The following is a 216,381-nucleotide window of genomic DNA, read 5'->3' as shown; positions in this document are numbered from 1 at the left end:
AATCTTTTTAAACCCTTTTTCATATCATTCTTTTCTTTCTCTTAACTCTAGGAGAAGCTTTCTCAACACTTTGATACATCTAGCGGATTTGGGTTTCTTTAACAACTAAGGTTCCTGTTTTCAATCTTTAAAACCAAAGGCTTTAAACCCTTCTTCTTTAGCTAAGAACCTCATTCGTTTCTTTAACATTCCCAAAACCTTTACTATATTTTGTTTTCTAACTTCTTTAGCTTACTTCCCCTAGAATTCTTTCCCTTTCCTTATCAACAATGAATTCACCCTTTCCTTTTAAACACATCCCAACCCATGATATAAGCGCCCACCTAGTCCTATCCAGTCTGAAAAACGTGAACTAGAACTACATGAGACACTATCTCTATCGTTACAAACCTAACACTTTCTACCAAGCTCAATCGAAATAAGACCTCACAAACACTCACAAGTGATATAGGGCTTGAAAGAAAGTTTAGGTTTGGGTTCGGGTTAACGACTCTAATAAGGAGAGTCAGCTACTTGGATTAACAAGAGTGGTTAAAATGAGTAGGAAAATCCAAGTATTTTAGGGTATTCATGAGTTCAAATTCGATGCCAAGACATGATAATTCTAAATCAGGTTCAAGTTCAAATTGATAGAGAATGGTATCAAATCATAACAGTGTGGTCGAGTAGAGCAATCTAGGCATGGTGCAATTTTACTTCAATTTCATTGACTACGCATCAGACAACTCACAACGAGGGCACTGAGTTTATCTGGTGAACCAAAATGCTTACAAGGCTATCTCATCGTTATCCCATATGCATATGCAACAATCCTAAATGAAACACTTTAGACTCGATCCTAAATGCAATGCAACTACATGAACACTATATTTTTGTGAAATCATTTTCCGAAATTTTTCAATTTTTTTGTTTTTTTCTATGCCTTTGTTGAATGCAGACTCAAGATTATATACAATGCAACACACACTTCCTGAGCCCTTCCCCAAACTTAAATCACACAGTCCACTGTGTGACCAAACTTGGAAGAGAGTACTCAAGACAAAAATCATCACAGAAACAAAATAAAAACAAGAGATGGTATAATACAATGGTGAAGTGAGATGCTTAGCTCAGTTGAAGAAGGAGCGGAGTTGGTCGTCAATAGTTGCCTGTGATTGCTCCTAGGCCATTGAAGAATCTCCCTGTTGTGTCTCAGCTTTGCCCTGGGGGTACTCGACCTCTGCTCCTTTGTTGCAGCCAGCACCGCTCTGATGGTACTCGACCTCTCTTCTTCTACTGCGGCCAGCACTACGGTCGCGTAAGCTTCGGGACTGGAGAAGTCGTGTAATCCTGCTGCTAGATCGAGCCACTGCAGCCTTCTTCTTTCTCCCGAGCTCCCGAGGCTCGAATGATGAATGCCTCGCAGGGACTTGTGAGACTACTAGGTCACTAGGCTTAGGCCTGTGGTGACTTGGCTCAGGCCAGTGGTGACTTTGCTCTGGCGCGTCATATCTCCTCGAGGGCATGTCCTGAGGAGGTTGTCCCTGCGAAATAGCTGTGGTAGAAGAGGAGCAGTTTAGCTTGTCTGTCAAAAACTTGATGACCTTGAAGCACTTGATGAGTAGCCTATCTTGTTTCTTGCACCATTTCTGCAACTTGCTGTTGTTTCTGTGAGCTTCGCTCAAGCTCTTGCTCTCCCTCGCTGGAGGTACATGCTCACTGAAATGATACATTCTTGTATCGTACTCCTCCTCCTTATCCTCATCTGTCTCAGCAATCTCATCCTCTGTAGCTTCTGTTGTAGGGACGTTGTCATCAGTCGGTGGAGCGCTCTCAATGTAGAGATAATCACGCTCAGGCTTGAAATCAATGTTTTCGCCCTGCAATATGGTTATGGCTTCATTGCAGGGAAGCAGAATGTTGGCTGTTCGGGTCAAGGAGTGCTCGAATTTGTAGCGATAGAAATCGCCGACCATGTCATGCTCTAGAAACTCACAACGACGCAAGTGATCTAAGTCCCTCATCCTCGGATCGAACCCCTGAGACGTGAGAGGTACACCACAGGCTATCAGAATTAGTGTCACAACACTTCCTACCCAAAATGCTCCTCGCGCCCTCTTCTTCCCGTTGGTGTGCGCCCACTTCCTGTATCCACACAGGTGGATCAACAGAAGCATAATCGGAGGTGCATCATTGAGGTCGCCCTTCAGTACCTTCTTCCCCTTTGTTCTGCGGAGAATGCCCTTGAGTGCAGAATCTATCATCTCCATGTCTATGTTAGACACGGTGCCTGTAGATTCCCTGGAGTACAGAACATACGCTATAGAGCGTTGATAGTAGCGGATCACAGGGCTTCGAATCTGGTTACTCTTCGACCTCGCAAAGTTAAGCGCCATATCGTTCCCAATAGTTAACCACAAATCCTTCAACTCTTCCCTCTCGAACTTGGGTTTAGTTCCCTTTCCACTAGGGAAACCAAACAATCCTTCCAGACTCTTGACAGATAACTGGTAGCGCTGCTCGCTCACTGAAAAAGTCAAGAACCCCAACCCTTCACTCTCCAGCTCATTTGCTGTAAGTCCCTGATACATCTCCACTTGCAGAGTGGAAGAAACTCTATTGTTTCCTTTTTGTAGGCGACGTACGGGTAAGACATCAGTGTCTCCAGATGATACTTCTCAAATAAGTGCTGTACGTCCTCTAGTAGCCCCAACTGGACTAAAGTCTGATAACAGGGATACCTCATTCCCAGAAGTCGTTCAGCTCGAAAAGTCTGATGTACTCCTCAACTGTAATTTCATCAGGCCTGTTCAACAGCTTCGTCTCTCTGTGTCATGACTCAGGCTCATACTCGACGTCAATATCTTCGTCGATCAATTCGCATCTACTTGTCATTGCTCTCTTTCCTCTAGCAATCTCAGCTTTCCTCTCATTGTGTCGAGCTACTGAGCGTTGGGTGTCACCTCTGAAGCTCTCACAAGCCTGTTGCTCTTTCTCTGGTCTAGTTGACCAAGACTCAGCTTCATCGACGTTGTAATCCGCATCCATAGAGGATTCGCTACTGTAGTTACTCATATTGATTTCCTGAGAAAAAATACAACTCAAAGATAAACGTCAATATGTTAGTCCCAACAAACACAAGCGGTCGAGTATACCAATAGACCGAACCGATAGAGTAACTCGGTCGAGTAAACCGTGGAATAACCAGGTCGTGTAAACCGGTCGAGTAACCGGTCGTGTGAAATTGTGCCTTGGGTTTTCGTTTCTAGGTGGATTGCGGTCGAGTGGTGGCGGTGTGTCCGGCGAGGTCGAGTAATCTTCACCGGGAAACAGCGGCGGTTTGATGAGCGGTCGAGTTGAGCTTTACGGTGAGTGAACGGCGTGAGGTCGAGTGAAAGAAATCGGAGTGGAGAGAAGACGGTGGTGGTTTTGATGAGAGATGGCAACGATGAGGTCGAGTGGATGGAGGTGATGAGAGACGGTGAACTCCGGTTGAGTGAGTGAGAGGCGTTGAGAGATGAGCGATCGAGTGGTTCGCGAGAATGAGAGAGAGAAGCTCTAGCGGTTTGTGAGAAATCGAGTGAAGAGCTTCTCCGTCTGATTTTTAGCTTGGTCGAGTAAAACGGAAGCGATGGAGAGACGGTGAAGGTCCGGTGGTCGAGTAAACGGCGAGACGAGAGTGATGAGAGATGGCGAAACTGGTCACGTCGTCGAGTGAAAGAGAGAGAGAAGGTGGTGACGTGAGCGGAGAGAGCTGAGTTGTGGTCGAGTGAGAAGGAAGACGAAGTGGTGAGAGATGGTGAAACCGGATCGGTGAGGTCGAGTGAGCCGGTGAGGTCGAGTTAGTCGGTGAGGTCGAGTGATTGGAGAGGAAGAGAGATGGTGTCGGTGGGAAGGGAGATAGGGCTGGATCGAGTGGTTGGGAAGAAGGGAAGGGATTTTCTTATCCTTAGAAATGCGTGGGGGAACAAAATGGAGAGGTGGTGGGCCACGCTCTGTCTGTTTGTCCTGAAGCATTGTTCCCTTTTGACTAGAACCTTCTGTAATCCTCTGTAAACTCCCTGTAAGTCTTTGTAGCTTTTGTAGGTCGAGTATAAAGATATTTTCAAAATTTTGGGTTTTAAAATCATCACTAATACTCGACCAACCTACTCGATCTCATGGTTCTCTGAGTGCAACAGAACATTTTCAAATTTTTGAATTTCTCTATACTGACATACTCGATTCTCTGTTGCTCTGTAGAGTAAAATTTTTGAATTTTTACTCTACCTCCACGTTGTTTCTGTGTTCCTGAGAATCACAAACATAACCAAAAACAAATCAAAAATAACAAGAAAATAAAAGTTTTATTTACATGAACATTCTTGGGAATTCCTCCAAAGTGAGCTTGTTTAAAGTCACTAGCTTGACCTCTCACACTCATTAAGAAGAAAATGGGTGATAGAGAGGATCTGCATAGTCCTCTCTGATCTCATCATCATATTCAGCATCCTCTGTTGAGAGATGCGTAGCAGAATACTCAATTCTTCTTTCCTCGAAATATGCCTCTTTCTCTTCTGGTGGATAATCTATCTCCTCATCTTGAAGTAAACTTTTTTCTCGGGATGGTATCAATCCCGCATTTTGGTTGAGCTTTCTCTCGTATCTGATCCAGTTTACTCTTAAGTTCCTCAACCGTCTGAGCTAGCTTCTCTATGGTTTCTTCTTGCTCATCAGATTTCTTTTTGGTTCTCGCAAGTCAGGTGTAGAGGTTGTGCTTGATCGGGTGACTGAATTCGAAGGCTGAGGTTGAGCTGTGATCTGTTCTTCTACAGTTGACCTTTGCGAAGTTTTGTTGATGTCAAACAGCAGCTTGATGTGCTTCGCAAGGTTTAGACTTATTCTCCCATATTTGACATCTATCATCGCTCCCACTAAGGCTAAGAAAGGTCTTCCTAGGATTAGAGGATCCTTAGGTTCTGCTTCCATCTCAAGCACAACGAAATCCGTAGGCACTTCCACTCCATTAATCATTACTGGTAGATTTTTTAGCAGGCTGAAGAGTTTTCTTGAAGACCTATCAGCAAGGATTAAAGTCAGGTCGCAAGGCATGTACTGAGTGAATTCCAGCTTCCTTGCCATAGAGAGTGACATTAAGCTTACTGAAGCTCTTAAGTCACACAGACAACTGCTGAACGCCAATTGCCGAATCGAACATGGTAGAGTGAAACATCCATGATCTTCCAGCTTTTCTTGAACGCTCCTCTTAACAGTGGCTCTAGACGGATTAACATCACATTCATCTTCTGAATCTTGATACATCTTGATCCTTTCTAGAATTGAATTTCTCACATCTTTGTGAGGCTCCAGGATCAGGTTGAGAACTTCCATTAAGGGCATCACCGCTTCCATCTCATCAAGCTGCTTCTCTGCAAGAGAATTGTATCTTTCTATCCATGTTTTCCTGAATTTCCATGGAAGAGCACGTGAAGGTAATGGTGCTGGCTTGAATCGTTTTACCATCCTCTCAATGATGGCTGCTTTCTCGTCTAGGTTGGACTGAGTTTGAAAACGGGATCAAGCTGAATGGTCGAGTCCAACAACTAAAATCTCAATCTGTGTAGAAGCCTCCTCGTCCTGAACATCATTGTCCACAGTAATTACGTTGGAGACATGTCGAGTTGGCAGCTCTCGATCATGGCAGATAGTGATTGCGTGAGCGGTGGCGTATTCCTTCGGGTTTTGGATTGACTTCCCTGGAAGTCCTGTTACTTTGGGAGCAGAGGTGGACCTTGTTTGTCCTTCCATGTAAAGGACCTTAGAGGTAAGTGCCTCAAGTTTGATGTTCAGATCGTTGAAAGTGCAATCAACCTTGTTGTGGATTTCTGCCATCTTTTTAGCGAGATCCATTGCTCCTGCTGCTTGTCCCTGGAGAATCTGCTGTAACATGTTCTTCAAGTCTGAATCTGGAGTTGTTGAAGCTGGTTGTTGGTGCTGCTGTGCAAACCCAGGTGGTGGAAGTTGCTGCTGATAGTTGTCCTGGTACTGCTGCTTAGGAACATACCCCTGACCTTGGTTCTATGGAATAAAGGGCGTGGGTTGATTTTGCTGCTGTGAGGGGTAGACTTGATCCTGCGGGTTTGCAACATTTGTACTTCTGTAAGAAAGATTGGGATGGTTCTGCTTGAAGTTGTTGAAACCTTTGTTGTAACCTCCTTGGTTTTGCACACAGCTGACCTCTTCTGACTACAGAGTCTCCCCATCATGGACTTGGAACATCTCATAATCACCTAGAAAATGAACGTGCTTCTATTGCACAAGGAGTAGCTTGTCCAGCTTGTCATTCATAGCTTTCATATCCCTGCGATGCTTCTCATCAGAATTAGAGCTGGTGCGGATGCTTCTGTCATAATCTTCATTGTAGTTGTCATCCGACTGAGCCAAGTTCTTTACCAGCTCCCATCCTTCTTCAACGTCTTTGTTGAGGAAGTTTCCGTTAGAAGTGGTATCAAGAAGCATCCTGATCTTGGGAAGCACATCTCTGTATAGAGTGCTGAGAAGTGAAGCTTTGGAGAAACCATGATGAGGACATTGCGTCTGATAACCTTTGAAGCGCTTCCATGCTTCACAGAAGGTCTCATTATTTGTCTGTGTGAAACCAGAAATATCATTCCGTAGTCTCGCAGTCCTGGAGTTTGAGAGAAACTTAGCCAAGAAGGCTTTCTTCCAGTCATTTCAGGAGGTGATAGAGCCTTGAGGAAGCGACTTTTCACACTGATGGGCTTTGTCTCCAAGAGAGAATGGAAACAATCTGAGGTTGAAGCCATCCTCACTAACTCCATTGATCTTTGTTAGGCTGCAAAGCCTATCAAACTCGTCCAGGTGATCGAGTGGATCCTCCATAGCGAGGCCGTGGAACTTGTTGCTCTGAACCATGGCAATGAGACCGCTCTTGATCTCAAAGTTGTTGTTCTGCACTGGTGGAGGCACGATGCCATTACGCTGATTATGGTTGCGTGGTGCATCGCCTGCACTTATGTTGTTTGGTTCCACTAGCTCATCTACAACTGCAGCCATTGTGTCTGTTTCTGTCTGTGTTCTCAGTTGGCGAGCAATACGGTCAATGTTATCGTTTAATAGAAGATTCTGATTTCTTTGTGACCGTGTTTGCATACAACGAGTACCAACTCGTGAAGCTGGTGATTCGCAGTACCTGAATCAACAAAGAAAAACCACAAAGTTAGTAACTTTCAGTAAAAATGAAAAAGAACTTGATCTTAAATATTCTGAAATCTCAAATATATCAAACAAACACCCAATTGGCAACGGCGCCAAATTGATAATAAGTTTTTAAGATCAATTAATCCTAAAGCACTATCATGTCGTTGTAGTACTGAAGGTTGTCAATCTAAATGGGTGTGTTGCAAACAAATGAGATGAAATCAGAAGTCACTAAGTCAAGCCAAGCAATAACAGTTTTGAGATTTCTAACAATCCTAAGCGAACATGGCGAACATGCAGAAAACAGAAACAATAACAGAATTACTAAAATCACTCGACCACAACAAGCTGATGCCAGAAGCAGGATGTGGTCGAGTAACAGGTCGAGTAACAGACAGGAAATGAAACAACTATACTCGACTGCACAGTCTATTGCCAGACACTGGATGTGGTCGAGTATGCTGATCGAGTAACAGACAGAAAACGAGACAACTGTACTCCACTGCACAGTCTATTGCCAGACACTGGGTGTGGTCGAGTAAGTTAGTCGAGTAATTGCAAAAACTAAGAAACAGGCAATGAGAACGATTAAGCGATAACGATAAAACAGAGAAATCAGATAGACGAAAAATTCCTAAGGATGGGGTAATCGAATAGAGTGGTATCCTAGCCTATTCGAATGGTTAACAAGCACAATCAAGCTATCCTTAGACAACAGGTTCAACAACAGATCAATTCACTCCCGTGATAGAAATCCTCAAGCAAAGCTAGCCCAGACTAATTCCCATTAACGGAATCTAACTATGCAGGCAATAAGAACAGACTAATAAAGTCAATAAACGCTCTAAACGGTCAATCCCTTGGGATAGAGACGAAAATCTCAGGAACTAGTGGATCAAGCATTCCATCGAACACCTTCAGGGTGTGGGAATGCTTGGGATCGAATTCCAGTTGATCAGAAAGAAATAAGCAGTAAACACAACTAGTCCTGAAGGGATTCAATCAATTCTAAAACTTAACCATTCTACAGACTAAGGATTCCACAACCATTCTATCCCATCCTTAAGAACTCTATGTCACTACTCAGACAACATGCTCAAAGACATAAACACAAGTAAACAAGTATATTGCATAAGTAAAGAGATAAAGAGTAGAGAAACAAGATGACATATGAAATCAAATGCGGAATCTGAATAACTTGGAAAAATCTCGAATTACAGGTTGTAGAAGCAAAAGCGACGCAGCCAGAGTAAAATAGAAAATAAAACTGAAGCAAAAACTTAATGTCGACTAGATGTCTCAGGACAAAACCCTCAGACACCTATTTATACAAAACAAAATAAAATGATAGTAGACGGGCCGGTAACCTAATCGCCCGGCCCATAGAGTGATAATGGGCCGAGATGGGCTTCGTGATCCGATGGAGCTCCAGGCCGCTTCCAAACACTTCTTCTTCCCCTCTTCTTTTCCTTGTGCTCAGCTTGTCTGGTTGAGTGCGAATTTGAGTAGACTATGAAGATGTGATCGAGTGCTTGGTCGAGTGATGGTGTTGGTGGTTAGTGATGATACTCGACTAGGGGGTCGAGTGATGTGGTTGAGTGAACGGCAGAGTGTGGTCAGGTGGTGTGGCGAAGAGATACTCGACCAGAGAGTCGAGTGGCGTCATCGAGTGGCATCATCGAGTGGCCTGAGCTGAGGTTACTCGACCACGGGGTCGAGTAGATGGGAAGAATGGCTCTAAAATCATTCGGCCAGGGGGTCGAGTATTTTGCTGGATGTACTCGACTTGGGGGTCGAGTATGTCCTCTGGTTCTGGCTCGCTTCTTTCAATTTGTTAGCAAACAGCTCTAAATCACGTGAAAACAACTCAGAAATGCAATATGTATGCAAAGCTATCCTAATCATGCAAAGTATGCAAGAATGATGAGAAAAGATATAAAACAATGATGAATGATATGAAACTAGACTCAAAACGATGATGAATGAACACTGAAAACATGCAAATTATAGACATATCATTTAGTACACAATAGACCGATGATCCAAACCAAAATGAAGAAATGGTTGCAGACCCTAAAACAAAACGCAAATGGTCACCAACAGAAGATGTGGTCCTCATTAGTGCTTGGCTCAACACCTCCAAAGATCTTGTTGTATCCAATGAGGAAAAAACAACAACATCCTAGCACCACATAGCAACCTACTTTTTCGCAAGTCCCAAGCTAACAGAGATGGAAAAGAGAGACCTTTAATGCTGTAAAAAGAGATGGGAAAAGATCAATGAGGGTTGTTGCAAGTTTGTAGGAAGCTATGTGGCTGTAACCAAAGAGAAAACCAGTGGGCAGAACGATAATGATGTGGTGAACTTGGCTCACTAGATCTTCTACAATGATTACAATACAAAGTTCACCCTTGAGCACAATTGGAGAGAGGTTAGGTTTGATCAGAAGTGGTGCGTCCAATATGCTACATACGGTAAAGAGAAGCGACAAAAATGTGATGAACACTCTTCCCCATCCTATGTGCAACTTGGCCTTGAAGAGGATCAACCTCGCCCCTTGGGGTAAAGGCAGCCAAAGGCAAAGTGAAACCCAAAGCCAAAACTAATTTGGAAGGTGATGAAAACAAGACTATGACAGAGATGCAAAATATTTGGTCTAATTAAGGAGAAAGATTTAGCTTTCAAAGAGAAGCTACTTAATGGTAACAAGAAGCTACTCATGTTAAAGAGAAGCTAAGTGAAGAGAAGTTACTAGATAGGCTACAAACCAAAACTGAGCTTCTATCTGACATCGAGTTGGCTCTTAAGCACAAGTTAATAACTGATATGTTGTCCTAAGTTTAAGTTTCTAATTGAAGTTGTATATTTGAGTTTATGTTCTTTTTTTAGTGTATGTTTAATGCTTTTGTTTCAGTTGTCTTCTATGCTTTTGTTTCAGTTGTGTTATATGTTTAAATTTCAGTTGTATTATATGCTTTAATTGCAGTTGTGTTTGATGCTTTTGTATCCAATGTCACATGAATGAAATGAGTTTATTAATTGTGTCCTAAGTTTAAGTTTAAGTTGTGTTCTAAGTTTCAGTTTCGGTTATGTTTGGTCTAATTATTTCTATTACTATGCTAACTGTCTAATTATGTTGATTCTAAATAATTTTGCAGGATCTAGAAGACACAACTAGTGCCAACATCACTTGTACAAGACACCACAAGTTTTCAAAGCCACCACTTAGTTTGTTTGTTTTTTTGTGCATTGGTTTGAATAATTGTACATCACAAAACTATATTCCGATATTACACCACTTGTATTCATTGTTCGTTACACTTTGTGTTTATATATATAGTACATAATCTTTATTACAACAAACAATACAATTCTCTCTATTATTCTCTAAAACAATCTTCCTTTTCTCCAAAAAAATATTTCTTTTCTCCAAAACAATCTTCCTTTTCACCAAACAATCTTCTTTTTCTCCAAACATTTATCTTCATAGTTCATCAAACATGAGATCTTCTTCATCTTATAATCTTGACGATAAGTTTGATCAATTTTTCAATGAAACATTATAGAGATATGTTGATCGTCAACCAACCAAGTCAACAAAAATGAGCATATATTGCAAGAGATCGTGAACTAGGACACATCCAGTTGTAGAACGATTATTTCAAAGAAGATGCGACATTCCCTCCTCATATATTGTGACACCGATTTAGAATGAACAAGCCATTGTTTATACGTATTGTTGACGGACTCTCCAATGAAATTTCATGCTTTGAACAAAGAAGAGATGTTATCGGCAGGTTAGGTTTATCGGCACTACGAAGTGTACAACAACAATTCATATGATTGCATATGGTTGTTCAGTGGATGCGGTTGACGAATACCTACAGATTGTGAAAGCACTTCGATATCATGTATGATACATTTTGTTGAATGAATTATATATTTGTTTGGGAAAGAGTATCTAAGTAGACCTACACGACAAGATCTTAAACGACTACTCCGTATTGGAGAGGTACATGAATTTTTTGGGATGATAGGAAGCATCGATTGTATGCACTGGAAGTGGAAGAATTGCCCCACCTTTTGGAAAGGATAATATACACGTGTATCTGGCAAACCGGCAATAGTGTTAAAGGCTATTGCTTTCCAAGATCTTTGGATATGACATACTTTTTTTGGACCTCCAGATTTCTTAAATGATATATATACTTGATTGCTTACCAGTTTTTGATGATAAATTACAAGGTCGAGCTCCAAAAGTGAAATATATCGTCAACTGGACCTACTATCATTTGGTTTATTATCTCACTGATAGAATTTATCCTAAATGGGCTACATTTATCCAATCTATTTCAATTCCACAAGGTCACAAAGATTCTTTATTTGTTACAAATTAAGAAGCTTGTTGTCAAAATGGTTAACGTGCTTTGGGAGTTTTGCAAACTTGGTTTGTAATTGTCAATCCAGCTCTTATTTGGGATAAGAAAAAAATAGGAATGATCATGCGAGCATGCATAATACTTCCCAATATGATAGTAGAGGATGAACAAGATAAGTACATTCAGTTTGATGCAGCTGAATTCACACAACCAAAATCAACCAGCTCTTTACAAATGGATTTCAACTATTTTACAGATATGCTTTCAAATCTCGGCAATATTATGGCCGCTCGAGCCCGAGTTCGTGATCTGGCTATACATCCACAATTGAAAGCTAATTTGGTTAAGCATATATAACAAACATTTGGCGGGAATTAAGCTAACAATTAATCGTTATTCTGATTTTCGATTTTCGTATTTTATATATGCTTTTATGTCATGTATCTTTAAAATTGGTGTATTTGCAATAACTATTCAGTTTTATAAAATAAAATATTTATAATTTTTATTTTAATAATAATTTTTTTTTAAAAGCCCACTTTTTTCATTAGACAAAAAAAATTTAACAATCTATCCAAAACTCTTAAATTTGAATTTGATAAAATTTATAATTAAAAGATTTGGAAGAGCCCCATAAAAAGCTCTTGGACTTGCTTTTAGTTTTAAAATTGTTAAGGCTAAATATCTTTTTTTTTTTTGTCAACCATGTACATATATCTTGGTGATGGTGAGAGTCAAACAAAAGAATCTTGAATCTTATAGATCTAACGGTACATATCCACCCACGTGGCGAAATCCAACCACTTCATTCGCACCCGATCAACATCGAGTCAGCATTCACTCATCACTCAAATCCAAAACCAAAAGGAGACGCTTATACAAAGAAGCAGACGACAACACCAAACTCCGATCATCATCATCAACAACAACAACAACAACAACGATGCTGCTTCGAATTTCTGGTAAAAATCTCGATTCTCTTGTACTCGAATCAAAATCTGCAGACTTCGATACTATCGAAGCTAGTTTTTGTTACTGTTTTCAGGTAACAATCTGAGACCTTTGAGACCACAATTTCTCGCTCTTCGAAGCTCTTGGTTATCAACTTCGCCGGAGCAATCTACTCAACCACAAATGCCTCCGGTGAGTTCTTAGATCGATTTCGATGTGATTTTTATTCAAAAGTTTTGATTTTTCGATGTGGGTTCTGTTTTCAGAGAGTACCAAATCTTATTGGAGGTTCTTTTGTTGAGTCTCAATCATCTTCGTTTATCGATGTTATAAACCCTGTAAGCAAACTCTCTTATGAGTCCTATACTCTTGTTTGATTACTTAAAGGTTTGAACTTTGAAGTAAATTCTGATTTGCTATTATTAGGCTACACAAGAGGTTGTATCTAAAGTTCCATTGACTACTAATGAAGAGTTTAAAGCTGCGGTATCCGCTGCGAAGCAAGCGTTTCCGTTGTGGAGAAACACGCCGATTACTACCCGGCAGCGTGTTATGCTAAAGTTTCAAGAGCTTATACGCAAGAATATGGTAGCTACCTGGTTTAGTTTGCTATGATCTTGATATGTGCTTGGCTGAAAGTTTTGATTTTTCTGTAGGATAAACTTGCTATGAACATCACAACCGAGCAAGGGAAGACTTTAAAGGATTCACATGGTGATATCTTCCGTGGGTTAGGTTAGTATTTTATTTATGTATTGTAGGTTTGATTATATGATTGACAAGAAGAGGAGAACCTTAGTGCTTATTTTTGGTACATGGTTTCTTACGCAGAGGTTGTGGAGCATGCGTGTGGAATGGCAACCTTACAGATGGGTGAATATCTCCCCAATGTGTCGAACGGAGTTGATACATATAGTATTAGAGAGCCATTAGGTGTTTGTGCTGGCATTTGTCCTTTTAACTTTCCAGCCATGATTCCTTTATGGGTAACATGCTAAGCCCTTTTTTATATGGCTTCATTATGTATATCGTTAATTCTTTGTGATTCTCTTATGTGAATTCTGCGTATTTATTATGTGTTTGTTAGTGCAGATGTTTCCTGTTGCAGTGACATGTGGTAATACCTTTATTCTGAAGCCATCAGAGAAGGATCCCGGTAAAATACCCTTATTCCTTCGAACTATTCCAGTTACTAATAGACACTTCTGTGGTGTTTAATTGATGTATGGGAAGTTCAAGATGTCTTGACTTTCAGATCATGTTGTAACATATCGTTGATGCCAGTGTAGTGAACATGCATTTTACTACCACCGCCAATGTGATGAGCGAAATGTATTGTTGATTGACTGTTTTCCACTATAGCTATAGAGGTCCCTTCTATTGATTGGTTGATTATTGATATTACTTGCTTTCTCCAGGTGCTTCTGTAATACTTGCCGAGTTGGCAATGGAAGCTGGTTTACCTGATGGGGTTCTCAATATCGTTCACGGAACCAATGTAGGTTATGTTTAAACTTTCTGCTCTTTCTAAATTTCTTATTTGTTAGCATTTGAATTGTTAAAGTAAGGATCCCGTCGAGAGATATTATGGTGAATATTCTAGTTTGCAATTAGAGTAACCTAGTTTGTAAAGATTCCGCACTATTACCTTCACTTTCTTTGTTGTCACTGAAAATGCATCTGTTGCACAGGATACTGTGAATGCTATCTGTGATGATGAAGATATAAGGGCTGTTTCTTTTGTTGGCTCCAACACGGTAAGTACTTTTTTTTTTATGTTGCTCTTTTATAGCCTGCAGACTTGGCTTTGCATTTGACCGAGTTATTTACAAATATTCATTTAGTCAGTGTCCTGTGTAATTATTTCAGCTGTCTAATAAAACGTTAATTGTATACAAAATCATACCTTAGATCTTCAAAATCTGTCAATATGGACTGGTAATGGCAGAATTGCTTTTCTTCTGAGCTCAACCTTTTCGTTAAACTTGCGTATTAATGCATTGTTTTGTTTAAAGGCTGGAATGCATATATACGCAAGAGCAGCAGCAAAAGGAAAACGTATTCAGGTAAAGTCTTGCATCTTTTCCCATTTAAAAGTCTTCCTTGCTATTTCGAAACGACACTATGTCAAATTGCTTATAATATATTGACTCAGTCAAATATGGGGGCGAAAAATCATGGACTTGTCTTGCCTGATGCCAACATCGATGCAACTTTAAATGCGCTACTTGCTGCTGGGTTTGGTGCCGCTGGACAGAGATGCATGGCACTGAGTACAGTGGTTTTTGTTGGCGATGCAAAATCATGGTACTGCTTACTTTATATATTCAAATTACTCCAGTTTCTCGAATATCTTATATTTCTTGTGATAAACACATTTTCCTGTAATCTTTTTCTCTCGTACGGTTTCCAGAACCACGCCTTTAGGGTGCTTAAGCCATATATAGGATAGTTAAGATAACACCATTTTCTTTAATTTAGATTGACTATTGTTGTGTCCTAATACTAAATGTAACTGAAGAATATGTATGAGGCCTGTTGATTTTCATTTGACAGTCATGAAAGATTAGCTTTAACTTGTCTAATACTAACCAGGGAGGATAAACTCGTTGAGCGAGCTAAGGCCCTTAAAGTCACATGTGGGTCAGAACCAGATGCAGACCTGGGTCCTGTGATTAGTAAACAGGTATTTTCGCGCACAAACCTCTGAACTTACATGTGTAAAAATTATGTTTAGTTTTGCATTCTGTCTGTTGTTCAATATGTATACGTTATTGTTAAATTTTGATATGACTAGGCGAAAGAACGGATATGCCGGTTGATTCAGTCTGGTGTAGATGATGGTGCTAAATTGCTGCTTGACGGAAGAGATATTGTGGTATTTTCCCATTCTCCATATTTACTGCTATTGCAACAGACTCATGCCTTAAATATAGCACTACCCTCCACATTCTTATCAAATAGTAATCATCAAGAACCGCAGAAATATCTTGATTTAATAATCTTTGTGTAATCTTGAAAACAACGCAAAGATCAACTGGTCCGAGAAGTTTATATGTTTTCTCTTATAACAAACAGGTTCCAGGATATGAGAAAGGGAATTTTATCGGTCCTACCATTCTATCTGGTGTTACCCCAGACATGGAGTGTTACAAGGTATTTTCTGACATTAAGGCAAATGATCCGTACTCTACTTGAATCTTAAAAATTCATTTTTCTTCGCAGGAGGAAATATTTGGCCCTGTTCTTGTGTGCATGCAGGTCAGATTGGAAAACTAGTCTTATATCATTCATTTATTCGTGAATTGTGAGATTAATGCCCTCTGATGCTTTTGTGACATATTCATTTACAGGCAAACAGTTTTGATGAGGCCATATCTATAATAAATAAAAACAAGTAAAACACCCTGTTCTATCATCATCTTAATACTAAAATTTAATCGTCTCATCATCTTCAACAATTTGCTACTTACGCCGTCAACAGGTATGGGAACGGTGCTGCGATTTTCACGTCGTCCGGGGCAGCAGCAAGAAAGTTCCAGATGGACATAGAAGCAGGACAGGTATGAAGAACTTTGGGCCCTATAAAATACAACATTACTTGTATGCATTTGATTACATGTTTGATATCTTCTTTTGTTGTTGTTAATGTTTGCCCAGATCGGTATTAATGTTCCAATCCCGGTTCCATTACCGTTCTTTTCCTTCACCGGGAACAAGGCCTCATTCGCAGGAGATCTTAACTTCTATGGTAAAATTCTTGTCACAACTAAACAAAAGAAGATCCATTCTCCTTTCTCTTTGCTTATATATATACTTTGAGTGAACTATTTTTGCAGGCAAAGCAGGAGTGGACTTTTTCACTCAGATCAAAACTGTTACACAACAGTGGAAAGATATTCCAACTTCAGTATCTCTGGCAATGCCAACGTCTCAAAAGCAATAATGAGACCTTAACTTCAAATACTTTTTTTACTTTTGGATTATCGAATCAGCTTCAAGAAGAACCCTTTGTTTATTTTTCAGCTCTCTAGTATTTTCTCATGCTTAGTTTCCTTCTTTTAATCACTATGGTGACTAGAACTCTAGAAGTAACCATGGGAATAAGAAAAAGTAAAAATCTCAAATTTGCCTAATTTGTCAAATAAAACCCCTAAATGACATTCTTTGAGTCGTAAACTCATAAAAGTCAAAGTGAAACTTATATATACAAGTTATTATGTGTCTTCATTCCCAATTGAAACCCAAAAATCCCTGAATTCAATAAACTCGAATTACGAAATTTTGAGTTTTATTTTGACTGTTTTTTAATTATCATGTAAACAACTCAATCTACATGGACCATGACCAAAGAAAACTGAAACCTTAAACCTATAAAGTAGTATCATTATTTAGTGAAAACTAGTTCCCAAAAAAAATCACTAGTTTAAACCTTATTGTATTTTTTGAACTTTAAGATGTTGTAGACTCATCAAAGTCAAAGTTAACGATCTTTAATTTATTGTGTTTTTTCTTTTCCAATTAAAACCCAAAATTCAATAATCTTTGGATCGAAAATTTGAGTTTTGTTTTGACTGTTTTTCTAATTATCATCTAAACAAACTATACACGACCATGACCAAAAAACATAAACTTTTCGCCTTCCACTATAAAAGTATCATCATTTAGTGTAAACTAGTTCCAAGAAAAAAATACACTTGTTTCAAACCATATTAGAGTTAATAGCATTTATCGATATCATCACATGCATTTACCGCTAACCTTTTTCTATAAATTGACTAAAGTGTCTCTCATTTTATGTCACTCATAAAATTGCTATGTTTTCTACTTAGAAATCACTACTTGTTTTTGAACTCTCTTACTCTTTCAAAATGGCTTCCACAAATGTTGAATTCACGTGCTATGTTGGCAATTTGGAGTCGGACACAGAAGAAAATGATCTTAAGAATGCATTTTCTCAGTTTGGTGACGTTATACATTCTAATGTTCGGTTTTCTTTTCACTTTTCCCTCATTGGTACTGAATTTTTTTTTCATCTATAATATGTTTATCTTTGATTCACAGGTCATTTGCGAAAGAGATTATGAATATTTTGATTATGAAAACGGCTACGAATATGACCTTCCGGTCTCTGTGACAACGAGGAAGGTATATGGATTTGTTAGTTTCAAAGATGAGAAATCAATGAAGGATGCCATTAAGGGTTAAAGACCATTAATGTTCAACAGTCTCACTCATCTCGCAGGAGTCGTCCTCGTCATGAAGGTGGACGTGTTGGTTCGAAAAGGTCTTAGAAGATCAAAATGGTTATATAAGAAATAAGGTTTGGTATCAATTATCAAAAAAAAATAAGAAAATAAAATAAGATTTAAGTCTTTGTAACCAGTATTCTAGAAGGTGGTGCTTTGAATAAAGTGGTAATAATTTGAGAAGTTATTCTTAAAATCTCTTCTTTTTTAATTCTATAAAATAATATTGACATTATCAAATGGAGAGAGGCTAACCATATTAACCGCTAGAAGTCTATCTCCACTACATACCGAAGTTAAAATTCAACTATGAGCGATGAGGTGTATGACTGGTGCCGACAACCAATATATAACATTTTGTACATACTGTTCAGACCTGGTGAAGATGATGTCTACTTCAACTGAATGGTCGGCGTTCTCAGCATATTTAGAAGATTTTTAGAGCGACAAAGAGAAATTTACGAGTTTCTTTTTTCTTGTAATGTGCAAATGTAAAAACGGATAACTTGCTAACCGCTATATATAACGCATGTAAGCAATATTCTCCAAAATTGGTTTTGTTTTAGCTTTAAATTAAAACTGTTGACAACAAAAAAAATATTGAAAGAAGAATAATTCACTCTAATGCCCTTTTCTCAATGCGCTTTTGCAACTCTACCCTTTTTTTTTCCTATTTTCATTTCTACCATTTCTAATACTTTTCTCGCCAAATTACCCTTAATGAGCTACCCACAGACCTAATTCATTTCTTCACTCTCTCTCTTCTTCCTCCATCGGAAATTGTGAATACCGTTGAATCCCATGCCGTCGGAAATAGTGAGTTTACTCGCCGTGAAAACCCATCTTCGCCGTCGTAAGTAGAGCTGTGTGTCGCCGTCGAATCTCTTGCGTTTCCCAGGTTTGATTTTATAATGTTAGCTTAAATCTTCGTTTTCGAATTGGTTAATTCGATTTTTGTTGTTGATTATGTGAATTCGTTATTTGAATCCTGATTCAATCGACAGTTTGACATTTGCTTCAGCTTCGAATTTGAATTTTGTTTGAGATTTGATGATTGAATTTGTTTCTAAAATCCTTGTACATTCGTTATACTGTTCTAAAATCCTTTTGAAATTCGTTATACTGTTTCGTGATAGATTTGCTTATGTGAATTCGTTATACTATTTCGTAATAGATTTTGGTTCTGATTTAGTGTTTACCTCTTTTGCATATGCTTTCGTGATAGATCTATGCCACTTACGCTTTAAAACGATTTGTAAACCATGTTAACCACTTTTCAAAGCTTTTAAAATCCCTTGTAAATTATTCTATGCTACTTACTTACGCTTTAAAACGATTTGTAAACCTTGTTTCTCTCTGTAGTGACAGTGTTTTTGTGGGTGTTGATTTTGTTGTTATTTATCTTATCAGGTTATAATGCTAGAATTGTATTCTGTTTGTGGCTTGTGGAAGTTGACAAACAATATGACTTGGGAATTTGAATTAGACATTGAATTGGGAGCTTCTTTAGTGCTCATTGATGAGCACATTACCTATCACGCGTTGGTTGATATTCTTGTAGAGGATTTTCAAATAGATAGTTCAACCAATTCTTTGAAGCTTAGTTACAAGTTAGTCTCCACGTCTACAACCATACAATCTCATCCTCTTTATATTAGGAACGATAGACAGCTTGCAACTTTTATGCACAAATTCTCACAGAGTGGAGGATTGCTTCAGTTATGTTTGATTGTAGAACAAATTTCTGTGACAGTTGAGCAGGTTTTTCAATAACCTTCTTGTGTTATAATTTTAAAAATCCTTGTAAAATCATTATTAAGTCAGTGATTGTGCTTATTACAGGCTGAGACTACTTCAAATCCTTTTGTTTCTCATTCTGTCCCTAATGCTCAGGTACTAATCGTTTTAAAAATCCTTGTAAAATCATTATTAACGTTTTTAAACCCCTTTTAAAAATCCTTGTAAAATCATTATTAAGTCAGTGATTGAGTTTATTACAGGCTGGGACGACTTCAAATCCTTTTGCTTCTCATTCTGCATCTACTACTCAGGTAATAATCCTTTTAAAAAATCTTGTAAAATCATTATTAACGTTTTTAAACCCCTTTTAAAAATCCTTGTAAAATCATTATTTAAGATAGATTGATGTTTGAGGTAAGCTTTTTATTTTGGCAGCCGAGGTTAACCTCTAGGATTATTGAGGCGTGTGTATCTAAAACATCTAGTATTCTTGATCAACAGTATTCTAGTTCTGCGTTTTCAACTGGTCTAAGTGATGTTGATTCTTTGTTTATTGAAAAAATTTTCAAAGACAAAGATGAAATGGTATTCACGTTGCGGATGTTTGCAGTGAAGCACAACTTTGAGTTTCATACAGTGAAATCAGATCTCACGAGGTATGTTCTTCATTGTATTGATGAAAACTCTAGTTGGAGACTACGTGCAACTAGGGCTGGTGGATCCGAGAGTTATGTTATTCGGAAGTATGTTAGTCATCACAGTTGTGACTCTTCAATAAGGAATGTTAGTCATCGTCAAGCATCTGCAAGGACATTAGGAAGATTGATAAGTAACCATTTTGAAGGAGGAAAGCTTCCCCTCAGACCTAAACAGCTGATAGAAATATTTAGAAAAGATCATGGAGTTGGAATCAATTATTCGAAGGCTTGGAGAGTTCAAGAACATGCACCAGAACTTGCGAGGGGTTTACCTGATGATAGTTTGGAGGTTTTACCGAGGTGGTGTCACAGGGTATAAGTAACGAATCCATGTTCTATCACTTTTTTCAAAAAAGATTCTGCTAATAAGTTTAAGTATGCGTTTCTGGCTTTTGGTGCATCAATTAGAGGTTATAAGTTGATGAGAAAAGTCATATCTATTGATGGTGCCCATCTGACATCAAAGTTTATAGGGACTTTGCTTGGTGCCTCAGCTCAGGATGAGAATTTTAATTTGTATCCTATTGCTTTTGCAATAGTTGACTCTGAAAATGACGCGTCATGGGACTGGTTTTTGAAGTGTTTGCTGAATATAATCCCTGATGAGAATGATTTAGTTTTTGTGTCTGACCGAGCTGCTTCTATTGCAAGCGGACTTTCAGGGAATTATCTACTTGCTCATCATGGACTTTGCACTTTTCATTTGCAAAAAAACTTGGAAACCCATTTCAGAGGTTCTTCACTTATTCCAGTTTACTATGCGGCTTCTTGAGTTTACACGAAGACAGAATTTGATTCTTTGTTCTGGGAAATCACTAATAGTGATAAAAAGTTAGCACAATATCTTTGGGAGGTAGATGTTAGGAAATGGTCTCGAGCTTATTCTCCTTCAAATCGGTACAACATCATGACATCTAATCTAGCTGAATCTGTTAATGCCTTGTTGAAACAGAACCGCGAGTATCCGATTGTTTGCCTATTTGAGTCAATCAGATCTATTATGACAAGATGGTTTAATGAGCGACGTGAAGAGAGTAGTCAACATCCGTCTGCTGTTACTATAAATGTAGGGAAGAAAATGAAAGCGTCATATGATACTTCAACACGATGGCTTGAGGTTTGTCAAGTTAATCAAGAAGAGTTTGAGGTAAAAGGAGATACCAAAACGCATTTGGTTAATCTCGACAAAAGGACTTGCACATGTTGTATGTTTGATATTGATAAATTTCCTTGCGCACATGGAATTGCTTCTGCTAAACATATCAATCTGAACGAAAACATGTTTGTTGATGAGTTTCATTCTACTTACAGGTTTTATCTCTATTCTTCACAACTTTACAGGCGTTTTTAAATGTTTTAATATCTCTTTTTATGGTTTTATCTGTGTTTATGTGGTTTTAATCTCAGTTTACATCGCTGTAATTTACAGGTGGCGTCAAGCATATTCAGAGAACATTCACCCAAATGGTGATATGGAGTATTGGGAGATTCCAGAAACTATTAGTGAAGTTATTTGTCTCCCACCTTCTACTCGTGTACCTAGTGGCAGACGGAAGAAAAAGAGGATACCTTCTGTTTGGGAGCATGGACGGTCTCAGCCAAAACCAAAAGTACACAAATGCAGTAGGTGTGGTCAGTGGGGTCACAACAAATCAACTTGTGTTGCTGCAATTTAGATATATCTTTATCTCCAAAGAATTGAATATTGTTGGGGTTTTTAATATTTTCTTCATTGTGTCGTGTCATTACTCTCGTTTGTTAAAATTACTATCAAACTTTTACAAGTAATTTTGAAGGTTATTCCAATATTTTACCTTTTAAAATCTCTTGTAAAATCCTGTTTAAAACGTCTGTTTAAATCCTTTTAAAATACCTTGTAAATCTTTCGTTATGCCACTTACATATACTTTAAACGATTGTAAATCAAGTTAAACACTTTTACAAGCTTTTAACTTGAATCTTTTAAAATGTCTTGTAAGTCGTTTACTAAAATTACTATCAAACTTTACAAGTAATTTAAATAGTAATTCCAATAATTTACCTTTTTAACATATTTTGTAAAAGCCTGTTTAAAACGTCTTTGAAAATCCTTTTAAAATACCTTGTAAATATTTCGTTATGCCACTTACATATACTTTTAACAATTGTGAATCAAGTTAAACACTTTTACAAGCTTTTAAAATCCCTTATAAATCATTTTCTGACATTAACTTATTCTTCTTAAACGATTGTTAATCAAGTAAACCCCTTTTAAAAGCTTTTAAAATCTCTTGTAAATCATGCTTTACCACTTTATTATCCTTAAAAACCGATAGCAAACCATGTAAGCTGTTTATGCCTTTAAAATCACTTGTAAATCATGACAATTCTTATAAAACCATAAACAGTTGACATTAGTAAAGCATTTTGATTAGATTTGACAGTCATAATTAAAATACAAGTACAATCATAGATTCCAAATAACAAAAGTAAAATAAACATGTTTGAAATAAGTGAGTCTAAAGAACTAAATCCATTTTTGCCTTAGTAGCTCTGTCCTTCTCTACCTGCAAATAAAATTCAACCTATAAGTTATTTTTTGCATAACAATAATATTCAAGTTTTTAAAGATATATCGTTATACAAAAGAAGAGTTTAACACTAACCATTATTATCTTGCAGATTTGTTCAGCTAGGTATTTCACTTCTGGATGAGCTCGAGGCAGTTTGTCAGGATGAATGAGTAACGTTGCTTTCTTTAATGCTAATTTGTATTTCTTCTCGTCCCACATATCCCAAATTTCGACTTTTTGCCATTTACTGTCGGGCCAAAGAATCTGAAATGTAAAAATTCCAAAATGATTAGAATTAAAATCTTTTGCAGCAAAACAATGATGTAATTTAACTTACTTCTTCAAGTGACGATAGTAGATCTCTTATTAATTTGTTTTTCGCCCATTTTTTAACTTTTAGGTCAATTTCTTCCATTACTTCCTGACTCAACATGACCGGCGTCAAAGGAGTTTGAACTGATACAAAAACAAAAAAAAATATTTAGAAGTTGTTTATCAAGGCAAATCATCTGTGAATGTAAAAAGAACTTACGATTGCTCTGTCCTTGGGTGATTTCTTCTTCTTGCGTAGAGAGTGGTGTTTGATTAACATCTTCATCATCTTTCTTGGTCTCTCCTGGAACCTGTAAACCAAAACATCAAAACAAATTTTTATTTTTTGACAATTTTATCATGTCTTTTTAAACAATTAAGGAATGCAGACCTCTGTTGTTTCTACTTTTTGAGGTTGTGATTCTTTCTCTGTGGGTGCAGTCCCATTATCTTCATCATCTGACAAAATTACATATGCTTCTTGATCTTCAGTCTCATCATGTTCATCATGTTCTTCTACGTTTTCTTCTTTTGGAACCTGTAAACCAAAACATCAAAACAAATTTTTATTTTTTGACAATTTCATCATGTCTTTTTAAACAATTAAGGAATGCAGACCTCTGTTGTTTCTTCTTTTTGAGGTTGTGATTCTTTCTCTGTGGGTGCAGTATCATTATCTTCATCATCTGACAAATTTATATACGCTTCTTGATCTGCAGCATCATTATATTCATCATGTTCTTCTACTTTTTCTTCTTTTCCTTCTTCTCTTTCCATTTCTTCATCGCCTTGTTTGGGATTCTCTTGTTTTTCTGTTTCTTCAACATTGCAAGTAGAATGATGATCTTTGTATTCAACCTGTATAAATAATTACAAGTTCCCAAATACAAGCCAGGACACAGTTATTAGTCATGTAAATCACTTTTAAAAAGCTTTTAAAATCCGTTGTAAAATCTTATCGAACACTGCCTACCCTTTAAAAATGAATTTCAATCTTTTAAAACCCCATTAAGAAGTCTTTAAAGTCTCTTGTAAATACATATCTAACACTGCCTATCTTTTTAAAACGGCTAAAAATCTTTAAAACACGATTTATAAGCTTTTAAAATCCCTTGTAAAAACACATATCTTTTCTTCTTCCTCTTCTTTTCCTTCTTCCTCTTGCTTTTCTTCTTCCCCTTCCATTTCTTCATCGCCTTGTTTGGGGATTTCTTGTTTTTCTGTCCCTTCATCGCCTCTGTATTCAACCTGTATATAAAATTACAAGTTTTATAACTACAAGTTACTCATGTAAATCACTTTTTAAAAAGCTTTTAAAATTCGTTGTAAATACTTATCGAACACTGCCTATCCTTTAAAACAAATTTAAATCTTTAAAACCCCATCAAGATGTCTTTAAAATCCCTTGTAAAAACACATACCTTTTCTTCTTCCTCTTCTTTTCCTTCTTCCTCTTGCTTTTCTTCTTCCCCTTCCATTTCTTCATCGCCTTGTTTGGGGATTTCTTGTTTTTCTGTCTCTTCGTCGCCTCTGTATTCAACCTGTATATAAAATAACAAGTTTTATAACTACAAGTTACTCATGTAAATCACTTTTTAAAAAGCTTTTAAAATCCGTTGTAAATACTTATCGAACACTGCCTATCCTTTAAAACGAATTTAAATCTTTAAAACGAATTTAAATCTTTAAAACCCCATTAAGATGTCTTTAAAATCCCTTGTAAAAACACATACCTTTTCTTCTTCCTTTTCTTTTCCTTCTTCCTCTTGCTTTTCTTCTTCCCCTTCCATTTCTTCATCGCCTTGTTTGGGGATTTCTTGTTTTTCTGTCCCTTCGTCGCCTCTGTATTCAACCTGTATATAAAATTACAAGTTTTATAACTACAAGTCACTCATGTAAATCACTTTTTAAAAAGCTTTTAAAATCCGTTGTAAATACTTATCGAACACTACCTATCTTTTAAAACGAATTTAAATCTTTAAAACCCCATTAAGATGTCTTTAAAATCCCTTGTAAAAACACATACCTTTTCTTCTTCCTCTTCTTTTCCTTCTTCCTCTTGCTTTTCTTCTTCCCCTTCCATTTCTTCATCGCCTTGTTTGGGGATTTCTTGTTTTTCTGTCCCTTCGTCGCCTCTGTATTCAACTTGTATATAAAATAACAAGTTTTATAACTACAAGTTACTCATGTAAATCACTTTTAAAAAGCTTTTAAAATCCGTTGTAAAATCTTATCGAATACTGCCTATCCTTTAAAAACGAATTTCAATCTTTTAAAACCCCATTAAGAAGTCTTTAAAATCCCTTGTAAATACATATCTAACACTGCCTATCTTTTAAAAACGGCTAAAAATCTTTAAAACACGATTTATAAGCTTTTAAAATCCCTTGTAAAAACACATACCTTTTCTAATTCCTCTTCTTTTCCTTCTTCCTCTTGCTTTTCTTCTTCCTGCTCCTTTTTTCGTCCTCTTCTTTTTGTTCTTCTCTAGTATAACTGGCAGGAACTCTTTCGATGCCTAAATAGCCCTCCAGCCTTCCAACTTTCTTCTTAAGAACCTCACAATTTTCATATACCAGTTTTACCTTCTCACCAAAGGACATTGATTTCCTTTTTCTGCTTTGATGCACAACTGTTTCAATTGCAGATTTCAAGACATGATCAATTCTTCCTTGATGTCCTTGTTCCACTTGAATCCATCCCTGACACCAATCTTTCTTGCTCATTCTATATCCTTTGATCATAAGATCAAAAACATCCAACAGATCCTTGTCTTCAGGATTCTTCTGTGAAACCAAGTGGTCGTATTCATGAGTATGAACACCAACTATTGGTGTCACTTCAACCTGCAAAAATAAACAAAATTCCAAACTGTGTAAAAATAATGCACAATTCTTAATTAACCTTTTAAAATCCGTTGTAAATAGTTTAAATTGCTTTGAACCCTTTGTAAATTTTTAAAACTTGATTGTAAAAACTATTGTAAAACATACTCTTTATTTATAAACAGTGTTTAAAACATAAAAAAAGCCACAGCTAAGAAAATGTACCTTGTCACCATCTGCTATCATTGTTATAGCTTTTGCACTTGGAGACGATGTTGATCTCCATTGGAGAATTAATGGAATATTTCCACTAGATGATTCATCTCTAATGCCAAACTTTTCTCCCAACTTCTGAACCGATGATAATGCCCATATCTGAATTGATTGAACAAATCCAAATAGACCATATTGTTTCCTTAACAAATAGTCATTACCGATTCTCTTCACTTCAGTTACCAAATATGAGTACACAATCTGCGCCCATGGATACTTACAGAACTCTTCGAAATCAGTAGCTCTCTTCAGATTCTCAATTGGCAGCATGGTAGTCGGATTTCGAGCTAGCAATATGCCCTCCACTAGTAACGAACCCGCCAATCTCAGTCTCTCCTCTGGCTGCATTTTTTTGGAACGCTTTTCCAAAACATATGTAAGATCTAAAAAAGTCATTTCCTTGTTAATCCACACATCTTTTTTCTGCTTTCCCTTCAAAGTCTGATTATCTTTTATCCACCACTTTTCTTTCTTCTTTCTCTTCACATTTGGACTGCTTCCTGATGCATCATCCATTGGAAGTCCAGTTGTTATGATAAACTCTCTCAGGGAGAATCGCATAGGTTGATCAGCAAATACAACCCACAATTCGTCATTGTTGGTTAGTATTCTTCTCTGGAGTAAATGATGAACGATATGGCTTGAAAATGCTAAGTCCATTTCAGCGAATTCCACTATAGGACCCAAGAATGTGTCCATTAATGTGTTGAACTCTATCGGCTCTAAAGCTTTCCTGACAGTCGAGACAATTTTGAAGGATGAATGCTTTGATACCCTTGTAATATTATCTACTTCGCTGCCTGGTTGGAACAGTCTTTTAGGGAAGAACAGTTTCTTTGTACTCATATTTCTCAAAACCTGATTAAATACATTAACACAGTCATTAAATTAACACAGTTTTGAAATGGTTTTAAAAACCATTTTTGTAAATCTATTATGCATTTGTAGTTTTCGAAACATAAACATAGTCATTACAAGTCGTTTAAAGAACTTTAAAAACCCTTGTAAAACCATTTTTTAAAGTTATTACAAGTCGTTTTAAGACTTTAAAAATCCTTGTAAAACACAGTCATTACTCCATAATCCTTTTTAAAGACCGTTTTGAAACCATTCCAAAAACAAAATTTTAATCCTTTTCAAAGAACACAGCTGCTGAAAATAGAAACAAAAAACCCTTTTCCAAACCAACTCCAATCAACTGGTAACCCATAAATTAAGTGAGGATCTATAAATTAAAACACAAACCCAAACATCAATCTATTTACTGTTGAAGTTTCAAAACGAAAAAACTTTGAAATTGCTACAACAGAGAAGTTAATCGGCATTTGAAATCTTCTTTGAAGGTTTTTGAAACCCAAATATCAAACTTTAAAACATAAATCTATCAAAATTATATAACAATTTCCAACACTCCTTCAAAATCCCAAATATCAATCTATTTTACTTGTTTCGTTTTCAACCGAAAAACCTAGAAATGCTAGAACAAAAAAGAGATTCGGCAAAAATCGAACAAACCCAAATGTTAAACTTCAGTTTCGTAAATTAGTTACCTTTAATTGCTTCCTTTTTGCTGGATAATCAGATTTTCTTCAGATTGTTGAAAGGAAGAAGACGAAGACGACAGTTTGTATTCTTTTTTTTTTTTTTTTTTTGGGTTACTTTTTTGTTGTCTTTTCACGGTTTCCTTCCTTTTTTGTTTTTGGGTTATAGTGAATTTTTGGGCTTTAGTGTTTTTTGGGCTTTTAGTGTTTTTTTACTAAAACGGTTTGTTTTTCTAAATAACAGGCCTAGGCCCAATTAGTAACAGATACAGTGTTTAACATTACTGTAACTTTTTCAACGGTTGATATTCTCTTTTAAAAACGGCTGTAAATCATTTTAAAAACGGTTGTAAATCTTTTCAAAGTGACTGACCCTAATTCGGTGAAGATGTCAGCAGCCAATCCCTGTTTAATTTGTTTTTAGGTTATAGTGAATTTTTGGGCTTTAGTGTTTTTTGGGCTTTTAGTTTTTTTTTTAAACTAAAACAGTTTGTTTTTCTAAATAACAGGCCTAGGCCCAATTAGTAACAGATACAGTGTTTAACATTACTGTAACTTTTTCAACGGTTGAAATTCTCTTTTAAAAACGGTTGTAAATGTTTTCATAATAACAGTTACTGCAGCTTTTTCAACACTTTTAAAACGCTTTTAAAACAGCTTATTAATCGTTTGTAAATCTCTTTTAAAAACGGTTGTAAATCATTTTAAAAACGATTGTAATTTTTTTTCATAATAACCGCTACTGCAGCTTTTTCAACACTTTTAAAATCCTTATAAAGCAGCTTGTAAATCGTTTAAAAACCCTGTTTAAAAACATGTTTAAAGTCCTTTTCCATTCAAATCAAAGCACCTGTTAACCCAAACAACCATTATACAGTAATTTTGTAAAACAGGAGTTGAACTAAATAAACTTCATAAATCTTGTTCCATACAGATGTTCATAAAATATTCAAATGACAAAGTTTTATGAAATAAGAAACAAAAGCTGATAAATCTATCTTATACTCCACTACTTTTTGATTAGAAGTCTGCTACTTCTACAAAGTGACTGACCCTAATTCAGTGAAGATGTCAGCAGCCAATTTATTCCTAACGTTTTGAATTATGTTCCCTTCAAAGTTTGAATGGCTGGTATACATTGAGTAGCATTCCATAAACTTCAGCATATAGATACCAGACTCTTCATTTCTAGGAGCCTACAACCAAAAACCAAAAGAATTACTTAAGCAAAGAAGTTATAGAAGTCAAGACTTACGGAATATTCATTTCTAAGACTATGATATATTTAAAGAAGTTACCTGAGGAAAAGTGGTCAGGACTTTGATGCTAAATGGAGAGACATCCATGTCTTCTTTTTTGAGGATGTTCCGAACAATGTATGGCATAGCTATAGAGTAGGCAGCAACATATTTTTTCTTGACTTCTTCTATTAAATAAGAAGGTGCACATTCCCATATACAAACTGTCTTCTGTTCCAAGTGGATGAGTAAGGCAACCTAGCATTTTCCTTTGATACAGAAAGGAACCGATACGCACTTGGTTTCTTCCTCTATTATCAGCTTACTGATTTCTTCAGACTGAAACTGAAATCCCTCTTTGTTATCCAAAAACTCCATGTATGACTCATCAATCACATTTAAGAAAGACGATCCCACAAATACAACTGATTTGTTTTTGAATAATTCTGGATTGCTTTCCTTCCTCGTTTTCATCAACTCCAAAGCTGCATCAACATGCTAAACACAACAAAAATAAAAATTATCATATTAGAAAACCCCTTTAAAAACGATTGTAAAAAATGCAAACCCTTTTTAAAATACCTTGTAAATCATTCTACGCCACATACTTATGCTTTTTAACGATTGTAAATCAAGTTAAACACTTTTAAAAGCTTTTAAAATTCCTTGTAAATCATTCTATGCCACTAAGTTCTGCTTCTAAAACGATTGTTAATCAATTAAACCCTTTTTAATATCTTTTAAAATCCCTTGTAAATCAATCCTTACCACTTTCTAATCCGTTGAAAACGATTGCAAGTCATGTAAATCCTTTTTAAAATACCTTGTAAATCATTCTTTACCACTTTCTAATCTTTTAAAATTGTTTATAAACCATGTAACCCTTTTTAAAATCCCTTTTGTAAATAACTTAATGATGCTTTAAAAACTATATGTAATTCATGGGTTACCAATTTTACAAGGATTTTTAGACATACCGTTGTTGTTATTGCTTTTCCTGGCGTCTCTAGGGTTGTAAACCACTTTGTATCTACAATATTTCCCGCGATTGATAGTGGCCTACAACAACAAAACAGTCAACAATGATGCTTCTTCCATTATTAAAAAGAACTCTCTATCTTACTAACAAAACTCACTTGTTTTTCCTTGACTTCTTCCATTCAGCCAATTTCTCAAGTCTTGTGGCATCAACTTTCGCAAATGGATGCAAAATTGGATGCTTCTTCTTCTCAGCTGTGAAAGGTGCTTGGGTATGAATGGAAGGAACCGTACCCCGCTTACTCTTTCTTTGCGGAGCGGGCTGAAAATCATCATTGTCGCCATCATTATCATCGTTATCACCATCATTACCAATAATTTTCCTTTTCTTACTCTTTGCCTATCAAAAAGAATAAAAAAAACAGATGTTTAAAATACCTTGTAAACAAAATTTTCAAAATCATAATAAATTAGATACTAACCTCTTTCCTTGTTGGAACATCAACATCAGCACTATCAACTTGTTTCTGCCTCTTTCTCGGCACCTAGAATAGTAAAAAACACCAATTAAAAGTACTTTTGAAATCCCTTGTAAATATCATAACAAGACAATTGAAAAATTTTAAAAACAGTACTGTTGCAAATACTAACCTGTTTTCTTGTTTTAAGATTATCCTCAGCATGAACACTTGGTTTAACTCTCTTGTTCTGAAGTTGCATGAAAGATAAACTTTTAAAGATTTGAAAAAAATATTATAAACACTTGGTTAGATAATACAAATTTTTTTAAATGCTAACCTCATTTCTTCCTCTGCTAACTCTCTTCTTATCCTATTGAAATTTGGTGTAGAGGATCGTGGAGTATGAGACTTATCCTTGAAAAGATAACAGAATGTAAAATTATAAAAAGGATACTAATCATTTTTGTAAGACTTTTAGAGATATAAATTACTGTACTTTTGATGATTCTTCAGCTACTTCATCACCAACATCACGTTGGGTGTTTTCATCATCACCCGGATAGCTCCCATTCTGTGTGTTTGGCTCTCGGATTGAATCTTCAAATGATTCGTTGTCATTCTGCAACAAAATAAAAACAATAAGTCAATCATTAATATAATTAGTAGACCTTTAAAATAGCTTGTAAAGATTTTCAATTACCTCTGCTTTTCTTTCTAGTCCTCCTTCTTCTTCAGCCTGCGAAAAAAAAGAGTACATTGTAAAGGTTTACTACGTATTTAACCTTTAAAATACATTGTAAAACATTTCCTTTCAAATAGCTTTTAAAGAACATTTACAATTACCTCTGGTTGTCTTTCTACTCCTTCATCTTCTTGTTTTCTTTCTTCATCTTCCTCAGATCTCTGATTATTCTTTTCCTCCATTCTAATGTCCAAAATCCTCTCAATCATCTCGACTCTCTTGTTAAGATCTTCAAGGATTGTCAAAATCCTGTCAAGCTTCTCGCTATCAGATATTTTGTTATTGATTTTGTTTTGACCTACTTCTTCAAGGGCAGCACAAACATCAACGCATCTTGTATTCCATTCAGTTTTCTTCAATCTGTAGCCCATATTAACAAGTCCCAAAATATGTTGGAATTCTATGTCGTCTGTGTGGAAATCAGGAACTAAAGACTTGAATTCTTCTGGGTTTCCAATAATTGTATTCACCTCCATCTGCGAAGATACAATAACATTACAAATCTTGAGAAAGCAGAACTTCAAATCTAAAAACCATTTAAAGAATTCTGTAAATAGACAAAAGCTTACCTCAGAAACATCATTTACAAGGTTTACGATCTTGAAAAACTCTGGAGTAGTAGTGCTTTTCCACTTCAATATCAATGGATATTCAGATTGGAATTCTTTATCTTTAACTCCATATGCTGCACCAAATGCTGGAACTGCGCTCAACACCCATATTGTTAGCGCTAGTCCAAATCCTCTCAAATCATATTTCTCTTTTGCCCAAGTTTTCTCGTCCATTCTCAGAATTGAATTTGATAGAACACTGAATGCTTCTTTACCCCACGGTTGGGCTGTGTACATCTCAAAATCAGAAGCATGCTGCAATCTTGGCAAAGGTATCTTCTCTTTTCCATATGGTGTCAAAAGAATTCCTTCAGTCAACACTACTGCAGCAAGACACAACTTTTCTTCATCTTCAACAGCAGGTTCACCTTCCTTAGGTTTTAAAAACAATCGATCTTCGAGATCACCAAGAGTATAGGATCCTTTACTAGCCCAAAAGTATGGTTCTTTTACAGGATCTTTTCCCTTTCGTCGAAGTTCCCTATGAACAGGTTCACATTGAATTCCTGTATGAACAAAAGACAGTGTAGAGACTATTATTACAGGTTTTATAGTAAATACTTTAAAAACGATTGTAAATCATGTTTAACACTTTTAAAAGCTTTTAAAAGCTTTTAAAATCCCTTATAAATCATTCAATGCCACTTACTTATGCTTTAAAAACGATTGTAAACCATGCAGACACTTTTAAAATCCCTTGTAAATCATTATATGACACTTACTTATGCTTTAAAAACGATTGTAAATCATGTTTAACCCTTCTAAAAGCTTTTAAAATTCCTTGTAAATCATTCTATTCAACTTACTTATGCTTAAAAAACGATTGCTAATCATGTTTAACCCTTAGAAAAGGTTTTAAAATCCCTTGTAAATATTCTATGCCACTTACTTATGTTTTAAAATCGATTGTAAACTATGCAAACACTTCTAAAATCCCTTGTAAATCGTTTTAAGACACTTACTTATGCTTTTAAAATCCCTTGTAAACGTGTTTAACACTTCTTTAAGCTTTTAAAATCCCTTGTAAATTATTCTATGCTAGTTACTTATGCCTAAAAACGGTTGTAAACCATGCATACCCTTTTTAAAATCCCTTGTAAATCATTATATGCTACTAACTTATGCTTCTTAAACGATTGTTAATGAAGTAAACCCCTTTTAAAAGCTTTTAAAATCCCTTGTAAATTATCTATGACACTTACTTATGTTTTAAAAACGATTGTAAACTACGCAAACAGTTATGCAAATGCCTTGTAAATCATTCTACGACAGTTAATTAAGCTTTAAAAACGATTGTAAAACTTTATTACCTGTTGTGAGATAGAACTCTCTCAAGGAGAAACGGATAGGTTGAGAATCAACTCTAAACCAAAGAGTTGATCCTTTTGTTTTCACTCTCTGCTGCATGAGATAGTGAAAGATTTTTCCAGAAAATCTGATTCCCTTCTTAGCCTTCATTTTTGGTCCCAATTCAACTAGAGGACCAAGAAACGAACTTCTAATCTTCTGAAATAAATACTCGCCTAAAGCTTCCTCTACTTTACTAACTAAATTCCAATCCGAGTATTGTTGAACGGTTCCCAGTGTAATAGATTCCTCACCTTCTCTGTAGATTTGTTCAGGCAATGCAAGGATTTCACTCTCTGAATCCATCTGCAAAACATGTTATGAAACAGCGTCAGATCTACTATAAAATCGACTATAAAATCGACTATAAAATCGATTATAAAAACGGTTACCGTCGGATCTATCGATATCTCTGGGGATTGTTTGCGTCGTAGAGAAATGATCTGAATCCTTCAGCGAAGAACATGTTTATCGGAGAGGAAATTCGTCGGCGATTTTGGGGTTTCTCAGAGAGAAAATTCGTCGGCGATTGTGAGTGAAATCGGAGAGGAAATTCGTTGGCGATTTTGAGTGAAATCGGAGAGGAAATTCGTCGGCGATTTTGAGTGAAATCGGAGAGAAAATTCGCCGGCGATTTTGAGTGAAATCGGAGAGGAAAACGAAGAAGTTTGTGCCAAAACGAAGAAGTTTGTGAAACGAACGTGAAACCTAATCATTCAGAGGGTAAGACAGTCATTTGCCATATTAAAAGGGGCAGTTTTTAAAATGGCCTTCAGGAAAGGACATTTTTACAAAAGGTTATTAGAATAAGGATAGTTTTGCAAATCTCCCATCTCCCTTAAAAAAATAGTGCAATCTACATCTCAAATAAGATGATATATTATCCTTTAAAAAATAACATAAAATTACATAATTTCTCAAAAAGAAATAACTCCGAAAATTACACAAATATTTAGAGATATTATTAACTCTGATTTACTTTAATCGGCGCGTGATCGAGAAAGATCTTCTTTAACCTCTTTGCAACAAATCTACTCAAAACCCTAACCCCTTTTTCAAATTACTTCCATCTTTAGATCGAATCAAATCAATGTCCGTCGACGATCTCCCTCCGTCGTCGGCCTCCGCCGTAACGCCACTAGGCTCCTCCGTGATTCCGATTGTGAACAAGCTCCAAGACATATTCGCTCAGCTAGGAAGTCAATCGACGATCGCTCTTCCGCAAGTAGCTGTCGTCGGAAGTCAAAGCAGTGGCAAATCCAGCGTTCTAGAAGCTCTCGTCGGCCGTGACTTTCTTCCTCGTGGCAATGATATTTGCACGCGCCGACCTCTCCGTCTCCAGCTTGTTCAGACGAAACCTAGCTCTGATGGTGGATCCGATGAAGAGTGGGGCGAGTTTCTTCACCACGATCCTGTTAGACGTATCTACGATTTCTCTGAGATTCGCCGTGAGATTGAGGTTTGTTTATTCATTCTCTTCTTCTAAGTTCGTCATAGAATCTATTGATGATGATCGTCTAATTGTATGAATATGACAATTTGTTTGTAGGCGGAGACTAATAGAGTATCAGGAGAGAACAAAGGTGTATCAGATATTCCGATTGGTTTGAAGATATTTTCACCTAATGTTTTGGATATTAGTCTTGTGGATCTTCCTGGTATCACTAAGGTTCCTGTTGGTGATCAGCCAAGTGATATCGAAGCGCGTATAAGAACGATGATCTTGACTTACATTAAGGAACCTAGTTGCTTGATACTTGCTGTTAGCCCTGCTAATACTGATTTAGCAAATTCAGATGCATTACAAATCGCAGGAAATGCTGATCCTGATGGTGAGTCTTTGGAAGCAAGTCGATTGAGAATTTATCAGTTTCATTGGTATACTACATAGTGACATTTCGTTTTGCATATGAATTTGTTGTTCTCAGGTCATAGAACCATAGGTGTAATCACAAAGGTGCTATTTCTCTCCTCATAAGTTTGCTTTAGATTTAGCTGTGATGGCAAACTACTCTATTTCTCACGATTGCTCTATTTTCTCTCTGATTCAGTTGGATATTATGGACAGAGGTACTGATGCTCGGAATCACCTTCTGGGAAAAACAATTCCTCTTCGACTTGGATACGTGGGAGTTGTAAATCGTAGTCAAGAGGTAAACCCTGTTTTTCAAAAAATTTACGCATGTTTACTTATGATGTATATTGTTCTTGTCCTACCATTATGAGCTGTGACCACTTCTACTTTTGTGCTTGTGTGTCTTATTTCTTGCTATCACAATTTGTATCTCTATGACTCTTCTTTTCCCTTTGGATACTACCTGTAATATAGACCTTTTTTTTAGTGTTACCAAACCATTCTACTCTATATTCATTTTTCGTTTGCTCTTACTATGTGGCCACTGCCCTCTACGCAAGGCAATAACTAATGTGGGTGTTAATTCCTTAACAGGATATTTTGATGAACCGTAGCATCAAGGATGCTCTTGTTGCAGAGGAAAAGTTCTTTCGTAGTCGTCCAGTAAGACTGCATCATTCTCTCGATTTGTTTTCTGATAGCGTTTCCTTGACTCTTCTGCTTATATCTTCTGTTTTGGTTTGTTTTCTAATAAACAGGTTTACAGCGGTCTCACAGATCGTTTGGGTGTCCCTCAACTGGCAAAGAAATTAAATCAGGTATTATCTGCAGTCTTGAGATCGTCTAATTTCTTTGTTATGATTATCTTGTTATGCAGTCAAGACACGAGTGTCATAAGGAATACACTTTCTGGATTTTCCGATGTGTCTCTAATTGAGACAATAAATTGGCTTTTGTATGTAACATTCATGTTTCTTATTTCATTTAGCAGGAGGAGCTAGGATCTTTGTAGGACATTAGTGTGTATATATTTGAAAAACTCAGCGACATCTTCTCACTATTGTTGTTGATTCATATGGTGGATTCTTTTTCTGTGAATGGAGTAGTCCTTTTTCTAAAGATGGCATCTCATAAGTTTCATAGCTGGTAATATTATTACTAAAATTATGAGCTGTCTGATGGGAGCTAGTTCTTTTTCCCTTCTTTGCAGGTCCTTGTTCAACACATCAAGGCACTGCTTCCTAGTTTAAAGTCACGTATCAACAATGCATTGTTTGCTACAGCAAAGGAGTATGAGAGCTATGGGGATATAACAGAGTCTAGGGTATGTGGGTTTTGGCCAGTTTTAGCCTTATATATACCATCCATTCTCAATGATGGCATTGCTATTTGCTTTTTTTGCGTTGTATGATTTCTTGCTCAGTTTTCGTATTTGAATATAATTTTATTCATTTTTGTGATCCTCTTCTTGATATTCTTGGGAGCCTTTTCTGATTACTTTCAGTTAAACAAACTATCGGTAATTTATAGAGTTAGTGTTTGAAGATGTCAAGATATGTAGGGAAATATTTCTGACAAATTTTTTCTAAATATCTAGATATGCTCTTTCATTTCCGTATAAAATATGCCTACAACATGTGACTATTTAACTTACAGCTTACTCTGGTTTATAACTGTTTCGAAATTCATAGGGTGGTCAAGGAGCTCTTCTCCTCAGTTTTATTACAAAATACTGCGAAGGTAATATCTGAAGATGGTTCTGTTTCAGTTTAGACAATGGATGTTAGTTTATACTTTTTAGGTTGGTATTGGTCCTCACCATGGCTTAATTATTTATAACAGCATACTCCTCTACCCTGGAAGGGAAAAGTAAAGAAATGTCAACATCTGAGCTCTCGGGTGGAGCAAGAATTCTCTACATTTTCCAATCAGTATTTGTTAAGAGCTTAGAGGTTTGCTACATTTATAATTTTCCTTGATCTTCACTCAGTTATAACTGCCTTTTATTTTGTTTTTCCAAGTTTTGCATTACGTTATATCTTAGTTAGGTAATACTTTCATAATTTAATTTGGGATATCATTTGTGGTCTTCAATGGAGGTTCATTGTGTTGCTATTGATATAGAACCTATACACCTATGTGTTCTTCAATGGAGGAGATTCATTTTGTTGCTATTGATATAAAACCTATACTCGTATGAATGACTTTCTATTTATAAGATATTATTTGATTCGCTAAGCATTAGGCTATATCTTAGTTAGGTAATCACTGTGTGTAGATATCTTTGTTTAGTTAGTGGGGCTATTTGCACGGAAGGCAGACAGTTCGTTTCAGGTTTTCAGTTCTTGGAAGTGTGGCATGTTTGCAGTTCTTGTATGAGTAGAACTATGCTCAGTTGTAAATATAGTCAGTGTTTATATTAGTTCATATCCGTCCATCTTTCAAGCATCTGATCTGTATTACTCAAAATCGATCTGAATATTCTCTGTTGTATAGAGATCTTTACCTACTGATGTTGTCAGTGCTACTTGATAGGGGTTTAATGATTTTAAACTCATTAGTTTCTCTCAATTTGCTCTGAAGGAGGTTGATCCATGTGAAGACTTAACAGCTGATGATATTCGGACTGCAATACAAAATGCAACTGGTCCCAGATCTGCATTATTTGTTCCAGATGTAGGTTTATCTATATCCCTAAGCATGTGGGAGCATTTTTTTGCTTATCTGTTCTTTCCACATACTTATTTTGCTTGAGTTTTTTACTTTTACAGCAACTCTGATTAGTATCTCTTGCTTTCATTCTCATCTGCATAGGTTCCATTTGAAGTTCTTGTCAGGAGGCAAATATCTCGTTTATTAGATCCCAGCCTTCAGTGCGCTAGGTTCATCTTCGATGAGCTAGTAAAGGTGTTATTTTTATTTGCGTTTCTTTATGATGCTAACTGTTGATTTACATGACCATGAATTTTAAATTGAAAAATTATGTACAGATTAGTCATCAGTGTATGATGAAAGAGTTACAGCGGTTTCCAGTCCTGCAAAAGCGCATGGATGAGGTTATTGGGAACTTTCTGCGAGAAGGTCTTGAACCTTCGCAGGCAATGATCCGAGATCTTATTGAAATGGAGGTATGTATGGATAATTTAAGATCCACACAATCATGAATCTAATGGCCAGTATTATTAAATTTACTTAGATTGCGTACTGATTTTTTTTTTTGTCACACTGGTGGAGTAGGACCATGTTCTAAGTTCAAGAAAATTGATTACTCTCAATTTTATTGATTAGTGCCTCTTTTAAATTTAGTTTAAAATATTTAAGTTTACCATTTGCAGATGGATTATATAAACACCTCACACCCAAATTTTATCGGGGGAACTAAAGCCGTGGAGCAAGCAATGCAAACAGTCAAATCTTCTAGGATTCCGCATCCTGTTGCGCGGCCAAGGGTATGGAATAGTCTCAGCGAAATTAATATTTGCTTTATGTTTCTCTTTGCGAGTTGTGAAATTTTTCGTACATGTTCCCTTTGATGACAACTAGGATACTGTGGAGCCTGAGAGGACGGCTTCTTCCGGGAGTCAAATAAAAACCCGATCTTTTCTCGGCCGACAAGCTAATGGAATCATCACTGATCAGGCATGTCATGCGTTATGTTATGTATTTGACTCTGTTACATTGATCTCCTTACTATATTTGTAGTTGGCCCTGCTTCTGAAAGCCCATGAAGCGAGTACAGATATGCAGCTAGAGACTTCTTATAATATAATTACTTAACATTTTTTACAGGCAGTTCCAACTGCAGCAGATGCTGAAAGACCTGCACCAGCTGGTAATGGTCTTATCACATTTATTTTTCAGTCTTTCATGTATGCACAGATAAATGAACGTGTGGTTTTAAGATGATTTTGGACTGAAATGATAAAATTCTTTGTCTAAGATACGACTTACATATAAGCATACATGTCTGCTCTTAATTCAATGTTCTGTTTAGAATATGAATGTAGTATTCTTGACCGATTGTGAATTAATCAGGAAGCACAAGCTGGAGTGGTTTCTCATCAATTTTTCGGGGGAGTGATGGTCAGGCAGCTGCTAAAAACAACCTATTAAACAAACCATTCAGCGAAACTACTCAAGAAGTGTATCAGAACTTGTCAACAATCTATTTAAAGGAGGTTTGAATCTTGTGCCTTCTCAGGCTTTTCATATTGCCCAATACTGTCACTTTACTTACCTATTCATCTCATAATGTTTTGTTTTGAAGCCTCCAACTATTTTGAAGTCATCTGAAACTCATTCAGAACAGGAGTCAGTTGAGATTGAGATAACAAAGCTATTATTGAAATCCTACTATGACATTGTAAGGAAGAATGTCGAGGACTTGGTCCCAAAAGCAATCATGCATTTTCTGGTTAGTGTTCCACTCTTCTAGTCTTCTGATTGTCTAGCCAAACATCTTATGGTCATTGATGACACTTAGTGTGGGTCGATTCTTTGTGAGGGGACTAATAACTCTATTCCATATAATTGTGAATAAAACACAGGTAAATTACACGAAACGTGAGCTGCACAATGTTTTCATCGAGAAGCTTTACAGGTGATGAAAGAAACCATGTGCTTCCCATTTGATTTTGTGAATAGTCTTTTTTTTTATATGAACTAAATCTGGTGGATGGGACAGGGAGAACTTAATTGAAGAACTGTTGAAAGAGCCCGATGAGTTAGCGATAAAGAGGAAACGCACGCAAGAGACTCTTCGCATTCTTCAGCAGGCTAATCGGGTAAGTTGAAGGTTTATCTTGAAGAAATTGCAATTTAACTTGTTAAAATGTGTCTTTTTGATATGGTTTAAAACAGACGTTAGACGAGCTGCCGTTAGAAGCTGAATCGGTCGAGAGAGGTTACAAAATTGGTTCAGAAGCGAAACATGAGGAGTTACCGGGCACAAGAAGATCAAGGACAGAAACTAATGGGAACGGACGGCTTCATATGTAAATTCAAATTGTGATTGCACGCATGACTCATTCATTTGGTGATGGAAAAGATTTGTTTTCTTCCCTTTAAATCGGTTGTGCGTGGGGAAAGAAAGGTGTTCTTAGGTATAGTGAAACGTGATGATAAACAGAGGTTTTGTTGTGAGGGTATTATCAACCTACTGGAAAATGTGACTTAATATTTGTTTCTCAAAACCGAGAAGAATAATCAATTCCTAATTTTACTTTTCATAGCTTTATTTGTTACGAAAAACAAGAACGTACATGAGACAATGTAATGATAAATTTATCACTGGTAAGTTGATCTTGTTCTTAATGCAAGGGTTTAAGACTCCAAGAAGAACTTCCTCTTCGATTCTCCAACAAAATCTTTCATCGAGACATCTCAAAAATGAACTTAGAGGCATCACCGTTAGAACCTAAAAACTAAAATGTCCATCACTCCAATTAACCTTGGCAAAAGAAAAGTGCCAGTTCCAATTTCTTCATCCTCAAACCAAAGGCACAAAGAAACACATCAAACCAGTACCGCAAGTCGATCTTCAAAAATAAAATCCGGTAAGCATAAAGATCGAAATCAGTCCCTTATACAAGAGAGGCTAATGAATAACAATCTCAGATCAAAAGAAAGAGGTAAAAAAAATTCAAAGCAAAGCAAACCAAAGCAAATTGAAACAAAAGAGACAAGGAAGAAGAAAAATATGGACCAAACACCATCGGAGAGAAGTGGAATCATCGGAGATAGAGCCGGACAATCTCGAAACCGAGAATACGGAAGCAGAGCCAGTCATAGGTGCTAATCGAAGCCACCTATGCCAGAAATAGAGCTGGCCAAAGGTGCTAATCGGAGCCACCTATGCCGGAAGAAAGCTAGTCATCACCGCAAAAGATACGGACAATGCTAGACACAAAGCCAACCAACCAACGATGAAAGAGCCGATGGATGTCGAAAATAAACCGGATTTCTACCGGACGGCAGAACATCAAACGGTTTCTCTCTCTCAAATATGCGAGAGAGAGAAGAGAGAGAAAAACCAATTTGAAGTGTGTTTGTTAACAAAAAAAAAATAGAAGTCAATCCAATGTTTTCTGCATTTTCTCGAGAAGAGCATGTTTTTAGTCTAGATTAATCTTTCTTGTTCAATACAAATCTTAACATATCCGAGTAAATTACTTGTAGTTAAAAATGGTGATACAACACTCGAGAATGTTTTGTGTCCACCAATGGATCATAACTCTCACAAATGAATGTTAATCTTTGTCTGTCTCCGATGATGTAGGCTTTCCAGAATACTTGTCACGCCAAACCTGTTTATTCTTCTCGATACTATTATGATTTTGAGTAAATTCAGTAAGCCCTTGTCTAAATGCTCCAAGCGTAACCCCATCACCAACAAGGATGCTTGTCACTCCCATTTTCGAAACCTGTTTAATTGATCACACATAAAAGATTCAATCTTAGTGCACAAAGTAAAGAAATTAATCCACACTATGCAATGTACGCTCAAGTAGTAGTTTGTGTTTAACTGATTTAATGTTTCGGTCTTCATCATCGAAGAAGAGCATCGCGGTAAACGGCACTCCCGTTCTTGTGTGTATCTTCTGAAAATGTTCCGTCTTATGACTCCAACTTGAGTATATTTCCTGAAACAATCCCAAAAGCATTACCCTTATGACAGATATCAATTTGGTTACCTCACAATCACTAGAAAAAAGAGTTGCTTAACACAGTGAACCACATCGAAGAGAGACATAAGGAGACAACAACAACAACAACAAAGAAGAAGATGTTTAAAACGAACCTTGGCCACAAACATGGGCTTAATGTTCAATTTATCAAGAAATGTGTTAGCAATATCTGAAGTAGGAGATCTCGAAGCAATAGCCATTTCGATACCCTTCTCTTTCAAAGCACTCAATATACCCTTTGCTTGTGGATACATAGATGGCATTTCTCGTTTCGAACGGCACTCACTGAAACATTCAAACTAATCAAAGATTATAACTTTCCTCAAATTACAATCCTACACAAAAATACCCATTCATCAAAAAAGCAAACCCTAGATACCAATTCTATTGATAAACAAATTACACAAAACTGGGGATGGAAATTAATGAAGAAAGACAAGAAATTTTTACCAGTAGAAAGGCCAGAGAGTATAATCGAGATCAAAGACGACAAGTCTCGGAAGAATTTGAAACATTCCCATTATTTGCATAGCTTCATCTTTTACCTTCTCTTCCGCCATCTCACTAAGAAAACACGATCGGAGATTAGAGAAAGATTATCGGAGTTTGCGTTTTACAAAACTTCTTGACAATCGAAATCCAGACGTTAATGGACATGTGTAGAGTTTTGTCGTCGACGGTCTGGGAAATTACAAGACTTCGGAAAAGAACCCCTCTACTTTTTCGGGTTTACAAAAACGCCCACTATTTATTTAGTATGAGAGTTTTAAGAATGACGTTTGCGTATTGAACAATTTAATCCTGGTTTTGGTAAGTCGTCAAAACTGAATTAACTCCAATTTTGTTGTTGACTCCGTAACAAAATATTCACGTTTAGTTTATGCCTTGTATTTCGTGTTTGATTAGTAATACAAAACCGAAATCGGTTTTTAGCGTATATTAAAATGAAATCAAGAAATTCAAAATGGTAAAGAAATCAATATGAAAAGAGTATTTTTACGAAGATATTACATTATTACTAATCACATATGAAAATTTTTAATACTAAAATACCTTCTCTTGGCAATCAGTACAAACGAATTTAAATTGGCTAAGTTGGAGCAGTAATACAATAGATCGTATAGTCACAAAATATTCAACAAATAAAGTTAGAAACTAGAGCAACTAAATTATATCATCATCACACACTTTTTGTGAATATTTTAGCATAAAATCTGCATCGTCTCTATTCATCAAAACTCTCTCATAGTGACCATTTTTCTCTTCCTTCCTCTCGTATCAACAAATCCGATTTCCATCACTAACCAGAAACCATCCTCCCCGTACGGAAACAAAAGAGGATATTGCAAAGGTAAATAAGCCAGATGAAGCTCGCTTATACTATGCAAACCGCTAGAGCGATTTTTTATGATAATATCTCGCTTATTTATACTGCTAGTAAAATCACCAATCTTAGACATAGTTAAAAGTTGCCAAACTTATTACAAACATTTTATCCATAAATTATTACACTTAAAACACCAAAATAGCTCAACACTTTCGATCTCCATAACAACTCAATCATCTAATTCACGATTTTCAAAACGAAAAGTAATTTACTAATATTAGACATAGCTTAGAGAATTTAATGTGTGCCTAATTTATTACAAACGATGAAACATAACGTACTTATTATAAATGATTTATACATCAATTGTAACTCATAAAAACATCAAAGTTATGAAATATTTTGGTGGCGCTATCCATAACCACTCAATCATCCGACTGGAATCATAGGAAAAAATAAGTTTCCAACATTTTTTTATATTTACATAAATATATCTACAAAATAATCCCATATAAACTTGCAAATTATATATGTGTATTCTTCAAGACCAAATCTTTAAGATCAAAGACTAATTCTACCACATCATTCAACGAAATAATGCAAATAAATTTTAAAATAACTTTAACTTTGATCATCTTTTGAAGTATTTAAGGATTTTACATACAAATTTGTAATTTAAAGGGTTAACAAATGCCCAAAAAAAAAAAAAAGGATTTACAAACGAATTTGTAATTTCAAGAAGATCAAAATAGAAGAAATATAAAATAATATTTTAAAAGACTTTAAAGGGTTATAATGCAAATGTTGAACTTTGGGGACCAATTGACCTCCTTTAATCTTCTTTGGGTCTACCTATGCGGCGGACCCATAAATACTTTTTACAGAATCAAAATATAATTTAAAATAATAAGTAATTAAAAACAACTAAAAAACTCAAAAAAAAATCTTCATCTCTTTAAAAAAAATACCAGAAATTAGGTTAAATGTTTATGGGTGAAACAAACAAAAAAATTTAAAAACATGTAAGAAATAGTGTCAAAACACAAAGTAGAAGAAAAATACGATAAAACGTAAAAGGATTACATACGAATTTGTAATTTTAAGAAGATTAAAATATAACTTAAAATATAAATGATATCATAAACTTTAAAGGGTTATAATGCAAATGTTAATCTTCTTTGGGTCTGCCTATGCGGTGGACCCATAAATACTTCTTATAGAATCAAAATATAACTTAAAATAATAAGTAATTAAAAACAACTAAAAACCTAAAAAAAAAACTTCATCTCTTTAAAAAAATACCAGAAATTAGGTTCAATGTTTATGGATGAATCAAAAAAAAAAAAAAAAAGTAAGAAATAGTGTCAAAAGACAAAGTAGAAGAAAAATACTATAAAACTTAAAAGGTTTACATACTAATTTGTAATTTAAAAAGGGAAAAAACAAAATAATTTTAAAGGGCTACAATGCAAATATAGAATTTTAGAGGGGTCAGCTGACCCCTTTAATACTTTTTGGGTCTGACGCGTGGGAAGACCCACAAATACTTTTTATCAGATCAAAATATAACTTAAACTAATTAGTAATTAAAAAAAAACTAAAAAGTTAAAAAAATATTCATTTGCTTAAAATATACCACAAATTAGGTTCAATATTTATGGGTGAATCAAATAAAAAGGCTATAATCCTCGTTTAAGAGGTCGTCGATCAACAATAAGCAAAGATCTATGAGATGATGCATCATAGAAAGAACCAACTTTATGGTACAAATCAAAACTATAAATCATAACGAATATGCATAAAATAAACTGTTATGTTTGTTTTTCATGAATGACAACCTATATTTATAGAGATTTGTAACATATAGTTTTAGGGTTTTACATATGACGGTGTAAATTATACCGGGCCAATTTGTTTTTTTCCGAAGATAAGCTCACTAAACATATTCGGGTATTTTAACATATTTGAAATATTCGGTGCAATATGTTTTTAATAAAAAACGGAAGAAAAGATATTTAAAAGATTTAAACTAATGTACGACGATATAAGTTCCCCTTTTAAACTTTTTTTTTAATATTTATCTCAACTTTTAAAAAATGTTAAACAAAATACTATAATACATATAATTTTTTTGAACTTTCACATTTGTAATATTTACCTCGATTTTAAAAGTATTAAACTAAAAATGATAATACAAATTTCCTTCTTTTTTTCAGTTTTCACATTTGTAATATTTATCCTAATATTTTAAAATTTGTAAATACTAAGTATTTACGTCAAAAGCTGTTGTTCACATTCAAAAAGATATTTGTAGAATATAAATATTATACACGATAACTATTATGGAAAAATATGATCATTTGACCCTCAGCTATATCATTTACTGCATGGCCATAGATCTCACCCACTTGCTTTCTTATTTGTTGTCACGAACATATAATAAGGCTCTAAGAATCTCACAAACCCTGCACCAGAAGAATTAACATTTCTCCATGAGTTCACAACATTACATTGACTTCCAAAACAATGAGAAAGTAAAACGAATAGTGGTAGTAAAGGGACTTACAAATGATTCCATAGCAAGTTGTGCTTGCTTTAAACCCACCAGACTCCCCGTTCCCTACAATCATCCGTCTTTTCAGTTTGTGCATTTCTTCTTTTGTATACCTTGTAGGATCTTCAAATAAATTTAACTCATTGTAGTCCCTTCGATCAATCTTAAGAATCCTCCTAAAGCTTTAGTTCTCATCACATCTCTTCTAATCAAATAAAATTTTGCACCACCAATTTATTCACCAACTTCAAAGTCAAATCATAATGATTTCATATCAGGAAATCAAGAATTTTCCACAAAAATTTCATGAAGCAACAGAATAAAACTGTAGAAAAAATTAGAACCAAATAGAGATTTGGTTCCAGGGTCATGTGTCTTTTCCGCCGACTCTGAAGGTTCCAGTTTCTTCATTTTCTCCATAAGGTGTTCCTCTTTCTTTCGAGCGTGCGAAAATAACAGATATAAACACGAACATAAGAGATAACAACACGTATTTGTTTGTCTAAATCAGTAACACAATGTATTTTCTTTTCTCCTAACTAACCTTTATTAGTTTGTTAAGTATCTTTCTTCAGCAGTCATTCTTTCAAACTCTTTATTTTTCTTCCACCAGAAAAACTTTAGCTACTGCACAACCGCCCACTTACCACCTTGACCTTTTTCCTCTTCACTTTAGTAGAGGCTACTCCATCTTGACTCGAACTATTCTCAGATTTGCTCACGCGCTGGAGTCAATGAAACCAAGATGATTTTAAGAAGCCAACATTCCACATTGTTCTATTAAGAGACTCCTTATGCAAAACCTTGCACAAAATATTATTTGTGCAAATTATCTTAATCTCCTAAGTTAATCTCTGTGCAAATAATCTTCATCTCCTTGCACAAAACTCCCATTGAATCTTATTTCATAATGAAGAGAGACGATTTTTAGTTCTCTGCTAAATCTAAATTAATGACTCTAACCCTGTATTATTTCGAAATCAAAAGCTCGAGCTCGAATGTTTTGACGGAAATTTAGTAGTATCTAATAGGGTGATTCATGGAATTAAACTAAACCACCTTAAAGAGAATTCAAATCCAAAACCGGCAAATTAATGAATTCATTATGCAATAATGTCAAACACAAAAAAAATCCATTAACTATCATTGTATCAACGCAATTATCTGTAAATCAGTTGCCGAAAAAATAAGATTCATATTGATGCAAATCAATAGTAAATTAAAAAGAGATTTTGAACATCTATAAGATTCACATAATTTCAGATCATGATCATACCAAAGTTAGAGAAAGAGGAGGAGATTTTTTTACCGAAAGAGTCTCGTAGAGCTTGAATTTATGAAGGACATGCAAGTCAATCAGTTTGGCTCTCGATTTGAACCAAGCCAGATTAATCTTCCTATCAGAGACGGTTTGACCATGATTTCGAATCAGTGGATACAGAGAAACATCCGAGAAGACAGAGAACATCCATAGGATCGTGAAAAAATATAACATGTTTAGCGAAAAAATCTGAAAAGGTTAAAAAAAAGACATATGTTACAACTCATGATTAGTCCCTGAATTTCAAAATATATTCAATGTGTTTTGGAAGAAAATATATATATGCTAGGGTTTATAGGAGCCAAAAAGAAAAGCAAATAAATAAATTCAAGATAAAACAAAAAACATAGTTAGATAAGAGAGTAAATTTTCGCAAGATGAAACAAAACCTAATATCTTTTGGAGATTTTATTAATTAAATATTTTGCTTTTATTTCATGCACCAATTCATGATGTTTCTATAAACCCAAACCTGCAAAATCATACACAAACACCATTAAAGATGAGGATCGACACCAACGCAACTAAAAAGACATGAACTTAAGAGACTACTTTACCTTTTTGTTTCGGCATTTTTCTTATTCTTTTTCATCTTTTTCAATATATTTCATGAAGATTTACCTACAAACATAAAACACATGATTAGATGATACCCAAAAGTTATTTATTTGACACAATCAAACGAACATGGAACTCAAAAAATAAAATAAGCAAATTAGTAATATTATATAAACACCAATAAAACACAAACACACAAAAACAACTCGATTCATAAAAAAGATTGTAGCTATATAAAAAATCATAATATCAAAACTATCTAATTAGAAAAAAGAAACTGGATGATTATTGTGTGGTCGAGACTCGGTATTTATAGCTTAGGAATTAGGGCAAAACCCAGTATTATCCAATTTTTTCCTGTTTGTAACATAGATGTTTTTAGGGTTTTACATATGACGATGTATTTTTTTGGGCTAATTTTTTTTAATAATTTCAACAATAAGCCCATTAAATATAATTCTGTATTTATGTATATATATTTTTAAATTTTTGGAATTACTTTATAAAAAAATGAAAAGTAAAAAATTTAAAAGAATTAAATTAGGTAATTTCATTAAAGGGGGTAAAAACGTCCGCTCATATTCTGAGAGCGAACGTGAGCACTTTAAACATCTGCTTTAATATATAAGAAAGAATCGCTAATGAGCATGTTTAGACCTGCTATGGAAAATTGAAAACTTCCCAAGAGAAACCTTCTACTTTTTTAGTTTTATGAAAACGCCCTCATTTATTTAGTATGACAGTTTTGCGAATTACTTTTGCCTATTTTGACAATTTAATCCTAATTTTAGTAAGTCGTAAACAAAAAAGTGTTGATGTTTTTCTAAACCGAAAATAATTCCAATTTTGTTGTTAGACTTCGTAACAAAATATATTCACGTTGGATCTATGCCAACTAAATTTTATTTCGTGTTGGTAATCTTCAGGGCCGACCCAAACACTAATCATGCCTTAAGTCCAACAAAATTTTGATGCCCATTTAGTACATATAAAAATAGAAAAATTGTTAATATTTTCAGTTGCCAAGGTTCAAACCAACAACCATATATAGCCCTGGGAGTTCGGCATAAACCGAGTAACCCGAAACCGAACGACAAAATTAATTTTGGCAATCGGATGTTGGTTTGGGTCAGTTCGGTAATCGAACCGATCGGGTTAATTCGGTTTAGCAGCCTATTAAGCTGCCCTATATAAGTCTAACCAACCCTAATTTCATTTCTCTTTCTCTTAGCCTCCGCCTCATGCAATTTATAGAGAATAATCTTTCATCTCATCTCTGATCTAGTCATCTAGACATCATCTCATCTCTTCTCCTTCATCATTTCATCGTGATCAACACTTCTACATCTTCTTACCCTCGTCATTTAAGAAATTCAAGCTGCAACCAAGGAAATCAAAGAGGTCACTTCTTTGTTCTTCTTCGACTTTGTATCTAATTTAATAAGATCTTCTTACCCAAACATCTCTTCTCTTCTCTTCTACTTCATCACTTCATCTCCGTACGCTCCTCATTTTCAACCCCTTTTCTTTTTCACAGAAGTTCAACCGAAGAAATCGTAAAGGTAAGCTCTTTCGATCTTCTTCGTTGATACTGCTTCTAATTCTTCTTCCGAATCGCTAATATCTAGATGATAAATTGGATACAAAACATTAAATTTAATTGCAATTTCGATTTCTAAAATTTGAAGGGTTTTGGGATCCAACACAACACAACCTTGTTTAAAGATGGAATAAGATCATCGGAGATTGTCGTCGTTGTTACCATCACCGTTACACCTGGAGTCGCAACCGTGAAGGGGCTGCTCACATTACTGTCAAAACCCTAATATTTTATTGGGTTGGGCTAATAATTGTGTTTTGCGCTTTTTATAATTACCTTTATAAGTTAGGGTTTTGATAATTGTCTTTGTTTGTTGGGCTTTTCATAATTTCCTTTGTATGTTGGGCTTTTATTTATTTGTAATGGTTAATTTGATTAGGTTTGGATTTGTAAACTGTAAATTTTCATTTTTAATTATGTAAACCGAAATAAAAAACCGAATAAACCGGATAAATTTTTGTATGGTTCAAATTTGGAACGTTAATTCTAGCTAATAACCGACCCAAACAAATCGACTACCGAACTGACCCGAACCGAATTTTAATTCGGGTCTATTCGGTGAAATTTTTAAAAACCCAAATTTTCTCCAAACTGAACAAACCGATCCGAACAACCCGGTTTAGCCGAACACCCAGGCCTAACCAAATACCCTCAGATACACCTAACACCACTAGACTACAAGATATTTCTAAGAATTTGATGTCCTTTAATATACATATAAAATTTGCTGCCTAAAGCATCTGCTTCTTGGGCTTTAGGTCTGGGCCGACCCTGATAATCTTAGTGGAAACAAATAATGATGATATGATATCTAAATAATTAGAAACAGTATAAGAGACCAATATAAAAAAAATTACGACAATATTACTTTTTTTACTTAAGAAAATCAAAATCGATATAGGCACACGAGGTCATACAGTTTATAAAAAGTTACAAGTAGTAGAAAGAAAGGGTACATTAAATGCAGGTTACAATCCAATTTTTTGCTTCAATTGACTTAGTGTTTAGGTTGTTGGAGACCATTAGCCATGACCACCTCGTTTCCCACAGCCTCTTCCCCTCCCACGACGTGTGGTTTGTTCATCCATTTTGTTAGCCTTTGTTGGTTGTTTAACCTGTCTCTTTCGGAGGATTCTTTTACCCCAAGGCGACATAAAATCCATTGAATCAGATTCGTTGTCTGAATCTGACAAATCTTCTTCTCCATCCGAAGGAACTAGTGAGGCAAATTGATTGGAACCTAGATTATGACGATATTAGTAATCGTATAAGAAACTATTTTAAACTAAAAATACATTCTATTGGTAATTAATACACACAATTTAAACTCGCATAATATCCAACAAATAATGTTAGAAACCAAAGTGCTGCTAGATATTAAAAATGTTTTCTCGGTTTTTACAAAAAAAATCTTTTATATTATAGATTAATATTCACCTGACCAATAAAATTATGCAATGTAAGATGTCAAAGAGTGAAAAAAAGGAGGTATGGCAAAGGAAAAACATAGCGACAACATCTTTAAAAACTCAATTTTGTCAAACGTAGGGGCTGATTGGTAGCGAGTGTTAATTTTGTCTTTATATGCTTTGACTTTAAAAATTTGAGATGCATAGAATTTGGCTGTAAAGACTTTCCTTGTAGAAACTTTGACTATTACAATCTAGTGGGTGATTGGTTGGACTGTAACTGTAAAATTATTGCTGTAAGTTTTAGATTTTAAATATTTATAAAAAATGGATTAATAAATCTAATAGTTGTAATAAAAGTTTTTTTTATAGTAAATAAAATGCCTTGCATTACTAATTTAAATAAATATATTATGATCATATAAAAATAAAAACTCCTATGAATTCTTGATTAAAGAAATCAAATTTTACCTATGATTATTCCATAAATTCATTGCAATTCATTACTATGGAAACACAAATTTTAGATTTGTTTGGTATCAAAGTAATGAATTTTAAAAGTTCACGTTTGATGTATATTTATAACATCTTTTTTTCTTTTAGGTTTGATAATTATCATTTTTTTAGAAGTTATCTTTATTTTTTGTTATATATTTATGTTGATAATTTTAATTTTTTGTATTTATCTAATGAATTAAAATTTCTACAGCCAAGAAAATTCTACTACAATATTAAAAAAAGGAAAAAAAATTTGGGTTGTAAGTTTAAAAATAAAGGTACAACACGATTGGTACATAATCAAGGCTTTAAGAAAAATTAAGGCTGTAAGTCAGACTTACAGTCCAACCAATCATGCACCTAATTGGTAGAACAAAGCTCTAGAAGATGTGATTGTTATTTATTAATATTAATAATAAATACAAATAATGTTAAAAATAAATTTAGAAATTACAAAAACTTAAAAATCAATGAATAGTGAAATATTCTCAAGAAATATCTAAATATTTATTAGTCATTCTTTTTTTAATAACCATTCATTTCATTAAGAAGGTAGATTTATTCAAAATCAAATTAATTATTAATAAAATATTTATTTTAAAAAAATGACAGAAGTTTAGGACCGGATCAGAGTGAATCCCTGATAATTGGTCTTAGGATTACATATATGAATGTATTTTCTATAAATATTTTACACCTACATTAATGGTGACATGATGAAAATAAAATAATTATTAATGAAACGGATCTTAAAAGAAAGATAGAAAATTGATGATATTTAATCTATCAAAAATAGTTTGTGAAAAAACATATGTAAACTTGTATAAAATTTTTATTATTTAGGGGAGAAGATAAAAAAATCTTTTAATAATTATTTGTTTGAAAGTCTCGTTTATGAAACTTTTAAAAAAGAAGGAAAACAAAGGGGCCGATTAGTAGCGACTGTTAGTTTACGCTTTAGAAGCTTTGACTTTAAAAACTTGAGCTGTAGAGAATTTGGCTGTAAAACTTTGACTGTAGAAACTTTGGCTGTTAAAATCTGATTGGTAGAACAAAGGTGTAGAAAATGTGACTGTTATGTATTCATATTAATAACAAATACAAATAATGTTAGAAATAAATTTAGAAAATTACAGAAACTTATAAATAAATGAGTATAGAAAGATGACAAAAAAAAATGAATATAAAAATATTCTCAAGAGCTAAACTAAATAATTATTATTCATCATTTTTTAATAACCATTCATTTCATTCAGAAATGACATATGTTTAGGACAAGATCGGAGCGAAACCAAAATAATTAGTCTTATGGCTACATAGATGAATGTATTTTGTATAACTTTCTTACACCCACATTAATGGTGAGATGATGAAAATAAAATTATTATTAGTGAAATGGATCTTAAAAGAAAGATAAAAATTGAAAGATATTTAATCTATTAAAAATAGTTTATGAAAAATATATGTAAAATTGTATAAAGTATTTAGTTATTTAGGGAGAAGATAGAAAAAATCTTTTAATAAATATTTGTTTGAAAGGCTTTTAAAAAAGAAGAGAAACAAAGAAAAAGAAAAAAGAAGGGCGTTAAAAACTATAAAAATAATTAAAGTAAAAACGTCTAATTGGCTAAAAAAAACTGTGAAGACACTAGATATGGCTCCGAATGGAGAAAGCGTATCGGGCGGAGCGGATTAAGCGGATCAAGTGGATCAAGCTGGACAAAAGCGGATCTAGCGGTACATGTGCGGTTCAAGCAGATCTGGCAGTTCAAAATAAATATTTGAACGGTAAAAGCAGATCATATTATATAATATTTAAATATAGTATTATTTACAAATACAATAAATATATTTATCGTGATAACTTTTAAAATGTTAAAAAAAAATTAAAATACAACAACAAAAAAGATTAATATCTACTATTTTTATTTTCCCATAGTATATCTGCAATATTTTCTCTGATATTTGTCATAAGATCGCTATCAATTACTTCTGCATCTTCCATATCCCTAGATCAGTCTCAGAATTTGTGTCCGTACTCTCTGTCTTTCCCATTACTTCTGCAAAATCATCATCTGAAAAATTTGAAATTCAGATAAATTTATGCAGTCTCATTGTAGCCATTATCCGTGTTGAAGTTTTCGTAGAAAAATGTGTATCAGCTTCCCCGATATTATTTGTGTTTTGTCGGCGATTGAACGTCATATCTATATATCAATAATATTAAAAATAATATTTTATATTAGACATACTATGAACTATTTTAAAACTGTATGACAAAAATAAAACCGTAAATTGAATTATATTTTATTAAATGAATAATCAATTGTATTTTGACTGTTTCAATTTTAACCGTATTTTAGTTACTTGTATCATATACATAGATATCATAATTTCATTTTTTCTAATTATCAAATATTACATTCATATTATTCAAAATCTATATGAGTAATTTTATTGAACAATTATATGTCTACACATTATTTTTATTGAATCTATTACAACAATTTATAAATTATACGTATTAGGAACTTACTTAAATATTTTTATAATTAAAGTTAGCAAAATCTAAAAATTATAAATGACAGTAATTATTTAAAGTGATGAAAATTTATATTAGATATTTTTTGTACATAAAACTAACTAAAAATTGTATATATAGAATTATATTTGAACTTTTGGAAAAAATACTTTCAACTTGGTGTTTGGAAAATTCGTGCGAAGTAAGGATGAACTGAACTTCTTTTAGACAATGTTTCAAAAAAGAGAGAGATCTTATACTTGTTTTTCATTTGAGATACATGTATTGATATATATATATATATATATATATGTCTTTAATAATAAAACAGAAAATAAATATATATTATTATATTAGATAGGTGTGCCAAATATGGATAGCATACTACTCTTTTCAAGAAGTTTTACTATAGACGTACCTCCCATATTTCTCCCTCTTTTATCACTAAAAACAAAATATTTGGACCACTTGTGTTTCCTGTACTTTTTCATATTTGTTTTGATCTTTTGTTGAATGGATGAAAAAAGTGGTTCAGACTTTTTTAAATTTTTCCCACCAAAGAAACGTTTACCATTCAAGGCCTATGTCTTGAAGTCTTCAAAGCCTTGTGCAATCACCCCTAAAGAAGGAAAAAAAAAGAGCTTTGAAAACTTTAAAAAAAATCTACAGTCCAAAAAGGCTAATTGGCAAAAAAAAACAACTTTGAAAACTTTAGATATGGTTTGAAGTTTTCAAAGCCTTGTGCCAATCACCCCCATATATTTTCACAATTTCCTTTTTGGCTTTTTTTTATAACTTGCGTAATTTAATTTAGTTTTTTTTTTATTTTGTAAACCCTCCCCAAAATATCCTTTATTTGTACTAGGGTTTATAATTTTTCCGCTTCTCCACGATCTCCACTAACTCCCCATCTCTCTTCCATCTTCTTACGTATATATTCGATACGATTATGAAATCTTTGATTCTAAGAAACCACAAAAACCACAGATTCTTCTTTGATTAAGAGAAGCTCTTACTAACAGTTACTATTTTTCGTGTGTAAATGTGTAATCTATCTTCTTCTCCCTGCAAAAGCCTTAACTAATGGGTTATTAATTGTTTATTATGTCTCTCTTTCGTTTTATGACGAAGGCCGCTCTACTTCACATGTGTATACTCTAATGGCAACCACTCTTCTCTTCCTATGCTACCAATGTCTATGGGTACAGTTGCGAGGCAATGTTCTAACCACACATCTAGGTATACTCTTTTCGAATTTGAAACTCAAAATGTGGTCTCTTAGATTTTCATTCACTAAATAATTTACATCAACAAGTTTTACTTCTTTTTTCCTTCTCTGTTCTAAAACTAGAATCTTCCTGTAAACTGGTTTTATTTTTCAGATAGTCAAAACCAACGGTCGGACAAAACTTCATCCCAATAATACTTGTGAAAGGAAGGAACAAAAAGAATGAATAGGCTTCAAAAAGGAGGAAAATGGAAGTGGGTGAAGATCCACCACCACAAGCCCACCAGAAATCAGAACGCAAATTAAAGCCAACACGCTACTATTTAAGAAACAGTTCCATAGAAATGTGTTATGAATGAAATCAAACCTCCTTGTATGTCTTTGAAACAACAAAATCTCCATTGTGGAAGGGACGTCTACTTTGTGTTCATGTTAAATTAACATTGTTAATTATGTAACCCATCATCTAATCATGTTTCTTAATTCATTATGCAATTTCTGTCTAAGGCATATATTTAGTGTTTGAAACCTGTCAACAATAAGATCTATTACTCCGTTTTTTTTTTTTTTTTTTGTAAATTCCAAGATTAAAATAAAACATGATACTAAAAATGTGTTAACGATGCAAATCCACTCAATGTACTCTTCAAGTTTTGTTAATATTTCCGCGCATCCAGTTTAGGATAGTTACATTTGGTGTATCAAAATCATTTTTTCCAAAATATTTTTTTCAGAAAACGAATTCATTTAAGTTGCTAAAACATAAATAATCTTTGGAAAACAAATAACAGTATGCAGAACAATATCATGAAAAATGTAAACTTCCTAATATTTTCTTAGCTGAATGTTTGACCCGACGGACAGAATAAATACTAGTACATAAATAAAAAAGAAGCCAACAATTAGATAGTTGTTATATGATATTAAATATGATTTATGATAATTATAGAACAACTAGAGTGATTAAAAAGAGTGAGTGTAATAGTGGGGTTGATTGGCGATAGACTTTCAAGTTTCAAGGCTTTGAGAGTGTTCTAAAGTCTTCACAGTCTTATTTTGCCAATCATGTTTTTTTTTTTACTTTAATTTTTTTTATAAGTTCTCAAAGCCTTATTATTATTATTATTTTATTTATTTTTTTGGGCAAAAAGTCTTTTTTTTTTGTTCTTTATTTATCTTATTTTTACAGCTTCGAATACATAGTTTTTAAACAAATAAATTTAAAAGCTTTCTTTCTTCTTCTTCCCATGATAATTAAAACTCTCCACAAGTTTACGTATATTTTTTTCACCAATCATTTTTAATAAATTAATTATTATTAATTTTCTATCTTTCTTTTAAAATCTATTTTACTAATAATTATTTTATTTTTATCATCAACATTAATGTAGGTGTAAGAGAGTTTACATAATTAACATTTTTCAAAAACCATATATGGTTCATATAGGCCATTCAAAATCTGAATAACAACAAAAAGGATTTAAGTGCTATTCATAAAGAAAGAAATCTTCAGAAGTAATTTGTGTTGGAAACATGGGAAAAATCAGTTGGATAATTTGATGAAGCAAAACAACATTTATCATAATAATCCCGAATTTTCTCAGTTTATCGCACTTCTTAATGCAATTTTTGGTTATTGAAAGAAGAAATGAATGAGTAATACATATCCATTTTGTTTGTCGAGAATATTTATTTAGTCATTTATTTTAAAAAGTTTGTATTTTATTTTTTATTATTAATAAAATATTTGTTTTGTCACTATGTTACAACATGATTTAATTTTAATATCACTTTATATTTATAATATATATTTAATAATAATAAATATAATTAAATAACAAACACAGCTTCTATAGCTTTTTGTTATCAATAAGATCTTAAAGGCCAAAGCTTCTACCGTCAATGGCGCTGCCATATACCACTCATAGCCCGGCAGTCCCGCAATATGTGTAAAATGGTCTCCTCCCCTCCCTTATACACTTGACATATTGTAGAATCACAGAGATGGCGTCGATATCTTTCAGCATTTGACATAATAGCTTGGTTTCCTACCAGCCACAAGAAGATTTTCACCCTCTCTGGACCCAAACTACTCCACACACATGTCCAGAACCTTTCCATGTTAGGTCGTGACTCACAATTGCAGGTTAATAGTGAGTATGCAGATTTGACGGTGAAGGCTCCATCAACACTCACTCCCCATGACAAATGATCTCTTGCTAACCTTATCAACCACCAAAACCCCCAATCTTAAACTTGCATTTTCTGTGATATATGGCAGAATACGCCCCAGCTCCCAGCCTCTACCATCCCACCACAAATCACTAAAATGGGGCAAAGTGCTTTCACTTCATGTGGATTTATAATTACTTTTAGCCAAACACATAATTATCTCTATCTCCGGTTACTTTTGTTAATATGTTTTGGAAAACCAAGAATTTCTAGACTTGTTTATAGTATTACCATGTTAGTATTTGATATACACTAAAACCTGAGTAAATTAATAATGTAGAGACAGTGAAACTTTATTAATTTATAGAAGTATTGCGGTTGCGGATGGTGGTGCCGACTGCCGAGAATGGCAAGGATTGAGTCTGATGAACAAGTATTTCATATTTGGCTGTTTACATAACAAACCAATCTGGTTCAATAACATTAGACTTCTTTTTAATTCTTGAGGTCTTGCTTCAGTTCAGTTATATAAACGTCTTGAACGAGGAGGAACAGAAGCAAGAAAATCTAGCACTTTTGGGAGAAGGTATTCAAAAGAAGAGTAAAGACGGTTCGAGTGACGCTTGGGACGAAACTAATATTACATGCTGTGGTTTCGGGTCTGGGAAGATCACGGGCTTCGGACTAGAATCTCCTGGTATTCAAAAAAAAAAAAAAAAAAAAAAAGAAAGAAGAGCAAAGAAGAACATTGTGTACATTGTGAGTCAATCTTAAATCTCTCGATTCCTCACATCACATTAGCTGTCACCTTGGGCGGTGAACGCTAATTATTTAGTTATTGATATTATTAATTTGTTCCTCGACTCTCTCACAACGCTTTCACGTTCGTTCAGTCAGATAACATTTTTTAATGTAATGAACAAAGCATGCTTGGTCTTATACTATATAACATATTCATGGATTATTCAGTAGTTCTGTATCTGCCCCCTTTGTTTTTGAGAAACAATGGCAACAATCGTCGTTGACTTTCAAAAAATTCATTTTCATCCTCAGATCCTCTTATCCATATTCACAGTCATTTGCATCTTTGTATTCTTCTTCAAGAAGCCAAAGGGCTCACGAGGCTGTGATCTGCCTCCGAGCCCTCCTTCTCTTCCGATAATCGGACATCTTCACCTTTTACTCTTTGATCTACCTCACAAAGCCTTTCAGAAACTCTCCTCTAAGTATGGACCTCTTCTCTGTCTCCGCATCTTCAATGTCCCCATAGTCCTGGTCTCCTCTGCCTCTGTGGCCTACGAGATCTTCAAGACGCATGACGTGAACATCTCATCCCACGGCCACCCTCCGATTGACGAGTGTCTCTTTTTTGGGTCTTCAAGCTTTGTAATGGCTCCTTATGGAGATTACTGGAAGTTCATGAAGAAGCTCATGGTCACAAAGCTGTTCGGACCTCAGGCACTCGAGCAGTCACGAGGCGCCCGTGCAGATGAACTAGAACGGTTTCACGCAAACCTGCTTAGTAAGGAAATGAAAAGCGAGACTGTCGAGATTGCTAAGGAAGCAATAAAGCTGACTAACAATAGCATCTGCAAGATGATTATGGGTAGGGGTTGTTTAGAGGAGAACGGTGAGGCAGAGAGAGTTAGGGGATTGGTCACCGAGACATTTGCCTTGTTTAAGAAACTTTTCTTGACACAAGTGTTACGCAGGCTGTTTGAGATACTCAGAATCTCACCGTTCAAAAAAGAGACACTGGATGTTTCCCGCAAATTCGACGAGCTTCTTGAAAGGATTATTGTGGAACACGAAGAGAAAACGGACTATGATCATGGTATGGACCTGATGGATGTGCTGTTGGCTGTTTATCGAGATGGAAAGGCAGAGTATAAGATCACTAGGGACCACCTCAAGTCCTTGTTCGTGGTAAATTCTCCTTTCACTTGGTGGATTCATTGAGAAATCCAATACAACAACATTAATTGTCCTGTGTTTTTTTTTATTACAGGAGCTTATCCTTGGAGGCACTGACACCTCAGCGCAAACAATCGAGTGGACAATGGCAAAGATCATTAAGAAGCCTAACATTCTTGAGAGATTGAGAAAAGAAATCGATTCTGTTGTAGGCAAAACAAGGTTGATTCAAGAGAAGGATCTACCGAACCTCCCTTATTTGCAAGCGGTCATCAAGGAAGGGCTAAGATTACACCCACCAGCACCTCTCTTGGGAAGGAAAGTCACAGATGGATGTACGATTGGAGGCTGTTACGTACCAAAGAACACAACACTTGTTGTTAATGCTTATGCCGTGATGAGAGATCCCGATTCTTGGGAAGATCCTGATGAGTTTAAGCCAGAGAGGTTTCTAGCTTCTTCAAGAGGAAAAGAAGAGGAGAGAGAGCAAGAACTTAAGTACATTCCTTTTGGCAGCGGAAGAAGAGGATGTCCTGGAGTAAATCTAGGTTATATATTTGTAGGAACCGCAATAGGAATGATGGTGCATTGCTTTGACTGGAGAACCAATGGAGATAAGGTCAACATGGAAGAGACTGTTGCTGGAATTACCTTAAACATGGCTCATCCTCTTAGGTGTACTCCTGTTTCTCGAATGCAACTGCAGAAATCGCAGTTCGTGAGTTCATGAATTTTGATTAGTAAACAAAGAAGCTTTGCATTTTATGTTTCCATGTCTAAGTTTTTTCCGGTCTAGTTGGTTACTTTTGGTTTATTGTGAAAACCTATAAACAGTTGTGTATTGTTCTTCTGTTGAGTTGTGGATCGGTTTCATATTTAATGACTTTCAATTTTATTTTATTTTTTTGTCATCCAATTTTTATTAGAGCTCAAACAAGTCAAACCTGAGGAATGTTGTTTACATAAGTGACATGAAGCGGTTCAGTGCAAACTTTCCGCGCAAATTATCCGTTTTTACATTTGCACATTACGAGAAATTAAAGATAAAGAGAAGGTTGTGAATTCTTCATTGTCGCTCTGTAGTTCCTCTAGATAAACTAAGACCGCCGACCTTTTCGGTTGAAGAAGATACCATCTTCACCAAATCTAAAAAGTCTGTAAAAAATGCTACATCTTAGTTGTCGAAACCAATTATACACTTCATTGCCAAGAGTATAGCTGACTTTCAATATTATGTTCCTTAATTTAGGTTTATGTCCAGAAAGGAAGAAAATGTCAATTTATTTAATTTTTATTTTAAAAAAATCTTTGAAGAAGATGCTGAAAATTATTTATTCTAATATGGAAGGAAACAATATTTCCAATTTACAATATGAAATTTTTTAAAGAAGGTTTCCTATTTAATTCAATTGCTTTTTGAAGTAAATTCTGTTTCAAATTTAAGTCTAAATTTGTACTTCTCAATTAATACAAGTAAGTTATATATAGACTATAGAGTATAGAGGAAAAGATATAAAGACAACCTCATTTCTTGGCGTGTTCAACCTCTTTAGTCTTTCCAAAGCGTTACTACACATAAAAGCCTTTTATCTTAAGCATACGCTTAACCAATATCACACATAAACTGAATACATTAATGTAAATATGCATGTATATATTAAAGTTGTTCTTATGATTTTTTCAACAAAGTTGATTTCATAAAACGGATTGATGATGTATCTAAGTCGGAGAATGCAGAGCGGAGGTTTTGCGGTGTATCGACAGGGCCTTGCGGAAGTCTTACAAATATATAACAAAGTTGAGAGGAAAACATCTATGAATCCATGTCCGGCGATTATTCGATTTGGAAGAGACTATCATAACCAAATATGTCCACAAGGTCTCAAGTTATCAAATCCGCTTAATGCCGGGAGATACTTTAGTAATGTTTCCAATGACTCCAAGATGCAACCTTCTCCTCCAAACCAGTGGTTTAATTTTCCCTCTTGGTACTCCTCTTTATCTCTCTGTCTCAATCCCTCTAATATACGTCGAATAAAACAATATGTACCATGCAAGGTTATGATATACGTACACACCAAGTTGCATTAGATAATTCAATTCATAAACTAAAGTTTGGAGAATAAATGGCAGGGGAAGATGGGTTATAGGTTCTGCGATATCCTTAGTGTTATCTTTCTGGAACAACGAAAGGTTACAAAAACTGAAACGAATAGAAGGTAATAAAATTTTAACATCTTTCATTTGCATTGGCTAAAAAGAACTTGAATCACATTATATGTTAATGTCATGTGTGGTAATCTTAAAACATTCTTCGAAAGAGCACTAATCTTGTCTTTGCCATAGTACTTTATAAATTGGAATGATGTGATGTATGCAGGAGAGGCGGAGTTGGTTGTGGAAGGGGTAGAGGCTGTAGCAGAAATGGTGGAGAAAGTAGCGACGGCGACTGACGAAATGGCTGAAGAAATGGCAGAGAAACTGCCTGAGAAAAATAAACTAAAACAAGTGGCTTTGGTTCTAGAACACATTTCAGAGGTTGCTGCCCATGAAGCACATCTAACCCAAGATTTCCTTCACAAGGTACACCACAACACTTTATCATTAGAAAAATTGATCTATGAAATATACATAAAAATCTTACTAAAATCTAACACTAACAAAGGCTAATGTAAAAGATTACATTTTGAAAATATGATCTATGTTTTTGGGTATCTTTTATTGGTTTATCATTTGGGGGATGTTTTGGAACCAAATAATAATCAAACATATATATACTTTTGATTGTGATTGACTAAGTCAAAACTTACAAATTGCAGGTGGAAAAAGTCACACAAGATATAGATGACTTGGAGGCAATGATAAAGCCTTTGATAGACAAAAAAGTGGCAAATGCTGAAACAAAGCAACAAACTAAAGAAGAAGAAGCAAACCATGAGTCGCCTTCACGCCACTAATCTCTTCATATATCTCATCTAATTTGGTTGTAACAAAAAAAATCTTCTTCGAAACTGTCTCTTAATTTATTTTTTCATTCTTTCAAAAGATACTGTATATTTTTCATTCTATAGAAACAAAAATATAAGACTTATTTAATGATTTGCTGTATAGAAAATCCAATAACTGAAGAAACACTAGAACCACACAAAAAAAACGCCACTTTAAAACTAGAATTTTGTGCAAAAAACTCTGGAAGTAGATAATTTTTGCTACTTTACCTTCAAAAAATGTAGAAAAATTTTGTAAAATCCAAAATAATACGCAATCTAACCTTTTTTTTTTCACAATTGTCAAATTTTTAAAAGGTTGATATATAACAATAGCAAATCAAAGCTCTCAAAATGAGTAGTTCAATTATACATTTAGAATTACAATAAACAAATATATGTAATCGTGAAAACATTTACAATATATGTATAAGGACTAGATTGTGTATTATTTGGAATTTCATATGATTATTTTTATTTTTTGGAAGTGAAAAGTAAAATTGTAAATTTCGGCATTTTTTTTTTCTTTCTTAAATTTTATCATACAACAAAAAATTAAAAATTGCTTTTGTAACACAGAGAAATTAATAAGATAAAAAAAAAAAGATCACCCGACGTCGTTTTAGAGGTAATAAACCTATCAGAAATTCCTAATTTGCTCTTCTTTCACTTCCTCTCTCACACAATCAACCACTGAATCCGGCTGTTCAAAATTCGCAACATTTGAGCTCCCTCATTTCTTTCTCTGTATTGTCAAATTCTTATTTCTCTCTACCAATTTTCTTTTGTGGGCTCTCGTCTTTTGGGGTTAAGCTTCTGAAGTTCTCTTAAAAATCTTCCCTTTTAGGTTTCAACTGTTGTTGAGATCTGTCACTATGAAGTCGAAAAAGATAGACTTTAGTTCCAAAGACATAATCAACAATCTACCAGAACCAAATCTACTTTGCCACATATTATCATTCCTTCCTCTAAAAGATTCTGCTTTGACTTCACTTCTCTCGAAAAAGTGGCGTTATCTCTTTGCTTTCAGACCAAATCTTGATTTTGATGGCTTAGTTAATCTACATCATCGTGAAGATAGTAATAGAATGTTTATCGATTTCTTGAATAGAGTTTTGGGTTTGCAAGAGAATTCTATTGTAAACAAGTTCTCTCTAAGGGAATCGATATTGATCCAATTTGTGTCATTAGTTGGATATTAAACGTGTTGGAACTTGATTTACACGTTAGTGTAGATCGTGGTGAGCTTCCTTCTAAGGTCTTTATGAGTGAGTCACTTGTTAGTCTGAGGATAGAATCTCAAAATGTTACTGCCATTGATGTGGAAGATGTTTTTCTTCCAAAGCTTAAGACTCTTTATCTTGATACTATTAGTATAGGAAAAGCTGGTGATTACTTTGACAAGATTCTATCTGGTTGTCTTGTCTTAGAGGAATTGGTTCTGATAATGTCTACTTTGATTTTACGAACCGCTCTGTGTCTTCCAAAACCTTTAAGAGATTGAAGCTATGTTGTATAGACTATGATCAGAATCCGGATACTGTTTCATTTGATACACCAAATCTAGTTTACTTGGAATACTCTGATTACGTTGCGGTCAAGTACCCGAGAGTGAAGTTTTGTTCGCTTGTTGAAGCTAGTCTCAATCTTCAAATGACGTATGATCAGTGTGCACAAGCAAGCTATGGATTTTTGGTTGGTAATGCTACAGATTTTCTTATGGGAGTAAGCAATGTTCAGATCCTTCACTTATCTGATAAGTCTCTTGAGGTATATTAACGTAACATTGATTCTTTGAGTTAGTGATTGCAGATAGATTGTGAACTTGTTTATTTGGTTTTTGTTTCAGGTACTCACTTTTTGTTGTGAAACAATACCGGTATTCAACAGGTTGATACATTTGACGATTAAGACTCACCGTCATGGAGAAGTCGGATGGGAATCATTGCCGGCTTTACTAAAGAATTGTCCAAATCTAGAAACCCTCGTCTTCCAAGTACCAACACATTTTGTTTACTGCATTTGTTAACACATTTAACTACACACAATTAGATTTTTGATGGTGTTTCCTTAATGATTTTAGGGACTCCATCACAAAGATACAATTAAATGTGAAGAAGTTGTTGGGTGCCTTTGCAAATATTTTGAGGACATTCCTACTTGTTTATCATCAAGTCCGGTGAAGGTCGTAAAGGTATTGAAGTTTGGTGAAACTTTTTTTAACTACGATGATATGAAAAAACAGTTAGAGCAGGACAAACATTTTCTAGAGACAATGCCGAATCTTGAACAAATGATATTATACTACAATACACCATACGATAACGATGTGCTTGAAGTTTCCAAGCAACTTCAGATACTTCCTAGAGTAGCTTCAACTAAATGCAAGATCCAAGTAATTTCTGACAACCTCAGCTTATCTTTTTCCTTTTCCACAAGTGGACTCACCTTCTTCAATAGTACCTTTCCTGTTTGAAGATTACCCTTCTTAAAGACGACCAACATTGTTTTGGTTATAGTTTTTAGCTTAAGCAACAATGAAAACTATTACTTTGGCCTCTGTTCTGTTATTTGCGTAATAGTCTTTCAGATTCTTAATATGTATTCCACTTTTTCATGTAATATGTACACTTCTATAGGTTTCCAAGTTCTCGATTTGTTTCAGACTAATCCCTAAAATAACTAAACGAAACATTAATATAAGTAATCTTAGAAGATATGAACAGTTCTATTGTTGGTTTTCGCCTGTAGAGATATGTGTTACTCAGATTGGCTCTTCTTTGCTCTTTGTTTCTACACTTCAGTTCCGTTGCAGAGCTGGTTATTCAATAGGCTCTCGCCCAGACGTTCATAGTGTCGATCACTTCCTATTCTCCTAATAATTGTCCCAAGAATCAATTTCCGAAAATGTTTGAACATGGTTCTTCAGTTCGAGTACCCCACATTCTCCTATCTCCCATTTCTCACTGTTGAGCTGGAAATCAAAGACAAGCTCATCCGAAGTCACCTCAACGTCAACTAAAACTTCGACTGTGTACATATGCTCCCTTAGAAATTCTGGAAAAATATGGTTTAGTGATACATACGTAGAAGTGATGAAATCATTCTGCCTTTCCATAATGGTCATATATACCTCCATACGTCCCTCATTACCAGCTTCACGGCCACCATTATCAGCCAAAACAATGCAAGCCTTAAATCTCATGGATGTAGGAAGAGCCCTTTGATTCAACTTCACAGTAAGAGAACTTCCAATGGCTCGGTTAGTGATGTACTCATGAACTTCTCTACTGGGTAAGATAGAATAATGACGAGCCGTTGCTTGAATGATAAGGTCTCTTGCTTCTTTATCTAGTTTGAGGCAGTTGGTAAAGTCGAGACATTTAATATTTGGATTGTTAAAAGAGCAACCTAGTCTCTCAAGAGAGCCACAATTCTCTGCATCCAGAATTATTAGGGAATCCGAAAGTTGTGGGAGTGATACCAGTTTTCCGCATCCGCTGAGTTTTAATCGACGTAGACGAGTGATTCTATTGAGCCATGGGGTCATTTCTCGTATATTTATATCACTCAATTCCAGCACTGTGATCCTCTCAAGAACATGTGAGAATTCACTGAGGTTTTCACTGTATAGCATTTGCAAATCCTCAAGGCGAGGCCATGACCTGAGGGACGAAGGAACTTCTTCTATCTGAGTCCCCCTAAGATGGAGACGTTTAATGTTTGTGGAGATCACCGGAAATGTTTTCAACAAGATGCAATCTGTGAGATCAAGTTCATTAAGAAATTCCAAGTTGATATTGGTCGGAAGAACTTGTAGCTTTTTGCATCCTCTCAGCCTTAGTTCAGACAACTTATGAAGGTTTCCAATAAAGGAGGGTAACTCCACCAGACATGAGAGATATCCAAGATTCAGAATCTTGAGATTAGTGGCTTTTCCAATAAAGGAAGGGAGCTCCACCAAACTTTCGCATCCAGCGAGTATCAACTTCTCCAGGTTAATGGCATTCCCGATAGAGGATGGAAGCTTTATCAGACTTGAGCAACAAGTAAGGTGCAACTCCTTAAGATTAGTGCAATTCCCAATAGAGGAGGGAAGCTCCTTCAGACTTGAGCAACAAATAAGGTGCAACTTCTTAAGATTAGTGCAATTCCCAATAGAGGAGGGAAGCTCCTTCAGACTTGAGCAACAACTAAGGTCCAACTCCTTTAGATTAGTGGCATTCCCAATAGAGGATGGAAGCTCCACCAGATTTTCACAATGACTAAAATCAATCGTCTGAAGATTAATGGCATTTCCGATAGAGGATGGAAGCTCCAAGAGACTTGAGCATCCACTAAGCTCCAATTTTAGGAGTTTAGTTGCATTCCCAATAGAGAAGGGCAACTCCACTAGACTTGAGCATCCGTTAAGATTCAACACCTCGAGGTTAGTAGCACTTGAGAGATCAGGAAGTTCTTTTAGGTTTTTAGAAGAAAACAAATCCATCCGCTTGAGATTTCTAAGAGGCTGTACAAAAAAAAATGAAGAAAACTTTGTGAGCATGTTATTCGCCAAATAGTATACACGTACGAAACAAACTACTTATATAACATTCTACTATAGTAAGCTTATTATACATAATTTAAATTAACTAAAAAAATGGTCAGCTCATCTTCTTTTAAACGCTAATAATTGTAGAAAGATGAACAAGTTATGGATTCGAGATTAAAAACTGTGATTTAAAATATTGCATGAAAAAAATCAATATCTAGTATATACTTACTTGAATCTCTTCCCATAACTTCTCAAGCTTGGAGCCCCACATGTTTAGTTCCACGAGGAACTCAGGATTGAACTTTGAAGGAAAGCATGTCATCGGAAAATACATCCAATCTAGTAATCGAAGTTTTCGAGATATATAGGTCAAACAGTGTGGTAAACACACTATTGCAGGAAAAAGATTACCAAAATTTTTGACTCTTAAGAATTGGAGATTGGACATTCCTTCAAAAGCTTTTTCACTTATATTGAATACGTCATCGTTCCGATGTAAGTCGAGATATATCCCTATAACACTTCTACCACCCTGAAATAAAAAAAAAAAGAAAAATAGAAGTAATTATTAGTTATAAGATAAGTAAACTCAGTTTGTATGGAGTGAAGAAATTGAGAGACTTAAAACTTACTGCTGTATCGTCGGCGAGTACTTCAGAAATATCTCTAGCATCAACTAAAAATTGGCGTTGCCCTGGCTCCCGAACAGATTGTTTACGAACAATTTCTTTACCTAGTTGCGCTAGAGAATCATGCATCTCGACAAAGTTTGAGTTGATAGATATGAGCGATTTCTCAGCTAAGACGTGAAACCTTTGAGCAATGTCCAAGAATGTTTTCCCAAGAAAATCTTCTAGTTTCTCAATACTTTCATGGTTGAAAAAACATGCTATATGAAGAAATAAATCTTTGTCTTCATCACATAAGGCATCATAACTAAACTTCAAAACGCTCTCAATTTTTCCATCAAGGCGAGCCCTTAGCCTTGGTATTTCCTTTCTCCACTCCTGCTTGGACATTTCTCGAAAATATGATCCCACAACCCTTAATCCCAAAGGAAAGTTACCAACAAGCCATGTAACTTTCCTCGCAAGCTTGTAAAAACCATCATATGGGGTCTTTTGACCAAACGCATACATGCAGAAGATTTGAAGAGCATCATCAGAATTTGGAAGATCCACCTTGTAAATATTGTTGATCCTATGTGCCTTCAAAAGTTTCCTATCTTGGGTTGTGATTAGAATCCGACTTCTAGGACCAAACCACCGAGTTTCTTTGGCCAAGGCATCTAGTTGTACTGATTGATCCACGTCATCAAGAACGACAAGCACTTTCTTGTTATATAAACGTTCTTGCAGAACTCTTAAGTGAGGAATCTCAATATCTTTATGGTCGAGTATTTTTGACAAAAACTGTCGTTGTAAGATCAACTTCGCGCTATAGTCATCTGAAGAAGCTAGTATTGTATGCATCGTTTTGATATTCTCCATGAAGATGCTCAACTCGAAACTGCTTGAGAGTTGGTTATATAAAAATCTGACGATGGTGGTTTTACCAATCCCTGGAGGACCCCAAATTCCAATCATCCTCACTTCACAAGAGTCTAGGCAGAGCAACAATTCCAACTTTTCCATATGAGCTCCCATCCCAACTAAACCGTCAAAATCCCTTAGTGGTGTGGAATTATTCAGCTTGTTCGAGATATCAGTAGAGATTTTTTCGATCATGGCAGCTTCGGTATCCCTAAAAAAGGGAAGATAAATTATATTTGTAAGTAAATAGTCATTTATAGAATTCATATAATAAAGTACACATAATTATATATTTTTGGCTGGAAATTATTTAAAACGTAGCTACGAAGAAGTATATTAAGAGCTAATAAAGTTGTTGAAAAAAATAATATTATATTGACTATCGAGGCAAGCAAGTATGTCATCTTTAATTTCGCGTATTACAAATATTAAAACGGATAATTTGGCATGAAAACTTTGTACCGAACCGCATCATATCATATCATATATGTAAATAATATTTTTCAAGAATTGCTATTTTGAGATCTAATTAATGTCGGTTGACAAAAAAAAAAGGCAGTAAGATGTGGTAAAAAGAACTAACCAATTTATTGAATGCTCTCCAGCTATTGTGGCTACTTCACTCAAAGCCTCGATCCATTTTCGACTAACTGCATTTGTTTTACCCATACAAGTTTTCTTGAAGACCTTCCCAAAGTCTCCGGTTTGCTTCTTTACATCAGTTGGATCCACTTCATAGAAAATTGTCATCACTGTTTGATCCAACATTTTCCTACACTTCATGATCTCCACCAACTCGTTCAGGCACCACGACGAGGAAGCGTAGTCCTTCGAGAGCAAGACAACTGCAATCTTAGATCCTTTGATTGCTTCTATGAGTTCTGGACCGATCGATTTGCTCCTCTCAATATTATTATCAATGAACGTATCGATCCCTTTTCTTTTAAACTCTTTCAAAATGTGACTGAGAAATGATTTGCGCACATCTGCCCCGTGGAAGCTGGGGAAGACATCGTGTTTCTGGTTACAAGACAAAGAAGATTGGGGAGATGTAGGAGGTGAAGAAGAAGTAGTTATTATAGTTTCTTGGACTCGAAATTTTCCATAAATCATATAAAATATTGTACCCAAAAGAGTGAAGAACGTAGCAGCAACAGTCCCAAGGAAAACGTAAAAATCCATTACTACAATAGAGAGAAGATGTAAGATCAATAGAGCTTTGAAGAGAGATAGAGTAAAGGATTAACAACACGCTATTATTGAGCGTGATGAGAAAAGTCAAAATAGTTATCCTTTCATGGAAAATATGTGAACCATATCGTGTAGGTTCCACCATTTTTGGAAATTTCTTGGATATTTTCTTTAGTTTCGAAATGAATTTTTTTAAAAAAATGTTTTTTTTTTGAAAAAAACTTTAATTAATAGTATTCAAGAAAACGTTAGGCGTTAAACGGACAGTGATCCAATGCCTAGCGCCTAGAACGCTTAGTTAGGACATAGATAATTTTAGACGGTTAAGCGTTTATAATAAAGACATTATAAATATGATTTTTTACATAAATATTATATAAAATGTCTATTAAAAAAATACATATATATATATATATATGTTCAATCGTAAACAAAAATTATACAAAATATTCTTTTAACTATATCAAATACTATATAAACATTTATAACTATTTATAGAAATATAAAATTAGTTGAAAACTAGAAAAATATAGTAAAACGAGGTATATAGGATTTTAGGCAGATTAGACAGTTGTCTATACGTCGCGTGAGCCGTGAGCGCCTAGTCGACCGCCTAAATCGCTTTTTAGAATACCATTTAATACTTATCCCGTCGTTAACTTTATTTTTAAACTTGACGTTTGGATTATAGAAACGAAGATTGTAAACTCGAGGATCAACACATAGTACTAACGTAACAAAACGTATGAGTTCTGAAATTATATTTTAAAAACTAAAATTAGATCATTTAACGGTAAACCGAAGGAAAGCCGGTTTGGAGATTTTAAATTTTTACAATACACATTTTTCCGGTTTGGATCTGAATTTGGTTAATTATTTATATGCTTTTTCCACGATCTAGAAGACTTTTATTCAATGAAATTGTTACTATCTAAATTTGGACCATTTGACACGTTTGGTAAAGAATTTGATCAATTATCCATTAGACGACCCCTTTCTATTCACTCAAATCTAATGGAGTTGTGGAAAAAACAAACCAAATTTAATAAAGTCATGAATACGACGTTACAGGAATCTAGATTATCATTGGCATTGTAGTGGGTGAGAAATCATTGCTTAGTACGAATTATAAAGAACTTGGAATACGTCATATAAAATTTAGAAAGATATTGTACCTTCACATAAATACCTAGCAAAAATTGTTTTACCACCTTTGGAAAAGATTTAAATGGGACCTAATACGTTGATTGTCTTTTCGTGAATGTAGCCTATATTAGTGTTTTATTAGTTTCTGGTTCGTAAATTAGATGTAAGTATGTAACGGATATCCATGTAAATACAATAAATTAAGGAAGTCATTCTTTCAGAGAATTAATGAGATCATCCGTATGTTATTTTCAAAATATTTTTAGAAAATAAGTTATGAAAGTACATTCACAAATAAATAAAGACATGTAAGATTTTTCAGAAAATATATTTAAATTTATATTTGAGGTGAAGAACTCGTGTTTACGATGAACAGGGTTATTATCCCTAAATTCTCGTCTGAAGTTTAATCTGTGACAAGGTATTGAAGCAAACATCACAAGCCCCACATTATGAGACAAACAACGACACGATATAAGAATATATATGAGTGTAATGAATATTGATGAAATTATCTAAGGTTGCCGAAGTGCAACCTCTATAACTTTCATCTTATAGAAAAATAAAACATTTTGATTGCTCTGGGACAATGTAAATAGTTTTTGTTTTTGCATTTTTTTTTTGTCATCAGATTTTATTTAGAGTTCAGTAGAACCAATTCTGAGGAAAATTATTTACAAAAGTGATATGATGCGGTTCGGTACGAATTAATCGTGCCAAACTGTCCGGCTTATCGTTTTTGCTTTTCTTTCTTCTAAATAAACCTCCTTTGAGCTAGAATCACTTGCCTAGAAATGTCAACAAATGGAACAACCGAAAGATATACGAATTAATCGTGCCAAACTGTCCGGCTTATCGTTTTTGCTCTAATAACATTGTGGTGGTCAGGATATACGAAAATGGTCTCATCTCTTCCTGGGAGAATGTTGTAAAAAAATGTGGCCAACATAAGCGATTGATTTGCCTCAAATAATCAAACTATATGATTTGTAATTCATGACTTAGCTACCACAAGAAACTTAACTAATCAAATTCAAGAAAACGATGGAAGAAAAAAAGTCACATACAAAGGAAGAGATCTAGAATCGAACAGTGGTTGGGCCAAAGCAGCTAAGACACATAACTCTTTCCATGGAAGCTTCAGATTTAGGCATAGGATGATTCTCCTTGACTAAATCAGCCGAAGAAGAAGAAGAAGAAGAAGCGGAGGAAGGTGGACGAGAAGTGACAGCGATGGCACGAAGACGAGCCCTCACATCTTTGTTGAAAAAACGGAGAGGATAGTTCCAACGAGTTTCCACGGCAGCGATGGCCGTAGCCACCATCCACGAGGTGTGTCTTGTGCTTGCAGCAGCACTCATTACTGCTAGTGAAGTTAGGACTAAAGCGTTACCACAGTAAAATGTTTTTCTTATTACAAGGTTTTGGTGGCTGCGTTTTGACGTAGGTTTTTTTTTGGAGATGGGACTCTCTCTCTTTCCACTTCTCCAAGTAAACTTAAAATCTTTATTCATTTCTTTTTTTGTGTGCAAAACATCTATTTTTTTACTAACCTTTCTTTTTTTTGGGATGTTTCGGAAAAGGTTAGTAAATCATTTAGGGACCCTCTTTAAATGTTTCAGAACACTTTCCAAATTTAAATTTTGTAGTAAATCTTCACTTGTATGCAATTATCATTGTTTTTTAGTTATATATTTTTATTACATAAAAAAGTGGAATGAATAATAAGAATTTGAAAGAGTAAGAGGCAAATAACAGAACAGAGGCCAACGTACAAGAATTGTTCTATCTGGCTACGGCCTAGCTTGGGAAAATCCTTTGCCAGATAAATTAGCTACAGATATGGCAAGAGATGACGACAGACAAAAACACGGGAAGTTTATAGCCTTATATGTGGCTATACCGTCGCAAAAAACGTATAACTCTTTCAAACCGGAAAGGTACTATTGAAGAAGGTGTATCCGTCCACATTCCACTTGTGGTCTTATGGAAAAGAAAGACGATAAGCTAAGGTTGTCAGAGATTACTTGGATCTTGCATTTAGCTGAAGCCACTCTATGAAGCATTTGAAGTTGCATGGAAACGTCAAGCACATCGTCATCGTATGGTGTATCGTAGTATAATATCATTTGTTCAAGATTCGGCATTGTCTCTAGAAATTGTTTGACCTGCTCTATCTGCTTTTTCATATTTATAAAAAAACGTCACAAACTTCAATACCTTTTTACAACCTTCACCGGACTTGATGATAATCAAGTAGGAATTTCATCAGAATATTTTCAAAAGCACCCATCAACTTCTTCACATTTACTTGTATCTCTGTGATGGAGTCCCTAAATTAATGAGGAAACATCATCAAAATCTAATTGTGTCTAGTTAAATATGTTCAATATATGCAGTAAAAATATGTCGGTTCGAAGACGAGGGTTTTTAGATTTGGACAGTTCTTGAGTAGAGCCAGCTATGATTCCGGTGAGTCTTAATAGTTAAATACTTAAATGAATCATGTTGTTGAATACTGGTCATTATTTTTTCGTGTGATAAATTCAATTTTTAATTCTTTGTAGTATAAAAATTAAGAAAGAAACCCACTTTTTCACTTTTTTTTTTTACTTTTTTTTTCACTTAATCATTTCTATTTCTTGACGAGAAGTTTTAAAGACAAAGATAAGAAATACCCTTATTTGATTTTATAAAAAATATTAAATGTTGCAAAATATTCTTGAAGACAATAAATTAACATAATTCCTAATTATCATTATTTTTTCATAAAACGTATTGTTATTATTATGATGAAAATCTTGATTTACATTTTTTTGTTAATACTAGTTTTGAAGTTGTGGATTTATATATTTAGTTAAATATATAAGTTGTACATAGTGGTTGGAGTTAGTAGGAAATAAAAAAATTCAAGTCTCACAAAAATTGAAATAAAAGAATATATTAATTATTAAATTCAAGTCTTAAATTAATTAATCTGAAAAATACATACCACATAAAAAAGAAGAGAAAGAAGGTTTATCATTTTGCATTACATAGTTGTATATTGTAAATACAGATGCATATTTACAACTTGTATATTATGAGTAAAACGTATGAAAATATTTAGTACGTATAACTATTCGTCAAGTTTCTTAGTTCTTCTTTGCATAAGGATTACAATGATTATTGGCAAAATCATTCCTACATTGTGTTTCCGTGTCATAGCAGCTTATCCCCTCACCCGGAACAGTACTTTCGCAGCAATATTGTTTAATTCTTGCGTAATAACATGGATCTTTCAAATATGGACTGGTAAGGTCTTTGAAGAAATTACCTATATAAAAAAAAAAAAATTTGAAAAGATTATATATGGAATATTCAGTTGTGATTATAGAGAGGTGGTGATGATGATAAACAATGAACGATAAATCATTTATATAACTTACATTCATGAAGGCTAGCCATGGAAACAAGGATGATACAAAAGATAGCAAATTTGGAAGATGACATTGCGATTTTTTTCTCTAAAAATATGTTTTCTTGTTTATATTAAAAAGCTTACATGACCTAAACACACACAAACAAATATATAATTGTAAAAACAGTACATTATTTTCTAGGGTAATCCGAAAAAAATTGTAGTTAATTTTATTTATTTTCTCTCTTTGGATATTGATGGTTTTAGTTTTTTTTTCTTTTAAAAAAAAATAATATTAACGGTTCTTTTTTTTTTTCTTAGAAAATTATCTTAAAAGAAATTAACAATAGCCACATGTATCATTGATAGATTAAAATAATTTGCTAAAATTGCTTTACGATGGATTAGCGACAAGCCAACAATTTTTCCTTATGATAATTGATAAAGATAATTCGATTTTAAATTTAATGATAAATTAGTTGATACCTATTATATTATGTATCTATTTAACAATGACTCAATCTTAATATTTTATTGTTTATTAATTTGAAAGTAAAATGGAATGTAATTATGTTCAATAAATATAAGTTAATTTTTTTTATTTATTTAGTGAATTACAACTCACGATGGTTTTATGAACCGCAAAGTTGGGAAGAATTACCAAGATGAATTCTCCTCTCGTTAGAATACATTAGAGTTCTTAATAACATGTTACAAATATCTCCAACATCTTTGGAAGAGTTTTCTGAATACAAGCTCTTCACTCCATCTAACTGCAAACATTAACCATATATATTGCATAAGCCCAAACGATTTACACGATCAAGTTAGGAAACGATCAGTACCACTCTCAGGCTTTCCTGATGTTTAGCCAAAAGCTCATCGTACTTTTTTTAAAGATAAGAGAAATTGTGTATTCAAGTGATGAGTTCTACAAGGTAAACATGTAACATTTTTGAAAAGTTAAAAAATATAAACATAAAAATTTCTGAATTTTATGAAAGAAATTATTATATTATTGGAATCTTAATTATATCAAAAAAATTGTGAAATTAACTTATCATTGGGATTCAAATTAATATTTTTATTTTCCCATTTTCTTGAGATTGGAACTGGATATTGTTGTCACATGCACGTATCAGAAGAAATTTGATGTAAATATGAATTATTCTGATCATCAGACATTGATTATTCACAATATTAAATAATAATGAGGTAACATAGTCATATGTGTAGGGTTTTTGACAACCTCTACAACACCTCAAGCTTCATGCTTTGTCATCAACACAACCACACGAAAACAGAGCAAACAAGATATAGAGAAGAAGTAGAAGATAATAGCAGAAAAGAGAGAAAGGAAGAAGAGGAGCACACAAAGAATTTGTTAACCCGGTTCACGGCATTAACAAGCCGCTACGTCCCGTCGGGATCAATAGATCCCCAAACTTCACTATAAAGAATAAAAGTGTTTACAATAACAAGAAGCTACAAGTGACCCGTCTAATACCCTTCACTAGTACTTAGACTCACTATGTACTACTTCCTGTATCACTCAGAGAACAACAATGATGAGCTTATACTAATACATGTTTTCTCTATCTCTACACCTTTCTAACTCTTCTTGTTAGATCTACATTGTGTTCTTGCTCTCTTCTCCTCTCTGCTGCTCTCTCACGTCTCCATATATGCTTATATATGAGAGACTCCTTCAAACCTAGAATAGCCCCCAAACCCCAAAAGACCCTTCCTTTTTCACGCTTTGGATTCTCCAGAAATGCTCCTTTAGTTTGAATACACATAGAGACAAACTGTCCTTCCTTGGCCAGCTTCTTGTGCTCCCAGAAATAGTTAACTTTACTAGAGATGAATTAACATTTACCTCTAGTTGACATCTCTGTTTTTACCTAGTTTACTTGAGCATAGGGTCCTCATCTTTACAATATGTCTACCGTGGACCATCTATTTTTAGCTCGGTGTAATTTTACAAAACTTTTCTTCTGTTTTCCGACACATTTGTATATCTTCACGATTTCATCCATTATATCTTTCTTTTTTCGTTATTTTTCTGTTATCTGACTTGAATGTTAAAGGAAACATCCCACATTGTAGTTTCCGGGCTTTGATGTAGTTGGTGTGAGTGTGTGACACATGAACCCCTGCTTCTAGTGAACAACTCGTATAAGAAAAAATACCCGAAACGAGATATATATAGATATTAATATTTGAATAAACTTATCGTTGAGATTTCGAACTAATATATATTTGTTTCCCATTTAATTTCCTTGAGATTGGAACTTGATGTTGTTGTCACATGCATATATCAAAATAAATAGAAATTGATGTCCATATTGAACTATTCTGAGCTGGAGAATTGAATATTCACAATTGAAGATAATGTCGCGATCCATTCTAAAATTAACCAATTTGAAAGATTTGCGGCTGTGAGTTTGAGATACGGGGATGGAGTTACACGTTAGCGTATTCATTGTGCCACTACGGTCTGACAAGAAATCAATTTTAGAGAGCAACGAAACATTAACATTATTTTCATCATGTTTTTTATCTTCCTTTTTTTGACAGCAAAATAAGTTCATGCATTTAAATTACAAATGGGCGGGTTTTTTAGGAGAAAATCAGTCTGGAGTAAATAAGCTTACATGGGAAAAGATAGAATCTTGTGCTCTTGCCTTTTTGGCGAGACAATCAGCACCGACATTGTTTAAACGTAGAATAAAAGATATGGAAAAACGAGAAAAGCTATACTTTAAAGTGTTAAAATCTTCTAATTCTGAAATAAAAGCGGGCCACTCATCAAGTGTGTCCAAAAGCTGAGTCAACTCCTTACAAAATGTCTCAAAAATAATGTCCAAAATACATAGGAATGTAAGGGATCGCATTGCCCAAAGAAGAACCTCAAACTCCGTATGAAGAGAGGATAAACACTGTCGAAGGCTCTTTAATCCAAGATTAGAAAAACGTCGGCCAGAACCAACAATCCATCCAATACCACTAAGGGAGGACTTATTTTCATCATGTTATTTCTTCCAATTAAGAAGATTTTGTTTTAGTCAGTGTATCTTATTTTTTGTTACATCTATTTCGTTCACTGATATTAAATCAGATACAAGAATTGGTACATTGAAATTACGACAACATTACGTAAGATCATCTGAATGAAAACACAAACATAACTCTAATGATGAACTATGAAAAATGAATTTACACGATGCTTCAAACCTAAATTTTCTTTGCCTCATTCTACTACGGCTCGTTCGAGTCCTATACTTTCCTACCACTAAGACTAGGAATAGGTAGCCAGATTGTTTGAGTCTAGGTTGTTAGATGTTGAGGGATATTTGAGCATATTTGTTGTGTTACGAGTGGTAGGAGCATAAGAAAAAGTCGATGAACCATAGAGAGGCAAGGGATATAGAGGTTGCTTTGGCCACAAGAATAATAATGATTGTTGCACATCATAAACTCATGAGGCTAAGTATTGTTCAGAAATCATGAATGCTACATTGTGTGAAATCGTTTAAGTTTTTTTTTTTTTTTGTATGAAACTCGTTTAAGTTATTAGATGTGATCGTTGCATGAAAATATTGCATTCCATAATTACAATAAGAACATGTTCATATATGTATATATAATATATCTATTTAATTTGTAGGTTAAAGCATGATTTTCTTTTTTTTTGTACCGAAAAGTTTTTGGACCGAAGATTTAATCCTCATACAAACAAACTAAATCCGATCTTAGCCGAAAACTAAGTCAGAAGTTTTCTTATCTAAAAAAAATCAAAAACAGGCATTTCTTCATTGTCTGATGGTCGACTGGTTGGTGACGGGCCTCAACTCTCCATAGTGAAAGCATGACAAAATATAAAAATAATAATTGGTATGTTGAGAAAAGGTAAAAGGGTTAAAAAAACGAAAGAGAAATACATTAATGTGTGAATACATTTAAAAACGGTTTTTAGACGAAAAAACACACACTTTATTATAGTTTTTTATAATTGGTCCATAATAAATAAGAACTTTATCATTTTTGATAAAAGCGACTGAAAATGTACATTTAAATCCAAAATAAAAAAATATCTTATTTTATTACATACATTAAAAACAACAAATGGAAGAGCTCTGAACTATTTTAATTACGTTATCATGTTTCCCATTTTCTTGGTTTTTTTTTTATATTTTCCAATTTGATCTGTTGTAAAATTAAAATAAATGCAAATATAACAATATTAGGTGTAAGATATACAAGTGGTGTGTGTGTGTGTGTTTGTGCTTGATACAAGTGGCTCTTAAGTATGCGACAGTGCTCGTTTCCAGTACACACATACCATCGGAAAAAATTACCAGAAAAACTAAAGTGCCCTTTCTTTCAAGTACACATGCATACAAGCTAGTTCAAGGCCAAGATCTTCTAATCATAGACCTTATACATTTGGTAAAGAAAATTGATACATACATATTGTGAACATCATGTCTCCCTCAAGGTAATGATTGATTTCTTCTAAAATGTTTTTTGATCTTCGACTCTATGTTGCATTAATTGTAAAACCGTTTTTTTCTATAAATAAATTTTACATTCATTCAAACAAATAATTGAATTCTTCGATATTTTAAGTAAATGGGATGATTAATTTCTTGTAATTGTAACTTTGTACTTGTATAATTTCTTTTTCCTTGTTTTTTAGAACTCTTTCTTTAGAGCTGAAATGGGTAGATTAGATTGTAATCATCCTTTTGTTGATATACTAAAGCTTCTAATACTAAGGTCATTAACATGCTTAACCTTACCATTGTGTGTTTATGAATTTTTATTTCTAATTTTGAATTTATCTGATTAAATAACATTGATATATACGTTAGGGACTCTTTGGTGGACGCTCTTAAAATGAAAGGAGGAACAGGAGACCATAGTTATGCTACTAATTCACATTATCAGGTACCTAAACACTGACGAATGTGATGATATAATAACTATGTACTAGTAAATCAAGGTCTGACAATTTATGATATTTTTGGGGTTTTATAGAGAAGTGTTTTCTATGAGATACAACCTTTGGTCATAGAGAACGTAAGAGAAATGCTACTGAAAAATGGGTTTCCTGGTTGCATCAAAGTGGCAGACTTGGGTTGTTCTACTGGACAAAACACGGTGTTGGCCATGTCCGCAATCGCCTACACGATCATGGAGTCATACCAACAAATGAGTAAAAACCCACCAGAAATCGATTGTTATTTGAACGACCTTCCAGAGAACGATTTCAATACCACCTTCAAGTTGTTTCATTCTTTCCAAGAGAAGCTGAAACCGGAGGTTAAAGGAAAGTGGTTTGTCTCGGGAGTCCCGGGTTCTTTTTACTCAAGGCTATTCCCAAGAAAGTCTCTCCATTTTGTTCATTCAGCTTTTAGTATCCATTGGCTTTCTAGAATTCCAGATGGCCTTGAGAGCAACACTAAAAGCATTCATATTAAATATCCATACCCTTCAAATGTCTACAAGAGTTATTTAAATCAGTTCAAGATAGATTTTTCGTTGTTCTTAAAAATGCGTTCAGAAGAAGTAGTGCATAATGGACATATGGTTCTAACGTTCGTGGGAAGAAAGGTTTCCGACACTTTATCCAAAGATTGTTTCCAAGTTTGGTCGTTGTTATCCGATTGCCTCCTCGATCTAGCCTCCGAGGTACATACTCAATAACCATATTTTTGTTTTCTTTATAAACATTTCTCTACCAAGTAATAAATTGTTACGAGAATGTGAGTGTAGGGGTTTGTGAACGATTCAATGGTAAAATCATTTAACATGCCATTCTACAATCCAAACGAAGAAGAGGTAAGAGAATTTATCTTAAAGGAAGGTTCCTTCGAGATCACCAAGATCGAGAAATTCGACCATGTTGTCCCATACAAAATTGACCGTGAGGAAGAAGATGAGGAGCAATCACTTCAGTTGGAAGCTGGTATAAAGCATGCAAGCTGGGCAAGATGCATCACCGAACCATTGCTCGTTGCTCATTTCGGAGATGCAATTATAGAACCGGTGTTCAACAAGTATGCACACTATATGGCCAAGTATCTAAGTGTCTCAAACCATCGCCGTAATATGACACTCGTCATCGTAGTTTCGTTGACTAGGAAATAAAGTTCATTGTTTTGAATGTGGGACGAGCAATTTTAATTCGATTATAAATTAAGCAATTGTCACCTACACATATCAATCAATATCATCACTGTTTTTCTAATAAGTGAGTTGGACCGAGACATGATCCACAGGGTACATAGCTACCTTGCAAAAATTCCATAGTCAACTAAAAGTTCTTAAGAAGTACTTACACATACGTTTTCAAAATGCGTTCTTGGTTCAACAATGTATTGCAATGGCAAGTGGAATGTTATGGAAAGCGGTTGATATCATCCGTCGAAAGATAAGAAAATCTGTGTTTTCTTTACCTATTTGATTGAATTGGACATGGAGATGGAATACATACATCTTTTTAAGGTAAGTTTGCTCTCTAGATATACTCTAAAGGAACCACACGAGCCATATCCACTGCAGAATCACACATAATGCACTTTATACAAAGGAAAACTTGCATGAGAAACGTGAGGGAGATTATTGCAAACTTATCTCTTTTCTGTGGGGTCACTACTCATCGCAGCCACACACTAATAGATGTCGTCGCCTCTTAGCTTTCCAAGGATGATCTCTCTTGCTTCGCGTCTGTTTGTTTCTTTATGTTAGGGGAAAAGATACAAAAACTTCAAGCCGCAATGCTCCAGAAGATGACTCCTAAGTAACGAAAGGCGGACTTTGGACATATATAGGAACAAAAGTTAGTTAATGCCGAAAAAGGATACATTCCTGATCTGGTTCTTCGGAGAAATTTGAGTGTAGCGCATTCCCCATACTGTCTACTATGGCTGAAATAGTCATCGATGATTCAATGCACAAGATAGCTGTTATGGCATCTAATCGCGTGACCTCATTTCTGAACATAAGCCTTGCATGAGCTGCGTGACACCATAATACCATTAATATCCTCTCTTTTGTTCCTGTTTTTGGAGTATTTTGATTGATAAAGACGATAACAGAAGAGGTACCTTGAGCCAAACGGATTAAGCTTTCCAACATCCGCACGGTTGTTCTTGCTGCAGTTCAGAGTAAAATCAAATTACATGGAAGATATCAACCATTGTAGGATCGATCTTAGTTGATACTGTTGTACCCACCAAGCCAGTCCTAAAATCCATTTAAGCAAGGTTATGCTTAATCAGAGTTCCCATGGGACCTAAGGATTTTCTAGACCTAGTACCTCCAATATGAAGGGGTTTCGGAGCAACTTTCTATATAAGTAAGGAATAAAATGTCTCAGCCATCAAATAATAGGATTCAAATCTGGACAGTGGTCCACTATAGTCAGCTTCCCTCACCCCATGTTAATACCAAACTAGCATCTCTAGAACCACGAAGTATTTCTCAGGAGATACCTGCATTATGAGTTGAAGATCTTCTTTGGAGTCGATAATAACTTGAAATTATTTCTTCTGCTTCCTTTGATAGGACAGGTCTGAAGTTTTTTTTCACAAACTGAATGTATCTGCAAAGGTCAGGATATAATAAGTTAGTAGCAACCATGAATGTATTATCAGCTAAGATCAAGCACATTTGTCGTCCCGGATTTATGTGCAAGGAATAATTGACACTCTCATGGGTTATGGATCTCATGATCTGTGTACGTATATGATACCTTTGAAGCATCGGTAGTGGCCAAATAGTTGTCAGATCATCGACCTCTCTGTCTTGCTCTATTTGCACCTTGGTTCATTTCATCAATTTTTTAAAAGTCAGATGAGTTATATATCTTGTCACAAATACTCTACTTAAGAAGACTCAATATCAGTATACAACACAATATTTATAGATTCTTTAAAGAAACTTACCTCGGCAAGGATGTGAGAAGATACAACTGCATCCCATTCAGGATTTTTTGTATCTAAGAGAACAAGTACAATGTCAAACCTGCTCAACAAGGGACCGGAAAGTGCAGTATTGACAGAAAGAGCTAGATCCAGTCAAGGAAATTCTAAAGAGAAATATCGAAACAAATGCAAAGGGAAATCAGGAATGCTTGCCCAACTGATGCTTGAGGGAAGAAGTATTTTTTTTAAGAGACATCACCAACTTGAATTTGAAAAACAGCATGTATGTATGTAAGCAAGGTCTACTAAATCTGAAGTGGATACACTGATCGGGATCATATTGTCCTTTAGGATTGGTTGCACCGAAGACGATTGTCTTTGTGCTAAGAGTTGTTACTAGGCCAGCCTTCATATTGAAAAAGACAAAATTAGAAACAGAAAAATACAGAAACAAAATAAGGCTTAAGCCGATTTAGCTGTACAACTTGAATAATGGAGCTGATGCAGTAACAAGAAAATACATATACATAAAATTGTAGAGTGGTTTACCTTGGCAACGCTTATACTTTGTTGCTCCATTGCTTCATGTATGGTTGCTCGGTCATGCTCTCTCATGCTTCCAGAAAGAAAAAGAAAGAAAGCGCTTCAGTTCTACGCACGTTTCTCAAAGGAAGACGCAATAGAATGCAATATAGATCGATATCAATTAAAAGGAATGATGACAAAAAAAAAAAAAAAAAAAAAAAAAAGGAAAATTCCTAAAATATTTGTCAAGTTAGGCTGACCACTTTTTACCAGTGAATTCTTCTTGTCTGTGATAAGAGCCAAGAAATTCCCAAGACCACAAGAATACTTAAAGTTCATCGAAGATCAAAAATTTAAAGTAAATAACACTACGGATTAATGTAAAGTATTCTTATAATAGATGTTTCTCCCATCTGGCATCTGGAAAGTACCTATCAAATTCATCAATGCAGCAAAGTCCACCATCTGCAAGAACAAGAGCCCCAGCTTCCAACATCCACTCTCCTGAAAACAACTTAATAAGACTATATGAAAAAGAAAAGTATTGCGAAGGAAACAACATAAGATCAGAGAGCTTACCTCCATCCTTCACTGCAGTTACAGTCAATCCAGCACTTGTGCTTCCTAGTCCCGTTGTGATTACAGCTCTGTTGCTTAGTTTTGCAGCAAACTTCAAGAACTGCGATTTTCCAGTGCCTGCCAGATATAAACAATGTAAAATGCAGGTCTGTATGAAAGAACATTCCCATATATAAATCAATCATCTAGTAACAAAAAAACGTACACGACCCTTTTATGTCTTAAAAACACATGCAAGGTTTCTTCTAGTTCAAAATCAATTTAGTTCAAGCAAAAAATTTGGAACTCCACCAAAATTTAGGGGCATGCATATATTACAAAAATAATACTCAGTGATCGATAACAACCTGGATCACCAATAAGAAGCAAGTGAGATTCTCCCCGTACTTTTGTACCAGAAGCATCAACATGTTGCACACCTCCAATAAGTGTCAAAGCAACTGCATATAAATACATTGCACATGCATACAAATAAATTTAGACAACTCAATGAGAAGAGATGTTGACAAAAAAAGTATGCATAGAGTAGTATACCTGCAAGTTTAACAGTGAAGAGTCCAAAGACTTGGGGGCAGATACCTCGTAAGATAGCATTTCTCCCTGACTTACCCAAAACATTAAAGAATTTAGCATAAATGTTTACCAAAAACATACGTAATAGTTGTCGATGGCAGGGGAATAATTGTTCATAATAATTGCGAAAAAAATAGGCGGAATACTTTCCAGGTAACATTGATTTTTTACCTTTCAAAGGGGTATCTCTGAAGTGGCTCCAAAAGTTCTTGAACTTCTCGATCAAATCATCAGATATATCGATTTCTGATTTCAGCTCATTAGTTCTTCTGGATAGTGGCATGATAACAGGTGAAGAGAAGGTAGAAAGTGAGTTAATATGAAACTGTAATGACCAATAGTAACTAAGAAAACGAGAAAATAGAATCCCATCAAAGACCTTAATAATTGTTTCAGGCAAACAAACTAGTACCAGTTTTGCATACAACTTTCAGGAACGTGGTAAGGATTTCCTTAATAAAATGGATTTGTAGGTCTCTATCAAAATTATCAAGCCATTTACCTGACATGATTGGCAATCAACATAGGTTCAAGGTCGCAACGAACATCTTTCAAGTCATGAGACCATTTTGAAGTCAAGATTCCAGAGACAACAACATCATCTGCATGAAAAGAAATATGTTATATCAGGAGGCGGAGCAGCTATGCTGATACGTTTAGAATGGTTACACTGAGCCATAATATTGACGCAATCATGAATATGTAAGACACAGAATAAAAACAAACAAACTGGTTTACCTCCAGCTTTAACATTGTCAACAAGGTCATCTTTCAGGACGACTAGAATGGACCTTGGGATAACACCAACACCTAAAACCTGAGTATTTTCTTGGATTTTGATTTCTTGATAATCATGGCGTGTTACTGTATCATCTACAGGATCAAAGTTTGTGCCCTCACAAGCTTTTGACCGCTGTCACGCAGAGAATTTTTAAACTTCAGGACACAATTGTAGAGACCTTAGTCAGAGTGTTATCGCAAAACAGAAGACTATCTAGTGCAAAGAAGCTTAGCTAGACAAAGAATGAAATGTGACAAACCTGAGAAGGACAAAAAGGCGGTTTCACAATAGAGTTGATTGATTCTAACTCAGGGAAAATAGGAAACCTATAGAAGAAATCAACTCAATCAGCAATACTACAAGAACAAGAGATGACAAAATGTATAATATACAGTTTCAACCACAACACATAACCATACATGTGCTTGCATTTTCGACATCGATACATCTTTTCTCCCTCATACATTTTCACAGCCCCGGATCGAATCACCGTGCCTTTCAACATCATCAGAATCCCGCGGTGCTTTACTCTAACCCGGCCAATACTCGGGAATGTCTCTGTGTCAAAATCAAAATCAGCTAAGAGAAGCAGAACAAACTCGAAAACAAGAGATACACACACACACACCAGGGCTTCGTTCTAGAGGAGATCCACTAGTGTTTATACGAACATGTATAAATCTCTTCTCAATTCCAATCTTCTCCTCAAATTTCTTCATATGCTCCAAAGCAATTTTCTACACCCAAAGCTAATCGAAATCACCATTTCGTATAATCAAATTTTGGGGAAAATTGAGTACATACGTGAGCTAGAATGGCTGAATCGTCGAATTGCCGAAGATAGTGTTCGGGATCTGAGAAAACTTGACGCGCTAGAGACGGATTATCGTCAACGAGTTCTGCGTACTCGATGAAGAGAGGGTAGTGAAGTTTGGGATCAGAAGAGAGAGAGATTTCGCGGAGCTGATCGGGGTAGTGCTTTACTAGAAACTCCGTCATGGATTCTATGTGCTCAGACGTCTGTGTCGGCGATTCCATTAACGCCGGCGAAGAAGAAGGTGGAGGATTTACGCGGGAAATGAATGAATACACGCCAATTGTTTAGGTTCGCAATTTACCATTTGTGACCTCTCAGTTCATGATTAGCAATTCGGCAAATAAACCGAATCGAATGTATCCAATTGGAACCGCACCAAAAATAATAGAACCGAATCGAGACGAAAATTTTAAAAATAACCGAAACCAAATCGGTGCCGAACCGAAATATTTCGGGTAGCCTAAAATATCCGCACTACAATAATATTTTCAAAACTATTTGTTATTTCTAAACAAAATAATTAAAAATACTTGAAAATATATATAAAATAGTAAAAATACTCGAAAATAACCGAAAAATATTGGAAAATATTCAACAATAACTGAAATATCCAAAATTGTTCAAAACAAAATAACCGAATGGATACTAAATTTTAAAACCGAAAGAACCGAAACCGAACGAAACTGAAATTTCAAAATAAACAAATAGATACTAAACTTAAGAACCAAAATAACCAATAACCGAATGGATACGAACCAAAACCGAATAGATAACCGATCTCCCAGGACTAAGGGTTTGGGAAATTATATACTGATTTAAACCGAAAAGAGTTTTGGTTCGGTTCGGATGTGGTATAATTTGATTCAGTTTAAGGTAATTACTAATGGAAACCAAATTAAATCTTTTCTTTTGTAACAAACCCTTTGATTTTTAAGCATTTTTAAAAATGTTTGGTATATTGGAATTTCGGTTTTGCATGGTAAGATGTAGAAATTAGGAACCTTTTTTTGTAAAAGATTGGTTTACATATACCGAACCAAACTAAATCGAAATTTGGGTGACTTCGGTTTGGATTGGCCAATTCGATACCGTTAACCAAAGAATTTATTATTACGTAAAAACTCTACAACACTGGTGATGTAGATGAATGAAAGAGAGCAAATGGAAATTTAAACAAAGAAACTAATCATTGTTGCCTAGAAAACTCATCTATGCGTGGTTTGTTTTTGTTCTTTTTTTTTCTTTTACTGCCGTAAATATGTAAACGAAGATAGTAACAGGAATTACATATACAGTAAGTGCAGAGTTAGTGGTGAGGAGTGACTAAGGTCGTGTGTTCAGCTTCAAGGGTCTCTCTGTCTGCATCATCTTTTGAAGAGTTTCGTGAATGCAAGCTCTTCACTCCATTTAACTGCAAACATTAACCATATATAGAATGTGTTAAACAGATTTAAACACTCTTGTTTTCATGAGACAACTAATGTGTTAATCAACAACTAAAGATGGTTCAACTACTCGAATTGATACCTCTCTCAGGGTTTCCTGATGTTTAGCCAAAAGCTCATTGTACTTTATTTGAAGATCAGACTTCTCAGCTTGAAGCTTCTCATAGTCAGAGACTGATGGACCACCTAGCTTTTGTTGAATGAATCTGATGACAACCACCGGAAAATAGAGAATATGTTATATGCAAGATCTTACATTACACGTAAACAGTTAGCCTAATACGTAACAAATATTGTAAAGTTGCATTCGTGAACTTGAACTTGAAGATCTGTTAACGAAAGATCGACATAGGAGATTGGCAAGGAAGAAAAACAAATAAAATTATATGTCAAATCTAACAGACATACCTATCAATTTTCTTAGTATATGTAGTCCATGAAAGAAAAAGATTATAAGTCAATACACAAAATTGTTTCTATACAAAATCTATAATACTCAGCTAGAAACTAATGAATGGGTCCAGAAACTTACTCTAGAGCAGAGGAAGGCTTGTCATTCTGCTCATACAGAGAAACCAGAACTACAATCAAAATCAAAACCTCGTCATGTTCCACAACATACAAAAGAGTATAAAGAGAATCAAAACTATTCAATTAAAAACTGTTGCAATAGGTGAAGTAAGATTATACCTTTAGTAAGAGAATCAAGAACTCCACTTGACTCCAAATACTTCCTGAAAGCTTCCTTCTTCACCTCTTTCTCCTGATTCATGTAGACACACACAAAAAGAAGTTCAAAGAACACATAACGGTGCATCACCTAATCTAGCGAAGAAACAGACTTGAAATCAGAAAGTACTAATACCTCTTTGTACCGCATCATCTCCTTGTTCTACAAAACACAGAAGAAACTTTAATGTTTCTAATAACTGTATATTAATCCTCTTCTTTTTCCTAGCTGCATGACGAGCTTGGACCTATTTAGATCCTCCAAAGAATAAAAGCTCTCTCTCTTTAACTAACAAAATTACAAGGGTAAGCTTTGATTAAGACAAAACATAAACTTCATCACACATAACCAGTGTCAAGCTTTGATTAAGACAAAACATAAACATCTCCCAAGTTCCTAAAACCATTCCACTCTACCAAACTTTTTCAAAGTTTCGATTTTTCTTAAGCGTATAGCCATAAATTGGCAAGAGATCTCAAAGATTCTATCTTTATTCTCCAAATCCAGTACAATAGATCCATAAATTTGATGCCAAACAATCCAACCATAACACAAATTAGCATAAACGAAATCGATACATTTGTCAATACAACTAAACCAAAGACATCTAAAATCAAATCAAATCAAAACCGGAAAGTAGGACTTACCTTGCTCAAAGTGTTGGAAACAACGCGGTCGCAGACACAATTTGAGATCCAAAACTTGTGTCGGTTGGTGCTTCAGTTGTCTCTTTCTCAAAATTTTGCTAAAACAAACCTAAATATTTTTTTTTTCTATTGTGGGAAATTAACGATAAATACGCTGATTTTGTATTTTTTAGGTTGTTCAAAACAATACATCCTTGATCCTTAATCTTATCCTTTATCAATCATTTATCTTATAAATCATAAATTATTTTATCAGTTGTATTTGTGTCATGTGTAAAGTCACAATTTAAAAAAGGAAAAAAAAAGAGAAAAAATCAAGTTTTCTTAAAATTTGGCTAAACAAAACTACCGTTATTTTAAAAAGATAAATCAAGTTCTTTACGATCTGTGCAATCTACTGTTACGAATCATATTTATAGGAATATGTATATTTTTTTTTTAGAAAAAATCTCAAAAAATGATTACCTAATTTTTATTTAGCCGTTTAATATCTTTAGTTTTAAATTTGAAAAATACCTCGTTTAACTTTAGATGCTATTTAATTTTTTTGATAAAATTGGATTTCCGAGTTAGTAACTGTTATCTTTACTAACAGAAGTTCTAACTATAATTAAAACTTAACTCCTGGTATTTACGTTTAAATATACAATCTTTTTCCAAATCTTTACGAATATATTGTTTTGGTCGGGTGGTTATTCGGTCTATGATCTCAATGTGTTGACATGATCGCAAAGCAGTGGACTTTGTATTCGCCGTTCTATTAGATCGGATTTGTTGCTTCCGGCTAGCACCCAGATTATTTAACCCCTCTTCCATGTCTGCGCCGATAATTTTAATTTCTTTTCTAATTGTGGATGTTTGTAGAATATATGCGTTATGCCCAAGTTCGGGAATACCATGAACAAAAATAAATTTTATTATTTTATGTTTTTTTCGTCGAAATACCATTATATTTAAGTAATCGGAAAGAGAATCTCTTCTAGAGAGAGCCAATTAAGAACCGACTTGCTTACATGGGAAAAAAGACTATTACGACCTCGTGCTTTTTTTGCTAGGCAATCAGCACATACATTATGAATGCAAAACAAAAACTTAATACTAAAAATAGGAAAAAAAACAGACAAAAGAACCGAAAGTCGCTATTTCAGCAACAAAGGTAGGCCACTCCGAAGGTTTTTCCAGTAAAGAGATAAGATCAGCACAATCGGATGAGAAAGAGCAATCCGTGACACCTATCGAGATCATACACTCTATTGCCCATAACAACGAATCAACTTCAGCGTGTAATGGTGATAGGCTCTTCGGCGCACTCTTTAGACCCAAATGAAGGACATTATCTTGGTCAACTAGGACCCATCCATGTCCACTCAAAGTGTCATCTAAGTGCCAAGATGCATCAAACTGACAACATTCCGAGTAGGGAAAATATTAGCAGGGACCGCCTGAGGACGAGGGTACTCCAAAACTGACTCCTTTGAATTTGCTTCTTTCCAAACTTTTGCTTCTTGAATTGCAAAATCTAAAGTTTCTTGTGGAGATTCAATCACGTTTTCGAAGATAAACCGGTTACGACTCTTCCAAATATACCAGAGTATCCATGGAAATATCTCAAGAATGTCTTCTCCTATATCAAATTCTTTCCCTCGCCAGAGTAGGAAATCAAAATTCTAGAAGTGAGAATTCCGGGGGAAGAGGTACTCCGAAGACGGGATAGGGGACAAGGCCCAGATTTGTCTCGCCGGCGGACATAGGAAGAGAAGATGGTTTATACATTTTTCCTCTGCTCCACATCGAGGGCACCCTTTTTCAGTGCCAATGTGACGGGAATAAAGCCTTTGGTTTGCTGCTAAACAGCCCGAGAGGCATTGCCACGCGAAATGTTTAAATTTCGCGTAGTTTTATTTTTTCATACTTGTGCCTGAAGCGCCGAAACACCAGAACCCTGAAAAGGGAGGTCACAAGTAGGATGAGAGAGATCTCTCGCGGCCCAATAACCGGCTAAACACCAATCACGAACCCGAAAGACTACAGTGGTAAAGAGTATGTTCAATCCATCTCCCTGAGGAGTGGTAGAGAACTTAATCCAATTCTGAAGAAGGAGAAGGCTAAGGAGAAATCTAAAGCTGCTTCTGATGACTTAGAAGAGGATAATACTGGGAAGGAGTCTGATGTTGAGCCATTGGTTGAAGGAGTAGAAGCTGAGAAAACAGACCCTAGAAGAGAAGGCTAAAAAGACTGTGCTACCACCTTATGTGCCTAAGTTGCCTTTTCCGGGTCGCCAAAGGAAGATACAGAGAGAAAAGGAGTATTCTCTGTTTGATGAGATTATGAGGCAGCTCCAGGTTAAGCTTCCATTTCTTGATTTAGTTCAGAATGTTTCTATCTACCGGAAACATTTGAAGGACATTTTGACTAACAAAAGGACCCTTGAAGAAGGACATGTGTTGATCAGTCATGAATGTAGCGCTATTCTCCAGAATGTAGCGCTATTCTCCAGAATGTTATTCCTGTGAAGAGAGAAGACCCCGGTAGTTTTGTGTTGCCTAGCAGGATTGGAGAATACACTTTCGATAGATGTCTTTGTGACTTGGGGGCAGGTGTAAGTTTGATGCCTTTCTCGGTTGCTAAGAGATTGGGAGACACGAATTTTACCCCAACAAAGATGTCTCTGGTACTCGGTGATCGTTCTATTTCATTCCCTGTTGGAGTGGCTGAGGATGTACAAGTCCGGGTTGGGAATTTCTATATCCCAACCGATTTTGTCATCATTGAGCTTGATGAAGAGCCTAGACATCGACTCATCCTTGGTAGACCATTCCTGAATATTGTCGCTGCATTGATAGATGTGAGAAAGAGCAAGATCAATCTGCGGATTGGTGACATTGTTCAGGAATTTAACATGGAAAGAATAATGTCTAAGCCCACCACTGAGTGTCAGACATTCTGGGTAGATATCATGGATGAGCTAGTTAATGAGCTTCTTGCTGAGTTGAACACGGAGGATCCTCTTCAAACTGTCTTGACTAAAGAAGAGAGTGAGTTTGGGTACCTTGGAGAAGCAACTACTAGATTTGCTAGAATACTGGATTCTAGTTCACCAATGACTAAAGTTGTGGCATTTGCTGAGCTTGGAGACAATGAGGTAGAGAAAGCTTTGGTTGTATCTTCACCTAAAGACTGCGATGATTGGAGCGAGCTGAACGCTCCAAAAATGGAACTCAAACCACTTCCCGCCAGGCTAAGGGTCGCGTTTCTTGGTCCCAACTCTACATACCTCGTGATTATTAATCCCGAACTAAACAATGTGGAGAGTGCCCTGTTGTTATGTGAGTTGAGAAAGTACAGGAAAGCCTTAGGGTATTCCCTTGATGATATCACAGGCATCTCTCCCACATTGTGTATGCACATGATACATTTAGAAGGTGAATCAATTACTTCTGTAGAACATCAAAGACGGTTAAACTCGAATCTTAGAGATGTTGTTAAGAAAGAGATAATGAAACTTCTAGATGCGGGTATCATCTACCCTATCTCTGATAGTACTTGGGTGAGCCCAGTCCATGTTGTGCCTAAAAAAGGTGGTGTCATTGTGATTAAAAATGAAAAGAACGAACTAATTCCAACTAGAACTGTCACAGGACACCGGATGTGCATTGATTATCGAAAACTTAACTCGGCAACCCGTAAAGACAATTTCCCACTATCCTTCATTGATCAAATGCTTGAAAGACTGTCAAACCAACCCTATTACTGTTTTCTTGACGGATACTTGGGATTCTTTCAAATCCTGATTCATCCCGATGATCAAGAGAAAACCACCTTTACTTGTCCTTATGGTACATTTGCATATCGTAGGATGCCTTTTGGTTTATGTAATGCCCCTGCTACGTTTCAACATTGCATGAAGTATATCTTTAGTGATATGATTGAGGATTTTATGGAGGTTTTTATAGATGATTTTTTGTGCATGGCTCGTCTTTCGCTACTTGTTTGTCTAACTTATGCAGGGTACTTCAGCGCTGCGAGGACAAACACTTGGTTTTGAACTGGGAGAAATCTCATTTCATGGTGAGGGATGGTATTGTACTTGGGCACAAGATTTCTGAAAAGGGTGTTGAGGTTGATAGAGCTAAGATTGAGGTGATGATGAGTATGCAGCCGCCAAATTCTGTGAAAGATCATGAGGTTTTTGGGACATGCAGGGTTCTACAGGAGGTTTATTAAAGATTTTTCCAAGATCGCTAGACCTTGCACTCAGCTGCTGTGCAAGGAACAGAAGTCCGAGTTTGATGACACCTGTTTGCAAGCATTCAATATAGTTAAGGAATCTCTGGTGAGTGCTCTCATTGTGCAACCGCCAGAATGGGAGCTACCTTTTGAGGTAATATGCGATGCTAGTGATTATGTTGTGGGTGCTGTTTTGGGACAGAGGAAGGATAAAAAGTTGCATGCTATTTATTACGCTAGTCGCACTCTTGACGGAGCACAAGTGAGTTATGCAACAACAGAGAAGGAGTTTCTTGCTATTGTGTTTGCTTTTGAGAAATTAGATCCTATTTGGTTGGGTCTAAGGTCATTGTTCACACTGTTCATGCCGCATTGAGATACCTGTTGTCTAAGAAAGATGCCAAGCCGAGACTATTAAGATGGATACTTCTGCTGCAGGACTTTGACTTGGAGATTAAAGATAAGAAAGGTATTGAGAATGAGGTTGCTGATAATTTGTCTCGATTGAGAGTTCAGGAAGAAGTTCTCATGAGAGATATTCTCCCAGGTGAAAACCTTGCTTCAATTGAAGATTGCTACATGGATGAGGTGGGGAGGTTACGGGTGAGCACTCTTGAGCTTATGACATTACACACTGGGGAAAGTAATTTGCCTTGGTATGCTGATTTCGCGAACTACCTTTCTTGTGAAGTCCCACCTCCCGATTTCACCGGTTACTTCAAGAAGAAATTATTGAAGGAAGTTCTTGAAGAACGTGCAGCGCTACTAATGGGATGAGCCTTATTTATATAAGAGGTGTGTTGATAACCTTTTTCAGGAGATGTATTCCAGAGAGTGAAGTCGAAGGTATCCTTTACAGTTGCCATGCTTCAGATTATGAAAGACACTTTGCCTCATTCAAAACTGCTTCAAAGGTCCTCCAAGCTGGACAACCTACAAGACTCCAGTTGGAACAACGCCATTCAACCTCATCTATGGCAAATCTTGTCATCTACCGGTAGAGCTAGAGTACAAAGCCTTATGGGCTACAAAGTTGATGAACTACGACATTAAACCCGCTGGGGAACGCCGCCGTTTACTTCAGCTCAATGAGTTGGATGAGATTCGTTTGAATGCCTATGAGAGTTTTAGAATTTACAAGGAGAGGACCAAAGCCCTTCATGACAAAAAAGATCATTTTAAGGAAGTTCGCAGAAGGTGATAAGGTACTCTTATTCAACTCAAAGCTCAAGATATTTCCTGGAAAACTTCGTTCAAAATGGTCAGGCCCTTTCGTCATAATGGAAATGCGACCTAACGGTTCAGCAATACTCTGGGATAACAATGGAAAACCGTTTTCTACCAATGGACAAAGGCTGAAACCGTACCTTGCTCATTCCACTCTTGAAGAGGGCACTGCAGTTCCTCTAACGGATCCAAATAAGGCATAAGAGCTCACTGCCGTCAAGCTAACGACCTTAAGCAAGCGCTCCGTGGGAGGCAACCCACAAGGTATTGTAGATACTTTGTTTTCCTTCTTTCATTTTCTTTGATTTTGGTTTGATTCACTCCACTGTAGAGTTCAGACTTATCGACCCGGCTGTTGAGTCGATAGAGTCTCTGTATTTGACGGTGTTGTGAGAATGCTTTTTGAGTGCAGAAACACCATGACGACATTGCAAAACCAAGGTATTATCGAGCTCCACTTCATCTTCTTCGTTTTTGTTTATCAAGAACACCAAAATCACTAAACCCTAACTCTCTCAATTCTTGGTCGTTTTTGTCAAAATTGGTATCTATTTCAATCGGATTTTTGCCTCTTTTCATATCTATTGTCTGTTTTCTCGATCTGCAAAGGTATGAGCTCGAAATTCCCCTTTTCGGTTCCGTTTTCAAAGGTGAAATATCTCTAATTCCTTGAATTTCATGATGTTTATGGATTATTTGATGCTAGCTTCTTGTCTAGGATGGTTTTGGGAACCTTTTTAAGTCTTTACTTGCTGGATTAAGGCCTAATTTGAGAATTGAAAATTTCTCTTTTGGTAAAAAACGGACATGTTCATACACTTTGGGAAAAACGGATTTTAGGGCTTAAAATAGTGATGTTAATTTGGGTTTTAAATTTGGGCTTTAGTTGGGCATTTAAATCATAATAAATGCCCATTTAGACTCATTTAGTTCAAAGAGTGAAATAAATGAAAACTCAAATAAGACCCATTTAAAATGTGGAGGCCCTATTAGCCCATTTATATATATATATTTTTTTTTTGAATATGTTTGAGTTTGATTTCTAGATATTAATTTATTGGGTAATATTAGGGGGTAACGTAATTTGACATCAATATTAAGAAAATGACCTTAGTGCAGAAAAGTTGGGTAACTAACGTTTTTGGGCCATGCGAAATAACGAATATAACCTCGGTCATTGGGCGTCAAATCTTTATTTCCGACAGTAGGGTTCTCGGTATAGGATCAAATAGGGTAGTAGGGATATGATTACACCGATACGTAATAAAAATTCATGCATTACAGTAATCGATATTTTTATATGTCACATGTTACCTTACTATGCAAGAGAACCTAGTTAGAGCTATTGGTTACTACAGGCTGAATAACCGGATTTTGAATATGACACAGGCTGTATATAATTACCTTCAGATGATGCATGAAATTAAAGAGATGGATTACTTTCCTCACACCTGCAAGAAATGATTCTGGAAAAAGAGATGTGACGTTTACATTAATACCAAAATACTACAAATATCCCACAAATATCAAACTTCATAACGTAACCCGCGTTATGTATAAAAAACACGATGTACAAATTTTCCTTAGCAGCATGTATTAATGTAAAGTAACTGAAGTAAAAGTTTTACTTGGGAGGCCTAACTCGAAATGTACTGGACTGGATTACCCTAAAGTTGAATGGGCTTTTGAGAAGAAGATCCGGAAATTAGATTTCCGAAACAGCATAAGTACAACGTAAACAACATGTTTTGTTAAAAAACACAGCAATCATTGTTCTGCCACTTGCAAATATAACATAGTGGAAGAAGTATAAAAGGAAACAGATGTGACAGTGAAAAGCGCGTGCAAAGAGGAGAGTAGATATGTATCCCTTGCATTAAATGCGGCGTCAGAGAGTATCAGCTTCCAAGGTATTAAACTGTTAAAAAATAGAAACTTTTTTTCATGTGTAACAATCTGAACACATGCTATATATGTGCTTCTCACGTACGCTACATCTTAGCGAATCATATAGGTGACACGTCTCAACTGACGTCAGCGTTACGACTGAGCAAGTGGACGACGAAGATATAGTGTATCTTACCTCAGGACAAGTTAATGTGTAAAAACATGAGTATATGATAAATCATTTGGTTCTATTGTCGATAACGTGCAATACAAATAAAGAACAAGTACCTGTTTGATGCGACATTCGTGAAGAGATCTTCTCGCCGCCCTCGGGTGTTGGGAGGGAAATCATAACCTTTTCAAATTCACGTGGCTGGAAATGGGTCAGCAACTGTTGCCCAAAATTCATAGACCACTGTAGCTCTAAAAAAAGTTCAACTTTTCTATATAAGATAATAGATGGCAAGATATCATCTCTCACACCTCTTCTTCTATCTAAAAAACACAAACGAAGTATCCAATAACATCTCAGAGGTCGATCGTTGTTGTTTTGGTATGCAATTAATGATTGTTCTTTTTGTCTACCTTGGTGTTGTATTAATAAATCGCATGGTGATTTTATATGGTATTTAATGCAACCCTATTGATGTGTAGGTACCAATGGTTATTATAACCGAAATAACCGAAGACCGTTATGTCCGGACGGTGAGTGGAACATGGGCAATCGGAGCTGATGGCACATGGATATTCATAGCAAACCACAATAATGCTGTCAGACGGTTGAGTATTCGTGAAGGTGAAAAGCTGTCATCAGTTCGGGAGATTGTTAGAGAAGCGTACGGCCAGGAATACATGGGATGTCAGCTACACATGACATATCAATGGCCTGATTGGATGGACATGGAGGCTACCTTTGGAGGACGAACGAAGCCAGTAACCATCGCGACAGATGAGACAATGGGTGTTTTCCTAGCTATGCGTTTTGAGTTGGATGACTTGAGTTTGTTTGTCTCTAAGCTAACGGTAGATGGTGTTCCGGTTGATGATGGAATGAGTCAGACATCGAGTTACGGGTTGCCAGCTAAGGGAAAATCACCATTGTATTGCAATGAGGAAAGATCTCCTAACTACGAGTCCTCCATTTTGACAGGTACAGAAGGTGCAAACATGGGTGACTCTTCCTCCAACGTACATGCACAACCTGCGGGAGCTACTGTTGAGCCAGCTTTGACTTTGGAAACAAATCAAAGTATGGACACAGCGAGTGAAAAGGCAGATGAGGTAAACAATCAGTAGTTCAATACATTCTAATTACCAAGAAGGTACAAAGCTTATATCAACTCTGTTTACGCAGGAGGAAGACTCAAATCTTGTTGAGGCAGATTTCCTGGCAAATCTAGGGCTACCGTCAATTAATCTGGCAACTGATAATTACGGCTTTGACAGCGGAAGTGAAGGGTACAACGACGAGAATGACTATGACGGGGGAGAAACTCTTAAGGAGTCCAACTTTTTCGGACCGTCGGCGACAATCTTGACCGAACCTCTAGGTGTACACTTGGACCTACAGGTCCCACTACAACAGGCTCTTGAAGACATGTGCATTAACTTCGCATCTTTCAACAGGGATGCGGCGCCAACCCTTGATGAACAAGGAGAAGAAGGTACCAATTGCATAGCATGCTATTTTCGTATAAACACATCAATTTATATATAATTTGATATCGAGTACCTATAACATATCTTGCACATTCTGTATCCGTCAAGGGCCTACTTATTTCTGTTCCATATAGTCATGTATGTTGCTAAATAGCATGTGATACATTGAAAACTATTGTTTTTTTGGTTTATAACTAAGTTACATCGGATTGATAGGTACAATAATTTATATTTACTTTGATATAACGTAACTCTAACAAGTCATGCTTACTTATATCGTGTACTTTCTATTTACTTTTTCATTTAGTCATGTGTATTGTAATATCATACATTAGGTTGGAACACATTGTTGTCTGATTTGATAGCTAAGTTAAGTAATTTTTTTACAGGCCGTGACGGGATGGAACTAGCAATTCGGGATGTTGTGTATGAAGGTGACGAACTGTTTGTCGGCCGGGTATTCAAAAACAAACAAGATTGCAATGTCAAATTAGCAGTACACGCACTAAATAGCCGTTTTCATTTTCGCCGTGATCGCTCCTACAAGAAATTAATGACTTTGACATGCATTTCTGAATTGTGCCTTTGGCGTGTGTACATTGTCAAATTGGAGGACTCGGACAATTATCAAATTCGAAGTGCAACACTTGAGCACACTTGCACAGTCGAAGAACGGAGTAACTACCACAGGGGAGCAACAACGAGGGTAATCAGGAGCATAATTAAGTCAAAATATGATGGCAACACACGGGGGCCAAGAGCTGTAGACCTACAACGAATCCTTCTAACCGATTATTCGGTTAGAATTTCTTATTGGAAGGCATGGAAATCAAGAGAAATAGCTTTAGAGAGTGTGCAAGGCTCAGCTACGAATAGTTTCAGTCTGTTAACGGCCTACATTCATGTCTTGCAGGAGGCCAACCCTAGTTCAATTGTTGATCTTAAAACTGAGATTGATGCAAAAGGAAATTACAGGTTTAAGTACCTTTTCTTAGCATTTGCCGCCTCAATTCAAGGATTCTCATGCATGAAACGGGTTATTGTTATCGGCGGCGCACACCTGAAAGGCAAATACGGAGGCTGCCTCCTAACGGCCAGCGCACAAGACGCGAATTTTCAAGTTTATCCCTTAGCTTTTGGGGTGGTCGATAGCAAGAACGACGACGCGTGGGAGTGGTTTTTCCGCGTTTTGAGCACAGCTATCCCCGATGGAGAGATCCTAACATTCGTCTCTGACCGACATTCATCCATTTACACAGGTCTGAGAAAGGTAATTTCTACTCTTTGCTGTTTTTTATGTTTACATGTATTTGATTTTAACACTAGCATTTAACATTAAACACACATGATAGTTCATAAATTACGCGATATACCAGTATAACGCATGCGATAGTAAATAATAAATGGTATTCCTTGTTTCTTATTAGAGATAGATCTAACGTGTTGCGGTTTTTAACCACTAGCATTAAACTTAGTAAACAAATTAATATTCTTTACATTACATGCTATACCAGAATAACACATGTTATAGTCAATAATAACTGCTATATTACCGCAGGTGTATCCAAAGGCTAGGCACGGCGCTTGCATAGTTCATCTCCAAAGAAACATTGCAACCTCCTATAAGAAAAAACATTTGTTATTCCACGTATCGAGAGCTGCAAGGGCCTATCGTATTTGTGAGTTTCAAACCTACTTTAACGAAGGGATAAGACTTGATCCAGCTTGTGCACGGTACCTAGAGTTAGTTGGGTTTTGTCATTGGACAAGAGCATATTTCCTTGGGGAAAGATACAACGTCATGACAAGCAATGTAGTTGAGTCTCTGAACCCAGTCTTGAAGGAAGCCCGAGAATTACCAATATTTTCGCTGTTAGAATTCATAAGGACGACGTTGATTTCATGGTTTGCTATGAGGCGTAAGGCGGCTAGATCCAAAACATCGGCACTCCTACCAAAGATGAGAGAAGTTGTGCATCAAAACTTTGAAAAGTCAGTCACATTTGCTGTGCATCGGATCGATAGGTACGATTATAAGGTCAGGGGAGAAGGATCTAGTGTCTTCCACGTCAAGCTAATGGAACGCACCTGTTCCTGTAGAGCATTTGATTTGCTTCACCTGCCTTGCCCCCATGCAATAGCTGCAGCAGTGGCAGAGGGAGTTCCAATTCAAGGACTGATGGCGCCCGAATATTCAATTGAAAGCTGGAGAATGTCTTACCAAAGAACAATAAAACCTGTTCATGATGTTGGTGACGTTTTCGCTTTGCCTGAATTAATAGCATCCCTCCACCTGTTCTTTCCAGCAACACGGAGGCCACCGGGTAGGCCCAAAAAGAGAGAATCATATCAAGAGGGAAATTTACGGTAAATGTATTGTTTTTGGACAGAAATTGACTCTATTTGATTGTTGATTTCTCTAACTAGCATGTGTTCTTCGCAGGGACCACAACGTCAACTAACACGTTGTTCCCGTTGCACAGGCGCAAGACATAATCGCGCCACGTGCAAAATGCCCATATAAAGGTTTGCTACATATTTTTACAAAATAGCATGGTCTACACAAAAGTAACAATACTAATTGATTTATTACATCATATGCAGGGGGTGTTGTGTATCGCGTCTTGCTCATGGGTTATAAGTTGTGTAATATATGCAAGGGGAAGTCCATCAAGGATGGAGGTATATGTAAAAGGAAGGGTAACTTGGTTTAATGTACATATTAGCAATTAGATGTTGCGATTAGGGTGGCGCCTAAACGTTACATACAAAATGCAATCAAGGAAATCCCAAATCCTATCGGTGCCGTAATGAAGACGACGTTCTACCAGGCAAAGGAAAATATTTTGTTTTTTGGATTTTGTGTAAGAAACTTTGAATTCTCTCTTTTGTAGATACCCATGCTATTAAGTAAAGACGCAAGTGTTTAATTAAAGGTACATGTTGTAGTGTAAACCAGCATACACAAATTTAGGACCAAACTGACACACAGAGCATCACATTTATTACAACACTTAGAGCAAAATGTTTAAAAGACACATATTGCATTATAGCAATTAATCCATGAAGGAAACACTGCTCAATTAAATAATCATTTTCCATTTACAGATGCTATTTTATTGACAACCATGCGGATAGATCTTAATACATGTTATTATACTGCATCACATGCTATGAACACTGTTTACATAGGATTCTAGTCCCACTTGAAATATTTTAATAGAATCCAATAAGTTCGCTTCCACCACACATTATCTACCCACCACAAACCCCACATAAATGTGTGTATATACACTCCACCATTATTGCCTTATATATACATGTATTTCCCCGAACAATGAATAACGTAATCATCCCTATACACACATGATAGCTCGAGTTGAAATGAGACAGTACAGACAAAATCTTGTACTTATGCGGGTCGGTGGGTTGTTCAGAAAACAATTTGAGAACGCATTGGAGGCAAACAACCCCGAAGCACATTACTTGGAAGGTCTAAGGTACGCGTGTTGGGAAAAAGATTTAGACATGGCTGAAAAACACATTTTCAAAGCGATTAACAAAGTAGATGAGGCACTGTTTGTTATGGCTATGTTGACAATTTGTGGTGGAGAGAAGGAGCTAGGAGATTTTTTCCCTGAACAGTTGTTTGCACAATCTTGGGGCGAGGTATTGGCTATGGGCGACTCTCTATTTGCAGCTCTTGAGCGCATGGCGGTGCGTCAAGGTACAACTTACATGCTTACATGGAATGGGGCCCATCCCCCATATGTATCAATCCACAACCTATATAATAGGTGCGAAGAGTACTACATATTCTTTTGTTCCAAAGAATTCTGTCGGTGTTGTTAGCTATTAGAAGCTACTCATCCTAATCGGCCGATAACATGATATGAACGGGTTTTACATGTTGTATGTCTAACGTTTTAGTATCTGTGGAAACGTGTCACCAGTCGGGTAACTCTAAAAAATAACGTGATGTTTTCTGACATTACATGTTGTATGTATGTTGTGTTATGATTGTTATGTCTGATGTCTCGTTGTTTGATTTATATTATTTAAATATTAATAAATAGTTTCATTTGCATACGTATGCTTTGAAAACGTGGCAAAAAAAAGCAATTGTATGCTAACAGAACATGTCAAAACAATAAAAGGCATGCTACAAATTAAAACTTCATTTACTTATCATATATATTAATTAAGAATGTTTGTTTAAGATCAAATAATTTAAAAATGTAACTATGTTTATCTAGTTGTACGCTAACAAAACATGTCATAAACTTTAAAGGCAAGCAATTTCGATTAAACATGATTGTTACAAGCATATATATTAACAATTGTTGGGTTTAAATATCTAGAGAGTACGAAGACGTAATTATCATAGACGCATCAGTTTTAATGCATATGTATTTTAAAAACACATGTCATCAAAGTAAATTCTATGCTACATAAAACAATATCAGGTAGTAATTATATAAACATACACAATAACGCTACATCGAAACAACATTAATATCCAAGGAAAGGTCTCTACAAAATTACAGAATGAGGTGATAGTAATACAAGAAACTAGGTGCAGTTTGCGAGCGTCCCATTAGCCAACTCATACCTAGCAATAAGCCTGTGAAACTTCATTTTCTCTGTTAACAACAAAAGCTTTCAATCGAAGTTTCTTTTCCCCACCATTCTTTAAAGCAAAACGAAATAGGTAAGGTAGCATTTCAGCTAAGGGCAAAAGGATATTCTTCAACTTGGTTTCACGCCATAATCCTGTATAGCAGTCTAGAACAGTAATGACTCTTGAATTCACATCAAGACATAGCCCCACCCAATGCTTTGAGTCGACGAGAAAGGGAAAGTAGACCCTTTCAAAACCGGAGTGAGTGCATTCTAGTAGATCATGATCAAACCCATACATTCCCTTGTCAGCTGTCTTCGAGAATTTTAGGTAATGCTTGCATAATTCATTGACAAATGTAGAATCAATGAATGCTACATCCTGCTGCTTTTCTATGATATTTTTTGCTCCCTAATCAATCCTTATGCAGTTTATGAATAAGTTCATAACCTGAGAAAGAGTAAATGGAGTTAAGGATTCTTCATAGATGAAAATAAATAGCTGTTTATTTAAATCTGCCATATATATATATATATATATATATATATATATATATCATACCAAACTAGGCACGACTGCCTTCAATTCTACAATATCCCGGAGTTCCGTTGAAGACATGGTCCGATCAGCACCAAAATCAATGGGCCTAAAACACCGGATAGATTGGTTATAATTAAGTTAAGTACCATGGAATGAAATAGTAGCATAACAAAGATGAGGAAAAAATACCTAGTCAGTGTATATAAACGATTTATCTTAGCAATGCGGCTAACATCATCACCAAAGGTAACCGTCCTACTACTCGTGGAGGATGAAATACGTGTTACAGGTTTGAGCTGAGAAAAATGGAAGATAAGTTAGAAATAATATGAGATATATACTAAATTCAAAGTATTTATTTAAAAGCATGTAATGTTTTATATAATGCTTGATGTTTGCCCGCATAAGCAAATGTAAAATATGCACTATATTTTTTTTAATAAAACATTGTTCTAATTTTTCAACATGCACTTTATAATTAAGACATGCTGTTTAAAAATATAAAACCTTGTCCAACTTAAATCAATCGTGTTTAAAAAAAACTCATGACCAACTACGACGAGAACTAATATAAACTAATGTATGTTATATAGTTATAAAATATGTCTCTTAGTTTTATAACAAAACCATGTGAACTTTAGACATATGAAACGTTGTGGAAATAAAATCCGCTATTCAAAAAAAAAACTATAACCAGATAAACTGAGTTCTAACAATAATACCCCTTTGAACCTATGGAATTCATATCTACTAAGACTCTAACACATTCATAGCAACCTTGTCATCGCGGGCCACTACTTCAGTTGGCGGGGAGCCTGGGTCCGAAGCATTTCTCATCACCGAGCTGGATAAATTGGCCTACATCGTGGGGGAAACATTAAAATGTGGTACATTACATCGCACACACGGTATTTTAAAAATTCAGCTCTTACCTCATCATTTAAACCAGGAGGATCAGATATTCTTTCTGCATATCTCTCAGAAACAATGTCATCAGCCGATGGTTTGGATAAATTGGCCTACATCAAACCCACAACATAAATATGTGGTAAGATGACATCAAACAAACTAACTATACAAAGAATCAGCTCTAACCGCATCACTTATAGTAGGTGGGGCAGCGGTTGTTTCTTCATCTTTCCCTGAAACAATCTCATCATCTTGTGGGTGTGGTCTGGTTTTATCATTGCTATTCTCATCTGCCTCAAACTGGAAAACCAAAAACAAACTTCAATGAACCAAATAGGACCAATTAATTGGGAAAACATGTTAATTCAATAACTTGCAAAGAGGATGGGTTCTTAGTTCCAAAAGCTGAATGCAATACCATAGATGGTTCCGTGATGTTTGGCTCCGATTCAATATAAGCAGTGTCTTCTGTGTCAGGATTAAGTGGAGACTGGAGTTGGGGAGCTTCATCTGGAATTGATGTTTCATTGCTTGAAGGACTGTCATGATTTCCATCCTGAGGTACTTCATCGGAGTCGCCAACAATCCCAGAACCTTTAACTTGGGCGATCGTATCAGCTTGAGGTGATAATGGTTTCTCTACTGAAGCAGCAATTTCTCCTGATCTAGTGTCCACCTCAACAGGTGGAAGGGTTGGTCGACGTTGTACTAGTGTGTACTCTCCTCCTCTTTTGTACATGACAAAAAGTTATAAAATTAGTAATTGGTAACAGATAGTAGGTAAAAGAAGATAACCTTATAAATTATTACCAGCGAACTACGGTTCAGTTGCTTTGCCTTTGGAAATGAGCGATGTTTTGTATTGTCGGCTGTGCAGATGAATCATCATTGATATCTTCCATCACTTCCCCTAAAACTTGATCAAGAATATCTGTTGCACTATTCTTCATTGTATGCACTCCCATAGATGTATCCAGATCAACAACAGATCCTCCCTTCCCACCCAATCCAGGACGTTGAACCTCTTCATACATGTGATGTTTGCCATGAGTTGCTCTCAGTAAGCTGCTTAATCTAGCCTCCGAATCAGCTATAGCCTTCAACATACGAGACTCCATTCGCTTGTCTTTCTTGTCAATATAGTTTTTGATCGAGTCTGGTATGTTAAACTGGCCTTCAGCTTTACGAGTTTTGGAGGAGCCATCCATGGTTCCATCAGTTTGATAGTTGTCATCATCACCACAATCATGAGTGCTACAAACATCGCTGTTGTCATTCCTTTCATCAGGCAACGAATCAGGGACTACACCACCTAAGAACATGGATCCCTTAAAAAGGTGATCCTCTCTAATAAGTTGTAATAAGCTGTCAACACGAGGGTCAGCTTCGTCATCAATCCACCCTCTCGAGAAAGGGTCACCATTAGCTGTACCACTCATAACAGATGTGACTTTGGTCTGCAAAAAAATCAAGATTTATTACTTTAAAAACATGCTATTGTTATAAATAAAGAAGGTTTAGTTTTACTTTTAAAAGCCAGAGTATATTGATAAATAGCAGATGATATAAATTTAAAACAATAATAATGTAGTAAAATAGCTAATACATTATTACGTTATCCCCTAAACCAACTAAATTTACACCCAACTACAGACGAAACATAACACGGGTGATTAAATTAAAGCATGTTACATATATTTCCAACATGCGTTTTATCAATAAATCATACTAAAACACATAATGTAGACTGATTTTATTAAATCTCTAACACTACCCTTAACGTAATGCAATATGAAACTTATGTAAAATAGCTAATATATTATTACATTATCCTATAAAACAACTACTCCCTCCGTCCCACTAAGATGAATTTTTTAGAAATTTCACATTCTTTAAGAAATATTGTATAAAGATAATTTTAACCTCTTAATATACTTTAAAAATAATAATAAATATTTATCTAATTATTTAGTAAGGGTAAAACGGGAAAACAGTTTTAAAATTTGCATTGGAAATATAAAACTTCTATCTTTGTGGGACAAATATTTTTCCTAGAAAATTTATCTTTATGGGACAGAGGGAGTAGATTAAAACCCAACTCCAGACCAAACATAACACAGTTGATTAAATTAAAGCATGTTACATATATTTAAAACATGAGATTTATCAATAAATCATACTATACCCTCAAATAATGTAGACTACTTGTATTAAATCTCTAACATTACCCTTCACATAATGCAATACCAATAAGTACAGGATTTTAGGTTAATACATGCTAGACACTTTAAAATCAAGTTATGGAGAATTTAGGTAACTACAGTTGTGTATAACATGATATAAAAGTAAGATACTATGTATTTTATAAAAGCACGAAATGCACTGATTACCTGGGACTGCCTATCGACTTTCCAGACAATATCCAACTTCAAGCTCCATAGACGCTCAATTTCCGTCTGTGTTTCCTCCATCTCTGAGTCATCATCTTCGTCAACCTCAGGGAATTACAATTCCCTAATTCGAGGCACACTTTCAAGGAACAACAGTTGGATTGCGTGTGAGAATCCCTGAACCGTGACAGATTTCCGCATAAGCTTATCAGCACCCCTTGCTGTAACACTCTTCAACGTCAATAAAAAAAATGTAGTTCCCCACGGATGTTTAAGAAACATATCTAGATTTTCGGCCATGTCCGCATGTACCGGAGATATTTTGCTTCTACCCGACGTTGGGCACAAGACGCCATCAATGAGGGCTAGAGCAGCGTACCGTAGACGAATTCCTTGATCTTCAACCATTCGTTTCTTCAGCCTACCAACAACCCGCTCAACAGATACATCACTCCAGTCAAATAAGGTGTACTAATACTTGTCAGGAAGTAGTTTTTGTTTCCCCTTCCTCTCTTTGACATGAGGGAGTTTGTAGCAGTTGAGCCTAGTTACTCTTTTAAACTCAGATATCGAAAACTGAATTGGGGAACCAGAGAATATTACCCAGATTTTATTTTGCTTGCTAACAACTAGCTGCCTCGTTAGCAGAAAGTGAATAAGCTTTCCAGAATACGCGGCTCCCTCCGGGATATCAAATAATTTTCCAAACTGTGATTCCCTTAGAATCTTCATGTCCTCCTCATCTAAAGCGTCGGCGATGTTATCGATTAAAGATAACTCACAGTAAGACTGGACTCTCTCACCGTTTGGTTCAGATCCACCCCGAAACAACCGACGAGGAATAGGGTGGTTCGCCATCTAGAAACAGTATTAGCGTATACAGGTTTCACCTGTGACGACAAGAACTTAACTTGCTTATCAACAATTACTAACGAATTAAAATTTGTGGAAGATACTAATTGTGAGCTTAAAAATCCAGATCTAACAATATTTACCTTCGGGAATGATGGATTCGACCCCGCATGTAGCACAAACACTCGAAAGCTGCAAATACCTTCCACAAATCGGCAGATTTTAAACGGGATTCCAATGTCGCATGTCGTTTTTTTTTCTCTCCAGTTATGTTCTTCAACAGAGAGAGAAACGGAAGAGGCGCTAGGATTTTCTGTTTTTCTTTTTTTCGTCTGAAGGATTTCATTGATTGAATGCGTTTGAGTTATACATAGCCAAAAAGGAATAAAATCCTTTTGGAGACAAAGCCGGCGGGTACATAGAAACCCCCAGAGACATGAGGCCAAAAAAGGCGAACAAACAAATCAAGCCTTAGAAGAAAATATACAAAGATAACAGCTACAGAAGTAATAGCTAAAGCCTCCAAAGCCACAACACTGAAAACTCCTCCCAACAAGCAGCCGACTAACACTTCCATAGAACAGTTTGGCGCTGAGGAGAGGTAACTGACAGGAGTCTCGAAAAGAGATTTAATACGACCATCTCCACAGCAGAAACGAAGACGACGAAACAAGAAGAACAGAACACAGAACCTAACCACCACAACCGCTTTAGCGCCAATGAACATGAGAAGGCGAAGGATCATGGAAGACCTTGAGATCGGAGAGGGGAAACGCCAAATAGAACCACTTATCCTTACACACGGACCTTCAAAGACCCAGCTAAACTACTTCCTGGCAAGAGATCGACCCACCATAACGTCCAGAACTCAGCCGGGAAACCAAAAGAGGTTCCAACAGAGAGCTAGTAGATGCCATTATAGGAGGCTAGCATCCGATTGAAGAACCCACAAAATAGAACCTTCCACCAAGTCACCACACCGAAAACCAAGAGGAGGATAGAGAGATAGGCAGAGCTAGGAGTCAAACAAGGCTACCCAAAAGCTGAACTTGAGGCTTCAAACCATAACCAGTCAAAAAACACAGCAAAACACAAACCCTAGAAGTCACTCAAACTCAAAATCGGAAGAAGAATCCGCATACAAAGAGGCCGTTGCTGCAGTACTAAAGGGATAAACAGAACTAACTCAAGGAAACGAAACGCCGACTAAATATACGCCCCAAACGAGACAGCACCACCGCAAAGCCAACAAAATCCAAGAACAGTACTCAATAGATCCACATCAGAACCAGCCGGAACATACAACAAATCAACTCCAGTTCCCAAACTAACAAGAACAAGACCGATAGTTGAGACATTAGAACCAGATCAGAACCACAAACCTCCATAACCAGATCGGAGAAACGTGACGGCTCCACCGGGGAATAGATCTGACTACAACGAGCACCGATCTGCCACCTATCCTCCATGATAGTCACCACATCGGAACCACCACGAAAAGGAGAGACTTGAAGAGGAGACAACGAAACTAGGGTTTGAGAAACTAAATCAAAACAAAGAAGAACTAAGAGAGAAGAAACTGAAATTATTAAGAACAGGACCGGCGACAGTGCTATGGAAGCCACCAATCACCGGCCAAAACGAGGAAGAAGATGGCCTTGACGGCTAGGGCGAACAAGGAGAGGGGAGAGAGGGGAGAGAGGTCGGGGGAAATCCTTGAGCTAGGGTTTTCTGTTTACAGGGGGTTTTCTGATATATATGTAAATTATTCATTTTCTTGAAATTGTAGTCTATATCGGTTGCGTCCTCAAACCAACTTTGTGCTCCAGATGATTTCAAATTTCAAAATTTAAAATGATATGCCTATGAAGCTATTTGTCCCCTCAATCAAAAACCTATTGTAGGGAGATGAGAGTAATTTAAAGTTGGTTTCCGACAGGTACTATACGGCCATAGTTAGTTTGTACATTCTTTTCAAATCCATAGCCATTTATTATAAATTCTCTAATTTATTTTGATTGGTAAGAATTTGAAGTTTGATGGCAAGTATTGATTTTAGTTTGTTTTATAAAAGGTTAGACACATTTTTATGTTGATTAAATGGTTGTTTTGTATTCAAAGTTAGTAAAATAGAATTTATATCTAAATGGGTCTATAGGTTTAAATGGGAAACCTTAATAGACCTTAAAATTAAATAAGTTTAAATGGGGTGGGGTTAAATTGGTCGGCTTTTAAATGGGATGGGCCTTTGAACTTGATTATTCATGATGCATTGTTTAGTTTTGGGCCTTTGAACTTGATTATTCATGATGCATTGTTTAGTTTTGGTAACTAAAATGCAATGATTAATTTCTTTGATTTGTTTTTAAGTGATTTCTTGACTTCACTTCGTCTCTTTTGCAAGGTATGGGACGAACAAACGACTCTGCAGGCACTGCTCGAGCACGTACGAGCAATTCCGGGGCACTGCCAAAAGAAGATCCTAACAAAACTTCTTGTTACCGACATATGGGATAAGGAGGACACAAAGCTATTGGCAGCTTTGAAACATATTGATGTGAGGCCAACGCGAGTTGCTTGCAGACCTTCTCTACAGGTACTTGGCCTGTACAATGATGTCGTGACGGTGTTTCAAACACACGGTATGGGATGGTATCGGGAAATAGATGAGGATGTATATCCTAAACTTGTGAAGGAGTTCATTGCCACATGTCGCCTCACGTACGCAAATCCAGAGAACCCAAAAGCGAGTCAAGGAACACTCACATTCTTTCTCAACAAAAAACATTACAACAAGACAATGTTTGAGATCTACGACATGTATGGATTTACGAAAGGAGAAGCGGTTGAGTTTTCAAAGTTGTCTCCTACGGTTGCTGACAACTTTTGGAACACGATAGCTACAGGAACACGATAGCTAGGCACCTACTCCGATCTTCCAGCTCCTGACACTAATGTAGATGCGGTTGTGTGTGACACATTGGTGAAGATGAAGAATATTGTTTCTAAATCATCCGCGCAGAGCATTTTAGCTAGTACTGCACTTATTCCATTGTTCCTTGGCTGCGATCTAGACCTCTCTAGGGCTGAGTCATCCATTAAATGAGAGCGAATGGACTTGGACTACCTGATCATACCAGCTCCCTCAAGCCAAGAAGTCGAGTGTACCATTTATGGGCAGAGACGATAACAATTATTTCGCGGGATACCCAACCAGCATATTACTTCACTTCTCTCCACGACAAACCCAGTGTTCGAACATAACGAGCAGTACCTTGTTCCTGACCCTTCTAAGACCGTTCCTCGACGACGCCGGACTGCAGAGGCTCAGCCTACAGATGAGCATGTTATCAGTAACGATGAGATTTATGAGGATTATGCTTATCCCACATCTCTCGCGCACGCTCAGCCATATTTGTTGCTCCCTGAGGATCCAACACCGTACCGCGTTTCACCACCACCAGCAGGTGACGATATCTCACAGCAGATGGCATGGATGATAGCATTGACAAGGAAGAACAACAGTATGATGCACAAGATGTGGAGAGCCATTTCTAGGATCAGGCCTTGTGTATGTACTCGCAGAGGAGGAGTGGATGATGCAAACCGTGAGAACCAGTCTAAGACTATTGAGGATCGACATGCAGAGAGGTTGGTCCCTGCTGCTGGACCTAGTGGAGCTTCTACCTCGCAGCCACCACCAGAGCACTCCCAGGCCGTCGCTTAGGTAGGAGCAGGAGAAAGCCAGGCAAGCCACATAGCTCTAGCAAGAGCCCCACCCACCATCGTTGAGTACTACAGTACCACCCTTTCTTCCCTTGTCATATATCATTTTTATTTTCTTTTTATTTTGATTTTCTTGGGTCTCTGTGGCACCTTTTCTTTGAAATGTTTTCACACCGGGTCGGTGTGAAGCAAGTCGGGGGAGGCTGCCACTTGTCTACTAATCAAGTTTGCATTTTTGATGTTTCTTTGAGTCATTCTATTAGACACCGGTTCCACTCCCCCATCTTGACAAAAAAAAAACGTCTAAAAAAAAAAAGAATGACAAAAAGAAAGAAACGGGAAAGGAGAATGTACGAACCGGAAATGTCGAGTTGTTATTCATATAAATAAGCATCATAGGAACTCATTGATTTGATTAGGATAATATGTGTTGGTTGGTTTGATCCGAACTTAAGGAAAGCTATGTACCACCTAATTGGTCTGTGTCTCACAGTGATTTCGCATAATGACATGCATCCGCCCATAACGTGTTTGATACCCCTTTTGTGAGAGTACACGCCTCTCCTAATGAATGTTAAAAGGTTAAGTCCTTTGATTCTGAAAGTTCTTTTAGATCTCGGGATTTAATTTTGTTGCTACGGTTATAGAAAAGTACAGTCTAGTACGGGTTGATGAATTTTGTGATGGTGGTTTGCAGGCAATTGATAAGAGCATTATTCCGAAGAAAATGGGAGTTCTCATGTTTTCAAACCTCTTCTCTTGATAAGGATATCTGCTTTCCTTAAGGACAAGTAAAGATCTAAGTCGGGGGGAGTTGATGTATAGCGTTTTTGACGGTTTCGAGTCCTGATTTAGTCCGTGTTTTGAGTCGTTTGTCGTGTCGTAGTCCGTCTTTTGCGTCTTTTCTGTTGTGTCTTGAGTCATTTGTAGGTTTTAGGTGTTTAAGCGGGACACAGATGTTTTCGGGACTTATCGGGCTCATTTGGACCAGAAACGATAGCAGGAATCGAGAAACCGGGGTTAGCAACACTGGATCGATCGATCCCAGGTGGAGATCGATCGACCCAACACTCATCCGTCGAAGAAAATCGTCCGCCAGCTCAAGATTGATCGATCAGTAATGTTTCCACACACTCAATATCTTCTTTAGACACCTCTTCTTCGAACGTCATTGTTTATGAACTCTCTCTTCTGTTTTTTTTTTCTCTAGTAGAATAAGTTAAACTATGTGTATATATATATAGAGAAGTTACTCCTCGTCCTTAATCTATTAGGATTTAGTGTACGAAGTTGTTTTCATTTTATTTGTAACTAGTGTATATTCTTGATGATTAGGATTTGAGATCCGACATAATTTAGTTAGTTGTAATAGAGAAAGCATTATTACGAACAAATTTCCTTTTTTCTTTTTAGAATCTGCAATTTTGAAATTAGCTTTCAATTTTTTTACATATATTTTTTTGTTATTTTTATGACTAGATAGTTATAACCAAAATCAAACATAACTAGAAAAAATCTAACTAAATCGAACAAAAATTTCAAAATACACGAGTATATCCTTAAATTTTGTACCAAACTATATTATACCAATTGAATATCTAAAATATCCAAAAATCGAATGGATATCCGAATCTGAAACACTCGAAATAATAACAATGAATCCAAAATTATAATAATTTACCCACCAATATTAGTTATGTTTACACTCGAAATAATAAACATACTTTAAAGAACCAAGTAGTGTCCGGGATCCTCGATAGGGCTGTACTACAGCTCAATATAAGCTCGGCCAGCTCGAGGGGAAGCTTGGCCAGCTCAAGGTTTGCTCGGCCAGCTCGAGGGGAAGTTCGGCCAGCTCAAGGTTAGCTCGGCCAGCTTGAGGGGAAGCTCAGCCAGCTCGAGGGAGTGTCAGTTAGCTCTGCCAGCTCGACCAAGCTAGGAAAGGAGTGAGGCGATTGGGCCGACGGTTGGCCAGGCGGTTGGACGGTTGTGCGGTTGGACGGTTGGGCGGTTGGGCGGTTTTGCGGTCGAACTGTTTCCCCTCTTCTTCGCCAAAAGTCGCCCAAGAACGGTTATGGGCCAAAAGGTGCCTTTTCGGGTGAGAACGGTTACCGCCGAATCCTTATAAATAGAAGGGTCTTGGATGCGATTTGGGACACAGAAAAACACGGGGAAACTCACCAAAACTCTCTAGGGCGTCTTGAAGAGAAAACTACTTAAAAGAGATCGCCTGTTTTTAGAGGCAACTCGTTGGTCTGAGAGATTAGCGAGGGAAAGGTGAGGATTCCATGGTCAACCATTGGAATATTAATTCTGATAGGGCGATCGGTTAATAGGTCGATATAGACTTGTTTGGGCGGGTTATAATCTGTTTTGCATTATCGGGCATAAGCATGTTCATACTCGGCATGATTCGGCCGTTTAAACGGATGGGCTATAGGGAATGCAGCTCGGCAAGGAATCGGAGGATCGTGATAGATCCGACGATTCTAGCCGAACTGATGCGCTTACTTCCTTTCTCCCAATCTGTTTTCCGAATGAGTCATCACCGAAACTTAGCAAGAATGCATGGTTTGATTGTATGCGCTAAGTGAACCAATGTTGTGTGCCTTGTTGGCTTTTTAGGGAAAGAAGGAGATCGTGGAAAGGAATTGGCTTAGGCGCGAGACTCCAGGCCGGGAAGATAAGTGGTGATGGAATTCGGGTAGCTAGGATCGATTATATGACTTGTAATAGCTTATAGGCAAAACTCATAAGTTGTATCGATTCTTGTTTATTCTACTCTTTTGTGCATATGACTCTAGTAATGAATCTCAGAATATGATAGAAACGACATGTGTTAAGGAATGGACCCTAAAATTGGATTTAGCATCGGATCACTAAGTGATCCGTTCGTGGGAAACCTCGCCGGATTGGAATCTGGGAAAGGTACCCTACAAGTTGGTATCAGAGCGATTACGGTTCTAGGATCTTTAGTATGGGGTGGGATAAGACTCGCGGTAGATGTTTTCTTATACCGTAACGATTACTTTTAAGTTTATGTTGCTAACTTTTGAGTTTTCGCATATGGGTAAGAGGGAAAACTCTGGGAGGAGTAAGAAAGACAAGGGTGTTGTAGAAGAGAAATTGGTTTCCAATGAGACGCAAGTCATTGAGGAAACAAGGGTCGAGACAACAAAGGACGGAACTAATCTGGCCGGAACTGTGGCTGGGGAAGACTCCCCGGTTCTTCAAGATCTGGAGAATAGCGATGCATCAGATGGGAAGGAGAATCCGGATGCAACACCATCGGCCCAAGAGCAGTAAGACATGATGAAAGCGATTATGGCACAATTGGCCACATTGACTAAATCCCTTGTGCCGGATCCTGTGGCACAAGCGATTGAGAATCCGAGGGATGATGATTCGGGAGTTGTGGAAGTCATTCCACCATCTCACTCTTCGAGGAAGAGGGGAGACTATTTGAACTTACTCGAGCATGTCTCAAAGTTGGATACAAGGCATTTCACGGTCAGTTCTGATCTGATTGTCGCCGATGAATGGAGGAGTCGACTCAACAGGAACTTTATCTCCACTCCTTGTCGGAGGATTACCGAAAAGACATTGCGATCCACTTCCTGGAAGGAGATGCGCATAATTGGTGGCTAACCGTGGAAAAACAAAAAGGTGATCAAATCCGAACTTTTGCGGACTTTGAGGAGGAATTCAACAAGAAGTTCTTTCCACCAGAAGCATGGGACAGACTTGATGCCTACTTGGACTTTGTATAAGGTAATCGGACGGTGCGTGAATATGACAAAGAGTTCAATTGTCTTAGAAGGTTTGTGGGAAGAGAACTCGAGGATGAGCAATCCCAAGTGCGCCGTTTCATTTGAGGGTTAAGGGTGGAAATCCGGAACAATTGTTTGATTCGCACCTTTAATTCGGTATCCGAGTAAGTGGGAAGGGCGGCCATGATTGAAATCTGGATCGAGGAGGAGAAACTCATGAATCAGGAAAAGATTCTGAATTGCTCAAACCAATCAAACAAGTCCACGAACAAGAAAAGAAAGTGGGACAAGGTGGATAACACCAAGTCCGATTCTAAGCGCGAGGAATGTCCGACTTGTAGAAAGAATCATAGCGGAACTTGCTGGAAGGCCATAGGTGCATGTGGTCGGTGTGGAAGCAAGGACCATGCGATTCAAAGTTGCCCAAGGATGGATCACGGGCAATCAAAGGTTCTGGCAATGAACCAAGGACTTGTTATCATTGTGGGCAAGCATGGCACTTTAAGAGAGAGTGTCCAAAGTTGGATGCCGAGAAACAACCTGGGCAAGGTGGGAATCGCGGAGGTAATGGACTACCGCTCCCTCCAAAGAGGCAGGCCGTAGCACCACGTGTGTATGAACTATCGGAAGAAGCTAGAAACGCTGGGAACTTCAGGGGGGGGCACTGGTAAGCGTAGTCAACTTATAAATTCTTTCGTGCATTGGATTGCATCATGCATAATGGGGATAGGGTACTCAACATTCTAAGGGAATGTGTAGGGACCTTGAGAGTAGGTGACGTAGAAAAGCATACTCTATTTGATTCTGGGGCTACACATTGTTTTGTGAGTCCGGAAATGGTTGAAACATGTGGGTTCGAAAAAGAACCAAACACCGAATATGGAATGGTTAGAGCAGCCAGCGGACAAGCAATGTATCCGTCTAGACTGGTTCGAGGCATCTCAGTTGTAGTGAACAGTGTCAATATGCCCGCGGACCTAATCATCGTCCCATTGAAGAAATGCGATGTTATTTTTGGGATGGACTGGTTGGAAAAGTACAAAGCTCACATTGATTGTCACTGAGGACGAATACAATTCGAGAAGGAAGAGGGTATGTTGAAATTCCGGGAATAAGAACAACCTCGGGAAGTTTAGTAATCTCGGCAATCCAGGCTGAAAGGATGCTTGAGAAAGGGTGTGAGGCATATTTAGCCACGATCACAACCAAGGAAGTGGGGGCGAATGCGGAGTTGAAAGATATTTTGATCGCTAACGAGTTTGCGGATGTGTTTGAGGCCGTAAGTGGTATTCCACCAGACCGATCCGACCCATTCACTATAGAACTCGAACCCGGAACGATTTCTATCTCTAAAGCTCTGTACCGGATGGCGCTTGTAGAAATGGCGGAGCTAAAGAAACAATTAGAGGAGTTGTTGGATAAAGGATTCATTAGGCCGAGTAGTTTACCATGGGTTGCACCGGTCTTGTTCGTAAAGAAGAAAGATGGTAGTTTTAGACTATGCATAGATTATCGGGGATTGAATACAGTTACTTTGAAAAACAAGTATCCTCTACCCCGGATATATGAGTTATTGGATCAATTAAAAGGGGCGAAATGGTTTTCTAAAATCGACTTAGCCTCGGGATACCATCAAATCCCAATAGATCCGAGGGATGTTCGAAAAACGGCCTTCTCGACACGTTATGGCCACTATGAGTTTGTGGTGATGCCGTTCGGGCTGACGAATGCACGAACAGCCTTCATGAAGATGATGAATGGTGTTTTCCGAGAATTCCTAGAGGAGTTTGTGATCATCTTTATTGATGACATACTCGTTTATTCGAAGGATGAAGGAACCCATCAAAATCATATAAGGGCGGTTTTGGAGAGACTAAGAGGACATAAGCTGTTTACAAAACTAAGCAAATGTTCCTTTTGGCAAAGGCGAGTTAGGTTTCTCGGGCACATTGTGTCGGATAAGGGAGTCTCCGTGGATCCTGAGAAAATTAAGTCTATAAAGGACTAGCCTTGGCCAAAGAGTGCGACCGAGATTAGGAGTTTTCTGGGTTTGGCCGGGTACTATCAGAGATGTGTGAAAGGATTTGCGAGCATGGCTCAACCCATGACTAGACTTACCAGCAAGGACACTAAGTTCCAATGGTCGGATGAGTGCAAAAAGAGCTTCGCCGACTTGAAGTTGATGTTAACAAGTGCTCCGGTGCTAACCTTGCCGGAAGCGGATGAGCCATACATGGTGTACACAGACGCATCAATAACGGGATTAAGATGTGTCCTTATGCAAAAATGTAGTGTGATTGCTTATACCTCACGGCAATTGCGGAAGCACGAGGGCAATTATCCTACGCATGATTTGGAAATGGCTGCCGTAGTGTTCGCCTTGAAGATTTGACGATCTTACCTCTATGGTGCCAAGGTCCAAATCTTCACCGATCACAAGAGCTTTAAGTACATATTCACCCAGCCTGAGTTAAGTCTACGGCAGAAAAGGTAGATGGAGTTGGTGGCGGATTATGACTTGGATATCGCTTATCATCCCGGGAAGGTGAATCAAGTGGCGGACACCTTAAGTCGGAGACGATGTGAGGTAGAAGCAGAGAAGAATCATGAAGCGTTAGTAAACATGATGGGGACATTGCATTTGAATGTGTTGTCAAGAGAGTTGGGTGCGGCCGATCAAGCGGACCTACTTAGTAGAATCCGATTGGCCCAAGGGCAGGACAAGGATTTGATGAAATGGGCGGAGAATAATAAAACGGAGTATGAAACTTCAAACAATGGAACCATTGTGGTGAACGTGCGAGTGTGTGTTCCGGCCTATAAGGGGCTAAGGGAGGAAATACTTAGAGAAGCACATCAATCTAAATTCTCCATTCACCCGGGATTACAAAAGATGTATCATGATCTGAAAAGACACTATCATTGGGTGGGAATGAAGATGGATGTGGCAAGCTGGGTTGCCCGATGCTCAACATGCCAACTAGTCAAGGCGGAAAGCAAAGCTCCTAGGGGACTAGTTCAAACCTTACCAATGCCGGAATGGAAATGGGATCACGTGACGATGGACTTCGTAATGGGATTGCGAACAAGTCCATTAAAGCATGATGCGGTATGGGTAGTGGTCGATATGTTGACCAAGTCGGCACACTTTCTGGCGATCGAGAAACCGATAGAGCCGAACGTATTGCAGAAAGGTACATTAAAGAAATTGTTCGGCTACATGGGGTACCCGCGAGTATAGTCTCTGACCGGGATACTCGATTCACTTCAAATTTTTGGAGGGCTTTCCAAAAAACCTTAGGAACAAGAGTGAATATGAGCACGGCGTACCATCCTCAAACCGATGGGCAATCCAAACGAACCATTCGGACTCTAGAAGATATGCTAAGTGCATGTGTTTTAGATTGGGGTGGAAACTGGGAAAAGCATTTGACGTTGATAGAGTTCGCATACAATAACAGTTACCAAAGAAGTATTGGTATGTCGCCTTACGAGACATTGTATGGAAGGGCACGCCGGACGCCTTTATGTTGGACGCCCGTGGGCGAACGAATGCTATTCGGTCTAGGGATTGTGGACGAGATGAATGAAAAGATGAAGTTTCTTAAGGTCAAGTTAAAGAAAGCTCAGGACCGTTAGAAAAGTTATGCGGATAAACGTCGAAAAGAGTTAGAATTCGAAGTAGGAGATCTAGTGTATCTAAAGGCAGTGACTTACAAAGGAACAGACGCTTTTCCAAGAGGAAAAAGCTTAGTCCGAGATACGTGGGGCCATACAAGGTGCTCGAACGGATTGGGGCAGCGTCCTACAAGCCCGATCTACCACCAAAGTTAGTGGCGTTTCATAAGGTTTTTCACGTATCGCAACTTAAGAAGTGCCTAAGCGAATGAGATGACCCTATGGAAGATGTTCCTGCCAAATTAGAAGGAAACTTGATGATGAAAGCAAAACCTATTCGAATTGTGGATAGATTAGAGAAAGGGACTCAGAAGAAAATCGTGAAAATGGTAAGGGTTGAGTGGAATTGCGGAGATAGAGAAGAAGATACTTGGGAAACTGAAAACAAGATGAAGGCAGGTTCCCCGGAGTGGTTCAAAGAGATGGGTAAAAAGAAACTTGGGTCGGATTCGGCGACGAATCTCATTCAAGGGGGGAGACTTGTAGCGTACGCGATCTTCGATAGGATCGCCGGATGGGACTTGGTCCGAGATTGTTAATATGAAAGCATGTAAAGTGCATAATAACACTATCAAAAAGTTTGATGGTTTTGTTTTTATATAAAAAAGTAATCTGGTTTTACTTTTTCTAAAGCTCTCGAGTTCATATATGTTGATTGTTCAGTCACCCAGTGGAAACCGAACAGTCTTTAGTTAAAACAAAAAAAACAAAAAAAAACAAAAAAAAACATGTGAAGTGAACGTTGTGTTTATTACTTTATTATACTCTTTCCTCCTTGAGATTGCAGTGTAAAGGCTGAGAGATTCTGGAGCTTTGATAATGGCGAATCAACATTTCTTCAAGCCACTTTTTCCTGGCTTTCACAGCCACTTGGTAAATCTTTCTCTACTCTGTATATGTCCCTCTGAGAAGATCATTGAGAATAATGCTTTTGGTTTTGTATTTGCATGGTGCTTCAGACAATTCCTTTAGCCTTCTGATTTGAGAATATAGAAGGAAGAAATGAGCAGAAGACGGCAATGTTAAGGTCAGATGCATCCAAGAAAACCTAGAAGGTGAAAATAGATGGCCAGAGACTTACCAACGGTTGGAAAGATTTTGCTCTCGCACATGATCTTCGACTCGGCGACATCATTGTTTTCAGACAAGAGAGAGACATGACTTTCCACGTAACAATGTTGGGACCTAGTTGTTGTGACAATATGTGTCTTTAGACAATAAGAACAACCTCGGTGAGTTGTGTTCTTTCGTCTCTCTAACTTATATTAAAAAAGAGAATATGTAAGTAGAGAAAATCTGTTTAACTAATACTAGTTGGATTTAAGTCTCTTCTTTGTGAGGGCAAATGGTCTAGAAAAAATGTGTGGAGAGATGATTCTGATCGAAGAAAAAGGCAGATCATGGACTGTAGACTTGAAACGAAAGAACTCATGTCCAACTACTTACATCAAACGAGGATGGAGAAGTTTCTGTAATGCCAATGGATTTAGAGCTGGAAGTTTCTTTACTTTCAAACTGTTTCAAAGAGGTGGAACTCTAGGTTTACGTTTATTCCATAGAGAGTTAGAAGAAGAAGCTATGCCAATAGAGTGTCTTTCCACAGAACCTGACCGTAACCAAAACGAGAGAAGCTCACAGATATGGAAAGATTCTTCTTCACCATCTCAAAACCGTTTTGTGACAGTAATTAACTCTTACACCTTACAACATCAGAGTATCTAAACTGGTTAGAATATTTCAGAACTCTGAATTTGGTATGTTCTACGAAATTTAGATTACATAATTCTATATTTTACTCTATTTCTACGAAATTTAGAATATGTATTCTACAAATTACTCTATGTTCTACGATTTGTAGAATATATGTTTTACACTTTATCATATGTTCAGCAAAATTAAATTAAAATATGTTCTACTAAAATTAGAAACTACATTCTTTGAAATTTAGAATTCCATAAAAGCAGGAATCGAGTAGAGAAAAATAAGGAAACTAAATCTGCAAATTAGAAATATGTTTTTTTGATTACGTTATACGGAATTTAGAATATGTATTCTAATTTTTTTTAAAAGTAATTATAAATGCTAAAAATGGTTTTCCCTTTTAAAACCTAGGCTGGGATCGAATTTGTGTCATCTTTTCTTTCTCTTCCTTACTAAAACGAGTTTTCTCTTAGATTTCATGCTTTCTTAGTGAGTAGATGAATATGCTTTAAAAGGTAGTAAGCCATCAAGGTTGTATTTTGTGACTGGGAACCACTTGATTGATGAGGAAAAAAAAGTCCTATGATTTTTGAAAACCGAATTGTATTATATGTGCTCTTATGTTCTTATGGGCTCTTGTGAACCAAAAGAGAGACTCCAAGTGACGAGCAATGTACTTTGTTGAGCAATACATCTGTTTGGTTTATTATTATGGCTATGCAAAACAAGGTGTAAGAATGTGGTAAGTGTTGGTAACGCCTCTTCTTAGTTTTGTTAATTAATTTATGTTTTTTTTTTAAGAAAGATTCTTTAATAATAAGAAGTTTTTGGGTATGTTTCAAGAATTATGGAATGGAGGGTATAATCGAGTTCTTTAGAGCAATTCCATTAGTAGTTTCTAAATATAAGTTTCTTAACAATAAAACAATAAAAATAATATTATTTAATTGTAGGTTTTTTGAATAGTTAAGAAATGTTTTCCAAAATTTCTAATATAAGATATTTTGGAGATGATTTTTTTACTAATCAAGAAACTCATACATTTTTTTATAATAAATTTTCTCTCTCTAAAATAAGAGATTTAAGTTTAGAAACCATGGATGGGGTTGCTCTTAGTTTTATAAAACATAGTACACCAAATCCTTTTAGAAAATGTATTAGATGGACGTTTTTAAACAAAAATCTCCTTTTACCAATTTCTCTAGAAAAAACAGGAAAACACTGACGGAGATTTAAACTGGTCATTGTAACCTTAAAAGCAAAAGTTTCTACTCATATGGGCTAAGAAGAATTTTAATATAAAAGCTGCCGCTAAAATATTTGTACTTGTTTAGAGTCATGGTTGCCCCACTTGGCTTCATGGTCGATTCTGACTTTAGGTTAATATGAATGTATATATACCAAGAAAACTTTCATAGAATTCTAGGTTTCTAAACATATTTTGAAATTCAGAAACATATCAATTAATAAGATTTAGATTTAGATTATTTTTTTTTCCTTTTATAAATGCTAAAATTGATTTTCAACGTAGGTTTTAACAAGGGAAAATCAGTTTTATGATGAAATACAATTCTAATTTCTAAAATTATTTTATGAAGAAATACAATTAGATTTTTTGAGTGCGATATTTTCATATCTTGAAAAATAAGTATTTTATATGTATGTACGTCACTAAACACCCGTGAAACAAAACCCAAATGGGGATATATGCTCTATCTTCAAATGTTTTAAAACAATTAAAGCATTTGTCCCCAATTCAAAAAAATAACATTTTTTTTGGTAATGCCAATTTAAATATAACTGTTATTAAAAGAAAAAGTCTTCAAAATACAATATTTTCGAGTTTTGTTTTGCCAAAAAAATCACTATCAGTTTAATGTTCTATAAATATCACCAATAGTTTTGGTTTTCCAAAAGTACCATAACCACAAAAATAAAAAAAAATAAAAAATTCTTAAGTTAGAATTGACTATTTTAGATTTACGTTATAGTGTTTAGGAGATAAGGTTTAGTATTTAGGTTTATGGTTTAGTTTTGAAAGTTGAAAGTTTAATTTTATTTTTTGTGGTATTTTTGAAAAACCAAAACTTAAATGATATTTTTGGAACATTAAACAAATGATGGTATTTTTGAAAAAAACAAAACTTAAGTTTGATATTTTTGAGAAGAGCTTTTATTAAAATGTCAATTTTTGATATTCTTGGTTAATCATAGTAAAAATTATCACTAATGTTATCAGCATAAGCAAAAATTATTTAATATATACTTGGTTAATATGCGGATGCACTCTTCATGATTTTTTCTTTGTTCGCATCCCGTGAACAATTTCTAACGCAATTTTTGAGGAACAAAATAACTTCAGAATAACTTTAGAAATCAAATTATAATACATCGGATATTGATTCATCGGAATTCTATCATTTATTATTTATTTGTGCAATTTATTATTAGGAATAAAAATTTGAGCATTTCAACTCAAGTGGCTCATGTCATACAACCGAAGCTTGCACTTTGCAAAGTGGATGTAACGATCTATTGAATTATACATATACAGTATGTTGTCATCATCTATGGATTGTTTTATATCCATTTATATATAAATGATTGTCGTATGCACTAGATATGATTTTGAGAATATTCTTTCCCAAATGTATTTTACGCAGGCCCGGCCCGTCCATAAGGCAAGTAAAGCATTATGCTTATTGAATGTCTAGTGGTTACATTTTGCTTACGCAGGCCCGGCCCGTCCATTCATATTATTCAAAGAAAAATGAGATACATTTTCAAACATTCTTTATAGTCTAGTGGTTAAAACTCTATGAGAGTGTTATTGAATGTATCCTAGTTTCAAGTCTCCATGTTGAGATTTTGTCATTTTTCATTGGGTTATTAATTTTACTTGCACCTTGTATTGGTTTACCTTAACTTTTTTTTATAATAAATGAACGTTTACGGCTACTATGTTTTCAAAAATACATTTACGCTTTTAGGTAAGTAAACAACCATTTTTCTTAACAAAATAACAAAAATGTGCAAATGATGTTGTGGTGATCTACGGCGGATTCAAAGCTACACCATTGAGCCTTAAATTTAAAAGAATTGGAGGATGGTAATTATGTATTTTCCTTCTGCTTAAAACGACTGTGAGAACTGGTTTGAGAGCTAAAGAATTCCCAAATAGAAATCACCTTAGGTTTTGATTGGTAAAGAATGAGAGTAATAGTGTAATAGAGAAGAAAAAGGTGGAATGAATCTATATATATAGTGTTTAAGATGCAAGTTTTGATAATCTTAAATTTCCAAAAAGGTGGAATGAATCTATATATATAGTGTTTAAGATGCAAGTTTTGATAATCTTAAACCTGCAATGGGTGGGTATAACCCGGTTTAACTCTGTTCGGATCTTGGATAACATGTTTAATTCTGTTCTGATCTTTGATAACATTAATTTTTGGAAAAGTTAACTACAAACTAATAATTAAAAACGAAAATTAATGATTTAATTACCAAATTTAATATAAACAATATCTCTAAACTAACCATATTTCCTAAAATATTTCTACCTAATTTAAACATAAATATATAATTCTTCTTTCACTTTTATTTGATCTTATACTCTATTTATTTTGAATTTATATAAAATATATATATTTAATAAAATATTATATTTTTTCTGCATATGATGTAATTGAATTTTTTTTAAAACGGACATATATTATTCAACCTATGAAGAAATAATATATGTACAATGTCCCACATCGTTTAGAAAAATTGGACAATGGTTCAGACCCATATTATAAAAGGACCAAAATGATTCTGATTACGAATGAGCAGGAAACTTGATTTATTAGGCGTCCAAAATTAAAATAGTTATCCTACTTACTCGGGTTTTTTATTTTAAAGAATTGAAACTTTAAAATGTTTCAAGAAATTATAAATATTATAACTTTATCAAAAGTTAAATATTATAATTTTAAAAACTTTTTATAAAGTTTATCTTTAAAAACTGCTTTAAATATTTATAATTTTAAAACTTATAAAGTTTTCAAAATTATAAATTGAATTTTACAAGAAATTTAAAAATTATAAATATATATAAAATATATTAATACGAGACGATATATTACAGGAAAAATCTTAAATATAATCAAGGTTGATATTGTATTTTTTCTAAGTTTCAAATTTTATAATATTGAAATTTATAAGAAAATGAAAAAATTATGTTTAATTTCACGGAACTGGGTTATATGGTAGGACGGGTTTCAGGTAGATAATAATTACGATTGTACAATGTCCCACATCGCTTACAAAAATTGGACAATGGTTCAGACCCATACTATAAAAAGGACCAAAATGATTTCGATTACGAATGAGCATGAAACTTGATTTATGAGGTGTCCAAAATTAAAATAGTTTGTTTATTAGGGTTATTTATTTTAAAGAATTAAAACTTTAAAAAGTTTCAAAAAATTATAAATTAAATTTTACAAGAAATTAAACAATATAAAAGATATTAATATGGGACGATATACTGCGAGAGAAATCTTAGATATAACACTCAAAATTCAATGATGAAGTTTGGGTCAATATTAATCTTTTTAGAAGTTTCTAATTTTATAAATTTTATAATTATAATAAAATGACAAATTTGTGTTTAATTTCACGGGACGGGGTTATATGGTGTGACGGGTTTGAGTGGATTATAACATGGGATGGTATGCTACGGAAAAAAACCTATAATTAACAATCATAATATAATTATATAATCTTAAACACTACACAAAATTAACAATATTAAAAAAACACTTAAAACTTTAATTTTTTTTAAACACATTTTGATTCTTTTATAAGATTTCTCTCGCAGTACTACCACGGGTGAAATCCTAGAATTAACGGGTTTAAATCAATATTAATATGGGATGGTGTACTACGGGTGATATTTTAGAATTGACTGGTTTAGGTTGATAATAATTTGCGATAGAATTAGGAGTGAAATCCTAGAATGACAATTAAACTATAATTATACAATTAAATACTACCACGGGTGAAATCCTAGAATTGACGTGCTTGATTCGATATTAATATGGGATGGTGTATTACCGTGGTTCACAATACGAAGTGGAAAGCTCCGCCTGATACACACATCAAATGTAATTATGACGCCGGTTTCAATGTCCAAAATTTAGACTCCACTGCTAGATGGATTATTCGAAACCATGATGGTATTGCACAGCATTGGGGATCACTGCAACTCGACAACACAAGTACTCCGTTAGAGGCAGAAACAAAGGCGCTTCTGGCTGCCTTACAACAAACATGGATTAGAGGCTATCTACGAGTGATTATGGAGGGTGACTGTGAAACTCTAACCAATTTAGTCTCAGGATCTTCTTCCCACAACCATCTGGCAAATCTTCTTGATGACATTCGGATCTGGGCGAAGAAGTTTTCAAATGTTCAGTTTAGTTTTGTTCGTCGGGGAGGAAACAAAGTAGCACATGAGTTGGCAAAGCTTGGTTGCAATTCAACATGTTTTTATTCTGATTCTTGTACTTTACCTATTTGGTTACATCAACACTATTGTAATGACTTTGGTTAATAAATAAATTTCTTTGTTGAAAAAAAAAAAAAAAAAAAAAAAGACTGGTTTGGGTTGATAATAATTTGCGATAGAAGTAGGAGTGAAATCCTAGAATGACAATCAAGTTATTATTATACAATTAAATATTACCACGGGTGAAATCCTAGAATTGACGGGTTTGATTCGATATTAATATGGGATGGTGTACTACGGGTGAAATCCGAGAAACAACAATCAAAATACAATTATACAATATTAAACATTTGACAAAATAAACAAATACAACTTAAAACTTTAAAATTTGAGTTATAAAATTTCGTCTTCCGGTGAATTATACATTTAAATCAAACAATAGCATAAATTTATTAAATCATCCTAAAAATATTCAATTATTTTTTATTTAATGAAAATATAGGCCTACGGTATACCGCGGGTTAATATCTAGTAGTTTAAAGAAAAAAACAAAAAAAAAACAAATGAAATTAAAAAGGAGTAGTAGTTAAGCCTGATTTGTTAGTTATAGTACGAATGAAAGTCCAAAAAAATTCTTAGTTAAGAAAATACAAATAATTCACTATTATGGTTTGATTGTTGTTTGGAGTTCTTAATCTTTAAGTTCTTTGATTCACATGTTCTTAATGCTAGAATAGGATTGATCACCCTGTTTTAGATTCTAGGTTTTTCTATGTATCAAAAGTGTTCGATAGAATGCCTGAATCAATGTGAATTGAGCAATATATTTCTAACCAACAAGAGTTGATGTTTGAATGCATTGTGAACCTAATTCTAATGCGAATTTGACTAGAAAATTACAAACAAAAGTTAAGTAGTTAAGTAGTCAAATTTAGTGATTAATGTCTCGAGAGAGAATTAGTCTAAACTTGTGTTCATGTTCGAGAACGGTTCTTTATGCTGAATTTCTTGTTTCTTATCTCTATTAATCATTGATCTCTGAAATAGGTCCAATGCTTTTTATCACAAAAGTTTAATCGATTATTTTTTTGCATTTTAATTTACAATCCGAAAACCAAACAAACAACCTTTTCGCTTTAGCTAAAAACGAGTCTCAGAAATCCTTAGAGTATCTTTGGTCCTTGTGGATCGACCTCGCATATACTACCTAGCAGTTAAGTGTATCGAGCAATTACTCGAGCAATCAACTTCTCCATCCTCATTTGATGTATGTAGGTGCACATGATTTCTTTCGTGTCAAGTCTACAGTCCATGATGTGCCCCTTTTCGTTCATCAGAATCATCTCCCCACAATTTTTGTCAAGCTTGTGTGAAAAGAAATGGGCTTAAGAGATGGCCTATATCTCAAGTTGGAGCTCCGGTGGTTGTCGGGTCTTGAAAGGAGGAAACAAGTCACTCCATTCCTCACGTCCCTAAAGAATATGTCTTCTTCACTTCCTCAACTCCTTGAGAATATGAGTCGTTGAAGTATCAAGTCACCAACTAACTCCTATATTTCTGTTTGACTTGGTTTTAATTTTCTGAAGAAACAAATTTAAACCTAAGTATCTCAAACATATATAAGAAAGTTACGCTTCAAGTCTTTGTTGACACTAGCAGAGAAACAGTTGCACATTCACACATATTTCAAAAGCAAAACATCTCCAGCAATCTCTCACTGTCTTAAAGTAAGTCTCGAGAGTATCGTGGAAACTATGTTCGTTAGAGCTGTATGCTGGAATCCTTGAATCACACCGAATCCGTCACACAACGAGTGATTCAAAGGGTTAAGAAAAGAGTTCATCAGCTCAACTCCTCTCTTGTCTTTCCTTAAACGTTTATAATTTCGATTTCAATTACTTTACGTAGCGTTTGTTAATTTTAGCTCCTATAGTCTTAACCCTTTCGTTTTGTTTTAAAAAACAGTAACAGATTGGAATTGAGATTCATAAACGTGGGAAAATTGTGATTGCTTACAAGTATCGGATTGAGTTTACCAATTGCGATTGGCTAAACTTCAAACTCACTGTGACGAGAGCTTGCGAGCCTCAGAGTAGTTTATTGTCTGCGGCCAAATAAATGTCAAATCGGATTTGACCAAAGCGCACCCTTAGAGTTGCGACTCTAGAGCATCAACAAACTGCAGCTTGGTTTTTGAAATTTAAGATTATCAAAACTTGCATCTTAAATAGAAGTCTATGTTTTCTATTTCTTATGTTATAAACAGAGAAATATAACTAAACATGATTTTAATGCTTATATATAATATATATATATATGTAATCTCCAGTTTTTTTGGTTTGTTGTTATGCAAAATTAAAATTGTTATTAGACTTTGAATTGGGATTCTTGTCATAACCTGCAGTTTTTTTGCTTGTAATTTTTTTGGTTTTTGCAAAATTGTTATCACATGTTTGCAAATTGTTTTTTTTTTATTATCAATTGTGTAGAGTGAAACCTGAAAATATATGTGTAATTGTTTATAGGATGACGTCTTAATTAGAAACATGCAACTGGTTTTGCTTTCATTTGTGTTCAAATAGAAAGATTGTAACTTGTCGTATTTTCTCTTGATTAACTCACATATTATAACTTTGGTACTGATCTGGTTTTGTGTCAACTGAGAACGTCAACATCTCGAACGTCGACGAGGTCACCAACAATGGGGGTGAAACTGAAGCTGAAATCCAATTTGGTACGCTCCCTCCGGTGAAAGTAGTTGTACATGAATCTATGCAAACTGAAGCCCTTGAGCAATTTCAACATCCAGCGGCAAATTCAGCAGGCCTCCTTCCCGACAAGTTCGACAAGTTCGATGGGAGCTCATTTAAGATGTGGCAATATACTTTCTTTTTTTCAGTCATAAACCAATATACTAATTATAACTTTCATTTTGTTTTCTAAAATTGAAAATCAATGAATATTGTTTTATTGAGTGTATATTAAATAGTTATAAGAAATGGACCACACTATAACATGCAAATATACAATCTATTTTTCAACTTTCAGTTATTAAAAATTCAAAGATACTTTTATCGGAAAAAAAATTCAAACATTGATTAAAAATCATAGCTAATGTATAGATTACACATTACCATATATGTGATGGTCGGTGGTATATATGGAGTGAAAATCTTTTGACAGAAAAAAGAAATGAAAAATGTGGTTACAATGTAACCTATCTACATATACATTTTTGCAACACTTTTATGAAATAAATTCTTGCAACATTTAAATCTTTCCATATCTAAACTAAAATATATAACACACTTGATCAATTAGCATTAATCATCCTGATTTTTTTGTTTAAAATCATTTATTTTCAGTGAATACAAAGAATCAAATCTCATATTACTTTATTATTTTCATAAAACATAATTACACATATTTTTAAAATTTGAAACCCTAATACTTTCGCAATCCCCTATATATTAAAATCCATTTCTTAAGCTTCTCTTCATTACGAGATATAGACTCTCTATTGTCCTAATTCTTCATTAAAAAAAAATATATGTTTTAGTTTTCAAATTTCTTCTATTTTCATATGTTTGATTATATTTTTTTGAACGATTTGTTTTAAATCATCCATTAGAAGCCATTCATCACAATTAAAAACAAAACCTATACACTTTTTAATTAGAAAAATGTCGAAAAATGCGTCAACTTTTAAATTTGGGACGAAAAAAGCATAAACTTTCAAAATATCATTTAAATCTTAAAGTTTGGGTTGACTTTTTAAAAAAATGTCTAAGTTTTGTTAAACTGGCCATTTAAAGCATGCCGTGAAATTTCCGTTAACGGAAAAATAACAGACTTAATTTTCCGTTAACAGCTCAAAATGACGTCGTTTAAAAATTAAAAATAAATAAAAAGCTTACACAACCTAGAGTCAAAACTTAGATTGTTGGATCTATAGTCAAGCATTAAACCGTTGAGCTACTCACGCTTTTGGTGTTTAATTAAGCTACTACATATATATATATATATATATATATATGTATATATTAATATGGGAAAAATGTCAAAAAAATCATGAACTTGCAATTTTGGGACGATTTAATCTTGAACTTCAAGGAAAACTAATAAATCGTAAAGTTATTGTTGACTTTCTATATAAATGACGAAGTTTCTGTTGACTTGTCTATTTGGTCACGTCATTAAATAGGTTTAACAGAATCGATTACGACGTTAAAACTCCCGTTTAGCTGCTCTGTTAGAACAAAACGACGTCGTTTCTTTCTCAGAAAAAGCGAGATAAAACGACGTCGTTTTATCTGTTACCAAACTTAAATCCCTAAAATCCCCAAATTAAATCGACATCTCTCTTTCTTCTCTTCTCAAACTCGACATCCGAAACTTCAAAATCGATCTCTCTCTGTTTTTGTTGAAATTTCCTACTAGTATAGCTTTCTTTCAATCTGTTACAATGAGTTCAAGTTCTATAACCTCAGGTGTCGCCAGAGAACGGGGTATGCCGACGAAATGTGTGTGTGGCTTAGAGGTCACGATGTTCGTCTCAAAAACGCAAGAGAACCCATGACGACCGTTCTTCCGGTGTATTAGCAAAAGGAATGCTAATTCGTGGTCAACCAAAAGGGATGTAAGTTGACTTATGTATAAAATTTGTTCTTGGTTGGAGCTTTTTGTATAAGCTGAGAATGTGTAAATTGTTTGTTTCTAAGGATCATGTGTTCAAATGGGTCGAAGATGCTGTGTTTGAAGAAGTAGAAGATGCTTTGCCAAGATTAGCCATCATTGCAAATGAGATAAGCAAAGCTAAATCTGAGGCAAATGAGTTAAAGGCTATGATTCAAGAAATGAGAGAAGAAGCAATGGTCAACGACATGAAGACCCGAAGAAACTGGTGTGGCTTGAAAGTGTGTATTGTGTGGATGTTTGTTATCACCATTGTGATTTTCTTCGTGTTGTTTGGCCTCGTTAATGAGAAGAAGCTTGTAGTTGGTTATTAGTGTGTTGTGTGTTGTAACATTTGACTTTATATCAATGCAAGTTTGGTTTGATTCGAATTTAAAGAATGAGGAATTGAAACTTATTATGGAATGACAAATTTAAAGACAAAATGCAAAATGAAACATGTTTTTGAACATTAACCGAAACAAACACAAGCACCAAACAGGTTATGTATCTTGGTCTAAAACAAAAAGGAACACATGATCCCACAAACACACAAAAACACACACATAAGTTCTGGCTGCATGAAGACAAACTGCAGTTTCTTATCCGAGTAACCCACAAAAGCAAACAAGACAACCCAAATTCACCGATTGTTTGAACATTCAAACCATGACCCCCACCCTTCTAATCCTCCTCTCTGTGACCCTCCTCTCTGTGATCCTCTTCTCTGCGATCCTCCTCTACTTGACACTCCTCTCTGTGACCCTCTTCTCTGTGCTACTCCTCTTGGTGAAACTCGTTGAGATGGTGCAGATGGTGCAGATGGTGCAGGTGGTGCAGGTGGTTCAGATGGTGCAGATGGTGCTCTTTGGGACTGTTGGGACAGAGACGGTTGGGACAGAGCTGGCTGAGATGGCTGAGATGGCTGAGATGGCTGCGATGGCTGAGCTGGCTGAGATGCTACAGATGGTTCACCTTGTGATCCTTGCCATGATTGTCCATGCCCAAACAAGATAGTCCTCGAATCCTGTTTGCAAACAAGATTAATTCAATAGAATTCAAAAAGATTGAAGCCACATTATGATGCCAAAGAGGATATAAACCGAACCTGATCTTTTCTAGGCCGACCCCTTGGTCTTTTTGGTGGAGGTGCAACCGTCTCATTTTTACATCCTGCCTTGTTGTGTCCTTCTCCTTAACAATTTAAACATGTCATGACTCGATACATGCGTGATAACTCTGTGTTACTTGAGGTAGAGGCAGTTGCAGATTCATAAATGCCTTTCCTCCTATCATGATTCTTTGGTCTTCCAGGATTGCCTCTTCTCCATGGAGGTGGCAGCACTCCCACTCTGTTGACTATTGGCCATAACATCTTGCCTTGAACAGGCATAATACCGTCATAGTATGTTTGCTTCCACATATAAGTTGTATACCAGTCACTGACAAAGTCCTCCACTTTTTGCCTATTTCCTATTATGACAGATGCAGCATGAATACAAGGTATACCTGTCATTTGCCACTTTCTACAGCCGCAAGTTCTATCATTCATGTCGACAGAGAATGAATCATCAAGTCCAACCCTGACCTCAATTCTGTTGTGCCTTGCCATCCATCTATCACAAACCGCAGCCCCATCAATCATCTTCTCTATCTCCATGTGAGCTCTCTTGGTGAATCTACTCTTCAACCTGTAAGCAATGACAAACCTCTTCTCATTTCGCACCATACACTGCCTCCTAATGTCCTCCAACATGTCTAGCAGTGGTTTCCTCCTTGCATTTCTAATTGTTCTATTGAACGACTCACTGAGGTTGTTGAGGTTGTCATTGCAGCAGCTACCAATCCTGAAGAAAGCTCTAGACCATGTCAGCGGATTAGTCTTCAGTAAAGATTCATACGCACTTGGATTGTAACTCTTCAATGCTCTCATATGCGCTTGAAATTATCCTTCAGTGTAACTCCTAGCAACCTTCCAGAAGAGTCGTTGTAACTCCATGTCATGGCTATTTTTCTTCCAGTTGTCCATGATGTGTCTAGCATATTGTCTATGCTCAGCTTGTGGGATGACAGTGTGGATTGCTTTACCTAAACCCTGAAAATCATTGATAAGAATAAACCTAACATGTGAGAAGAGTTTGATTCTTGAAACAAATAAACCAAAAGAGTTAGTGTACTCACCGATTGTTTGTCTGAGATGATTGCTACACTTCTTCCATCTTGAAGATCCAAAGATTCAGAGAGTTGCCTCACAAACCAGTCCCAATTGTCATCATTCTGTATCTCTACAACTGCCCATGCGATTGGTACAATTCTATTATCTCCATCTCTCCCAGTCGCAGCCAATAGATGTCCCTTTATATCCCATTTGAGGAATGCACCATCAATTCCTATAATAGGCCTACATGTTTGTTTCCAAGAATCTTTTTGTGACTTAAAGCAAATGAAAAGCCGATAAAACCTTTGCAAGCTTCCAATGGTTGGCCCCGGGATAGTCTCGATCTCAAACTTTGTTCCCGGATTAGTGCGGAAGATCTCAGCTTGGTAATCCCAAATACGTGAAAAGTGCTCCTGATGAGTTGCTTTTCTTTCTCTCATTACTATTGTCTTCGCCTTGGAACATTGATCCTCTGTTACAGTGAGTTTATACTCTCTTTGGATCTCATCCACCATCGCCTTTTTGGTTATTTTCGGATTCTTTATCAGTCTATCTCTATACAACCAAGCTATTGTTCCTTGCTTCAACATTTTTGAGTAACCCGACCTAACACATGAATGTTCATCTACGAATATCTTCACTTGCATTTTCTGTTTCTTTTTATCATAGGAGCAATAGCATCTCCATTGACACTTAACATCAGTATTTGTGCACTTTGCTCCAACTCTCAAGCTTTGTGATCTATATAGCTTAATATCATACCTAGTCTTAAGAGAGTACCTCAAAATAGCTATTTTGAAATCTTCTGGGTTATTGAATGTTTTCCCCAACCTCAAAAGCTTTTCAGGATCGTCAAATTCTGGCGTCATGAACTTCTTCATCATCACTATGGTACACTGGTTCTGGAATCTTCTCGTCATCCCAGATATCGTCACCACTGTCACCATCGCTTTCGTCTTCCTCCTCTCTCGCCTGTGCTCCAAATTCTGCTTCAAAATCTTCACAATCTTCTTCTTCCACACCTAGACCTCCATCGTCGTCTTCTTCTTCAACATCTTGTCCAACGTGTGCTTCTTCCACACCTACAGCTCCAACTTCATTGATTTCTTCTTCCTCGACCCCAACTCCATTGTTTTCTTCTTCCCCAACACCACCTCCATCGTTTCCTTCTTCCTCAACCCCAGCTGCAACGTTTCCTTCTTCCCCGACAGCACTTCTATCGTCTTCTTGCTGAACAGAAACAATGTCAATGTCCCATTGTTCCTCTCCACCATGTTCTTCGTTATTCCCGATTCTCTTGTCTGCATAGCAAACCTCTTCGCAATCTTCGTCACCAACAACCTCACAATCATCGCCACTCACAGGCTCACGATCTTCCTCAATATCTACTTCAACTACCTTCTTCCTTTTTCTTTTCTTTCGATTAGCCTCGTCGACAGAAGGAATTAAAATTGGTTCAGCTTCAGTAGGATTTGATTCGGCGGATGCTTGACTCAGTCTCCGTGATCGACGAACCGGATCTCTTCTCTTCCCCCCCACGAGTTTTAGCCATTTCGATCGAACAGAGAAATTGATAAGAGAGATGTCGAGTTTGAGAAGAGAAGAAAGAGAGATGTCGATTTGATTTAGGGATTTTAGGGATTAAAATTGGGTAACAGATAAAACGACGTTGTTTTATCTCGCTTTGTCTGAGAAAGAAACGACGTCGTTTTATTCTAACAGAGCAGCTAAACGGGAGTATTAACGTCGTAATCGATTCTATTAAACCTATTTAACGACGTGACTAAATAGACAAGTCAACAGAAACTTCGTCATTTATATAGAAAGTTAACAATAACTTTACGATTTATTAGTCTTCCTTGAAGTTCAAGATTAAATCGTCCAAAAATTGCAAGTTCATGATTTTTTCGACATTTTTCCCATATTAATATACACAGACAACGGATCATATGTACACAGATGGATTCAACGATGGAGCCACTGTAAACTTGTTGAAGAGAATTTTAGAGCTACCAAATATTTACGTAAAATGAAAACCAAAAAAAGTTTCAGAACATGAAAATGATAAGAGAACCTCTTGAGTCCAAGGTCCTTTAACAAGCTCTGGATTAAGAACTTTCTGCCACCTGTGCAAGCATTGGACTTGTGTTCTCTCTGGGAAAAATTCCGCTGTAAGATGAAATACAAAAAAATCAAACAAACAGAACATTGACCGAAACCAGCTACTTTAACATTTAAGAGACAAAAAAGAAATCATGGTTCTCTTGCACAGTGCACAGCAGAGATCATGTTTACTGAATGAGAAAAATTCACAAAATTCTCAGCAGATTTAAGATACGAGTTCAGTTTTAAAAATGTATAAATTATACATTCAAGTATACATACAAGAGTGTGATTAGAAGACCTATAATCTCATTCTAATGTATTGCAATACTACTTTTTCAGGAAACAGATTCAAGAAAAGAAATTTACCTATTTTCTTCCACCTCTTCCCCTTATACTTTTCAACTGCTCGTCTAAGTGTCTCATCCTGAATAGTGATAGAAACCAATTACAGACCACAATAATGCTAGCCTCCTCTTTCATTCAAGTGAACAGTAATCCTTATACATACAAGATACATAGTCGAATGAGGTTGCTCCAGACACCAACAAAATAATGAAACAAAAGCAACCACTAACCTCCTCTGGAGTCCAACCACCTTTTGCTCGTCTCATAGGTCCACTAGTCCTCCTGCAGATCAACATTAAAACATTGCAGAAACCCAAAATGAGTTCGGTGTAAGTCATCAAAGCACAGTCTTTCCAATCAATCAATTTCATAATAAGTTGTATAAACACACAGATAGAAGATGAAATGTAAAAGATAGTAAAAGTACCGAGGAAATGAAGATACTGTGGCAGGAGTTGCGATTTCAGGTGACTTGAGGAAGAAACAGCCACTGCCTTCGGATGCAGAGGAGCAAGAAGCAGCTAATGGTTGCTTATTCTCCATACATTGAATCTCAATCTTCATTTCACTTCTTTCCTCCTAAAACCCCATGAAAATCACCAAAATCCAGAATTTTCGTTAAAAACATGGATTGAGCACAAAATGAACAAGAACGTATCTTTATACAAATAATTAATCAAAACTCACAAAACCCTAAAAACTCAACGGCCGCAAAATAGAAGCCAGATCTCACCAAAAAAAACGAGTCGATTTCTTTCAAGCACAAGATGGATGTTTAGGGTTTATACAATCCTAATCATTAGAAACCAATTCAGACCCTGTTCCAAGACACGTTAAAACGTGTTCCGATTCAGACCTAAAACCCATGAACTCACACCAAAGTAGGCGAAGATAACAATCTGATCACAAGAAATGAAAAGCCCTAATCAGATTTCAGGGAAAAATCTGACCTTTTCCGGTGAACAAACCGGTGGATTCGAACTTGAGCTCATCGTGATCGACAGATAAGCGAATTCGCGAGGAGGAGGAAGAAGAAGGGAACGTTAAAAGAAAAACCAAAACTTTATTCGAAAAAAACTTTGCCCGTTGAACGAGAGAGCAGAGAGAAAGGAGAAGGAGACTAATTGGGATTAAAACAAATATTGTAACGAATACTTCTTCCGCCGACATAACTGCTAACCGCCGTTAACCTGGCACCGGCCGGTTTATTCAAAACCGACTCAAATGTTTTTCTTATAGTTCTTTCGAGTCGGTTTGGAATAAACCGGTTAAATGAATCGAGAAACATGTGTTTTTTACAAAATTTATTTATGTGACTGGGCTAATTATAATATTCTTTCGAATAGAAACGAAAACAACGAGTTTAATTCGTGGTTTGATAAAACGTAAACAACCAGACAACAAGAAGATGAAGCAAATGGGGAACTAGAAAAGTAGAGATCTAGAAGTAAACGACGAAGCACCGGCGATGATGACATTTAATCCATCGAACAACTGTAAGAGCAAAATGTCATTTCATGTCATTTGAAAATTACTTTGTGTGGACAACGATCTTCTTTATGACGATGGCAGAAAGGTCGAGTCATGGTATTGTTGGGAAGAATATGAATGTTTGACCTATAAGTCATTACAGTATGACCAGGTTTCAACATACACTCATCTCCCCAAGCAAACAATCAACATGGAGAGTGGTGCAACAGTCATCACACGCATAGAACCCACCTTTTCTTGAGTATATTAATTTCTTTTCGCATACCTCACACCAGTCTAATTGATCACTTCCCTCTTCCCCTTCCCGAAATGTGAGGAAATGTTTGTCATGCTTGTACTTTGCCTTGTATGGCAATGTAGCACACCTGAAACAAATAATATACTTGCATTCCATGCAATTTAGTTTTCTAATATAGTTATTTCCATCACCATCTTCTTGGCAAATTTGACATATCGCCGCTTTTTCTTCATCTGGCTCTAAGGCTAGAAATAAGGGATGCTTGTGGCCTTGATATTGAAATGGTTCGGAAATAGAGGCACACCGCAAATCAAGTGAGAAATCCTGACTATCATAGACAAAACCACAACTTGCACGCTTACAAGCACCACAGTCGAAGTAATTTCCTCTTCTTCTGTAATGATCGTATCCAATACTGACGACCTTAAGCGTAAGCGGGTGAGTATGCAACGGATGGTGTTTCTTTCTAGGGGCATTAACGCATGCTTCATGTAGGATGAATTCACATTTATCCAAACATGAATAGTACGTACCCTCATAGATTGGAAGGATGCACGCTTGACAAAACTTGTTTTCATCGTAAACTCTATTGATCTCGAGTTTTAGATGATGGTCATGAGAAAAATGGAGTATAATTCCATCAGCTATCGTCTCGTATGGCTCAACATCTATCTCAGGTTCTTCAGGTACTCCCTCGAGATCTTCTCCATTCCACACATCTTTTCGCAATGCACATCTTGTATGAACAAAATAATCACCACACTTGATGCAAGAGTAAGCACCATAATGATTGTCAACCTCCCTACGACAGACTCCGCAAGACCATTTTCCATATGGAAGAGAAGAGGTAAAAATGATACGGTGGTGGTGACGAGATATTTTTATGACATGCGTGAAATATAGACAATCTTGATGGACTACAAAGTCACATGGAACACAAACATAGGTGAGAATAGATTCTTTAATCAGGCCGCAAACATTGCAAGGTAAGAAAGCTTCCCTAGGGGAAAAAGTGAGAGGGTGGGGATGTCTTTTTGTGTGGTCTATAAAAATGGGTACTGGTTTCATCGCACAAACAGGATGCATACTCAGTTTGTGATTAGAAGAATGATAAATAATGTCTTGGAAACTTATATCACAACATATGCAATTCACAAGAGCAAAGGGAGAACTATAAAGTTGGAGAGATTGAAAGGGATAGGAAGGGTGTTTGATTTCAAGTGGAGACTCCACACATTCTTTGTGGAACTTCTTACGACATGTGGCACAAAAATAGTAGGCTGTGCCAAGATTTGTGAGTTTGCATGCACTACAACAGAAGTCGGCACCATTAGGTTCTTTATTGTTGCACCAAAAGAGAGGGACAACAGGGAGCTTACAGATAAGACCGCGGTTGTGAGAATCAAGCATATAGTGGACTTGTGGATCAGCGCTGGGGAAGTGAGGGGAAATATCGAACAGGACAAAGCCTTGGTCATCAGAATTAGCCTCCGGATCTTTTTGGCTGTGAGTTTTGATGTAGAATTAGATATCGAACTGACTTGCTTTATTGATCATTCATACAATTGCTTATATACACAAAGCTGCTAGGGTTTACACAAGGGTTTATGAGACTTCATCGATAAGTTACAGTTAAAGCCCAAAACATATAAGGTCCATACATATGGCCCAATACTCCCCCTCACGTTGGAGTGTGAAGATTCTGAACGCCCAACTTGGACATTAAGTAGAGAAACTGATTACGACCGAGAGCCTTTGTAAAAACATCGGCAAGTTGTTCAGTTGTGCGAACGTGTTGGGTTGTGATGATCCCGTCACGTACTGCATCGCGAACCGAATGACAATCCGACTCGATGTGTTTGGTCCTTTCATGGAACACAGGATTAGCGGCAATGTGTATAGCCGCTTTACTGTCACAATATAAACGAGCTGGAGTAGACTGTTCAATGCCTAATTCTTTTAACAACTTACGTAGCCATTTGATTTCTTTAAGAGCATAGGACATAGCACGATATTCAGCTTCAGCCGAGGAGTGTGAAACTGTATCCTGCTTCTTCGTCTTCCATGAAATAGGGGAACCACCAAGCAACACCACATACGCACTAATTGATCGTCGAGTTAAAGGACATGACTGCCAATCAGAATCACAATACACCTCTAACGTTAAATCCGGATCAGCGTTTAACAAAATGCCTTGACCAGGAGAACCTTTTAAATACCTAACCACACGCAATGCAGCATCGAAGTGAGCTTCTCTAGGATTCTGCATAAACTGAGCCAACACATGAACTGAATAACTCAACTCAGGACGAGTATGTAGTAGGTAGAGCAAGCGGCCAACAAGACGACGATAAGGCTTGGGATCGGAGAGAAGAGGTCCATCGTCTGAAGCAAGATGATGATTTTGTTCCAATGGAGTGTGTGCAGGCCGAGAACCAAGATTTCCACTATCGGCTATAACGTCAAGAGCATACTTACGCTGAGAGAGGAAGATCCCTTCAGGCCCACGACTTACTTCGATACCGAGAAAGTATTTTAATTTGCCCAAGTCCTTCATAGAAAAACAGCGACTCAAGTAATCCTTGAACTTTTGAAGCATGTATCCATCATTACCACAAATTAAAAGATCATCCACATATATCAACACGCGAAGCTCAATATTGTTCCGTGTATACGAAAAAAGTGAGTAGTCTTCATATGATTGAACAAATCCAAAACGTAAGAGAGAATCGGACAGCTTCTTGAACCAACATCGAGGAGCTTGTTTCAAACCATACAATGACTTACGAAGACGACAAACTTTATCCGGATGTGAATGACGAAATCCAGGTGGAAGTTTCATATAGACTTCCTCTTCAAGATCACCATGAAGGAAGGCATTATGAACATCCATTTGATAAACTTCCCATTGATTGGCAGCAACATTACGGAGAAGAGTGCGAACCGTAGTCATTCGAACAACAGGCGCAAAAGTCTCCTTGTAATCTTCTCCTTCAACTTGCTTGTTCCCTTGAACCACAAGACGAGCTTTATATCTTTCAACCGTTCCATCTGAATTATATTTAGTCTTGAAAACCCATTGACTTCCAATAGCGACCTTTCCTGGTGGCAAATCGACTATGTCCCATGTCTTGTTAATTTCTAACGCATCAACTTCAGTAAACATAGCGTCATTCCATACTTTAATTTGGACAGCTTCCTTAAAATGCTTAGGCTCCACATTATCGGTAATGGCAGCCAAATAAGCACGATGTGATGAAGAGAAAGCTGCGTCAGAGACATAATCGGTTAACGGGAACAAAGATTTACCTGGGACCGTAGAAGACTGTGATGGATCAGCGGGAAGAGCGTGTATAGACGATGGTGTGTACATAGCATTGTAGAGAACGTAGTCATTGAGCTTAGGAGGCGGATGTGTAGCACGTTTACTCTTTCGTTGTTTAGGTGGTGACACAGGGATCGGACTTGCCACCGGCACAACTATTGGTGTTGTAGGAGTATTCGGAGAACCGGAAGGAGATACAGACAAAGGAGACGACGGCGGTGTGTCGTCAGGCACAAATTCTTGATTTGGAATTTCGGAGTCGGAAACAGAGGTGTCAAGAACGACCTCATCAGTGGTACACACCACCCTCTCTGTTTCAACAGAATCAATGCTCCCCCTCACCTCTAGAGGTGGGATCGCCCAATCATCATCTTCAGAAACTGTCGGAAGTGATGTGCTCGCAAGAGTAGAGGAGTTGACACCAGCATAAGGAAACACTTCCTCACGAAAAATAACGTCTCTTGACACCAAAAATTCGTTGCGCTCAATGTCATAAACCTTCCAGCCCTTTTTACCAAACGGATAGCCAACAAAAATACAAGAGCGACTCCGCTGACCAAATTTGTCTTTGTCACGTGTTACTCGATGAACATAGCATGCTGACCCAAATACACGCAACTGAGAATAAACGGGTTTACTGCCATGGAGAACTTCATATGGTGTACGACCAGAGAGAATGGAAGATGGAGTACGATTTATTAAGTATGCCGCCGTGAGAATACTTTCACCCCAAAACTTAATGGGTAAGCTTGCTTGGAACAACAAAGCTCTCGCAACATTGAGAATATGACGGTGCTTGCGTTCCACCCGCCCATTTTGCTGTGGAGTACCAACACATGATGTTTGATGAATGATACCATTCTCACGGAAATAAGAAGAGAGGCACATGAACTCTGTCCCATTGTCACTACGAACCATCTTCACAGTTTTTCCAAACTGTTTCTCCGCATATTTTAAAAAATTTGTGAGAACCTGTCGCACCTCAGATTTCTCAAGCAGTAAATAGGTCCATACCGCTCTTGAGTAGTCATCAACAATGGTTAAGAAATAAACTGCACCACAAGAAGCGGGAACTCGATATGGACCCCATACATCACAATGAATTAAAGAAAAACATTCTTCTGTTTTATTAATACTTTCTGGAAAAACTTCTCTCGTCTGTTTAGCTCGGAAACACACATCACATGAATGAGAAGTAACAGTAGATGAAGTTTTTGAAAACAAAGGTAAAGACGAAAGAACTGAGAAACTCGGATGTCCTAAACGTTGATGCCATAATGCTTGATCAGAATCGACATTTGCAGTATGAATCTTCGCTGGAGTCACGTCCGTAAGATAGTACACACCACCACGCTCTTCACCGCTTCCAATCAAAGTCTTCGAAGAACGGTCCTGTAAGAAGCAAAGTGTATCAGTGAAAGTGGCGAGACATTGTGTTTGTTTCAAAAGTTTAGAAACTGAAATCAAAGTGCAGTTCAAAGAAGGCACAAAAAGAACATTAGTCAACGAGACTGTGTTCGAAAGTGTCAAAACTCCCACGCTTAAAGCAAACGCTTTACTTCCATCGGCGAATCCCACAGGACATGGTGGAACCGGTACCACATTGGTTAAGCTAGAAAGCGTGCCAGTCATGTGGTGAGAAGCACCAGAATCCAAAATAATATCTCCAAGTTTAGTCTTACCAGACAAGCGATCAGAATTGTTGTTTGAAGTGGATCCACTGTTTGACTTTTCTTTGACAAGTTGACTGAGAACCCTCATATGTTCCTCTGTAAATTCTGGAAAAACAGAGGAATTGGAGCTAGTAGCGTGAGCTGCCATGACTTGACCTTGTCCACGACCGCCATTAGAGCCACGACCACCACGACCTCGCCCATTTGAACCACGACCACCATTCCTCTCCGACCACCAGTCTGGAAAACCCACGATCTGCCAACATTCCTTTTTCTCATGTCCCGTACGTCCACAGTTTGAGCACGTGACACGGCCCTTGATTATGGAATTTGATCTACTTCCACCAGTGTGTTCAGATCGACTAGAAGAAGCATCAACACGGGAGTGATGATCGAGCTGCTCACGTCGAGCCAAGAACCCCACTGCCTCTTCCTTTTGTTCACGCACATGAACTGAAGCCAACCTCTGTTCTTCACGAATAACTCTTGAGTAAATTTCACCAAGAGAAGGGAGTGGATCCATATTGATAAGCGTAGCACACAACCCACCAAATCTGGATTCATCAAGACCAAGCACGAACTGATGGATTTTCTCCTCCTCTCTCTCTTTTGTCGGTTCAGAGGTTGCTCCACACCTACACAATCCACAAGTGCACACCGTAACAGGCTTGTAGATATTGTACTCTTCCCACAGATTAGACAAACGCCCATAGTATTCAATGACAGCTTGTCCATCTTGACGACATGACGAAAGCTGAGCTCTAATCTGATGAATACGCACCTTGTTTCCCACAGAGAAACGTTGTTTCAAATCTTTCCACAACAGATGAGCATCAGATATGAAAGTGACAGTCGCTTTCACCTTTGGTTCAATAGAAGTGCGAATCCAACCCACTATCATTGAATTGACTGCAGTCCAATTTTCATAATTGGGATCGTTAGGGGGTGGTCTCGGTATCGTACCGTTGATGAAGCCTGTCTTACGCTTTGCTTGGAGTGCGTTTAACATCTCCGTCGCCCACTGGTTGTAGTTGTCACCGTTGAGCTCGACCGACGAGATCACAGCTCCTGGATTATCTGAGCTTGCCAATGTGTACGGAGACACCATCAGGGAATCAACACGAGAACCACCAGATGCACCCATCTTTGTTGTGCTTCCAGAGGTAATCTCTCCTTCTTTTTCTGACATCTCTTGTTAGAACACAACTTCAAGAGAAAACCAGATCGAAACTATCGAAAAAAAATTTTTTTTTTTTTTTTTTTTTTTTTTTTTTTCAAAACACACTAATCGAAACTATCGATGTAACAAGCGGAAGAAATTTAAGTTTTTTTTTTTTTTTTTTTTGAGAGATCTTAAGCTCTGATACCATGTAGAATTAGATATCGAACTGACTTGCTTTATTGATCATTCATACAATTGCTTATATACACAAAGCTGCTAGGGTTTACACAAGGGTTTATGAGACTTCATCGATAAGTTACAGTTAAAGCCCAAAACATATAAGGTCCATACATATGGCCCAATATTTGACACGTAAGAGGGGACAAAGGAAAAGAGGTTGGAGAGGAATGTCTTCACCGGAGGAGGTTGAAGAATTGTATAAGAAAAACGTTTTCCCATCAATTTCTTCCTCACGAAATTCACCGACTAGGTTCATGGTTGCTTCTAAAAACGATGTTGTGATATTTTTTTCTGTCTCCTTCTCTCCTCTTTCGTATGTTCAACTTGAAACACACAGCTAACCTTGATCAATGTGTATAAATCTTTCTACTAATTTTCTCAATTAAAAAAGTATCACAATCTCTGACTCTCTCACACGTTAGACATAATTATTATGTGTATAATATAAAAATCTGTTTTATTTTTCAGTCATAATATAAGATCAGACAAGTCGTTTAATATGTTTACAATTGTCAAACAAAAAAAGGAAGTTGATCAAACAAAAAAGTTGCAATTCATATTTACAACTTGTATAAAACTTACAGAACAAAGTTAATGTTTCAGTCCAGGAGTTACAAGCTTAATGCGTTGACCATCGAACGCGTCGTCGGCAATGCAGATGTCCCCTGATCAACTTAAAACCATCAGATCATTGGAAAAATTTATCCTGTTGACTATTTTGGGGTTTCTTTTTTTTTTTTTTTTTTTTCTAGATTGCTTAAAACTTGGTTTCTACTGCCAGCACAAACTACATGTTTCTTTGAATCATAGCCAGATTAATCCTAACTCGTCGTACCAGTTTCAAGAATATCATCATGGAGTCACAGAAATTTGAATTGGGCATATCATTAATGAAAACGCAAGAGCTATTTATGTATATGGAAATCGATTCAAGAACTGAGTCACAAGCTAAGACGTAGTTTCTTCAAAACAAAAAGCTTCTTTATTAGAAAATCTGTTTAGTAAACTTACAAGTTTCACTCAAACAATTATCTAATCTCTAACGTTCATGGATTCCTATACAATCCAAGAACCTCTCAAGACAAACCCCTCAGTCCCCTTAAGCGTTATACTTTCTTACGTGAGGCGAGCTGACTAAAGTCATAACACGTGAGGCGAGCTGACTAAGGTCATAACAAGCTTGAGGGTGTTTTGGTCTTTTTCGCATGAGCTCTGTAACTATATCTTCTTCTTCTTCTCTGTAATTCTGTTAGATCGGAGATAGAGAAAAAGAGAGAATTGTAATCAAGTTCTAGAGAGAACTAGAGAGAGAAAACTTGTAAAGATACATTGTAAAGAAAGGTTCTAGTGGATTTCCGGAGAGATTCTCCGGCGAGACGTAGCGATTCCGGTTGAGGAACGTGAACTCGTTAAATCGTGTGTGTCTTTGTTTCTTTAAATTCTCTTTAAAGTTTCGATTCATTCTCAAAGTTTAAGTCGTTTGATTCGAGAGTTTTGTGAGCTAAGTGTTGATCAAAACCTTACAAATTGGTATCAGAGCTCAAGGTTCTTGAGCCAGTTCGAATCGGAGTATGGCTGGTAATCCAATCGCGATCTTTGATGGATCCGGTGATTTCTCACTCTGGAAGACAAGGATCATGGCTCATCTCAGCGTCATTGGTTTGAAAGACGTTGTGCTTGGGACCACTCCGAAACCTCTAACCGAGGAAGAAGAAGAAGATCCAGAGAAACGTAAGAAGCGAGATGCGGATGAAGTAGCAAGGCTCGAGCGCTGTGACAAGGCGAAGAATGTGATTTTTCTGAATGTTGCAGATAAGGTCTTGAGAAAGATTGAGCTATGTAAAACCGCAGCAGAAGCTTGGGAAACGTTGGATCGACTATTCATGATTCGATCTTTACCGCATAGAGTATATACTCAATTGAGTTTCTATACATTCAAGATGCAAGAAAATAAGAAGATCGATGAGAATATTGATGATTTTCTCAAGATCGTTGCAGATCTTAACCATCTTCAGATTGATGTAACTGATGAGGTTCAAGCGATATTGTTGTTGAGTTCTTTGCCTGCAAGATATGATGGTTTGGTTGAAACTATGAAGTACAGTAATAGCAGAGAAAAGCTTAGACTCGATGATGTGATGGTTGCAGCAAGAGATAAAGAGAGAGAATTGTCTCAGAACAATAGACCAGTTGTAGAAGGTCATTTTGCTAGAGGAAGACCAGATGGTAAGAACAATAACCAAGGGAATAAAGGCAAGAATAGGTCAAGGTCTAAGTCAGCAGATGGTAAGAGAGTATGTTGGATCTGTGGCAAAGAAGGACACTTCAAGAAGCAATGTTATAAGTGGATAGAAAGGAACAAGTCAAAACAGCAGGGTTCAGATAATGGAGAGTCTAGTTTGGCTAAGTCCACTGAAGCTTTTAATCCTGCTATGGTTCTACTGGCTACTGATGAAACGTTGGTGGTGACAGATAGCATTGCAAATGAGTGGGTTCTTGATACTGGATGCTCGTTCCACATGACTCCAAGGAAAGACTGGTTTAAAGATTTTAAAGAGTTGAGTTCAGGTTATGTCAAGATGGGAAACGATACTTACTCTCCGGTTAAGGGAATTGGCAGTATCAAGATTAGAAACTCTGATGGATCTCAAGTGATTCTTACTGATGTGAGATACATGCCCAATATGACTAGGAATCTCATTTCTCTTGGTACACTAGAAGATAGAGGATGCTGGTTCAAGTCTCAGGATGGCATTCTGAAGATTGTAAAAGGTTGCTCTACTATCTTAAAAGGTCAGAAAAGAGATACTCTATACATACTAGATGGTGTGACTGAAGAAGGAGAATCACATTCTTCTGCAGAAGTTAAAGATGAGACTGCCTTATGGCACAGTAGACTCGGTCACATGAGTCAGAAAGGAATGGAAATTTTGGTTAAAAAGGGATGCCTGAGAAGGGAAGTGATTAAAGAACTTGAGTTCTGTGAAGATTGTGTGTATGGTAAACAACACAGAGTCAGTTTTGCTCCTGCACAACATGTTACTAAAGAAAAATTGGCATACGTCCATTCAGATTTGTGGGGCTCACCACATAATCCTGCATCACTTGGGAACAGTCAATACTTCATCTCTTTTGTTGATGATTACTCAAGAAAAGTTTGGATCTATTTCCTAAGAAAGAAGGATGAAGCATTTGAGAAGTTTGTTGAATGGAAAAAGATGGTGGAAAACCAATCAGACAGAAAGGTCAAGAAGCTAAGAACAGATAATGGTCTAGAATACTGCAATCACTACTTTGAAAAGTTTTGCAAAGAAGAAGGAATAGTGAGGCATAAGACTTGTGCTTACACACCTCAGCAGAATGGGATTGCAGAGAGGTTAAATCGAACAATAATGGATAAAGTGAGGAGTATGTTGAGTAGGAGTGGTATGGAGAAGAAGTTCTGGGCTGAGGCAGCCTCCACAGCAGTTTACCTCATCAACAGGTCACCCTCTACAGCAATAAACTTCGATTTACCAGAAGAAAAGTGGACTGGAGCTCTTCCGGATCTAAGTTCACTAAGAAAGTTTGGATGTTTAGCATATATTCATGCAGACCAAGGAAAGTTAAACCCGAGATCCAAGAAAGGGATCTTCACCAGCTATCCTGAGGGAGTTAAAGGATATAAAGTCTGGGTTTTAGAAGATAAGAAATGTGTGATAAGCAGAAATGTTATTTTCAGAGAACAGGTGATGTTTAAAGACTTGAAAGGGGATTCACAGAACACTATAAGTGAAAGTGACTTAGAGGATTTAAGAGTTAACCCGGATATGAATGATCAAGAGTTTACAGATCAAGGTGGAGCAACCCAAGATAACTCAAATCCAAGTGAAGCAACTACAAGTCATAATCCAGTCCTTAACTCACCTACACACAGTCAAGACGAAGAATCAGAAGAAGAAGATTCTGATGCAGTAGAAGATCTGAGTACTTATCAGTTGGTCAGAGACAGGGTTCGCAGAACCATTAAAGCAAATCCAAAGTATAATGAGTCGAACATGGTTGGCTTTGCTTATTACTCAGAAGATGATGGTAAGCCAGAACCAAAATCTTACCAGGAAGCTCTTTTGGATCCTGATTGGGAAAAGTGGAATGCAGCTATGAAAGAAGAGATGGTGTCGATGAGTAAAAATCACACCTGGGATCTTGTAACAAAGCCTGAAAAGGTTAAATTGATTGGTTGTAGATGGGTGTTCACTAGAAAGGCTGGAATACCTGGAGTTGAGGCACCAAGATTTATAGCCAGATTGGTAGCTAAAGGCTTTACACAGAAAGAAGGAGTTGATTATAATGAAATCTTCTCACCTGTTGTTAAGCATGTGTCTATCAGGTATCTCTTGTCAATGGTAGTACACTACAACATGGAGCTGCAACAGATGGATGTCAAAACGGCATTCTTACATGGATTTCTAGAAGAAGAGATCTACATGGCTCAACCGGAGGGATTTGAAATCAAGAGAGGATCAAATAAGGTATGTTTACTGAAACGATCTCTCTATGGCCTTAAACAATCACCTAGGCAGTGGAATCTCCGGTTTGATGAATTCATGAGAGGAATTAAGTACACTAGGAGTGCTTATGATAGTTGTGTGTACTTCAAGAAATGCAATGGTGATACATACATTTACTTACTTTTGTACGTGGATGATATGTTGATAGCCTCAGCTAACAAGTCTGAGGTTAATGAGCTAAAACAGTTATTAAGCAGAGAATTTGAAATGAAAGATTTAGGAGATGCTAAGAAGATTTTGGGAATGGAGATTTCTCGAGATCGTGATGCTGGTTTGTTGACTTTGTCACAAGAAGGCTATGTAAAAAAGGTCCTGAGATCATTTCAGATGGACAATGCTAAGCCGGTTTCAACACCATTGGGAATTCATTTCAAGCTCAAAGCTGCTACAGATAAAGAGTATGAGGAACAGTTTGAAAGAATGAAGATTGTTCCTTATGCAAATACAATTGGGAGTATCATGTATTCTATGATAGGCACTAGACCGGATCTTGCTTATTCATTAGGTGTGATAAGTAGGTTTATGAGCAAACCTCTTAAAGATCACTGGCAAGCGGTAAAGTGGGTCTTGAGATACATGAGAGGTACTGAAAAGAAGAAATTATGTTTCAGGAAGCAGGAAGACTTTCTGCTAAGAGGGTACTGTGATTCAGATTATGGCAGCAACTTTGATACCAGGAGATCAATAACTGGTTATGTGTTCACTGTGGGAGGTAACACAATTAGCTGGAAGTCAAAATTGCAGAAGGTCGTGGCTATTTCATCGACGGAAGCTGAGTACATGGCCCTTACTGAGGCAGTAAAAGAAGCACTGTGGTTAAAAGGTTTTGCTGCAGAGCTTGGACATTCACAGGATTATGTGGAAGTTCACAGTGATTCACAAAGTGCTATAACATTAGCGAAGAACTCTGTGCATCACGAAAGGACAAAGCATATTGATATCAGGTTGCATTTCATCAGAGATATCATATGTGCAGGTTTAATAAAGGTGGTGAAGATTGCAACAGAATGCAATCCTGCTAATATTTTCACCAAAACTGTTCCACTGGCTAAGTTTGAAGGAGCATTGAATATGCTCCGAGTCACTGAAAACTGAGAGGTAATTCTCAGGTTCCGGAGAGGAGATCCAAGAACTAGAACAAGTTGAGACAAGGAAGACAATCAGAGTCAAGGTGGAGAATTGTAAGAAGTGACTCAGATTTTAGTCTTCGGGTCTAAGTGTGGGAGAAACTCGGTGAAAGAGAGGGTTCGAAGTCTGTCGTGATTCAAGCGTAACACGTGAGGCGAGCTGACTAAAGTCATAACACGTGAGGCGAGCTGACTAAAGTCATAACACGTGAGGCGAGCTGACTAAAGTCATAACACGTGAGGCGAGCTGACTAAGGTCATAACAAGCTTGAGGGTGTTTTGGTCTTTTTCGCATGAGCTCTGTAACTATATCTTCTTCTTCTTCTCTGTAATTCTGTTAGATCGGAGATAGAGAAAAAGAGAGAATTGTAATCAAGTTCTAGAGAGAACTAGAGAGAGAAAACTTGTAAAGATACATTGTAAAGAAAGGTTCTAGTGGATTTCCGGAGAGATTCTCCGGCGAGACGTAGCGATTCCGGTTGAGGAACGTGAACTCGTTAAATCGTGTGTGTCTTTGTTTTTTTAAGTTCTCTTCAAAGTTTCGATTCATTCTCAAAGTTTAAGTCGTTTGATTCGAGAGTTTTGTGAGCTAAGTGTTGATCAAAACCTTACACCTCTCATGAAAAGTAAACCCTTCAGTCTTCTAAAATCTTCTCCAAACTTCTAGTATCCATAACCAACCTCTATAAACCGACTTGCTAATTTCCATATGTTTGCTTCACTTTGCTCTGTTCTCCTGAACTACTTCGTGCGGTACTTTGACTTAATACAAGAACTACTTCAACAGCTTTGCCTTCATTATTTGCCATCCATAAGTATCGCTTTATGTTTCTCTTCATCTTGATATAAAACTCGTTAACAATACATCAACAATTAAGACTGGAGAATCAATAGGCTCTTGACTCTTCTATCCGTCCCGTCTCTTCTACTACAAGTTTCTCACATGCTTGTTCTCTGCATACCACATTTTAAAACAGAGGAAACTAATAGATTAGATAGCAAACTAACAGTGAAAACATATATAGTCCATATAGAATTGATGACCGAAACAAACAAAAAAAAATATGAGATCAAGGCAAATGGACATAGAGAAGTACCGATTTGGAAAAGATAAGAAACTGACAGTAGATGTAGAAATTACAAAGCGTTTTTGATAAAAAAAAAAAAAGATTACAACGTTGACAAGGAATCAAGATTACACAGCGTTTCGTGTAAAACAACGGAACGAACAAAATGTCATGTCCTCCGATTTGAAAACTACTTTTTGTGGACAACGGTTATCAACATGATAATGGCATAATGGTCGAGACCGGGTATTGTTGGGAAGGATATGAACCTCCCTCTTAATATACGTTATGGTTTGACTAGGTTTCAGCATATACATGTCTTCTCCAAGCAAACAATGAACATGAAGAGTGGTGCAGCAGTCATCACAAGCATAGAAGCCATCTTCTCTTGAGTATACTATTTGATTTTCGCAGACCTCACACCAGCCGTATTGATCACTTTCCTCTTTCCCTTCCCAGAATGTGAGGAGATGTGTGTCGTGCTTATACTTTGCCTCGTATGGTAAAGTAGCACACTTAAAACAAATAACATAATCACATTCGATGCAATTTAGTTTTTGAAGAAAAGTAGCTTTCTGTTGGCAGATTTGACAAGTTGCCTCAAGTTCTTGGTCTGGGTCTAAAGCTAGGAATAAAGGATGCTCATGGCCTTGATATTCAAATGGTTCAGAAACCGAGGCACACCACAATTGTTCCATCAGAAAAATGGCCTTGATGATGGTCATGAGAAAAATGGAGTATTATTCCATCAGCTATCGTCTCAAATAGCTCGAGAATTATTTCAGGTTCTTCAGGTACTCCCTCGAGATCCCTTCCATCCCACACGTCGTTGCGCAACGCACATCTTGTATGAACAAAATAGTGGCTACACTTGTTGCAAGTGTATGCACCACAATTGTTGTCAACCTTCCTACGACAGACTCCACAAGACCATTTTCCAGATGGAAGAGAAGAGGTAAAAGAGATACGGTGTTGGTGACGATATATTTTGATGACATATGGAAAATAGATACAATCTTGATGGGCTACAAAGATACATCGAGGACACACATAGGTGGGGAAAGCTTCTTTAATGAGGCCACAAACATCGCAAAGTAAGGAAGCTTGTTTGGGAAAAAAGGTGAGAAGGTGGGGATGCCTTTTTGAGTTGTCTATGAAAATGGGTATTGGCTTCATCGCACAAACGGGATGCATACTAAGTTCGTAGGTGGGACAATGATAAAACAAGCTAAAGAGAGCTAAATCACAGCACATGCAACTCACGCATGGTTTTTGATACGAAGGGTTTTTGAGCTCAAGCGGAGACTCCACGCATTCTTTGTGGAACATTTGATCACATGTGAGACATATATAATAGTCTGTGTCAATCTTGAATGTGTCACATGCACGGCAAATGAATTGAGCATAATCACCGTGTTTATTGTTACACCAATAGATAGGGACAACAGGGAGCTTACAGATATTAGCATCACGGCTGTCGGAATCAAGCAAATGCTGGACTTGTTGATCAGCGCTACTTATGCTGGGGAAGAGCGGGGAAATATTGAACGGGAGAAGTTCACTATAAGAATAGTTTTCCTCGTCAGCTTTAAGACGTAAAGAAGGACAGAGGAAAAGAGGTTGTTGAAAAGAGAGGTCGTGATCGCCATCAATGGCTGTTTCACCAGAGGAAGAAGGGATTGTGGTGTCTGTTTGAGAAGAAAAAGTGACAATGTAAAATGGTTTTCCATCGATTTCCCTCTCACGAAATGCACCCACTGAATTGGAATTCATGGCTGCTGCTAAGGCTACAAGGATGATATTGGGTAGTTGTGATATTTCTCTCGTCTTCTTCTCACCCTATTTGGGAATTACATTTTATGTAACCTTAATTTTTGTAAGTAATTACATAGGTATGCCATTAGAAATAAAATTTTAAAGAGTAAATTAATTCATCTCTTTAAGAATTAAAAAGTCAAATACTAATTTAATTAATTAAATTTAATTCAAAACGAAATACATTATTAATTTCCAAAAAAGTAACCAATTAAAATCAACAAATTAGATTTGATATCTAAATTATCATATTAATTTTTTATTAATTATTATAATTTACCTCTCATCTTTATATGATTCTATTTTTGCGAAAAAAATAATATCATCGTTATAAAAAAATAATTAGAGTTTTTTCGCATATGCCATAATTTGAATTTTCAAAAACGAATATAAAATGAAATGATTTTGGGATGTCTTATGAAATGATTTTGGCAGAAGAGGATGTAAAATTTTTCAAATAAAAAGTAGTCGGCAAAACATATGTTTTTTTGGGAGTTTTTAGATAATTAAATCAGAGAATAGGGTTGGGCATAAGAGTAACCCATTCGAGTTCGGATAGAACCCGTTCGGGTTTGGGATTAACGGTATATGATTTATTACTCAATAGAATAATTCTAAATATTCGGTTCTGGTTCGGGTTGGGTCCAGTTGGGTTTGGGTCATTTGGATAAAAGTTTCAGGCCCTAAAAATACCCAAAAAAATAGAAACCGGTATTTTGTATGTAGATAGCGGGTCTCCAAACAAAAAAACTTTTAAATTTGTTAAGTTTTAATAAATTTAATTATATTTGAATATATTTTACTAAATTTTGACAAACATAACAAAAGATTTTTGAATAGTTTAGTTGTTTTGGATATTTAGGTCCAAAATTAATTGACATATTTAGATTTATAATTATAATCTTAGATAATTAGATTATATTACGATTAAATATAAATAATATTTTGGATATTAAATTAATGTTTGGGTTTTTGAATACTCTTTTTGGGTAACCGGTAATTTCCGGACCAATCGGATATCCACGGGTTTACTAAAACTCTACCCAATAAGGAAATTTCCTAAAATTTTAACCAGCCCTAACCCGGTTTTTTGGTTCGGGTATTGGGTTGGTTATCGGATCCGTTTTTCGTCAGTCCTATCAAAAATAATCTAATATAGGGCCCAATTAGGTCCACAAATATAACCAAAATACTATACAAAGACTAAATTCTAAGTTAGGCCAAAAATTAGATCCTCTAATACAAAGGAAACTTGTTTCTTACCAAAACAACTTGTATACAAATTTTACACATTTACTTAAAACTACATATGTTGTATTTATTATAAAAGTAAAACAGTAAAACAAAGTTTAAATACCAATGTTTAAAATTTTTAATGCAAATATTCAAAATGAGAAAATATTGATTCACACCAATATTCTTATTTTTTCTTTGAAATTTGAATGACTTGTTTTGGAACAAACAATAATATGATTTTTTGATAGATCATTAATTGTATTCGAAATATAATAAATAAGTTTGAGTACAATCTATCTCTTATAAATGTTATGCATACATTCACATTGCCTCACAATCAATCTAGAATATCGATTCTTCAAAATAATAGATAGATATTCATAAGTAAATTACTTCATGTTCTAATGATGTTTATCTCCTAATTTTACTATCTATTTATGCGTATTCTTATGGATTTTTCTTTCAGGGTCAACACTAGATTACCAGAAACTAGCGGGGTGTTGGTCAATATTATAACACAAATAAAATCATGGAATTAACAATCAAAATATAGTTATACAATCTTAAACAATAAACAAAACAAATATAACTTAATTTAATTTTTTATTTTTAACTAAAATCAACAAATATATCAGTTTATTAAAAAAAAAATATAACCCGTGGTACACTACGTGTAAATCCCTACGATTTCATGAGGTTGCAATATCAATTTATATAAATTTTGACTTTTAATATATACAATTATTTTAACAATTATGAGAAAAGAAAACGTGACTATTTGTAGATTAAATAAGAAATTATATAAGCAATGAACAACTTTTTACAACTTACTTAATAACATGATCTCATTTCTATAAATATTTAACCATATAAAACCAAATACTACTATACTTTAATTATAAGAACTACATCTTATTGAAAGGTTTACACTAAAAATTGGTTTTATATATTACAATATCATAAATTTATAAATCACAAATTATTTTTAAATATATTAATCCAAGATGTATCACATGTCAATCCCTCGATTTTTTTTTATATTACAATAACAATATTAAAAAATAACAAAATAATATTTAATTTTATGGAATGAAGTTATATGGTGAAACGAGTTTGGATTGATATTAATACGGGAAGATAATCTACGAGTGAAATCTTAGAATTAACAATTATAACAAAATTATATAATCTTAAACACTAAACAAAAGAAACAATATTTACAAAACAACTATAACTTAAAATTAAAAATTTTAGTTACAAAAAAATCGACCAACGGTGTACCGCAGAGTAAATTTCACATTATATCATCTAATTGATCAAATTTCAAACAAAAACAATTGATTTATATACACATCAACTAACAAAAATACACAAATTTCCAAATATTTCTATATTATTCTGCAAATTGAAACAAATATAACAATCTATTTACTATACAAAATACAAATAAGACATAAATAATATAAATTAATAAAAAATTAGGTATTGTATTATAATTTATAAATAACATTATACACTTTTCTATGCACATTATAATTTATACACTATAATATCTTTCACTAAAAATGTATTCCAATACATTTTTTAAAATATGAAACCCCGCACGTATGTACGAGTGAGAATATAGTATTATATTAAAACACACACGCCCACATGCCACAGTTAACCTTAATCGCTATGTTTATATTTTTCAATTATTTCGTTAGTCCTTTTTATATTCTTTGTTATTGAAAAGTCTTTCTTTTTCTTTGTTTATGAATCTCATGAGTTTACTCTTTGTTATTAACAGTTTATGTGTAGAACAGTTTCTGCATCTGCATCTGTTGCATATTATAATTGCAACTTGTAACTATAGTTTAAATAACTCGCACTTGCAAAATCTTAGTATTAAATCTTCGAATTATTCGGAAATAGAAAGGCCTTTTTTTTTTTGCGTGAGAAGGAAATCCATAAGATTTTTTCAATTTTAAATCCATAATCTAATTGTCTAGTCGATAACTATACCAAATTAATATTTCAATAAAAAAATAAAGTTTAGTTCTACGTTACTCTCTAGTCTCTAACATGTTCTCTTAGACATGACATAATAGTCGTTTAGTATTATTATCTCTACAGATTGTCAAACAAAAAAGTTGTAATGTTGTTAAACAAGCATACGAATTGAAGATACCCCACTTTAAAATCATATTACCGAAAACATGGTTAGTGGGATTTAACGGACGTTAGATGCAGATGGTCAACGTTGAGGACAAATGCTTGAACCTCAAATGGCAGTTTTGGTTGATGCGTTGACTATCGGATAGTTTACATACGCAATGAACCGTCGGATCATGAAGATAGCTCATCCTACGGTAATTTCTTAAGCTATTAGCGAATCTGCGAGAGGGATATTGATTACCGGTGAAAACCAAAGTTTTGGGTTCATCTTCGATTTCCAATGTCATGGTCGCCTTAATAAGCCTCTCCTTTGTCTCAGAGAAGGCTTTTTTTTTTTTTTTTTTACATCAGAAAAGGCTTTTCTCTTTGTGAGATTTTGAGCCCCAAAATGTTTTTTTTTTTAACAGATAATGATAGATTTCCATCAAGAATTAATGGACTCTTAAATGACTCGTCTATACAGATTTCTTTGAATGAGAACTAGATTCATCCTTACTCATAGAATCTTTAACAAGACATCATCATAGAGTCCAAGACCTTTTGATAGACAAAACTGCAAAACCATCTTTTTTTTTCAAATTCGTATTATCTGTAAATGCCTATGAATTCTAACCAAAGGCAGAAAATTTGGAAGTTCTCCAAATTTCTAAACAGATGAGAAACATTATAAAATTATAAAACAGAAATCAAAAATGGTTTTCTTAAAGAACAAAAAGTGAAAACAGAGCACATGTAGCATCGATCAAAAAACATAACAAACTTACATATAGGAAGAGGACAAGAAACAAGATTACAATGCGTTTTAATGAAGAAATATGGAGAGATTAAAAAATTGCAAAGCGTCTGGCTATGAGTAATTAATTACATGCTTCTGGCAAGATATAGCACAAAATATATGGTGTTCTTTGTATTTGAAAACTATTTTCTGTCGACAACGCTGCCCGCATGTACTGCAACATGGCCGAGACAAAGTATTGTTGCGAAGAATACGAAGCTTCTTCTCATAATGTTCGTCGAAACCCGTCATATTATACATTATGGTGTGACCAGGCTTCATATACATGTCTTCCCCAAGCAAACAATCAATATGAAGAGTGGTGCAGCAGTCGTCGCATGAATAGAACCCTTTCGTTCTTAAATCTGCGTTGCAGGAATAGATCCCTCTCGTTCTTAAATCTGCAATTCTTCCTTCGCATGCATCACACCACTCTGAATGATCATTTGCCTCTTTCGTCTCATAAAATTTGAGGAAATGCTTGTCATGTTGATACCTTGCCTTATATGGTAAGGTAGCACACCTGAAGCATATCACAAAATCACATTCAATGCAATTTAGTTTTCTGCAATGAGAAGACTCATCTTCCCTTTCGTGGCAGATTTGACATATTGCTAACTTTTCTTCTTCTGGATTCAAAGCTAGGTATAAGAGATGCTTATGGCCTAGATATTCAAATGGTTCAGAAACTGAGGCACATCGTAAATCTAGTTGGAATTTATTTCTTCTATAATTACCAATCTTTCCTCTGAGATCCTCATAGACGAAACCACAACTTTCACGCTGACAAGCCTTACAACAAAAACGTCCTATGTTGTCTTCATATTCACTAGTGACGACCGTTAGCGTAAGTGGGTGAGGATGCAAAGCATGATGTTTCTTGCAAGGTGCATTTGCACATGTTTCGTGGAGGATGAAGTCACATTCATCCATACATGAATAATAGCCACCCTCGTAGATCGGAAGGATGCACGCTTGACAAACCATTTTTTCGTCGTAGACTCTACTGATCTTGAGTTTCAGATGATGGCCATGAGAAAAATGGAGTATTATACCATCAGAAATCGTGATAAATGGCTCAACAACTATCTCAGGTTCTTCAGGTACTCCCTCGAGTTCTATCCCATCCCATAAGTCTCTCCGCAGCGCGCATCTTGAATGAACAAAATAGTCATCACACTTGTTGCAAGAGTAGGCACCATAGTCGTTGTCAACCATTTGACGACAGACTCCGCAAGACCATTTTCCAGATGGAAGAGAGGAGGTATAAGATATACGGTGGTGGTGACGGGATATTTTTATGACATACGGGAAATAGATACAATCTTGATGAACTACAAATACACATCTAACACAAACATAGGTGGGAATATGTCCTTTTATGAGGCTACAAACATGGCAAGGTAAGAAAGATTGTTTGGGGAAAATGGTGAGAGGATGGGGATGCCTTTTTGGGTGATCTATAACAAAGGGTATTGGTTTGAATGCACAAAATAGATGCAGAGTGAAGTTGTTGGTAGGACTATAATAATTCAGGCCATCGATACGTTTTTGACAACATGAGCAGAATACGCGGTCGGACGGAGGACTGTAAAGTTGGAGAGAAAGAGACGGATATGAAGGGTGTTTGAACTCAAGTGGAGAACCAATACATTCTTTGTGGAACTGGTCACCACATGTGACACAAACGTAATAGCTTGTGGCTGGCTCTAGGGTTGTGCATGCACGGCAAATGAAATCGAAAAGATGAGGTTTTTTATTGTTGCACCAAAAGAGAGGGAGTAAAGGTAGCTTACAGCTGTCGGAATGAAGCATATACTCGGGTTGTTCATGACCACTTTGTATGGTGGGGAAGTGAGGGGAAACAACCAACGGGAAAAAGCTACGATCTGAATCTCTCGTGTATGGTTTCAACTTTTTAACTTTGAGACGGAAAGTAGGACAGAGGATCCGAGGCTCAAGAGAGAGGCCGTCCCCACCATCGGAATCAACCGCTGCTTCACCGGAAGAAAGGCTCTCTGTTTGAGATGACAAAGTGTATATGAGAAATAGTTTTCCATCGATTTCTCCCTCACGAAACTCACCCACTGAATTTGAATACATGGCTACTACTAAGAGATTTTTGGATAGTTGTGAACTTGTGATATTCTTCTTCTCCTTTCTCTCCCTCTTACATATAGATGTATACAGGATACAGCTAAGCTTGATCGATATGTTTATCATTTTTAATTTAGTTATTGACTTATTGTAATAACTAGATGAACACCCATGCTACGCATGGGTTTTTGTTTTTAAAATTGTCGGAAAAATATGATTATGGTTTTTTGTTGATTTTGATGTTCATTTTGATAAATTCATCTATTTAATATAATTATTACTTTTTATGATTATATTCATCTATAACTCGAAATATCAATTCTACTACAATATGAATATTTATATATTTATTATTCTAATATTTCACTATCATTATCACATACTACAACAATATATGATATACTGATACAATGTATGTAGTTATATTACTTATGTGTTTTGAAACTTGCCTAACTTAATTGTAACAAACGATTCTTTATTCCATATAATCATATAGAGTCTCATGTTTTTTTTTTTTTTGTATGTCTAATGTCTTGGATGACTATTACGTGAAATGTACATAAAGAAGGTCATATAATAAATCAAATTCACAAAACGTAATAATAAAAAAATATCCAACTAAAATTACTAAATTAATATGAGGTTAGGTAGCAAACATCTAAACTACAACACAAGTAAAATTTTAGCCATTATGGGTTAATGACTATTGATAAAACAAAATTAATAAAATAAGTAGAAAAGAATGAAAGTAGTGCTTGGTACATTATTATGATTTTTTATTTATTGATTATTTTTAGAAAATTCATTTAAGACTGAGATTAATGGAGAATTTAATACAACAAAAGATTTTTGATTTTTTCTCAATTATTTTTGCTAGTTTTTTAATTTAACTAATGTAGAATGACACATGTCATTTTCTTGTGTGATGATGTGTCAATCATATGGAGAGTGTTGGTCAACTTTCATATATATGATTTACATCTTGGTTACAGGAAAAGTCGTTAATTATTATTTCTCATTTTCGATCCACTAGTGTTTTTTATGGATCGTCTATTTATTATTTAGAAAGTTTAATAGAGAAACATTATAAGAACATAGAAAAAAAGAAAAAAACTTCAATAACAGTACTATTTGTTGACGTGCTAACGTGTTAGAGCAGACTTAATTATGATTAATATACTAATTTATCTTTAAAAAATTCTGTTTTGTGCAATTGATTTTGTTTTTCCTTTTAGTTTTTATTTATTATAATTAAACATACCTCCATTATTTGTTCAATGAGAGCGTTCTAACATGTTCTATTAATTAGACATGATAGTCGTTTAGCATATTGACAGATTGATAATATCATGAGTTTTCATAAACAGTTTCTGTCTAGATCATGGATTCTCTGTTTCTGCATCTATTGCATATTATAATTGCAATTTGTAATAATAGTATAAACAAAAAAGTTGTAATGTTGTTAAACAAACATATTACTTTAAAAATCATATTACCAAAAACATCGTGAGTGGTATATTGGAACTGGGAAAGTCAACAAAACACATGGGATTTAAGTATTTAACTGACACGGACGTTAAATGCAGATGGTCAACGTTGAGGACCAATAATGCTTGAACCCTTTCTAATGGCAGTTTTGGTTAGATGCGTTGACTATCGGAAGGTTACATAGGCGATGAACCGTCGGATCATGAAGATAGCTATCCTACGGTCTTCATGGTAATTTCTTAAGCATTTAGCGAGAGGGTTGAGTAATGAATAAAAGATTCGACACCGTACGAGGATATTGATTACTTAGTTTCATATGATTGTTTTTCCCTTTTCCCTGGCTTTTTGTGAGATTTTATCAAATAAACTCTGTTATATATATATATTTTTTGAATGAATGCAAAATATATTTACCAAAAAAACCAAAGTTACAACAAGTGCATTTTATCTGAGTTTTTGAAAAATTTAAAGACAACAAATGACTTTACAAATTAATGCCTAGTGGAAAGCCAAAATATTAAAATGTTATCATATTTCGGGTTTCTAGTTTTTCGAAGCAATGAGATTCGGTTGCGAATGTTTTATTTTTGCTTTCACTTGAAAATAACGGACGGTCAAACGTCGGTAACAAAAGTTTGAATATCAGAGAACCATTGATGATTCTGGACCGTTGGAACATAAAGATACTCCATCCCTCGGTCTTAGGGTTTGAACTTTGAATCACGGACCGCACTATAAGCGGATCCGTTGACCATCCAACACGTACACAATGGAAGGATTCTTGACCGTCAGATCATAAGGAGGATTCATCCTACTGTCATAACTGTAATTTCCTTGTCTTTTAGGGAGAACCGTCCGATCTCGAAGTATTAATGGCCCTGTAACAAGAACATCATTGTGGAGTCCAAAACCCTTTAGTAGAGCAAAACCATCTCTTTATCAAATGCGTATTTTCAAAACATATATATATAGTCCATATAGAATTAATGGCCAATACGAATTAAACAAACAAAACTATGAGATTGAGACAAAATAACATTAAAAGGTACATATGTCGAATACATTACAAAGCGTTATTGATAGAAGAATAATATTACAAAACGTGTACAAGGAATGAAGATTACAAAGCGTTTCGACGAAGACATTTTACTTTGTCAAACAACGGTAAGAACAAAATATCGTGTACTGGTCCTGCCATTTGAAAACTACTTTGTGTGGACAACGGTCTTCATCATGATGATGGCAGAATGGTCGAGACCGGGTATTGTTGGGAAGGATATGAACCTCCCTCTTAATATACGTTATGGTTTGACTAGGTTTCAACATATACATGTCTTCTCCAAGCAAACAATGAACATGAAGAGTGGTGCAACAGTGATCACAAGCATAGAAGCCATCTTTTCTTGAGTATACTATTCTTTTTTCGCATACTTCACACCAGTCTAATTGATCACTTTCCTCTTTCCCTTCCCGAAATGTGAGGAAATGTTTGTCATGCTTATACTTTGCCTCGTATGGTAAAGTAGCACACTTAAAACATATAACATAATCACATTCGATGCAATTTAGTTTTCGAAGAAAAGTAGCTTTCTGTTGGCAGATTTGACAAGTTGCCTCAAGTTCTTGTTGTCGATCTAAAGCTAGAAATAAAGGATGCTCATGACCTTGATATTGAAAGGGTTCAGAAACTGAGGCACACCGTAAGTCTATTCTGTAATATCCAGCTTCATAGACGTAGCCACAACTTTGACGATAACAAGCAGAACACTGGAAGTAATCTTTATAGTATTCTTGTTCGCCAGGGACAATTTTTAGCGTAAGTGGGTGACCGTGCAAGGCATGATGTTTCTTGCGAGAAGCATTTGCACATGCTTCGTGGAGGATGAAGTCACAGTCATCCATACATGAATAATAGTTACCCTCATAGATGGGAAGGATGCACGCTTGACAAAACTTGTTTTCGTCGTAAACTCTACTGATCTCGAGTGTTAGATGATGGCCATGAGAAAAATGGAGTATTATTCCATCAGCTATCGTCTCAAATGGCTCGAGAATTATTTCAGGCTCTTCAGGTACTCCCTCGAGATCCTTTCCATCCCACACGTCTTCCCGTAACGCACATCTTGTATGAACAAAATAGTGGTTACACTTGTTGCAGGTGTACGCACCACAATTGTTGTCAACTTTTTGACGACAGACTCCGCAAGACCATTTTCCGGATGGAAGAGAAGAGGTAAAAGAGATACGATGGTGGTGACGACATATTTTAATGACAAACGGGAAATAGATACAATCTCGGTGGACTACAAAGATACACCGAACGCAAACATATGTGGGAAAAGATTCTTTAACGAGGCCACAAACATCGCAAAGTAAGGAAGCTTGTTTGGGAAAAAAGGTGAGAAGGTGGGGATGCCTTTTTGAGTGGTCTATGAAAATGGGTATTGGCTTCATCGCACAAACGGGATGCATACTAAGTTTGTAGGTGGGACAATGATAAAGCATGCTACAGAGAGCTAAATCACAGCACATGCAACTCACGCGGTGGCCGGGACGATTGTAAAGTTTGAGTGAAAGAAAGGGATAGGAAGGGTGTTTTATCTCAAGGGGAGACTCTACGCATTCTTTGTGGAACATTAGATCACACGTGAGACAGACATAATAGTTTGTGCCAATCTTTGATCGTTCACATGCACCACAATTAAATTGATCATAATCAAGTTCTTTACTATTGCACCAATAGATAGGGACAACTGGGAGCTTACAGATTACATCATCATCATCATCATCATCATGGCTGCTGTCGGAATGAAGCAAATCATGGACTTGTTGGCTGTCGGAATCAAGCAAATGCTGGACTTGTTGATCAACGCTTCCTATGCTGGGGAAGTGAGGGGAAGTCTTGTACGGGAGAAATTCAGTATAGGAATTGTTTTCCTCGTGAACCCTAAGACGTAAAGAAGGACAGAGGAAAAGAGGTTGTTGAAGAGAGAGGTGGTCGTCGCCATCAATGGCTGTTTCACCGGAAGAAGAAGGGATTGTGGTGTCTGTTTGAGATGATAAAGTGTATATGTGAAATGGTTTTCCATCGATTTCCCTCTCACGAAATACACCCACTGGATTGGAATTCATGGCTGCTGCTAAGCCTACAAAGATGATTTTGGATAGTTGTGAAATTTCTCGTCTTCTTCTCACCCTTCCTCCATATATACAATATTAAAGAGACACACATACAGAGCTAACCTTGATCGATATGTTTATATTTTTCAATTATTAATTAATATCTTTTTTTATTCTTTGTTATAGAAAAGTCAGTCATTTGTTTTGTTTATGCATGAGATCTTTGATTTTCTGTTTCTGCATCTATTGCATATTATAATTGCAATTTGTAACAATAGTATATAGAACTCCCACTTGCAAAATCATAGTATTAATAATTAATTAGAAATCATAGCTCCATATATGATTTTCTATTGACAAAGAAAAAGTATTAATTTTATAAATATAAATGCAGCGTTACTATAGATTAAAAAATGAGCACTCTGCACTCCTTTGATTGTCATGGTAATAATCAAAGATGGCAATATCACGGGTTTTTTGGATTGGTACGATGACATCTTTTTGACACTAAAATTGTAGTCGATGGCATGGCACTGGTGTTTTTGGCTGACGGTATGTATTTTCGATAATTAACTACATTGGCGTCATACTCTTCAGGTGTCTTGTGTTCCAAACAACTTATTTACAAAGCTATTTTTGGTCACTGGCTCGCTGCCTATCTATGGTCACTACTCGCTAGCGTTTTTATGAACATGCCTGATTATAAACTTTTTCTGTGAAATATAAAAAGTAAGAACGAGACGTTTTTTTTTTTTTTTTTTTTTTTTCTAAAAGAACGAGACGTTAAAGCTGCTAGTATATATCTGTAGGATCTGTTTCATATTTTTATGGTATGATGAAATGCCTATGACTATCAGACTATGCAAAATAGCTATATATTATCATGACATATATTCTAAGCTTTAAAGTTAAAGTTAAAGTTAATAACTCTTCTTGAGATCTAATCCACGTTAAAGTTAAAGTTAAAGTTAATGACTCTTCTTAAGATCTAATCCACGTTAAAGTTAAAGGCTTGGACTATGTTAATGTTTGCCGGTTTGAAGCTTTTAATGTTTTGTTTTGACTTTTAACTAGGATTATTAACGAAAGTGAATAGTTTTGTATAGTGGCTTCGTATATTGTGCCTCCTCATTAACTGTTATATTTCTTAAACTGATATAGATATATACTAGTATATATTTTTTTCTTTATTATAAGAAAATCAATAAAATAAAATAAAGCAGCGCAAATTTTTTTTTTTCTGTTTTTTGTCGTCAAACTATTTCATTATTTAACTTTCAAGTACAATGTAGAGTCCAACGGATTACATAATCGAGAGCATTACATCTAGCTTGCTTTGCTAACCTATCCACAATATCATTCGCTTTACGAGAGATATGAATAAAATTGAAGCGACAGAGCTTTGAAATTTTAAGAATATCAGCAAGATAGGTTGCTATAGGGAGGTACTTCCATGAGGTTTTGTATTCTGGTAACGCACATCGTAAAGCAGCGCAATTTTCAACATTTAGTAGAAGCCGAAATTGCGAGGGAAAACTGAAAAATAAAATAAAACTAAAGTACACATCGCAGCAACTCACGTGCCCTTGCTGAACAAGAACACCGACTGATCCTTTTTTAGAATTTATTTGGGATTTTGGACGTTAAAACTTTGGAAATAAAAGTTTGAATATCAGAGGTCTTTGATGATTCTGGACCGTCGGATCATAAAGATACACCATCCCCGGTCTTAGAGTTTCATCGCCCATGCAAGAGCCGTCCGATCTCTAAATATTAAATAATTAATGGCCTGGACCAAGTCGTTGGGGGGAACAAACCCGTTTGAACATTGAGTTGGTGATTGGATGGGCTGTATCTTTATGATTTAGCTCCAAAACAACTTAAAACCCTAATTTTGAGCAAATCAAGCTTTAGCTTTTTTTAAAAATCTCATAGCTCAAAACAACTTTTTTTAGTTTTTTAGCTGTAACTCTTAAAATTTGTACAACACATTTTTTTGTGCTTTAAGAACTGTAAACATTTTTTATATAATAACATTTAATTATCTATTTACCATATTTTTATTAATATAAATAACATAAATAAAAAGTACAAAAACAATTTATATTTTCTTTAGTTATTATAAAATTTAATATTATAATATATATTTTCATCAAAAATTATATAATGAATATATGAATTTAAAATTTAAAATTTTATATTTCAAAATTTTAAAATTCATATATTTAAAATTTAAATCTATAGTATTGAACTAATTTTATCTATCATGCTTTACTATCAAAATACCTACAGAAAAAAATCTACAGCTACAGCAAATACAGTTACAGCAAAACAATTACAGCAAAAATTCTACATCTACAGTCCAACCAATCGTCCACTAAATCACGGACTGCGCTATTAGCGAATCCGTTGACCATCGAACACGTACACGATGGGAGGATTCTCAATGATTCTTGATCGTCAGATCATGTGGAGAATTCATCCTACGGTCATAACTATACTTTCCTTACTTTTCAGCCAGAACTGTACGATCTCGAAGTATTTATGGCCGACAAAAAAAGTAATTGTAGGCCGAGTAATGGCCCAAAAACAGACAACGGATCATATGTACACAGATGGATTCGAAAACACCTATGAAAATCAAAGTGTTGGATTCATCTTCGATTTCGTCGACCTTTTAGCTTCTGCTTGGTCTCAGATAAGACTTTTTCTTTGTGAGATTTTTCCTAAACCTCAGTTATCTTGAGCACCAAAATGGGTTTTTAACAGATAATGATAGCCCGAGATTTCCTCTATATTGATTAGAACTTGATCTCCAAAACGATAGGAATCAACGGACTATCTTTTTATTATACAAGAGGCAAGATACATTACAAAATCTGTAGTGTTCTTTGTATTTGAAAACTATTTTCTGACGACAACGCTGCCTGCACGTATTGCAAAATGGCCGAGACAAAGTATTGTTGGGAAGAATATGAAGCTTCATATAATATCCGGTGAAACCCTTCTTATACATTATATTGTGGTCAGGCTTCATATACATGTCTTCCCCAAGCAAACAATCAATATGAAGAGTGGTGCAGCAGTCTTCGCAAGAATAGAACCCTTTCTGTTCTTCTTTCGCATACATCACACCACTCTGAATGATCATTTGCCCCTTCCGCTTCATAAAATGTGAGGAAATGCTTGTCATGTTGATATCTTGCCTTGTAGGGTAAGGTAGCACACTTGAAGCATATCACAAAATCACATGCAATGCAATTTAGTTTTCTACAATAATAAGACTCATCTAGACTTTGTTGGCAGATTTGACACATCGCTGACCTTTCTTCTTCTGGATTCAAAGCTAGGTATAAGGGATGGTCATGACCTAGATATTCAAATGGTTCAGAAACCGAGGCACATCGTAAATCTAGTCGAAACCTGGAACCACCATTCTCTCCTCCAAAATTTTCATAAACGAAACCACAACTCTCACGTTGACAAGCATCACAAGAAAAATATCCTCCGTTGTCTTCATTTTCACAAGTTACGACCTTTAGCGTAAGTGGATATGGATTCAATGCATGATATTTCTTGCAAGGTGCATTTGCACATGCTTCGTGTATGCTGAAGTCACATTCATCCATACATGAATAATAGCTACCCTCGTAGATCGGAAGGGTGCACGCTTGACAAACCTTCTTTTCGTCGTAGACTCTACTAATCTCGAGTTTCAGATGGTGGTGATGTGATCATGGAAAGCACAAAGGATTTGGAATTTGATCAAGAGCTCGTAGCCGAGGAAGAGCTTGAAGCAGAGGAGCAGCTTGAACCGGAGGAGCATTTTGAAGCAGAAAGTGTACTTATAGCGATGAAAGAGTATGTGAAAGATGTTATCTTAACCTCATTGGTTTTGATACATGATCATCAAATGGGCATGTGTCTCATTTGTACTCTTTTTCCCTTGTCAAGTTTTGTCCCAATGGGTTTCTTCACAAGGTTTTTAATGAGGCAAATGATTCACATTCAAATCACCCATTTGATGATCCAAACCATGGTATAACATTCAGAAGTTGGCCCAATGGAATATATATGAAGTCCAGCCAATTTTATGACCATCACAAACCCAAGAAGAACCCAAACCAAGTGGGTAATTTGCTGGTCGAGAGAAGTGACGAAAATAGCATTTCAAGAGTCATTTTGGAGCCAAGAAGTGGAAGGGTTATTTTTAAACTTTCAACTAGTCTTTATTTCTTTTTATTTTCCAAGGTAGTCTTGTGAGTGTGTTCCAAGACTTCCTTCTTCTTTATAAACTCCTTGTAATCTCTTGTGAGAACTCATCTATCTTTTTATCAAAAACTCTCTCTTAAAATAGATCATGGATCCATTTTCGTATGTCGAATTTTTATCTTTCTCGACTTATCAAAAGGCTTTTCCGCATCCTTTTGTGGCGTCATTCAATCCATCATCTCGTCTTTGAGTCGTGTTTCGTCTCTATTTTGAGAATATCCAATCCAGATCTTCCAAGTGCCGAAATTGGGATTGATTCCTCACCAGGATCATATCATGAGGTCAAATCCTTTTCAAGTGGGAGAGGATGATGTGATCATGGAAAGCACAAAGGACTTGGAATTTGATCAAGAGCTCGTAGCCGAGGAAGAGCTTGAAGCAGAGGAGCAGCTTGAACCTGAGGAGCATTTTGAAGCAGAAAATGTACTTATAGCGGAGAAAGAGTATGTGAAAGATGTTATCTTAACCTCATTGGTTTTGATACATGATCATCAAATGGGCATGTGTCTCATTTGTACTCTTTTTCCCTTGTCAAGTTTTGTCCCAATGGGTTTCTTCACAAGGTTTTTAATGAGGCAAATGATTCACATTCAAATCACCCATTTGATGATCCAAACCATGGTATAACATTCAGAAGTTGGCCCAATGGAATACATATGAAGTCCAACCAATTTTATGACCATCACAAGCCCAAAAAGAGCCCAAACTAGGTGGGTAATTTGCTGGTCAAGAGGAGTGACGAAAATAGCATTTCAAGAGTCATTTTGGAGCCAAGAAGTAGAAGGGTTATTTTTAAACTTTCAAACTAGTCTTTATTTCTTTTTATTTTCCAAGGTAGTCTTGTGAGTGTGTTCCAAGACTTCCTTCTCCTTTATAAACTCCTTGTAATCTCTTATGAGAACTCCTCTATCTTTTTATCAAAAACTCTCTCTTAAAATAGATCATGGATCCATTTTCGTATGTCGAATTTTGATCTTTCTCGACTTATCAAAAGGCTTTTCCACATCCTTTTGTGGCGTCATTCAATCCATCATCTCGTCTTTGAGTCGTGTGTCGTCTCTATTTCGAGAATATCCACTACAGATCTTCCAAGTGCCGAAATTGGGATTAATTCCTCATCAGGATCATATCATGTGAATTTTTTTTTATTTTTTTTTTGTGATGGTCATAAAATTTGTTGGACTTCATATATATTCTATTGGGCCAACTTCTGAATGTTATACCATGGTTTGGATCATCAAATGGGTGATTTGAATGTGAATCATTTGCCTCATTAAAAACCTTGTCAAGAAAACCCATTGGGACAAAACTTGACAAGGGAAACAGAGTACAAATGAGACACATGCCCATTTGATGATCATGTATCAAAACCAATGAGGTTAAGATAACATCTTTCACATACTCTTTCATCGCTATAAGTACATTTTCTGTTTCAAAATGCTCCTCAGGTTCAAGCTGCTCCTCTGCTTTAAGCTCTTCCTCGGCTACGAGCTCTTGATCAAATTCCAAGTCCTTTGTGATTTCCATGATCACATCATCCTCTCCCACTTGAAAAGGATTTGACCTCAAATCCAGTTCACCTACAATGAAAAGAACCAAGTAAGAATTATTGAAATTGGAACTCACATTATACTTACCTTGTAGCTCAAGTTCATAAGCATTTTTGCTTTTTCTTCTTGTTCGGTTGGATGGATAATCGATCTTTGGCATCAAAACAACTCCAATTCCAGTCCTTTTAAAGAGATTGGAGGAGAGAAATTCTAAGTTTGGTGGCTCCTCGTTTACACCTACAATGTTGTCAACACCTTTGGCAAAAAGCAAGTGCGTTATCATAGTCATGAAATCACTATAAACAAGTAAACATGGCTCAGCTTTAATCAATGCATCATTCTTGAAATGTTCATGTTTTACTTTTATCCTAAGACAAGAGTTTGATTCCAAATATTCTTTAGATAAATCTAACTCTTTCTCAATGTTTCCTAAATATGATAAACTCATAGTAACAATTATTGAAACATGAGAAACAAATCGAGTTAAAGAGTTACTTACCTGAGTAAGGTTCACAATGTGTTCGGTGCTTGGTATCATCATGACTAATGGAAGTGGCGTTGGATCCGGGAGTTCTTTTTGGATCAAGGCATTGTTGGTGACCAACTCCTCCTCTCTAGAGCTATCTAACAACTCTCCTTGTCGCCACTGATAAGTATGAAAAGTACTAAATGAAGAAATATCCATTTCAGGCTCCTCTATGCATTCTTCCATGTGCTTTAGCCGAAGTTGATTTTGATAATCTTCACGAGGATCTCTTGATTGACTCATATGATGAGTGTTTATCTCCTAATCATTAGTCTTCTTGATTGGCCTCGAAAGTGTACAACCTTCACCAAGAGAAAGCAAATTAGCTTTAATTCGTTTTTGGGAGTTTAGATAATTACCTCGAGTTTTAAATGGTGGTGTAGCATCTGGTGGTTTATCCTTGAAAAAATATTGCATTCAGCTCTAGGTGATTGTTTGTGGACCATGACAGCCTCAACTTGAGTGAATCCTCCTAATTCATGTGGTTCTTCTTTAGGTAACTCTCGGTTTAGAACTGGTTGGGATACATATGGCGGTCCTTTCTTGTTCAAGATGGTGATTTTTGAAACATAGTCAGCTCGACAAGCTTGTGAAGTGGTTGACACCAAATGATGAGTCTCCTCTTTTGTGCTTCCTTCAGTTTTGTCATTCTCATGCTCCATAGTATGACCAGAATCAACATCCTTTGACAAGAACAAGTGCATGACACAAGAACTAGAATTTTTTAAACCTTGACTAACTACTTCACTACTTGAGTTTGGTGAGCTCAGTTTCGATTCTAATGAAGTATTAGTTAGCTCAAGTTTTTCAGGGCAAGTTGCAACTAAATGTCCTTTCTTACGACAGTTATAACAAGTGACTCCCCTGGATTTTGAAAGATTAGAAGACTTACATTGCTTTTGTTCACCGCTTGATTCAAGTAATGGTTGTCGGCTTTGCTTGTGAACTACAACTTCTTCGGTGACCATCTTTGGTTGAGATGTTGACTTAGCTTTCTTGGGTTTGTTGTAAGCATTGAGAATCTTCAGAATTTCATCCTTCAATTGTTGTTCTGCTATGGGTAGTGATGTTAACTTGGCCACGAAATACCTATTTAATAAATGGGTATGTCCAAAAAAATTAACCCATTTAAACCCATTTAGAAAAAAATATTATGTTTATGTTTCATTCAAGCCCATTTATGTTTCATTTTATATTAGTTATTTTTATTAAAATGTAGATAACTTAATTATAACTAAAATAAAGAGCAAAATATTAAATAAATTTAAAACAAAATGTAAAATCACGTTTTCCCGCCAAACTCGTAAAATCACGTTTTCCCGCCAAACCGTAAAATCACGTTTTTCCGCCAAAACCGTAAAATCACGTTTTCCCGCCAAAACCGTAAAATCACGTTTTCCCGCCAAAACCGTAAAATCACTTTTTCCCGCCAAAATCATAAAAAGTATTTTCCGCCAAAACCGTAAACAACATTTCTCCGTAAAACCGTAAAATCACGTTTTCTTACCAAAATCAAAAAAATTATTTTTCGCCAAATTTGAAAATATTATTATTATTATATATTATTGAAATCTATGTTTTAGTGAATTATAAATATTTCAGATTTAGCTAATGTTTATGGGCTGTTATTATTTATCTAATTAAGTTTATGAATTAATTAATAAAAGGCAATATCTCACTTAATTGATTTAAATGGGTTCACATGGGTTTACTAAATTTAAATGGGCAGGGTTAAATGGGGTTCAAATATAAATGAGTTTATATGGGTTTGAAGTTAAATGGGATGGGTTTAAATGGGGTGGGTTTAATTGGGGTGGGTTAGCCCATATTAACATCACTAGCTATGGGGTTTTTCTTCGAATATGGGGCTAAGACTTCTTTCTTTTCTTGAACTGCTAACCCTTGGATTTTGGGATTGCCTTTTGGAGTGCATTTTAGTGCTTGTAGAGCATACTTATTCCTTAGCAGTTTCTTAAGATCTCTCCACAAAGTGATAGGTGGCTCCTTATAATATAAGCGATCATCAACTTCTAGCAACCACCATTTGTAAGCATCTCCCGTGAGGTGGCTAAGTGCACAAACAAATCTCATCTCACTCAAGAAGTTTTTGTAGGGAAACCACTCGTCCATGTTTTTCTCCCACTCTAGGTAATCTTCTTTTCCTGAAAATTTAAAAAGTGCATTAGTCGGTTTATAATCAGAATGAAACACAGATTTGGATTTGGGAGTGTGAGGAATTTTCTGTGGGCTGCTCTGTGTTGATCTCAGTAAGTTGTCCGGTGGCTTAGACTTAAGCTTTTGTTCCTTCCTTTTTCGTTCTCTGTGATGCCCTTGACGAATTTGATCTAAGTGGTTGTCGAAAATTTGCTCCATTTCAGTGGTAAGAGCTTCAATTAGACGCTTGTTGCAGTTGTGGCTTGATCTCTCCTCAGTTGTTGACATTGCGACCTGAGAAACAAAGCACAAATACACCAGTAACAAGTTCTTTTTATAATAGAAAGGATTCAACACAACAAACACAAAATGACGCTTCAACTTACACAAAACTCTCGTAGAACCCTAATCACGACTGTTTGACTTAATCGGACGCTACAAAATTATCCAATCGTTTCCAAAAATTCTAGAAACAATTTTACAAAATACTAGACTCTTTTTCGAACCCTTGACAATTGATTTCACAGTTTTAGCACACACCAAATAATTATGAAAATTAAAACAAGATGACAGACAGAAACGACTCAATCTCCAAGTGTGCTCTGATACCACATGATATGATCCTGGTAGGAATTAATCCCAATTTCGGCACTTGGAAGATTTGTAGTGGATATTCTCGAAATAGAGACGACACACAACTCAAAGACGAGATGATGGATTGAATGACGCCAAAAAAGGATGCGGAAAAGCCTTTCGATAAGTCGAGAAAGATCAAAATTCGACATACGAAAATGGATCCATGATCTATTTTAAGAGAGAGTTTTTGATAAAAAGATAGATGAGTTCTCATAAGAGATTACAAGGAGTTTATAAAGAAGAAGGAAGTCTTGGAACACACTCACAAGACTACCTTGGAAAATAAAAAGAAATAAAGACTAGTTTGAAAGTTTAAAAATAACCCTTCCACTTCTTGGCTCCAAAATGACTCTTGAAATGCTATTTTCGTCACTCCTCTTGACCAGCAAATTACCCACTTGGTTTGGGCTCTTCTTGGGCTTGTGATGGTCATAAAATTGGCTGGACTTCATATATATTCCATGGGAAAAATGTCATTTAATCCCCCAACTTTTAAAAAATGGCCATTTTATACATCAACTTCGTATGTGGCCGTTTAAAACATGAACTAAATGTAGACTAATTTTTAAAACATGATCTTTCGTTGACCAGGCAAAAATAGACATGCCGTTATCAGTCATTAACGGAACTTCTAACGTCCGTTATCATCCGTTAACTTTATTAGTCAAGTTTCAAATTGTGGCCATTTTAAACACCAACTTCTTATGTGGCCATTTAAAACATGAACTAAACGTTGACTACCATTTAAGACATGAAAAATTCGTTGACCAGGCCAAAATAGACATGTCTTTATCAGTAGAACTTAGAAACCCGTTAATGACTGTTAATCTGTCCAAAACAACGTCGTTTGAGAATAATCGAAAGAACATAAAGATTTTTCCCATATGAAATCTCCATATCAAAAAGTTTTAAGCAGAACCCAAGAACATAGTTTGATATAGAGATAATCGCAGTGCCAGTAATTGGAAGCAAATAAAGGTGTTTTCGTTTATATATTTGTTTTAAATTTTAAAAGGAATCATGGAAGCAAATTGAAGACTCATTATAAGATTGTTCGTCTTGTTTGAGCGGTTGTAGAAATAGATTTGGGGAATTGAGGTTCCATTTAGAAAAAAATCCTGATTTTCTTTTGATTATTCTCAAAACAAAGTCGTTTTAGGGATACTAATAGAGTCGTTAACAAGTGATAATGAATGTTATAAGTTCTTTTAATGAATGATGACAACATGTTTATTTTGGCTTGGTCAACGAATTTCTCATGTTTTAAATGGTAGTCAACGCTTAGTTCATGTTTAAAATGGCCACATATAAAGTCGATGTTTAAAATGGCCACAATTTAAAACTTGACTAATAAAGTCGTAACGGATGATAACAGACGTTAGAAGTTCCGTTAATGACTGATAACGGCATATCTATTTTGGCCTGGTCAACGAATAATCATGTTTTAAAAGTTAGTCAACGTTTAGTTCATGTTTTAAACGGCCGCATACGAAGTTGATGTATAAAATGACCATTTTTTGAAAGTTGGGAGATTAATTGACATTTTTCCCTATATTCCATTGGGCCAACTTCTGAATGTTATACCATGGTTTGGATCATCAAATGGGTGATTTGAATGTGAATCATTTGCCTCATTAAAAACCTTGTCAAGAAAACCCATTGAGAGAAAACTTGACAAGGGAAAAAGAGTACAAATGAGACACATGCCCATTTGATGATCATGTATCAAAACCAATGAGGTTAAGATAACATCTTTTACATACTCTTTCTCACTACAAGAAAATAGGCGACTTGCGACGGAAGATTTCGTTGGAAATCCCTCGCAAATCGTTAATCGCGAGAGATTTGCGAGGAACACCAGTTCCTCGCAAAACGCGTCTCGCAAACGGTTAACAGTAGTAATTCCCTCGCAAATTTTGCGACGAACAAAATCTCTCGCAAACTAATTGCAATTTGCTCGCAAAACGCGTCTCGCAAATGGTTAATAGTAGTAATTCCCTCGCAAATTTTGCGACTAACAAAATCTCTCGCAAACTAATTGCAATTTGCGAGGGACAACAACGGTAGCAATTTAAACAGGTGTCGCATTTCCCTCGCAAACTTTGCGACGGACTTGCGATATTTTTTAACTTTAGTAGCAAATCCCTAGTAACTTTTGCGACGAATTTGTGAATTATTTGCATCACACTGAGTTTACTAATTAGCGTAATTACTGTTTTGTTTAGCTAATAGATTTAGATTAAACCTTTAAATTTGATATTAAACTTAGATTATTTGAAAACTAATTGAAATTGAAAATGAAACTTGAATTGAAATTGAAAGCATAATTGTTTTTACAAACTGAATTAAAGATCCAAGTATTCAACACATAATTAAACAAACCAAAAAAGTCTATGTTTCTTGACCCAAAGTAATGCAAGTTATAATCTTAGAAAGCTTGAGATGGAGAGGATGATCATGTGGCTCCGACTGCCTCATCTCTGATCCCAGCAGATGGAGCAGCTGCGGTATTGGGCTCCTCCGGTATCGGATTGGAGCTGGTCGGCTCAGTCCTTGTAGAGGTTCTGGCTCGAAAGAGGGCAGCGAACTCTGGATCCTTATCGGCAAGATAATCGAAGTAGACGTCAAAGCTAGTGATCTTCTCAGCTTGGGTTGCAATAGTAGCTTCAGCGACAGCCAGCTTTCGAGAGAGAACAACCGGGTCTTCCCCAGGCAGCACTGGACCAGCATGAGCTGAGGAGGCTTCTATCTGCAATGAACCAGCCCCATAAACCCTGCCTTTCTTTTTTGGAGCAACCTGTAACAAACTCAAAACCAAAAACACAACAAATCATAACAGGTTCACATTCACTATGATATAATGCAAGCCATAATTGCCAAATACTAAGGAAAACAAAATCACGAACACAATGACATAATCATAATCGTTTCATATTCAGTATATCATAATGCAAGCCACAACAAACACTGAAAAAGACAATGGCATGAACTAGCTACCCAAGCCATACGACAATGACAAAGACAAGGACATGAACAAACGATGACATAACAGTTTCATATTCACTATGATTTATTGCAAGCCACAATAGAAAATACTAAGGAAGACAAAATCACAAACACAATGACATAATCATAACCGTTTCATATTCAATATATCATAATGCAAGCCACAAGAGACATACACTAAAAAAGACAATGATAAGAACTATCTACTCAAGCCATCTGACAATGACAAAGACAAGATCATGAACAGACAATGACATAATCCAAGCCAGCCAAAACTATATTGAAGTGAAAGACAAATGACTGAACACAATGAAATGTTGCAAGCCATCCAAAACATAATGCAAGTAACCCAAAACACAATGACAAAACAAAAATTTTACCTGAGCATAAATCTTGTTCTTAGCCTTAATAGATAACCCCCAGAAGCTGTGCTCTCCGTAGTGTCCCCTGAACACAGCTGAGACTCCTCCTCTCGAATCCTCGAAGAAACTTCTTTGTAAACCTCCTCAGACTTTCTATCAATGAAAGTCCCATCAGATTTTCTATGTGTCTCATCTAAGAGCACAAGAAAATCTGGACAAGTCTCTCCAGTCATCTCACACTACAACAGAAAAAAAATATGGTTAGTTGTTTGTTCAACAATGTAAATAAAGTAAAGGTGCGTAGGTACTTACACGTTTGCGAGCACGGGCTTTGTAAGAAGTATGGCCAGAGCGATGTTTATGTATCCCGAGGCCATCCGGTTCATGGTATCTTGCATTTCTACTGTTGATACTCTTTAATTCCGACTTAGGATCCTTCCAAAACTTAACAAGACCTGCCCACACATCTGGATCAATGCACTTTGGTTTGGCCTCATCTCCCTTTTCCCTCCACTTTCCCTTCCACCGACAGACTTGATCAGACATCCTATCCTTCAGCTTTGCTTCAAACTCATTCCGCACTCTCTCATTTATTGCAGCGTCCCAGTTATACACTTGCTACAAAAAAAACAAGACACATCATAAATAAACAATTCCAACAGCTTTACAAAATAAAACACAACTTGAAAAGACTTACAGCAAATGTCTCAAACCAGCGTTTGATCACTGGTGCTGGTGTCTGTGTCCAATTAGCGTGAGGCTCTTTGAAATCTCTTTCAAAAATGCTCCGGACAGTGGCTACTACTAATGTGTCATCGTCAAACCTACAAAACAAGATTCCATCAGACAGAGACAAGTGACTTATCATTATGTAAATTAACTTAGAATGCAAAACAAGTGACTTATACTTACCAGAAAGTTCCCGGAGGACGGTTAGGATCTAATCTAGGCAAAGATGCACGCCCAGGACTTTCAAGCAACTCTTCTAGTGTCTTGTCGTTGAGCCTGGCAGTTAGAGGATTCGAATGATTGACTGAAGGTTGAGGCGAATGATTTTGCGGTTGAGGAGCAGAACCATCCGGATGATTAGAGTTCAGATTGGTTGGCATCTGTTGTGCAGAGGAACGACGAGTACCATTAACAGCTGAGGTGTTCCCTTCACTTACACTCGTGTGCGGACTCTGTTGCTGCTGAGACAGATACCTCGTATAATCGTTCCCAGAGAAGCTCATCTTGCAAATAAAAATAACACATTAGTAAAGAGACAATCAAACTCAAATTATGAAACCCTAATAAGATCTAAAGAGAAAATCAAACATTAAAATGAAACTCTATTATAAAAGAATCACAATTAGTCGAGATATCCTGTGGGATTAAACTAAAAATTTTGCATAACCAACAAAATATAAAGTTGTCTAATGCTACACACATGCTCATCATCTCATTTTGTTAAACGAAACCCTAATCAAATGAAACATAACAAATCGATTGAGTAAACGAAACCCTAATCAAATGAAACATAACAAATCGATTGAGTAAACGAAACCCTAATTAAATGAAACATAACAAATCGATTGAGTAAACGAAACCCTAATCAAATGAAACATAACAAATCGATTGAGTAAACGAAACCCAAATCAAATGAAACAGAACAAATTGAATAAGTAAAAGTAAACCTTACTAAGATCTAGAGAAAATCGATAAGGTTTCAAATAGAAACATTTCTTTACCTTGCAGATCGATGTGAGAGGAGAGGCGGCAAAGAAGACCGAGTTGTCGCCGGAGAAGAAGAACAGAGACGGAAGAGACTCGATTTCAAACCTCCGAAATTAGGGTTTCCTGGTCAGCGGCGGCTATCTGGATCTCCTCGCAGAGGATGTGGCACGACGGAGAAGAAGAATGGAGAAGAAGAACGGAGAAGAACAAAGGAGAAGAAGAACGGAGAAGAAGATCCGGAGAAGAAGAACAGAGAAGAAGAAAATTTTAGGGTTTCGGTGTGTGCGGCTAGGTTTGAGCGCAGCTCAAACACGGTTGCAGTGTATATATATATTTAAAAAGCCTCGCAAGTCCCTCGCAAACTTTGCTACGGACTTGCGAGGAAACGACTTATTAGGGTTTTCAACTTATTTGCGAGGGATTTGCGTCTTTCACGTAAGTCCCTCGCAAATTGCTAGGGATTTGCGAGGTCAATAGCAACTCGTCGCAAAGTATTCAAAAAACAAAAATTAATTAAAATATCCAAAAACTTCAGATATTTAAAATGAGAAATTTATTAGGAATTTATAAGTTTTGAAATTACAAAATCTTTAAAATTAGAAAATTGGAAGTATATATTAATCATTTTCTGAATTATTTATTCATTTATTTATTATATTTAGTAAAAACATCAAAAGTAAACAATATAGTAACATTTATTCTTATTCATTTTTTGAATCATTACTATCATTTTCTGACTCAACGCTTTCAGCAGATTTGCTGAATTCGTCTTATTGTTTTTCTTCTTCGGAACCGTCTGTGATGTCTTCTAATTGTCTATTTTGTAGGTCAATGTGGATAACATCTTCTGTTGTTATGTCTGGTATGGAAACTTCTCTGAGACTTTCTTGTTACATCACAACATCATCAACTAGGCCGACTATACGGCCTCTGGGATTAACTTTAATAACCGATAACCACACTTCACGCCTAGGCCTCACACGCGGGTAAGATAGAAAGCTTACTTGCCCTGCTTGTGATGCTAGGATAAATGGTTTGAATTTTGCATAAGTCTTGTTTGCATTGACATCGACCACGAATGATTTTGCGGTTGTGATCTTAGATCTTGGTTCTTGAACGATCTCATGCAACCAAAGTGGTAAAAGTTCATTTTCACATCCGTTAGTAACCTACATAAAGTAGATTTTAATTAAGTTTATCATTTCAACATAAGTCATTAAGATATCAAAATTTCCAAATATTACTTACATATAATTTTAACCATCCAGCGAAATTACGATCTTTGTAAGTTTCGTCGCAAAAATTCCCACAGAACAATATTTGTACTTGCAAGTCCCTCGCAATTTGCAATGACTTTGCGAGGAATTTTGTCGTCCTCGCAAGTTTCTCGCAAATTTCACGCAATATTGTGAGGAAATTATCCCTCGCAAACTTTGCGATCGGAAAAGCGACGTGTCTACTCTCCCTCGCAAATGTCTCACAAATCTGTAGCAATTTGCGAGGTATTTTTTCCATCGCAAATCGCTTGTTTTCTTGTAGTGTCTCCGCTATAAGTACATTTTCTGCTTCAAAATGCTCCTCAGGTTCAAGCTGCTCCTCTTCTTCAAGCTCTTTCTCGTCTACGAGCTCTTGATCAAATCCCAAGTCCTTTGTGCTTTCCATGATCACATCATGTGGCCATGAGAAAATGGACTATTATTCCATCTGATATCGTTAGAAATGGCTCAACAACAATCTCAGGTTCTTCAGGTACTCCCTCGAGTTCTATCCCATCCCATAAGTCTCTCCGCAACACGCATCTTGAATGACCAAAATACTTTGATTATTATTTTCCATTGTCGGCCTGCTAGTCTTTTTTTATTGATTATTTTTCTATAGCATCTATCTATTATTTTCAAAGTTTGAAAGAGATTAGTGGTTAGTGGTAAGATATTGAACAAACCAATTAGGTAAACAAAAAAAAAAAAAAAAAAAAAAAAAAACTAGATAATCATGATTAATAGTATTAAAAAAAAGTTATTTTCACCGTGATCACCGTCCTGAGTTTTTCTTTCAAGTATTGGCAGAGTGGGCTGGGCCTTCCAATGTTTAGCCATTAAGGCAAATTCATACGAAAATGCCCTTTAACTTTGTAACGATGTAGAGTGCGTACACACAACTTAGTTAGGAGTGAATAGATGTACAGTGTTTAGTTGTAAACAAAAACGAAAATCCCAAAAAAACAAAAATCTGAGTTCATGTGTAATTGAAAACGAAAAAAACGAAAGTGAATGTGTCATCGAAGAAGATAAACGAGATTCCGGTGAGAAAGCAAGTGTTCTTCCGAAGTAATTGACTTAACCACTGGACAATTAAACAAAACTCAAATTCTTTATCTTTTTGAACTAAAAATATGCTAGATGTACAATATTTAGATGTAATAAGCATTCAAAACGTAAATCCAAAAAAATCAAGATTTCTGAGATAATTGTTAACAAGAGACTGCAAAATTAGGGTTAAAGAGATTGAAGACGAGTCAAAAATTATAATTATACCCTTCATTAAAAAATTTAAGTGTACGTATTTATAATTTACAATGTACGTATATGTGGACATGTAAATATGTAAGATTATATTTTATTGTAAAAGCGGCATACACAATTATTTATTGAGTTTGTACATTAGAAATCTTTGGTTATTTCGATTAGATGGAATATATTTTTGGAGGTTTTCCTATAAAATCTATGCATATATAATAACTAAATAAAAATATATGGTCAATGTATATTTGTTCCTCATACTTTCTGTTCGTCATCACCACCCTCTTTCTGTTCATCCTCTTTATCGTCCTCGACTTCTTCTTCCTCATCTACTTCTTCATTGTTTTCAAATACATTTGGTACCTCAAATATGGTTTTTATTGTGTTTTCACCTTAACCCATGGTTAGTTTCATCAAGAAGGTCCCACATCATTAACATAATATTCACACTGTATTTATTGGATTGGACAAAATGACACAGAAATGTTTACACTTAGATCCCTACTATGAATAAAAAAAATGTTCGCATTGATGTTGTTTAGATGAGAACCTATCAACACTGGAGGATCAAGTACTTGGTATGCTGCAGTAAAATTATATCTGGTTCTGTTAAAGAGAATTATGGTCTTTTTACGAATCTTCGTAATGTTTGGTATCTACGATAGTGCATACGGCGAGTTAGCCAAATGTTATGTAGTTAGTACGATATATGTGATACTTTTTGTTTTGATGCTGTTATTTCTATTTAATTGTTATTTTGAAATTTTTTAGTAAGTGTTATGTTATATGATATTATTTGTGGAGAATAGATAAGATTTTAAATTAAACACGTAGACGTACACGATAATCTTGAGATACACGTACACGTGTACGACTGCTCCAAACAGTTACATCCTAAAAATACCTAAATCACATAAATCTTATATTATGTACGTACATAAAAATATTTGTTGAAGCGTACATGACACCACATTAAAATGAGTATAAAAAATTTCTAACAATTGTCTACGAGGATAGATAGACAGAGGATGAGAATTCCGTACACATTCATTACAATTATACCCTTCATTAAATTTCTTATGTGTATGTATATGCAATTTACGGTGTACATATATGTGGACATGTAAATATGTTAGATTATGTTTTATTAAAGGCGACATACACAATATTTATTGAGTTTATACATTAGAAACATTTGATTATTTTTTGGTTTTTTTTTCATAAATCTATTTATATATAATAATTAAATAAAAATATATTGTTAAAGTATAGTTGTTCTCATACTTTTGAAAAATGTTATGTACGTATAGGGATGTCAAAATGGGTAACCCAACTCAACTCAACTCATAATCAAATGAGTTTAGGGTTAAATGAGTTATGGGTTGACCCAACCCATTTAACAAAATGGGTTGGGTCAACCCATAACTCATTTAATTTGATGGGCTGAGTTGTTAAATGGGTTAACCCATTTAAGTAATAATTTGTAACGCCCGTGAACCGGAAAATCGGTTAGGGTTTGTTTTTAAATCATCCGGTTTAATTGGTTGGGTTAATTGGAAACCCTAAAGTGTGCCTATAAAATAAGGAAACTCGAAATTAGGGCTTTAGTTAGCCACTTTTCGTTTTATAAAGGAGAAAAAGAGAGAAAAGGAGAAGGAGCAGAATCGTTAGGGTTTGGGAGAAATCAGTTTCGTCATATAAAATCGTGGTAAAAGGTAACGAAATTTGGTAGAGGTATTCCCAAGTCCTTTATCGTTATTCTCCAGTTTACAGAATTGAATTTGGATTAAACTTGGTTGAGTTATTCGCAGTTTCGTGAGACACGTTTTCTCATACGCGAATTAGGAACAGCGAAGATTGAAACTGAGATCGTGGTCTCGTCTGTTTTCCGATCGGCACGAGATTTTGTGGGCAGCTTTCTGACGTCTGCAGCTAGGATTTCACCGGAGCGATTGAATAGTTAACGGTTAGCTTGTATTGTAGGTTTCGTCTTTGAGACGGTTTGTTTCTGGTTTTCCTGTCCAGTTTGCTTCAAGGTTGCTTTTGGTTGTGGACTTGTTGCAGGACGTTTCTGGACTGTTTCAGACGCAAGGAGAGTCTCTCCTGGGTTTAATTGCTATTAGAATCAATTTGTTAAGGTGAGTGCGTGACCATGAGCTTATCTGAGCGATTGGGTTGTGTGATTTGTTTTGTGTGATGATATGTAGGTATGGTGAATGTGTTTTGGGTGAATTGTTCAATGACTGGTTTGTTTGTATTGTATTCGTGATTATACCTTTTTATTTGCTTGTGTGTATAGCTCGTAGATGGGAGGATCGTCTCACTAAGTATTTATGATAATACTTACTCATCTCATTGTGTTGTTGATGCAGGTAAAGATAAAGTGTGATTGTGAAATCATGGCAAGGAAAAGAGGATGATCTAGGAACTCGTTTGTTTTATGTTTGGTGTTTTTGGTTATTGGAACCTGGTTAGGATTATCAGTTATTCTTGGTTTTGTTGATCGAATTATTTATTTATTCATAAAATAGTATTTATGACTTGTAATTTAATTATTATGTTATTGGTTGGTTTAGTTAGATATTTATGGGAATATTTAATTATATTTTTTTTTAAAAAAATGGGTCAGGTTGTTTCAATTTGGTATCAGAGCGATTACGGTTATAGGATGTGTAGAAAAATTAATTGATGAATTATTTTCCTGTTGATTGATGTGGGATGAGCTAGGGTGTTAGCATATTGAGGATTGATTATGGAGTGTTTAGTCAATTGTGTGTTGTTGGAGTCCTAGCATCATCTTCTCCGAGCCTTAAATGAGATTCCACGGTAAGTTGTTTGTGATATATTCGTTTGTTTTAGTTTCTTAGCCATTTGTTCTTGAGTAGCGCAGATGGTTAGAGGAGCTGGAGTTCGTGGTCGTGGTCGTGGTCGTGGTCGCGGTAGGGGACGAGTCCTCGAGGGTACCGGCGAGAGTGATGGCCACAGTGCCACAGTTGAGCAGAGTGTGGGTTCGCAGCCTGAGTTTGTGGAGCCCGGAGTTAGGAACGGTCTTGGTGCCGTTATAGCTGGTGCAGCCGGAGTGGGGGCTGGTGGAACTGGTGTCGGTACCGGTGTGTATGCCGTTGGTGCTGAGGGCCCAAGAGTGATGGGTGCCGCAGCCGTAGGAGCCCAGGTTCCAGAGGTTGGTTTGGCGGGCCTGTTGAGGCAGTTGTTGGAGCGGTTACCAGGTGTGGTACCAATGGAGGCTCCAGTTGCGCCACGAGTGGCGGAGGTGCAGCAGCGGGCTGCGGTTGCTGAGGAGGTTCCATCTTATTTGAGGATGATGGAGCAGTTGCAGAGGATTGGCACCGGGTGTTTTTCTGGTGGTACTATTCCTGAGGAGGCCGACAGTTGGAGGTCGCGGGTTGAGCGGAACTTCGGTTCGAGCAGATGCCCGGCGAAGTATTGGGTAGATCTAGCAGTGCATTTTCTAGAGGGTGATGCACATTTGTGGTGGCGGAGTGTGACTGCCAGGAGGAGGCAGGCGGATATGTCTTGGGCAGATTTCGTGGCTGAGTTTAATGCCAAGTACTTTCCGCAGGAGGCGCTCGACCGTATGGAGGCGCGTTTTCTTGAGCTGACACAGGGTGAGCGGTCGGTTCGGGAGTATGACCGGGAGTTTAACCGACTCTTAGTGTATGCGGGTCGGGGCATGGAGGATGACCAGGCCCAGATGAGGAGGTTCTTGAGGGGACTGCGACCGGATTTGAGGGTGCGGTGTAGAGTGTCGTAGTACGCCACGAAGGCGGCACTGGTGGAGACGGCTGCTGAGGTAGAGGAGGACCTTCAGAGGCAGGAGGTGGGAGTGAGCCCAGCGGTACAACCGAAGAAGACTCAGCAGCAGGTGGCACCTAGCAAGGGCAGCAAGCCTGCGCAGGGGCAGAAGAGGAAGTGGGATCATCCTTCCAGAGCTGGACAGGGTGGTCGTGCAGGATGTTTTTCTTGTGGGAGCCGTCAAGGTTGCTGGATGGCAGTTTCTAGCGGTTCTGGGGAGAGCGAAGGGTGTGGATATTCAGATTGTAGGGGCGTCAATGCCAGCAGATTTGATTATCAGCCCTGTAGAGTTGTATGATGTTGTTCTTGGAATGGATTGGTTGGATCATTACAGAGTACATCTTGACTGCCACCGTGGGAGAGTTTCTTTTGAGCGGCCAGAGGGAAGGTTGGTTTATCAGGGAGTGAGCCCAACCTCAGGGAGTCTCGTCATCTCAGCAATGCAGGCAGAGAAAATGATCGAGAAGGGATGCGAGGCTTACCTGGTGACGATATCTATGCCGGAGTCTGTGGGGCAGGTAGCAGTGAGCGACATTCGGGTTATTCAGGAGTTCGAGGATGTGTTTCAATCGTTGCAGGGATTACCACCATCACGGTCTAATCCTTTCTCGATTGAGTTGGAACCAGGGACAGCGCCGTTGTCTAAGGCACCCTACAGGATGGCTCCAGCAGAGATGGCAAAGCTAAAGAAGCAGATAGAGGATTTGTTGGGTAAGGGATTCATTCGTCCTAGTACTTCACCTTGGGGAGCGCCGGTGTTATTTGTGAAGAAGAAGGACGGGAGTTTCCGCTTATGTATTGACTACCGGGGTTTGAACCGGGTCACTGTGAAGAACAAGTACCCTTTGCCAAGGATCGATGAGTTGTTGGATCAGTTGAGGGGTGCTACTTGTTTCTCCCAAATCGATTTGACGTCGGGTTATCACCAGATCCCGATAGCGGAGGCAGATATTCGCAAGACTACTTTCAGGACGAGATATGGACATTTTGAGTTCGTGGTGATGCCTTTCGGGTTGACTAATGCACCTGCAGCGTTCATGAGGTTGATGAACAGCGTGTTCCAGGAGTTTTTGGATGAGTTTGTGATCATCTTTATTGATGACATTCTGGTGTATTCTAAGAGTCCTGAGGAGCATGAGGAACATCTAAGGAGAGTAATGGAGAAGCTGCGGGAGCAGAAGTTGTTCGCTAAGTTGAGTAAGTGCAGTTTTTGGCAGAGAAAGATGGGTTTTCTGGGTCACATTGTTTCTGCAGAGGGAGTTTCAGTGGATCCAGAGAAGATTGAGGCTATCAGAGATTGGCCTAGACCGACGAATGCCACTGAGATCAGGAGTTTTCTTGGGTTGGCAGGGTATTACAGGAGATTCGTCAAGGGGTTTGCGAGTATGGCACAACCGATGACTAAGCTGACAGGGAAGGATGTTCCTTTTCTGTGGTCACCGGAGTGCGAGGAGGGTTTCGTGAGCCTGAAGGAGATGTTGACGAGTACACCAGTGTTAGCATTGCCAGAGCATGGAGAGCCTTACATGGTGTATACTGATGCCTCGGGAGTTGGTTTGGGTTGTGTTCTAATGTAGCGTGGGAAGGTCATTGCCTATGCATCACGGCAGTTGAGGAAGCATGAGGGCAACTATCCTACTCACGATTTAGAGATGGCTGCAGTAATCTTTGCCTTGAAAAATTTGGAGGTCTTATCTTTATGGCGGGAAAGTGCAGGTGTTCACGGATCATAAGAGTTTGAAGTATATCTTCACTCAGCCAGAGCTGAACCTGAGGCAGAGGCGATGGATGGAGTTGGTGGCTGATTATGATCTGGAGATAGCTTACCATCTTGGTAAGGCTAATGTGGTTGTAGACGCGTTGAGCCGTAAGCGCGTGGGCACGACTCCAGGGCAGAGTGTTGAGGCCTTGGTGAGTGAGATTGGTGCTTTGAGGTTGTGTGCTGTGGCACGAGAGCCATTGGGATTGGAAGCTGTGGATCGAGCAAATCTTCTGATTAGAGTTCTGTTGGCTCAGGAGAAGGATGAGGGGTTGATTGCGGCTCTAAGGCAGAGGGCTCTGAGTATCAGTTTGCACCTAATGGGACTACCCTTGTGCATGGGCGAGTTTGTGTGCCTAAGGATGAGGAGTTGTGACGGGAGATCTTGAGTGAGGCACATGCGAGCATGTTTTCCATTCATCCAGGAGCGACTAATATGTACCGAGACCTCAAGCGGTACTATCAGTGGGTCGGGATGAAGAGGGATGTAGCTAATTGGGTTGCAGAATGCGATGTTTGCCAGTTAGTTAAGGCTGAGCATCAGGTGCCAGGTGACATGTTGCAGAGTTTACCCATTCCTGAGTGGAAGTGGGATTTTATCACAATGGATTTTGTGGTTGGGTTGCCTGTGTCGCGAACCAAAGATGCTATTTGGGTGATCGTGGACCGTCTGACTAAGTCAGCACATTTTCTGGCCATCAGAAAAACCGATAGAGCGGCGGTGTTGGCTAAGAAATATGTGAGCGAGATCGTGAAGTTGCATGGAGTACCTGTGAGTATTGTGTCAGACAGGGATTCCAAGTTTACTTCTGCATTTTGGAGAGCCTTTCAGGCAGAGATGGGTATTAAGGTGCAGATGAGCACGACTTATCATCCACAGACAGATGGACAATATGAGAGGACTATTCAGACGCTTGAGGATATGTTGTGGATGTGTGTCTTGGACTGGGGAGGTCATTGGGCGGATCACTTGAGTCTGGTAGAGTTTGCTTATAACAATAGCTATCAGGCGAGTATTGGGATGGCTCCTTTTGAAGCGTTGTACGGGAGGCCATGCAGGACACCGTTATGCTGGACCCAAGTGGGGGAGAGGAGCATATATGGTGCAGATTATGTTCAGTGTTGTTGAGTTTTTGAGCTTTTGAGTTGTTGTTCTTATTTCTCTTTTATTTGTATTTTCGTTTGGAGTTGTAACGATCATGACAGTTGATGATTAATAAGATGAGTATTTTTTTTCTTGGATTTGACTTGAGTTGTCTTATTTAAAAATGTGTTGTGCGGTTTCCAAAAATGGAAAGTTTCCTAGAAAGGACTTGTCTATTTTTGGAAAGTTTGAGTAAACAACCTAAGAGAAAGGTGTGTTTACGAGATGGCCGGGAGTTGGTCATAAGGATGTTCTCGAGGGGATATGATGGATGGTGAGGCATAGAGGTGTCTTACGCGAATCCATGAGAGAGTTTGGAGATATGCTCGGAAGCATTTAGTATTGTTGCTCGAGGGACATGAGGGTCCCAACGACTCGTGAGGAGTGGGGTATGCTCCTGAGGTACCAGTAACTCGAGGGACATGGTGTCTTTAGAGTACGAGGGGTATGGTGGCTTCGGGTGACGATCCGAGAGCACGCTTTAGGGTGACGACCCGAGAGTGAGTTTTGTGGTATTATTTTCTCCAAGTGTCGTAACTCGATGACTTTGTGGCTGACAGTGAGCCGACACAACTCAGGGTTTGACTTTGAGTGGGGAAGATAATGTGTGATACCCGAGATACCGTAGGCCGAGGCCTGAGAGTGACGGTTTATGCTCGAAGATTGCAGTCTGAGAGTGGAGAGTGAGTTGTGAGCAACAATGACTAGTAAATCGTGAGTATATCGACTGGATAGAGAGACCTAGAGGGGCTCTGGTTGGAGGGAGTGCGGACTGTAGTGATAGTTGTACGGAGTTTCTCGGAGTGGAAGGGTGAAACTAGATTCGAGGACGAATCTATGTTAGTGGGGAGAATTATAACGCCCGTGAACCGGAAAATCGGTTAGGATTTGTTTTTAAATCATCCGGTTTAATTAGTTGGGTTAATTGGAAACCCTAAACTGTGCCTATAAAAGAAGGAAACTCGAAATTAGGGCTTTAATTAGCCACTTTTCGTTTTATAAAGGAGAAAAAGAGAGAAAAGAAGAAGGAGCAGAATCGTTAGGGTTTGGGAGAAATCAGTTTCGTCATATCAAATCGTGGTAAAAGGTAACGAAATTTGGTAGAGTTATTCCCAAGTCCTTTATCGTTATTTTCCAGTTTACAGAATTGAATTTGGATTAAAATTGGTTGAGTTATTCGCAGTTTCGTGAGACACGTTTTCTCAGACGCGAATTAGGACCAGCGAAGATTGAAACTGAGATCGTGGTCTCGTCTGTTTTCCGATCGGCACGAGATTTTGTGGGCAGGTTTGTGACGTCTGCAGCTAGAATTTCACCGGAGCGATTGAATAGTTAACGGTTAGCTTGTATTTTAGGGTTTCGTCTTTGAGACAGTTTGTTTCTGGTTTTCCTGTCCAGTTTGCTTCAATGTTGTTTTTGGTTGTAGACTTGTTGCAGGACGTTTCTGGACTGTTTCAGACGCAAGGAGAGTCTCTCCTGGGTTTAATTGCTATTAGAATCAATTTGTTAAGATGAGTGCGTGACTATGAGCTTATCTGAGCGATTGTGTTGTGTGATTTGTTTTGTGTGATGATATGTAGGTGTGGTGAATGTGTTTTGGGTGAATTGTTCAATGACTGGTTTGTTTGTATTGTATTCGTGATTATACCTTTTTATTTGCTTGTGTGTATAGCTCGTAGATGGGAGGATCGCCTCACTAAGTATTTATGATAATACTTACGCATCTCATTGTGTTGTTGATGCAGATAAAGATAAAGTGTGATTGTGGAATCATGGCAAGGAAGAGAGGATGATCTAGGAACTCGTTTGTTTTATGTTTGGTGTTTTCGGTTATTGGAACCCGGTTAGGATTGTCAGTTATTCTTGGTTTTGTTGATCAAATTATTTATTTATTCATAAAATAGTATTCTTGCAGTTTAATTATTATGTTATTGGTTGGTTTTATTAGATATTTATGGGAATATTTAATTATATTTTTTTTTTAAAAAAGGGTCAGATTGTTTCATAATTTAATTAATTATTATTATGAAACAATAATAAATAATTATCATTATTAATAATTATTAATTTATTATCATCAAACTTAAAATATTTACGGATTCCACTTTTTTACGGATTTACGTTTTTGGCGGAAAAATTACGGGTTTACGTTTTTGGCAGGAAAATCACAGGTTTACAGGTTTACGTTTTTGGCGAGAAAATCACAGGTTTACAGGTTATACGTTTCTGCGGGAAAATCACGGGTTTACGTTTTTTGGCGGAAAAATTACGGGTTTACATTTTTGGCGGGAAAATCACGGGTTTACGTTTTTGGCGGAAATATTATGGGTTTACGTTTTTGGCAGGAAAATCACGGTTTTACGTTTTTGGCGGAAAAATCACAGATTTTGGTTTTTGGCGGGAAAATTATGGGTTTACGTTTTTGGCGGGAAAATCACGGGTTTATGTTTTTGGCAGGAAAATCACGGGTTTATGTTTTTGGCGGAAAATCACGGGTTTATATTTTTTGGTGGAAAAATTACTCGTTTACTTATTCTCAATTTCATCACTTGTATATTTAAGAAATTTGGAAAATATTGATTTTATTAAATTGGTTTAGATGTGTTGGTTAAGCTTAAATTGACATTGGTTTAGAGATTTTAGTTGGTTTAATTTAATTTTACAAAACTTGATAGGTTAATTGGGTAAATCATTGAAACCATTAACCATTACAACCCAACTCATTTGACTCATCAAACCAATTGACTCAATAACTCATTTGACCCATCAACTCATTTGAGTCAAAAAATTTAACTCATTAGGGTTCATGGGTTGAGTTGAGTTGAGTTGACCCATGAATTTTGACCCATTTTGACACCTCTATGTACGTACATGTATAATAATGTACGTACATCTTTGTTGGTGAGATAAAATTGTTGAGAACAAATAAAATTTTAAACTAAACCCGTAAACGTACACGATAATATTGAGATACACGTACACGTGTACGACCACCCTAAACAATTACGTCCTAAAAATATCAAAATCACATAAATCTAATGTTATGTACGTACACGAATATATTTATCGGAATATACATGGTATAACATTAAAATGAGTGTAAAAATTCTCTAACCACTGTCTATTAAAAGATTTTAGTTTATTTTTTTGACATCTAAATTAAGTTATTATGTAAGTTATATGTATGTATGTATATTTTAATATAGATTATGCATATATAATATTTCAACGAATCATACTCTGATTCAGGTAAAACTGATCTTCTAATACTGAACTGCACACCATTATCATTCATTTCACATCTACCATGTCTGTATGTATTCATGTACGTAAATATTCACCTTTACATAATTCACCGGGTACATAGTTAGTAGTGTACGTACATATTCTTTGATAAATGTATTAATGTACGTTAACATTGATTTTATAATTGTAATTTGGGATTCTTAGGTTTTAATGTATTTTTTTGGTGTAATTAGTACATGGATTGAATGTTTTTTTTTATATTCAAAAATTATTTAAAACATAAATATATAAATTATTTTAATATTTATGTATATATATGGACACAAATTACAACCGTGTACGTACAAATGTGTACATGATATTGTTAAGTACAGAATTATCTTTAATGTAAAAATTAATAAATAAATTATTATTTATAATAAAAATGAAAATATGAAAGTGGGTCTTAAATGATAGAAAAAAATCAATTTTAAGAAAAAAATAAATTTTTATAACATAAAAAAGAAAAAAAAAACTGTAAAAACTAATGAACTGTACACTATACTTCCGTCCGATTATAACTAACGCGTCCGTACGTACAGTTATGAGCGACAAAGGCATTTTCGTCAGATTTTGCCTCAATGGTTAATTACTGAAAGGCCCAATCCACTTTGTCAAGACCTGAAATTAAAACTTGGTCAAAGGTTACTGTCCATAATTTACCCTTAAAAAAATGGTTACTGGTAAGATATTGAAACCGGAAAAGTCAACTAAGCACATTGGATTTAGCGATCGTTAAGAGCCGTTGAGGGCGACTGTTTCGAAGTAACAAACGACAGTTTTGGCTCGACATTGTGAACCGTCGGACATGGAGATAACTCATCTAACGGTAATTTCTTAGCCTTTTACCGAGAGCCGTCCAATCTAAAAGTATTAATCACCCAGAGCATAAATGGACCCAAAAAGGCCTTTTAAAAGTTTTTTGAGCATAAGCCAATTGAAAAATAAAAATATCAACGGATCACTCAAATTTTGAAATTAATCATCTCTCTCCTTTTTTTAAACATACAGAGAATGGATTATTCGAAAACCCCAGCGAAAACAAAAACTGTTGGGTTCGTCTTCGATTTCTAATGTCAGGGTCGTCCTTCGAGTTCGTCCTTTTCTTCCCCGGGAGATTTCCGACGAGAGTGGTGACGGACGATCGTGCGTTTCCATAATCGCCGGCGATGAAGGAGATATCAGCGAAGTGGCGGTTTACCTTAAAGATCCAGATAGCTGGTAATCATTTTTTTGTTTCACCCTTCTTTAATTTTGATTCTTGATTACTAGAAATTTGAATTTGGATTTGGTGATTCGGTGTAATTTGGTGCAGTCGAAACGAAAGCTATCAGCTGGATGCATTTTACGGGAGAGATGATGAATTTACAGCTGCAGGGAATCGTCGGTTCGACACTAGGTTGTGTCCGATTTTCTTCTTAACTTTAATTTTTAAAACGACGTCGTTTTGAACTGTTAACGGAAAGTTGACTCCGTTATTTTTCTGTTAACGGAAATTTCACGGAATGCCTTAAATGACCAAGTCAACGAAACTTAGACATTTTTTAAGAAGTCAACTCAAACTTTGAGATTTAAATGACATTTCGAAAGTTCATGCTTTTTTCGTCCCAAATTTGAAAGTTGGCGCATTTTCCGACATTTTTCCCCTTTTTTAATACTTTTTCCAATTTTGTAGAAGCCATCCATCATAATTTTGTTTTTCTATATACTTTTTTCCAATTTGCAACTGTACAAAATAATTATCACTCCCTAAAACTTTCTTTTCTGATTTTTGTTAAATTTTGTTCTTTTTCTGGCAAAGTTAAATTGTAAATGTATTAAGTTGATATTGCTAATACCAACAATGTTAACAAAAATGCCCAAATTTAGGCTATTAAAAGAAAAAGCAGATAGACCAAAACACAAGTATATCAATCCTAAATTATGATTACACTAAATAACTATTTATAATATTTTTCACCTAAAATAATAACATTATACATATTAAAATTTTGAAATACCTTTTTCATGTACTATTGTGTAAGTAAAGTAAGAACTTACAAAGAATATCATACATTAAAGTCAAAAAACTATTATTATTGATATATTTTAACTTTATAAAACATTATTAATATGATACTTATAAAAAATTAAAATAACATGAGACGAGTTTTATAACGGGACGGGTTTGGATTGATATAATACGGGTTAAATCTCTATTTATTATTTTATCATCACCAATTTTTTTACTTACAACATTAATATAAATTAATTAACTTTAATACTAAAATTTAAAAACCATAAAATTTAGTATTATTATATATGTGAAAAAACATTTGCCTTGTGGTATACCACGAGTTAAATACTAGTATTCATTCGTAGCTATGAAAAATATACACTTTACCATATATATAGTTGTTTTTAAAAGAAAATTAAATATTCTATAGTAAATAGATTGAAAATGTCGATGTCGTTTCTTTTTTCTCTTTCATCATTTTAACCTACACGACGACAATTCAGTTTTTATGACATAAATGACCAAATCAATTCTCTTAAACCCTTTTGCATTGTTCACATGCACCAACATATTTTCAAAAATTGATGTGTTAGGTATAAAGAGCCCAACTAAACAAAAGCAAAATTGCTCTCTTCCAGATAATCAAATTCTTTCTACAAACTCAATAGGATTTATGTTGATTTGTAAGTTATAATTTACTAAGTGTACAAGAAAAAAAAGATTTAAAATAGAAAAAAAGATTAAGAAAATTATACGTAGTTATTAATCATATACCAAAAAGGATTGTAAATACTAACCTCTATGTAAACAAATAGATTACCTCATAATTTCTCACCAAACAAATTAGTTTCTTTAGAAACACCATCATTGCTATAACTTCATTATGTATTAGTAAAACCTTTCCTTTTGTTGGGTCAAAAATTATTTTTAGGATAATATTAGTAACTAACCTTTGACTGAAAAATAATTTTTAAAAAAATTACTCATGAGTCAAAAAAGTTTGAAACTAAAGTTTTTCCCATATGTAAAAATTTAAATTATCCCTCATACAGAAGACAAATATAAGACGCGTATTGTAATTCGGAGAAAATACATGAAAAATATAATGATAACACAAAATCTAAAAAAACAAAAATTATTAATGAATATTTGACTACGAAAGAGACAACCAAAAATATAATTTAGTAAAAATTATAATATACTAAAAGAAATATGAGTAGCATGTGATTGTTGTGGAGGTGGTGATGGTGATGGTGGATAAAACGAAGGTGGTGATATGGTAATTAAAAAAAATGAATCATAAAATAAAATGCTAATAAAAAAATATGTGTGATTTACTATTTAGAATTCAAATAACATCAATAAGATAGAATGTGTAGAATTAAAATCTAATTTATTATAATGAATTAGATAGTAAAAGTATATAACACAATGGATTGTGTAAAATTACAATTTATTTTAAAACAAAAATGACTAAATATTATGAAAAGTGTATAGATTATTATTTCGTACTCATTAATATAATTTACAATTATTTCTTACTAGTCAATTAGACCCGTACTTCGTATGGAAAAATAACTTTAAAGATTAAGGTGTCAAAAATTAAACATGACCCAATATTTTACACATAAGTAACTACGAAGTATTTAGATACATTTGAAGAGGAAGAACAAAATGATTCTATGTAAGAATGAATCATTTGGCTAGGTCCTTCCTCCGATCCACATTGACACATGGATCAATTTTTTCAAGGGTTTGTTACACTATAAGGCACTTTAAACACAACTTTGTACAATATAGACACTTTTTAAAGTATAGGCACTTTTCCATCTTTTTGAAAGAAAATTGGACATTTATACCCTCAAACTTGCCGAGCGATCAGTTGTTCTGTACCAAACAGTTAGAAAATCAAAATAGTTGAGTTATGTAGTTTTAAATATAGGCCATTAGATTTAAAAAATAAATATTAAAATTTATGGTTAAGATTAGAGAACTACAATTTTTCTTTTGTAGAGGTTGAATTCAATTTTAACTATGTTACACAGATAAGGATATGAAGCCACATTTTTCAAGGACGTGTAGTCGATTGAATTTTTATATGAAGCAGAATGGTAGACTTGGAGATCTGAGCTTGGAGTTGACATAAGAAAATTTGTTTCTCAATTTTACGAGCAATTGATTCATCTTACTAGAAATCGATGGAGGAATTGCTTTTGTCCCCGACGATCCCAGCTGCGATAACTCTTTACTAATTTTTATAGTCGAATTTTGTAAAATTTAGGAGTTTTACTTACTAATTCTACAAGAAAGAGAGACGTCAATCCAAAGTACATTATCCATGTTTCATTGACCATTTATCCACATGTATAGAGACAGTCCCATCAGTATATAGCATTTAGTCACAATTTGGTCTGTTCCGTAGCTCTTATAAAGAATGTATCGAAGACCTTGTTTGCACTAAACTCTTAAGAAGTAAATTTTATTGATCTTAACATTAGTTCACTACCTAATTGGCTATTTCTGGACTTCCATTCAAACATTCAGACATTATACATTATATAGAGAGGATGGAATATCAAAGTTCAAAACGAAGGCTTATCTTCGTTATAGTAAACTGATAATCTCTTAAAGGAACACTCCCATTCACTAAAACACCAAACACACAAACAAATATTTCATCACCATACCACAACTTACAAAGATATATCATAAAGTTATCAATCTCAACAAACCTGGATAAATCCAAGTTTTAGCTGCCTCATGATCAATTCCAACTAAAGGACTATTATCGTTATCGTTACACCACTCGGAAACAACTTGATGATTTTTTGGTTTATGTTCGGTTCTACCGATGAATTTACGAGAGTAGATTGTCTTTTCGCAGGTGGCTTAGTGAGATTTGCCGTAATTGGTGGATGAGCGTTTGTGGTTTTTCAGACAAGCCATGTCGATTTCTTTGACTGCTGCTTCCCAATCGAATACCTGTAGGAGAAAATCTAGAAGTTGAATAATTAAAAAATTGATTCAAAAACGCAGAAAGAGATTGAACTTACGCCGTCTTCTTCGATATTGGAACCCTAGATCCCACCCAAGTTAACACCAAACACGTCGTATCCATGATGATTTGTCCACACTGCATTCTCATTTCAAGTATAACACAATAAACCAAAACCGATATTATCTTCTATTAAATGTATAACATTATATCCTAACCAAAACCTAATAAATCCAATCTTGTGACTCATATGGTTGATTCATACCAACACACAAAAGTTCATACATCAATGAATATCACCAATTTCACGAGTAGCGCCCATCTTTTTGTTGACCATTAGTTCACTTGTTTGTAGACACTCTAATCATTATGTGGATTGATCATTCTAGAGTATATCGTGGATGCTGCAAATCTCAAAAAATCATTAGCCATGAGAGACCAAACAAACAAGCTCAAACTTATGTCAAAACGATCTAGAGTGCAAAATGTATCACAATCTTAAGGAAACCTAGAACTTTATTATTTCGATGCATAAGTTTTTACCGAAGCGATAATCACCAATTTCACATACATCATCCATTTTGCTTTGACAATTTGCTCACATGTATATGGATACTCTTATCATCGTTCCTTGATAAATCTTACCAAAACTTTTTATACCTCGATATAACAATAAACATATAAAGAAAGTTTGCGTCTGAATGGACAGATTCCCTTGGATGACATCAATAAGTGGTGGTTGAGATCGTTGGTGGGGATGAATGTATGATGGTCGTGAGGATCAAACCAAGCACGAATCATGGGACTAAGAATAAAGTTGTTGGCTTTGGCCAAGCACTCGCTAAAACGAATTCGTCGTTGTGTCAAACAAATCCTTCAGAATCCCGACGACTACTGCTCCCTACTCGCTGAATTCAATGTGTCAAACCCTAAAGGATTGCTTTGCCCGTAGAATAGATCATGCTCGGAGGCGGAAGCAGAGGTGGTGGTGGAGAAGCGATGGTGGACCATCCGGAACGATTGCAGTGAGAGATGAAGTGTTGAAAATTGGACTTTTAGTTTTGATTTGGAATATTGAGATTCCCGTAAAAAAATTGGTTTTGATTTTGGAAAGAGAGAGAAATGAGGACGATGTAGAAGAGAGTTGAGAGAGACGACGTCGTGCAATGTGATTAAAAGGACAATTTAGGAATTTTGATTTGGTAAAGTGCCTTCTATTTTCAAAGTGCCTAATCCCGTAAATAGTTTTCTAAAAGTGTCTCATAGTGTAATAACCTCTTTTTCAAATTCCTTTGTTGTTGGCATTCCAGATTAAACAAAAAACAGTCGAATAATCAAATAAACGGATGGGAATGTGACACGTTTAGGCATTTTTAAAGAATATTATTCCTTTTGAGGCACTTTCTAGGGAATAGACACTTTTTACACTAATTCCTTTTTATTTGGACTTTTTTACCCTCAATTCAAGGAAACGTAATTAGAAATAAAGGAAATCTCTCTCTCTCTCTCTCTCTCTCTCTCTCTCTCTCTCTCTCTCTCTCTCTCTCTCTCTCTCTCTCTCTCTCTCTCTCTCTCTCTCTCTCTCTCTCTCTCTCTCCCCTTCCATGATTTGTAGAGCCTCTCTCTCCATAGTTTCTGGGCTCGATTTTATTCCGTCTCCATCGCTTCTGGGCTCTATTCCTCTTTCGATTATGGCGGCGGCTCACCAGAAATCGGTGGTACCGATTCTGCAAACAAATAAGAGAAGCTTCTTAAACAATTCGATCTCGATTATCTCAGGAATTTGGTAAAAGTTCTATATCCATAAGGTCTTGGAGGCGGAGGTCTTTGCAAACTGTAAGAAAAATCAACAAACAATTTTTTAGTATCCATAATAACAAGTCCATTTAAATATATACATTCGGAAACCTTTTTACTGATCCATATCCATTCTATATAACATGTCCATAATAACATGAGATTCGATTAACCATGGTTTGTAAAGAAACCAAAGTTCCATGTCCATAAGGCCTTGGAGGTGGAGGTCTCTGCAAACTGAAAGAAAAATTAACGAACAATTTTTTGGTATCCATAATAATGAGTCCATTTAAATATATCCATTCGGAAACCTTTCCACTGATCCATATCCATTCTATATATCATGTCCATAATAATAGGAGTTTCCATTTACCGTGGTTTGTAAAGAAACCAAAGTTCCATGTCCATAAGGTCTTGAAGGTGGAGGTCTCTGCAAATTGAAAGAAATATCAACAAATAATTTTTTAGTGTCCATAATAACGAATCCATTTAAATATATCCATTCGGATACTCGATGCTACGTAGATGAAACGAGTTTTACCTATGAGAGAGAGCAAAAATCAAATCAAGCCGCCATTGTTGAAGAAGAAAAAGTTTCTTAAAGAACTGAATCTCAAATTTATGTCAAAACAAAGATTTAAATTGCAAAATAAATCACAATCTTAAAGAAACCAAGGGCTTGTACCCTCCAATTAAGATAATTTCTTCTTTGGCTTGAGATTGAAATCAAAAACCAAAAATCAAATTACCAGAGCCACCCATTTGCTCAAGACGGTGGAGGAGCCCGTGATGGAGTTGGTGGCGGATACCGCAGTGGAGGCGGTAATGAATACGAAGATGGTGGCGGAAATGGAGGACGCGATGGTGGTTACGAGAGACATAGCAGAGGTTACAGATCTGGTGGAGGTTGTGCTGGAAAAGGATACGGTGGTGGTGGTCGTGAGGGAGGTGGCTAAGGAGGAGGTGAAACTGGAAGTTACGGAGGAAGCGGAGTGGAGGTTGGTAATCAAAGATAGTCTTGTTTATTGTCACCGTTAGATTGTTGAGAGATAGAGAAGATGATGATAAACCCTATAAGATTCAAATTTGAATTTGAATTTTGAATATTGAGGTTGTCCTATAATATTTGATTTTGATTCTAGAACAAGAGAGAGATGAAGAAGAGAAGTTTTCGTAAGAAAGATGACGAAGAAAAGAAGAAATGTTGCTAAAGAGAAAGAGAAAATAGGTTTGAGGGTAAATTAGACAATTTAACAAGGCAAAGTGTCTACTCCTTTGAAAATGCTCAAAACGACAAATATTTTTGTAAAAGTGTCCGACAGTGTAATATTCTGTAAACGGATACCATGAATGGACTCTTTGCCATGAGTCAATCAGTTATTTAGCTTATTACTAATGACGACTTCGAGAAAGTTACAAAACATTATAGTAGAAATATAAGTTTGCATGTGGATTTTGTCTATCCTTTAAAACTAATATTATAAACATGTATCTTGCAATCAGTCAAAAGATAGGCATTTGAATAACACACAAAAGATGAGATTGGAGTTATTACTCCGTTAGTCGTTACCTTCATCAAATTTACCAAGTCTCTCTTATGTGGAGCAAATTATCATGTTCCCTTGATGCGTCTTGCTAGTCTGGGAAGCAAACATTCAGTACGTACATTATTTGTTAGCTTTAATTATATTTCTCTGTCATAAATAAATAAGAAATATATATCACAGAAACATTCTGATTCTAAATTACACATATATCATAATTCAAGTACCATAATTTACTAATCAAAAAGGATCATCATTAGAAAACTACTATGTAAGTATTTCTGATGTAGATGACTATTAGCAATGGTGTCTCTATATCCTTGTACGGTCAAAAGGGAAATCGAATCTAAGAACACTCAATCGTATATACCAAAACAAAACCATTGTTATAAAAAATACTAATTGGCGTCTAATCCTTGAAAATCCCTTTTAAATTCATATGTGAGTACCTTTTCATGGTATCAGAGCTTATGGAAAGGAGATCCATGGAGCTTTACAGTGCTCCGCAACTCAACATTTCCAACTGTGTTACAGTCACTCTCACGCAGCAAAATTACATTCTTTGGAAGAGTCGGTTTGAATCCTTTATTTCTGGTCAAGGCTTGTTAGGATTTATCACTGGATCTCTTTTAGCACCAACTCCTACGTTTCCTGTTCCGGATATCAATGGCGTCACTACTGAGAGACCAAATTCGGAGTTTGATGTTTGGTTCAAAACAGACAAGGTGGTTAAGTCTTGGCTTCTTGGGTCTTTTGCTGAGGATATATTGAATGTTGTTGTTAACTGTGTCACTGCTCATGAGGTATGGATTACTCTCGCCAACCACTTTAATAGAGCTTCTTCTTCTAGGTTGTTTGAACTTCAACGACGTTTACAAACTCTAGAAAAGAAAAATAAGCCTATGCAAGTTTATCTTAAGGAATTAGAGACTATTTGTGATCAGTTAGCTTCTGTTGGTAGTGCGGTTCCAGAGAAAATGAAGATCTTTGCTGCTTTGAATGGTTCAGGTAGAGAATATAAACCTATTAAAACAAGTATTGAAGGTTCTATTGATATTCCACCTACACCTAAGCTTGATGAAATCATATCGCGTCTCACTGGTTATGATGACAGACTTCAGGGTTACGCAACAAGTTCCGATGTTAGTCTGCATCTTGCCTTCAACACGGTTCAAGCAAACTCTGTCTTTTACTCGACTCGTGGTAGAGGACAAGGAAATCGTGGATCTCGTGGGTCTCGTGGTTCAAACTCCTTCTCAACTCAAGGCCGTGGCTTCCATCAACAACTCTCTTACAATGGTTCCTCCAACTCTTCTTCCAAACGCCCTACTTGTCAAATCTGTGGCGAGCGTGGTCATAATGCTCTCACCTGTTGGCATCGGTTTAATAATAGCTACCAACCTGATGATCTGCCACAAGCTCTAACGGCGATGCAAATCACAGACATCACGGATCACTCAGGCAGCGAATGGGTCACCGACAGTGCCGCCACTGCTCACATAACAAATTCACCACGCCACCTGCAACAAACCAAGTCTTATGCTGGGTCTGATTCAGTTATGGTTGGTAATGGGAACTTTCTCCCTATTACTCACACTGGCTCAACAAGTCTTGTCTCTACTTCAGGTAAGCTTCATCTTAAGGATGTTTTGGTATGCCCTCTCATTACTAAATCGTTGCTTTCTGTGTCAAAAGTTACAAAAGATTATCCCTACATTTTTGAGTTTGATTGTGATGAAGTTCGTGTGCGTGATAAGGGAACCAAGAAGCTTCTTCTTCAGGGAAGTAACAGAGATGGGCTGTATGTGTTGGATAAACCAAAGCTTCAGGTGTTCTACTCTTCTCGTCAAGTTGCAGCCTCAGATGAAGTTTGGCACAGACGATTAGGACATCCAAATTCTCATGTTCTCTAGCAGTTATCTTCTTTTAAGTCTATTCATATGAGTAAACATAGTAAAGCTATTTGTGAAGCTTGTCAGTCCGGTAAAAGCTCAAGACTGTCATTCTCTGCATCTTCTTTTGTTGCAACTAGAACCCTAGAGAGAATTCACTGTGATCTCTGGGGTCCCTCTCCTATTATGTCAGTTCAAGGATTCAGATATTATGTCATATTTATTGATAACTACTCTAGACACTGTTGGTTCTATCCTCTCAAGTTAAAGTCTGATTTCTACTTGATCTTTTTAAAGTTTCAAGCTTTGGTTCAGAATCAACTACAAAGTAAAATCTCTATCTTTCAATGTGATGGTGGGGGAGAATTCACCAGCAAGATCTTCCTCAACCATCTTCAAGAACATGGGATTCAACAATACATATCATGTCCTTATACTCCTCAACAAAATGGACTTGCAGAGAGGAAACACAGGCACATTACTGAACTGGTCTCTCTATGTTATTTCAGAGCAAAGTTCCTCAAAGGCATTGGGTAGAAGCATTTCATACTGCAAATTTTCTCAGTAATCTGCTTCCTCATACTGCTTTGGACAATGCTAAGAGTCCCTATGAGCTACTTTACAAGAATAAACCAGATTATCAAGCCTTAAGAACCTTTGGATGTGCTTGCTTTCCTACTCTCAGAGATTATGCTCAACAAAAGTTTGATCCAAAATCCTTGAAGTGTGTTTTTCTGGGTTACAATGAGAAGTATAAAGACTATAGCTGTCTTCTTCCCACTACAGGCAGAGTTTTCATTAGCCGTCATGTTATCTTTGATGACCAGTCCTTCCTTTCTCAGACACCTATCTTCATCTGCAGCCTAGTGGCGTTACACCATTATTTTCAGTTTAGCAACAATGCTTTATGCCACGATTTGAAGCTTCTCTTAATCCAGTCTCTCTGCAAAATGCTGCAGGTATGCAGCCTTCTCCTGTGATCAGTATCAGAACTAACACCACTAGTGTTTCTCCATCGCTGCCACCAATGATGAACTCATCAGTGTCGTCTACTGTTGCCAGTGAAGAGAGTTCTGAGTGTACGAAGAGCTTTGATCTCTTACCTATAGGCACTTCTTCACTTGACAACAGGACGGATCACACTGACAACTCTCCTGCTCAAAGCTCTGCAGCTTCCTCAACGACTCTCCGTGATGCTTCAGATTCACCGAGTATTCTTGCAGATTCAACGAGTCTTCCTGCTGTTTCTGTTTCAGCGAGCATTCATCCAATGCCAGTGACTACTTCAACTCAATCCACTTATCCAATGATGACAAGATCCAAGAAAGGTATAACAAAGCCTAATCCCTGGTATGGACTTCTTACACACAAAGTAAAAAATGCAGAACCAAAGACTGTTACTGAGGCTTTAAAACATCCGGGGTGGACTGTTGCTATGAATGAAGAGTATGACAACTGCAAGGAGGCACAAACATGGAGCTTGGTTCCTTATACTCCTGATATGAATGTGCTTGGAAGTAAATGGGTTTTTCGAACAAATTTAAATGCAGATGGTTCCTTTGATAAGGTCAAGGCCCGATTGGTTGCAAAAGGCTTTGATCAAGAAGAGGGTATTGATTATTTAGAAACCTATAGCCTGTGGTGAGGTCTGCAACAGTTCGGATGGTGTTACATATTGTTACAGTCATGGAATGGGAAGTGAAGCAAATGGATGTAAAGAATGCTTTCTTGCATGGGGATCTCACAGAGACTGTTTATATGCTTCAACCTGCTGGCTTTGTGGACAAGAACAATCCCACTAATGTCTGTCATTTACACAAAGCTTTATGTGGGCTTAAACAAGCTCCTCGTGCTTGGTTTGACAAATTTAGCAATTATCTGCTTGAGTTTGGTTTTTGCTGCAGTATTAAAGATCCTTCTCTATTCATTTACATCAAAGGGAATGATCTTATACTCCTACGTCTCTATGTTGATGATATGGTGTTGACAGGAAACAACTCAGCAACATTGGCCAAACTTCTAGAGGATTTGAACACTCACTTCCGCATGAAAGATCTCGGGCAAATGCACTATTTTCTGGGTAGACAAGCTCACTTTCATGAGAATGGCCTCTTTCTCTCTCCGCAAAAATATGCTGAAGACCTTCTCACTGTTGCAGCTATGGATGAATGCTCCCCAATGCCTACTCCACTGCCACTTCAACTTCATAAGGTTCCTCATCAAGAAGAACTCTTCTCTAATCCCACTTATTTTCGAAGTCTTGAAGGAAAACTGAAATATTTGACTTTAACAAGACCGGATCTTTAGTTCTCTGTGAACTTTGTCTGCCAAAAGATGCATCAGCCCACAGGTTTAGATTACAACCTTCTCAAGAGAATTCTCCGTTACGTCAAGGGCACTCTCTCAATGGGCATTCACTTCTCGAAGCACTCTGATTTTAAGCTTCGGGCTTACAGTGAAAAGGAATCAGCTGACAGTGAGTTTCGTCTTCGTGCTTATAGTGACAGTGACTAGGGTGGTTGCAAAGAGACACGTAGTTCCACAGGAGGTTATTGCACGTTTCTTGGGACTAATCTCATATCATGGTCCTCTAAGAAACAACCAACTGTCTCTCGCAGTTCAACGGAAGCAGAATATCGCTCCCTTTCAGAAACAGCTCAAGAGATGACTTGGATTTGTCATGTTCTTCGAGAATTAGGCATTCCTCTTCCTGTTACGCCTGAGCTCTATGGTGATAACCTATCTTCAGTCTACTTAACAGCGAATCCTGCCTTCCACGCTCGAAGTAAGCACTTTGAGTTTGATTACCATTATGTTCGAGAGAGAGTTGCTCTAGGCTCTTTGGTTGTCAAACACATTCCCGGTCATCAACAGATTGCTGACATCTTCACCAAGTCCTTGCCATATGAAGCTTTTTGCAGTATGCGGTTCAAACTTGGTGTGGATTTTCCACCCAAACCGCGTTTGAGGGGGAGTATCAAACCGACTTCTCAAAACGATAATATTTTGTCTGCTACAACGAATGGGCCAAAGGTTTGTGTAACCAAAACAAACGAGTTGGGCCGAAAAACACAGGAACCCATCAAGTCTAACAAAGAAACGATGTCGTGCAATGTTCAATGATCATCTCCTCTACAAACAGACAAAAGAAACAGAGTCATGACGAAAGCTCGTACGGAGGAGTTACAGCTTTTAAACCAATTCTCAGCCATTATGGGTTAGAGACAATGGGATGAAGACATCTGGAGAGTTTACTTAGGTTTTACAAGTTCATGTGTTGTGTATAAATACTCTATGTAAGCCGCTGTAAACCCTTAAGAAAGAGAATGAATGAAATTTAAGAGTTCAAGGTTTAAGCTTTTCATACAAGCTATTGGCGTATCTCTTATTTTCCAATTTTTTTTTTTTACGAAGTATGAATATAATCCAGTGGCATTGGCATATTTAACCTGAATCATGTAAAATATGGGAAAATAATTAATATGAGATAAAGAGAAAGTGAAATTAAAGAAAGAGTAGTCATAAACTTGAAACAGCTTCTTTGATAAATTCTATGAATATGAGATAAAACAAAACGATGGAAAGGGAGAGAAAACTGATTAAAAAAATTGATTTGATTGAGAGTTAAATAGGATCGGAGATAAAACGGTTTGAAAACATGATATATTTCATTTTGAACATTGATTAGTAAATTTAGGATCTAAGAACAGTTTTAGACAAAATAGAAGGCAGATATAGATATCGAAGAATAATATTTTTATTTTAGAACTGTTTTTTAACAGATTTTTATTTTTATCAAAATCGATAATATTTTTATTTTAGAACTGTTTTTTAACAGATTTTTATTTTTATCAAAATATTGAAACAAAATCTATGTGGCAAATTTTTATGGATTAGGTGATTTGTGATTTATAAGATAAAGGATATCCGTCTATTTAGGCGGGTCTTATCATTTTTTTCTTATGGATAAATATTATTATAGAGGTAGCAAACCGTACATGGGCTAAAAGCCCTACAAACATTAAGATTACAGGAAACATTTTTTAAGCCCAACATAAGCTTCAAAGCATTACTTAATAGAGAATAAATGATATGTGGCTCTATCCAACTTCACATGTCAATAGCTCTAAACTGAACAGCTACACAGTGGATGAATAATCTAAAGGGTTTTGTCATCAACCTCCGCCGTCCAAGTACGATTCCGGTGAGAAAATCATCGCCGATATTAAAATCGAAGCTTGATTTTTCTGGATTTCACCGAATGAAACCAATCGAAACTCCATATAGAGAATTAACAGCTAAAGACAATCTAAATATGCAACGAAAATTTCTTTTTTTTTTCAACTTAAAACATAAATCTCTGGATTGATTCCTGTAAATCAAAAATTCAAAAGATCGACCCAGGTAATAATAATCTTTAAGACACTAATCACATAAACCGCTATTACCAACTCATAATTTATGAAATTATTGAAAGGAAAGCAAAAGTCACCGGATACACCAGAGAAGTATGGCAGAAGATAACTAGAATTCGGTTAACGCCGTTTATTAAACCCGATGTTACCGAACATGAGCCAACCATCTCCACTAAAGATCGCTGGAGATGCTAGATGATAAACCCGACTAAATGGGGAAAGATAAGCACCAAAATAACATTCGGACTGTGCATCGAAGGGAAATAAACTTTTACTATTGTCTGAATTTTTCTTTTTCCCGACAAACGTTATTCATTACTTAAAGAGAGTCATTACAATGTTGTTGCTCAAGCCAAATAGGTAGAGTATCAGTGTCAGAATAAAAGCATGCAGAAATACAACCAAATTTTAAAGAGAAAAAAGAGAGAGAAAGCATTTGTTATTAAAAAAGTGAATTTGTTTTTAAAAAAATCAACACATATTTAGGCTATTGTTTCTAGTTATGATTATCGCCAAAATTTTCTTTTGTTGGGCTTGGTTTGTTTTCAGGCCCAATAGAAATTAAAAACCATTTCAAATTTCTACTCTTTTCGTCTCACTGTCACCTTCTCCGACGGTCAGACCTCAAAAACTCATCCTCCAAATTTGATACCTCTTCCCTCACAATCTCCAACAATGGCTGACGATAAGAAGAAGCGGAACAAGAAGAAGAAGCGTAGTACTGGTAACAAGAGGAAGATGACCACTGAGCAATCAGAAGCCTTTAAGTCAATCACCGATTGGCTCATCTTAGGTTCTTCTCCATCTCTCTCCTCTTCCTCTGATGACTTTGCCGTCAACATCAATTCTGGTTCTCTAAGATGTGGAGAGAAAGTTGTGTTTGAGCTTCATTCTCATTCAAATCGCAGCGATGGGTTTCTATCACCTTCAAAGGTCGTGGAGAGGGCTTATAACAATGGGGTTAGTTTCAAATTTTATGGTTTGTGAATCAGGAGAAGATCTGAACTGGGTTTTGCTTTGCTGGTGAATTATCTTAAGATTAGCTATTGCTCTGATTAGATTGTGCATCACAACGGTAACGCCAATTCGATGATGTTTCGCCACTTAACACTAAGTTCACTTGGTAGAGTTTAACTATAAAGATTATAGCGTGGTACCTCTGTTTTAGTGGGTCAAAGTTCACTGCTTTAGTATAGTTTAACCATAAAGTTTATATCTTTGTACCTCTGTTTTAGTGGGTCAGAGTTCACTGCTTTAGGTAGAGTTTTACCATAAAGATTATAGCTTTGTACCTCTGTTTTAGTAGGTCGTCAAAGTTCACTGCTTTAGGTAGAGTATAACCATTGAGGTTATAGATTTGGTTGTTTGTGTGATTGTTTCGTCTGTACCATTATTAGGAGTAGTTCGTAGGACTGAGAGAAAGGTTTATCTTTTCCATCAATTTCGCTTTTGATATCACAATCCGGCATGGGTTTACAGTGGAGCTGTTGATGGCATGATGATATCAGGGATTTGATTGCTTCTCAATGTGATCAAAGCAGGTGAAAGTTCTTTCTTTAACGGATCATGATACTATGGCTGGTGTCCCGGAAGCAGTGGAAGCAGGACGTAGATTCGGTATCAAGATCATTCCGGGTATTGAGATCAGCACATTATTCGGTTTAAGGTATCATCTTTATATTTGTTGTGATTGCTTGATTCAAAATATTCTTACTTGTTTGTAATACTTTAACTCAGTCATGAATTTCTTTGCCGAAATCCAGAGACTCCGGGTCTGAGGAGCCAGTGCATATACTTGCGTATTATGGCACTTCCGGTCCAGCATTATATGATGAGTTGGAAGATTTCTTGGTGAAGATAAGAGATGGGCGTTTCGTTCGTGGGAGAGAAATGGTATTGAAATTGAATAAGCTAAAGATACCTTTAAAATGGGAGCATGTTACCAGGATTGCAGGCAAGGATGTTGCCCCGGGTAGGATGCATGTAGCCCGAGCGCTTCTTGAAGCAGGCTACGTGGAGAATTTGAGACAAGCTTTCACTAAATATTTACATGATGGTGGACCTGCTTATGCTACGTAAGTTCTAGTTCTTCACTAGGTTACCTGATTTTTTTGAACCTTGCGGGATTTAAGCGTTTATGATTATCTTATGCTAGTCTAGTGCTTACCTTAGGTGGGTTGTAGTGGACTTTACCTCTGTTGACAGCTCATCAACTATATTAGAGAAACTAGAGAGTAGAGATCTAACATGCTAAAAGAAAGTTTAGGGAAAATGAGTTTGGATATTGTAGGATTGGTTTTGCATATTGCTTTGGGCAGTGGTTGATAGTTAGAGACTTCTATTGCTAATCAGTTTTCTTATTTGGTGTAGTTCGTTGGTACTTGTTTAAAACCTGTCAGTATCACACTGACTTTTTTCTATGTGAATGGTTGCATAACCTTATTGCAGAGGGACTGAGCCTATGGCCGAGGAAGCAGTAAAACTTATATGCAAAACCGGTGGTGTAGCTGTGCTTGCACATCCGTGGGCGTTGAAGAATCATGTCGGTATTATTAGGAGATTGAAGGATGCTGGACTTCATGGGGTCGAGGTTTATAGGAGCGACGGCAAGTTAGAAGGTCTCTCACTCTCTCCCTCCCTCGTTCCCTCTCTATCAGTCTATCTATCTATTTGAGTTCACTGAATTTTAATGTTGATTGAACAGTGTTTAGCGAGTTGGCTGATACATACAATCTGCTAAAGCTAGGAGGATCAGATTATCATGGAAAAGGCGGACGCAATGAATCAGAATTGGGGAGTGTAAACCTTCCCGTGACGGCATTGCAGGACTTCTTGAACGTTGGACGTCCTATATGGTGTGAGGCCATTAAAGCAACCATGAGAGCATTCCTTGACCAACCATCAGATTCAAACCTCTCCAATATCTTAAGGTTCGATAAGGCAAGGATTCTGAAAGGAAATTCAGCTTGGTCCTGTGGTAAGGAGTTGATGGACCGATGTTTAGCGATTTGGTTGACCAGTGATGAGAGAAACAGCAATGACTTTGAGGCTCTCAGATTGAAGCTCTCTTTTGTACCAATCATGTCAAACGGAACATGTGTCACAGTTGGTCCTTAAATATTTAGTCTGGTCTCTTTTTATCACTCACTTCCTAACAATATGCTATTTCCACACGAATTTTAGTAATTACCAAATCCCATGGAAGATCACTTGGATATAAGAAACAAAAATATAAGAGATGCTTGTTTTCACTTTTAACAAACATAAAAGTTTTAAGTTCCAACAAAATAGTACACATATCAAGATATATAGAAGAATCAATTATGGATTTGTCGTTTTATTGGATGACATTTGTGGATTTTACTCTTTTTTGAATAGTTTATGGATTTTGCCCTTGCTACAAAAATGTGATTTAACATGCGTTTTATTCGTTATGTTTGGGTTTAGTCGGTTGTGGTTGTTCTTAGGATTTAGTATTTCGTATCAAGTACGTATTTTTACCAAAAAAAATCCTCAATACGTACATTTTTATGTTTTAAAAAATGACATCCGTAAGATTTTAGTAAAAATGGTAATTTCAAAAATGGGCTATATTAATATCTATGCTCAGATGATTGAAATATTAAGAAACTATGCATGATAAGTTAATAATTAATCCTCTCTCTTCATCGATATAATTTCTCCCAAAAATACCCCTATAAAACCAAAATAACAATAACAGGTTATAATATAGTTGCGGAAGCATTACATGCTGAAGATATACTTGAAGAATATACCCCACCGACAATAGAAACATAAAAGATTTTATCCATCATTGCTAATATTTATGGGGTTGCAAGTATATCGATTATATACGTTGGTCTATTTATGAGCACTGTATTCTCTTCCCTGCAACAACCCAAAAACTATAAGACTAAATAACTTAGCTTCCGACAACTTTAATGCAAGAGGGAGCTAAACACACAGGAAATCAAAGCTAAAAGGTAAACGTAAAAGTTATGAATTGTAACGCCCGTGAACCGGAAAATCGGTTAGGGTTTGTATTTAAATCGTCAGGTTTAATCGGTTGGGTTAATTGGAAACCCTAGAGTGTGCCTATAAAAGAAGAAAACTAGAAATTAGGACTTTAGTTAGCCACTTTTCGTTTTATAAAGGAGAAAAAGAGAAAGAAGGAAAAGAACCAGAATCGTTAGGGTTTGGGAGAAAACGTTTTCGACATATCTAATCGTTGTCAAAGGTAATGCAATTTGGTAGGGTTATTTCCAAGTCTTTTATCGCTATTATCCAGTTTACAGAATTGGTTTTGGATTAAAATTAGTTGAGTTATTCGCAGTTTCGTGAGATGCGTTTTCTCAGACACGAATTAGGTCCAGCGGGGATTGTAACTGCGATCGTAGTCTCATCTGATTTCCGATCGGCACGGGTTTTTGTGGGAAGCTTTTTGACGTCTAAGGCTAGCGATTCACCGGAGGGATTTAATAGTTAACGGTTAGTTTGTATTTTAGGGTTTCGTCTTTGAGACTGGTTGTTTCTGTTTTTTATGTCCAGTTTGCTTCAAGGTTGCTTTTAGTTGTGACTTGTTGTAGGACGTTTCTGGACTGTTTTAGACGCAAGGAGAGTCTCTCCTGGGTTTAATTGTTGTTAGAATCAATTTGTTAAGGTGAGTGCGTGACCATGAGCTTATCTGAGCGATTGGGTTGTATGTTTTGTTTTGTGTGATGGTATGTAGGTGTGGTGAATGTATTTTGGGTGAATTGTTCAATGACTGGTTTGTTTATGATGTATTTGTGATTATACTCTTTTAATTGGTTGTGTGTATAGCTCGTAGATGGGATGATCGCCTCACTAAGTATTTGTGATAATACTTACGCATCTCTTTCTTTTTGGTGCAGGTAAAGATAAAGTGTGATCGTGGAATCATGGCAAGGAAGAGAGGATGATCTAGGAACTCGTTTGATTTATCTTTGTGTTTTTGTTATTGGAATCCGGTTAGGGTGTGCATGCCGTTGGTGCTGAGGACCCAGGAATGATGGGCGCCACAGCCGGAGGAGCCTAGGTTCCAGAGGTTGGTTTGGCGGGCCTGCTGAGGCAGTTGTTGGAGCGGTTACCAGGTGTGGTACCAGTGTAGGCTCCAGTTGCACCACGAGTAGCAGAGGTGCAGCAGTGGGCTGCGGTTGCTGAGGAGATTCCATCTTATTTGAGGATGATGGAGCAGTTGCAGAGGATTAGTACCAAGTATTTTTCTGGTGGTACTAGTCCTGAGGAGGCCGATAGTTGGAGGTCGCGGGTTGAGCGGAACTTCAGTTCAAGCAGTGCATTTTTAAGAAGGAGATGCACATTTGTGGTGGCGGAGTGTGACTGCCAGGAGGAGGCAGGCGGATATGTCTTGGGCAAATTTCGTGGCTGAGTTTAATGCCAAGTACTTTCCACAGGAGGCGCTCGACCGTATGGAGGTGCGTTTTCTGGAGCTGACATAGTATGAGCGATCGGTTCGGGAGTATGACCGGGAGTTTAACCGACTTTTGGTGTATGCGGGTCGAAGCATGGAGGATGACCAGGCCTAGATGAAGAGGTTCTTAAGGGGACTTCGACCGGATTTGAGGGTGCGGTGTAGAGTGTCACAGTACGCCACGAAGGCGGCACTGGTGGAGACAGCTGCTGAGATAGAGGAGGACCTTCAGAGGCAGGTGGTGGCAGTGAGTCCAGCGGTACAACAGAAGAAGACTCAGCAGAAGCTGGCACCTAGCAAGGGTGCCAAGCCTGCGCAGGGGTAGAAGAGGAAGTAAGATCATCCTTCTAGAGCTGGACAGGGTGGTCGTGCGGGATGTTTTTCTTGTGGTTGACCACAAAATAGTGGATTGCACGCAGCGAGCTGAGACGAGGGAGTGCTACCATTGCAGGGAGAAAGGACATCTCAGGCCGAATTGTCCTAAGCTGCAGCGAATGACAGTGGCAGTAGTACAGCCGGCGGTGCAGTAGGGAGCGCAAGTGCAGCAGGGAGTGCAGCAAAATGTGCAGCAGTTAACACATATTGCAGCAGCACCACAGGGCTACACTACGCGTGAGATAGGCAGTACCAGCAACAGAGCGATCAATGGCATGATTTCTCAGACTTTGTGAATTATCTCAGCTGTTTTTAGATATAATTGTTTTGTGATGATTGTTAGGGTTCTTAGCACATGAGGTTTGTGTAGGGACCTTATTAGTGGGCGGTGTAGAGGCCCATGTGTTGTTTGACTCTGGAGCATCGCATTGCTTCATTACCACGGAGAGTGCCTCGCACGGCAACATCCGTAGGGATCCTGGTGAGCAGTTTGGAGCCGTCAAGGTTGCTGGAGGGCAGTTTCTAGCGGTTCTGGGGAGAGCGAAGAGTGTGGATATTCAGATTGCAGGGGAGTCGACGCCAGCAGATTTGATTATTAGCCCTGTAGAGTTGTATGATGTTATTCTGGAAATGGATTGGTTGGATCATTACAGAGTACATCTTGACTGCCACCGTGGGAGAGTTTCTTTTGAGCGACCAGAAGGGAGATTGGTTTATCAGGGAGTGAGACCTACCTCAAGGAGTCTCGTCATCTCAACAGTGCAGGCAGAGAAAATGATCGAGAAGGGCTGCGAGGCTTACCTTGTGACGATATCTATGCTGGTGTCTGTGGGGCAGGTAGCAGTGAGCGATATTCGGGTTGTTCAGGAGTTCGAGAATGTATTTTAATAGTTGCAGGGATTATCACCATCACGGTCTGTACCTTTAAATATTGAGTTGGAACCAGGGACAGCGTCGTTGTCTAAGGCACCCTACAGGATGGCTCCAGCAGAGATGGTAGAGCTGAAGAAGCAGATAGAGGATTTGTTGGGTAAGGGATTCATTCGTCCTTGTACTTCACCTTGGGGAGCGCCGGTGTTATTTGTGAAGAAGAAGGACGGGAGTTTCCGCTTATGTATTGACTACCGGGGGTCGAACCGGGTCACTGTGAAGAACAAGTACCCTTTACCAAGGATCGATGAGTTGTTGGATCAGTTGAGGGGTGCTACTTGTTTCTCCAAAATCGATTTGACGTCGGGTTATCACTAGATCCCGATAGCGGAGGCGGATGTTTGCATGACTGCTTTCAGGACGAGATATGGACATTTTGAGTTAGTAATGATGCCTTTCAGTTTGACTAATGCACCTGCAACGTTCATGAGGTTGATGAACAGCGTGTTCCAGGAGTTTTTAGATGAGTTTGTGATCATCTTTATTGATGACATTCTGGTGTATTCTAAGAGTCCCGAGGAGCATGAGGTACATCTTAGAAGAGTGATGGAGAAGCTACGGGAGTAGAAGTTGTTCGCTAAGTTGAGCAAATGCAGTTTCTGGCAGAGAGAGATGGGTTTTCTGGGTCACATTGTTTCTGCAGAGGGAGTTTCAATGGATCCAGAGAAGATTGAGGCTATCAGAGACTGGCCTAGACCGACGAATGCCACTGAGATCAGGAGTTTTCTTGGGTTGGCAGGGTATTACAGGAGATTCGTCAAGGGGTTTGCGAGTATGGCACAGCCGATGACTAAGCTGACAGGGAAGGATGTTCCTTTTGTGTGGTCACCGAAGTTCGAGGAGGGTTTCGTGAGCCTGAAGGAGATGTTGACGAGTATACCAGTGTTAGCATTGCCAGAGCATGGAGAGCCTTACATGGTGTATATTGATGCCTCAAGAGTTGGTTTGGGTTGTGTTCTGATGCAGCGTGGGAAGTTTATTGCCTATGCATCGCGGCAGTTGAGGAACAATAAGGGCAGCTATCCTACTCACAATTTGGAGATGGCTGCGGTAATCTTTGCCTTAAAGATTTGGAGGTCTTATCTTTATGGCGGGAAAGTGCAGGTGTTCACGGATCATAAAAGTTTGAAGTATATCTTCACTCAGGCAGAGCTGAACCTGAGGCAAAGGCGATGGATGGAGCTGGTGGCTGATTATGATCTGGAGATAGCCTACCATCCTGGTAAGGCTAATGTGGTTGCAGACGCGTTGAGCCGTAAGCGCGTGGGTGCGGCTCCAGGGCAGAGTGTTGAGGCCTTGGTGAGTGAGATTGGTGTTTTGCGGTTGTGTGCTGTGGCATGAGAGCCATTGGGATTGGAAGCTGTGAATCGAGCAGATCTTCTGAATAGAGTTCGGTTGGCTCAGGAGAAGGATGAGGGGTTGATTGCGGCTTCTAAGGCAGAGGGCTCTGAGTATCAGTTCGCAGCTAATGGGACTATCCTTGTGCATGGCAAGTTTGTGTGCCTAAGGATGAGGAGTTGCAACGGAAGATCTTGAGTGAGGCTCATGCGAACATGTTTTCCATTCATTCCAGGAGCGACTAAGATGTACTGAGACCTCAAGCGGTACTATCAGTGGGTCGGGATGAAGATGGATGTAGCTAATTGGCTCGTAGAATGCGATGTTTGCCAGTTAGTTAAGGCTGAGCATCAGGTGCATGGTGGCCTGTTGCAGAGTTTACCCATTCCTGAGTGGAAGTAGGATTTTATCACTATTGATTTCGTGGTTGGATTGCATGTGTCGCGAACTAAAGATTCTATTTGGGTGATCGTGGACCGTCTGACTAAATCAACACATTTTCTGGCCATCAGAAAAACCGATGGAGCGGCAGTGTTGGCGAAGAAATATGTGAGCAAGATCGTGAAGTTGCATGGAGTACCTGTGAGTATTGTGTCAGACAGGGATTTCATGTTTACTTCTGCATTTTGGAGAGCCTTTCAGGCAGAGATGAGCACTAAGGTGCAGATAAGCACGGCTTATCATCCACAGACAAATGGGCAATCTAAGAGGACTATTCAGACGCTTGAGGATATGTTGCAGATGTGTGTCTTGGATTGAGGAGGTCATTGGGCAGAGCACTTGAGTTTGGTAAAGTTTGCTTATTACAGCACCTATCAGGCGAGTATTGGGATGGCTCCTTTCGAGGCGTTGTACGGGAGGCCATGTAGGATACCGTTATGCTGGATCCAAGTGGGGGAGAGGACCATATATGGTGCAGATTATGTTCAGGAGACCACGGAGAGGATCCGGATTCTTAAGCTGAACATGAAGGAAGCTCAGGATCGACAGCGGAGTTATGCTGACAAGAGGAGGAGAGAGCTTGAGTTGAGGTTGGGGATAGAGTGTATCTCAAGATGGCCATGTTGCGAAGTCTGAACATGTCTATCTCAGAGACTAAACTGAGTCCGAGGTACATGGGTCAGTTCAAGATTGTTGAGAGGGTGGGACCAGTGGCATACATGTGAGAGTTGCCAGATGTTAAGTGTGGGTTTCACAAGATTTTTCATGTGTCGATGCTGAGGAAGTGTCTTTACAAGGATGATGAGGTGTTGGCTAAGATTCCAGAGGATCTTCAGTACAACATGACTTTGGAGGCAAGACCAGTGAGGGTTCTCGAGAGGAGGATCAAGGAACTTCGGCGGAAGAAGATTCCTTTGATCAAAGTCATGTGGGACTGCGATGGTGTGACAGAGGAGACTTAGGAGCCAGAGGCGAGGATGAAGGCAAAATTCAAAAAGTGGTTCGAGAAGCAGATTGCTGCATGAGTTTGTCTATCCTTGGTTCCCAGTTTCAGTGTTGTTGAGTTTTTTTTGAGCTTTTGAGTTGTTGTTCTTATTTCTCTTTCATTTGTATTTTCGTTTGGAGTTGTAACGAATCATGACATTTGATGATTTATAAGATTAGTATTTTTTTTCTTAGATTTGACTTGAGTTGTCTTATTTAAGAATGTGTTATGTGGTTTCCAAAAATAGAAAATTTCCCAAAAAGGACTTGTCTATTTTTGGAAAGTTTGAGTAAACAACCTAAGAGGAAGGTGTGTTTACGAGATGGCCGGGAGTTGGTCATAAGGATGTTCCCAAGGAGATATGATGGATGGTGGGGCATAAAGGTGTCTTCCGCGAATCCATGAGAGAGTCTGGAGATATGCTCGGAAGCGTTTAGTATTGTGTGCTCGAGGGACATGAGGGTCCCAACAACTTGTGAGAAGCGGGGTATGCTCCTGAGGTACCGGTAACTCGAGGGACTTGCTGTCTTTAGAGTGCGAGGGGTACGGTGGCTTCGGGTGACGATCCGAGAGCACTCTTTAGGGTGATGACCCGAGAGCGAGTTTTGTGGTATTATTTTCTCCAAGTGTCGTAACTCGATGACTTTGTGGCTGAGAGTGAGCCGACACAACTCAGGGTTTGACTTTGAGTGGGGAAGATAATACGTATGATACCCGAGATACCGTAGGCCAAGGCCTGAGAGTGACAGTTTATACTCGAAGATTGAGGTCTGAGAGTAGAGAGTGAGTTGTGAGCAACAATGACTAGTAAATTGTGAGTATATCGATTAGATAGAGAGACCTAGAGGGGGTCTGGTTGGAGGGAGTGCGGACCGTAGTGATGGTTGCACGGAGTTCCTCGGAGTGGAAGGGTGAAGCTAGATTCGAGGACAAACCTATGTTAGTGGGGGAGAATTGTAACGCCCGTGAATCGGAAAATCGGTTAGGGTTTGTATTTAAATCGTCCTGTTTAATCGGTTGGGTTAATTGGAAACCCTAGAGTGTGCCTATAAAAGAAGGAAACTTGAAATTAGGACTTTAGTTAGCCACTTTTCGTTTTATAAAGGAAAAAAAGAGAAAAAAGGAGAAGAACCAGAATCGTTAGGGTTTGAGAGGAAACATTTTCGACATATCAAATCGTTTTCAAAGGTAACGAAATTTGGTAGGGTTATTCCCAAGTCTTTTATCGCTTTTTCCAGTTTACAAAATTGGGTTTGGATTAAAATTGGTTAAGTTATTCGCAGTTTCGTGAGACATGTTTTCTAAGACGCGAATTAGGACCAGCAGGGATTGTAACCGCGATCGTAGTCTCATCTGATTTCCGATCGGCACGGGTTTTTGTGGGAAATTTTGTGACGTCTAAGGATAGTGTTTCACCAGAGGGATTTAATAGTTAATGGTTAGTTTGTATTTTAGGGTTTCGTCTTTGAGACTGGTTGTTTCTGTTTTTCATGTCCAATTTGTTTGAATGTTGCTTTTGGTTGAGACTTGTTGTAGGACGTTTCTGGACTGTTTTAGACGCAAGGAGAGTCTCTCCTGGGTTTAATTGTTGTTAGAATCAATTTGTTAAGGTGAGTGCGTGACCATGAGCTTATTTGAGCGAATGGGTTGTATGTTTTGTTTTGTGTTATGGTATGTAGATGTGGTGAATGTGTTTTGTGTGAATTGTTCAATGATTGGTTTGTTTATGATGTATGTGTGATTATATCCTTTTAATTGCTTGTGTGTATTGCTCGTAGAATGGGATGATCGCCTCACTAAGTATTTGTGATAATATTTACGCATCTCTTTCTTTTTGGTGCAGGTAAAGATAAAGTGTGATCGTGGAATCATGGCAAGGAAGAGAGGATGATCTAGGAACTCGTTTGATTTATTTTTGTTGGTTATTGGAACCCGGTTAGGGTTGTGTTAGGATTGTTAGTCATACTTGGTTTTGTTTGGTTGAATTATTTATTTATTCATTAAATAGTATTTTTGACTTACGATTTAAATGTTGTTTTATTGGTTGGTTTAATTAAGTATTTATGGGAATATTTAATTATGTTTAAAAAAAAAACGGGTCGGGTTGTTTTAATGAGCCAACCTCCCATCAGCGCTCTGATACCAAATTGAAACAACCCGAGCTTTTTAAAAAAAAAATATATAATTAAATATTTCCATAAATACTTAATTAAACCAACCAATAAAATAATATTTAAAAAGCAAGTCAAAAAATACTATTTAATGAATAAATAAATAATTCAACCAAACAAAACCAAGTATGACTAACAATCCTAACACAACCCTAACCGGATTCCAATAACCAAAACACAAAAATAAATCAAACGAGTTCCTAAATCATCCTCTCTTCCTTCCCATGATTCTACGATCACACTTTATCTTTACCTGCATCAAAAAGAAAGAGATGTGTAAATATTATCACAAATACTTAGTGAGGCGATCATCTCATCTACGAACTATACACACAAGCAATTAAAAGGGTATAATCACAAATACATCATAAACAAACCAGTCATTGAACAATTCACCCAAAACACATTCACCACACCTACATACCATCACACAAAACAATAAATACAACCCAATCGCTCAGATAAACTCATGGTCACGCACTCACCTTAACAAAGTGATTCTAACAACAATTAAACCCAGGAGAGACTCTCCTTGCGTCTGAAACAGTCCAGAAACGTCCTACAACAAGTTAAAACCAAAAGCAACCTTGAAGCAAACTGGACATGAAAAATAGAAACAACCAGTCTCAAAGACGAAACCCTAAAATACAAACCAACCGTTAACTACTAAATCCCTCCGGTGAAACGCTAGCCTTAGACGTCACAAAGCTTCCCACAAAAACTAGTGCCGATCGGAAACCATATGAGACTACGATCGTAGTTACAATTCTCGCTGGTCCTAATTCGCGTCTGAGAAAACGTGTCTCACTAAACTGTGAATAACTCAACCAATTTTAATCCAAAACCAATTCTGTAAATTGGAGAATAGCGATAAAAGACTTGGGAAAAAAGCCTACCAAAGTTCGTTACTTTTGACAACGATTTGATATGTCAAAAACGTTTCCTCCTAAAACCTAACGATTCTGGTTCTTCTCCTTCTTTCTCTTTTTCTCCTTTATAAAACGAAAAGTGGCTAACTAAAGCCCTTATTTCGAGTTTCCTTCTTTTATAGGCACACTCTAGGGTTTCCAATTAACCCAACCGATTAAACCGGACGATTTAAATACAAACCTTAATTGATTTTCCAGTTCACGGTCGTTACATGAATATTATAGATATTATTGTTAATTTTAGGAAGAGAGTGTTTTTACTTTAGGGTTTCATAGCTAAGAATAACAAGAACGCTAACAAATTTGGTATTACTGACATTGGTCCAGTAGGTGAAAATGGTGTTCGTGGTGAGACTGGTACCTGGGAATTGAAAAAAGATGAAAACGGCTTTTTTGAACACATCTTGCATACCGATGGGTCATTAGGTGTCCGACTGCGTGAGAAAGGTGGGTTTGCCAAAGTGGTTATAGCGATAGTTTTTTGTTTATCTGCTAAAAGTTATATCGACTAACATTTGTATGAAGATAAGCTTGTATCCGCTAACATTTGTATGAAAATAAACATGATACAACTGTAGTTAAATTATTTAAAAAATTATTCAAAAAATTATTCAACACAATAGCCTACGATTTTAAATGGTTAAAATGTTAGTCGATATAACTTTTAGCAGATAAACAAAAAACTAACATCTCCATGTTAGCGGCACTGCATGTTGTCTCCTTGTTTTACATAAAAAAACCATCCGCACAACGATAAGATTGTATCCGCTACCATTGTTAACAAGATAAAATTGTAATTCAAAAATCTGAAGGGCAATGACACATCTCGTCCATTTATGATTTACAACAACAGTCAAACCTAGTAATATGTTCTGCTAACATTAGTATTTGATAATCTCTTATCCTCCATACGTGATAATATCTTCCTACTTAACCACAAAGAAAATCAGATAACTATGATATGCGATAATAAACAACGACTCATATATAAGTAAACATTCAAATACAAAGATATTAACGAAAGAGTTTGGAGATAATCATAGTTAAACACAATAAAAAATAAGAGGATACATAATTCGATTAGAGAACATAAACATAAATGTAAAAATATTTGAGTAACACATCAGTTAGCTAGTAACCGCCAATAAGGATTAAAGCCGAGACTAACTTCTTCACTTCACTTTGAAGGCCGCCAATATTGAAATCCACACATTCAGATACACCCCTGGTAGCATGAGTATGGATAAGAAATATAGAGAAGATACCTGTGTCAATTACCCAAAAATTTGATTACCTAAAAAGTCTTATGGAGC

General features: G+C 36.5%; 22 protein-coding genes, 2 long non-coding RNA genes and 23 pseudogenes across 65 annotated transcripts; 25 read left to right on the top strand and 22 right to left on the bottom strand.

Annotated features, from left to right (window-relative positions):
• Positions 1 to 996: 996 nt before the first annotated feature.
• Positions 997 to 7,131, bottom strand: AT2G14180 (annotated as a pseudogene; the record flags this gene model as incomplete). The annotated part of the gene is made up of 1 exon: positions 997 to 7,131.
• A 5,152-nt stretch (positions 7,132 to 12,283) lies between these two features.
• On the top strand, positions 12,284 to 16,911 carry ALDH6B2 (aldehyde dehydrogenase 6B2; the record flags this gene model as incomplete). Of its 3 annotated transcripts, NM_126989.2 has the most annotated exons (19): positions 12,284 to 12,521; positions 12,605 to 12,702; positions 12,777 to 12,848; positions 12,937 to 13,098; positions 13,167 to 13,245; positions 13,342 to 13,496; positions 13,603 to 13,666; positions 13,929 to 14,008; positions 14,202 to 14,267; positions 14,526 to 14,576; positions 14,666 to 14,817; positions 15,106 to 15,196; positions 15,308 to 15,388; positions 15,589 to 15,666; positions 15,736 to 15,771; positions 15,864 to 15,907; positions 15,995 to 16,073; positions 16,171 to 16,261; positions 16,350 to 16,911. In NM_126989.2, 19 exons carry the CDS (start codon positions 12,284 to 12,286, stop codon positions 16,454 to 16,456), a joined length of 1,824 nt encoding a protein of 607 aa, NP_179032.1. In that variant the 3' UTR covers positions 16,457 to 16,911. The 3 variants fall into 3 exon arrangements, with proteins under 3 accessions (NP_179032.1, NP_001077888.1, NP_001077887.1); NM_001084419.1 differs by having other exon boundaries at positions 16,171 to 16,827; NM_001084418.1 differs by lacking the exon at positions 12,284 to 12,521 and having other exon boundaries at positions 12,567 to 12,702; positions 16,350 to 16,732.
• A 470-nt stretch (positions 16,912 to 17,381) lies between these two features.
• On the top strand, positions 17,382 to 17,930 carry AT2G14160 (RNA-binding (RRM/RBD/RNP motifs) family protein; the record flags this gene model as incomplete). Its single annotated transcript, NM_126988.3, has 2 exons — positions 17,382 to 17,495; positions 17,575 to 17,930. The coding sequence occupies 2 exons, from the start codon at positions 17,382 to 17,384 to the stop codon at positions 17,716 to 17,718; spliced, it is 258 nt and encodes an 85-aa protein (NP_179031.2). The 3' UTR covers positions 17,719 to 17,930.
• Positions 17,931 to 19,904: 1,974 nt separating this feature from the next.
• On the top strand, positions 19,905 to 21,870 carry AT2G14150 (annotated as a pseudogene; the record flags this gene model as incomplete). Its single annotated transcript has 1 exon — positions 19,905 to 21,870.
• An 825-nt stretch (positions 21,871 to 22,695) lies between these two features.
• AT2G14140 lies at positions 22,696 to 27,005 on the bottom strand (annotated as a pseudogene; the record flags this gene model as incomplete). The annotated part of the gene is made up of 12 exons: positions 22,696 to 22,743; positions 22,843 to 23,013; positions 23,087 to 23,205; positions 23,282 to 23,372; positions 23,453 to 23,599; positions 23,680 to 23,919; positions 24,184 to 24,309; positions 24,483 to 24,602; positions 24,795 to 24,914; positions 25,088 to 25,206; positions 25,559 to 25,907; positions 26,112 to 27,005.
• A 1,732-nt stretch (positions 27,006 to 28,737) lies between these two features.
• Positions 28,738 to 33,383, bottom strand: AT2G14130 (annotated as a pseudogene; the record flags this gene model as incomplete). Its single annotated transcript has 13 exons — positions 28,738 to 28,896; positions 28,999 to 29,126; positions 29,265 to 29,436; positions 29,916 to 29,997; positions 30,075 to 30,316; positions 30,399 to 30,461; positions 30,568 to 30,646; positions 30,715 to 30,791; positions 30,874 to 30,996; positions 31,078 to 31,113; positions 31,221 to 31,595; positions 31,689 to 32,236; positions 33,041 to 33,383.
• A 536-nt stretch (positions 33,384 to 33,919) lies between these two features.
• On the top strand, positions 33,920 to 40,243 carry DRP3B (dynamin related protein; the record flags this gene model as incomplete). 4 transcript variants are annotated; one of them, NM_001161044.1, is made up of 21 exons in its annotated part: positions 34,075 to 34,536; positions 34,627 to 34,909; positions 35,006 to 35,034; positions 35,129 to 35,230; positions 35,527 to 35,595; positions 35,691 to 35,750; positions 36,143 to 36,256; positions 36,624 to 36,672; positions 36,775 to 36,884; positions 37,194 to 37,283; positions 37,519 to 37,608; positions 37,747 to 37,839; positions 37,923 to 38,060; positions 38,268 to 38,381; positions 38,476 to 38,571; positions 38,722 to 38,764; positions 38,968 to 39,110; positions 39,200 to 39,346; positions 39,480 to 39,532; positions 39,617 to 39,716; positions 39,793 to 40,243. In NM_001161044.1, exons 1-21 carry the CDS (start codon positions 34,168 to 34,170, stop codon positions 39,928 to 39,930), a joined length of 2,430 nt encoding a protein of 809 aa, NP_001154516.1. In that variant the 5' UTR covers positions 34,075 to 34,167. The 4 variants fall into 4 exon arrangements, with proteins under 4 accessions (NP_565362.1, NP_001323471.1, NP_001154516.1 ...); NM_126984.4 differs by lacking the exon at positions 37,194 to 37,283 and having other exon boundaries at positions 33,920 to 34,536; positions 37,516 to 37,608; positions 39,793 to 40,220; NM_126985.6 differs by lacking the exon at positions 37,194 to 37,283 and having other exon boundaries at positions 37,516 to 37,608; positions 38,476 to 38,575; positions 38,726 to 38,764.
• On the bottom strand, positions 40,144 to 40,987 carry AT2G14115. The gene has a single exon (NR_140632.1). It is a non-coding gene; the product is annotated as an other RNA (long non-coding RNA).
• Positions 40,988 to 40,997: 10 nt separating this feature from the next.
• AT2G14110 (Haloacid dehalogenase-like hydrolase (HAD) superfamily protein) lies at positions 40,998 to 42,360 on the bottom strand. 2 transcript variants are annotated; one of them, NM_126983.4, is made up of 4 exons: positions 42,069 to 42,360; positions 41,732 to 41,903; positions 41,457 to 41,573; positions 41,028 to 41,354 (listed from the first exon to the last, which is right to left on the bottom strand). In NM_126983.4, the coding sequence occupies exons 1-4, from the start codon at positions 42,176 to 42,178 to the stop codon at positions 41,181 to 41,183; spliced, it is 573 nt and encodes a 190-aa protein (NP_179027.2). In that variant the 5' UTR covers positions 42,179 to 42,360; the 3' UTR covers positions 41,028 to 41,180. The 2 variants fall into 2 exon arrangements, with proteins under 2 accessions (NP_001324622.1, NP_179027.2); NM_001335414.1 differs by having other exon boundaries at positions 40,998 to 41,573; positions 42,069 to 42,343.
• Positions 42,361 to 57,811: 15,451 nt separating this feature from the next.
• On the top strand, positions 57,812 to 59,700 carry CYP705A13 (cytochrome P450, family 705, subfamily A, polypeptide 13; the record flags this gene model as incomplete). The annotated part of the gene is made up of 2 exons (NM_126982.2): positions 57,812 to 58,732; positions 58,815 to 59,700. The coding sequence occupies 2 exons, from the start codon at positions 57,812 to 57,814 to the stop codon at positions 59,448 to 59,450; spliced, it is 1,557 nt and encodes a 518-aa protein (NP_179026.1). The 3' UTR covers positions 59,451 to 59,700.
• Positions 59,701 to 60,253: 553 nt separating this feature from the next.
• Positions 60,254 to 61,800, top strand: AT2G14095 (uncharacterized protein). 2 transcript variants are annotated; one of them, NM_126981.4, is made up of 4 exons: positions 60,254 to 60,708; positions 60,854 to 60,939; positions 61,101 to 61,303; positions 61,540 to 61,800. In NM_126981.4, the coding sequence occupies exons 1-4, from the start codon at positions 60,431 to 60,433 to the stop codon at positions 61,675 to 61,677; spliced, it is 705 nt and encodes a 234-aa protein (NP_565361.1). In that variant the 5' UTR covers positions 60,254 to 60,430; the 3' UTR covers positions 61,678 to 61,800. The 2 variants fall into 2 exon arrangements, with proteins under 2 accessions (NP_565361.1, NP_001324718.1); NM_001335413.1 differs by lacking the exon at positions 61,540 to 61,800 and having other exon boundaries at positions 61,101 to 61,476.
• A 573-nt stretch (positions 61,801 to 62,373) lies between these two features.
• Positions 62,374 to 64,369, top strand: AT2G14090 (annotated as a pseudogene). The gene is made up of 3 exons: positions 62,374 to 63,477; positions 63,557 to 63,703; positions 63,791 to 64,369.
• Positions 64,281 to 69,064, bottom strand: AT2G14080 (Disease resistance protein (TIR-NBS-LRR class) family; the record flags this gene model as incomplete). 2 transcript variants are annotated; one of them, NM_001335412.1, is made up of 5 exons in its annotated part: positions 68,904 to 69,041; positions 68,360 to 68,796; positions 66,877 to 67,987; positions 66,474 to 66,776; positions 64,583 to 66,217 (listed from the first exon to the last, which is right to left on the bottom strand). In NM_001335412.1, exons 2-5 carry the CDS (start codon positions 68,557 to 68,559, stop codon positions 64,583 to 64,585), a joined length of 3,249 nt encoding a protein of 1,082 aa, NP_001323706.1. In that variant the 5' UTR covers positions 68,560 to 68,796; positions 68,904 to 69,041. The 2 variants fall into 2 exon arrangements, with proteins under 2 accessions (NP_179024.1, NP_001323706.1); NM_126980.3 differs by having other exon boundaries at positions 64,281 to 66,217; positions 68,360 to 69,064.
• A 1,967-nt stretch (positions 69,065 to 71,031) lies between these two features.
• Positions 71,032 to 72,302, bottom strand: AT2G14070 (wound-responsive protein-like protein; the record flags this gene model as incomplete). The annotated part of the gene is made up of 2 exons (NM_126979.2): positions 71,032 to 71,595; positions 72,115 to 72,302. The coding sequence occupies 2 exons, from the start codon at positions 72,300 to 72,302 to the stop codon at positions 71,193 to 71,195; spliced, it is 591 nt and encodes a 196-aa protein (NP_179023.1). The 3' UTR covers positions 71,032 to 71,192.
• Positions 72,303 to 77,746: 5,444 nt separating this feature from the next.
• On the top strand, positions 77,747 to 79,769 carry AT2G14060 (S-adenosyl-L-methionine-dependent methyltransferases superfamily protein). 2 transcript variants are annotated; one of them, NM_001335410.1, is made up of 4 exons: positions 77,747 to 78,014; positions 78,391 to 78,466; positions 78,557 to 79,210; positions 79,295 to 79,769. In NM_001335410.1, exons 1-4 carry the CDS (start codon positions 78,001 to 78,003, stop codon positions 79,667 to 79,669), a joined length of 1,119 nt encoding a protein of 372 aa, NP_001318222.1. In that variant the 5' UTR covers positions 77,747 to 78,000; the 3' UTR covers positions 79,670 to 79,769. The 2 variants fall into 2 exon arrangements, with proteins under 2 accessions (NP_001318222.1, NP_001324257.1); NM_001335411.1 differs by having other exon boundaries at positions 78,557 to 79,769.
• A 39-nt stretch (positions 79,770 to 79,808) lies between these two features.
• Positions 79,809 to 85,083, bottom strand: MCM9 (minichromosome maintenance 9; the record flags this gene model as incomplete). 2 transcript variants are annotated; one of them, NM_001335409.1, is made up of 19 exons in its annotated part: positions 84,710 to 85,083; positions 84,534 to 84,642; positions 84,325 to 84,463; positions 84,165 to 84,231; positions 83,863 to 84,037; positions 83,627 to 83,726; positions 83,296 to 83,393; positions 83,086 to 83,151; positions 82,899 to 82,991; positions 82,552 to 82,668; positions 82,404 to 82,476; positions 81,997 to 82,063; positions 81,772 to 81,853; positions 81,469 to 81,590; positions 81,276 to 81,343; positions 81,016 to 81,125; positions 80,629 to 80,676; positions 80,386 to 80,538; positions 80,214 to 80,248 (listed from the first exon to the last, which is right to left on the bottom strand). In NM_001335409.1, the coding sequence occupies exons 1-19, from the start codon at positions 84,941 to 84,943 to the stop codon at positions 80,214 to 80,216; spliced, it is 1,956 nt and encodes a 651-aa protein (NP_001318221.1). In that variant the 5' UTR covers positions 84,944 to 85,083. The 2 variants fall into 2 exon arrangements, with proteins under 2 accessions (NP_179021.3, NP_001318221.1); NM_126977.4 differs by having other exon boundaries at positions 79,809 to 80,538.
• Positions 85,084 to 85,753: 670 nt separating this feature from the next.
• AT2G14045 (c-Myc-binding protein) lies at positions 85,754 to 87,763 on the bottom strand. 4 transcript variants are annotated; one of them, NM_180660.4, is made up of 6 exons: positions 87,545 to 87,763; positions 87,033 to 87,185; positions 86,858 to 86,930; positions 86,700 to 86,748; positions 86,250 to 86,373; positions 85,754 to 86,133 (listed from the first exon to the last, which is right to left on the bottom strand). In NM_180660.4, exons 2-6 carry the CDS (start codon positions 87,048 to 87,050, stop codon positions 86,029 to 86,031), a joined length of 369 nt encoding a protein of 122 aa, NP_850991.1. In that variant the 5' UTR covers positions 87,051 to 87,185; positions 87,545 to 87,763; the 3' UTR covers positions 85,754 to 86,028. The 4 variants fall into 4 exon arrangements, with proteins under 4 accessions (NP_850991.1, NP_001324165.1, NP_671849.1 ...); NM_147314.4 differs by having other exon boundaries at positions 85,809 to 86,133; positions 87,033 to 87,179; positions 87,545 to 87,633; NM_001202596.1 differs by having other exon boundaries at positions 85,809 to 85,963; positions 86,293 to 86,373; positions 87,033 to 87,179; positions 87,545 to 87,633.
• Positions 87,764 to 89,141: 1,378 nt separating this feature from the next.
• On the top strand, positions 89,142 to 93,201 carry AT2G14040 (annotated as a pseudogene; the record flags this gene model as incomplete). The annotated part of the gene is made up of 1 exon: positions 89,142 to 93,201.
• A 2,344-nt stretch (positions 93,202 to 95,545) lies between these two features.
• On the top strand, positions 95,546 to 98,915 carry AT2G14030 (annotated as a pseudogene; the record flags this gene model as incomplete). The annotated part of the gene is made up of 1 exon: positions 95,546 to 98,915.
• Positions 98,916 to 99,910: 995 nt separating this feature from the next.
• Positions 99,911 to 100,396, top strand: AT2G14020 (annotated as a pseudogene; the record flags this gene model as incomplete). Its single annotated transcript has 1 exon — positions 99,911 to 100,396.
• Positions 100,397 to 101,156: 760 nt separating this feature from the next.
• On the bottom strand, positions 101,157 to 105,862 carry AT2G14010 (annotated as a pseudogene; the record flags this gene model as incomplete). Its single annotated transcript has 11 exons — positions 101,157 to 101,576; positions 101,727 to 101,811; positions 101,895 to 102,001; positions 102,483 to 102,563; positions 102,638 to 102,724; positions 102,801 to 102,914; positions 103,033 to 103,332; positions 103,520 to 104,071; positions 105,005 to 105,099; positions 105,145 to 105,425; positions 105,483 to 105,862.
• Positions 105,863 to 108,197: 2,335 nt separating this feature from the next.
• AT2G14000 (retrotransposon ORF-1 protein) lies at positions 108,198 to 109,583 on the top strand (the record flags this gene model as incomplete). The annotated part of the gene is made up of 2 exons (NM_126972.1): positions 108,198 to 108,728; positions 109,074 to 109,583. 2 exons carry the CDS (start codon positions 108,198 to 108,200, stop codon positions 109,581 to 109,583), a joined length of 1,041 nt encoding a protein of 346 aa, NP_179016.1.
• A 3,065-nt stretch (positions 109,584 to 112,648) lies between these two features.
• AT2G13990 lies at positions 112,649 to 117,482 on the top strand (annotated as a pseudogene; the record flags this gene model as incomplete). The annotated part of the gene is made up of 1 exon: positions 112,649 to 117,482.
• A 907-nt stretch (positions 117,483 to 118,389) lies between these two features.
• AT2G13985 (transcriptional factor B3 family protein) lies at positions 118,390 to 119,545 on the top strand (the record flags this gene model as incomplete). Its single annotated transcript, NM_001335407.1, has 2 exons — positions 118,390 to 118,713; positions 119,537 to 119,545. The coding sequence occupies 2 exons, from the start codon at positions 118,390 to 118,392 to the stop codon at positions 119,543 to 119,545; spliced, it is 333 nt and encodes a 110-aa protein (NP_001323791.1).
• A 4,269-nt stretch (positions 119,546 to 123,814) lies between these two features.
• On the top strand, positions 123,815 to 124,330 carry AT2G13980 (Polynucleotidyl transferase, ribonuclease H-like superfamily protein; the record flags this gene model as incomplete). The annotated part of the gene is made up of 1 exon (NM_126971.1): positions 123,815 to 124,330. One exon carries the CDS (start codon positions 123,815 to 123,817, stop codon positions 124,328 to 124,330), a length of 516 nt encoding a protein of 171 aa, NP_179015.1.
• A 4,252-nt stretch (positions 124,331 to 128,582) lies between these two features.
• AT2G13975 lies at positions 128,583 to 129,299 on the top strand (annotated as a pseudogene; the record flags this gene model as incomplete). 2 transcript variants are annotated; one of them is made up of 2 exons in its annotated part: positions 128,583 to 128,864; positions 128,947 to 129,299. The 2 variants fall into 2 exon arrangements; another variant differs by having other exon boundaries at positions 128,601 to 129,291.
• Positions 129,300 to 129,381: 82 nt separating this feature from the next.
• AT2G13970 lies at positions 129,382 to 131,647 on the bottom strand (annotated as a pseudogene; the record flags this gene model as incomplete). Its single annotated transcript has 1 exon — positions 129,382 to 131,647.
• AT2G13965 (uncharacterized protein) lies at positions 129,569 to 129,916 on the top strand (the record flags this gene model as incomplete). The annotated part of the gene is made up of 1 exon (NM_001335406.1): positions 129,569 to 129,916. One exon carries the CDS (start codon positions 129,569 to 129,571, stop codon positions 129,914 to 129,916), a length of 348 nt encoding a protein of 115 aa, NP_001323721.1.
• Positions 131,648 to 132,871: 1,224 nt separating the features above from the next.
• AT2G13960 (Homeodomain-like superfamily protein) lies at positions 132,872 to 134,692 on the bottom strand (the record flags this gene model as incomplete). Of its 3 annotated transcripts, NM_126969.4 has the most annotated exons (5): positions 132,872 to 133,226; positions 133,530 to 133,587; positions 133,739 to 133,790; positions 133,936 to 134,087; positions 134,459 to 134,692. In NM_126969.4, the coding sequence occupies 5 exons, from the start codon at positions 134,498 to 134,500 to the stop codon at positions 133,078 to 133,080; spliced, it is 453 nt and encodes a 150-aa protein (NP_179013.2). In that variant the 3' UTR covers positions 132,872 to 133,077. The 3 variants fall into 3 exon arrangements, with proteins under 3 accessions (NP_179013.2, NP_001323722.1, NP_001077886.1); NM_001335405.1 differs by having other exon boundaries at positions 133,530 to 133,790; positions 134,459 to 134,644; NM_001084417.2 differs by lacking the exons at positions 133,936 to 134,087; positions 134,459 to 134,692 and having other exon boundaries at positions 132,911 to 133,226; positions 133,739 to 133,879.
• Positions 134,693 to 134,933: 241 nt separating this feature from the next.
• Positions 134,934 to 136,647, bottom strand: AT2G13950 (Cysteine/Histidine-rich C1 domain family protein; the record flags this gene model as incomplete). Its single annotated transcript, NM_126968.1, has 2 exons — positions 134,934 to 135,002; positions 135,163 to 136,647. 2 exons carry the CDS (start codon positions 136,645 to 136,647, stop codon positions 134,934 to 134,936), a joined length of 1,554 nt encoding a protein of 517 aa, NP_179012.1.
• Positions 136,648 to 136,918: 271 nt separating this feature from the next.
• Positions 136,919 to 141,424, bottom strand: AT2G13940 (annotated as a pseudogene; the record flags this gene model as incomplete). The annotated part of the gene is made up of 1 exon: positions 136,919 to 141,424.
• Positions 141,425 to 141,751: 327 nt separating this feature from the next.
• Positions 141,752 to 142,061, top strand: AT2G06075. The gene has a single exon (NR_140123.1). It is a non-coding gene; the product is annotated as an other RNA (long non-coding RNA).
• Positions 142,062 to 143,229: 1,168 nt separating this feature from the next.
• AT2G13930 lies at positions 143,230 to 147,282 on the top strand (annotated as a pseudogene; the record flags this gene model as incomplete). The annotated part of the gene is made up of 1 exon: positions 143,230 to 147,282.
• A 1,174-nt stretch (positions 147,283 to 148,456) lies between these two features.
• AT2G13920 lies at positions 148,457 to 150,154 on the bottom strand (annotated as a pseudogene). The gene has a single exon.
• A 4,107-nt stretch (positions 150,155 to 154,261) lies between these two features.
• AT2G13910 lies at positions 154,262 to 156,525 on the bottom strand (annotated as a pseudogene). 3 transcript variants are annotated; one of them is made up of 2 exons: positions 156,161 to 156,500; positions 154,262 to 155,698 (listed from the first exon to the last, which is right to left on the bottom strand). The 3 variants fall into 3 exon arrangements; another variant differs by having other exon boundaries at positions 154,285 to 154,887; positions 155,102 to 156,516; another variant differs by having other exon boundaries at positions 154,326 to 156,525.
• A 2,448-nt stretch (positions 156,526 to 158,973) lies between these two features.
• On the bottom strand, positions 158,974 to 161,144 carry AT2G13900 (Cysteine/Histidine-rich C1 domain family protein). The gene has a single exon (NM_126963.3). The coding sequence runs from the start codon at positions 161,079 to 161,081 to the stop codon at positions 159,096 to 159,098; it is 1,986 nt and encodes a 661-aa protein (NP_179007.1). The 5' UTR covers positions 161,082 to 161,144; the 3' UTR covers positions 158,974 to 159,095.
• On the top strand, positions 159,189 to 159,769 carry AT2G13905 (uncharacterized protein; the record flags this gene model as incomplete). The annotated part of the gene is made up of 2 exons (NM_001335404.1): positions 159,189 to 159,323; positions 159,536 to 159,769. 2 exons carry the CDS (start codon positions 159,189 to 159,191, stop codon positions 159,767 to 159,769), a joined length of 369 nt encoding a protein of 122 aa, NP_001323526.1.
• A 2,755-nt stretch (positions 161,145 to 163,899) lies between the features above and the next one.
• On the bottom strand, positions 163,900 to 164,698 carry AT2G13895 (Cysteine/Histidine-rich C1 domain family protein; the record flags this gene model as incomplete). Its single annotated transcript, NM_001161043.1, has 2 exons — positions 163,900 to 164,296; positions 164,394 to 164,698. The coding sequence occupies 2 exons, from the start codon at positions 164,696 to 164,698 to the stop codon at positions 163,900 to 163,902; spliced, it is 702 nt and encodes a 233-aa protein (NP_001154515.1).
• A 1,672-nt stretch (positions 164,699 to 166,370) lies between these two features.
• AT2G13890 lies at positions 166,371 to 169,859 on the bottom strand (annotated as a pseudogene; the record flags this gene model as incomplete). Its single annotated transcript has 1 exon — positions 166,371 to 169,859.
• A 2,739-nt stretch (positions 169,860 to 172,598) lies between these two features.
• On the bottom strand, positions 172,599 to 174,807 carry AT2G13870 (annotated as a pseudogene; the record flags this gene model as incomplete). Its single annotated transcript has 1 exon — positions 172,599 to 174,807.
• Positions 174,808 to 176,181: 1,374 nt separating this feature from the next.
• AT2G13865 lies at positions 176,182 to 176,953 on the bottom strand (annotated as a pseudogene; the record flags this gene model as incomplete). The annotated part of the gene is made up of 2 exons: positions 176,182 to 176,460; positions 176,618 to 176,953.
• A 3,747-nt stretch (positions 176,954 to 180,700) lies between these two features.
• On the top strand, positions 180,701 to 184,511 carry AT2G13860 (annotated as a pseudogene; the record flags this gene model as incomplete). The annotated part of the gene is made up of 1 exon: positions 180,701 to 184,511.
• Positions 184,512 to 194,493: 9,982 nt separating this feature from the next.
• On the top strand, positions 194,494 to 195,615 carry AT2G13851 (annotated as a pseudogene). The gene is made up of 2 exons: positions 194,494 to 194,520; positions 195,352 to 195,615.
• Positions 194,599 to 195,625, bottom strand: AT2G13845 (uncharacterized protein; the record flags this gene model as incomplete). The annotated part of the gene is made up of 4 exons (NM_001335403.1): positions 194,599 to 194,636; positions 194,773 to 194,829; positions 194,973 to 195,029; positions 195,349 to 195,625. Coding segments are annotated over 4 exons (429 nt in total), but the record flags the coding sequence as incomplete, so codon positions are not given.
• A 988-nt stretch (positions 195,626 to 196,613) lies between these two features.
• On the top strand, positions 196,614 to 201,257 carry AT2G13850 (annotated as a pseudogene; the record flags this gene model as incomplete). The annotated part of the gene is made up of 1 exon: positions 196,614 to 201,257.
• Positions 201,258 to 203,054: 1,797 nt separating this feature from the next.
• AT2G13840 (Polymerase/histidinol phosphatase-like protein) lies at positions 203,055 to 205,738 on the top strand. Its single transcript, NM_126959.5, has 5 exons — positions 203,055 to 203,410; positions 203,992 to 204,116; positions 204,214 to 204,525; positions 204,899 to 205,068; positions 205,155 to 205,738. The coding sequence occupies exons 1-5, from the start codon at positions 203,126 to 203,128 to the stop codon at positions 205,565 to 205,567; spliced, it is 1,305 nt and encodes a 434-aa protein (NP_565360.1). The 5' UTR covers positions 203,055 to 203,125; the 3' UTR covers positions 205,568 to 205,738.
• A 1,698-nt stretch (positions 205,739 to 207,436) lies between these two features.
• Positions 207,437 to 212,005, top strand: AT2G13830 (annotated as a pseudogene; the record flags this gene model as incomplete). The annotated part of the gene is made up of 1 exon: positions 207,437 to 212,005.
• Positions 212,006 to 216,381: the final 4,376 nt, after the last annotated feature.

This window comes from Arabidopsis thaliana, chromosome 2 (assembly GCF_000001735.4).
Source record: "Arabidopsis thaliana chromosome 2, partial sequence".
Classification (NCBI taxonomy): domain Eukaryota; kingdom Viridiplantae; phylum Streptophyta; class Magnoliopsida; order Brassicales; family Brassicaceae; genus Arabidopsis; species Arabidopsis thaliana.
The sequence above is the reverse complement of the archived record's forward strand: the minus strand, read 5'-3'. Positions and strand labels throughout refer to the sequence as shown.

Excerpts from the sequence above, each read along its gene's own strand:
- AT2G14110 (NM_126983.4), bottom strand. The coding sequence starts at position 42,178 with ATGGCGGAAGAGAAGGTAAAAGATGAAGCTATGCAAATAATGGGAATG. Across the intron at positions 41,574-41,731 it reads AGCCCATGTTTGTGGCCAAG|GAAATATACTCAAGTTGGAG; the intron begins GTTCGTTTTAAA and ends GGATTGTTTCAG. Across the intron at positions 41,355-41,456 it reads AAGACCGAAACATTAAATCA|GTTTCGAAAATGGGAGTGAC; the intron begins GTTAAACACAAA and ends TCAATTAAACAG.
- AT2G14095 (NM_126981.4), top strand. The coding sequence starts at position 60,431 with ATGATGTATCTAAGTCGGAGAATGCAGAGCGGAGGTTTTGCGGTGTAT. Across the intron at positions 60,940-61,100 it reads AAAACTGAAACGAATAGAAG|GAGAGGCGGAGTTGGTTGTG; the intron begins GTAATAAAATTT and ends TGATGTATGCAG. Across the intron at positions 61,304-61,539 it reads CCCAAGATTTCCTTCACAAG|GTGGAAAAAGTCACACAAGA; the intron begins GTACACCACAAC and ends TACAAATTGCAG.
- AT2G14060 (NM_001335410.1), top strand. Across the intron at positions 78,467-78,556 it reads CTACTAATTCACATTATCAG|AGAAGTGTTTTCTATGAGAT; the intron begins GTACCTAAACAC and ends GGGGTTTTATAG. Across the intron at positions 79,211-79,294 it reads TCCTCGATCTAGCCTCCGAG|GGGTTTGTGAACGATTCAAT; the intron begins GTACATACTCAA and ends ATGTGAGTGTAG.
- AT2G14045 (NM_180660.4), bottom strand. Across the intron at positions 86,374-86,699 it reads AAGCCTTCCTCTGCTCTAGA|ATTCATTCAACAAAAGCTAG; the intron begins GTAAGTTTCTGG and ends GGTTGTCATCAG. Across the intron at positions 86,134-86,249 it reads ATCAGGAAACCCTGAGAGAG|TTAAATGGAGTGAAGAGCTT; the intron begins GTATCAATTCGA and ends TAATGTTTGCAG.
- AT2G13900 (NM_126963.3), bottom strand. The coding sequence starts at position 161,081 with ATGAATTCCAATCCAGTGGGTGTATTTCGTGAGAGGGAAATCGATGGA.
- AT2G13840 (NM_126959.5), top strand. The coding sequence starts at position 203,126 with ATGGCTGACGATAAGAAGAAGCGGAACAAGAAGAAGAAGCGTAGTACT. Across the intron at positions 204,117-204,213 it reads AGCACATTATTCGGTTTAAG|AGACTCCGGGTCTGAGGAGC; the intron begins GTATCATCTTTA and ends GCCGAAATCCAG. Across the intron at positions 204,526-204,898 it reads GGTGGACCTGCTTATGCTAC|AGGGACTGAGCCTATGGCCG; the intron begins GTAAGTTCTAGT and ends ACCTTATTGCAG.